Consider the following 251,457-nt stretch of genomic DNA (forward strand, 5'->3'; position numbering starts at 1 on the left):
GGACATTGCACAAGTCTGTTTTTCAAACTTCTCTTATAACATTTTTTTCTTTCTTTAAAGAATAGATTATTGAATTCAAACAAATTCGTTATGTGATGTTGTCCGTTTGTCAAAATCAATTAGTATATATTTTTTTGAAAAATAAGTCTTTTTTGAAAAGACATTAAAAGTCTACAGTTCCTTTCACGAGGTTGTCCCAGATTTTTTAAGTTTAGAATAGTGGTAATAAATTGACGTTGTTCGAACTTAAATTTTTCAAAATCACTTAATCGTTTAGTGTTTTGATTACGAAAAGATGTCCGAAAAGTTACATCTATGATATTACCCATCCACTCCGACCTCAGGAGAATTTGCCCTGTAAGGATTATTCTTAATATTTCAAAATTAAAAGGAATGAAAAGTAAATACGAAATTCCTTGTTTAGTTTTTAAATTTGGGTTGAGCATTGAAGAAAAAATGCGCATTTTCTGCTGTGTCAATTTTCTAAAACACGTTTTTCGAGTTGTGTCCACTTTCTTAAGCACACATTTTGAGCTCTGTCCACTCTGTAAAAATTGTGGTATAATATCTCTCCGAATCCGATGTTGAGCAATCCTAAGAGTTTTGTGAAAGAAGGGTGTATGATATCGGAAATGCAAAACAGTTACACCAAGATTACTTGCCTTTGCACCATAGGTTAAATATTTTCCTTCCGAAAATTCCAATGTTGGTGTGTTTTAATTTCATCTGTAATCGTTTAGTTGGCGAGTGTCTGCGGCTCTTCTCAATATTGCTTTTTTATCTGCTGATGAGCATGTATGCTCTAAGTCGTGTAAGAAGGATATTTTAATTTTCAAGTCTATGTAAAATGTATTAAATACTGTATAATTTCTATTCGCTTCTGCTCTGTCAAGCCTAGTTCAAATTTGTCCTAATATATAGAGAGATAAAAATATTGAGAAGATGTTGGTTTGTTTACATGTTTACATATAGCCTTCTTTTGTCTGGATTCAATTGACAAACTCGTCATAGCCTTTTTAAAACAAGGTAAATATCAATCCTCTTTCCTAATTGAAAAAAAATTGATAGTGGTCAATCATTTGACAAGTAATTACGATCTTTTTGTCGGATTGATTTGTCAAGCTATTGATATAAACAGTTATAAAATACGAGCATGTTAGTATCTAGTAGTAGTTACATTAAAGTCAAGTTAGTCAAGTCAAGTTAGTTATCTAGTAGTAGTTACTATAGTAGCAGTTTTACAATTTCCACTAGCAAAATAAAGATATTTATGTTATAGATAACAAAAAGTTAAGATTTACACAAATCTCTCAGTTGCATTAAGTTATTTTATAATATTTAACATCTATTCGCTTCGATTTTGCAAAGCATACTTTGAATTCACATTAATATTCTCTCTGTGCTGTGTGTATGTTTGATTAACGTATGTTGTTGTTGGCGTATGCCTGTTTAAGGCACAGGGGTGCAATTGTTCTTGCTTCCAATGGCGCCATCTATGGCCAAGAATTCGACTTCTGCTACATCCATCCGTCACGCCCGTAACGTATAATTTATTATAAAGAAATATTGTATGTATGCAACCTAGGTTAATGATTCTTACTTTATATTGTATCGTAAAAATATTTTTATTGACTTTAATGTGCATCATATCCAACAGTAATAATACATTTTATTGTTACTGAATGACAAACATGGTGGCGACTACTTTGCAACAAACAGTGTACAGTCCCTGGCCATATTATTAAACGCACTATAAGATTCTGCGTAAAATTATAATTATCAGGGGGTACTATACAGCTGTAACGTTTTTACTTGGATGAAACTGGTCTGCATTTGTTAACGCTCCTGTATTAATTGGTTAACATTGTAATGCAATATGCTAAAAATAAATACAAATAGGAGGTATATAAGTATATAAAAAAAATCCCCCGAATAAAAGCCCATTTCATGTATGTTTAAATATAAAAGCATTGCATATAAATTCGTGCAAATCATGTAATTATTAAAAAACTACAGCGCGTCTAATAATTTGATCTAATTATTATAATATACTAATAAAATGCTTGTTATAATAAATATTCCATATTTATATGATATATCATCTAATTTACCCATTACTTAAAAAGATCACACAAAAGCTTTGGCAAGCATACTGGGACGAAAATGAAAAAGGCTATACAACAAAATCATACTATCCTAAAGTAGACACAGACCGACTCATAGGCCATCCAGCAGCAATACAATTCCTTACTGGGCATGGCTTCTTCCCCTCATTCTTACACAGGATGCAGCGAATAAACACAGACACACGCCCATGCGATGACACAGGTACCCCAAGTCACTACCTACATGACTGCCCACTAACTGAATCGTACCACCTCAAAAAACCCAATGAACAAGGCAGAACGATATTTGCAGACAGTTTCAAAAACAAGCATATTATGCAAAAACTAATAAATATTCTAGCCATAACCAGGAACATCACAGACAATATGTCATAAACCTAATAATAACTTTGTAAAAATACTGGCAGCAAATACAATCACGAGGTGTCAGGACTCCAAGCAAACCATTGCTGCAGCATAAAAACATACTCTGGCCCCATCCCTGACCAGCAAACACTTGGCAGGCAGTCAGTCAACACAAGCTGTTGTCCGTGAGGCTAACAATAATAATAATAATAATAATAATAATAAAAAAATCAATGACCAAAACAAACTGAAACCTGAAATTGACAATAGAATCAATATGGCCAACAGATGTTTTTTTGGACTAAAAAGTCAACTAAGATCGAATTTTATTAGCCAAAAAACAAAACTAAAATTATATAAGACACTCATTCTGCCTGTCTTGCTATACGGAAACGAAACCTGGACTTTAAACCTTGACGTACAACGCCCGATAGAAACGTTTGAAAGAAAGATACTTAGAACTATCTTTGGTGCCATACCAGAGGGGGAATGTTGGCGAACACGGTACAACTTTGAACTTTATGGGCTCTATAAACATCCTCAAATTATGCAGATAATCCGAAGCAACCGACTAAGATGGCTCGGACATATATGGAGAGGCTCTGAAGATAGCCCTGTAAAAATTGCCACCTTCAAGAACCCTCAGGGGTCCCGCTCTAGAGGTAGACCACCTACTCGATGGCTCAAAGACACTGAAAACGACCTCAAAGTCCTGAAACTTAGGAACTGGAGGGGAGTTGCCATGGACAGAGGGAGCTGGAGAAAGGAGGCGTGCTGTTGAGGCAGCCAAGGCCTGCAAAGGGCTGTTGCGCTCCTGAAGAAGAAGAATAATAATAAAAAAACAACCTACAAGCTCGATCTACACAAACAAGAGATGGCCTAACTGTCTATAAACGCACACACAATAATACACTTATCTATATCATGATCCACCAAAACACTGCCTTAACTACTACTACTCATAATAAAAATAGGTAAAACACACAACACAACATAAACAAAACATACGTATCACACAATCAACCACGGACTGGCTCACAATAGCAGCCAACGTGACTGATCACCACGCACGCCACACCACTGACCCTGCTCCCAGTCCCCGGGGACAGACAGTGAGTCCGGAGCTTTTCAGCTACCCGTGATGGCCATTTATGTTAAATGTAAAAAAAAATAATAAATAAATAGAAAATAAATAAAAAAATAAATAAAAATAAATAAATAAATAAATAAAAAAAATACCTGTGACGTGACTAGCTATTTTATATTGTACTGTTATTGTCGATGTCCATCCTTTGAGTCTGTAATGTAACGCTGCTAGTTTATCTATGTAAAATTAAATTGTCGCTACTAGGCCGGGATAGCCTGGTCAGTGAGTGCCGGGCCCATGTGCAAGAGTTCGTGGGTTCGGTCCCCGCCGGTCGAAGACTCCCCGTGTAGTAAATGGTGACTGATGCACGTTAAATCTGTCGAGTCTCAAAGTCCTCCATGTTCCCATAACAAATCAATACCTCTGGGGGTACCGATCCAGGAGTTTCCTTGTCTTCTGGATTGGTTCAAAATTACAAGGCTACGGCGTTGAACATTAGTAGTCGTAAACCCCAAAATTGGGTCGACTGTTCAATGGCGGTCATAAAATAAAATGAAATTTACCCATTGTCAAATATATATTATATATCTTCTAATTTAACCAATTCATACACTAACGTAGACAAGTGCAAACCGGTTTCAGTAGCATAAAAACAATAAAGCTGTATAGTATCACCAGATAATTAGGATTTTTCATAGAATCTTATAGTGCGTCTAATAATTTTGCCATGGACTGTTAAAGAACATTCTTGGTGCTTCACTACGCCAAGAACTATCCTTGGTTCTTGGTGTAGTAGAACACTTAGTTGAACACCATTTTAGTGTAAAGTAGTTACCACTAGTTATGGCGTTGAGATGCACTAAAATATTTTACAGTGTAGTATTAATTGGGTATTAATTATTGATAAAGAACTTTGCATTTTTATTCAAATTTCATAATTGATGACCTAATAAGCATGAGCTTAAAGGGGAAGAAATATACTTCAGGATGCAATCCGACATAAATCGTGCACGGTAAAAAGTTTAGTGTACTTCAACGCCAAAAAATAGCTTCAACTTCTTTACATCAGAGATGTGAAATGAAACGCCATACATAACTCTTCGATCTAGTGTTTCATTACACATTTTTTTTATTTACACTTTTTGGCTTTAAGAAGCAACCACCAGTTTTGTTATTGAGTAGCACTAAAATACTTAATAACAGTAATATAATATACACATAAGAGTCAGTAAAGTTCTTTTTGCAATACAATATCGAGTAAGAATAATAAATTTAGAATGCATTTCTACACTAGTTTTTAAAAATATTTCGTAAATCAACCAAAAGCCTAGCACAAAGAGAATATTAAGATGAATTCGAAATAGGCTTAAAAGAACGGGAGTTGACAGAAATTAAACAGTATAAAATAAATTAATTCAGTTCTCAGAGATTTAAAAATTATAATATAGTTATCCTTATAACACAATTAAAATCATACATGTATATTTTTAAGGCGAATTTTTGTTTCAGTTGATGAATATCAGCTTAGAAGACAACAAACTCCCGCCTGCTCATTCTGGATTGTAAACAATTCTGACGAGATTCAAAGTGCTCCAACATTGGTGTTTTCGGAATTGAAAATAATTCTCGTATGGTGTAAAAACGTGTGAGTAAGGCGTAAGTTTATTTAATTTTAAGAGTTAAGATTTAAAGTACACCCGTTAAATTGTATATGAACGATTGTTATGATGTTCCCCTTTACACGATATATTGAGTACAACACCAAATTCGTAGAGACATTACACCACAATTTTCACAGTGTAGACAAGTTCTGACGAATTTCAATTCAAGGCAAAAAATTGTTCTAAAGTAATCAATATGAAACCTAAAGCAAACTAAATCTCTTCCTTGAATTCTACAATTTCTTTTGTAACATGAGATGCGTTTTACACTTTTTCTTTTAAAATGTGCATTATTCATTTTGTTTCTTCAACTTTATATCAAAAACTTTTGTTTGCTGTTGTATTCTCCGTTATCGAACTTTATCACTTATACCGAAAAGCGCGTATTATGATTTTTTTCAAAACCCAAAATATTAAGTTCATAAAAAGCTGTTACAATGCTTATTTATTAAACAATTTTTTTTAAATTCAATTTGAAAAATATTGGGATTTTTTGGAATAATTATTTTTTGCATAATTCATATTTATGAATTAAAAAAAGTCAATTTCTTTAAAAGCATAAGCAACAAATAAATTTCAGTTTACAAGTAAAAAACTTTACGTTTAAAATTTAAAGCAATAGAAATAAAAAATTATAATGAAATGTAACATTTAGAGCTTTTGAAATCTACACTGTGGAATCTGTAGTGTAATACTTACCTAATTTGATGTTAAAAAACTTCAAAAATTGAGTGAAAGATTACTTTATTTCAAGTCAATACAGAATCGAGTGTTCTTATTCACTTCAAAAAGTGCAGTTATATAACACCATTAGTTTATAATGCTCGTTATTAAAGATTGTTAAGTTTTTTAGATTTCCATAAATTTGGCGAATTATTAGTGTATATTTCAACCAGTTAAAGAAATTTTGGGTATGAAATAATGATAGGGGATATTTCAAACTTATAACGAATGATTTTGGACCGTTATTCGAAGTTTAAAGAAGAATAATTGCGCTTTTTCAAAATAATGAGAAGATGGCGGTTTGTTTATATGAAGTCTTTTTTTGGATGGATTTAATAGATAAACTCGTCATAGCCTTTTTAATACCAGGTAAGCTTTAATCCTCTTTACTGATTGATAAAAACATTGATTGTGGTTCATTATTTGACAAGTAATATAAATCTTCCTGTCGGATTGATTTGTCAATCTATTCATATAAATATTTATAAATGTATATATGTATGTTTATAGTTTTAGTCACAGAAGAGTTTCATAAATCTACCAATTGTATAAAATAATTTTTTAATATTTTACTTCTATTTACTCCGGTTTTGTTCGAATTCATAATAACATTCTGTCTGTGCTGTTTGTATATTTGAATAACGAACTAATTTTATTAAGAAATATTGTATAGATATATCCTAAATTTTAGACTCTTCCTTTATTTTGTATCATAAAAATAACAGTTCTGACTATTATGTGTATCATATCTTACTGTAATTATAAATTTCAGTGCTACTAAACAAACATGGTGGCGACTGCTTTACAACAAGTAATGCATAACAAAAATTATGGGTGTTTCAATACACCTAGAATGTGTGTATCACATGGTACAAAAAAACATTTTATTAGAAATATCTTACAATAGCAAATTCACATATCTAAAGGTACAAGACAAAATAACGTGAACACTTCTATACGTAAGCAGGCTTTCTTTTAGCAGCAGATCTTTCGGAAGATTTTACGTGGCGAAACTGTTGGCACAATTTAAAAGATCATGTTTGAAGTTTGTAGAAATGGTGTCATTTTTACTAAAATGAAAGTTGCATCTACCAAAATGAATGCAGGCTGTTAAAAGCTTCTTTTTTTAATATCACTATAATAGTAAGAGAATTCTTATGTAAATACCACAATCCTATAGAATGATTTCAAAACTGCTGGTACTAAAGCTGAAAATAAGTTACTAATTTCCTCTCCACATTTTGGTAATTCCGAATTTTTATAGGTAAAAATGACGCGTTTTTGAAAACTGCAAGCATGATTTTTCAAATTGTGCAAATAGTTTTGCCAAGTGAAATCTCCCCAAAACATTGCTGCTAAAAAAAAATTGTTTACATAGATTTAGTACAGAAATGTTCAGATTATTTTGTACCGTACCAGTAGACATTTTAACCCATTCATTAAGGGATTCATTAGCTTATCTTAGATTCAGATTCAGATTAAGTTTTGAATGGATGAGGATTATGGAAGAGTAACCAACGATAAAGCAAAATCATTCTGAATTCAACTCTTTTTTATACCTTGAAACTAAAATTTGTTTTATATTTATGCTATAAAAAAATTTGAAATTTAAATATTTTGCTGAAAAGCTTAAACTTTATAGGATCCAGGATATTACAAAATAACAAGCGTTCACAGCGCTGGTCCTTCAATTCCAAGATGTCTCCCTTGTAGGAGTGGACTAGTCCACATCTTTTGTTGGTGAAGACAGTTAAAAGATGCATATGGAAATCGCAAACTAATATACTTTACTTTTTTATAACAAAATATTTTTATAAGATTTAAAAGCATTCTCAGTGTTTGTCTCACTTCGCATTAATTTTATTCATTGGAAAATTTCAGTGTATTTCAACACCAAAACTAGTGGCAACTACCTTGCCCTGAAATGACGTACAAAACTGCTATACATAACACTTGAATCTAGGTATTTCACTATACCAGAAACCGAGGATGGTTTCTGGTGCAGCGAAACACCAAGAATGCTCTCGTTACTCTACTTAGTGTAACAACTTACTATAGCGTAACAGCTTACTAGTGTAACAACTTACTAATACTTACACTACTTAGTAAGCAACATTCAAACTAAATCATTTAAAATTCCAAAATTTTTTACCTTGAAACCAAAATTTGTTTTATATTTATGCTATGAAAAAATTTTAAATTTAAATTTTTTGCTGTAAAGCTGAATCTTTAGGACCCAGGAGGCAATATTACAAAATAACAAACGTGCGGCACTGGTCCTTCAATTCCAAGATGTCTCCCTTGTAAGAGTGGACTATTCCATATCTCTTGTAGGTGGAGACAGTTAAAAGATGCATGTAGAAATCAAAATAAAAATATTACCTTTCTATAACAAAATAATTTTTATAAGATTTAAAAGCATTCCGAGTGTTTGTCTCACTTCGCATTAATTTTATTCATTGCAAAAAAATTCCAGAGTATTTCAACATAAAAACTGGTGACAACTACTTGTCACTTAAATGAGGCACAAAAGCGCCATACATAATACTTGGACCTAGATCCAAGTATTATGTATGGCGTTTTTGTACGCCATTTATGTGCAAAGTAGTTGTCACCAAGAACCGAGGATGGTTCCTGGTGTAGTGAAACACCAACAATGTTTTTATTACACTACTTAGTGTAAAATACAATTTTTTATTCAGTTACACTAAAATTCATAACTAAATTAAGATATAGTACACATAAGTACAGTTATTTTTATGTAAAGCAAGAATTATTAATTCATATATATATAATATGTCTTAAAGTAAAATCAGCGTGTTAATATACGTAGCTAGAGAAAATATATTAGTATGAATTCGAACTAGGCTTAGCAAGATCGCAGTGGAGAAAAATTAAATACTATAAAATATTTAATTTCTCTCTTTCTCTGTATATATTGAATGCAATTGACAGACTTATGTAAACTTTTTTATGAGAATATAATTATGTTAATTAAGCAACTAAAAACATATATGCCTTAAATAACAGTTTTCTTCTGTTTTTGGCGAAATGTTCAGCAACATGCAAGGTGAAAACGAAATTCCACTTTCTCGTGCTCAAATTGTAGTGATATTCGTTGTCGTCTTTCAAACGTAAGCCAAAATTGGCGAAAATAATTCATGAATGGAGTATATGCATCTGTTCTGGGTTAAGTTTTCTCATTTATTGGAGTCTAAATTTAACTACACCCTTTTAAGTATGTAGGAACGTTCGATTCAGTTTTGACTTGAAGAAGGACAATTTTTAGAGTTTTTCAACACCAAATTCGGATAGGTATTAAGGTACAGTTTTTATAACGCATTGTAATATTAATTTATTTTTCTCCAGTAGTCAGGGTAATTTTTTTTTTTGACAATAAATTTTACCAAATTTCATTGTCACCTCTAGTCCATAACAAGAGGGTTATACAAAAGTAATGACCCTCTTATACTTAAAATAACATGAGTGCAAGGATTACCAGGAAATGGATCTAACTCTTAGAAATATTTTAGAGTAAGAAATACAGGGCAATGAACTTTATCCTTAAAAACGAGAATGTAAGGAATAACGGGCAATGGCAATTAAATTAAAAAATTTTAGTGCCGGGAAAGTATGCACATATGGCACTTTAGCTTAAAAAACTCATCAGCGACTTTAATATGATGCATTTCCCTACATTTCAAAACCTGTAAAAGAAAGTAACCCTTTTTTCCGAAGATAGGCAGCTTGGAATTGAAGGGCTTGCGTTGAATGCTTGTTGCTTCGCTATCCTGCTTCCACGAGACCTTAATATCTTTCAGTTATACGAAAAATTTATTTGGTAAACATTTGATCACAGTGACAAAAATGTATTGAAAAAAATTTTTTTTTTCCTTATGGATGGTTGACAGTGTAAAGGTATGCACAGATGGTGCTACTGGTTAAAGTTCACCGTAAGACTTCCAGGATAACACTCAAAACATGACAAACCTTTCACTTTAATTTTGTTGAGATATTAATTTTTTGAATTTATAAATTATAGGAAATTCTTATGAATGGTAAAGATACGCGCAAATTCAAACATAATTCACATTAGTAAAATTTCCTAGAATATTAAGCCTGTTCACATATCGCCTCGTAAGCATAATATAAGCGGAGGGATACACCGGAAGTTTTCTTCCGGTTTTAGGAATCTTGTTATTGCTTATATTCAGTCAACCGTCCATATAGTTCGTCTAAAGTAAGAACTCCCCTAGCTATTCGACTGGACTCGTGGTGGTGACTATGGTAACGAGGTATAACTATTGAAGTCATTGTTTAGGACAGGTTTTGTCTCGGGTCAGCGAGAGGGAGGGAATCTTTTTTTTCGGTCCATTGTGTTAGCCCTAGAGTGAAGAGAAGCTACCTTTCCTGAAATGCGATTTCTCGCTTCCATAACAGCAGACGGCTTAAGACGACGGGGGGAGTTCTTACGGTAGACAAACTATACACCTAACATTTATATTTTAAAAAAGATGCTTTTCCCCTTTAATTTTCAGTGTCATTCCATGTCACCGATAGTTGAGAGTGAAGAGTTATGGAAGGAGGGAGAAGTGAGAGTATCTATATTGATATCGGTACGGAATGTATTTTATTCTTAATATTAATCACTCATAGATTGATTTCTTTATTATATAGCTATAGATATCTTGGAGTAGATATTTGGAATAGATATAGATATTTGGATAGGTATAGAATATTTTGGAAAAGTTTCGGAATTTTTGTTTGTTTCCCAAAGGAAAAGAATTTGGTACTTTATATTAAAAAGTATTTTATCATATTAGATATATGTCAAACATTGATCAATTTGTTTCTAATCGGTGACATGGAATTCTAATTACGAGTTTCACTTAATTAAAATTCCATCTCACCGATCGTTGAGAATGAAGAGTTATGGAAGGATGGCGATGTGAGAGTAGCTATATTGATATCGGTGCGGAGCGTATTTTATTCTTAATATCAATCACTCATAGATTGATTTCGTTATTTATTGGTATTGAATATTTTGGAGAAGTTCCGGAATTTTTGTTTGTTTCCCTTAGGAAAAAAATGATACTTCCTGTTTAAAAGTATTTTAAGTATCATCATATTAGCACCATATTAGTAAGTATCATATTAGTTATATGTCAAACATTGATCAATTTGTTTCTAATCATTAGAATTCTTTTGTTTTTCTTAATTTTAAATGCAACATTGAATAATTTAATGAAATACATTACAAAAATGAGTAAAAATAAAAACATAAATAAAAAGGTAACAACCAAATAATAAATAAAGTGTATTTAACTACAAAAATTACTGACGAAATAAATGAAAACAAACACATTGACTGGATGATTTCATAAGGAAAAAAAATTGGCTAATGCAGGGTGTTCCATAATAACCGCCCTTATGTTTTTTTAATCCTTGTCAAAAATAAAGCAAAAAATGTACACATTGGTGGCCACGAATTAGTACTTATGTGAAAAAAAATTATATTGGAATATAATGAATTACTACTAAGGAAGCAGAGCTAAAAGTAATAAAACCTGTTAGATTACCAGAAGAAAAAGGAATAAGGTAATAATTTGAAACACGTATAAATTTAATCAAACTGTTTTTAATGTTTTTTGCTCAGTTTTCTGAAATAGTTATTTGTCAAAATTTCTTAATCTGTGTGGGTTTTTCTGATTTGAAATATTAATATGCGATCCCTAATGAGTATTATTTTTGTATTAAAATATATAATTAAAGATGGTCATTACAGAACACTGTGAACTGGAATAGTCGCTCTTTAAATCAACAGAAAAAGGGCTTGAAGAATTGACTAGCAGTCGTGACGAAAAGTTGAAAGGCAGTTGAAAGTTAGTTGGCGAAAAAATGACAAATGGTAGTAAGCAAGTTAATTAGCAGATGAAAATATCTCCACGAAAAATTAAATAGTAGTCCTCTGCTCCTTCCAATTTTCATAAAACTTTTGCCATACAGGTTTCTTAATTTACATTTAATAACATGGCTATATGGTTTACTTTTATTGAAAAGAATTTGTTGGAGAATTATTAGTTATAAGAATCTATAGTGATATTTACTTAAATCAATAGAGTGGGATATTTAAAATTTTTCTCTCAGATTCTTCCCGCAGTTTACTCAGTGTTTAGTCAGCAGATTGGAAAATAAGGAGTGATAGATTTATGAAGAATAAGAATGCAGAAAGCCTTTCTTTCAATTTCTTCTTGTGTGGTATCAATTTCATTGAAGAACTTGTGTGTTTTCAGCTTTAAAGGATTCTTTGCGTTCAATATTCTTTAGTGACGAAAGCGTTTTATTTTTCATTTGAAAGAAAGGCAACAGTACTAGTTATAATATCTGTGTAAACGCTTATTTTGTTATTTTTTAATGCAGATCGTTTTACTTTTGAGGTGAATTTTCCTTTTTTAAACATATAAACATTTTTTTCCGGAAAATAAATCAGAAATTTTTTTCTCTCATAAAGGGTGGGCTCTGATTCCCCAAATATCGAGGGGGTTTGGACCCTCAAGTCCCCCGATTGCGACTTTCATGAAAATAACCAAATAAGTATTAGAATGTAACACAATTTATTAATGTTTTACGATCGTAAATGATTCCTTCCATAAATCATTAATTTTGTGAGTGTGGTAAAAAAAAATATTTGAAATTAGGTCTGCACTGAGTTTGCGTGAAGAAAGATCACTACCCAAGTAGCACATAATATTAGATAACATCAGAAAAATCTAACGTTATTTTGCATAACTTAATATTAGAAAAGTTTTCACTGCATTACATTGCGTTAAATTCTATACAAACTAATCTACCCAAGTCACACCTCGTATTAGATAACATCAAAAAACAAGAAAATCTAACGTTATCTTGCACAACATTAGGAAGATACGAAAGGTCGCTGTTTTCTCTGCATTATATAACATTAGATTCTACGCAAACTAATATTGTCTAGTGTTCACCGCAATATTATTTTGCATTGGTTCTTATATTATATCATAATAGATTTTACATTTTCCGTTATTATCTTGCTTCGTTTTTTAGTTTTGGATTAAACAAGAAGATTTGGATGGTAGTCGAATATTTCGTTGATATAATTTTCCTTAATTTTCTGAATTGTTGTAAAACAATAAAACATAGAACAATCATCTTATAATGTCATTCCAATGTATTATTTACTAAGCAATACAGAAATATTAAATAAAATTATATTACCGAATTCTGCTACCATCCATTTTCCTTGCTCTTATTCCCTGAGTATATTTTGTGTTCAGTTGAATGATGCTCAAATATCTTAACTTTTGATAATTTATTTCTTTTCGTTATACACAGAGTTTTCTGATAAAATTTTATACTATCAATCATTTTCAAGTGCTTGTTGATAATGTTTTTTTGTTGCGAAGAAAGTGGTTTAAAGAATGTAGAATAATAATAGTCCAGTTAAAGAAATTCTATTTATTACAATAGTTATTAAAACAATAACGAAAATATATTTAAATGAAAAAACAGAAATAATAGCACCAGCTATTTTTGAGTGTGAGATCTTTTCAGGGGGGTGAAATCAGGAAGGCACTTAATATTTAAAAAAATTATCAGTTGAAGATATTTGATATTATAAAAATAATTTTACTTGGGCACATCTGAAATTTTTAACAATTCTATAATTGTTTAAAAACTTATTAACTAAAATGACAATCTTTGCCAAAAAATTTACAGAACATTTAAATTTAAAAAAAAGAAAAAAGACAGAGAGAGAGAGAGAGAGAGAGAGAGAGTAATAAATATTGCTCTTAGTCTAAATTAATTCTTCACAAGCATATAATTGCATACAAGAATGAGGCGAAAAAAGATACATTTTGTATACATCACCTTTTAAAAACTGCTTTTAGCATCAATGATAGAAATTTGAATACCATCATTAATTAGTATTTTGTTTAAACAAAACAATTCCATTACTTGTATTTCGCTGATAAGAGATTATGCATTACGAACATAGTAAATAAGTTTTCCTCTTAAAAAACTAGGAGTTATATGTAATACTTTTTAAAAGGGTTTTGTCAAAAAATAAAATGCAAAAAATTGAGTAGAGACCGGAGTAAAGTTTCTGGTAGTGATGAATTAGCTATTAAAAAAACTATTTTATGCATTTACAAAGCATGTTTTTGCGAAGAATAAACAGGACCTTACAGATAAAAAGTTAATTAAGATTGTTTTCTACACTGTTTGATTTTTTTTATCGTAATGTTAATGTTCTTCACCTAAATTTTAAACATTTAGTCAATCGAAGAAATTTATCAATTTTCATTATTTCCTTATTTCATCATTATTTCATCATCATTATTTCACATGTATATTATTTTAAACAAGATGAAAATAAAAAAAAATATTAGTTCTCTCAATATTCAACAAAATTAAAGCAATAAGCACATTGCCGATGAAATAAATAATTACAAGCTTGAGATAGTGTTTAACGTCATTGTTGAAACAAAAATTGCGTCCGATATCATACCTAAATTTTGATGCAATTAAACCAATGCGAAGAGTTTTATAACAAATCTATTTATAAGAGCAATGAAGGGTGACCTTTATCATCATCCTATTAGAGAAGGATAACAGATGTAAGGAACAAAATAATGGTAGAAAATAGGAAAAAAAATAAATAGAAATAGAATCTTATTGTAAAAGCACAAAAAATAATTGTCTTTTACTAAAATTACAATAAAAGAGTATATGTTTGCATAAAAAATAAACAAACTATTTTAATATGTTTGCATAAAAAACAACTTTTTTTCGTCTCACTCGAAAGACAAATACATGTAACTTATCGAAAAATTAAAAATAGCCAAATTTTAAATAAATTCAACTGCTTTAAGTAATACTATAAAAATTTTCAAGAATGTATGATATAGTTTTATTAATGCACATATCGTACCTATCAAACTCCATTTTCTAAAATTCTAATGATTAATTACAAATTTGTGGAATAAATTATTCGAACTTTTTTGACTTTTTAAATTCTTGAATCAATGCATACCTGCCAACTCTTCCGGATTTTCCGGAAGATTTTATTTTCATATTTAAAATGGTAGCAATACTCATGTTATTCCAATTAACTTTTTGAATTATAATGATAATTATAAATGAGTTTGACCACCACTACATATAAATAATTACAATAAATATATGAAAGTATAATAATCCTTGCACAAGCGAATTTCAACGGGATCACAATTTAAATACATTTTTGAGTCAGATTGTTTTTCGTTCATTGTTTTACAACCACTCTGAAAATCCATATTCGGAAAGAGTGAAAGTTGGCAGGTATGCTATAGTACTTAGGAATAAAAAAAATTTCATAATTATTTTATTCTAAAACAAAACACATCATAAAACACAATTTTATCAAATTATGAAAACTATATACAAATACAGGTATATTCATACCTTCATAGTTTAACTGGAACTTCTAGTACTTTTACTTGATTAATTGTTGTTTTTAAATCAAAGAGTTTTCCAAGTTTTTACAACAATTAAATGAAACTGATGAACTACATTAACAAACAATCTTGGAATTTTAAAATGTTTTTTCCTGAGATTTTTTTTTCTTAAGATGTATGGTGAAACCACGACCATATCTTGTACAGATGAGGTTATTTTGGGTACTTTTAAGTTGTAGTTGTAGTTCATTTACCTCACACTAGAGCTGCACAATGGGCTATTGGCGACGGTGCGATAAACATCCCTGACGATGATCCGAAGACATGACTTCACATTTTTGATTTTCTGCAGAGGGGATGGCATACCCACTTCGGTAGCCTGAAGACCTGCAAGTGAAGTTGAGCACTTTACGGTAGAACAGTTTAACGAGGACCAATACCGCCCACCCTTGGTCCCTAAGCAGACTAATCCAAGTGGTCATACACCCACACACTGACCGCAGCCAGTGATGCTTGACTTCGGTGAATAAAGGAAGGCCGACTTTGAGATGGATAGATGACCTTGAAAAAGACCTTTTGGTCTTAAAAACTGGAAAACGCTAGCAAGAAAAAGGTCAGCCTGGAAAAAAAACTTTTTGAGAAGGTCAAGGCCTACCCTGGGCTGTCGAGCCATTGATGATTTTATGAAATGATCAGGAACAATGAATATTATGCTCTTCACTCATTCACACACTGAGCAGGGACAAATTACTCAGGGAGACATAATCAGAGCAATTAGACTCAGTAATGCAAATTCACTAAAATGCATTTTTCATCATCACATCCTTCTTGGACCAGAGAGAAAGATTTTGCTCTTGAAAACTAACAAGCGTTGACTCTTTGTTCTCTCTCAATAGTTAATCTCTTGTATGAGAACAAACAAATTCCTATTAGACATTCTTGACGCTGTAACCGAAATTATGAAAGATAAGAATAAAAAGTGAAACTTAACATTTACAACACTAATTGTAAAATTATTAAGAATAAAATCGAATTATTTTTATAATAAGAATGGAATTATTTAAAAATTCGGGCAGATTTACTTCCCTATTATTTGCAGTAAAAGGTTTACACAACCTTTAGTTTATCATTAAAATAATGAATTATTAGATTTAAATAATGATTAAAATTATTAGATTAAATTATTAGATTTATTATTAGATTAAAATAATGAATTATTAAACTTATTAGATTTACAAATTTCATTGAGAAGAAAATCTGAAGTATCACCACTCTTGTCAGGAAGATTTCTGTTCTTTAAAACAAGAAAAAAAAAAAATAACGACAGAAGGGGATCAGCTGGAAAAGGAAATATATAGCTCAAAGCTAACTCCGGATGAACCTTGGAATGTTTTTTTTTCTTCAGAAATTTGAAAGTTTAAAATCAATTTGGCTCCTTGGTGACAGCATCTGGCGCATTAAATCACGATACGAATAGATGCCGTCTCCGTCTTCGCTACTTCAGCAAATGAAAATAAGGTATTGATACTTTAAAGGTGGATATTTATGATCTATAATCTAAGTTGATGTTATTAAATAATTTTTGCGGGATACCTTGAATATGAAAGTAATACCTGTAATAATGGTACTTTTTCGACTAGTGCCAGGAACACGCAAAAGTTGCCAGAAAAGAAAAAAAAAACATGTTGTAGACCTCTCTCAGCTTCTTATTCTTTGTATTTTATCTAGTTTTATAAACACTGATTAAACAAAAATAGACGTTTACATAAAGTTCAATGCAATAAAAAAATGTAAATTTTTTTTTTAAAAATGGTGAATTTCTTGCGTTTGTTTATACGAAAAGTACCGTAATAATGGAGAAAATGAATATTTCATGCAGAAATAACTAAACATTGATTGCTGCTAAATGAAAACGATATTTTCAAAGAAGTTTAAAATATTTACTTGATAGTCATTCCGAAAATGTCATGGTTTTAAACACAGAGGTTTACCAACCACTGTTTGGTTTAAAAATTACAAATGTTTAGTTAGCAGAGGTAAAAAAAATGTTTTGCTCATTTACCAATTACTTTGTTTGAATTATTATTAGAAAGAAATGTTGTTATTACATTAGAATAATTTAATCTTCCACTAAACTAAACTGAATGCAGTTTCCTATACTTATCCTGAATTATCTTCGAGATAAAAGTGTGAGTATTATGTTTTTTATGGAATATGGTTAAGGAAATTTATGAACATAAAGAAATCTAGAATAATTTAAATTCTCCGTTTTATGATCTGATCAAACGTTGAAGAATTTTTTAAACAGCAACTGTAGATCTCAAGTACCAACTGTAGTTATATATTTGATAATTTGAAAGTTAGAGGTTTAATTTGTAACAAGGTGCTATCTCGTCAAATTTTCAGGAGCTTTTAATATTGTTTTATTTCAAATTGAATTTTGATTTAAAATTTCGAATGCATTCCTTTTATGTTTCAATATAATATTATAAGAAAATGTTAAGTTTAATAAAATAAAAATTATTTATTATTTCAAGTTGCTTACGAAAAGTTAGACTCGTTATGTTCTTTTGGAATTTTTTTCTGCGTATGAGCTGAAATTTCTTAGGTTACGTTTAGGTAATTATAAAAACAAACTAATCGAATCAAGTTTTACAGTGTATTGAAAATATTTTGATCACTTGTTTATTAATTACATTTGGAATCACCATTCACTTAAAACCTAAGTAGAGACAATAGATGGATGGTAGCACTTTACAAAAAGTTGCGTCAATACTTTTCTTGGCAAAGTTGTAGGATGTTTTGAATTTTATTAATAAATACTATGCGTTTTTCATATATTTATTTAATAAAATTATTTTGCATGTTTATTATTAGATCTTCAAACATGACATGTTAAGGATAATTTGCTTAATACTGTTTGCATAAAAAATTGCTAAGTTAAAACCCTTTAAATCATTTATTACACATTCATTATCTGACTGGCGCACAAGACGTGTGCCATTCAGGATATGTGTGTAAATCCATGTTTTAGAGTATTTAGTATATTGTATATATATAGTATATATATAGAGAATATATAATATATTGAGATATAATAATGTTATACCAGAATTTATCTGTAACAATAATCCAGTGAAAACGTTTTTTAAGCAGTTTTCTTTCAAAGCATTTTGAAACCCGAGATTTCATTTAGATTCGTTCAATAATCATTTACTAATATTCCGGTTGCCTTTATGAAGTAATTAAAATTAAATACCAATAAAAAAGAAATGGCAAGTTAAATTTCAGAAATATAATTTTTTTAATTGCAGTTTATGGCATAAAAACTTGCAATTACCATCGCACTTTTCAAAACAGGATAAAATAACTAAATTTGTTAAAGGAATAAGGTTTCATAATAACGATTTCTAACGTTTATTGCTGCTATTTTTGCAGTTTATTTTATTTGTTATTTTAGCTTATGTATATTATTTCGTAAAAACAAATTCATAACTAGACTAGATTCAGTTCTAGAACTGTAAATGCAACTGTCAGATTTAAAACAAAATTAAAGATTATTAATAATAAAACGGTGAAAAATATTTATCATTAATAATCTTTTAACATTAATGGCCATTATATCATTAATAATCATTAATAATCTTCTAAACTTACAAAATAAAGTAGTATTTTATTGGTTATAACATTCACAATTGTCTTTATATATTTTATCTGAATTTTACCGAAAGATGGTCACTTTAGGGTTTAGCTGAAGAAAATTAGATACCGCTGATCTAGAAAAAAAAAGTATTTGTAAATTAATAAAGCATTTATTTTTCTCCGTATATTAATGTGAAGATAAAAAATTGTTAGATCTCTAATTTAATTCAATGTTTAGGTGAACACTTTTATTTAAAGTAGTGATACTTTGAAAAACTTTAAACTATACACTATTAGAAGAAAACATTTATAGAACACTACTACATGTAAATTTTTTAAAGGAAAAGTGTACATAAAATGCTTACATTTTTAGTGCTACACCACAGAAAAAATTTAACGCCGCAACACTGTGTTACAAGCAAATACTGAAGTTAATACAACAGACAGCTAACAGTCCAAAAATGTCTATTCTACTTCTCTCTATAATTGTTCTTAAAAATTATTTTGCTTTTAACAGATGGTTCCATTCTGGTACAAATTGTTGAATTTTTCGTTGATTGCAGACTTTGTTTGAAATATCAAGACGCATTATGATGGCGAGCTAGTGTCAATTTACGAGCACTACATTGAATTTCTGCAAGAGGGGAGTTTAAAAGAATTTTATGATGGTCTTTAAGCGCAATAGATGCAGATTCTTTTTTTCTTGAGTAATCATGATGTCCTTAACATCAGTTTCGTCTTTTTCTTGATGCTCGTAGGCAGCTAAGGTGTCCAATTTTCGACTTCTGATTAGATACGACTGTCGCTATGCAATTTTCATTGTGCTAATATTGCTGACTCTTATGTGTGTAAATAATATAACTGCTGACAATACCTCAGCTGCTTAGTTTTTAAGAACTGTTTGGAAAAACCTCTGCAATTTTCATCAAAGTAACAATTAGGAATTTTTATCCATTTTGAATTTTATGTTAACATATTTTCTTTCAACTGAAATTCCAAAAAAAAAAGGAAAGAAAAATGGTACGCTACTTTAGATTCATGCATTTGAAGCATCTTGGTACAATTTAAACACGTGATAATCATGCAGTGAATTTCTTAAGTGCGAGCAAAATGAAGCTTATTACGTGATCTTAATGCCCATTCATACCACTTTAAATTTCGTGGGAAGCTGTTTCCTTTGTTGTTTATCATCGGTAAATATCATGGTAAATAAATGGTAACCTTTATTAACAGTACAGTACCATTTATCAATAGTATAAAAATGTAGAACAAACCATTAATAAATAAAAGAAACTTTTTCCTTTTCTCCCCAACCCCTGTAATGGTTGGAAGGAGAGGAGGGTGGAAACCCGTTACAAAAGAACTTCAGCTGCTGTGCCTTTAAATATTGTTTTTTTCTTCATACATAGGAATCCTACCAAACCATGGGGACTAGTTTACATTATGCCTACGGAAACCAGCCTTCTTCCCCTATGTATATTTGCTATGATCCCGGAAGCAGAATTTAATAAGTTGAACTGCAGCACCATGTTCATAAATAAAAGTTTGTCTGCAAGCCAAATGTAATCAGGTGGAGCTAATATCGTAAAAATAAACAAAAAAAATTTATCGTAAAAAAAAAATTAAAATTATGGAAAAAAAGTGTGGCAAACCCTAATAAATGCATTTAAGATTTAAATTCGTCAATTTAAGTTTGATATGAATTACATGCAGGAAATGCATGTTGTTTAAATTTTATTTAAAGCATGCAATCGCGGTTAAAAAGTATGATGGAATAAATCCTTATGTAAAGCGTTTAAAATGACTAAACAGACGAAAAATTATGTAGATTAAACTAAGTTCAAACTTTTAATTCGAGAAATGCTACCAGAATAAATACACCACTTCAGATAAATTAATTTCAGACTATTATTACCTTTCTAGTTTAAATAACAGCAGACACTGCCTGACTCCGTTGCGAGAAGAGTTCTTTGGAACGACACTACACAGTGCAACTTGAAAATGCGTGTCATCCTGTATACTGAAGAGCATTCCAAAATATTTCCATTTTTCAGCAAAGAATATGCAAGAATTTCTGTAGTTCTGTTCTTCTTTTTCAAGCAAATTTCTGCGTTATCTCTGCAGAAATTTCTCTCCGGAAAATTAAGCATTTTTGAAAATTTCTTCAAGCACTTTCTAGCCAGCTATTTTTATTTTTGAAATCTCAAATGAAAATCAATCTGACTTTAACCCATAAGGTAGTCTTTTAACTCATTTCTGTAAAATTTTGCGACTAGACTTATAGAAAACTATTTATTTTAAAGAGAAAAAAATATGTTTTGATTGAAAATTCAGTCATGATTAAAAGAAAGAAAATTCCATTACTATTCAATTATTAGGGAAACTTTTAAGTACTGAGTTTTGATGAACCTAGCCAGCCAGTGCTTAGCTGAAACAAATAGTACACGAACATTAAATCTTTCATAATATATTTTCCTGTTTTTCAACCCATTCAGTATGCATGTACCCACATAGTACTTTTCTCTCTATGTGAGTAGCGGGTTCTTGTTTTTTTTCCTTTTTAGAAATCTTGGTGAGAAACAGGAATTTTGTGGTAATTGGGTTTGAAAATCTGGGTCTGAAAATCCTTTCAAACGCTATATTTTTTCGTTTTACAAATAACACAATGGTGATGATGGTCAGCATTCCACAGCATTCGTATTTATCGTGTTGACGATATCGATCGTTGTAAATGCTGAGAGATATCGATCAACATGTGGCAACGTTTTTTGAAATATCGAACAATATCTTTTTGGAACATCGAAGAATATTAGAAACGGTGTTCATTTTTATACTGCACAATATTTCGCTGTGATATCATACGATATTCGAAACAGCGTTTTTACTATATCGTTTTTGAGATGTGTGCTACTTGGGATAGATACTATGAAACTCACTATGTTCTTCAATGATTTGCCTATAAACAAATTCACTGCTATTTATTGCTGACTTACTTTATGACTATTTATTGCTATTTACTGATTGGTATCCTTTAATTCTTCATTCTTACTTTACTCACTCGCTGTATCTAAAATTACTCATGATGACAGTTTTCATGACCAAGCGTACTCTTAATAAATCGTTATGAAATATATTTTCTTAAAATAACTGTTTAAAATAAATCAAAAGTGACCTTATATAAAACACATTATTAAACGAACGGACAGTCGTCATAGTAATAATAAATGACTATTCCTATCAAATAACTTTTGGGAAAGATTAGATATTCTCTACTCAGACTATTATTAGTACATAAAACTATATATGAAAACAAATATATAGATAAATAAGAAACTACGTGCAACGCTAAATACAACAATAATAAACGTTTAGATAAATCAGATGAACAGAAAGCCTCTATGGGGCAATATTTTTAGCGAAAAAAAGTCTTACTTTAGTTTTTCAGAAAATCTTTTAATATTTATTTTAAATATGTATCGAGGAAAAAAATATGTAAGATATTGTAAAAGTGTACATGTTTCTTGCTGTTTACTTAAAACTTATTATGATCCTGGTAATTATCTAAGCATTTTGGAAATTAACCTTTGGTCTTGTTCCTAAATAGTCCCAATTTCTTAAAAAATCTGAGGAGATTTGGAAGAAAAATTTCAATTTAAATTACATTTTGAGACGAAATAAAAGTACTTTCTACAGGTATTAAGATTTGTATCAGCAGATTCACTTTATATTAAGAGTACGTTTGACACAAAATTTGAGGTCATGGTCATTCTTGAAGGTCACTACTCCCCCAGTTTTTCTCTTTCATTCACCTTTTGAGATTATTGGCTTTTTTGCTCTTCTTTCAATCTTTATTAAAACCATTATTTAGAGAACTTTTAACCATGAAAAAAGTGAATATATAATTAATAAAAAATAATCTGCAAAGGTTTTTTAAAGTAGACAAATTTTAAAAAAAGGAGGAAATAAATAATTTACAGAGCATTAAACCAGGGTCTCGTTCGGCTCCCCCCCCCCGCTTACCTTTAGGCTATCGCCCGCCTCTTTCGCAGGGACTGGTTGATTTATTTCAAGTTAAAACTAAAATTTATTGAGTATTGAGTATAGTAAAGTGCGGCGTGTTCTCTGCTTTCGCTTATATCACTGCGTTTCAATAGGTAAGGCTTAATTTAGCCTATCAAGATTTATTTGAGCTCTGAGGCTCTTCTTCAAATACGACATGCTACCACGAAATCCAACAGCCTTGTCGTCCAACTAAAATTTATTTTTTGAAACATCCACAAAACCAACTAACTCCTCACTCAGCCTGCGTACTCAATAAAAGGAACGGCTTATAAACCCTTTTTAAATTGATTTTACTTATTTATGCGTTGTTGCACATCCTTAAACAGGTTTGTTTGTTTATTGCAAAAAATGGCTAATATCCCCTTGTCAAGTTGTAAAACAAAATGAAGAAGGACAAGAACAGAGATACAATATAGATTTACGATGGAATTCAAACTATTTCTGAGCCTCATGGCATTTGGCAATACTTCCAGATTACGGAGATTTTTTCTCACTTTGTGCTGCGTTTGTGTTTGCATTTGGTGAAGTATTTATTCATGTATGAATGAATAAATAAATAAATATGTATTTTACGTTCCGGCGGTTCGATTAGTGCCCAATTTTTCATTTCCTTTTGTGCTGTCCTTCTACAATTTTTGTTTTCTGTATTGGTTATTGGTTATTGCAATTACATAAATTTTCAGGCTTGTGTGCTTAAAACAGGCTTGTAAATCTTCGTCAAGTAGAAAAGGACAGATAGCACAATAGGAGAGACAGCACCAAGTAGTACCCTTGTTTTCTGTATTTCAAATGGAAGTGCTACACAGGTCAGGAGCAGTCAGTTAGGGTGACGCCTGTATCGTTGGAGTTCCACAGTGGACTTATCGTAAAGACACGGTTCCCAGTAGAACATCGAAGTCAAGCATCACTGTCGATGGTCAGTAAGCGGGTGGGAGACCACTTTTATCAGCCTGCGTAGGGACCGCGGATGAGCGGTATCGGCCCTCGGTAAACTGTTCTACCGTAAAATGCTAGACGTCAAGCGCAGGTAGTCGGGCTACCGAAGCAGAAGAGCCACCCCTCCTGTAGAAGAATAAAATTGAGATGGCATGTCTTCGGATCATCCTCAGGGATGATGCCCAGACTGTCGCCAATAGCCCACTGTGAAGCTCCAGTGCAACGCAAATAAAGTACCTACCGTACCTACATCGTATCGTTGGCTGAAAACTGGGGATCATGAGTTTGATCCTGCTGACCGACAAACCAACCACGTAAAATACATCTAGCAGACTTTGTAAGGAGCACAGAAACTGCGTACATATGCGCAACCATAAATACAACTTACAAGAAGTTTATTGCAAGTTTTGGGTTGTCAACAAAAGCCTGTTCTGCTTGCATAAATTCTGAAAGAATTACTGCACTTAATCTAAATACTACGAAGTTCGAAGGTAGTAGGTTCGGTTCTTATCGTAACCATCGATTCTCTTTTCATTTCTCTCCTCTGTCTATCTGTAATTCGTGTTATCGGTTTTAAATTTGCATACCGTATGCCTTTTGTCAACCCGGCAATTTCGCTGTTGTTGTTGTTCATTTACGTCGTACTAGAGTTGCACAATGGGTTATTGACGACGGTCTGGGAAACATCCCTGAGGATGATCCGAAGACATGCCATCACAATTTTGATCCTCTGCGGAGGGAATGGCACCCCCGCTTCGGTAGCCCGACGACCTGCACGCGGAGTCGAGCACTTTACGGTAGAACAGTTTAACGAGGACCAATGCCGCATACCTTTGGTCCCCAAGCAGACTGATCAAAGTGGTCACCCACCCGCACACTGACCGCAGCCAGTGATGCTTCACTTCGGTGATCTGCTCAATCCGGCAATTTAAAATTTATTACTTTTTATTAGATGCATAGATTTCTTTGTTCAATATTAGGTAGGTGGGTACATTATTTACGGTCGCACTGGAGCTGCACAATGGGCTATTGGCAACGGTCGGGGGAACATCCTTGCGAATGATCCTAAGACATACCATCGCAATTTTGATCTTCTTCAGAGGGGATGGCCCCCCTGCTTTGGTAGCCCGACTACCTGTGCACGAAGTCGAGCACTTTACGGTAGAACAGTTTAACGAGAACCGATACCGCGCACATTCGGTTCCTACGTAGGCTGATCAAAGTGGTCACCCATCCGCTTACTGACCGCAGCCCGTGATGCTTAACTTCGTGGTTCTACGTTCAATATTAGGAATGTTAACCCTGCTCAAATTGATATGTAAACTTCCTCACCTAACTCCCTCACCCATCTCATATAAAGACAATATAAAAAAGCCAAAGGTTCATCTTGAGTTTGGAGACGAACTTGTTACTGCTTCACTTCAGAGAGTTTATCGAAAAGACAATAGGATGTAGCCACGAAGACCTCAATACTTATGTTATGTAGTTCATGTATATATGCTACATTAGATAATTATTAAAGACGTGATTCCATGATTCATTCACCACTGGAGAGACTTTAAGTAAGTACTGTGGTCGGTAAGAGCATGTAGCAGAATAGGAATTGACAAGCCATTTCCAGGATTCGATACAGGATCGACTCGTTTTATTGAGAAGTGAGACTTCTATTCTTAAAGCCATTTTGGCTCCGTAAGAGCTATATTATAAATTTGAAACTATAATTTATCAATTACTTGTGATTGCGTTGGTTTTACTTGAAATAAGGGCAAGTAATTGGCGTGTTTTTCGTCTACTACGGCTTGGATTGAGGTTCAATTCCCTAAGCTTAAGGAGGATACTTTTTCTGATATTGTGTCAGTGGTTCGAAATCCTCTGTTACGTAATGTCCCCGGTGGTTCAAGAGCCTGGAAATTCCATGCTTGAACGGGTTGGTAGTGTGGTATGACGGCTGGATGACTCTTACCAATCTCTGCTCTCTAATGAAATTAGTAGTGAAGTCTGCATTTGCGCATTTAGTATTGCCTTCGAATCATCATTAAGGATGAATTCCAGATTCAATAGTCCAATAGTGTAACTTTAATGTAACGTTAACAACTAAACCAAACTTAAAATAAGAGCTTTTAGGCGATTTGCTTAAAAGCTGTGTTTTTTAGTGATTTCTTAGTATGAACCTGTGACCTTATCTGTCTTATCTTAATACTTTGGCTACAGAAACTACTTTCACTGACATTTAGAAATTATAATTTGTTCATACTGCGCATATGGTAAAGCATATACGCAAGTTGATATAAATTAATCTCTTTATTTTTGTTCTGGTTCTGATGTCTGTATTTTTGATAGGAAAATATTGATTAGTTAAGATAATACATTTCTTAATTTTTAAATTATGGCAAGAGTAATGTCCATCTCACAAGACTGTCTTTTAAAGGACCCAGTTTCAATTGAGAGGCCTGCATCTGTGCTTAGAAGCAAGAAATTAAGAACAGTCTTACTTTTGCTAGGAATAACATTTTCTGTTATTGGTATTGTGGGATATTCCATTTTTCCGAATTTGTTTAGAGTCTTAATAGCAAAGGTATGTTTTTATAATTTCTTAAAACTTATTTTATGTTAGTATTATTTCAGTTGTTTTGATTATTTTCTAATTTTGAATATTTAAAAATATAGTTTTGTGAGTTACTAAAATATAGAGCTTCCAAAAGTATTGAGTTTGAAGCTAAATTTCCCGAATGTGAGCACACAATTTTGTAGTAAGGGCTCACAACTGGTATTTCACTGATTTGTATTTAGCGTCCTTTTAAAATGGTGGTTCCTCTATTTCAACTAAAAAAAGGGGAAGAATAAGTGTTTCATTATTGGAATTTATTTTTCAGAAATAAGATAGTTTTGTTTGCCATAATATATTAATATAAATATTTATATTTGAATCTGAGGCAAAATCAGTGTTTTTTAATGCTAAAAAGATAGGTTAGAAAGATATCTACTTGATATTAAAAATTTGCACTTTTTGATATAGGTATTTATGATATAGAAACCACTTTTTTGTGGCTGTGCATAATGTGTTAAATTTCTAGAAGTTTCTTATTTCAGCGACTAAATTTAAATGAGTTTAACGCAATACAAAATGAAGGTAATAAAAATGAAAATGAAGGTAATAAAATTGTTCCAAAAATGAAGGTAATAAAATATATCTAAAAGAAACAATGTAATGAAACTTTTTATTAAATTTCAATGCTGAACCTGTTACAGAATAGCATTAAAATCTTCAAATTTGTTTTATGTCGTAACGCAGTACCAGAGTGAAATGTTTAATTCATAATTTATATTCCATGAATTAAGAGTAAAACTAGATTCTTCTAAAACTAGAATATATTTTCTTAAAACTAGTTAAGCTAGATTTGACTTGAAAGATCCGAACTCATCAAAAAAATTTCAGTCTTATTAACTTTAGATTAATATACTGTGGAACGCGAGTTAATCTAGATTTATAAGTAATGGCGATAGATGGCACTGTTGACACTTAAACTGATTGACTTTAAGAGACTGTTCATGGTATCCCGCAACTGCATTTGTATATTCCATCTAATAACTAGACTTGTTTATCAAACGCTGACGCTGATTTAATAAACTATTAAGGGGTTCTCTTCAAATAGATCTAGAAGACACTTATTAGTTTCTATAATAAGATAGCTTTTTAAACAATTTGTCTTCAAAATAGTTATTTTGTGCCTTGAGATTTATATAACCATTTGAATTTTTTCATCGGAGTATATTTCATAATCTAAATGTTAAGAGTATGTGAAACATACGTTGCCAAATTCATTAAATCTATAATTCATAAGTTAACTGAACATTTTTTTTATTAATAATTAGTTTCATTTGGGTATTTCTTAAGAAAATAGTTTCTGATTTTAAGCCTGTAACTGAAAAATAGTAAGTTTGTTGAAAAGATTTTGAATTCCAAGGAATACAAATTTTTAAATTATTTTAAACCATGCGAATTTTAAATAATAAAATATAAAATTGTATCGAAGTTGGTAAAATAGTTTAAGCTAGAAAACTTCTAAAGTCTTATATTTGAATTTACCTTCCTCAAACTATGCGACTGATTTCACAAAAACTTGTTTCTAATAATTTAAAATTACATAGTTTAGAATGAGATAAAAACCATCTGTTTGGCTTAAAATTCAAACTCCTGGCGTGAAAAAAGAGAAATGCTTGCTATCTTACAAGTCAATCCTTAAATCCCATTTTATAACTAGACAAGATTCACCTGTGTCCACAAATCAACATTCATATATGTAAGGAAATGCAGTTAAATCTAAGAAAAATTGAAGATCTATGAGCCTGATATTTCTAATTGTGTAAGTTTTTCCTCAAGTTATCTGCAGAGTCAGTTCTAAGAATTATTTTCACCTATTTTTCCTTAATTATACGTCAGTTTAATACGATAAATGACTCTAATTTCCGTGTTCAAGAAATGAGTGACATTATCTTCCGAATTTTTTTTTCGAACTCAGTGCTTATAAAAGTATACAATATTGCAATAAAATTATGTTATCAAAAATCTGACAAGAAATTGAATTATATGTTAAAATTTTTACCGTTTTAAAAACTTAGAAATAGAGCAGTTTTTAATGTTTAAAGAATACCTTGCACATTAGCATAGTCGTATGCGTACGGAAATGACATTTTTCAACATCAGGCACTTCAGTTTTTTAGTCCTTTATACTGCATCTTGAGAACAAACGTTCAATATATTGGACAGCATTTGGTAAAATTTCATAACTTCAAAGATATTTTTGTCTTTGTCACTATAAAAAATATTTACTCTCGTTTGTTAGAATTTTCTGAAAATTACAATAAAGGTAACGAGTAAGATTGAATTAAACTTTTGAACAGTTCTACGGCATATAAATCTTATTTGAATCTAGTGCAGTTTGTTTTATGTCAAGAAATTCACTATAAAGAGTTCTGTAGTACGCAAAAAATGTTAAAATTTATCATTAAGAATAATTAAAAACACATTATTTTTAAATATTTCATCGCATTTAAATTTCTACATATTACTAAGTAAAAATTTGTCTTTATCTAAAGGTCTCGGAAGGATATACAGTTTAATTAGGGTAAAATGATCCTGAGTTAGTACCCTTCTAAATGACCATAAGAAGGATACACACATGTGGCTTCATAGAACTCACGTGTGCATCCTTCCTCGGAAACAAAGGGTTCTGTAGAAGGATGACAATGGTTTCGAGAGATCCAATATTTTTAACCAGAAATAATATTTATATACAATCAATCCACAACTTAATATTTCGCTTGTCTATGAACTTTGTAAAAATGCGAAAGAAAAAGGTAGCAAATTAAAAATATATATATACATATATATTTCAATAACTGTATATTGTGTAAATCATGAAAAGATTTGAAATTTATTAAAATTTTAGAAGTACTTCTCATCGAGCTTTTCTTTCAAAAGATCAAAATTAAAGAATAAAGAATTGAGTTTTTCTGAACTATTTTCATCGTTTATAACAAGAGTTCTTTCTTTAAAATCTCATCTTATTAAATATTTCAGTCTACACATTAAATAATTTTAAAATAATTAAATTGTTTTTTTTTTTGTTTTGTTAGTATACACACAGTTGCTAATTAACTTTTTTTTTTGTTTTGTTAGTATACACACAGTTGCTAATTAACTTTTTTTTTTTTTATATAGTGCTAGTGTTCCGCCCAAAAAAGCTCTATCATTTATTGTTTCATAGACGAAAAAAATTAAACCACTGACATAACCACTTTCGTTCAGTTGGTCCAATGGCTTCCCCCTCCCCCACTATTCGAAATTATTTTGTAGATTTAAAAAATATCTGACTACTGTGGAAATTGAATGCAGTTTGGAATTGACGTTAACTATTTGCGCAATCGAAGTCTTTTAATATACTCATGCTGACAATTAAAATAACTGATTATTAACAACCACAGAAGCGCAGTTGCTACAGCTTTATAAATTTTAATAACAATTTCAAAAATAGTACTTAACAAACGCGTTTTATACTCTCAACCTATTTTTAAAAATATAAGTCCTCATGACATTAAACAGTGGACAGAATGTAAAAATTAAATATTTACCGCTATACTCATTTATAAACCAATACCTTAAGAGCATTAAGAATTGAACACAAAATATATCGTTCTTCAAGCATGTTATTCAATTACTATACAATAATATTTATCTCTGACCCAATTTTGAGTTTACAACTATCAATGTTCACTTCCGTATCCTCGCAATTTTGAACTCTATTCAGAAGACAAGGTAACTCCTGGGTCAAGTATTTCGAGAAATTTGCCTTCAATGAACTAACCAGCATTTGCGTTACATATAGAGGAAAACCATGAACACCTCCCACGATTATCCTGATGGCAAGGGGACTCTAACTCATGATCAATCCACTACTGAGGATATTTATACGTCAGTACTGTGGTCGGCGCGAGCCGGGTGCAGAATTCGTATCGACCAGCCATCGCTGGAATTCGAACTCTCATTGGGAGGTGAGTGCTCTATCCCTTGAGCCACCACGGCTCAATACAATCATATTGAGCTCCATTAACCACTGCATATTAATTTAGTTTCTAAAATTTCTAAGAGATTGAAGCAGCTGAACATATGAGCAAACTGGTTTACATCTCTCCTAGTGTTTTAAAAGTTTTTATCAGCATTCATGTACGTAGAAAATTTTTTCTCATAAAAAACGATCAAAATTAATGTTTAATCGTAAATATCCTTTAGTGGGTTTTTATTTACTAACTTTAAACGTTTTACACTTTTATTTATAAATTAAGTGATATATTTAAATTTTGAGTTTTAATTTTTGTACTAAATTAAGAAATGTTATTAGTTAAATAATTTCTTTAAAGCAGATACATGGGTAATATCAAGAAATATTTCTGCTATAAAAACATGCACATGAAAAAATAGAATAAATAGTATAGTAAACCATAGCATTGCTTCCTTGAACCGTTATACCATGAGAACTAGTTGCAACTTGAACGCGTTAAATTAAACCATTGTTTCATGTTTTAAAGACTGATAAAAAAAAGTTAAACTTTACATATAGGATTTTAAAACAATTGTTATAAGATTTGTTATAAAAATAGGATGAATACGCGCTATGGAACATCTATTTAAGGCATATTATTATCTGGAATTCTAAAATCGTAAAAATTTGCAACTTTAATGCAATGAATTCAATCCTGCTTCTTTTTAAGTTCATTTCTGCTTCGTAGATAAACCAAAATCAATTTAGTATCGGATTAGTAAATTTGAATGTGTTAGTTTGACTATTTCTTTAATTTGCTTATGAAATCTTACACATCATTATCAAATATTTTCTGAGACATAATGACGGTTGGCCAAAGTGATTATGAATTAACAATTGCATTTGAGTTGCATTAAAATGAAGTGTGACATTGAAACTCCACTTTTGACGTCAATGAGGTTTTTTGTCAGAGAAAGGAATAATAACAGAACATAATAGATACGTGATAAACAAAATTGTTTTGAAATTCAAAAAATAGGAATTTTTTTTTTGTAAAGGGGAAAACAATTCGACTTGTTATTAATCACTTATTTTTTCTTTATTTACTTAAAAGATTGTAATAAGAAAATAAGGTGAAATGATGTTCACTCTTATTGATACCGAAAATAAATTTTTTCTCCTTCTCGCATGATATTTTATTTTATAACCGTCGTTCAACAACAGACCCAATTTTAGGGTTTACAACTGCTAATGTCCTACGTAGCCTTGAAATTTTGAACCCAGTACAGAAGACAAGGGAACTCCTACAAGGGAAGTATTGGTTGAAATTTGCCATCGTGGAGGACTTTTTGATGGAACTAATCCGTATTTGCGTTACATGGAGAGGAAGACCACGAGAACCACCCACGGTTAGCCTGACGGAAAGAGGACTCTAACCCATGATCCGTCTACCACTGAGGATATTTCATGTCAGCACTGTGGTTGGTGCAAGACGGATGCGGAATTCGTATCGTCCAGCCATCGCCGGGGTTTGAACCCGGTTCATCTCATTGGAAGGCGAACGCTCTATCCCCTGAGCCATCACGGCTCTCTCGCATGATATTGGTCACTTAAACAAAAAGGTCCCTAAACAGTCCCAAGGCTTAATTTTTAATAAACAATTTTCGTGCTTTTAGCATGAGCAATAGAATAAGTGATTTAGAAACTAATAGACTGCACTTGTTATATCGAGTTTTTGTTGCATATATAGAAATGTGCGTTAGTATCAAACTCAATGCCTGATTTATGGTTTTAAAAATTTAAACATGTATTGTTAAAAAATAACTGGTTCAGGACTCTTGAATGAAGGAAGAAGTCAGGCCCGATAGTATTTTCACTTAACAGTAAAATAATGAGAAATGTAATCTCGTTATCGCGAGTCAGAAAGGCTAATTTCATATAAAAAAAACTTCAATGGTATCTCTTTTGAGTTTTTTTGTGTAACTTCCATAACTTTCTCCCAAAGAGAAGTTAGGTAGTTTCAATATTTGCATACTTTTATTCTTAATTACCGTTAAAGGATTTAAGGATCATTTCACCTTAATCAACATGCAATCTAATTAAAAAGTACATTTTTTTTTCTTTCAAATCATGACTTCCTTCATACGTAACGTATATATCCCTTTCTATCTATAATATGCATATAATTTTCACTAAAATAAGCGATTACGTAAATTATGTAATCGCGTAACCAACAATGATTTGAAGATTTAATGTTCTTTCAAGGTCAACAGGAGTTTCGTAGTATTAGGGGAAAAAAATCTTCAAATTAATGATTGCAAGAAGAAGAGAAATCGGGACGTGAAAAAAATTTCCAAATGAAACGTCAGAGAATTGTCCAAGCATTTTTATAGTATTTTTTTTAAAGTATAAGATATACAGCATCCAACTTAAAGTTTCTTTCTTATATCGTAACCTTCATTAAATTTTATTTCGAATAACATTGCAATGGACTGTTTATAATGCTTTCGGCGTATCCCTTAAGACACGTTTTTTTCGGGGTTTATGAATTATGTAATTTCATCATGAACCTACGTTTTAGAATTGAAATCTGATATTATATATATATATATATATATATGCAATTATAACTACTAAAATCATTTATAGCCAGATTAGATTAGCCATCGTATTCGTAAGGTGGTTTACTGTAAAAATGTGATTTAAAAAAATTTGCTTTAACCTTCCGAGGTATAATATGGCATAAAATGTAATTTTTTCTTAAATAAGATTAGAAATTAACTGATAAGTGCGATAAATTATAAAAAAAACAATTAAAAAATAACTTTTATAAATTTTTAACGAATATTTTTAATGTAGGGTATATTGGTATGCTTTGTAGGATATAAGCAGTGTAGGAATAGTACTTACCACGTGAGGTTTTTACCGGTATTTACCAAGGATTTCGCAGTCTTGAGAAAAACTTGTTTTTCCCCACTGTTTTTACCGTCTTAAAAAATTTTCCTTTGCTTTATAACTTTTTGTAAAAATAAACATATTTTTTTCCATCGACAGAAAAACTTATTCTTTCTGGTTTTTTTTTTTCTTCCAGAACATCTTATAGCGTGCATTTAAGGCAGTTCTGAAACAATAGTTTGGAACATAAGAAAAGTAGTTTTGTAAACATTACTGCAATATCTGATTATTTTAAGAACTAAAGTTCTAAAAATTTTTGCGAGGGTTGAAGTTGTCCTGCTATGCCTAATAAAAAAATATTTTCAAATTTGTCCTTTTTAATCTTTTACATTTATTTTTTTCTGTTATAGAGCTTTATTATAATTACTCTATAATACAGTAAAAATTCAATAAAACTAGATGAGATCCCCACCAATTGATAATATTAAATGCAACAAAAATGAATGTTTATTACAAGTAAAAAATTACCGCTCTGGCAACTATTTTTTGCTATTGCCAGAAATACTTTTTTTAAGTGAGTAATATTACTTGAAATAAAAATAAATAAGACTTTTTCTGATATTAATATTAGAAAAGTGAAAAACACAAATTTTATTTTCGTTTTGAAATCTTAAATTGGAATGTTTATAATGCACATATGTCTGCGACCACCGGGTAAGTAGTCTTAATCCGTAAAAAAATTCTCTGCTGTTTTTTGAAATTCTACTGTGCACTTCAAAAGTACACACCTTTTGTCGATCACAATCTATCATGCAGACTATTTTTCCTTTTAATAGTTAACTATTGATCAACATTGTGTCATTGGTGAAGTCAAAGCTGTTTGCACTTTATCTATATTTTTCTTTGCATCTTGCAAAAAATTATGTTATGGCAATTTGTTGTTAGTTATGAAATCGTTAGTTTTAATGAAAAGTAATAAGAGACGACGTAAAATTTTTGAATTAAATAACTATTTGCTCTTTACAATTTTTTTCATCGCCCAATTTCGATATTAGCTACAGAAAGGAAATAAAATAAGTTCCTATCAGTTATAAGTAACAAACCAGCATTTCTGTAAATAAACAAGGCCTTATAGTATACCAATTTTTCGCCATGGTATTTGCCGGTAAAACCAAGTTTTTTTTTTTTAAACCGTGTCCGGTAAAAGTCAAACCCTGGATATAAGTGTGCATTTCTACAAATTTTCGTCACGGAACAAAATCTACTCTACTCAAATGAGATTTTTATTCCACAAAACTGTCCAAACAGTTACTGGAATCTAATTTCATACATTATTTTTTATTGCAATTAATTTCAATAAAAAAGATCTAAAAATATATTTTTACAAAGACTACATAGACAATCTCTTTGTAAAGACATGCACAAACTGAAATTCTAAAATATTTTTTGAATGATAAAATTGTATAAAAAAAAATGTCCTACATATTCAATGCCTGGTCTCAAAAGATAAATCCACTGTGGGTCGCAAGGCTATATTTTTCTAAAAAAGTGGAAATAACACTCCAAGTTATGTTTGAAATTATTTTTGGGAAAACAAGGAAATGTTTCTTGCGATTTTATAGTTGTGTAAGAATTCTGGAGAGGATTTTCTTCAAAGATTTGTTCGAAACAAGACTGAATGAAAACAGCTGTATTGCTGCAGAGTTAATAAATCTTTTGAGTAATCAAGTTTACTTTTGGGATAATTCGAGTTTATCATAAGGAAATCTACAGCTGTTACGTTTTTGATACACGATAAGGTAAGCAAAGCAAAGATATTGAGTAGCAAAGATATTGAGAACTTAACATTATTTTTAAACTTTTGTCTAGTCTTCTCCTTAGACAGAACTTTAATAATGTGCCTAATTTTCCTAATTTATACGTAAGAATAAAACTATATTTTCCATGTCAAGGTCAGGCAAATCTGTCTGAAAAGCATGATTATTTTTAATCTACCATAAATTTCTAATTCATAAAAAACGCATGTATTTGGGTTAATTTTAGATTTCAGTGAGCCCGGTTATACCCAGGGCTGGGTTATACCGCACTAATGTTCAAATGACATGTTGTAAAAGACATTTTTATATCTGAATATATCTAACTGAAAATGAAAATTTTGGCGTGTAAAGCCTTCCACTCAATCTGGTTAGCAAGTTTTAATTTTTCAAAGTAAGGAACTACAAAGTTCATAGTGCTCTAAAGAGGTTTAAAATAAATGTCGCTGAAAAATTAGGTAAAAATTGAGAAGGAAAGATTTTTAATTTTTCACTTATATTCTAACGAAATGAATAATTTTCTTGATGCTTCAAAACTTATGCGAAATTTATAAACAGAGTAGATCAGAATACAGGAAAATAGTTAAAGATGTAATCTATAATTTATTCAAATGAGGAGGTAATACAGGCTATAGCATTAAGAAACTCATTCTAAATGCTTAGTATTAGTGTTAATATCAAACGACGAGGCATTGAGGAAAATAATCGAAATTTTGACAACGACTATCGACATTTTGACAACTTTCTGACAACTACTTCAGACAAAAATAATAATAATAAAAGGGGTTAAAAACATATTTTAAATTAGTATAAAAAGGGAGAAAAATTTTTCATACATGAAACAAAGTACTTAAGGAAGTTTTCTAAGGCAACTGAAGTTAATTACGAAAATTTAGTGTCCCACATTTTTTGTTCTAGATATGAAATGCAAAAAATGGACTACCCTGAATAACTTTCGATCTAATGATTGGATGATCACATTCTGGGATTCAATCTAATATTTCATATTATCTTTTCATATTTAGATTAGTATTTCTTACATCAATATTTGATTGTATTATACGATCCCTCATAATCAACTATCAACGATAGGCACACGAAGCCTATAGCAGAACAGAGAAATATAATGAAAATTTTGTTTCGATTCTTAAATATAATCCGTTATCTTATTATATGAAAAATTCTAAATATATTCTTAGTCTTTGTTTTTAAACTCCCGAAAGTATCTCAGTGTACGAAAGTTATAATATTAACAGAACCAGAAAAAAATATTTCAGTATGAAAAAAAGTAATTTTATTTCATAGTTCCTATAAATATCCAGTTTCATCCGATCAGGATTTTTACGTACTTCTATAGAATAACAAATTTACACTCAAAAATCTTTTTTACATTAAAATTTAATTGAAGTAAAAAGTAAAGCTAAAGCAAATTTAACCAGTTCTGTCTATGAAGTTGCTTGAAAAGAAACCTGAGATATCCTGTTTTGTCCACCGTTCTCGTATTTATAAAACTTTTTTATATTCAAAGTGCTTTTTAAAAATTAAATTTTAAATTTTTTTTCTCTTTTTTTAAATTCTACATTCAAAATTTATCCAAAACTTCTCAAAATTTCAGTTTTTGTAATAACTTCCCATTTATGATCACTTACTAAACCAAAAGTAGTATTGAATTGAAAATATTTTTTTACAATTATAATTACCTTCAGTTTCAACAAAACTAAAGAGCGCTTGCGTTGCATTTCTTTTTGAAGCATAAACGTGCTTCTCAAATCTTTTCTAATAAAACAAACATTTTAATTTTTTAAGATAACTACTTCTGAATAATATCAGATAAAAAAAAATGTGCTCTTCGAGAAAAAAACATATAATTAGAAAATACAGCTTTCTAATCTTTTAGCAACACTTCATACCAGCCATTTTTTCCTTATTTCGAGGAATATTTTATTTTTTAATAATATTAAGAGTAATACATTAATTTTATACTCTTCTTGTTTACTGAAACTAGTTTAAAGTTATCTTAATAAGTGAAAAAAAAGAATTGAAACTGCTTGATATTTATTTTAATGACAATTCAAGTTCTAGCTTTCTAGTTCCAATTAAGTTCTTCTAAACATGTGTACAATTGACTATTAATATTCATTTCACTACCACAAGAGAATATCAGCAATGTAGAGATAAAACTGTTACGAATGATTTTTAAATTCTATTCATACGTGACTATTAAAAAAACTATGACAATGACTATTAAAAAATGTAATATAAATTCAGTGAAGAAAAAACTTAATCAATTAGTTTTTAGCAATTAAAATATTTTTAGAGAATTAAATAAAAGTATCTGTCAATGCATTTTTCACAATTAACAAAACTCACTCAAATGGTTTATACATGAATGAGATAAGGAGATTAGTCCTGCTTTATAATTTTAAAAATTTATAGCAAACTAAAGGAAATTTATAAAGTTCGAAACACTGTCTCTAAATAAATACAATATATATTTTTAAGGATTTTTAATCAAAATGATTTTAAAAGTTTATTTCCATGCATTTAAAAAAATTACAAGATTTATATAAATAAGAAAATTTAAAGTACATTCTTGTAATAAAAATATTTTTGATATGTATGTCAGAAAAATATCTTTCAAATATAGCGAAATACTTTATATAAAAATTTACTATATTCCGAATGTTACAAACATTAAAATCATGTGAGATTTCACCGTATTCTCCCTTTAAGAATAAAAATATAAATAAATCCGATTGTGGCTGCAACAGCGAGTAAAATTTAATCCCATCCAATTTTTGAACCAAGTGATACTTTTGTAAAAAACGCAAGTAATATAAAAAGCGAATTGCAGAAATGTACTCACACAGGGTTGACCGTACGAAAATTCTGGGCTTTAGATTTTTATTAAGAAAACATTAGCAATAATAAAAATTTAATAGTTTTGTCAACTTTGTAACCATTGATAATTAATAAGTCAGTCATTTTATATTCTGTGCAACAATAACCGTAGGCCGGCTTAAACATTGAACTGCTAAGTCAGATAAGAAATAACGAATTTACTTAATTGATAACGTCTTAAAATAGATATTAGATGTTTCCAAACTAAAAGCTTCGACGTATTAACATTCAATGTCACTTTTAAAGTCGCGTCTGTTCAGTAAATTTTATTCACTTTGTTGTAAACTAATTAGGCTTATCTAATGCTTTTTCAGAATCCCAAAGCTGCTTAGACCTTCAGTTGGTGGCCTTAATATAGGAAGGGAGGGGTTCCCAATAGTTAAAAATATTACTTTCATAGATGAAATCTTTGCAGTTTCTGAAGAATTAGTCTTATCCACATGTGTCATTCCATTTGGTGTGATGAAATACACAGGAAATACTTTTCGGACGACTAACACAAACCAGAGTTAATTGCAATCTTTCCAAAAACAACAATTAAGAAAACTGTATCACGACGGATTTAAAGTGCTGCGGAATTTTAGTCTGCTGCCAGAATCGACCTCATGATCTCAGTTGGGTAATTTGAACGACGTTTTGAAAAATTGCACCATTGGAGCACAGTGGCTGGAACTTTGAAAAGTTGGCCAATACTCCAATTACTCAAACGTATAAATGTTTTGTAATCTACAAAAGAATAACATAAAATCATTAATACAATGCTTTGTTATTGTATAATCAATATGAAGTGGTCAAAATTTCTCTACTCTGGAATGTTACTTTTAGTTATACACTTCTATCAGGTGCTGTCCCAAAGTGGACTGATCTTAACGACACTGAAGTCAAGCATCACTGGCTGCGGTCTGCCTAGGGGGAGAGGGCGCGGTTTCGGTCCTCGCTAAACTGTTCTACCGTGCTCGACTTCACGTGCAGGTGGTCGGGCTACCAAAGCAGGGGAGCCACCCCCTCTGCAGATTATCAAAATTGCGATGGCATGTCTTCGGATCATCCTCAGGGATGCTTCCTAGATCGTCACCAATATGCCCAGTGGGCAGCTTCAGGGTGACGTAAATAAAGTACCTACCTATCGGGAGTAAATTCAGAATTTTTTGTTATTGATTAGTTTTTAGAAGCTCAAAAATATATTTTTACTGTAAATAATTTTTGAATTTGTTTTCTACAGTAAATTCCAGTAGATAATTAGTATACAGTAACAGTTTGAAATCTTTATGAAAAATTGCGTACTTCATATTTTACAATTTAATTGTGATTTATGAAAAATATCCCCTTGATTGCCCTGGTTGATTCCAGAGATTTAAAGAATGATCCATGCAGAACCGAGGAAAACAAACAGCTGTTCGAATTTTGTTCCTTGTGATTTCATTGATATATGTTTCACATTTTTATCGATGAAATTAATAAGGGCAAATTGCAGTTACTTTTAGTTTTCCCTAACACTGCATGGTCTATTCTTTTTGTTTCTTTGTTCATATGAAATATTAAATTTAGCGTACAAGATTTAAACATCTGTAGTACACTATTTACAGGTTTAACATAGAAGCTTCTAAAAACAAGAAAAATGAAGGTACAATTATTTTTGAAGTAACACCTGATTGAAGTGTATATTAAAGAGTCACATTCTAGATTAGGAGAACTTCTAACCGCTTTGTAGGGATAGTTACACCGATAATTAGAATATTGTGATAATAAATTTTATATTGTTTATTTAAAAAAACATTAATGATCAGTACGTGTGATCAATTTAATATTCAGTATTTCCTAGCTTTTTAAGAGTTTCAACCACTGTGCTGGGAGTCCTTAGTTTCTTTCCCCACTTCCCCCAAAACAAAACGTGTGAGGTCTTACAAAAATCAAACTTTTTACCACTTCTTAAGAAGATGGTACTTAATTTTTATTTCTGGGTGGATTTTTGCTTAAGATCGAATTCTGACTATTTTTGAGCTTTTTACTGTAACATTAGTAGACTGATGCTGAAAGTTTGAGTTCTTTTATACGAAATATTTCTTCGGAGACTGGTTTTGCATCATATGTTCGTAAACTTTTTCTAAAAATTCGTTTGTTAAATTCATTTAATGGTAATTCTTCTTAGAATTTCGCATAATTTCATATTTTGATTTCAGTTTTGAGGTATTTTGCATTGCCTCTTTAAATTCTACAGATCCACTTAATCAACTTATGAACTTATCTTCAAAAGTTATTTTGCAGTGTATTTCGTGACAATTAATGTAAGTTTTATTGAAAAAAAAGTTTTAAATGTGATTTCCTGTCATATTGTAGAGAATTCAAAAGAGGGAATACCTAAAATGGTAATTTTTTTAATCAAAGTTGAATCGCAAGGTATATATATATACACACACACAAATGTTTATGTATCTTTAAACGGTCCTAATTAAAAGGATCTTTTAAACTTTAAGCGAAATTGGTTGAATAATTTCGGAGTTATAAGTTACAAATGCATTTTTGCTTTAACATTTGAAAAGTTTTTGCACATTATTTAACACTAGAAAGACTGAGACTTAGTATATACCTATATTGCCCAAAAGCATTAAAAATGACTAGATTCTAAAAGAATAGAAAAGATAGAAATTAATTTTAAATATTTTTTATATTATTTACTGTTATATAACAAGTTATTAGTAAATATTAGCAATAAAAAATATATGTTGTACAAAAAGTCACAAAATTTTAAGAAATTGTGTCATTATATACATCATTGTTTTCTAATTGAAATTTAAAAGCAGTCAAAATGACTTCCTTGGGTAATATAGTGCTAATTAAAAGTTATGAAAATATTTGGTTGAGTTTTATGAATGGATAAAAATCTTTTAGTTTAGTTCAAGATACATGAAAAAGCTAAATGAATAGCTCAAATGTTTAATCGCTCTCCTGACACTATCTTACTAAATTTTAGTGGTCCATTAAAAAAGAATAACTTCATTATTCTGGGTATTGCTTCCACATTTAAAGCCTACTAATTTTTAATACCAAGATTTAATCATAATACGTTAAAATCTGATCATATCTAGTCTTTCAGGACACTGTACCCATATGAGTAAAAATTTAAGTTGTGGGAACTTGCAAAATTCAAACTAATAGGTTAAAATTTGAAGTCGTGCAATTTCGAAATGTTTTTTGCTGCAGATATTCTAAATTTGGACAAACTTTTCAAGATTAGTTCTGATTGCCTTTTCTTTGTCTTTTAATGGCGTTGTTTCCTTTTAATAAATAAGTATAGTTAATAGAAATATTTCTTGACTTGCAATTAATACAACTAAATTAATTGTTTTTAAAAGTTTAAAAAATTTGATTTGTTTATTTAAATTTTTTTTTCAGCAGTTATACAAGTTTTTTCCTTTTAATACATTTATAAAATGTTTTTTAAAGAATCCTAGAAAATCAGTTTCATAAAAATCTGATTTGGATGATTTTGATTTTTTAAAAAAATAATTAAAAGAAAATATATTGGACCCTTTCCTGTGGCGCATTTTCTAACATCATTTGAAATTATTGTAGCAATGCAACAGTGAAAAAAAAATGCTTAAAATTTCGTGCAGTCCTTCTCTTTGTTTTCGAAAGATAATTCATTTTTCTTTTTCTCCTTTGACAGAAAAAGCATCGTAAAAACTTCCTGTCATAAATATGATGGAAAGTGATTTGTGAATTCATTTAGTTTACTTTTAATTAACCTTTCCTGCGTTTTTATTAAACATGCGTGACTTTTGAAAATTATACAGTATTTTACTTTACAATGAAATCTAAACTTAATTAAAACTATATCCGCTTATTCTTTAAACAGTTGCAACGATATTCTTTTTTAAAAAAAAATTAGCAATGATTCAGAGAATGAAATGCATGCAATAGTCCATCACATTTTTACTACCTTTGGAAGCTGAAGAACAAAACTTCCTAAATTTGTTTTCAGTGTAAAAATAATTTTTGTATTGGTTATACTTTGAAACAGTATTCATTGGAAAATAAGATAATTATTAATTTCGAAATAAAATATGAATAAAAAGTAAAAGCAATAAAAGAAATAGAAACAAAAAATAGTTTAGTGGTGAAAATTCTAGTTTTCTTATTAGTAAAAGCTGAAGATAAATAATGTCTCAGCAAATGTTTCAATTTTTGCATGCTTATTAGACGATACAACAGTACAAAAAATTCAAAGGAATCTATGAATTTTTAATATTAAAAGAAGCCTTCAGAAATATGTCCCTAAATCTCCTTAAAAAAAGGAATCAAAATTTTGGTACTTGTTTTCGCATAAATTTGTTCATTCTAATAAAATATTAAAGAATGTGTTGGTAAACTACATAGTGAAGGCCTACAGTTTGCATTTAGTTTCATTGAAAAATGAACTGAATGTCAATGCATTCAGCTTCATTAAAAAATGTCTCTTATTTAAAAATTATTTGATTCACCAGTTCATGTGCACTTGCAAACTTCCGGGCTCAGTTGAAAAGCAATTTTAAAAATTCAATGGACTTGTGCGGTCTCAAATCGTTTCCCGAAACTCATTTGTAACTCATTACTTATCTCTAGTATTAGAAAATGTTCCTTGAGGAAGTTTTTCGAAGCATGTTCGGCAAGGAAAATAAAAAAAAGGCAGTTTAAGGGCCTTACTCTCTGGGCAAAACTGTAATTTTAGAACGTCATCTTGCCTTAAAGAATTCTCACGGCTTTAGAGTGGACAAATAGTTTAAATATTTAAGTAAAAAAAATTTTAAATCGCAAATTTAGCAAATTTTTCCTACATAGATGAAATTAATAAATTCTGAATTCTTGTGAGCCTAGACGATGCTGCAACTTTTAAAGTATTTATTTCGATCACGTGCTTCTTTAAACTGTCGAATTGACATATTCCAAATTGGGGTGTTTATGAAATGTAGACAAAATAAAACCAATTAGTCATAAATAACTTAGTTAGTGAGCGTTATTTCGAGTGGCTGTTGAAAAACCAACCTGAAAACTTTGCAATCGTCAGTACTCTTAAAGTATTGAACAATACTGTTCATTGAAAACATTGTATAGTAATGTTTATAGTTTTCGAGAAAAAAGGAATTGTCCAAAAAAAAACAGTGTAAAGCAACCCTGAGTTTAAGGACAGGTGTTACATTACATGTATAATTTCAAATGTGCTTATTTTTACATCAAAACGGACCTACAGAAAGAGCTTTAATTTTTATAAAAGTATACTACCAGTTTCCTTGAAAATCACTTCTTAATATACCAGTTCAAGCGTACTTAAATTAAACTTGAGATTACATAAGTCCATTGAATCTTAAATTGTTCTTGGCCACTGACTATTTATCTCCAGCCATCGGATTCATTTTGAAACAATACAAAGGAAAGTATAATTGGCGATTAAGTCACGTAACGATATGCTATAATCGAAGATTCTACAAACAATACCCATTTTTTTTCCTCATTATCGTATGTGTCTGCAGGAAATTTTGATATATTCGATATTTTTGTTTCAATTGATGTTTTTATAGAATAGGTTAAAGATTTCAAGGCTTTCCTTTGCTATGCTAATTAATATTTTGAATTTTGTACTTAAGATTAAACTTCTAGTCGCGTAATATAACATTAAGTATTTATTTATTCAAATTAAATTAAAATATTATGAAGGAAGTTTATAATTTTTTTTGAGTTTCAATTAAAATATTGAATCAAGTTGAACTTTCATAGACGATCAATGTCAGCTGTCATTAACAATTGTCAACTAGCATTTTTTTTAAAAATAGCACTTAATTTTTTTCGATTATGATTAATTTTATGAGTGACTATAGATGATTGTTATTGTTTTAAAATTAAATTTATAATTAAAATGTTTCCGAAAAGTTTTCGAGAGTTTTTATTAAATTAAATTAAAATGATTTTATAGAATGTGTAATTTAAACATAAGCTGTCATCAATTTTCAGCTGATGTTAGACTTGGAGGTTGTACTTTGCTATGTCTAATGTTATCATTAATTTCTTGAATATTGTACTTAAACGCTGTCTACACGCATGTGATATTAGTGATAAATATTGCTGATAAACAAATTTTGAAAAATGATCCGATGCATTTATTAAAACAACTGAAATGTTCTGATTCGAAATATGCAAACCATTTGTCTCCATCTTTCACAGATTTTTTTATATTAACAATTTATATTTCATTAAAGCTTTCCATTGAGTAGTCCCGAATATGGCATTATTTAAGTTAATGAGATTAAGTCGTATGACATCTATACAGGGTTTGTCCGAAAGTACTCTATTTATATCATGATCCGAGTAAAACTGGAAGAAACTAAAAATAACCAGTATAATTTAGTAGCAAAGAGTAGCTTAAATTTATGCAAGCTAAATTTAGTATTAGAGATACATAAAGTTAAGTTTTTCACAACTCTTTGTAAAACAATATATTTTCCCATTAATTTTATACAGAATTTTAACATCTATATATAATTGTTTAAGAATCAGCTTCAGTATTCAAACTCAAAATTATTTATTTTTGAAAACTAATGTTATTTATAATTGTGAATTCAACATGTGGTTTGTAGTCGGTAAAATTTGTTATAAAGTTTGGATTCGCTACACATTTACTTAAGTAGAAGGCAGTATTTCAAATTCTTAAATTCATTAAAAGCATATATATATTAAGAGACAAAAGATATTTGTAATATAACGTAAAGTTGCCAACAAAAAATGAAAAAATAAGGGTGAGAAATAAAACAAAAATAACCAGTAGCTGAGCGGGGCACATCGTTAGCAAGGGAATCAGCATTCATGTGAATGAAATAAGATTCCAGGGCATCAAGATGAGCTGATGTATCTGTGGTAGAAATAATTTCGGTGAAATGGAATTTATGCCCAAGATTACAACAATGTGTAGCAATTGATTTCCCACTCTTGATTATCGTATAACTATAGACATTTGTGTTGTCTGACATTAGAACTTGAACATCCTTACAGAAGCAAATGTTGAACGGAAAAAAAGCAGCATCTAAGAGAACGTGGAAAAAAGTTTTAGAAAAAAATTGCGGAAAAAAACATTTTGACAATGAATTTAACGTCCGATTAAATTTGGTCTGTTGAGTGAGTGAATCCGATTTAATGTACTTAAATACTTCGTCGAATGAAATAACATTTTCTTTTTAAAGAAATCACCCAGTGTACAACGATTAATATCAAATTTATTAGATGAGCTGATAGCATTTCCTTATATTTAACAAAATGTTTAACTCGTAATCAGCTCTAAAGCATTTCTCAATTTCAACAATGACACCAATTACATGGTGATAAAATTAATTTCAAACTTCTGATTTTTTTTTAAGGAAAAATATTGAAATAGCGCTTAATTTTTAAAAATATTTTTTACTTATTATAAAACTGAACCATTTTTAATTTATATACTAAGTAAAATGATATAAATATATTGTGCATATTTCACCCTATGTTTAACTTTTTAAGCGAATTGAAAAATTCGTTTATCAAAGAATAATTTCATGCAAAAAAAAAAAAAAAAATCTATTTAATTGTCAAAAAATTTTGATTTGCAAAGATAAAATTTTTAACTTCATTTTATGGCAGGGTTTCTTAACCTGTGGTTCATGGACCCTTTAGGGGTCCATGGGTCAAATTTTGGGGGTCCGCCGATTACTCCTAATTTTTAAAATGTTTGGAAGCCTTCCCATTGCTTGTAAAATGAGCTGTGGCAGCTATAATTCCGTTTGCTACAGTGTATCTTTGCGTAGCGGGATTTTCCACACTTGTTACAATAAAAACAAAGCATCGAAATCGATTGAATGTTGAACATTATATGCGCGCTACTTTGTTGAAAACCATTCCTCAATTCAATTTATTAATTGAGGAAAAGCAGCAACAACCTTCACATTAAAAATATTCATTTTAAAAATTTATATACTGTCAAAATAATAAAATTATATGTTTTCTAATTATTGATGTTTTTCGCAATTATTTTTTTCACTGGGGATGGTCCGTGACTTCTTAAAATTTTTAAAAGGGGTCCATTCACCAAAAAATGTTAAGAAACACTGTTTTGAGGGACATATTTTTCTGAGGCAATTCCATATTCGAAATTTTCGATGTGGCGAAATACGAGAAAAGTAAAATTAACATTAAGGGCTCGAAACTTTGGACCACTCTTACGACAGAACCATTGGGACCATACTTCCCAGATTGAGGTAACCCCGTATATTATGAGGGTCAAATCCAAATCCGTCGAGAAAACTATGTTTATTTAGAGAAAATATAGATTGTGTAACTTAAAATATCGTCTGCTCTAATTAATTAGAATATTTAGAATCACTCCCTCGAAACATTAACATCGAGTCGTCCTAATGTAAGCCAGTGCACTAAAATCTCTTGTGCAGTATTATAAATGACAAAGAAGGTTTCAATGGTCTGATTTCACCAGGAAGACTATGTTCGTGTTATATCTTTTTTTTTTCCAATGGCAGGCACTGAATTTTGAATCTTTGCTTACACTGTGCCAGAATTGTTGCTCATTTCGTGTCACCCAGTGGGCACCTGTGAACCAAAGTTACGGAGGCGAGCAACATTGCCCACGCCACACTGCCACAAACCCGTTTATAGGGTGGGTCGCATTCACACATCATACACACACAACAGAGGACAGCACAAAGAGAGAGAGAGAGAGAGAGAGAGAAACATCCATGCCCAGAGCGGGATTCGAACCTGCAGCCTATGGCTTCACAGTCAGGCACGCTAACCACTCGGCCACCAGGCCGGCATGTGTTATATCAAAATAGTATGTTTCGTTAATCAAACTTTATGACCACTTTCCGACTAGCTAAAGTACTAAAATTTTAACTGTGGCTCTGAGTCTGCTAACAATTCAAGTTATAATTTTTCATGACCACCACAAGCAGAATGTCTCAAGAATAGCTAGTGGAGATTTATAGTTTTTTAATTTAGACCATTTTCTGTCTAGCTAGTGTGTTCAAATTTTTACTGGAGTTCTGTCTTGAATGACAGGACAACTATTTTTCTTCTAAACAGCTAGAAAAAGAAATTTTCTATTTACCACCTTCGTGTTCAAGGATCAACTTCTTTCCAACTATTTTTGAAATGTTTTAAACTGGAAAATATTTGTTTTTATCAGACCTAAAATGGGTGTAAATTTCTAATCTATTCCTATCATTAAAGTAAAAAACATCTATGCTCACGACAATCCCCAAACATTTGTTTTAGATCTCACAAAAATAAAATTATTTCCGTTTTAGCCTATTTGAAAAAACGTATATTTGGAAAATGTTAATTGGTTTTTAAATGTGTATAATGTTTCTATAACCCTTCTGTATTAACTTGTTTCTGATAATTTAAGGTCAGAATATTTTCGAAATTACGGAGCACAATTAGCAATGAGGAAATTAGAATCGTTCTTAAAAAATAACTTTAAAAAATTGTCCGTTTCTTCGTCAGTCACAATTCTTTTAATGGCAGAACATTCAATTGATTCAGAAAATGCGTGGTTTGGAAAAAGTGCATTAACTCTTTGCACTAGAAGTCCTTTCAACGGTTAAAAAAATGAACGCAACCACTAACATTTTGAAAGATTTTTCTTGAAAACTTACCTTATAATACCCAGAGATCGACCCGCAGTGGACTGATCATTAAGACACGGTTCCCAGCAGAGCACCGAAGTCAAGCATCACTGGCTACGGTCAGTGTGCGGGTGGGTGACCACTTGGATCAGTCTGCGTAGGGACCGAGGGTGTGCGGTATTGGTCCTCGTTAAATTGTGCTACCGTAAAGTGCTCGACTTCGCGCGCAGGTCGTCGGGCTACCGAAGCGGAGGAGCCATCCCCTCTGCAGAGGATTAAGATTGTGATGACATGTCTTCGGATCATCCTCGGGGATGTTTCCCAGACCGTCGCCAATAGCCCATTGTGCAGCTCTAGTGCGACGTAAATTAACAACAACAACAATACCCAGAGATCACTGAATGAAGTGGTAACTAAGCATTAAGATGAGAAAAATGTCATAATTAGAGTGGTAGGTAATTTATAGACGACAGTGGTGACTGATAGTCACCTCTCGAGTGGAAAGGGTTAAACTAGGACTATAAATTGTCTGATTTAGAAAGGCACGACCTTGGATGGTTCAAGAGATAGAGCCATCTAATGTGGCGACCCAGGTTCGAAACCTGACAGTAGCTAGTCCATTTGAATCCTGTTCTTGGCTTCTACCAGCGAGACTGACGTAAAATATCTCTAGTAGTAGACGAATCATGGGTTAGTCCATTTGCCCGTTGGGCTAACCATGAGAGGTTTTCTTGGTTTCTTTCTATGTTACACAAATGTTATTTAATTCTACCAAAAAGTCCTCTGCGAGGGAGAATTTGTTCCTGTACTCTATATAGGAGTTATCTTGTGTTTCAGGGTTGGGTTCAAAATCATAAGGCTGCGGATTTTATGGCCTAAAAACTCAGCATGGGTCAGCTGTTGGTTATATGTACTTCTTTCAAAGCAGCAACAAAAATTAATATTGTGAGTTTTGCAGCTTTTATCAATATAGGAATTTTGAAGAAACAAGAGTTCTACGTTACAGAACAAATATTAAGTAACTATTTTTAGTTGCGTTGATTAAGCAATACATAATCCTGTAAGATAGATCAGTAACAGGAAATAACAAATCATGAAATTATTATAAAGACATATAACTAAAGATTGATCCGGGCAACTTTGCTCATATGTATGCCAAGCGTGGTTCTTCTGCCGTATGTTTTAATTAGCTTTGCTGTACAAACACTATAGGTTGGAACAGCTAAGTATAAAAAATTAAGAACCGTTATACAAAGTAAACGTTTTTAAAAAATTTTAAAGGATATCATACCCATTTAGAAAACATAAAGTAACTCAGAGAACCAAAAAAGATAGCTTTCTTCTCTCGTAACGAGAATCGTCCACTTATCAACTGTACTCTAATTCAGATAAATAAGATAATGGTATCGTTCATTCACTTTTCCAATACAATGGTCATATATCCCCCCCCCTAGAGCCTGTGGTTAAGGTACTTGTATGTAATTATAAAATATTGGGGCTCTATTCCCCAGTCAGATTGATGGGTACCTGCTGGTCTAGGAAGTAAGAGTGATCGGTGTGTAATGCCAACATCATGTCACAAAAGTGTGGACTTAAATTTTATGCCCCCTGGATTGCAGCGGACCGTTGAGGGAATACTTTACTTTTTCAGTCTATTATAGGAAGCACTATACACCGAAGAGCCATTGCATTATGACCACCTTCCATCTATAACATTGGGCTCGCCCAGATTTTCATGGTTTCTTGCTCAGGAACAATGTTTTCATGGGGCACATTATGATCCATAATCCTCATAGAACAATCCCTGACGTCTGTAAGCTACTTGAACACAGTTGCAGACCAGGTTCACCCATTCATGGCAACAGTTTTTTCTGCGGGGGATGGTGTTTACCTGCAGGATAATGCACCATGTCATAAGGGTCGAATGGTCATGGATTGGTTCGAGGAACATTCCAGTGACTTTCAAGTCATGTCTTGGCCCCCAAATTCACCTGACTTTAATCCAATAGAGCATTTGTGGTCCTACTTGGAAAACCAAATTCGTGCTGCCATGCTACCCCCTCGTAATGTGAGGGAATTGCAGGACCAGTTGGTGAGCGCTTGGTACCAGATACCTCAGACTACCGATCAGCACCTTGTGGAATCAATGCCACGGCGAGTGTTAGCAGTTTTGAGGGCTAACGGTGGTCCTACATGCTGTTAGCAGGGTGGTCATAATGTAATGGCCTTTCGGTGTATACAATGGCAGTTATTTTATGTTAGTATAGCAAATACTATACCCACATTTTCCACGAAAATTTTTTTAAGCTCCGTCATTAAACCTTTGTCTTATAGGATACAGTATAGGGTAAAATTAACGCTCACCACCTATCTAATAAATATTAAAAATCATTATGATTTAAAATAAAAATGTGGTGAAAAGTGTAATTACTTTTTTTTCGTCTAAAATGCACCCCACGGGCTTTCACACTGGAGAACTGTAATCTCGAGATATTAAGCTGTTTCAAAATTATGTTATTAAAGGTTTCAAAAAATTTCATATTTTTAATTTAATATTTCAAAGTAATGTACTATAATTCCGTAAATAAAATAATTATTTCGGATTCATTTAGTAAAGAATAAACGCTCTCTTAAACATACTTTAAGTTGAGTTATTGATTTAAAAATGTTATTGGTTGAAAGTTGTTTACAATATTTAAATTTTACATTAATCTGCTTGTCAGGAAAAAAAATTTAGAAAAAAAAATTGTTTACCATGTTTTGAAAGATGCTTTAGAAGAAACACTTTACATGAAGTACTTTACAAATAATAAATTTTTAGTTTAGAAGTTTCGAAAAAGCGTTAATGTAAGTGGCCACTGTTAAAAATTGCACTACTGACCGGTTGCAATTTCCTGATTTTTGCCTCTACAACACACTATATATTAATTATATAATTCTATTATGTAAACAAAACCAATCCCATTTGATTAAATAAGATTGTAGCCTCTGGAGTTTGCATTTTTGTGTTGCACATTGTAAATATCGCTCGTCTGAATGAGCTGAAACGTATAACAAAAATGTATTTGAAATATTTTTGAGTGAATTATTATAAAAATATTTAAGCATGCTGTTTATTTGGCAATTAAATAGAAATGTGATTTGAATAAACAAAATTAAAATGACTGGTTATGTTATCCATTAAACACCTTAGAAGGGAATAATCACTCGTTGCTTAGGGGAATAAATTTCAAGGAGGAGCTGCAATTAGATTCAACGAAAGTTTCTAACTTTTCTATTCGATTGCAAATGAAGTTTCACCAACCTTGACATAAAATGTATGCGTCATGTGAGTAAAAACAAAGAAAAAAATGATAATACGCATTACTTTCATGTTTGAAATTTAAGTATTTTCTTTTTTTTGCCCGTGTTTTCATATTTTTCTTATCCTATGCACATACGACTCAGCTTTTAAGTTTCGTTGAACCAGGGCTATTATGTCAGTATAAGACAAAAACTGAAAAAAAATTGCTTGACTCAGATTTTGGTAAGTTAAAAATTAAGTCCTGCAGGTTAAAAACAATCTTTGATCTTATGAAACTTTAAAAAAATATTTATCTGAACATAATCTACTCTAATAAATGGCATTTGAAATATAAGTCATTACAAAATTTATATTTGAACGTATTCGTGCTTAAACGTTTCGCACTATAGAGTCTGCAAAGACAAAACTTAGAAAAAGTGAAAAATCTATATTCATAAATTATCTTTTGATTCATAAATTTCAAAACCAAGCATTTTTTTTAAATATTTTTTTTTATTTCCAATGAGCTGCACAATTGGTCTTGCCGATAAGCAGACCTAGTGCGTTCTCCAGAGGTGGTATCCACTCTTTCAGGACCACCACAATGGGTGAGATACCGTTGGTCATGTTAACTTGGACGTCTAGTTTCTGCCACACTAGACGGCAGCACCGATACTCTAGCTAATTTAACTAAATTTTCAAAACCAAGCTAATTTAGCTAAATTGAAATAATAAATAAAACAAATATAGTTTATAATTACATGTTCTGGCCATGAGATGTTTATCCGTAGTACAAGTGCAAGATAACTGGTTGTCACATTAGGTTTGCACAACTTCAATATTTCGTACAATATATTTGTTAGTTCCCTAAGCGCATGTAATGATATAGAAAGTAATTTCAAATAACATACCTTTTTTATTCCAATCTATATTAAAACTAATGAACAATTAAAATGGTTTTACAATTGAAATCCATATCAGAAGACAACCAGACTTTCAGTCGAATATAGTTCCCGTGATAGCTGTAGAGTATCTCATACAGCCATGCAATAGTGACCTGTTTTTAGTCTATAGTTCCGTTAGGCTGCCTCGTAGCAGATTTTTTTCTCATTTCACTAAACTCTCCAGCACTAATATCGTTTTGCAAGATAATTTTAATACTAACAAACATATAAACATATATGCTTCTAATTTAAAATAACGAATACGCTGTGTTTGCAAAAAATATGGAATTATCTTAATTAAACATGTGATAATTTTTTATCCTAATATGGGTGTACTCGCACATTTTGTTGGGGGGGGGGGACGAGCATAATATTCACTTCTTAGCATTTTATAAACAATTATTAAATATCATGAAATCCTTAGTAGTAATTGCGAAAAAAAGAACCCAACTATGACGAAATCACGTAAATCGGACTCCTCAGACGTGTGTTTAGTTTCGAGCTTAAGGTTGTTATAAATAATATCACATAAAAAATACAGGATTTAAAATCTATGGATAAATCAATAGCAAAATTCGATAGAATTATTGCCCTTCTATGCCTGCAAAAAAAATTAAAATTTTTTAATTTTCAAAAGAAAAATCTTTCGTCAAGAACTCTGTTCAAGTTCTGCGACAATGTCGCCGTGTCGCCGCGATTCTGTCACAAGGTTAGGCGGTTTATGGGAAAACAGAATATAAAATTTCCCATAAATATCTTTGACTTCGGAGGATTAAATTTGTCTTTTTCATTTCCTTTCTCTTCGTCATAGTTTAAGTCGAGGGATACAAATACCCTAGAATGCGAAACTGGAAAAAATTTTTAGTTTCTTAATTGAAGATTTTGTTGGTGAATTTATAATATTTTTGCACTATTTTTGAATCTAAAATATTTTTTCATTGGTGGAGACTGGTGTATAGGGAACAAAATAAAAATGAATACGCTGAATAACTTCTTATCTAATAATTTGATTTTCACGTACTAAGCCTTGATATAAAATGTGCTAAATCAAACTATTTTTAAATTACAAACACACACAAAATGAGAGACAAAGTGTAAAAACATACCTTTGTGTCGATGGACCCTCTAAATATATTGCATTCTATGGAATATGGTTCATTCAGCAATCTTAAGTTTTAATTTTACTTTATGCATATTTTGCTCTATTTTAAATGGACTGAAAGCTTTTTTCGGACACAAAATTCATGCAACCAAATAAAATTTTACTCAAACAATTTGCCAATTTATTTTATAAGGATTGAAAAGTTTAAATTGTAAAGTATGCAAATTTTTAAATGATTTTTTGAAATTCAAAATTTGAAAAATTCTGTTAAATAGTTTCTAAATAATCAGATTTTAAAAAAAAGATGTATATTTAAAATTTAATTTCTTACGTTGTTCAATCAATTTCGTCCGAATTTTGCATTTCGCCAATTTAAAGTTACATTCCTAAGAGTGACGTAAAAAGTAGTATACCTTAAAATTCAATTTTTTTTACTATTGATAAATTATTTAAAAGAATAATTAAAAGTTAAGTTTTTGATTGGAATAATCTGTGGATAAACTGATTTTATAATTGTGTGTAAAAATATTTCAATTCGCTTAAAAGGTTTCCGATATGACAAGAGTGTGAAATACGGAAAAGCAAAATTAACACGAAGGGGTTTAAACTTTCAATCGCTCTCCCGACCAAATTATAGAGGCCATATTCTCCAGATTTCGGCTACCCCCTTTTTAAGGATCAAGAATCTGTTTTTAAAAAAAGCTTCGTTTGTTCAGGGAAAGTAATACGTCTATATACCTAATTTCTTAACTTAAAACGTCGGTTGTGCCGATTAATCAGTCTATTTAAGATTAGGTCCTCGAACCATTAAAATTTAGTCTTAGTACGTGAAAAGTTGAAATCCGATCATTAGATAAAATCTTATTAAATGTGATTTCCTTCCCTTTTCATTGTAGATTTATATGTTGAGGAGTATTGTTAGTTTTAACTTGTCTCAAATTCTGAACAATTTAAAATTTTATTTTGTATGAAACAAGGTGCAAAATATATATGTAAATTTAAAATTGTAAAAAAAATAGTGAATAAAATTGATATAAGATAGCTGTTGTAGATCTAAGAGATATAAATGTGTTCTTGTTTAAATATTGATATAAGTGAACTGAATGGTGTATATATATATTACAATGATAGAAAATTTGTAAGTCGATGAAAATAATAATGTTGGTAGTAAAATAAATGTCATTTTTAATTAATATTGTTGTTTTCTACCTGCAAAGTTACAAAAGTTTCTTTTATATTAATAAAAACTTATTACTCGGAAAATGAATTGTTTTCCCATCCTATTAGTTAAGCAGTGTATGTTTCAATATATATATTTTAATTACTTTTTTAAGTGAAGGCACAATTTAGTCATTAAAAACGTGCACGCAAACCTTTTAAACTAACATCTTGAGGGAAAATTTTTTTGTATTAATTTCATAGAAAAAGTGTAAAATTTTGGAATCTTTAGATTTACAAAGTTACAACACTGATAAACTTTAATTAAAGCGAGAGCAAACAAAATTAGTGGCCGACACTGCTCACGGTGTCTCACGTTTGAGAATAGTTAGAAACAATTCGGAAATAAGGAAAATACCGAAAGCCTTCTTGGTGAGTAAAGTGTTTCGTAAAACGCATAACAGCGTTTGATGAAAACTCTCTGGCAAAAACGTCACATCACGTTAAGCGTTAATTAGCTCAGACTCAAATAGATCTGTGTTGTAGTGGCAGTTTTTTACAGTAAACATTCCAAAGTTTTTCATGACAATGCAAGCAATTCTTTTCAAGATGTCAGTTTAAAAGGTTTGCATGCAATGCGTAAATTAAAAACATCACCTCAAATCGGTAAAGCATGATTTTGAATAAGATTTTACGAAATATCGTATTTACCATATTTTAGGGTAGGTCCACAAACCATCATATTTGATTTCTAGAACGTGAAAACCCAATCATTTGATCAAAAGTTGTTCAAGGAGTTTATTTTGCTAATAGTACTGTACACTAGCCTTAGCGAATTTGAAAAAAAAATATTGGAAGCGTATAGATTGAAAAATGTACCAAAACTTATATTTACGCACAAATTCTAGAATTAAGAAACTAATTGAAAATTTTCACTGCACTTTGATGTGTTTATATCCATATTCACCTCTAATTCCTCAAATTTTGCAATTGTAAGTGCCATATAGTTTACTACAGTTAATCATAAATCTTCTCCCATTTGCTAATACTTTTAAAAGCTGTATGAACTTAAAAGTATAAGAAAAACATTTGTAAATTTTAATTGTTATATTTTAAAGAGGGTTTCAAAGAGCTTTTATGGTTTACTAATTTTTAAAATAAAACAATGTGTTGTGACTCTTCTGCTTAAAACTCCAAATTTTGAGTTAACAAAAATAAACTAAATATATATTTTTAATAAAGTAAATAAACTCAATTTATGAAAAGATTCCAACTGCTAAAACAATAACGAATCAGAAAGATGAAATAAGACTAACAAAGTACAATGCTGAAATTTATTTATAAAACAAGGTTTTTAACGAAGTCTTTTAAGAGCAAAGCAGTTGCTTCTTTTTCCATCAACTTTATTTGAAGAGTTTTCACTCCGCGAGTCTTCAACCGAATGGCATTTATTCGCGAAGTAACTAGAATTTTGTAATAAAGTTGAGAGATATCGAAGTGTTAACTTTCCGTATCGGACAAGTTTCCGAAGACGGTAATAAGGCAGTGACAGGCTCTTGCTCTTTCCTCTCAACCACCCCGAGCATGTTTTTTTCTCTAACAAAATTTACATGCGGCTGCTATATATAAAGCCCAAAATCAATAGCCAGAAAAGAAATTTAGCACCCCCAGTTCCATAATTGAAGTTTTTAAGTGACATTAAATTCTTGATATCTTGTCGATAGAATCTTTTATTTTAGAAAAGCAAAATCTGTATCTTTCTACATCAGATTATTTCAATTCTGACAAACTATAGTATTGAAAGAAAAATTTCATAAGTTAAAAAAATCATTTTAAACTCTTTAATAAGCATTAAAAATTTAATTTGCTTTAAATAAAATAATTGTTACTTTTTAAATTGTGCTGGGTGTGCACTGTGAAAGAATTTCATTCGAATTTAAATTTTTAAGTCTACAAAAACTTGTATTTTATCACATATTTGTATAAAATAAAACTTTAGGTCAAATTGAAAAGCAATAAGAACCCTCGGAAAATTTGATATTTTAAGTCAAAAACATGGATTTTTAAAATAAACTAAAATCTAAAATGTTAGCTTTTCAGTTAAAACCGAAATAAAACTGAAAGTACGAGCAAAAACACATTAATTATCAATTAAGTCATGTAGACTCAGCAGTTTGCAACCTTAAGTTTAATAAAATTTTGAACCGAAGACTTGAATGTTTCATCTAACTACATTGTATCTGATCCTCTTGAGGTATGCGTTCGATTATCTATGTAGCAAAAAAAATTGGTTCTCATTTTTAATTGAAAATTTTAAGAATTTTACTCCTTTTGGATAGTTTTATGGCATTCAGTCGTGTAAATTCATTAAAAATATCCTATAAATGACAAGTGATTTATCTTTAAGTTAAATATTTTTTAGTAGAAATCACATCTATTTTAAAGCTCAAGAGGTTAATAATTATTGATTAAACACATTCATGCTTATGTTTTCTAGAAGCAGTCTTAATTCAATAAACATCGTTTCGTTAATAATCGCATTGTTTCGTTAATAATCGCATTGTTTCGTTAATAATCGCACTGTTTCGTTAATAATCGCACTGTTTCGTTAATAATCGCACTGTTTCGTTAATAATCGCACTGTTTCGTTAATAATCGCACTGTTTCGTTAATAATCGCACTGTTTCGTTAATAATCGCACTGTTTCGTTAATAATCGCACTGTTTCGTTAATAATCGCACTGTTTCGTTAATAATCGCACTGTTTCGTTAATAATCGCACTGTTTCGTTAATAATCGCACTGTTTCGTTAGTAATCGCACTGTTTCGTTAGTAATCGCACTGTTTCGTTAGTAATCGCACTGTTTCGTTAGTAATCGCACTGTTTCGTTAGTAATCGCACTGTTTCGTTAGTAATCGCACTGTTTCGTTAGTAATCGCACTGTTTCGTTAGTAATCGCACTGTTTCGTTAGTAATCGCACTGTTTCGTTAGTAATCGCACTGTTTCGTTAGTAATCGCACTGTTTCGTTAGTAATCTCATTATTTCAATAATTTTTTCATGTTTCTATTGTTTTCTAGTAGATGTAGTTAAAACTAGCTAATGAATTTTTTGTTAGATTAAGCATGATCTATTAAAATTTTTCTTACTTTAGGTCTCCCCTTAGGGTATTAAATACAAAATTTCTTTTTCACTTAATTCATCCTTGTATAAAGACTGGTAATTACGATGCGACTTTTTCGATCTAATTTCCCCTTCAGCGATAGAATTCCAACTTACGTAACGTAGTGTTCTACTGAATACTGTGCCACACAAGTATTCTCGTAACCTTGACATCAAAGTTGTAGAGTCAGGATTATTATAAATTAATGAACGTAACCTTGATAAATCAATTTGTAAAATCTTTCATTTGGGGATACTCTTTATGATCTTGGCCCACATTGTCGTAACAATAGATAAAAAAAAAATTCTGAATGGATTAGAATAAATTTTATCATCCAATTTTCAATTTAAAGAAAAAAATTTGAAAAAAAAAATTCTGTATTTTCCAAAACTAAATTTTTTTTCATGATTTTCTTTCTAATAATGGAACGTTTTTTTTTAAAAGAAGATTCTGTTTTTATCAACAGTTAATCATCCTAAGAATGCAAAAATTGAGATTTGTTTGTTGATTTTAATTGCATCAAGAACCAAAACTACTATCCGTATCATTAATTCTAAAAATGAATCAATATGATTTAGAAAACTGAAATTAGCAAAAAATTGCTTTTGATCATTTTTACACTGTACATTTTACACTTTTTTTTGATCATTTTACACTTTTATGATTTTCCTTTTTTTGTTGAAAGATAGTTTTCTCAATGCTCAAACATATAAAATGTATGAAAATACAATAAAAATCATTATTCGTTTATATGGTGCAGAACATTTATAGAAAAAGTTTAAATTTTTAAAAATATAAAATTTTTTTCAGTGAGGTATCAAAATGAGATAAGTTTTCGTAGTTTTCAAATACATAAATATATATATGCAGTATCTTTCGTGGATAAAAAAATAAGGTGAACTGGTTAAATAAAAGTTCATATAAAAAGGTCACCTCAAAAATTTCTGAGACCAATAATGCCTGTATGCCAATAAGTAAGCAAAGTTGAGTTTACATATTTTCAACAACAAGTTTTAAAGTTTTTGAAAATCCTAAGCTTTGTATTATTAATATTCTGAATAAGTTCTTGAAAATCACTACGATTCTCATCAATAAAATATGCAATTGTTTGCTGCTCATCTTAATAATACGAAGCTAGCTTTGCCTCAATTGTAGGTAAAACAAATCTCGCCAAATCCGTGACTTTAATGACTTTTAACTTTACTGAAGTTCATAGATAAAAGAATTTTTATTTCACCAAAGACTCGAAATCTAGTGGATCTTTTTTAATGAAAATTGGCATGAAGATAGCTATATTAACCCGGATTTTTAAAGTGAACGTAAATCGGAAGGTATAAACAAGAGAAACTAATAAAATTAATTGAATTGGGAGGGAACCAATGTTAGGATTTTGGTTAGAAAATGAGAACTATTTTTCCCACACAATTAACAACGGACCAGGGATGGTCCAGAGTAACATAAGATCTGGCTGCTATCAATACCATCAGTGCCTGATTTATCACAAAGCCTGAGAAGCCCAGGCCTAGGACCTTCTTAGTTTTGGGGGCCTCTAAATGTTACAAATAATTCCTTTGTTTTTCCCTAAGAATTGTCAGTTACAATTATGAGTTAACAAAGACAGAAATTAATATAAGCTCAAACTTACTAATATGTCGTAATTTATTTATAAGTAATTTAAAAAACTTCATAATTAAACGATAGGTAAAGCAGTTAGCAGTTTTTCGTACTGTATTTTTTTCTGTCTTAATTTAAATAGACGATACGTAGTATTAATTTGGACAGAAATTTTCTGGAAGATATTTATTTTATTAAATGGTTAGCTTTTTCTTTCCTGATCTGAAAATAGCGTTGCTCAATGAGTAGAATCAACAGGAACATTTAAACTAGCTAGGTTATGCTACCAATATGCTGTAGTTTTGAACTTTTTGAAAATTTCATTCTGAAGTGAAAAGTCTATTTTCGAGAGAGTAGGGAAAATTCCATAAAATTATAATTTGGAATATTTAATTTCGTAATCAAACTGCCATGATATTTTAATTATTTTATAAGACTTGCTCATGACTTTGGTTTTAAATTTTGAGAAAAATACACGGGTGAGTTCGCATTTAGTTCGAATTGGTGATGCTGGTTGACCACAAACTTCATTTTGGAGACCCCCTGCTCACATAAAAATTTTTTTTTCCTTCGAATTAAAAAAAAAAGCTTACAAATATATAGTTGCGTGTGGAAGTTTTTCTTCTAAATTAAACACTGTTCTACTTATTCCAATTTAAAAAGAATTCATTCCATTTTGAGGAAGCTTATCTCAACGATCTTCATGGTAGGTTTCTATGGTAACCTATACAAATATATCAGAAGCAGGACAAGCATTTATTTTATTTTTAAAGAGATCTTTTACAGCTCTTAAGTTTATTCTCGGGAAGTTTTTGTTAATAAACAATCATATATGAATTTCTTTCTTAAGTGAACTGCATTTCTGAACTAGTTTTCGATGAATGTAGCTATTAGTTGAACTAGTTCTCCAATTTTCTTCACCATGGTTGCTTCGATAGAACAGTTTCTCATTTTAACTAAATTCAAGTTTATAAAAATGTACGTTTATTTAAAAAGAGCAGTTATTGTATTTTTCGTTATTTGTTCAGAAATATAAATTTTTTAAAATTTCCTTCACTTATTTGTTTATTGAATTCAACAATTCTTTAAATTATGAAGTATTGAAAAGTGTGATGAAATAACACTTCAATACCTCATAATATACAATACTTTAATAATATACAATACCTCAAAACTGAAATATTAGTTTGGCGAGTGGTTTGAAACGAAATTAGTCATACAGATAATTTTCGATTAGCAATTTACCCTGTCAAATTACTGATTTAAGTTATCGTCGAGGATAATGTTTCTGTATTAAAGTTTTCGGAATTTTTTGCTTCAATATTTTTAAAATTCTGCAATCCTTTCCGCTGGTTGACAATAAATGTCTGATATTTGATGCGATATCCTTTGTTCTTCTCGAAGCTTCTATATATTTACATTAAAAAGAGTGTTTCCTTAAAAAAAGAAATTTTGAAAAATATTTTCTATAAATTAACCTTTTGTTGCCGTATTGGTTAGAATTTTTGTTGCAGGAATGCAATACGAAGGAAAATAAAGAGCAAAAATGTTTAAAGGAAGAAAATAAGTGCAATTATAATTGCGCACAAGTTGCAAATTATTTTGAGTTTTATGTCTCAAAGATATTTTATTCCTACAGATAATTAGATGAATACCTTTTTAAAGTGAATCTTATAGACATTTTTTTTAAGGGAAGCAAGACGTTTTCGAAGTCGAAAAAATGATTTTTTTCAACCTTATCGACAAGCCATTTTTTCTTAATATTAAATACATTTTAAAACTTTACATTTATGACAACTACATATTAATATAATTCAATAACAATAAAAAGAAATTTAAAATGTTTATAAATTTAATTTTTATAAATATTTGAAAATTTAATGTAAATATAATTTTTTTTTTACCAGACATAACTTTCGGTACGCTCGTACAAAAAAAATCATTGTAAAGTTATGAAAATTTCTATGCTTGTTCATATACCTTATTTACATTTAATTAACTATATAAAGTTTATTTTTTTCATTATAATTTTGTTATACAGGGGAAGTTTTTCAAAATTTGAACGAAATTTTGCATTTTTTTCAGAAATACTACATTTATTTTGCTTATATATAATATATTCTGTACATATTATGAAACAAACTATTTCACCTGATTTTTCAAACATATTTACTTGAGTGTAAGCCAATTTTTCGTTGATATTTCATGTAGAAAATTTTTTGAGCGTATCGAAAGCTATGTCTGGTTAAAAAAAATTATATGTACATTAAATTTTCAAATATTTATAAAAATTAAATTTATAAACATTTTAAATTCCTTTTTATTGTTATTGAATGATATTGTTATGTAGTTTTCATAAATGTAAAGTTTAAAGTTTTAAAATTTATTTAATATTAAGAAAAAATGGCTTGTCGATATGGTTGAAAAAATCATTTTTTCGACATCGAAAACGTCTTGCTTCCCTTAAATTGAATGGTCTTTTGTTGACAGTGGACCATAAAGGGTTATTTATAAAATAGTCATGTGCTGAAGGATGTTTAATTTTTATGTAAAAGAATTTTTCTTTATCAATACTAGTTATAAATACTTGGTTGTATTTAATTCCAATACATAAACCACTTTAAAGCAAAATTTAGAACAAAGAGACAACAGGAATTTTAAGGCCTTTTTTCTTTACTTCAGGTTGGTCTAGCTCGTGAATTTTGTAAGGTCATTGATTTTGACTTTCGTTGCTTAGAGCATCTTTATTACACTGAAGTAATACTAGTCTCGTTTTTTCTTTCTTTGATCCTATAATTTCATTCTTAAGGACCGGTTTCAAAAGAAAGCGAATATATTCATGTCTCTTATCCTAGGGCCACTAAATGTTTTTAGTTGCAACTTATCAATGACTTATTTGCTGTCAGTGCTTTTGTCGGGACAGTTTTGTATTCTTTAACCCTCTCCATTCGCTTATGAATTTTTTTTTTTAGAAACCTAGAACTACCTTTTTTATTACTAAAAACTTTGTCTTATGTATTTTGCTATCAGTATAAAACAGTATCCTTTCATATTTTATTCACTTAAGTCTCGTGTAGGCAAAAATTTTCAAGGTTCCTTTCGGGAATAAAAAAATATTTTAGGCAAATTTCTTTCTCACCGGGAGAAAGTTTTCGGGGTCTAATTTTAGGAGATATAGTAAAGAAGCATGAAATAAAAGCCCTATATGACTCCTACACTATGCGATTTCCGTTTTTCTCACTTAGAATTGAATGTCTAATTTTACTTGCCAAAAAGTTATTTTCCTAAAAACTAGAAGTTAATTAAACATTATAGAAGTGGAAGGAGGACGATTTTATTTAAAATAAAATTTCATTATTTTCCATGTCTATAAAAAGTTCTAAGAATTTAAAATTAGGTGCTGTGAAAGTTGTGAGGGAAACGTGGGATATTCGATTCTCTTTTTACATAAATATTTTAAATTCTTTTAAAACAACAAAATGTTCAAGCTAACATTACTTAGTAGCTTATATTTGCCTAATGTTTAGGTAAACATTTTATATTTGGGTTCATTTTATATCTAAACTTTTAATAGAGGATTTTTAGAGTACAAGCTAGGCCAAATCTCCATGCTTGGTGATTTAACCTCTTTTGAAAGAGGTTTGACTAGCGGGAATTGTATAAGTTATTAAAACCAATACAATAATTATTAAACGGTTACAGCTACGTTGCAGACGATAATTGTATCAAGAAATATTTATTAACAAATTAAAAAAAATACTAAACTTTAAACGAATTTAGTTTAAATCAGTAAGTAGAACTGTCCGAAGACAATTAAGTTTTTTGTTTCTTGGTCTTAATATTGATTCCTTTTTTCCATACATGGCAGTACTTTTACTTTCGTTACTTGTACCGCCGGTACAAGTAAAAAGTACGTACTTTTACTTGTACTTCGTTACTTTTTTAGGGAAAAAGTAAAAGTATTTGTAACGGAAATATCGAATGAAATCGTTACTTTTTTCTAAAACTCGGTAAGCTTTCTTAAAAAAAAAAAAAAAAAAGCTGTGAATGCAATATATATGCATTCACAGCTAACTTCGTGTTTAAATACCTTCTGTTTCAACTTATACACACATTCAATTATTTTTTACTAGCTCAAAGATCACAAAGCTATCTGAAATCCCGTGTTTGCTTTGTTTATGTGTTTTTAAAACGCGTTTCTAAAGAGTAAAACAATTTTAAATCAATGGTAATTTAATTAAACAAAAATAATAAACTAAAAATTAAAGTCAGTACATAAAATTTCTTTTTCGTGCAAATCCATAAAAAGTTTGATATTAAAATTATATTTGATTTTAAAATTATATTATACAATTATATTATAAAACTATATTATAATATTCCTCCGAATTTAAAAATAAATTAATATCCATAACTTTCAAAATTAAAAATAATTAAATAAATAACAACAATTTTGCAAAAACATTAAAGAACATTAGAATATTATTCAATAAAATTTTAGGTTACTTTGAATTTTCGATTTCCTAAAAGTGTACTTTTAAATCGTTACTTTTTTTGTTTAGTACTTGTACTTTTACTTGTACTTTTTACTCGTTACTTTTTAAAATAAGAATTTTTTACTTTTTACTCGTTACTTTTTTTAAAAATACTTGTACTTTTACTCGTTACTTTTTAAAAGTAACGTTGCTTTTTCACAATGAGCTTCATCTCAATTTTATTTTTCAAGCAAAATTCTTGATTCGAAACTCTCTTTATGAAAGTAATTTTGTAAAACAATACAATATTTTTTGTTCAAAAATAGTTTTTATAGGTTAACATAATTGGCGATTTTTCGCAGAATTTTTCTGCCTAAAATATTCTTACTTTATTTTGCTACACGCATTTCAGTTTTTTGGAAAAACTTTTAATTATGATTTAAAATATTTCTATTTTAACGATGCAATTATTTGGAGCAATCATTAAAATTTTTTTGTGTGGTTTAAATGTATCAATATGCATAAATTTTAACTGCAACAGCAGTGGTGCACTATCAGATCCGCAAAAAATCTTTGTGCCAATTTCAGCGTCTGAAGAGAGAGTGTTCATTAAATTTTGTAAAATAGTGAATATTGTCAAAAAAAAGCTAAGCAATTTCATAAAAATGACTACATGTCGTTCACCAATTTTTCAATCAATACTTAAATTTGATTTGTTCCAAAAATTCATAATTTAACCATCAGTGCTAGAAAATTTGCCTTGTCACGCGAAACCAGTTTTTTTCATCAGTTCTTACATAATGATAAGTAAATTAGATTTGATCATTTTGATGCTCTCTAATCTTCCATCTAAAATATTTAATATCAACATAACATTAAACATTTAATAAACAGCTAATATCTAAAACATTTAATTGAATACGGTAGTAATCAAACATAAGTCAGTTAGGCTTCACAATTCATGCCAGCGCAGCATACATAAAGTAATAAAAATGAGTTATGTGCTTCCATTAAAGTTTTTAAACGCATAAAAGAAATGCTGCTAAAGCAGATATAAAGATAGTTTATAAAAGAATTAAATACATAAAAAGCTTATAAACAGAGTAAAATAAAGCTAACAAAGAATAAAGCTAAATAAATTAACAATCCCAGGAAATTAAGATTGAGGTATCATACTAGTTTCGACAACTTTTTAAAAAAAAAAAATTTAAACCAGTTAACTTGTTTTATGTGTAAAAACTTAAGAAAAAAACTTAATTTTTAAATGGTTATTTTTAGGCAAAAATCAGGTATTATTCAGCGTATACGCTAAACAATAAAAAAAAAATTCCAATCACCTAAAATAAAAAATCCTTTGAGAATTTCCTTTAGAAGGTGATCAACTATGTAATGAACTATTATCTTAAAAGCAAGTGCATATGCTATTGAGTTAAGGATCAGTGTAATTAACACAAGCAAATTTCTGCTCTTGTTTTTGCGAAAAACATGTATAAAAATGAAATTCTACTTTTCTTCTTAGTCTACATCAAATCATAAACGCCCATGAAAAATTGTAGACAATCATTTCAAAAACGTGAGATTGTTTAATGTACTGTAAAATATGAATTTGAGAAACTAAGTTTTAAAATTAATAGCTTATCCACTGTTATCACGTTGTACAAAAACTGCAATAACTTCGTAAATAATTGGAGTTTAAACGAAAGTGGAGTATTTTTAGAAAGCTAAGAGTACGGAAATTTTAAATTTATAATAAACTCAGTTTCGAGTTTTTTCTCTAAATCCTGTTTTTGCACTAGTCAGAGATACCTTAAACATATATTTGATAATAGAAAAACTTCATTAAAAAAAATGAAGGTGGAAAATGTAGACATCTCTCAAGCTTTTAAGAGTATGCGTCCATTCTCAACTCGCCAGGTGAAAATTACATAATTTTAAATCTATTACGGAAAAAAGATTTTTATAATAGCGAGAAATTTTTTTTTTAATTCGCTTAAAAAGCTCTGGAGTTATGATAAATACTAAAAAAGTGAAATTAACTTTCAGATGTCTCATCTTTCGCCTGCTAAACATTTGGATTATATTTTTCAGATGGCTGCTCATATTTTGAGAATCCAAATCCATTGGAAAAAATTTATATTTATTCAGATAAAGTACGCTTTCTCCCAGATTTCCTAATCTAAAATATCGTCTACATTAAGTTGGTGCAAATTAAGTAACGTTTTTAAGGTTCGTCTCTCGAACGTCTTAGTATACGAAAATCCAACCAAAATCCAAAACAGGGTGTTAATTCTGTATACACATTTTTCAAACTAATTAAATATTTTTAAGTACTCAACACTTTCTTGATAAACTTACGTTGAAAGTAACATTTAAGTTTTTCAAATTAAATATTGTAAAAGCAGAAAAAGTAATTTGGTTCTATTACGGCTCTAACTTCTTAGACTTATTCCTTTTTCTAGACTATATCAACAAAAAAAGTTATAGCACTACTGCAACTTTTACACTCAGTTACGATGAGTGTTTAGGTTCAATACACACATGACAAAGATAATTTTTAATTAAAATAAAATTGATAACATTAAAAGCAAAGTTTAATTTATTGGATTACTAAGTGGTGCAAGGACACTTTTTGCTAGCGAGTGTCCATGAAGCTACGTCGGTCCACCGTTTTACCCGCTGTTCTTTAATATAAATAGTAATTTTCACTTAACTTGATCTATAAAAAAAAGTTTAATCCGAAATAATATAAGATACCATTTTTGTGCCTATCATGTTCAAAGCAATCAAAATTTGATGTTCCTTTTAGGTTTCTTTTTTGTCAGAAATATGAATTCATTGTATTATCAACCATGAAAAATCAAAGGACAACATTAAGAAGTATAAAAATTGAAAATGTACAGTTTCTTAAATGTGGATAAAATTATCTTATTGAAAAACTTTCCTTCAATTTTAAAACAGATTAATTTTATTTCCTGAGCTAAGAAATCCAATAATAAAATATTGTAGCAACTCTGAAATTGTACCGTATTAATAATTGACTTATTACAAAAAATTAATTTTCCTATACTCTATGACAAATCGTAATTTACAATAAATTTCTCACCTGAATATGAAGTGATCGAGACACATTTTCAGTGTTAAGTCTCTTCTGAAAACAATTACGTTAACTAACATTAGCAAACTAAACTAACATTTCAATAACTAACTAGATATTTTCCTATCTTGTTTCTCAAATCCACAAGCATATTTCTTTTCGAAAACATCAATGACTTTAAATCTAGATTTTCTTAAGACTCCTCCCAGAAAATATTTCAAACCGCAATTCAGATGTGACAAATTTTTGTTTGCAAATGATAGATTAATCACCCTGACTCATCTATTCAAAAATTTAAAATGCAAATTACTTCGATTGGAACAAACTTATACAAGAGTTGGTTTCCTCCTTTCTCTCCTTTCCAAAGAAATAAAAATTAATTTTTATCAGAAAAGGCATCATTAAGGTTGCCAGCTTAAAAAATTAAAATTTTTTGACAGCTGTTTCTTCATGTTCAATAAACTGGAGCCTAACCTTTACCCAACTTTAGCTTTTTGCTACCTAAGCGTCATAATTTTTAAAGCTTAAATCTTCCGCATTGACAAGGTTTTTAAACCTACCATTTATAAAAAGATTAATTTTTTGTTTTATAAGCGTGCAATATCTTCCTTATAAATCTCATTCTAATGATAAAATGCACTTATAGTTGTGGTACATGAAATGTTTGAATACCTAATTAAGAGGAAGTCTGCAGCAATTAACTTAACAGCATTTCAAAATAAGATAGGGTCAAAGGTCATGTACGTACGTAAAGAGTGGCAACTATTTTATTACGCTCTTTATATTCTTATCGAAAATTTTGTTTTGATTTTTAAAATTTATTTCTGTTTCTAGTAAATTATTTCCTTTGAAATGCTAAGTTTCACAATTCGTATGCAATCGTGAAGTTGTTTCGGAATTAATTGTTACACATTTTTCACAATCAAAGATTTGAGCACTTTTTTTTGTTTGAAGCATTTTAAAATGTTATGGAATTTCTTAGTAAACGTTATAAACTGTTTAGTTTACCATAAAATGTATTACAATTTAAAGGAATTTCTATTCATAGATGCTACAAAATATAATTTAATTAATAAGTTTGACAAAAAATAGTATATAACATACTGTGAAACCCCGGTTTTACGTTGTCCGTATCAAACGTTATCCCGCTTCATGCGTCATTTTCTGCTGGTCCGTTAGAATGGCCTACACCGATAATGTAAAATTATCCCGGAAATTGGAATTTACGTTACTTTTTCAGAAAATCCCGCTTTATACGTTTTTTAAACAGAACTTTTTCAAAGTACTTCCTTTAAAAAAAAATATGATCTGTTCTGACATTTCTTCTGCTCTATATTACTGTCTTTTTGTTTGTCAGAGGGGGTTCCTCCCCCCCTTCAGTCAAAATTATTAGACTATGAGAAGTGCAGAACACAGGAAAGGTGGTTAAAGGTAGTATGGGAGCCATAGTATGGGGATAATGTATAGTAGGGTAAAAGTCTCACGCATGGGAGCGTAAATTGTAAAATTTGTGAGTGGAATTTTTTTCAGCTAACTTCAATCATTGAGTCTTTAGATAATCCAATCTTTTAAAGAACGTCACATTGAACAGCTGGTTGGTAATCATTTCCTTCTCTTGACTTTGGTAACTTGCAAAATGCTTCGAAATCAAAAATAAATGCTCTGATAGCTCTGATTTTGATTCTACAGTCTCGACTAAAATTCATTTAAAATGGGTTGAATATAGCCAACTTCTCGCTATGTAACAGTGCTCTTTTAGAATAAAATTGCGTGGTTGAATATCTTCGATGTGTATATCGACTGCAACACACATTCCCATTTCTTTCAAAATCCTTCAATATTTTCCCCTTATGATAATTGGACTGAGTTTGGGTAACCGTTGATTAAGCCACAACTATATTTAAAAAATATTGAGGGATATACCAACAACTGATCAACAGTTCCAAAACATAAACTAAATTTTTGTTTGTCAATGTAAAGAAAATTAGCAAACAGTAAGTATTGAGTGATATATTGTTGAAATTCTATCAAAGTAAATATTAAATTTTTCAAATAGTCATCTTATGAGAGTCAATTTTAGAAAAATATAGCTGTTTTTCCCCTGACTTTTGAGTTTTCTCGCTTTGCTCGTTTCTTAACGCTAGTTCGGTGAAAAGCATAAAAGACCTGGGTTCCTATATATATATATATATATATATATTTATAGGAACCCATGTTTTTATACTTATATATATACATATATAGATAGATATATATAACATGCATATTTATTTCTCCTACATAAGTAATTTAAAGTGCAGAAGCAGTGAGTTTGGGTAAACATAGATTAAACCATAAAGTTTCAAAAGCGCAAGAGCGAAAAAAGAGTAATAATAAATTAAAGAAATAAAAATGAGTAAAATAACAAAATTAACAGATCGTGAGAGTATAATCTAGGATTACGCTATGCAGAAATTTTTCAAATTTGAATTTTTATATTTTGAGAATATTTTCAATATTAAAAACTTTTTATTTATTTTAGGTTTATATGAGCTCGCTTTTTTGTAAACTTAAAGTTATCAATGGAAATGAAACAGAGTTTGCCAAAGTAAAATTTCTTCCACAGTGATTTAAGACTTTCCAAACAGTTTGTTTAAATGTCTAAAAACTCAATTCCAGTAAAAAAATAAATAATAATCGCGATAAAAGTTGAACGTAATATAAACACATCAAATAATATCTAACCCTCACGAATACTTATCAACAATTTTTGTTGATGTTTACAGTTTATACACCAGTCTGAATTACAGTTTACATCAGTTAACAAGTTGGTTCTTTTTAACTTGTCCAACATCCTATCGATCTTGAACTACTTTTATGAAATGTCTTGCAAACGCGATCACGCGAGTCATTTTCAGCCACCTTTTTTTTTCATGCCACCGGGTTCAAGCTCACCGCATTGTTTGGCCCGATTCCGCTGTTATTTATCGACAAATGTTCACTTTCTTTAAAGATAGTGATAGTGAGCAAAGTGACCTATATGCTCTTTTGAAAAGTTGCAATGAACTTGTATTGCCTAGGGTGAGAAATATGAAATAAAATCTCTGAGCTGTCATGTTTTGAAAGAGTGTTTAATGTAAATTCAGTTATTGATTTTTACATAAATTCTGAGTAAAAATACTTTAGCCTACATAATTTCATTTATGCAATTAAACTTTTAATTCGTAGTGCCTGTGCTATTAAGGAGATGTCCTTGAAAATAAACGGCTGAATTTTTAATCTTCTAAAGTACTTCACTGAGTATTAAAACAGAATATTAATGAACTGTCCGTATCAAGGAGTGATTAAAACAGAAATATTAGTTTCGTTTTGTTTGGTAGATATGTTTCACAAATATGCTTAAAGAAATATGAGCAACAATTTAATGCGAACCATGACATTGTACCCTTTAAGGCGGAAAAATCAAAGTAACATTTCTAAGAAATAGATTAATTATATTCATTTGAATAATACGAAGGAATTAATGTTATAGAATTCTGATCTATAAACTTCTGTAATTGATACATATTTACCATATTTAACGTTGACCTTTAGAGTGACCAAAAATAAAAATAAATCACCCTCAATAAATTTTGTCTTAATGAGTTGATTTTCGCAACCAAACTTAGTGGTTCGAAAGGTTGATCTTGAATATGTAAATTTAGATGACTTTATTTTGTGGTATTTAATGAAGTAGTGACCAGCTTTTGACAAGTTATCAAAAATTTCGACTATCTTTGATCCAAGTATCCTCATCACAGTCAGGTTTTAAATTGTCTTGAAAAGTTGCAAAGAAGGCTTTAGTTGGTTAACTTCGATAAAGAATATTGTTCTACAGTGGATTTCCTCTCATGTTTATATCTATGAAACTTTCTAGCAGAAAAAATATTTGCAGACGGGAGATTCAATACGTGAACAAAAAGGAATAACCGCCAATGCTTTGAATAAGACCTATTAAAATTATGAAAAAAATTAAGGATAAAATCTGGTAAGAAATTCTTCGAGTTTCGAAGAAGGCATAAAACTTCCCTTACTATTTGTGCATGATTATAAAAGCTGTCCAATGCAAAAGTTATGAAATAATAGACGCCGTCCAATTTTATGCCTAGTGGTCCTGTGTTGCAAGCAGAACTATAAGTTCATCTAACATTTTATTTAGTTTTTAAATTTTTATTGTTATTCTTGTTTTCAATACCTGTTTGTTGCTTTACCTTGTATGGCTTCACTCAAGAAAATGGTATCTGAGCTATTTCTTAAATTATAAAAATATAGCAAACATAATCTCTGTTCCTGTCTTTTATTTTTGCAGAATTTCGCTTTTAACCATCACAATATGGTCGCAATAATTCAGTCAAAACTGCATTCGAAATTTTCCCTTAATCTCACTTTTTACTTACATCACAATACCTCGATACTTTTTTTTTTGCGAATCGAAAACTTTTCGCACACAATTAATGAAACAAGTTTACCCAAAGATGATTCCATATAAAACACTTTATTTAATGTATTTTAATTAATAATTTTTGAAGCATCTTAAATTATTAAGTATGAAACTTTTGCATAATTTTAAATCGCGTAATTTTATTACATAAACGAAATTTAACTAAAACAATGTGGAAACCTTGAGAAATATTTTTTAATAGGTCTTATTTGAAATTTTAGAACGAACTTTTTAATTTTAGATTAAATGCTTTTTAAATTAAGTATTTTAAAATTGAGTTAAAAATTAGCATATTTCTCTATTACCCAAGATTTTCAAGCATTAAGAAATATCTTTGGATAAAAGTTTTATAATTATATGCAAAAAGTTCTAAAGTGAAAAGTATGAATTTCGGAAAGTGAAACTAATGCTTATTTAATTTTGTTTTAATTGTTTTGTTAAAATTCTTTCGCTTTACAATAAAAACTAAAATTCACGCATAAGTTTTATTTTAACATTATAAACAATTTGAGTGCTAAGAAAGTTTTTATGCTGGTAAAAAAACATTTCTTAAATTTGCAAGTGCCAAAAATTACATCATTATACCACTACGTCAAGGCGAAAGTTTAAAAAAATTTACTCAAAAGTGAAAATAAATAACTTAAAAAATCGTATTTCTGAAAGTGAAACTAAGACTTGATTGATTTTTGAAAATCTTATCTAAATGAGAAATTAATTTATAAATCAATATTTGAATATTGCTACTTTATCTTTAATCCTACGCTTTTCTTTCTTAAAAACTATGATTTTTTTACTAATATTCAAAATAAGAAAAATGTGACCTTATTCAAATTAGCTACGAAATGAAACACTAATTGTTTCATTTTGTTTTTCTTCGTCTAGTTCATCGATTGCAACAAGTCTTAGAATGTTATATAGCATTGAAATATTTTCACGAACACCAACAAAAAAAAGAAAATACTAGAAGTGTCAATCACCAATTGTGATTAATTTTCTATGCAAATTCTATTTATGAATGAAAGATACCGTTATATCAAGCATTTTGCCTTGAATAGATCGAGAATTACCAGGTCGTTTAACATAGAGTGAACCACAAAAAGAAAATCACCTAGAATATTTTTTATGCTAATGATCGAGTTGAAAGGCACTGAGTGCCAATCTTAATGGTTCATAGACCTCAATGTTGATTAGTGATGAATATTAAATAAATTAAAAAAAAACAAAAGAAAATACGATTTCTCTACATATACCCCTTTTTCGAAAGTGGTCAAAATAATGAAACAATTTCTATATTAATAGTTTTTCATATTTCTCCAGAAATAAGAGAATTATTTTATAACTTTAGAAGTTTTGAGATCATGCGATTTCACATACATATCAACAAAGTTTAAAAATTTAAGAGGTTTAAGGGCCCGACAATAAATTACAAACGGAATGTTTTTGAATAACCTATGCCAAGCATTTTTACGATAGATTTGTAACTTGTGACAGTTATTTTGGTTATTATATAAACTACTCACGAAATTTCATTCGCCTAGCCTAAATATTTATGAAGATATGGATATTTTTACAAAAAACTAAAAATTTTGTTTTACGTTTTTTTTGCTATGACTTTGAAAATATTGTATAAACTTAAACACATTTTTGGTTGCTATTTAAAATTACAAAATGATTGCTTTAAAATTTGAAAAAATTTAATTTAAAACTGCTCTAGATATCAGCTATTAGAGTAGTTATCTTATACTGCGCATGGGCGGGTTTTTCTTAGTTTTACATTGAATCTTATTTGGCAACTAATAAAAAAGAAAAAGACGGATTTGATTATCTTAAAAATTTAAAGTTTTTTTCTAAGTTTTCGTTCGTTTTAAAAGAATGCTCAAAATGTATATATCATTTTATACTTTTAAGCAAGATTTATTAAAAATGACACCAGTATTGTTGGAATAACTCCCCCTAATAATAACTCCCGTATCTTTTTTTCTTGCCTGTTTTCTTTCCGTATTATATCATTTTTGTGCAGGAACGTTTATTGTAAGGTATCATTTTTTTAAATTAAATTCTGTCTACGTTACAAAATATTTGTAAAACATTTAAAAAGTACAAAAACTAAAAGACTTGCTAGAAACTTTTCGAATTTTTAAGATATTCAAATCGGACTAGTTGCTAAATACGACTCACTATAAAATTACATATAAAAATTTTTTTTCACGCACATGCGCAGTATAAAGGAACCATTTTACTTATAAATTTCTTTTTTTGTTTTTTTGAAGCAAAAAGTTTAATTTTAAATTGCTCTAAAAATTGTGTTAATTTTTATTGGCCATTTTTAAAGTTATAGCAAAACAGCGGAAGACAAAATTAGTCTTTTTTTTATAAAAATATTCATATCTCCATAAATATTTGAGCTGGGCTTTCGAAATTTTGTGTAATTATTTGTTAAAATAACAAACATAACTTTAACAAGTTACAAATCTGTTACATGTTATGGTGTAGGATGTTCAAAAACATTTTCCCTTTTGTAATTTATTGTCGGTCCCTTAAAGCATAAAATCATTTATGTATGAGAAATCGCATGATCTAAGTTCACTTATCACTTATTTCTCTTAATCACTTACTTCTGGAGAAATGTGAAAAAACTGTTTCAGTATGTAAGTGCTTCCATTATTTTGTCCACCCCATGTAATACAACAGATATTTATATACATGCAAATAAACATATAAATATAAACATATATAAATATATACATTTATAAATATATAAATACATATATAAATACATGTATACATATATAAATACATGTATACATATATAAATACATGTATACATGTATGCATGTATGCATGTATGTATGCATGTATGTATGCATATATTTATACACATAATACTACAGTATTGTATTACTACAAGAAGGGGGGACAACCGAAACATTATCGAAGAAGTTCTGTGCGAAAGGTTTTAGATTCGCTTCATAAGTTTTCGAGATGAGGGGAAGTACGAAAAGTGAAAGTAACATTAAGGGGCCACATTTCTGATTCTCTTGACTTAACTATTGAAGTTATTGAACCATATTTTTTAGTTCGCGGCTCCGCCCGATGTAGTTAAAATTTCTAATCTAATGGAAAAAATGCGTTTATTCAGGGAAAGCTTTTTGCCTGAATTTTATAATTTGTCTAGTGTTCAAATTTTGGGTCAAATTATAGGTCAAATTCTTGAACTCTTGAGATAGACTTATTAACTGCAGCCTATAGCGTTATCTAAGGTTACTTAAGCAACTTTAAAATTTCCCACATTAAGGTAAGATTACTTTTGAGATGAATTGTTATAAAACTTGGGATTGCAGTTACATTTCACATTTACCTGTATTAGTTTTTTAAAGTATGGAAGTTAGATTATAAAGAAAAAATTTTAAGTTACCTCGTAATATTTGGTAAATTTAGCTTATGTTAGAGATGGGGTAGCAAAAAGTTAAAATAAATGTTCAGATACTGCTCCATATTTATTAGCGTAATTGAAATGAAAAATTTTGCAATTTTTTTTAGGTATTTCAGGTACTATCTATAAGTAAAAGCTAAATAAGCCATAATAACTTCCTAGTTTGTTATTTTCCTAAAGAGACTATTAATAGTTCAAATTGTTAGAATATATTGTTCTGAAGGTACATTTAATAAAAATAAAATTGCTTCATATTGTCAACTTCATATATTAAAAATATTGTCCAATGAAGGGATTCAGTTTTCTAAAATGGGACACTTACAAGGTCTATTAAAAAGCGCTTTAAAATTAAATGAATTTTTACCTTGTTAGATTTTTAAAATTTCCAATAAACCATGTAAATAAAGTTACACAGTAACGATATCAAGCATTGTAGAAATCATTCTGTTAAGGATCACTATTCACTGGGCCTAATTGGGGTCTCAAACTCACAATTTGACCTAAAAGTAAAAAAAAAAGTTGTATGAAAATTTGATTTTTATTGGCTATTATAGGAAACAATTACTTTAAAAATATCGAAAAAAAATCATTAGAAATGTAATGTAACCATGAAAGGACTTTCTGAGATTGTTTTAGAATTTAAGGAGTAAAACTTAATAATTTAGTGATTAAACTTACGAAAAGGTTTTAACTATAAACTTTTATAACGCACAGTCATAATTTAAAACTTTAAAAAATCTTATGGCATGAAATGAAACAAAGTAAAAACAGTTATAATAATAGAGTTGTTAAAATAAGTTACGTAGCAAAGGTGACTTATGTTACCCCCTGAATCATGGTTAAACCGAAGATTAATCAGTTGTTTCAGTGAAACAGAGTTTATTTATAGTAGTGAGAACAGAGTGTTAAATAGTAGCAGAAAATGCAATTTTTACTTAGAAATAAGTATCTTAAACTGTTTTTTTAAGAAAATACTTTATTGCATTCTTTTATCTCTTTAATTATAACTTAATGAGACTTTGATTTTTTTCATACCATTTTTTGCACTTTGTGGAACACTTTGCAGCGTATTTCTTTATATTTTGGGAAAAAAGAAACAAAATTTCATAGTCTAAAAATATTTATCTGCCAGAAAACTATTCAAAAGTGAATCAAATTTTTCACTTAATTTTTATTGTAACTGAAACACTGACAAACGATGGCAAAAACAACACAGAAAATTGCTTTGTAAATATAAAAAAATTACGAAACTTAAGCGAAACTTTTACCAAACGTTGACCAATATATTGGCATAGCTGCAAATTTTTCAGGAAGATTTTATGCTTATAATGATAGCAAAACCTACTTATCTATTTCATTAATGGAATTAAAAATTAGAATGATTTTCACAACCACTAGATTTGAATAAATCTACCAGCTAACATTAGCTATATAATTGTATGCGAATCGTAAAATAATATCGTAAACTCTGGCAACGTTTTAAGTTTTTCCTAATTTTGAGTTTTCAATTCTCATTTCACAGCAACTGAAAAAATAACTTTTGGAAAGAGTCTGGCAGGTATGCATCAGATTCTTGATCTTGGTAGATTAATAAAGGGAAAACGAATGGGTATAGTTTCAATTTCGTAACAATTTTCGGGTCCCTGAAGTTAGATAATATTTCAGAACTTTCTTGCGGATAAACAATTTTGAAACAAGATTATATTCATTCTACAATCAATTATATTTTATACGAAAATTTGGCTTTTATGAAATACGTAGAATAAAGTAATGTATTATGAAATCATTCTGTAGGAAAGTTTCAATTGTTCCAGAAAGAACTATTTTTTAGATATATTTTTTGGATGTATCGAGGTAAAAGTTGAACTATCGTTGTCTTATTTGGACATTTTGTTGAATTATGGATGGACTATATAAGAATATTTTGTTTATTGATATATAATTTTGCAAACTGTCTTCAGAAAATTCCACATAACATAAAGTAATAAGATATGGAGACTGAAGAATAAAAAGCAAAACATTCCCAAACACTTGGCTAAAAATTCAACAAATAATAGTTTGAAACTTTAAAAGCAAAATAATGTTATGTCCGTAACAAAATACTATGCACTGATGCTTATAGATGTAAACTTAATAATTTTTTCTGATTTAATTTCATTATAAAATTATACGATCGTAGTTCGATTAGGTAGCTGCAATTAAGTCTTCGTAAATGTAGTCAAGAAAAGCAAAGTTTAAAAACGCAAATTAAGTTGTAAATTTTATTTCAGTTAATTGTGTAAATAAATTAGCACTAATAACTTTCTCTCATTACTACAAAACTTACCAGTTTAACAACTGAAAAATTAATCTTTTTAATTTTTTTTATGGAGTGTGAATTCGTATTAATGTTAACCCAAAATTCAGCATCTAATATGCAATGTTAATCTCTATATCAAAATCTTTTTCACTGATGCTTATAGATGTAAGATTTTTTTAATTGTAATTAATATGAAATCTCAAATTGCATATCATTTGATTAATTAAGTTCAATTAAGTCTTCGTAAGTTCAGTCATTAAAAAGGAAGAAATTTTAGAAGCGTAAATTAAATTCAAAAACGTATGATTTTCAACTAGCACAATTTCATTACGCAAACAGTATAGCTAATAGCTTTACCTTGTAACCACAAGTAGGATTACTTAAAAAATCTGAGAATTAAAGTAATTGTTCTTTTCGAAGCCTGAATTCGTTTTAATTCGTCACTCCACGTTGAATATGCAATGTCAGCTCTGCAATCAAAATCCAATCTATAGATGTTTATAGATGTAACATTTAAAAATAAAGTATAAAATTACGCATTTATGGTACATAATTTGATTAAATAACTGCAATTACGCTTTTATTAATATAATAATGAAAAGAAAAATACTTAAAAGTATATATTAAGTTTAATGGTTTTAGTTGCAAATTTTCTTTGGGTATAAACTGAGCACTAATAACTTCTCCTCTTAACCACAAGTTTGACTATTTTATTGTGTCGGAGAATTAATTATCATTCTCTATGAAGAAGTTAATAAAGTGATTAGAAAGTGAAACGATTATATTAATGTTAGGCTTTGATATTTGTGTATTTATTGAATTATTTGAAAGTTTCTGTACTTCGGGACATCCTGAAGATTTAACAAAGTTCAATTAAAACAGAACTCCAAATTACGAATCTTATCTTGATTTTCGTTCTTATCAATGTAATAAAGAAAAGCAAAACAAATTTTAAAGCACAAATTAAGTTCCAAAACGTATGAATTTATTTGCGGCAGTTCATTTTATACATAATGAGCACTAATAGCTCTGACTCCTAAACACAAATTTGACAGATTAATTATAATCATTATCCTTTACGATGTGTGAAACCTTATTAATGTTTTAATTTATCATTCCACTTACATTAAGCGATCTATTTCCGCTAGTGACTCAAGTTTAAACGTCATTCGATAAAGTCTTGGAGTTATATTAATAATGCGCTTTTAACCGCAAAATAAACAACGTGTCGACACAAAGCCATAATATCACGTTACAGGTTTACTTTCCTTTTTCAAACATAATTTGGTTAAAAACAAAAGCTCTAACGACTTATTATTTCACTGATGCTTATTATCTCTAAATTGCCACGAATGTCTTTGAAAAATAAGTAGAGAAATCACTATTGTTCAACAAAGGAAATGATGAGATAGAAAAAGGTTTAAAGAAATTGTGTACTTTAAATTAGCTTTTTGGTGTTTATATTGCTTTTGAAGATTTACAAAACAAAATAAAATATCTTTAAAAATGCCTATATTTTTAAATAAATACAAAATTAAACAACTTTAAATCGTAAATATTTATTTTATTGCATTTTTGTAATTTGAAACGGACTTTTGATTGACGAATGATCAATCCAAATATATTGCTCATTTTTGTTTGGCTATTTTATTATGTGCGTACAGTGAAATAGATAGCTAAAGTAATAAATGTTAAAATGGATTAAATTTATATTTGCTTCTTTCGCTTTTTTAAACTAATAAAAATGAAATTTGATAGATTTTTATATAAATTAATAATCCCTTTAAGGTAAAGTGACCACATTTTCATTGAGACAAAGCGGGACAAATGGGATGAAATGAGAATTACAATTTAGTTATATATATATATATATATATATATTATTGTATACATTCATATACTTGTACAAAAATGTACTTATTATTAATTATTGGTAACTATAAAAATATTTGTAAAAAATAATTTGAACATCATGATTTTTAATCAAATTAAATTTTTTATCTAAAAAAAAGTATGATTTTCTTTCACGGTCATATTTTTGATCTGAGTGAATACTTAGCAATAGATTCGGATCATTTATTAAAATGTCGTGAAATATTTCACATGAATTGGTCAAATTATATTTTACACTTAAAATAGATTTTTAAAGTTTTAATGTTCAACTGCGTTGTTTCAGTTGTCCATATTTTATTGATACCAGAAAAAACATGTTCTGTTGCTACATTTGTTCCTGGAAGGAAGAGCGCGAATTCTACAATTTTCAAAATATTTTGATAAGGAATATTATTCTGTTTAAAATGAAGGAATAACTCGGTCCATTTTTTTGTCTATTTCCACATTTGCAGATAACCAACATTTAATTTTTTCATCTGTAACATTTCATATGTTCAAATTTTTCTTTTTTAAAATAGTACTTACTGAATCAAAAATTATTTGTGAAGTTTCACTCGGCAATGAAACAAAATCTAATATTCTATATTTAATTCCTGTTTCTGGATCAAAAAATCTAACAATTGTGGGGAAAAATTTTAAATCTTTGTGGTTGGAAGCATCAGAATTCAAAATGCGCATTTTTCAAATTCTTTCTGCAATTGTGAAAACGAATATAGTGAAAAAATATTACAAATAATTGCTTCGGTTTTTGTCCTTGCACATGCATATTTTTTGTCGTTTGCACATGCATATTTTTTGTCGTATAATGTTTTGATCATTTGCGACGTCGAATTCATTGATCTGAAACTTTGATTTCGAGATCAAGGTTTATGGTGTGGAAAGCAAATAGCCCTTCCGCTAGTGCTAGCTGTTTTTCCGTGTTGCCAAAGCTAGCAGTGCGAAAAAACTGTTCCATTTCAGACGAGGAAGCGGCATTATTCAAAAATCTTTTGTGCCTCCTTGTCGCTAGATGTTTAGTAATATCGTTTTTTCCACCATTTGAGACCAAAAATTCAGTATTGCATTTATCACACCGTACCATATAGTCTATTTTGGTTTTTTTAATAAATTGAAATTCTCTGCTTAGCTCTTCATTAAATTTGCATGCTCTTTTTTTACTCATCTTTTATTCTGTGGGTAAATACTAGAAATGAATAAAAAAAAATTACTACATAGGCTAAAAAAGAGTATTAAATTTTGCCTTATTGACCGTTACGTTGTGGCGACTATTGCTCTACCACTATCTTCGTCAATCAAATAATGAGTCAAACCGAACGTCAAATTGAAAACAACAAACTGCACTGTATGCACTTATCTGAATTAAGCCGAGACGTAACGACAATGATCGAACACCACCGAGTAAATCTAACTCGGTACATTGCCTAATTTAGTTTACTCTGCATGCATTTTACGTGCTTTTTTAAATGTATTTTTTATTTCTTTATATTCACCATAATACTTAATAAATAATAGGTAATATATTTTTACAGTACATTTAAAATAAGAAATGCAGATATTTTCTAAAAAGCGGGACATTTTTAAAAATCGGCGGAACGCGGGACAGTCCACTAAAAAGCGGGACTGTCCCGCCAAAATCGGGACGTGTGGTCACTTTACTTTAAGGTCAAGACTAGTTTACACTGTCACTTTTCACAGTAAGTTAATATCTAATTCAATATATAATTATGTATTTAATACTATGTCATGTATTAAATATGTATTAAATAATTATATGTTACATAATTATTTAACACATAATTATTTATTAAATACTGTTTTGAAATAAATTTCCTCAAGTGTAGGTTTCAAAATAAGTAGTGTGTTCTGTCAATTATAGATTATCATTCATTCCCCATATAAATGGTCGTAACATTCTATTACTACTTAATTTAAGATTTGAGTTCTTTTTACAAGATAAATGGGTATTTAAGAATTTACATCTGTGGTTCAAGTGTTATAAAAAATTATTAAAAAGAAATGAACTTATTATGAAAGTTTCTCAAGTAGTTTACCTTTCGTTTAGGTAAACATAAAACCCCATGACTCTGAAAAACGTCAGTAATATAAATTTTTTTTTTATGTTTTAGCGTAAAATTTAAGGTGAGATGCCTTAAATATCTTTGATCACTTTTTTTCTTTCTCTGTAATTAAGGTGCCTTAATATTTGAAAATAATCAGTCCTAAGATTTATTAGCACGGAATATTCAAATACGTAATTTTTTTCCCTCTAAGCTTCAATGCACTTTTATAAATATTTCAAACATACTTCTTATAAATATAAAGCTCTTTTAAAAATGTATCATAAGCTTTTTTTACAAATGTTTCATAAGCCTTTTTTAATAACGAATTTGCCTTTTTTTTAAAATAAATTGTTGCATACATATAATTATTTCTTAAACCCCTATATAAAGGGATCTACAAAATTTCTAGAAAGCAGAACTAATTTTTAAAAGCCAGAAACCAGATTTCCAGATCTAAGAGGAACGGCAGATCAAAATCTTCTGTTGGCTTGACAGCCCTTTGTGGGCCAGAGCCTTCCCTAGAACCTTCCTTCATTCTGCCCTTTCCCTTACGGTTGTTCTCCAGTTAGTATTTCTTAGGATTTTAAAATCTTCTTCCGCACAGTCAAATCATCTGATCTTAGGCCTACCTCTAAATCGAGTTCCCATTGATTTGTAACTGAAGATCTTAAATGTCAAGGAATATGGGTCTATTTGACAGATTTTACCAGCTTATTTTGATGTATTTGACATCAGCTTCCTTGAATAGCCTATATAATTCAAAATTATGTCGTTTTCATAAGCCATCCATTTATAACACCGAAAATTTTTTCCTCAACAATAGCAAGCAGGTCTGCTTGGGATTTAAAGCTCATGTTTAGGATCCATAAGTTAGGACAGGTCTAATGATGGCTTTATATAGCATTATTTTTGTTCGTCTTTTAATTTTGACATTAGAAATGTTCGTAAGCCATGAAGGCATCGATAGCTGCTATCGAGTCTATTGCTGCGCTTATATCTTTTAAGGTATTAATATTTGAACCAAGATAAGTGCTATTGTCAACAAATTCAAATTTAAAATTTTCGGTTTCTTGTATTATACAAGTGCTTTTTTTTTCCTTGTGATTATTACCAAATCATCAGCATGTTAGAGTCCCCTTGCCGTCAGGCTGACCATGGAAGGCTCGCGTGGTCTTCCTCTCCATGTAACGCAAATGTGGGCTAGTTCCATCAAAAAGTCCTCCACGAAAGCAAACTTTCTCCCAATACTTGATCCAGAAGTTCCCTTGTCTTCTGGATTGGGTTCAAAATTACAAGGCTACGGAGTTGAACATTAGTAGTCGTGAACCCGAAAAATTGGGTCGGCTGTTCAACGATGGTTATAAAATAAAATATAAAATAAAAACATCAGCGTAAGCCAGAATTTTAGTGAATATTGAATGTTAAAACCGGAATCACCCATTTTAGCGCCAAGTTGAAAAGAAGACACGTATCGCACAAAATTTACAATTTCAAAGAATTATGAGTTTGCAAGGTAACTTTATACAGTGTGAATTAAAGTTTACTTAATAAGCCCTACAATTTTATCAGGAATGCGAGCTCATTAAGAGCTCTGAGTAGTAAATTACGGTTAATACTATAAAAGTGTTAAAAGTGTTAATTTATTATGTCACAGATTTAAATATAGGGAAACTATTTTACAGGCCTCATAATGACCAGATGCTTCGAATTTCTGCACCTCTGTTTTTATGTCTTGCATACATTTCGTGTGAGGAAAAATAGTATAATTTTAATTTTAGCATTTATTTAGAAAAAATTAGAAAAACTGAAATATATTTATATAAATATCGGTTCTGTAAAAAAAAAAGTCTCACAAATTTGGTTTATAAAACCAGAACGTGGAAAATCAAATTTAAAAATAAGCAGAAGCAATTTAAATAATTACTTACATATTTTTTTTAATCAAAATTAAATAAATATTAGTATGATTTTTACGTGATACTGAAAAATTGTAAATATTTGCTTAAAATGTTTAAATGAAACAAAGGCACGTTTTGTTTGCAACATATTCTTTACTTATCTCTAATTATAAAATTCACGTTTGTTGTTAAACATTAAAAAAGTTTCCTAAAATTATTTAATCAGATAATTATTTAAATGTTTTTATTAAATTAGTGTCATTTTACATGGTTATGGAAAATAAGTTCTTAATTATTTGCTTAGATTGCATAAAAACGAAACAAAATGGATTTATTGCTTAGCAATTTTCGTGTATCTAATTATAAAATTCACGATGATATAGTAATACATTAAAAATCTGAAAATTATTACTTAGAACTGCTGAGAATACTTAATAAGAGGGGATAAAATTCTTTTTCATCATTAATATGTTTGTAGCGTCTTCAAAACTTCCTTTAGTTTCATCTTGTTTTTTCCCCCTTTTTTTTCTTTTTAAGAATAAATTGTTATCAACATTTTGCTAGAAGACGCAACATCAGAAATGTCCAGCTTTTACCCTACATTAATTATAAAAACCTGTTTTTTTTTCTTATTTTCTGAAACCCTTAATCCAAACCTTCGTAACTGATCTTGAACTAAGAATGAAGAGGACGGCGTATTGCTTACGTCTTGAGCTAAATGACCAATGGGTATTTTTAGGATGGGGTCGCAAATTTCTCCGCATCCAATCGCATCTCTGTGCGGCAAAGATGGCGCTTCAGGCGCGAGTTATCAACAAAACTTTCGATAAGTGAATGATGAAAATTGTTTAAGATTAAAAATATCAAGAAAACAAAATCTGGAAATATCATAGAATCGTGTAATAGATAGTATCTTTAAGTGCTTTCAAACAGTTGTTCATAATTCTATAGTGTGTTTGTGGTAAAGGGATTCGTGAACAGGCATGGCAGTAACAGCGACCCGGGCAAAATTTGGAGTTTTCTTTTTGGGTATTTTAGGTATTGTGCTTCTTGTAATTGGAATTGCAGCTTTGTCTCTATTACCAATTATTTTTAATGCGAAATTACAAGAGGTAAGCATTTTTTCATGAAATTGTAAAAGACTACTGAAATGTTAAAAATTATTTATGACTTACTGTTGAATGAGAACTATTTAAAATATGAAATAGCATCGTAGAGAATTGTTTTTTGAGCACTTAGATGAATTTAGTACTTTAATGAATTGAGCCGCATGATAAATTGATCACTTTTATTATTGCTTTTATTACATCTTTTTGTTATAGTGAGGGAGAATTTTCATTAAATTAGACTTTTAAACATTTTGCTCTTAATACTTAGAGAATAACTAAAAATTAAATTCACACAACTGGGAGTATTACAGAATAATTCAAATATTAAATTGTATTACAGAAATAGTTTTGAACGTTTTAATGAATTGAACGTTTTAATGAATTGAACGTTTTAATGAATTGAGCGTTTAAATGAATTGAGCGTTTTAATGAATTGAGCGTTTAAATGAATTGAGCGTTTAAATGAATTGAGCGTTTAAATGAATTGAGCGTTTAAATGAATTGAGCGTTTAAATGAATTGAGCGTTTAAATGAATTGAGCGTTTAAATGAATTGAGCGTTTAAATGAATTGAGCGTTTAAATGAATTGAGCGTTTAAATGAATTGAGCGTTTAAATGAATTGAGCGTTTAAATGAATTGAGCGTTTAAATGAATTGAGCGTTTAAATGAATTGAGCGTTTAAATGAATTGAGCGTTTAAATGAATTGAGCGTTTAAATGAATTGAGCGTTTAAATGAATTGAGCGTTTAAATGAATAGAATGTCTTAATTTGAATGTTAATTATATAGTTTTATGACCTTATTGCAATTTATTATCTGCGTGAAAACCGCACTTCTCATAATATTTAGATAAATTAAAAAATTTTTTTTATATTTTAAAACCTAATGGTTACCAATTCAGGTTCTCCATATTATTTTTATAGAAGTGTGACTCCATTCTTCAAAATATGCACTTTTTTGCTTAATTTTAAGTCATAACTTGCATTAAAAAATATAAACTTATGTAATTTCATCGAAATCCAGTTGAAGATAACATTGAATATTTTCTTGTTTTCAAACGAAACTGTTTCAAAGAGCAACGAATAATATTTTTATTTAACTTACAATGCATACGTACATTGTTCTATAGAATATAAAATACATTTTTAATTGGTATTACATTAAAATGATGCGCCTTATGATTGCAACATTAAATAGGTTAGATAAAGATAATTATCAAAGTGAGATAATTTTCAGGGCATTGAAAAAGATTTATAGCTTAAATGAGATTGCGCTCTAGTTTCACCAATATCGATATCAAGACAATTTCTAAAAATTTTGAATCAGATTTTTATTGTGTTTCTATTTTATTGGCAGTTTAATTTTTTTAGCTAAAGCGCATTACATAAATTTTTTTTTTAACTTCAATGCTGAAATATTATAACGATTAATATTCTGAATTTTTTAATCAAACTTTCATTTTCGTATCTACCCTTATGTGTTTCATCTCATCTTTATCTTCATTTTAAAGGAATTTTTTTTTATGGTTTTAACGTGCTGAAAAGTATTGAGTCCCTAATATATAAAGTTATTCATTTTGTTCAACTGCAGTTTTACGAGAGCTTAAAATTATAAATGAAATTTTGTATGCAACTACTTTTTAATAAATTTTTTCTTCATATTTTAGTATTTTAAAAATTGCACATTTTTTGATGCCGTTATTGTTTTCTTTGTTTTTTTAAAAGAAAGAGAAAAAAAGAAAATATGAGTTTTTTCCTTTTTTATATTCTGTGGGGGTATTATTGATCGCGTGTAAAATTTCGGAAGAAATGAGATTATTTTAAAAACTCCTCGAGTGTCAGACTTTTTACATATTTATTACTTAGTTTCAATAAAAATCCTGCATTAAATTTGGAATGAACAAAATGAGAGACTGATGAAGTTTTCATGTGTTTATTGGCAAATTAAACTAACTTTTGGTTACATGAATTTAAAAGAAATCATGATTTAATTTCAAGGGTAATGATTAAAATTGGAAATTGTGTCGCAGGAACACTTGGTGGGAAATACATAAATCTTAATTACAGATGTAATACTTAAACAAAATCTCAAATATTGCCCCAATTTTAAAGAAAGTTAAAACAGGCAACTTAAAGTGAAACTATGTAAAATTAGAGGGAAAATAGCTTGGGAATCGAGCGCTCGCATTCTACTAAGGCGACTTAGAAGTTCAAATCCCGGCGGTATACTGTTTTCAACTTGTACCATCCGCAGTGATTAGCAGATCAGGACCGGAATTCCCCTTTATTTTAAGGAATTGCTTACAGTCAAAAAATCCCTCTGGGTTACAGCCCCCTTGCCATGGGAGGTTTTAGTGGTTTCCTCTCCATGTAGCATGAATACGGGTTAGTTCCATCAGTCTTCCACAAGCAAATTTATCCTAATACTTGATCCAGGAATTCCCTTGTCTTCTGAATTGGGTTCAAAATTACAAGGCTACAGAGTTGAACATTAGTAGTCGTAAACCCAAAACTGCTATTCAACGACGGTTATAAAATCCCTCGTGGAAACTAATTTGACCTCAAGTGTGATTTTACAAAAGAAAATTACTGCGATGTAGTTCCGACTAGTCTTCACTAATAAATATAAAAATAAAATTTTCAGTTTTCCTAATTTCTGTCATTTTTATTTAAATTCCTGAAATGTTGTCTTAAACAAAAGGCTAACATGATCCAAAAAATCGTTACCCTCGAGTGATAATTCTTTTTGTGTAAAGGTTGTCGATCCTCCATCCCATTGCTTGAACTTGTTAGACAAGTGAAGATCGAAAGTTTGTTTCCCTTTCGCTGAGACACTTTCACCCCGCTAGTCATATTACCTTTTTTTAAAAGCCGGTTCACCAGTAATATATGCAATTATTTTGAACTTTGACATTGCATGCATCCTGTAACAATATACAATTTCGACTAGCCAATGATTTTTTATGGATGCTGATACCAATCAAATGCCTTTAATATTTTGTCATACTGCAAGCAATGTTTGGCATCTTATGTCAGTTTCCACAGAAATTTAGAAATAGATCTTAATGTCTGAATTCTATTGAAGAAAATACTAATAATTAGACGAAGCTTTACAATCTGCTTTAATATAAATAATAATCAATTTATATTACGTTTATATTTATGTTACGTATTACTATATTTGCAGGGCTGCCAACAATATTTATTTAAAAATACTTTATGGAGTGGTAGACAATACTAAAAATCTGAAAGTTTTAATTTTAGTTTTGCCAAAATTTTAAAAGCCTCACCACGAGGGGAATGAAGTGGCTTTTTATAATAGCTTTTGGATTATTTGCAAAAAGTGGTGTGAAAAGTAACTTGAAATCAAATTTATAAAATAAAGAATAATGCATTAAAGCATAAATTTAGCTACCACAAGAAATTTATCCAAAAAGCACTGTTGAAAGTTAACAGGTCTATACATGTTACATTTTCATTAAAAATAATCTTAAAAATTATTTAGAAACTTTTAAACGAAATAAAAGTTTCCGGACATTCAAAATAAAAATAAAAATTTGTTGTTTTTATGCAAAGCAAGATGCCTGATTTGCATCACGATGATTTTCATCACAAAACACTTCATTTTATGTAATTAAAAACAGTATTACGAAGCTAGCTTGGCACTCCTACGTACGTTTTTCGTTAAGAAAAAAATGTACATCATATGAAATATGCAATTAAAATTGCAATTTTAATTTAATATGATTTTAATATTAAATTTTTAAAAAAGAAGGCGTGTTAAAAAAAGTAAAATTTTTATTTAAAAAAAATGAAAAATAAAACTATGAGCTAGTTTTCTACGATACTTTCTCAATTGGATATTAGTTCTCCATAAATGTGAACACTGTTGAATAATTTAGATATGGCACTTATGAAATTTGATGACACTGCTGAATCTAATTTGAAAGTATATTTCCTGATAATTTGTCAATCACTAGACTGATAATGCTAAAGAGACAGTATTTTTTCCCTGCTCACCTGCGGATATTGAGCACTTAAAACTGATAACTGTAATCAATACAAACAAATTTTAGATAATTTGATAATTATCTTAAAATAATTTAATGTTAAGATAATTTCTTTTATTAAATACATTTTGATAGTCTTCGAATTTATTATTTGAACATTTACTCAATTAACAAATTTACCCAAAGATTTTTTTTAAAGAGTTAGATATTTGGAAGTGCTCTAACTTTGCTTACCTTTTTTTTTAAATATTAATGTTTCTTCAATAAATATAATTAATCTCATTTAATTTTATCCTGATATCATGTGGTATTGTAAGTTTCATTTTTAACCCTATAGTTATTCGCCGCATAATATAAATTTATAAACTAAATAAGCTTGCTCAGTCAGCATGTCTTGGAAAAAGATATTTATGCTGTCATGAGGTAGAAGGAAGAATTTTCAGAATTTTTTTTCCGAATGTTTTCTCGTAAGCACTGAATTTCTTGGCTCATAAATCTGTTTTCTCTAGCAGTTCAGTAAAGTTAGATTCCACAATTGAACTTTTGCATAAGTTGAAATTTCTTTCGCATAGAATAGGTATTTTACGTATGTTAAAACGCGTACTATAGTTTAATATTTTATGCGAAATTTCTCAAAACAAAACTTACTTCTATAACACAAATCAGCAAAAATTTACTATTTTAGCCTTTTTGAGCTATTGCATACCATATATTTTGAATAACTCTGAGTACAGAAAAGAATCTCTAGTTTGCTCTTTTAACTTGGATAGAAAAAACTAATTGTAACCCATTGCATTACGAAAAGTTGAACTAGTGGATGTATGTAACTTCAATATGAAAATTCCTTCTATAGTGGATAAATTAGTTAAGCAGAATATAATTTAGTATTTTTATTAACACTCTGTAGCTTTAATTCCAAAAATATATATTGTTTGAAGGAAAAACAATTTTTTAATAATGTTTGGGAAAAATCTGATTCTCATCTACATGCAATTTGCTGCAATCTTTTATTTTACTCAAAACTTTAAGTGTAAATTTCGTTTTATAGATTTCTGATACTTTTTAAGCGAAAGAATTAATTGCTGCAATGTTTTTAAAATATTGTAGAAACGTGTAATCTTTTTTTCTTCAGAAAAATGAGAACTAATTTCATTTTTAACTAATATGTTTGAAAGCAGTCATTACTGATCTTTCTGATTACCCTAAATAAGAAATGATTAAAACTATTTACACGGATGAAAACTATTTACAAATTATGCTTCATATAATGTTTTACAATTTTTGGCTTTCGCACATATTTAAATACCCTCAGATAATAATTTATTAAATTAAGAAAAGCAAACAAAATTTGTAATTCATCACTTTTCTGCTGAAAAACTAGTTTCTTCAATAACTTTCTAAAATGTTGTGATCTCAAAAGTTTAGATCTTAGAAACTGCAAATGATATGAAAATTTCAAGCCATTTATTTAGAGATGTTTCTATGGTATGTTGAAAGTAACGATTACGATGCTGGAGACATTTCGTAGATTACTTGAAATTCAAGCTCAACCAGATGCGATTTTTTTTTTATTTATGAAACGTGACATGTATTTTACCAAAGCTCTTGTATATTTAGTTTTGTAAGTCACAACTTAATTGTACTTTTAACTTGAGTTTTACGTAACGATGGGTAAATTTTGAAGTCTTGAAATAATTAAGGTAGTGTTTGGTATGTCTGGTAATAATTAAGTAGTGCTTGGTCAATTTTACGGTATTAGTTGAAATTTACTTCGAGCTTGAAAAATGTTACGGAATTACTATGAATGAAATACTTATTTTTAAAATTTACTCGATCTGTTAATGAAAAATACATAATTTAGCGAATCATTATCTAATGGCTAAATCAAATAGCAAAGAAAAACACCTTTGTTTTCACGAGCACAGTTAACACGTTGACTGCCACGCTATTTTACATGGCTTGCCCGTCTGGCCAAAATGATTTGCTCAGTATACGTTGCATTAATTTCCTCAAACCATTTTAGTAACGATAATATAAAAAAAATTAAAGCATTAAAAATTTACTCGAATTATGCGTTTCTTATAATCTTGGCTTCGCCGGTCACCGGTGACCCCCATGGCACTACGAACGAACTCAGTGCCGGTCACCGGTAACCCCATGGCATTCTACGTGTAAACAGTTATTATGGAGCGATGTAGTTACTGAAGTCCATGGAGCATTATAGAAGTCTTTTGATCTCTTTCATATTCAATAATGTGACCAGAGAAGGGCCAAAGATGCCCTTGGCATCCATATAAAGAGGAGTATTCAATGAAAGATTAAAGATATTATACAATTATTTTCTAATGCAATTGAAATTTTTAACATATAAAAATCCCTATTGTCGCAATATGCCCTATAAACTCTTCAGTCGAAATATACCCGTTAGCTTCAGGACATTCCTTTCAATCGGAATATGCCCTATAGCCTCAGGTCAGGATATTCCCCTAAATCGAAATACGCCCAATAGCTTCAAGATATTCCTTTTATAAAGCAATAGTCTTCATCGTAAACAAATTCTATGATTCTGATGATTACTAATTCAGTATGTATTAAAGTTCTCAAATATACAGGGTACTTAAAATAGTTTGTGCAGAATGGATTTTAATTTAAATAATCTTTTCGTACATTAAAATACTAGAATATCTAAAAGTATGTTCTTAATGTTAGAAAAAATTAAGAATATTTTGCGAAAAATGAACAAAAGTTGAATATTTACCACATAATTTTCATATAGATTAATATTAAAAATAAGCTTAAAGTATAAGTTAGATTTTTATAAATCTTTCCGATGTTTTAATTAAATAGGTTTTTTGCTTACTATAGTGATTACACCCGTTTTAGAGACATCTAACCTATGGACAGCAGTTCATTTCTGCGTGTTTCTGTCCTAAGCCAAAGTATTAAAGTAATTTCAAAAATTTTAGTTTAACTGAATCTGTTATTTTGGCATTGTAATTTGTATTCTGCGTCGATTTTTAGCTAAAATTACATAAATCAAATCTTATTAAAGCTAGTAATGTTTTTTAAGTCTTTTATTTTAAAATTAAGCAAACTTACATGTTTTGAAACACATGTTTTAAAAATGCTAAATTCCTTCACATTTTTATGCTTATTTAAATGTGTATTCAATGACATTGGCAGTTATTTTAGAACTACATGTTAAGTTTTTGTATTTAAAGCCGAAATTTGTATGTTTATGATATATGAACCATAAAAATGCTAATGACATTGACAAATAGTTGCTCAATAAAATTTATCACAAAGTTAACTAAAACATACCATTTATCAAATATATCGTGAGACATAACCTATTCTCTTATCTTTATGGCCGCCTACGCTACTATTTCATGGAATGAATAAGAAATACTGTTTACATTTTGAATGTTTTCTTCCGAGATGAGGATGAAATTTTGATTTGACTTCGAAATGAACTAAAATTGCTCTTAGAATTGAATTTATTGTATATTTAAAATTCACTGAATTTAAACATTTTAATGGATTTTAAGCACTATGAATAATTTCTCTTTGTTCGAAGAAACTACTGCATATTTGAAATCAATTGAATATAAATAGTTATAGACGTTAAGTATTATGAACAAAAATTTTTTATTAGGAGAAACTGTTGCATATTAGAATTTTATTGAATAGAAAGAGTATAGAATGTGTTGAGCAATATTTTGACGTTTTGAATCCGAAGTATATATTTCTGTGACATAGCATATAAATACTTGACAAATATATACTATTGTTACCTTAATTAGTATATTAGTATACTCTTTACTTTATAAATCGCATTAACGGTATTATCTAACGCTAATTCTCAATGATCAACGATATTTTTGACAAGTTTTTGTCTTTAAATTTTTTTTATGTATCCAGCCAGTCTAATGTAAGTTCAAGACGAATAAACGTGACGATGGCATTCATATAATTGAAATTTGAATAATGGCTATTCTTATATAATAAAATTTTAATTCAGTCATTTGAAGTTTTAATTTAAGAAATTAATATAATGGAAACCAAAATTTATTAATATTAAATATTTGCTAATATTAATATATATAATGTATTTTTTGATTTATTTTCATAAGTCTTTTACTCTGAAAGATTGTTGGGTTTAAAGCCTTTCCTCCGACAGTTTAATCTTTCTTCTGGCCCATAAGAAGTTGCAATTCTGAGAAAAGAGATTGTCTAAAGTTGTAGATGACGAATTCAATAATTAACTGATTTGAATTAGTTTCATGCTAAAAGTAACTTAATATAAAATTTAATCCTTATTATTTTCTAGAACTGCTAACTTGCTACGCTTTGAAAACAAATTTTATAGTTTAGTGCAGGATTCTTGGGTTAATAAATTTCTTACTAAGTAATTTTGTCGTACTACTGTATGAAAATATTTCAAACTTATTTATAGCCTCCAATTTCTTTTAGTTATCTTATGGGGAGGCACGATTGAACTAAATTTTGATTTAATTTCAAATTACTAAAAATTTTCCAGCCATGTCATAGACACCCCTGTCTAAGTAACAGTTTGCCAACACTGAGGTGCTCTAGTAACGTTTTCTGTATTTGCTCCTTCCCTGAACTTTTTGTTTTTGCATCCGCTCTAGTTTTTAGTACAAATTTCTTTTGCATATCTAATATTATACGATTATTAGTTTGAATTTGGAAGTATAACTGCATCCGTCTCTTATTTTCTTAAACTCCTCCGTCAAATTAAATTATTTGAACCGTGAAACTATCTCTAGAGTTGTTATAAATTAATCTCCATGAAATTTTTTTAATTAAAAGAAAAATATAATGGCTCGACAAATATCAACTGCAATAGGTCTCAATACTTTAGAACATTCAGTTTTAAGATGCATCTTAATCGTTTAGTTTATCGAAAATCGTTTAATTTGTTAAATATTGTTTTTAAGCGGTTAAATGATATTAGTGCGAAAGTGGAGCAGAGTTTCTAGTGCGAAAGTTATAGAACAGGCGAAAGTTTGAAGTCGAAATTAAATTTTATTGCTAGGGATCAATGTAATTTTAATTAAGATATTCCTAATAGTATTAGATTAATCTATATATTTGCAACATTCCAAGAGTAGGTTTATAGTTCAGTCTCGTGATCCTGACAGCAGTTAAAAGTAGTTACTTCTCCGAAAATTTGCGATACTGAGCACATCCGAAACCTGTTCAGAATTCCAAAGGTCAAGTTCCATCATTGTCCTACTTGCTAATGATGGCGATTTACTTAATCGAAGTAAATTTTATTAGTCTTAGGAGTTATAACTCATACATATTTGCAAATTCCATTGAACTGAAGCATTGTAATGTTTTTATATATAGTATGTTCTTATCTAAATCTGTAATACATTTTTAATTAACTGAACTTTATAAGAAGATAGTTGCAAAGATAGTATTTTTTTTAAAAAAATTAAGCTTTTACGAAAGTTTTTACGTAATTGAACTTATTTTTAGAATGATTGTACAAGCATTAAGATACTATCGATTACATTAGGTTATTATGAGGTTGGAATTTGTTCTAGAATATCAAATTTTCTTCTGATAAATGAAAAATGTATCTTAAATTGTTTCATTTCTGAGATAGCCTTGAAATTCTTACATAATTGTAAATTATAAGTAAATAATCCATAAATACTTTTTCAAAAATCAGTATATACCTGCTTTATGAACTGTGAGGCACAAAGAAAGACATCAACCTTAAATATATTTGTTCTCGAGTTTTCATGTATTAAGTGCTAATCTTAATCATTCGAAATGGTCTACTTAAAATATTCTATTTAATTAGAGCTAATTATTAAGTTACGAATCTCTCATAAATATATAGATTCTCAAAATTCAGAGGTATTAGAAATCTAGAAAACATGGTCCTAGTAGTTTAGTCTCGTAAGGGGTCAATGTTTGGACCCCTGAAGGGCAAATAGGTAATTTATTTTACTTACTCCAAGTTAGTCGAAAGGGAAGGATGATTTTATTATCACAAAGTAATTCAGTATTTTTGAATATTATTTCATTAAAATGATTTGAATTTAAATTACTAAATTTTAAATCTTTTTAAGTATTTTTAAAACTTTTTTAAAGTTCAAAGGCTTTTGAGTTTAAGTTTAAAAAATGCTTGAGCATGCGTGTAATTTTAAATTTGGTCACAAAGTTAAGACACATTTCAATGACTCAAATGAAACAAAAAATATTCAAAAATATTTACTTAAAAAAAATATTAAAAAAATTAAATATTTGGTTACTTTATAAATCGGACATGTTGGTTAGTATGAAGAAAGTGAAATCTCTTCTGTTTCATTTTTTTTTCAAATTTTGACACTTCTCGGTAACTTTTTAAAAGTCCAACTTTTTGCACACAATTTCTTGAAAAATAATTTGTCACAAAATATATTTTCATTATTTGAATCAATGGTCGAAAAAGTTTTTAATTGTAAGATATCCTAGTTTTTATATTGCAAACTATTAAATGATAATATACAAAATTTGAAGAAAATTGATGGAATTATTTCTAAGCTACTGAAAAATTAAAATTGAAGTGTGTAGTAATAAAACAAAACATTTTAAACTTTCATTTCTCAAAACCCATTAAAATGAATTTCATAAAACTGGAGCTACAATTATTTATTGGGGCACCTACATCGAAGTGTTTATCCCCTGAATATAATGAATTTAAGTTACTTTCCATCTATTTACAACCTTTCAGTCTTTAGTTAGAGCGAAATAGGAAGTACGTATAAGTACTTTGGGATTATCCCGTCGAAATGTCGCGAAAATGCACAAATCTCTTGGCGCCATCATAATGAAAATCAATTTCCAAAATAAACATTCTAAACACATTAAATTTATCAAATAATAGTAATAAAAAATAGCAAAATAACGTAAGTGTAGAAAAATACGTAATGAAGTGTAATAAAAGGAATCAAAAAGTAAAAACCTCTAATTTTTTTATAATTACACATTGAATTATTCCTGAATATAACCATACATAACTCGTGTAGTGAAGGATTGCACAGTAAACATAAAATTTGCGGTTATTGGCGCAGAAACTACCTTTTAGCGATAATAACTGGTGTGGCGAAAATGGTCGTCGAGATAATCCATAAAAGCGAAAATGGTCGTCGAGATAATACATAAAAGCGAAAATGGTCGTCGAGATAATCCATAAAAGCGAAAATGGTCGTCGAGATAATCCATAAAAACAAAAATGGTCGACAGGTTATTGTCAAAGTTTCTATAGTGACCAAATACTTCAAAACTCAAATTGATACCGTTTTAACGTTATAACGTGTAATTTAATGAAAAATTTCGTAATTTTACGTGTAATTTAATGAAAATTTAAATTTTTAATTTCTGAGAAAAATTCGTATTTTGTACGGCTAAATATACTAGTTTTTTTTAATTTAACTTTAACTTCTAATAAGATTCTTCAGTGAAATTGAGAATAAGGAAGGAAGATGTTTATCATTTCTGAAGATTTATAACATCCACTACTTATGAAATTGAGACTCTCCCGACAAAAATGCCCAATAAATATTAGGTGTTTCTGCCCCCTGCTGGTCTAGCATTGAAATCTTACTCCCTGTGGTTCAATATTTTACAGAATACCAAGAGGAGTTTAATAATACCCTGGAGTTTTAGTAAAAGAATTTTTTTTTAAATAACCATTTGTACGCAATGTGACTTAATTTTCATATTTAAATATGACACTTGTCCTTGGTGGTTTTTACCCTAGACAGTCAAAACAATTTTGTTTTTATGGAGATAAATTCTTTGATGAAACAGCTTTCTAGAAGTAACTAATTCTAAACTGTAAACAACTAACAAGTCATAAAGGTGACGCTTTAAGAGTTTATTTGTTTAATTTTTCAAAAATTTTTATTAATCTATGATGAAAGAAAATGACCTTTGTCCGCTGATTATAAGGAGCCAGAAAGAAAGTATGAGTAGCTTTGTAAATCGGTTCAATTTTGAGTCATTAGATTAGTACCATAATGTGGTGCAACTTTAGAAAAGTGTTTAATTAAACATAATCATTGCTTAATAAATTTTAAGAAGCCCCATATTAAATTTGAAAAAACTTATTTCAACGATATTTTGGTTCAACATACAGTAAAAGATATATAAGCTCATTCAGGCTTAAAATATTGAAAAACTAATTTGTCACAAAATTCAAATTTTTGCATTTTTGTTATGGTAAAATTAGGAGTCGCACCTTGCAATTCAAAAATTATTTAATTAAATAATTGAAAAATAGTGCGGAATATATTATAAATCGGTATAAAATTCGATTTGCGTAATTATTTTTAGGGCGAAAATTTCGTTAAACATATTTTCCGAAGAATACTTAAATTGTGCTTTACTGAAAGTGACAATTCCGGCTTGTAATCGGTCTACATAAAAATCTAACGATATTCCCTTTCATCTGACCTAAATATAGTTTTTTTTCTTCCTATTTTAACATTCAAAGTTCAGCTCTATTATGTTTCTTTTCTTTTTCATCAAAAATTCCATTGCATTTTTATAACTATTTGTTAATCATTTACAAAATGGCAATTTTAAACTTAAATATTATATACTACAATTATAAAAAGAAAGTTAGACTTTAAGAAAATAAATTAACTATGTTTATACCCTGAATATTTCAAATATCTGAAGCATTAATTTACTATTTATTTAATAATTAAAATACTGAAACACTTCGTTTGCTGTTCAGTTTTTGCATGAACTTTTGTATAACTAATTTCTTGCCTTACTCGAGACAATGCTCTGCTGCACACAGCAAGGGTCTCTCAAGAATAATTCTACCACATTACGATCCTTCCTTGGCTTGCTAGATCACCAGATTTGTCATCGAATTAGCATATCTGAAATTGCTTGGACGGCAACTCCTTGTATTGCATTGCGCATTCACGCCAAAGTTGGTTTAAGAGAATACTAAAACATTTGGATTTTTTACTGCAATAAATGATTTTGCTTTAATTTATCACTTGTCTTAACATTGCACTTACGTATGTTAAAATTTGTTTTATTTTGACAACTCATGAGTGCGATATTTCTTATGACAATGAAAGTCGTTTTTGCGAAGCAGAAATCGCTATCATTTTTTAATGCCATCTAATTTTCTTGAAGAAAAATATTTCTTACGTAGTCCTTGTAATGAAAAATGCGTCATTAAAACTTTTAGCTCTCAGTGTTTCCGTGAACTGAAATTATAAATAATATTTACCAGATAAAGATTTTGTAGCCATGAAATATTCTTGAAAGATTCACTTTTTCTACAGCGTTTTCTCATCTATTCCTTATCAAAAACTCTCCTCCGGTCATTCAACGCTTTTAACTTATTGGGTCATAAATTATCACAGTTCACATTTTTCGTAATGATCGTAGTATAACAGTTATCTGTCGTGTGTTTTCATAACATATCAAACGTTGTTTACTGCGTTGCTTTTTGCCTGCTATTCCTTGTCATTCATAGAAATGTTACTTTTAAAATGTAACGAGTAAAAGAATAAAACAAAAAAAGTGACTATTCTAAAGCACATTTCAAGAAAATTGAAACTTTAAAGTAACCTTAAATTTCATCAAGAAAGTGAAAGAAACAAATATTTTATTTCAAAATGTATATAACTTTAAAATGCATGAAGTTGCCAATTAAGGGGTTTTATGTTCCCTCCCCCCAGTTGCACTGTTGCATTAAAAGCATACATGTAAATTTTAAGAAGCGCCATAATCATCACGCAATAATCTTGTAATAAGAACTTTTAATATAAGGTGTTGGGAGAAAAAATAAATATTTGTCTAGGGGAAAACTTTCAAAGATTTCGAAAAATATTTTTTTAAAAATTCAGAAGAAAGTAACTTTCTTTCGACATTTCCGTTACAAATATGCACTTTTTCCAAAAAAAACAAGCAAAAATACTTAAATTAAAATGTAACGAAGTGCATGTACGTACTTTCGTTTCACTTACGGAAGTAAAAGTATTGCCATGTATGTTCCGTGTTGTAGGCATACACATATATAAGAAGTTTAAAAAAGAATTCTATAGCATTGAAATAGCAGGATTTTAAGAGGGTATAAAAGGTCTTTTAATTTTAAATTCGTTTAATTTGTCAAAATTATGAACAAAAATTCCACTTTGTAATATGGTTTTCCGACGGGTTGTTTTTATAATTGTTAAAGCACTGTTTACTGCGTTGTTTTCATGGAATAAGACTTATTTCTTAATCCATGCATAAACATGCAAATTTAAAAAAATATTTTTGGTTTTTACTAGCCACAACAGCGCAAAATCAATAGAAAATAGAATTTGCTAAAATAGAACTATGGTGAATAGAGTGATGGTGAACAAAAAAAAAGATGATGACAGAAAAGTATGAACCTAAAATGACGAAACTTGCCAGAGTTGTAGATCATTTAACCACATTATGCGTTACCGGGATGCACCATGAGCAGATCAACGAAAAATGTAGAATATGATAAATTTCTAAGTAAAAAATATATATATTCAATGTATTGAAAGAGAGCATTTAATAAAAACAAAACTTATCAACATAGCATAGATTTCGTGAAAGAATTTGAGTTTCGAAAATAATTTCTTAAATTTGCATGTATAGTTCTAAAAATTCTTAAATGTCCTTAATATTTTCAAAATATGTGTGAAACATAATGCTTCAATCTTTTAAAAACCTTTCTGAAAGAGCATACGAAACATTAATTGTAAAGCTAATTATCTCGCTCTTGGGCATCTAGACTTAGAACGTATTCATTCCACACTTATTCTTTTTAGATTTTTCTCAAGATAAATTAATTTTCACATTGACCGAATTCGAAGCGCAATGACTTGGTTCCTTTTGAATATTTTATGCTATTATGGCTTTCAAAAATTAAATTAGATAAAACGTCATTGAAGTTTTAACTGGGTTAACACCAATTACACCAAATTATTTCTGAAATCTAACAAACATCTTAAATTTAAATAGCCTTGTTCATTTTCTTAACTTTTAAAAATTATTTTAATATCAGTATTAATTTAAGCCTGGATTTCTTTTTCCTTGATTGTATCAAGCAGATCTTCAAATTTCTTTTTACAAAATATGTCGATAACACAAATCTAATTCTTGCTTAGCACATTGAAACTATCCTTAAATATAAGGAGCAGGAAAAATAACCATAAATAATGAAAACTAGACCCTTACAATATGTAATTTAATAGTTTCTTAAGTACTTATTATCTCAATGTTTTCATAAGTTTCTTTGATCAAATGGCAGTGACCCATATATCAAAAGGAAATTATATACTCTGAAAAAAATAAGGTGTCTGAGTGTTGCTAGTAAAAGGATGTTTTTGTTGCTTCAGTTCAATTTCATGGCGTTGTTTACAACAAAAACTTAATGTTTACAAAATTGTTTCCATAGTTTATGACATAAGTGGAAACTTTCGAAATTGTTCAATTAAAAAAAATGAAATATCCTTTAATGATTATAAAGTTCTAAATGATTATTAAGCTCTTAACAATTCACTATTTGACAGTGATCAATATTTCTTCAAAATTGACCTCCAATATTTATTGTGCGATTTTTATTTGTGAAATGTTATGTAATTTGAATAGTTTTAATCTTTTCGAAGGATTTTTTTCTAGTAACCGTATGTTAAAGTATTTTTGGGTGTGAGATTAATTCATGAAAATATTCATGAAGTTTGTTACCTGAAAATGATTTTAAAGACCACTTTGTTTGGGGGGCATTTCACAAATCTACACTAAAGAATGGGCGGTAAATTTTTATACTCAATAGCCATATTTATTAATCAATGAGCTGATTGATAAGAAATGATCAAATCTCATAAGAAATAATCATCAGTATTGGCCTGCATTAATCTTTAATCTTGTTACCCACACTTAAAAGAGAAGAAAAGGTATTTGGTTGTTCGGAAAGCAATTTAGTTCCAACAGAGTAGTTGATCGTATTTTTTCACAGAAAACTTAAGACGTATTATAATTATAAATTTTGAAAGTTGATATGGGAAGGCTTACTCGTGAAAAAGTTGCAGTTCCTAATTGGTGCCCTTTCAGATATAGAAGCTGAAAAGCAGTATTTTCGGCATATTTTACCATGTGAAAGGAAAGTTATTCAATCAAAAAAAAAAAAAAAAAAAAAAATCCGACATGTATGTCGAAGATATAGTGGCAGTATAGCTAGATTGTAGCTGACAGTATGCCTAGACCCTATACTGCTAATATTGTTCTAAAACCAATTGAGGGTCAAAACTGGTTTTCAAAATTACGATCCTGAAAAATTTCAAACACTATGCGCGCAGGCTGACAAAGGCATTAATTGATGCAAGCTGGTGACTCGTGTGATTGCCGAGAGATTGAATTCATGATAATTTGAAATAGGTTTATTTTCAAAGTTTTACTTATGTTTTTACGGAAAGAAATTTATCATTAGACGTTTGTGATTTGTTTTCCAGGAAAATTAACTCTGGTAACAAGTAATGAGTTGTCTGATATTTTACCGTGTTTTGAGAACTTCTAATAAGGTCAAAAACCACTTGGATTAGTAAAGAACAAAATTCGTGCTAGGAAACATGCATCTGCCAGAAAAGATGGCAAAGAGTATTTCACCAGAATGGACAATTTAAAATGAGATAAAATATTTATTCACTATAAGAAAATCGTCTATTAGGGGGAAAAACGAAATTACTTCCCGAACTACTGAATAATTTTTTGTATTTTCTGCAGTTATTAGAAAATTGCAGCAAAAATCATAGATGAAATAATGAAATTATGTTTCCCACGGATTTATAAAAGTTTAGAGTACAAGGAAATAGCAACAAGTGCAATACAAATTTGATATTGAACTAAATTTTTATAGAATTTGAGTTCGAATAAAAAATCTTATGAGGACGTTATTGTCACTCATTTAGTTCAGCATACAGTAATAGGAAAAGACGTTTGTTGTACATTTTAAAGGTTCAAATGCCTCGTAGGCTAGAGTTTTATTTCCGTACTTTTTTTTTGACGGTCTTTATTATATTCTCAGAACTGGAATATGAAAAAAGTTTCCTATGTCTCTAAACGTGAATTCAATGTAATTTAATCTGTATGGCGTTGTTCGCTCTTAAAATAAAATCCTTGAATGATTAGAATACTTAATGATGATTCTTCGATTAGCCTATATCGATATTTCGCTAAAAATAACTAATATTTATTGAGTGCTTTTATTCACTAGTTTCAATTTGTTTTCTTGAATTCGATCTTACAAGGGAAGAGCGCGTGGAAATGAATTATTTAGTGAAGCATTTTAGATCTAAAATAAAGAGGACCAAATCTAGAAAAATTAGTTCTAGAAGTTATGTTACTTCAAGAGATACTTGAAATTAAGCAACATTTCTTAATACATTTCGAATCTCCTGAATTTGAGTATTTAAGTTTATAAATGTTTTCTCATTATTTTTTTTGAACAAAAGAAAAGCCAAGACGAAACAAATTTTTATCATTCTAAAAAAAGGACATGTTCCCATCGTCGCTCAATGGAGTCAGACAAGGAAATTCTACCGCTGTAGAAAACTTATGTCGAAATGCACAACTCAGAAATCTGTGAAAGAAATTTTAAAAGACAAGTCTTTGACGGACTTGTCCAGTGTACTACAAGGTCTTTGTCGGATTATCATCTTCCTTTGTAACTAAGTTAAAGAATAAAATTCAAATTTTGAACTTTTTTTGGTGCTTTTGGGCTCATGGCAACTAATAGGTTTTGACCCAGTCTAGCACTGTTAGAATTCAGCAAATAATGTATTCAGGTTTCGTACGCCATTTTATAACTGAAATAAAAATCTGTTCTCAATGTCAGTTTCTTGTGCGTGATATCAAGAATAGGTTTTACTGATTTATTTTAATGAGTTTTAAAACTATAAAATAACTTTAGCTAGAAATGTTATCTGGAAAGAAGAGGATTTATAAAATTAATCGTATCTATTACTCATCCTTTGATGGACATGACATAGTTTGATTCGCACCATCTAAAACTGCTAATGGACTAGTTAAATAACTTTCCGAACCCCAACTGTGCTTAGAAGTTTAAAGATTTTATTATTAAATTAACCAGAATAAATTTTCCAAATTAGTTTTTGCTTAAGACAGATAACTGCTTAATCTTAAGGATAACTGGTTTGTTTACTAAAACTTTTGAACTTACGTGAAGAGGCTTTAAATTTTGTACTCTCTTGGCCTTGGATTATCTTTTTGATAGTTAGTATCTTTTTATGCAAATCAAACAATCACTATTTAGCGTAAATAAGTCAATTTTCATTACTGTTTAGCAGATTACCCACATTCTGGTTTTGTTGATATTAATGTTCAAACCTTTAGCTTAGTAATTTTAAGCTCAATGTAAAAATTACCATTGGATCAAGTATTGAGGCAAACTTGCCTTAACCCCTTGGGGACGGGTGTTTCAGAAAGGCATTCGTACAAAATCAGAATCAAGTAGAAATTAAATAAAAAACGGAAACTTAAATGCAGCCATTGCTAATTTGACAGACTTACTTTGCTTTTACTTTAATTATTGTTAGTTTAATCATATACTTTGAATTAAAATTGGTTATATATAACTAAATAGTTTTATTTTGAACAAAGTAATGGTGAATGAAATAAATCAAACAATTATAACCCTGCCCACAAATAAACTGCTAAAGAAATTCTTTGATTACCAGTTTTTATCTTTTTACCCTGATTGATACGGTTTCATGCTGGCACGTATTTGTGACAGTCGGCGTGAAAGGGTTAATGAAGGCTTTTTGTAAAGCATTTGCGTTACACGGATTTTTTTTTTTAAACAAAGCCTACAGAATTTTAACTGGTAGTTTAATAGTAAGAGATTTTGACGTATGATCCGTCTACCATTGCATATATTTTTACGTCAGCTCAGTGTTAGTTACGATCATCCAATCCCTTCCTGGATTCGATTGGAAAATGAGTGCTCTCTCCCATGAGCCTCTTCGTTTATGTAAATGTTTATTTAAAAAGAAAAATAAATTAAACACGTGCATTCATATACTTACTTTTGCCTGATAACAACAACTCAATACGATTTTTACACTTTTGTATTTATTTCGCGTTTTTACCTACTCCAAATGTTATATGCTATTAGTCTTTTATCATTTTCTACTATACTTATAGCTTTAAATTAATACCTACGTATTTTGTTTACCGAATATTTGAAAACTGAGCTTTGCTCAGCACAGTCTTATTCGGAACAAGTTTCAGTCATCACTAGAGCCCGGATTTTGATGACCTAAAAAATCTCAATTAATGCCCTTAAAAAGTGCAAAAAATGCCCTTATGAACTGCAAAAAATGCCCTTAAAATGCGAAAATTGCGCTAAAAATGCCTTATGGCATGACTTAAATAGAAGTAAAAATATTTAACTAAAACAATGTTTTACTCTTTAAAATTATTATGAGTCGTTTCAAAAAATATAAAGCAATGCAATACTTGTTCTACGTTCATTAAAGTTTGACAAATATGTTTTATATCCAAAAATAACAAAAAAAAGGAAAATATATTGACTCCAAAATATTTTCATTTTGTATAGAAACTTAAATGAATATAACAACTTCCATCTCATAATATTACTAAATATCAGAATTACAGTAGATTATTAAATTTTTTTTTTAATATTTTGAAATGTAAACGAGCGTCTCTTGTCTGAAAGCAAATTTTTATACCAGGAGAAGCTTCTTTCAACGTCCACTGATGTTATTGGTGCGTACTTGAAAAGGACGGTCGCACTTACTGACAATTCTTCTTCAATTTGAAAAGATGTTGCTTCACCTGTTAACATCCTAGAAATTTTCTTCATTGTTTAATAGCCAGTGTAATAATAAAAAATTATAAAAAATAATAAAAATTAGAAAAATTTAACAAAAAATTTGAAAAATGCTTTAAAATGCAAAATACGCCCCAAAATTTTAAAGAAAATGCTCTATAAATCTCAAAAAATGCTCTAAAGGACAAAAAATGTCCAAAAATGCAAAAAATGCAAAAAAATGCAAATGTCATCAAAATCCGGGCCTTAGTCACCACACATCATTAGTAAAGCATATTATTTTGTTGTTCAAATCTCAATAATAGCAGAAATTTTCAATTGAATATTGACCATGAAGGTAAAAGTTGTATTTACAAATTGTATGAAAAGCATTCATTAGAGAACACTACTCTCATACTTGCAAAATATTCCGATTTTTCCGGAAGATTTTCTATTTAATGTGGTAATTTTTGTATTCACGCATTATTCTTTGAATAAATAGGTTTTAAAATAATTTTGACTACCGTTTCAATAATTTAAACATATGTGCTGCTGCCTTTCCAGAAGTGTTGGCTTAATTTTATTGAAAGCCTAGCTTGTACTATCAATTGAGTTTTCATTTTCTCACCACTGGTAAAAAATTTTTTAGAAACTGTAAAAGTTGGCAGTTTGCCTCCTTAACAACATAAGCTAAAATTTTCTTTTATCAAAACTCAGACCCTTTTGTGTGCAAATTTTTCTTCTATTAAAATATACTTTAAACTATTTGAAACTGCAAAAACGTTTTCTTTTAAGGGAAATCTCTTATAATTGAAAATTAAATTTTCAAAACTCTTAATATGGTAAATTCCTAATATGGCATGGTTCAATTTAACACTTCATTAACGTTGAAACAATTTTGGGCCATGTTATGGTTCAATGTTGAACCGACTTTTCAGTACTTAGTTTTACATAGTGCTTAGTTAAAACTTTTACTTTGAAAATTCTCAAACATAATGGGTTTGTAACAAATTTTAGAACATTAGTGCTTTAAAAAGTCAAAAGCATGAAGTACTATATGTTTATCCATTTCTTCATCGTCATTTAGTACTATGTTTACATTTTTTCATTAATACAGTTAAGATGTTTTGTACCAGCCTTCAAAATAAGAACAAGAGCCCCTTTACTTAAGTTGTAGAGTGGTTTTTAATCCATAATTTGAATCTGAAAATGCTAAATCATATTAAATATTGCTAAGCAAAAAATTATTAAGGTTTAAAAAACGTAAGAACAATTTTTTCGTAGTTATTGTTTTAATATAGTGCCAACTAAAATGAATTTGTAAAATAATACATCAAAAATGTTTGATAACATATGAGAAATTCTACAAGAATTATAACTTATTGCTATATAACTGAAAGCGTTTTTACTACATGGTTACTATATTCCTTTTAGATGTTTTTTTAAAAAAATCCTTTGAAAGGATTGTTCATCCAGAGGTTTTATCACATAAATAAGGTTTGTGAACTTACTACTACAAAACATTTTCCGTTTCTTAAATGAATTTGATCAAGTATTTCGAATGTAGTTTTCAATACTTCAAAGCATCTTGTATTACATTAAAATTTAGTTATTTTGAAATAGATTTTTGTATAAAAAAACTGTTCAGGCGTGAAGAATTAGCTTGTTTTTGGTACATTAAGCTTAAATTTTTTGATACAGTAATTTTTAAATGTATATACCGTACTTACGCCTCATGTTTAAAAAAGGCAATAAACATGAGGCGTAATTTTAAAAATAATTCCCTGTGTATCGTGTTTTTATTAAATAAAAATAAGACTTCAAAATCATAATTTTCTAAATAGACAAAGTTTTTAGAATTATATTTGCTTATCGTGTAGGAAAACGTACTTTTCAGCAAGTTTCTTTATTCCGATAAAAATTGATACTTTGGGCTCATCAGCAAATCTTTAATCACGTGATAAATTTATCGAAAGGTTGTTTTAGGGCTAAAGGTCTTCTTGTAGATTATTTTATCCGATAACATTGTAATGTAATTTTTTAAAGTGTGATTTAGGTGGGAAAAACTGAAGTGCTTGTAAAAATTGTTACTCTGCTTCCAACTTTAAATATAATATTTCAGCTTCAGTAGGTGTAAAACTTTACTTTGTTAAACTGTTAGTTCTATTATTTTAAAACATTTATTTTTCAAAGATTGGTCAAAAAGAGCCTGAAAAGGAAACAGAAAAAAATTTCATTTTAAAGTGTGAAGCAATACTTTGTAAAACATATTCAGATTCAACGAGAAATTCCTCTGCAGTTATATAAAATGAAATTTTTTAAAAAAAAGTCTGTTAAACATTCTAATTTCGGTGCAACTTGCTGCACTCTTCAACAGCCTAAAATGGCTGAAACACACTTTGTTTAAATAATCTTCATGAATAATTCTCATCCTTTTATACGGCTGATGAAGGTGCACCAGTCATCAAACGAAGTGCGAGGTGCACTAAAAAATGTTGGAAAACTTTTTTATACATAAAAAAAGCACCCCTAACTTCGGTCTTAATTCTGTTTTAGACAGTTACAAACTAGTTTACGTACAAATCAGTTAGACTAATTACAAATTAGCATTTGTGATTCAGCATTAAAATATTCACAATGACGAAATCGTTGATTTTGTCAACCCTGTTTATGTGTTGATAAATTAAAAAGGTATGGTTCAAACATTGAAGTGTCTTAAGCAACCATAAAAATCACGCTATGGTTGTGGTGATAGAATGATAGTAGATACAACCTTAGAAATATAATCGACAGAAAAAAATAAATAGAAAAAATGATCGCAATTTTCGAAATATTAATGTTTTGTAACGAATACTAAGCATCGTGGTTTTATTTTCTGAAAACTGGCATTCACAAACTTTATTTCAATGTTGTAAATTATGTTCAGATTGCTTTTTCTTCCAAACACATGTTTCCGAATTGGCCATGCTGCCGTTTAACGATTGAAGCGGTCAATGTTATGGTAAAAGGGGATATGTTACAAATCTGCAATTACGATGGGAAAAAAACCTGTCAATTGTGGAAAGATTGTTTCAATTGCTTCCAAGTTGTTGGATTCTTTTCTTTGGACAGTTCAGAAAATTACTCTGTATTTGATAATAGGTGATTGAAATTCTAAAAATAACAAACTTATTTTCTTAAAAATGTTGCATACCCCCTTTTAACAATAACCGCTTCAATTTTCTCTTAACATTTTGTGTTCCTAAAATCTGACAGCTTAAATTTTATCGCAACGTCGCTTACTCTGCATTTAGAAAAACTATAGATGCGTTCATTGATTGCAAAATAAATAATAAATAAAAAATCTGGAAATTAAATGTCTTTATGGTAGAGACTTTCCTTTTTAAAGGTGGACAATCATGCTGTATGCATATTAGAATACATATTGCGTTTGAAAAAGCATATTGGTAGTCCTTTTGCCCAGTTGCAATTTACATTTGAAGGATAGAGAGTTCGCCTTCCAACGAGGTGAACCGGTACCAAATCTCCGCGATGGCCGGTCGTTGCGAATTCCGCATCCTGCGTGCACAGACTACAGTGCTAACGTGAAATATCCTCAGGGGTAGATGGATCATGCGTTAGTCCCCTTGCCGACAGGCTAACAGTGGGAGGTTTCCCGTGGTCTTCCCTCTCCATGTCACGCAAATGCTGGTTAGTTCTATCACAAAATCCTTCACGAAGGCAAATTTCTCCCAATACTTGATCCAGTAGTTCCCTTGTCTTCTGGATTGGGTTCAAAATTACAAGGTTACGTAGTTAAACATTAGCAGTCGTAATCCCAAAAATTGGGTCGGCTGTTTTAACAATGGTTATAGAATAAAATATAAAAAAACAAATTTGAAATAGTGAACGTATTTACGATAAAACCCAACCAAAAAATCAAATATAGTTGAAAGCTTTAAGAATTTATAAATATAATACTAACTTATCTTAGGAACTTAGTGAAAGATTGTTAATTCAAGATAAAACTGATTTTTGATAATTTTAAGAGTTTGGTTATTTTTCTTTTTCTCTCTTGTATAGGAAATGAATGTCTTTAGTTTTTATTAAGTCATTTTCTTTTTCTCTGATTCAATTATTTTAAATTTTCTGATTAAGTTGAAATTAAACATTTGCCAAACTGATTTTCGTTTACTTTCTTAAGGGTTATTAGTAACACATAGCAACGCAAAATAACACAAAACAAAAGGGAGAAATAAAAAGTGAAGGTGAGTGATTAAAAAAATCATTCTAATTTAAATTCAAAGTTGTTCTTAAAAGCAATACATCATCTTTAGGATTCTATCCATGTATACGGTTAAGTTAACGCTACACTTATTTAGTTTTGACATTTTAAGCTGTCTAAACTCCTAGTACGCAAAATGAATATAAGTTAATTGATTAGGAAATCTACCAGGAAGATTTTCTAATCGATCAACTTGGATTGATTAGAAGATCTATTATTTAAAATAGCTTTCAGAAATAGCATTGAAATATAATGGATTTATAAAAATTTTCTTGCTATTCTAACTACAAGGAAATTTTGTAATGGTTAAATTTAACTTTTAAACAAACATGCTGGAAATTAGAAAACAATTTTATGATAAAATTTATTTTAATAGGATTTCATATTTTCAAGATACAACAGAAATAATACAACTAATAGTAAAAATTAAAATTTTTTGCACCAATTTATCTAACTAGTACACATTAGATTTGCATTTTACGTGAAATATTTTCCCCGATATTAGTAAACTAAAACAAATTTTGATAAGTAGAATCTTTAAAATATTTAATGATTATTTAATTAAATTACTCGCATGTTACTTGGCCTTTTATATACATATTTAAATGATTTATACATCACAATTCTTTATAATCTAATTCATAATAAAGAGAGAAAATTTAAAAGCAAAACTTTTGTTACTACTAGGAAAATCTTTTGAAGTTGCTATTGAAATTCTGTCGAAATTGGAAGGTGTTATTCATCTTATAGCACAGGCATATATTTCATCTCTTGAATTCCCATACGCTCCATTGTTTTGATCAATGGGCTTTTAATTTTAACACTGAAGTCCAGTTGTCAACTTAGCGTATTATTTACATTAAATTTTAGTTTTTATATGTTTGAATTTTAAAGAATTGTAAACGAAAAGTTATGCACAATTAAAACTGACTAATTCAGAAAATTAGTAGAATTCTAAAAATAAGTTTTTGCACTTAATCAATTTTACGAATTTGCAAACTTGAATGATCAATTGTCTACAAATTTCTGCTACCAGGAAAAATTACTAAGCATGTGTATAAGCCAGGAAACTATTTCCTTTATCGTGGATAATTTTCTAATTTCGATCATTCAAATTGCGAATTTTTATTTTTGCAATAAGAAATTTTTTTCCATACTGATAAAGAAATGACGTTTATACCTTTCTTTACTAATCGATGATATTCATGAACAATTTTCTCAAGAATAAAATTGCGTAAACTAAACTTTAACATCAGTTTTGATTTGTATAACTGAAGTCTTTCATTTGATTGACAAAAACAGTATTTTAAAGCTTAGAAGTAAGACTGATTTGTGACTATGGTGCAAATTAGGGAAATAATTTTTTTCTTGTTTGAAAAAATTTTTACGTTAATAAAATGTTTTAAATGGCGCTTATTTGATAGATTGACAAATAGGTTTTGATCTCTTCGCTAATGAAATAAGTTTTCTAATTTTCTAGCCTTCAAATAGCAGAATTAACTTCGATTAGCATTTTTTAAGATTGCAGTTGCATTCGTAAATATTTATAACGGTGGTAGTTAGTTTAGAAAAATAGTTGCTTACCTTATTGAACGCTCAATAGATTTTCTTTCAAAATATAATATTTAAACCCTTTTTATTGTAACTGAAATAATCTTATTTTAAGCTATTGTAATATTCAAAAATTACTTTTTTTCAGTAAACATCAGAGAATAAAACCAAATTTAAAAAATTATTCTCATGGTAAAATCTTTTATTTTCAGTTTGGTAAACAAATTAAAAATTTAACATTTGAACAGTTTGTTCAATACGAGCAGCATGTCGTTGCATAATTGAGATTAAAAACAATACGCTTTTTCGTAATTTAATTTAAAAGAAGTAAGCATGACCAAAGCAAGTTACAAAAGAATTTAATGATTGAATTTATGGATACTAATTGGTATATTTAAAAATATTGCCATTTTTAAAAATACCAATGATTTATTGATTTTATTGTATAATTGAATTTTAAAATAGCGCGTATTTTTTTTTCAAAATTTAATGTTTAATAGAGTAACATAAATTTTAAATAAGTGCAGTAAGTTTCGAAAAATATGTTCGGTTTAAACATGCTAAAACTATTGTAAACAGTTTTAAATTTTGAGTCGAAAATGTCTTGACTTAATTTGTTTAAAACTACAAATTAAACAAAATTCATATTTCTTTAATATCAAACTTTTTTTTTAATTAAGAAAAATTAAAAGCAAAACTTAGTTATTAAGGAAATGAGACGCATTTAATTTAAGTAAAGAATTTCCGTTTTCAAGAATACGCATCCTCATAGATTTTTTTCTACAAAGACTTGAAGATCATAGCTCTAAACTAAAAGGTCTCTAGCCTCCTGGGCAGCTGGCCTCTTCTGACTAGCCATGATCGGAATGAAATAAGGAAAAATCCGCATGTTTAAACTAAGCAGTATTTTATAAATTAAAAAAAAAAACTTTTGTTGATAAATCCTATGAAATTACATAAGAAGTAGGAGAAAGAAAATATTAATTATCCTTTTGGAGCCTGTAGCTCGCTTCCCAATGAGGTGACCCAGGTTCGATCCCAGCGATAGCTGGTCGATTCGAATTCCACACCAGACTCGCACCGACCACAGTGCTGTCGTAAAGTATACTCAGTGATAGACGGATCACGGATTAGTCTTCTTGCTGCCATCCATGGAAGGTTTTCGTGGATTTCCTTTTCATTTAATGCAAATGCTGGTTAATTCTATCAAGAAGTTCTCCACGAAGGTAAAATTTCTCCCAATACTTGATCCAGGAGTTTCCTTGTCTTCTGGAAAGGGTTCAAAATTACGAGGTTACGGAGTTGAATATTAGTAGCAGTAAACCCTAAATTGGATAGGCTGTTCAACGATGATTATGAAATAAAATAAAATTATCCTTTTATTCTTGAATATCAGCAGAAAATCTTCAAATTTAATTTGCATGCGCATAATAAGAATGTAAATCGATGAATGGATTAGCATACCTACCAACTTTTAATTCCTTCCATTATCTTTTTTCCCAGTGGTATTAAAATGGAATTAAAACTTCAATTTTAAGCAAACAAATACGTTGTGTTTGAGAACTTGAGTTGACAACCATAATAGTAACGCATATTAATATATCTGCTTAATTTTTGTAAGAATAGTGGTGAGAAGAATAAGTAATAGTTTTGTAAGAATTAGGTTTTGCTTATCTGAGAAGTCTTAAATTTTTATTTGAGATGCATTGAAGATTAGATTACTTAAATTTATGAGCACAGATGCACTCAAACCACTACAACAAATTATTTCGACAAAATTCTATTAATCGTTTAGTCCCGCAGTGATCGTAAAGGTACGGTTCCCACTAGAACACTGAAATCAAGCATCACTGGCTGCGGTCAGTGTGCTTGACCACTTTGATCATCCTGAGTTGGGACCGAGGGTGATCGGTATTGCTCCCCGTTAAATTGTTCTATTGTAAAGTGCTCGGTATTGCGCGCAGATCGTCTGGCTAAAAAGGGGGAGCTATTCCCTCTGCAGAGGATCAAAATTGCGATAGCATGTCTTCGGATCATCCTCAAGGATGTTTCCCAGACAGTCATGAATAGTTCATTGTGCAGCCCTAGTGCAGCGTTAATTAAAATACCTATCTACTTACCTAACAATCTTTTAAATCGTTATGTAGCATTTTTGTCACTTTCAGGAAAATAAAATCAGTAAAAGTAGTAAAGTTTTTGAGCAAACTAGCATAATTTTTATATCTTTAACAAATTATATTGCTAAAAATTACGATTATAAATCAATAATGTATTGACTTTATAGTCGCAAATATTTTTTGGAAATTTGATTTCTAAGCTCCCCTTAATGATGGTTACGTAAATACGATAAAAGGGTTATGTTTATAGCTTTGTTAATGATACGTTTGAGTAAAATTGAAGGTGACAACCTCAATCTAAAATGGAAGCGTTTAAAAAACTTTTTTTTTCTTCATGTTTATACAAAGCACAGATTCGTATTTAAGATTGCTTTCAAAAGTAAAGGACATCATTTTTCATCTCTCCCCTACGGGCAGGTAAAATATCTTGTGATAAATCATGCCAAACAGTAACTATAATTTGTGATTTTTTTTTTTCGTGGCATCCTTTTCTGTCGTTTTCTTTGAAATTTTGTCTTTGATTATTTAAAAGTAAAATTATATTCCTGTATTTTGGGTGTTAAGCTTAACACGAAATGAAGTTTTCAGAATATTTGCGAATTATAAACTTTATTAACATGATATATGTTCAAGTTAATAAACTATAGTAAATTGGAACTTAATTAGCGTAAATTAGCGTGAAAAATACTTAGCGTAAAAGACAGTTCAAACTCACTCGTAATTATAGTCAGATATCATCTCCTCTTTTGCCTTGTTTCCTAATTACCTATTTTCCCCACATGTGATTCTTATAATGTTTAATATATTAACGACTCTTCAAATACCTATCAGGGAATTTATAAAAGCTCGGGCTCAAAACAACACGATGCGACATGTTATAAATTCTTTAAGAAATTTGTTTTATTGTGTGCAAAACATAGCTTAAAATTCAATATCAAACTGAAGCTAAGCCGTTTCTAATTATAGCACATAAACTAATAACTTTGCAACTGTTTCTTGGAATTTAGTAAAGAACTTTCTTCTGAAATATTGACAGACCCAATAAACTAAAAATTTGTTTTGCCATTAAAATCCTTTCTTCTTAGTTACAACCTTATACATGTTTTTTTTTCAATTTATCTCTAATGTTTTCAATTAGTTTTGAATTTATCATTTTTAGGTAACACTGTTTTCGCGATCCTGAGTAACCCTAATAATTTTTTTCCTACTGTAACTTCAGTAGCTTTTTCGTAGCTTTCTTATAGTGACTAGAATCATTTATTTAGTGCAGTTTAGCCAATTCAGTTACTGTTCTATTCAGTTTCGGTGAGTTACGTCTATTACGGTTAGAGACTTAAGCCACTGGATTTACGTTTTCCTAGCAATTACATTCAATTCGATATTCACTTAAAAGGCTTCCGCAGTAGATTGATGGTAAAGACACGGTTCTCAGTAGAACACAGTCTCATCACTAGCTGCTGTCAGTAAGCGGGTGAGTGACCACTTTGATCAGCCTGCGTAGGTACCGAGGGTGCACGGTATCGGTCCTCGTTAAACTGTTCTACCGTGAAGTGCTTGACTTTGAGCACAAGTCGTCTGGCTGCCAAAGCAGGGAAGTCATCCCCTCTGCAGAGGATCAAAAATAGCTATGGTATGTCTTAGGATAATCCTCAGGGTAGTTTCCCAGACCGTCACCAATAAAAATTTTGCAGTTAGTCCTAATCACGTTTCCCTTGAAGTGATAGGTAGGTACTGACTAGAGCTGCACAATTGGTTAAATTGTGCAGCTCTAGTCAGTACCTACCTATCACTTCAAGGGAAACGTGATTAGGACTAACTGCAAAATTTTTGTCAACAAAATTTAACATGTATTTTTTCTAAATTCTCCGAAGTAGGAAGATACGAATTCAAATAACTACTGTCACATATTTATTGTGTATCTGATTGTAAGGAAATAGACTTTTTTGATTAAATAATTGAAAATTTTGTATGGATAGAAAACGTGACGTTTGATTAGATACATGTAGTTCCGTTTTTGATTATCTTGTGGCATCTAGCTATTCACTTTCAATAACTTGGCTAGATCAAAATATCGACACAATTAGTTTAATATTGAAATTGTATGAAGGAAATCAGCACTTAAAACATATAAAAAATTGTAAAAAGAAGTTAAATTTGTTTCGTTTCAAGTTATCGATATATTTTAAACATTTTTATATCAAGGCTTTTTCTTCACTTTTAGTTTAAATGTTTTGTTCCAGGGCTCACAATATTTACGTTAATTCTTTCTGTTGCACGTTAAGCAATGATTGTCAGATTAAAACTGAAATATTGTTTTAATTTTTCTCTGACTAAGACAAATATTTAAACCAGTTCATAGTTTGATTTTACTGTGATATTTTTATGAGCATATTGTTTTTGTTTGCTTACAATAGTAATGCGTTTTCATGATTACAATATCTTGCAGATTAAAAATTTTCAAACTTGAAATCTTAGATTTTTATTATAAACCTTTTTTTACTTTATCTGATTAGAAGATTTGTATATAAAAGCTTCTAAAGATTTTATCAAATCTTATAAAGATTGAAGCAAATTGGCTGTGTAATGTTTCTATGTACCAATACATGCACACGTTGAAAGAAAATTTAGAAAACTAGAATTTGGTTTACCTTCAAGTCAACATTATTTTCCTTCTTATATTTATCCCTTTCTTATTATGTTTATCTTATTAAAATATAATTTTCAGCCGAAAAAGTAACACAGGTTATTAAGCAAACATGCTTTGTGGAATTTCCTTAAAACAATAGTCTAAAATAGTTTTTTCTAATGTAATTAGAATGTCCTATTTAAAGATGTTGTGAGAGATGTTTTAAAGAAACTTTGGGAAACAAACTTTTTGTTGTATTTACACAAATACTTGCCTAATTCGGGTATGGAGATTTCTTATCTGAACTTAGTTTTGCTTTGTTGATTAGTTTTTTAAAAGAAATTTTTAGTTTATTTTTTGTCGAAATGTTCGTTTGAAAACATTATATATATCAGGGGGTCGCATAAATATTGCGAGAAACTTCCAGGGAGTTAAAGCACAGCAGCAGGATTAAAATAGTATAAAAACCCATTCTCGGAAATATCGTAAAGAGCCAGTGCTCGAAAAAACTCAAAACTTTTACCCGTCCCCGAGGACGGCTTGTCCAACAATGTACCAGTCCTACTTTGAAACGAACCCGTCGCTTCTAAATAAATAAAAATATTATTTTTTCTTATTTAATACAAATATTTATAAAAATAGCGCAATAAATTAGTAGCTACCAGGATTACATTATGCAGTAATAAAAGAAATACTAGGTTACTAATAGTAAAACCTAGTATTTCTTTCATGAAATAATTTATTTCTTTTATGAAATAATTTATTTCTTTTATGAAATAATTTAAATGACAAAGGTCAAGTTATCTGGAATGTCAATTTATCCAAGGGTACTGAGTATTTTAAATGAACAAATATGACGTTTGCCAGTTCCACAATCAAACCTATGATTTACAGAGGTTTCTGCACAGAAATCTGAAAGGGGTTTTCCATTTAGGTGGAAGTTCATAATTGCGTTTAACGCTTACGTAATGTGTTTTTTTGTAAGTTCATTGCTGAAAAGCCCCTTTCAACTGCTGCAGTACTCCCAGAAGGAAAAAAACATCCACCCACCATGCGCTGTATGTTGCTGTACGGGATTTCTAGATTAGAGGGTCATTTTAGAAGTGAGGCGCTAGACTCTTGTAAGGTAATAAAAATTGAAAGTGTATCACGAACATTAACGGGAAAATGGCAGTCCGCGCGGACGTCTGATTCGAGATATTCGTTGTCCGCGGGAAATTTTTGACCGCCGAGGACGGGCGGTTTTTCGAGCCCTGTAAAGAGCGCTTCCATATTATGACCTGTTCAGAAGCACGCGAAAAAAATTCATAACAGGAAAGCACCCCTAGCAGCGGACGATGGCCTTTCCGGTAAGTGGTTCCTATGCAATTTTAAGCCTGGTGAGTTACCCCAACACCCCATGTAAGAGTTAAACTAAATTATTGAATTGGTGAGAATAAAGTAAGTTATTTATGTATTGTTATTAAAATGGATGGGTTGCATAATTGGATGTATCACAGGATATAGTCATGATAATAAATAGTTAAATGATTGAAATGTCATGATAAATAAATTAAAGGCCGAAACATATAAAAGGCACTTAAATTAAATTATGGGGAATGTGATCGTTAAGGAAAGTGGTAGTACAATGCTAATGTGGGATAACAATAGCCCAATAGGTTCAAAGGGTCACTAAGTGTGAGGTTTGAACAAATTGGATGATTTGGTATCACCAAATTTGGAAAAGGGGCGAAACTGAAATAAATTAAAAATTAAAGATAAAACGATAAAGTCATGCTATATCCAAATACAATTTAACATTTAAGATAAATGGAATAAGCTGATGACCCACTCCATGCAGTAGAATTTGACGAGAACAGCAAATGAAGAGATGAACACATAAATTTTAACGACCGTGAATATTTATTTCAAATAACTCACAATATATTTAGTGGAAAATTGGATAAAACAATTAACATTAGGAATGCCATTTAATAGAAATGGATGACAAGAGAATAAAGAAATAGGAGGTGTCATGCATAAGATTAAAATAAATAAAACGAGAAATTTAACTATTGAAGAGATATTCATAGCTGGAAAGCTTAAATTCGAGAGGGTCTTTAATATAAAAAACGAAACGAAGGGTAAAAATGAAGCTATTAAAATTACATAATTTAATTTCACAGATTCAATTTAAATTATAGACTGGCTGAGAAAAAGATGTAAACATAAATTCCCTTGATACGGACCGAAGTCCGCATCTCGGAGAGTAGTAACCTCTAACTAACTAACGTAGTAACTTTTTTTTAGTAACCTGCCCGAAGGCTCGAGAGAGAGAATGTTTTTCAAAAGAATTAAAAAAAAAACCTTAACTGGTATAGGACCAGAAAAATTACGGCCAATTAAATATAAAGAGGCGAAGCGTTTGAAATTTAAAGGAAAGAGATTGGTTAGTTAGCCCCCCTAAAATTAAAAGAAAAAGAAAGGCGTGAAGAGGGTTTGGTTGACTTTCCCCACAGGAAGTGCAATGACCATGAGAAAGGTCAACAAGAAAGTTAAAAATAAAATTGCTGAATTGAAAAAAAGGAATAACGTTTAAAGAAAAAATTAAAGGCTTATGCAAAATTAGATATTAATTTGTCACTTTACATTAAGTGTAAATGTGACACCCCAAGAAGTTTGTCGTAACATTTAGGCGACTATCTGTAACAGATATATTTTATAAGTTGCGCATTTCGGCAGAAAATAGACTAAAAATAATATTTAAAAAATGAACTTGGAGAGAAAAACAGATTGCAAATTTAAAATTAGGGATACAAAAATATTTAAGATATACTAAAAAATCTCACGCAACGGAAAACATTGTTCCTCAGTATAATTTATGCTTTGAAATATTTGATACAAACAACTAGACAACAGATATTTCAGCAAGTCTATTGGTTTCAAAACTTTTATCTTAAGCATAAGAGGTTTTTCTCCGTTATCGTTATTGTCTCTGATCAAACAATCTCATTGAAGTTTTTGAATGTTACTACACATGCATGAACTTTAAACTTGAATGGCAGATATATTGATTTTTCTTATCGAAAAAGAATCTTTTGAAAAAAAAAAATCTTGCAGCATCAGCTTGTATAGCAATGCGTTTTTAATCTTTTTAACTTCTTATGAATAGCGGAATTAACTCCATCGTGATGTAGCCTCTATAGTATACTGCAGTGGTGATTGTGAGTCCAACTAAAAAATCCTGAAAATTTCTTGAGTAAAATCATTGATGGCGCATTTTTAAAAATTAATGCCTTTATAAATTCAAATCATTGATATTTTCACAACATGAAATTCTAAATAAATTATATGCAGCACAATTTAAATTAATAATTATGTATCAGTTTACTCTTATCTCTAATTTATTTAATTTGTTATTCTACCAGGAAAAAAAATTGCAAATTAAAGATACCAAGTTTAAATTCTAGCTCTAATACTTTTAAATTATAAAAGAATTTTCATGCATAAATGTGATCTATGATTTCTTCAAACTTCTAGACCTTAGATTTCCGGATCGCGATTAGCGAAAAATCCGGAAATCTGGATTTCCTTCGGAGCACAATCATCTCTGATACTGTTAGAATAAGTTTCCTTAAGCATATCGGAAATTTTAAGAAAAATATTTATTAGTAAAACAATTTGGAAACTACGAACTAAACAAGTCCAATCGACAAAAATAACAAAATTTTACATATGTTGAGATTGAATGTTTAATGAAATCTTATATTTTTCACTGATATAATGCAAGGGTCGCGATAGCCTGGTTGGTAGGGCACTGAATCCTTGTCCAAGAGGTTGTGGGTTCGATCCCCTCAGACCGGAGACTCCCCGTGTAGCAAATGGTGACTGATGCACGTTAAATATGTCAAGTCACAAAGTCTTCCATGTTCCCATATCAAATCATGCCTCTAGGGGTACTGATCCAGGAGTTTCTTTGTCTTCTGAATGGGTTCAAAATTACGCGGATAAGGAATTGAACATTAGTAGTCGTAAACCCATAAATTGGGTCGGCTGTTCAACAACGGTTGTAAAATAATATAATGCTAATTTTATAAAACTACTTGAACTTGTATAATTATTTGTAGATAACAAATTTTATTTAAGCAGCAACTTTTTCTAAATTATTTGTTGAACTTTTCAACAAACATATTTCAATATTAGTATCAGTTGACTTTAGCTGACACACCATTATTTCAATTACCGAAAGTAATCAACCAACTTGTATAATGTAAATTCGTTCGTTTACTTGGCAGTGATGGTCGCTTCGTTTGATTTAATTGTTTAATACTCAAACGGAACATAGTAATGAAATCAAACTTAATCAATTAGTAGTTTTTAACCTCAAAAACAATGTTCTTAACCTCAAAAACAATGAGTTTTTTCTTCAATTTTTCTTCAACCCAATGATTATTTCTTTTTTATACGTTTTTTTAATTAATTTAGTTCTTTCATTACCTTTAATTTGCTTCCTAGTTAAATTCCAAATTCTTAATACTGGGTCTAAATGCACTGAAAAAAGTTCAATTAGCAACTTGAACCGCATAGGCAATACTTGCTGTTAAATGTTGACAATTTGAAGAAATTAGGTTTCAGTATCTGCAAGTGTGAAATGCGTTGCTTTGGAAAAAAGTTAGTGTCTTGAAAAATAGTTCCTTCAATGCACGGGCAGAAGCAGAAAGCTCTGTTCTATGAATTTAAACTTATAGGGCAAAGTACTCCTTTTCAAAAGCAGTCGTACTAGATAAAAACAAATAATTTTCGAGAAATTTAATTGGAAAACTATATAATATAGCCCAAATTATTATGTCTTAATGGAAACTCAACGCATATTTTTCAGGTTACTCTGACCCAAGTAAAGTATTGAATATAAACCTGGTTTAGACAATCTTTTTGATTAGAGACTACGAAGTTAGTATACATTTTAAAATGCTCACAAAAATGGATTTTAAGAGTATGGGTCCGTTAACGGACCCTTTACAAATTAAGTGTACAAATTTTTACTATTAGTAAAAGCGGGCACTTTACAAAATAGCTCCTACACAATATTTTTCATTTTAAAAATGGACTGTCCGCAATTCTTTTTAGAAATTTGAATTGATGAAGTCATTCATAATTTTACAACTCTCTTGAAATAGTGTTACTTTTTGAAAAAAAAAATATAACCTTATGTTCGCACTCTTTTAAACAGGTTCCGCATTCCGATTCTAATCTGATTTTAATTTCTAAAAATTTTGACGAGATTGTTTACAAATTTACAAACAGTCTTTCACAAAATTTGAAATCTTTTTTTTTCCTCAACAAAATTATTACAACAGAATACAATTTTTAAAAATGCACAAAATTATGAGTAGATTTTCACAATTTCTGTAAAATAGAACCTTTCAACAAAGTTTTGAAAGAACTCTACGATCGTTTGTTAATAGATATTTTCTGATCACTCTTTTTGAAATTAAGAGATTATTAAAAAAATAATTAGACATCTTGTATCCAATTAATGTGTCTAAATATGCGCGTTCTAGATTAATTTCTAACATAAACCAGTTTACGTTTCCCTATAGACAATGCTATTTAACTTAAATATCAGCATAAATTGATTTACAATGTCCAGTTTAATATTGCATTTTGTACGTTAATACTTTTGAAGGATGTTTCAAAGGAGTTGACAATTGCGATATTTATTCATATAATTTCCTTGTTTGTAAAGGAAATTATATCTAATAGTTTAATTTTCTGTCATGTCATGAATAAATCTTGCTTCTTTTTCTTTATTTTTTTTCACGTGTCATTGAATTCACATCACTATCGAGTGTAATTTGAAACATTTAATGGGCGAAAGTCACTTGTCGTGTTTTTACGATCTAAGTATTTCGAATGATTTGACTGATTATCAGTTTAAAAAAAATGTGATTCATCTATTGTAAGTTTTTTGGCTGATTTCTTCAGATGACAATATGTAATTATTGTTCCCATTGTTCACAAATTACAAGGTGGTCGACATTAGACTGATGGTTTTCAACAATTAATTTTTAACAAAAGATAACAGTTAAAAAAATTAATTATTACAGAAAATTCATGTGGCAGGGGATAAATTTTCCTCCCAAGGCTCCTATTAGTTGAAATTAATTTTTGAAAAATGGAGTTGCAGTTACTTAAACTGTATATCAAAGAAAAAAAATTGAAAATCACATGAATTTTTCGAAATCGTTTAATCAATTAATATCACGATATTTGAAAGCTAAAATATTTTTGAAATGTCCATAATCAAACATAAACACAAATTGTAAGCCAAAAACAAAATTTCTGTGCATCAAAAAGTAATGGGAAAAATACGATTACGAAGACTTAGTCTTTTGAAAACTTTTTTAATGAAAACAAAGATTTGTAGCAGAAATTTGATGCAAGAATATTATTTTTCCTCACCTTAACTGTTTTCTGTTATAAATTTCTATAAATGTGTAATTTAGGGCACTGTATCAACTGCAACGATATGCATAAGGAATCGTAAAATTATTTCTTAGGAAAAAAAACCCTCATTAGATTAAATAAAAGTAAAGGTAATAACAAATTGATCCATGTTATATAAATTATGTTTTTAAGTATCATCATGATTATAACAAAGGAAATGTGTAAATAAAACTGAATAAATACAAATATGAAGAAAATCGGTTCAATCCAAAGAACTTGGAATTCAGCAATCTCGGAGCTTTTGCTTCAAATTAGCTCATTCCATAATGTAATATCTTTCAGATTTTACTTTGCGCATCTAAATATTATAGGTCTATAGGGAAGTAGTCACAAATTAAAAGAAAAAAAAGCTTGTTACAAGTTAACTAGTTTAGGTTGCTGTGTAATTTAATAAAATTTAACGGGGTGTGTTGAAATATAATTTAACGTTAACTTTTAAAGAGGAATAACTATTTATGAAACTCTAATGTGCGCTACCTGGTTACAACATCTTAACAAGAATACATCAAATTTTTTTATAATATTGGGAAAAATATTATAAATTAGTTTAAGTAATAAAAATTCAATTAGAACATAAAATTAGCTCTTATTATTAAAAATATATCTCGTGAACAAACAGAACTGTCCAGTACTGTACTATCACTGGCAAACATACGTGCAAAAGTTTTTTTCTTTAGTTATTCAAAAAGTTTAACTGTCATAAACTGAAATTTTAACCAATTCATTTGCTTCAGATTGCTTCCGTAGATGGATTTTATTTTATTCGGATACTTCAAAGTAACTCTATTCTAATTTAAATGTTGAACACTCTGCTACCATAATACATCACATTAAAAGCTTAAAGTTAGATCGGGTATTCGTGAAATTTCAATATTTTTAATCATTACGGTATCTATAGTTTAAAAAGCATTCTCATGATATCTCGTGAATATATCTTAGCAGAAATATCGAGTGCACGATAATTACCGTTATCGATAAGGATCATATTATCGTTGACGGTAATATTGCTAAGAACGATAATATCGCGGTTATTACAATAAGTCGCGGTAACGATAATATCAAGGTTCAGCAACGATGAGTCGGAAATACTAGAACCTTGCAAGTAATGATATTTATTAAGAACTATTATATTTACATAATTACTGAGCACCATAATATCACAAAAATTATATGTTAATGTGATATTATGAATATTGATAAATTTCGACAATGAAAATACTGACCTATGCAAAAAAAAAAAAAAAAAAAAAAATATATATATCCTGTAATGTTTTCTTTATCTTAATCATGCTTTTAAAATGTTGATATCGCCGAGCACAATTCACATCTGCTATAATTAGTGTGCAATTATCAAGGTCCATAGAGATACCTTTAAAGTTCCGAGGTCGGTTTTATAATATATCATTTTCAATGCTCGAAACAGTTGCAAATATTAAAATTTATTTTCTCGAAAAGGCATTTATTGCTTTAAGGCAACAAAAAGAATGATATATTACGTAGTTTTGGGCTCAATGCTAAAACCGGATGCAGCAAAGATTCCAGAATGAATTTCTAAGCATTTTAGGTTTACTCCTTAGTGTTTGCTAGAATTTTCTAGCTGGAATTTTTAAAATGATTCCTAAAATATAAATCAAACAAAAAAATAGTTTTTTCGAGATTAGATTTTTTAGTCAAATTTTCTCCGTTTATTATAAAAAAAATTCATTGGATTTTAAGGTAGTAATGCAGGGTCTCCGAAATTAGACAGTTTTTAAAAATTTGTAACAACAAAAGTTGAGGTTAAAGAACGAAAGTTCCCCTCAAAGTTCTTGCTTTTAATCAAAAATGTTTTCAACAAATGGCGTTTTTAGTAAATAACCGGTGAAAGATAAGACTGTCGCAATATGAACAGTGTAAGCGAAAATTATGTCCCAATAATTTTAAATCTTTCAAGGAATGAAATGACATTCACTCGACGGAACTCTAACTGCAAGTCACGAAACTACTGCAGTTATAACTTTATTTGTTAGTTTATTGTGAAATGAGCTACTTTTTGAAGAAAAAAAAAAGTAGCGTAGTGATTCAGTTGTAATGAATCCTTGCAATTACTTTTAACGTAATTTAAGTAAAGGAACAAGGTTTAAACGCTACTAATTGTTCGAATCTCATTGTTGCAAATCTTGTGCGAGCGAACTTTTTTGCACATGGAATTATCTTTTAATATACTAGTATACTTAACTTTTTTTAATTCGCATGAACTGTTTCAGAGATGGTGAAATACACGAATTGAAATTCACGTTAACGCGTTGAATGCAACACTAATTTTACATACCCTGCCTGTTTGGCCAAACTGTAAAAAACTAGAAAATAAATTTGCAAATATTAGTTTTTACTAATTTTTAAAAATACTAGTTTTTTAAAAGGTTTAGCATGACATATCTGAAAAAAAGCGGTGAATTATATAAGAATGCGAATTATTTAGAAATAGTGGTGGATAACAATTTACTAAATTAAATTTATTAAACCAAGAATCACAAAACTCCTGCTTGAAAATATTTATTCGCTGTCCGGAGCAAGTTGGCATCTCCGTGTATAGAAATAAAACTGTTTTTGTGTGTTCTATATTGCACCAATTTTTTCAGACCATTTTAGTATGGACAATATAAAAAATTTAAAATTTACTCAAATTATGTGTTTCTAATAAACTTGGCTTCACCGGTGACCCCTATGACATTCAACGTGTTAAGGAGAACAAACCCTGATTAAACTATTTGGACCATATTTTCAAAATTGCGGCTGCATATTACAAAGGTCAAGAGCCTAAAACCTTGAATACAAAATTTTATCAGAAAAATCACTTGGTTTTATTTTGTAAGCTCCATAGCCTTGTAATTTTGAACCCAATCCAAAAGACAAGGGAACTTCTAGATTATGTATTGAGAGAAATTTTCCGTCGAGGACTTTTTTATGTAACTAACCCGTATTTGTGTTACAAGGGGAGGAAAATCAAGAAAACCTCTCACTGTTAACGTGATGTCTAGGAGACTCTGACCCATATGTCTACCACTGCGGATATTTTACAGCAGCACTGTGGTTGGAACTAGTCAGAGGCGAAATTCATATCGGACAGCCGTTGCTGAGATTCGAACCTCATGGCAAGGAACGCTCTATCCCCTGAGCCACCACGACTCATTTTTCCATCATTAAAATAATTTGAATAAATCTAATTCTTAAAGGTGATGAAGCGCTTGTTAAATGACTCATGATATTTCACCTTATTCACAGTCTCAAAACTTTCATTTGAATACTCGTAAATCGGTGGAATTTTTTTTATAGTTTTTGTTCTTATACTACCTATGCATCCTATTTTACATTATCTCGAACAATCTGATTAACTTAGTAATTTTTTTTCAGAACTTAGTACTTCAAGAAGGCAAAGAAACTTACGAAAAATGGAAACAAACTCCTATACCTGTCACTTTCAAAGTTGTTCTTTTCAACATTACAAATCCAGCTGAAGTTGTCAAGGGCAAGTTACCATCAGTCGAAGAAGTTGGACCATTTGTATTCAGGTACACAATTTTGAATATTTTAATTTAAACTTTTTGTTTTTAACAGTTTCTAAAATAACATTTTACTGGCTCTTGCTACATATAATCTATGTCATTAAATTGTTTTGCCTGAATAAAACATTAAATGCACTTGAGAAATTCTCTTGTGGAAAAATAATAAACTATAGATTTTAGTAAATGTCTTCCAAATGCCAGATTTTAGTAACAGATTCTTCCAGATTTTTGTAAATGTCTTTACTAATTTTCTTCCAAAACTAAATGTTCTGGAACATTAAAAAAAAAAACATTTTCTATTCACTCAAATATCAGTCATTAAAAGATAAGAGCTTGAAACAAAATTCAATGCATTAAATTTAGCAAAATTTCTTCAGTTTTATAAATAAATCCAGCCTTGATTTATAACACTCTAAATTTTTGCTAAATAGATCCTCCAATTAACCAATACTTAAAATTTTAGTAGATAATTGAGCAATAATTTTACGAGTAGAGTGTGCATGCAAAAATGTTAGGCTATATATTTTACATTGTCAGCAGTTAGTTTTTCCAAGTGTTATTACTCATTGAATATTTTCGAAAATTACATTTAGCGAGAAAAAGTATTAAATATGCATTTTGAATTCTTAGTTTTTCTAAATTCTACACTTGTAAATTATTTTGGTCATTTCTGTCGTAATTGAAAAATTTTTGAGAGCAATGCCTAAATTAATTTTTTTGGGGAGACATTGACAACCATTTCTGACAAATAATTTTATGTATCAATAAATTTTCTTATCTTGAATCGTTTTCAAATGGAGAATTAAAAAGTATAAACTGTTAAAATGCCATAACTCAGAAAGAATTCATGAAGAAGTTGCAAAAATAAATGTAAATAAAACATATGTATCACTATTATCCAGTTTCTGTCTTCATTAGTATCATTTAAAACTTCACGTTAAAACATATTTAGTAAAATAGACATAATTGATATTTATTTAAATATTTTTTAAAGATAGTTTTATTGATTTGAGACACTTTGCTTAGCCTTGAGAATAGTACTGAGATTATAAATTAAATTAATGGATCTACGAATAATGTATGCTAATTGTAATACATTTGGCAAATCAAATATTTCATTCAAAATAATAAAAAGGGAAAGAAATCGTTGTCACTATCTTGTACCAGAGGCGTTTTTTCAATTTTGTTATTCTTAGAAATTACTTGATTTATGCCTCTTAATAATGAGACTTGTTTTGTAAAGAAAATTTTCATAATTAGCAAGTCAAATGTTAGATTTAATATTTTAATGGCATTTAACTCACTATTAAAGTAATTTATTCACAGACAGTAGATTAATTAATGAAATGCACGTATGAAGGACATAAATTTGAAAATCATTATGGAAAACGGAAATAATGCAGTTAAATCTGAGCAAAGATCAACCTTAATATAATCAGTTTAACAAAATCAAATTAAGAAAAAAAATATCTAAAATAAAATTTGAAAATAGCAAAATGCTGGTAAAAATCGCGAAGCAAATTTTATTCCTTTCATTGAAATTTTTTTTTATTTAAATGCGTATCTGTACCATAAAAAGAATAAAATATTAATATTTGTTAATAAATTATTCACAAATTAAAACTTCATTAAATTTTTCCTAATTTATTTTCATATTTTTATTTACTTATTATTAAAAATTAAATAGTAAATAAATATTAATTTTGGTAGATGGAAAATTTTGTTTAAAAAAAGGTAAAACCGAAGTTATTTTTGAAAATTAACTGGTTAATAAATACATACATTAAGCACAGTTTGTGACACGTTGATCCAAAATGGAGTACGTTAGCGTTGTTTTTGTAACACATGCATTAAAGAATGTTCAAGAATATAAAAAACATCTTCAGAAAAAATAGCATAAATTAATACAATTTGTGGGTGTTTGATCCGTGATGGTTCAGGAGATTGAACATTAGCCTTCACTTGAGGTAACCCGGGCTCGAATCCCAGCGATGGCTGGTCAATACGAATTCCGCCTCTGGCTTGCACAGACCACAGTGCTGACATAAACATCCTCAGCGATAGGCTGATCATGGATTAGCCCCCTTGCCGTCAGTCTAACCGTGAGAGGTTTTCGTGGTTTTAATCTCTATTTCACGCAAATGGGTTTAGTTCCATCAAAAAGTCCTCCACGAAGGCAAATTTCTCCCACTACTTGATCTAGGAGTTCCTTTTTCTTCTGGATTGGGTTCAAAATTACAAAGCAAAGGAGGTGAACATTAATAGTAGTAAGCCCAAAAAATTAGGTTGGCTGTTCAACGACGGCTATAAAAGGAAAAATCTGTGTGTGTTTGCTGAAAAGTAACCAGATATTTTTCGCTGCCAAATAGTCCAAGGAAATTATCACAATGAAAAACCCAGTAAAATAACTTGTTTATTGAGCTTACTCTCTCTCTCTCTCTTTTCTTTTTTTTTTTTTTTTTTTTAAAGATTGAGTGGATTAGAATAGCGGATTGTTCATAGTGTATATATATTGAGAAATAAACTGCGGCAGAAAAAAATATGAAAAACATGGAAAGGCTTTCAACCCTTTTTTTTTTATTGGCAATTATTAATCATACTGGTGGGAGACGACTATAAATGAAATAAAGAATGACGAGAAGTAATTGGCATTGTAGGTGTCTGGTGAAGACTGGATTACTAACTCAAAAATGAGAAGGGAGCTGTTTCTCTTAAAGAAAAATATTCAATTGAAAAACCACTACAGGCAGGGCATTACATTCTGAAAACTGAAAGGCCTGTGAATCCATATGAAATGGTGCATCAGAAAATGACTCTTCCTCTGCGTCAATACATCATGGCTTGGCTTCGTCCGCAGCGTAGGAAAAAAAGATGAAGAATTGAAATTTATCTATGTGTGAAACTGATCCTTTTGTGAAACGTGTTGATCGAGAAGATGTCTCAGCATTTATACCAGGGTTTATTTCTTCCTCAAAAATTAACGTTCTAAGTGAACTAATTTTCACGCCACTAATTTTTTTAGTAGATTTTTATTTTTGGAAGGGTCTGAGAAGAAGCGAGTTACACCTAAACCAAAGCAGATACAAAATTCCACGTGCCGATCAAAGAAGCCGACAAATAGGTGCAAAAGGCTACTGTTAGACTAAGAATTTCAAGCGGCGAGCTTCAAATAGGGAAAGGGTAAAAATTGCAAAATGTACTTCAGTGACCCGGTGTAACAATAACTTACATTTTTTTTTTAAAGAAGTCTTAGCTAAAAAGTCATCTAAATAACGTTGAAGGAAAAGGAAATCCATTATCCGTAAGCACTCCTTTTACAATCCAAGTACACAACATTAAATTTTGAATATTACCTCCAAGGAGTATTGCGGTATTTTTTGATAAAATTAGTTTACTCATAAAATGCACATTTAGTTTATCAAATTCCTTCCATAGTGGTATTCACCTTCAATAATGATTTTGTTCGCAAATTCTAATACAATCTTGCTAAATATTAAATTTTATTAAAATATATTTTAACAAAGCAGAGGGACAAAGTAAATGTGCATGCCTAATTTTACTTTTCTTCATTATTGATAACTATGGACAACTTCAAAAATACTTCAGTTGTCTGAAAAAAAATTGAAAGTATTATTACAAGAGTAACATTTTGGAAGATTCCCATGTCGCAAGAAATAGCTCAATGCGAAAGTACATAGTGAAAGGCGGAAAGTAATTTCAAGAGTTACGGTTGGAGCCTAAGATGGAAATCTGAAGTTAACTCCTTCTCCCAAAGTGAGCCTTAGCCGTCATCTTGAATTTACTAGAGCTAAAGGGGGTCTACTTCGAATCCCATAGATGATTGATTGATATAAATCGCACCCACCACAGTGCAAACGTCCTCAGTGGTGTATACAGCATGGGTGCGAATACCCTTTCCATCTGGCTAACTGTGGGAGGTCTTCTCCCCTTGTAACGCAAATGCTAGTTAGTTCCAAAAAAGTCCTTCAGATTCCAGTGGTTCCCAATGCTTATTCCAGAACATTCTTTGTCCTCTGAGTTTGGTTTAAAATTACAGGGCTTCGGAGTTTACCACAGATAGCCCTAACCCCGAAAAATAAGACGATTGCCATAAAATATCTGAACAAGAAATATTTCATGTGAATGCTTATAGATAAAAACTAAGTAGATGGGGTAAATAGTTTAGAAGTTTTAAAGGTTTTAGTATATATAATGAAAAAAAAAGTCTATCTTTTATTGTATATCTATCTAGGTAAGTCGAATATTTTTGCCGACATGTGTTTTACGGTGCATCGAATTAGACCAAAAGCAAGCCTATTACGCAATTGGTTAAGTTATTGGTACATTGTTTTAAGAATATAATTTTTAATTTAGATATTTACATATAACTAAAGTTCCCGATATCGAACTCTTAGTTAAGGAGTTGCGACAGTAACTTCAAAATTGTCCGAAGCAGCTGAATTGAGAAAGATAATGAAAAATTTAACACACTTGACACTTCTCTACAATCTTCTTTTTTACAATTTTTATTTTCTTATGTTACAATATGTAATCATTGTGTGAAAAAAATTAGCTTTGTGAAAGATTTATTTGTAAAATTTCTTGAAATTTGCGAAGTTTAAAACGAAATTATTTAATTTTTTTTTAAAGTTAATGTATTTTTAGAATTTTAATTGCATAGTTCTCACTTTTTTCTACTGACACTAAAGAAAATTGCATAATAAATGAAATGTAATAGAACGCTATGAACATAGCCACCATTTCAAGAAACTGCACTTTGTGGAATTAATTCAAATTTGAAAATGACCTTCTCATTGTTGCATTGGTTCAAAAATTTAAAAGAATATTACTTTATTCTTTTTCATCTTTTATTTTTTCACAAATTATCTTTATTTTGGTCCATTTCTAAAGGAATGAACTTAACATAAATTTACAAGTATTAGATTGCTTAAGATATGCAATGTTTTAAATCAAGAGAAAGATTTTATGAAAAAAATTCAATGAATTTTAAAGTTTTTCTTTTCTTTTCAGACAATATCGAAGTAAAGATGTTTTATCATGGGACCATGAAGATCTGACTGTTACTTACAATGATTTGAAGCGCTATGAGTTCGTTGAAGAGCAATCTGCAAATATGTCATCAAAAATATACAGTTTAAATTTACCTTTACAGGTACTTTTGAATTTTAAAGTAGATCTTTCAACAAATACATTGAGCAAAGAAAAAAATTAAGCGAAATAAGTTTAAAAGATTCTTAGTCATAAAATTTAAAAATATTGTAAAATTTTAAAACTACTAGGCTCAATTTAGATTTTGTCGTTTAAAATTACATAGTTTAAAATGATGTAAAAATTCCAATTTCGAAATATTCATAGTTTTTCAACCTTTCTATTAAATTAAATAAACAATTTTTTTTCTTCACAGAAATTATCTTTGTATATACATGTTTCATTATTTTGCGCAAAGAGTTTTCTATTATCTTAAATAGTTGTGAAACTGTGGAAATATATGTAAAAGTGAAGTTAACAGGAATGGAAACTATTCTCTTGACTTGAAGCCATTGGGACCATAATTACTAGATTGCGGCTACACTAATTTACCAACTATTTCGACAATTAAGAATCCAAATCTGTAAAAACAAAACTCGTTTATTCCTGTTAAAGTACGTTGGTTTCTAAGCACTACATAACTAGCATATTTGAAGTTGACCCATTGTGAAAATTGGCTCTTAATACATAGAAAGCAATTCATTAGAACAAATGTTACTTAAGGTATAGGATTTTTTTGTTGCTCAATGTGCATGTTTAATTATTTAAACGTGCTTTTAAAACTAGAATTAACTGCCATTCTCGAAGTAATAAAATAGTATTTCACCTCAAAAAGTTGAGAGTAAGTCTAATCTCTTTAAATAAGAGAATTAAATTATTTGGGATTAAACTAATACTGGATTGCAATCCTTTTTAACAGACTATATTTTTAAAACATCATTTGTGACTACTAGTGTGGATTTTGAAGTGATAGATCAACAATTGAGCTAATATTTAATATATGGCAAATACTTGAACAAACAACGGAATTTCAAATCTATGCGCTCAATTTTTTTATTGGTTTTAACATGGTATATGACAGCATTAATAGAGAACTGCTTATCGCTGCTTTGAGACAGTTCAACGTTTCTGATAAACTTGTGAAACTTTCGCATTAACAGTAAAACGAGAGTAAAGAAGAAAGGAAACTAACGGCACTAAAGGAAACTAGAATTTGGGTCAAAATACAGATTATCTTTAAATTATACACCCATGTTAAAATAATAAATTATATTTATTTTTAATGAATTCGTCACAAGTAAATATTTTCCTTGTTTAATAAATTAACCTTTTTCCAAACTATATAAGTCTGCAAAGAGCAAAGGCTTTTGAGTCACTTTTTATCAGCTGCTTAAATGAGTGGAGAGAAACAAGGAGAAATGTATTTTTTGGGAGCGGAGGGTTTCTTACGGCGAAAGGATGGAGGGACCCTCTGTTAGGTGGCGGGCTGTTTTCCTAGCAATACTGCCACACCTCGATGGAGTTGATCGGTGCCTCCGGAACAGGTTTACACGGGGATCTACGAGAGCTGGTCTTGTTCAACGTTGGTGATCAATCTAGGAATTCAAGAAAGGAACTTGAAACCATAAAGAAATCCCCTAAAAAACGTTTTACATTCCATGAATTCCATGGTTCCATGAATTTGCAGATCTGAAAACCTTTTTTTTCTCCGTATTTTTGTGCCTGTCTTGATTTATAGCACATCAGCCTAACTTAACTACAACCCTAACAAAATTAACTGTACAAGTATTAACTAATGTCCCCTGAAAAGTATACTCTCCACCAGCATAATTGGACTTTTTTTTTAGGTGGGAAGCTATCTTTCCACCTATTATTTGAGCAGATGATTTCAGGAAATAATAATTAAAACGAGGAGCTTTGTTTATATAATGTTGATAACATTCAAGATTTGCATCGGGTCAAGAAGAGAGGCCAATGCTAGTTTTTTTTCTTTTTTTTGCATCATTCGTTCATTTATTTTGTCGCTTCCTATAATTTATAAACACGAAATTTCTTATTTCGTTTATTTATAAGCACAGAAGTTGAAGTCTATGACAAATTTCTCAAAATAAGTAAATTTTGAAATTAGTTTTAATCTTCCCTCCGCAAAAAAAAAGGTTTAAATAAATTAATTTTAAGCTAGATGCTAATTGAATTTATTTACTTGTAGTTTGAATTTAACTACTTTGCTCCATGAGGAAATATGAAATCGTAAGGAAAAATAATTCTGAAAATAGTGTCCATTTTATGCATTATTTTCTAAGCTTTGATTAGGCTCATCGAATAAAATGTGATTTCATTGATTTTAATATCTAAATTTATTTCTCTTCCTCAAATTGCTTTTTTTAAAAATAAATTCCTGTTTCTGTTTGTATTATCTTTTATTAATACACTTGTGCCCAAGATTCCTATTTCAGGAATGATTTAAAATGCATTATGAAATTACAAAATATTTTTTTTTCGATATAAAATAAATCAATTTATAATGCAACTTTTATTTTTCATGATGTCTAGATGCATTTATTTTTAAATTCATTTTCATTCAACAAATATATTTTTAGAAATTTTCCATTTTGTATCAAACCATTTAATATTGCATAAAATATTACTGGAAAAAATTAACTTCTGCTTGAATGCGATAATGAATCTTTCCAGTTTAATATAGGAAGGTACAGAAAAATGGAAAATTTTGAGATGACTATGCAATTTGTTTTCATAACAAAATTTCATATTGCCCCTTTACTTTTTGGACAAGACATAAGAAAGGCTCCACATTCGTTTAAATTAAGAAATTAAATAATTTTGGTTTTGATCTTGTGTTTGTTTATGGATGATTGCAGGACGCATGCATTATTCCTTGCTTTAGCCTCTTCGAGATGAGTGAGTCATATATGCATTCTCAGGGTGGCTATAATCACGGTGAAAAAGATAAAACTGATAGCCAAACTATTTTTACAGCAATTTATTTGTGGCAGGGTAATAATAGTTTTATTTAATTCATCAAGACTTAATTGAAATTAAAAATTATGTAGTTACACTTTTAACAAACATAGATTGGATGCATAAGATTTAAAGTGAAAACAAAAATAAGGTTGTCAAATTAGCCACACCCAAACTTAAGCCACCGCTCTTTCTTTTTTTTTAATCCTGTTTCTGATTCCACATGAATGTATTTGACTCACCCGTCCCGAAAAGGTTAAGTTGTTCTCCCAAAGGGAATCGTACACACTAAGATCAGGGGATCTAAATTTTTGAAAATTAGATCTAAAGATCATCTTTCTTTTTTTCCAATTTTATAAAACTTAGATATTTCGCTTAACCTTTAAATTCTCATAATTTTTTGCTAAACTGAACTATCCTAATACGCAATTAACTGTACTTGTTTCAAGCTTTTAATTTCATGCAGTATAATTGTCTATTTATTGAAACTAATTTTTCTTTCAGGGTATTTTGATGTTTATAAAGAAATTGCCTTATTTTCCTAGAAGCTTAATAATTCCTGGTTTAGAAGGTATTCTTAAAAATTATGAAGAACACGTCTTCTCTCACCGAACAGCTAAAGAACTGTTATTTGAAGGGTATAAAGTTGATCTCATTCAGGATCTTGTAGATTTAGCAAGTGCTTTTGTAACAGTACCTGAGATATTACCAAATAATACTTTTGGTTTCCTTTATGGCGTAAGTTTAAATTCATAGTAATAAAATATTTTATAATTGATTTATTAAAATACTTAAGTTTATTCTATGAAACACTGATTTCTGAAATGTTCTTACAGAAAAATAATTCTGGTGATGGAATTTTTACTGTATACACAGGTCTCGATAATATTGCTAAGTACTCTCAGATTGTCCAATGGAATAATATGTCGTAAGTAATTATGTTGTTTTCTAGAGGGTTTAATCCTTATAAATTAGATTTTAACCTTATCTACTGCGTCAAGGTCCAAAAATTATGAATAATTTAACCTGTGAACTAATGTAACTTAATAGACTGTCCAGACCTTTTTAATGTTCACAAAGATATGCTGTAGAAATAAAATTTTTAGCAAATCTGATGCGAATAATATTAATATTTTTAACACAAATTAAATATTACTTAACCTGTAAACAAAAGGAATAAATGTCAATGGTTTCACTCAAAAAAATATCTCAATAGTTGATTTGTCCTAATATTAAATAGCGTTTTGATTTAGTCCCACAATTTCAAGTGTATAAGTAATTTCAAATTCTTCTTTTTTCTGCTTATCGACAAAAATTAGGATTACAAATCGCAATATGCAGCATTTATTTCGTTAATGTTAAAAAATGTATGACAACCATAGATGCAAATCTGACTTTTTTCGTGAAAATGTGTATCAAATACATATGTAGATTAAAATTTAGAGATTAATCAGAAACTCTTACGTCTCTATACACTTCAGCCTATAAGTTTATTCGGTTACAGTTAATTGGTGAACTGCATGACTGTCGAATGGATTCAAATTGCTGCGAGCTATTACCAACAACAGTTTTTTTTTTTTTTTTTTTAAATCAATTGGATTTTTGAATTTTTGAGACTAAGCATGTATTAAATGTACGAATATATTAATTTTAAAAAAATCTTCAAAATGTGTAAGATTATTTAAAACATGGTATTTTAAACTTTCAGGAGAATTCCGTTTTGGGGTAACGAATACTGCAATATGATGAATGGAACGGGTAAGTGAAATATTTTTCTTCGATTAATTTGACTTTTTTTTTATTAAGAATTTTTAAATAATGCATATTTGTATAAGAAGTCTTCAATTAGTTAACTACTTGTAATGTTTGAAACATCAAAATAGAGCTACAAATTTTATTCGAAATATAGTTCAGTTTTAGGCAAAAATGTTCAAGTATTCACTATTTCATTGTTATTCTATTTTTCCTCAGTTTCTTCTGTCCAATTTAGATGTAAAAATATATCAAAATATTCCACTCTAATTAATAGAGTATTTGACTTGATAACCATACGTATGCGTCTAAGGGTGGCCTACACTTTAGCTCAAAGTAGATAACTATGAAAGTAATCAATCAAATTGGATGGAAATACACATAAAATAATGTCTCGCTTAACTTGAATTATAATAAAATCATAGAGCTGTTGTATTTAATAATAAAATTTGACAGGTTGGGCAGATAATATCAACACGTTGTTTTGCAATCGTTGAACGTTTTTAATTGGCTAATTAGCATTGAACTATTCAATCAATTAGCATTGAACTATTCAATCAATTAGCATTGAACTATTCAATCAATTAGCATTGAACTATTCAATCAATTAGCATTGAACTATTCAATCAATTAGCATTGAACTATTCTATCAATTAGCATTGAACTATTCTATCAATTAGCATTGAACTATTCTATCAATTAGCATTGAACTATTCTATCAATTAGCATTGAACTATTCTATCAATTAGCATTGAACTATTCTATCAATTAGCATTGAACTATTCTATCAATTAGCATTGAACTGTTCTATCAATTTGCATTGAACTGTTCTATCAATTTGCATTGAACTGTTCTATCAATTTGCATTGAACTGTTCTATCAATTTGCATTGAACTGTTCTATCAATTTGCATTGAACTGTTCTATCAATTTGCATTGCACTGTTCTATCAATTTGCATTGCACTGTTCTATCAATTTGCATTGAACTGTTCTATCAATTTGCATTGAACTGTTCTATCAATTTGCATTGAACTGTTCTATCAATTTGCATTGAACTGTTCTATCAATTTGCATTGAACTGTTCTATCAATTTGCATTGAACTGTTCTATCAATTTGCATTGAACTGTTCTATCAATTTGCATTGCACTGTTCTATCAATTTGCATTGCACTGTTCTATCAATTTGCATTGCACTGTTCTATCAATTTGCATTGCACTGTTCTATCAATTTGCATTGCACTGTTCTATCAATTTGCATTGCACTGTTCTATCAATTTGCATTGCACTGTTCTATCAATTTGCATTGCACTGTTCTATCAATTTGCATTGCACTGTTCTATCAATTTGCATTGCACTGTTCTATCAATTTGCATTGCACTGTTCTATCAATTTGCATTGCACTGTTCTATCAATTTGCATTGCACTGTTCTATCAATTTGCATTGCACTGTTCTATCAATTTGCATTGCACTGTTCTATCAATTTGCATTGCACTGTTCTATCAATTTGCATTGCACTGTTCTATCAATTTGCATTGCACTGTTCTATCAATTTGCATTGCACTGTTCTATCAATTTGCATTGCACTGTTCTATCAATTTGCATTGCACTGTTCTATCAATTTGCATTGCACTGTTCTATCAATTTGCATTGCACTGTTCTATCAATTTGCATTGCACTGTTCTATCAATTTGCATTGCACTGTTCTATCAATTTGCATTGCACTGTTCTATCAATTTGCATTGCACTGTTCTATCAATTTGCATTGCACTGTTCTATCAATTTGCATTGCACTGTTCTATCAATTTGCATTGCACTGTTCTATCAATTTGCATTGCACTGTTCTATCAATTTGCATTGCACTGTTCTATCAATTTGCATTGCACTGTTCTATCAATTTGCATTGCACTGTTCTATCAATTTGCATTGCACTGTTCTATCAATTTGCATTGCACTGTTCTATCAATTTGCATTGCACTGTTCTATCAATTTGCATTGCACTGTTCTATCAATTTGCATTGCACTGTTCTATCAATTTGCATTGCACTGTTCTATCAATTTGCATTGCACTGTTCTATCAATTTGCATTGCACTGTTCTATCAATTTGCATTGCACTGTTCTATCAATTTGCATTGCACTGTTCTATCAATTTGCATTGCACTGTTCTATCAATTTGCATTGCACTGTTCTATCAATTTGCATTGCACTGTTCTATCAATTTGCATTGCACTGTTCTATCAATTTGCATTGCACTGTTCTATCAATTTGCATTGCACTGTTCTATCAATTTGCATTGCACTGTTCTATCAATTTGCATTGCACTGTTCTATCAATTTGCATTGCACTGTTCTATCAATTTGCATTGCACTGTTCTATCAATTTGCATTGCACTGTTCTATCAATTTGCATTGAACTGTTCTATCAATTTGCATTGAACTGTTCTATCAATTTGCATTGAACTGTTCTATCAATTTGCATTGAACTGTTCTATCAATTTGCATTGCACTGTTCTATCAATTTGCATTGCACTGTTCTATCAATTTGCATTGCACTGTTCTATCAATTTGCATTGCACTGTTCTATCAATTTGCATTGCACTGTTCTATCAATTTGCATTGCACTGTTCTATCAATTTGCATTGCACTGTTCTATCAATTTGCATTGCACTGTTCTATCAATTTGCATTGCACTGTTCTATCAATTTGCATTGCACTGTTCTATCAATTTGCATTGCACTGTTCTATCAATTTGCATTGCACTGTTCTATCAATTTGCATTGCACTGTTCTATCAATTTGCATTGCACTGTTCTATCAATTTGCATTGCACTGTTCTATCAATTTGCATTGCACTGTTCTATCAATTTGCATTGAACTATTATTAGCATTTTGTGCTTAATTTTCACATCCATATTGAAGTTTAAAAAGATTTAAATCCTGAGTTTTAAGATTTTACATACATAGGTTATCAGAAGTTAATTTTCTGCAATTCCGTTAAGAGATTTTACATACTTTTTAGACCCCACCTATAATGAGACTCCTTATCTACTCACCTACATGATATAATCGCAATTTTTTTAACAAAACGTCACAAAACTTATAAATACTGATTGCATAAACATATTTCTGTGCCATTTTTAAACTTTTTCTAAATCGTTTTAAGGAATTTAAACTATGGCTTATAAAATTTTAAAATGTACCGACCGGACTGTGTAGGGGTCAGGGAGCTAACCTCAGATCTGAAAGGTCCTGGGTTCGAATCCCAGACAAGGAATGGATGTTCTTTATCTGCACTATCTGTCCTTACAGTGGGAGACACATTGGACCTTATAATACGGTGCCCCTGAAAGTGTGACTAGGAAATCAGCCCTTCTGATACTTGAATGACAATCAGTGTCAATCAGGAGGTCATGGGAAGAAAAAAAAAGTTAATGTTTTATTTTTTATTTAAACATTTTAATTGCTCATTTGCTCATTTGAATAGAACATTTTTTAGTTGCTCATTTGAATTGAACATTTTTTTAGATGGATCCCAGTTCCCACCTCCAATTCAGAAGCGTGATATTCTATATGTATACACACCAGAGTTGTGTAGGTAGGTATAAACTTTTAGTGTCATAAGAATAAAAATACACTGTCAAAAATTTCAGAAACTAATGTTGAGCAGACAAAAATGTTTCCGAATATTTCAGAGAACTTCATTTAAATAGCACGTTTTCGATCAATTTAGAAGCACTTTTTTTTCAAAAGTACGAAACTGAATCTTATCGACTCCGAATCAGGGTCAAAGATTTCCAAAATAGTATTCAGAAACATTTTTGAAAATTACATGCACCGTAGCTGCCTCATATATTCAAAAACGTTTCAGAATTTTTTTGCAGTGCATGTTTAAGTAAAAATAAAACACCCTGTCGTTTTATATATTGAAATAAGATGTATTTCTGAAATAGGCTTTGTTTATAGCAGACTCTTACCTGTCATTAGAATAGCCTTTTTTTTTTTTTTTAACACTACCAGATCTATTTTCTTAGTCTTAATGTCATTTATGTTCGGCACAGTATAGACAGTCCGGAAGCTTTCTCGTGACCATTTTTTATGCAGATGCCGGGAGACCTATACGTAAAATTTCATTTTTTTTAAAAAAAATTCTAAGTGTGAAATTTTTTTAACTTCAAAATTAATCTTTGATTATATGTAAGCATTTAAAACAAAATTTTTTGGTTCAAAAACTTTTATTTCATTGTGAAACCGGAATATTTGACCAGAAAAAGGCTTTTAATAAATTAAGCACAGTAAATGGACTTGAAATTCTGAAAAGTCTACGAGTTCTAATGATTTAAGTTGCATTCAGTAAAGAAATATAAAGTTAGAATGCTATGTTAGTTTAAAAGAAGGACATGTAGATCTAAGAATATAGCTTTTATCGTGCCTTCTTAATCGATGATAAATATTTCAGTACAAAAATTTCCTATCTAAATATTTAAAAAAAATTCAATTAACTTGCAACAAGAGATTGTAGCCTTTTTCGTCGAAAAAAGAGATTTTAAGTTTTAAAATGAAATTTTTATAAGCTTCTATATGTGAACTGTATATTTTCTCTATGTATGATCGCCAGTTTATGAGAATGATCGCCAGTTATGCATGATCGCCAAATTTATATTCCTTTCAACGCCATTGTTTTGTATGAAAAAATTACCTGTGAACCTTAAACCTCGAGTGACTTGAACTGATAGGAAAGTGTGAGAAATGTATTGATTCTTTATATCCATTTCTTTTAAATGATTAACGATTATTTTCTTTCACAGATCAGTTTCCTTAGTGTTCTCGGAAGATGTAGCTGTACAAGGCATCCCAGCTCTCAGGTTTGTGACACCGGATTATTTGTTCGAGAGTCCAATAAACAACCCTGATAACATCTGTTATTGTACCGAAAAAGAATTCTGTCACCTTAGTGGAATTTTAGACGTCTCACCTTGCAGGAAAGGTAATATATACTTGCAAATTCAAAACAAAAAGTGAAATAATTTAATATTTAACCCTAGAATGAAAGATCTCTAAGAATCCACAAATAATCATAATTAAGAGAACTTTTAGATTATCCATAGAACAGATTATGAGAAAAATTGACCATCGATTAAATTATTTGCCACTTTTTATTTTTTTAATTAACAATATGCAGATTGTATCACTAATGATAGTATACATTTTTCTTAACTGATTATTAAAGAATTGGTGGAATATTAATATCATATAATAGGGGTTAATGAAATATTAAAATCTTGGAAATATTATGAATTAATACAAATTTATTTTAATTTATAAAATAGTTTTTTACTGTTATGTTTAATACCAGGAGAAAACTGAAACCAGCAAGATTTTGCAATATTATTTCTGCACTCTCTTGTGCGTATATAAGAACTTCGAAAAAATTTTTTAGGATCAAATAAGAAATAAATATGGAATTTTGCACTGGAAATAATTTCAAATCTCAATAAATTATAAAAAAAGTACGTCAAATGTTGTTTCATTAAAACATTTGATTTTGATATTTGTTTCAAAATCTCATCTAACTCACAATATTGAACTACAGAGTTTTGTTTTTTAACTGAACATATTTCAAAGAAACATTAAAACAACTAAAATGATAATACAAAAACTACGCTCACTAACCTCTTTTCAAAAGATAACAGGGAGGATATAACTCTTGGAACCATTTATTTTTCAGATTTTCTTTTAGTAACGCCATTGCAAGTGTGCACAACAGTTAATTGTGTAAAGATAATAACCGACACAAACCATTAAAACTCGTTTAGATTTAATTTTCCAGGTTTTTTTAAAACAACTCTGAGTAACCTTAAAATCAAAATATAATCCTCAATAGCAGTCATTTCTAATCTGTACCGTTCTGAACAATGGTACCGTTTCGTGAATCAAATGGTACCGGGCTACTCAAGGAACATAACATTTCCATTTTATTCACTATGGTGAATTTCTCTCGGGTTTGTGTGACTTTCCATAGACAAGGTTAACAGGAAGCTGAGAGACGTAACCTAAAGACGCACAGACACCACGTAAACAAACTATTTTGATATTAAAGCAGTTTGATTAGGGGACCTGCGGAAATGAGCCCAGAGTAGCTGCAAGCGGCAGTTGCGTTGTAGCTCGTGTGTAATTTTTTTTCTGTTGACCGATACTTTCTCATTTTTAACAGTGCTTGATGTACGTTCATATTGTTTGTTCAAATTTAACCTACAAATTAGAAAAAGTTAGTGAAACAGACGTCGTTAGAATTTTTTTTTTTTAAAAAAAATGAGTCAGAAGAGACTTTGACATCAAAGAAACATGCAACTTTTTACAGATATTATCATGAGTCCGACTTGAATTATGAATTTATCGGGTCAGATGATTCCTACTCACCAAAACCACTCTACATAATAGTTTGCAACTATTAGCTTTCTAATGAGGCAATGAAACCTTCAAAACTGATTCACTACTTGAACACCACGCACCTTGGAGTATTTTGAAAGAAGAAAGCTAGAACAGAAAGGACAGAAGAAATTTATGGTACCACCACATCACTAACGAAAATACTCTGAGAGCATCATATTTAGTACCTAACTGTGTTACTAAAGCTAAAAAGCCATTAATTTTCGGTGAAGAATATATCTTTCCCTCCACTAAGGATTTTTCTTCCCCCCTCCTAGAAGTTCAGAGCCTTAAACTTCTAGGCTGCTGTAGAAAATATTGTCGGCTAGCACTATGACTAAGCGCATTGAGGAAATAGCCGAAGAAGTTGATATACAATTGTTGGAGAGGATTAATACACGAACATAGGTCGCACTCTACTCTAGGTTGATGAATCTACAGATATCAAAAACAAGTCAATACTTATTTATGTGACATACGTATTTCAAGAGGATGCGCATGAGGATTTGTTATATGCACTATTTTTGCTAGCAAACACCACAAAAGCAGAACAATTCAAATCGTTGGATACATCGGGACAACTAAAGTGGTCCTTTTGTGCCTGCATATGCACATATGGAATTGCAGAATTGACAGGACAACTGCTTGGATTAACTGCTCAGATTAAGGAGGTTGTACTTCATAAAGAATCTACGCTTTGTCATATTCAAAGGGAAATACTGGCAAGCCGGAAAATGCCTCCGGAATTTAAGTGTATTGATTGATGTCGTTAGTTACTAACCACATCGAAACAATCATCGCCCCCCCCCCTCAGATACATTGGGACAACTAAAGTAGTCTTTTTGTGCCTGCATATGCACAGATGGAATTGCAGAATTGACAGGACAACTGCTTGGTTTAACTGCTCAGATTATGAAGGTTGCAGTTGATAAAGAATCTATGCTTTGTTTTATTCAAAGGGAAACGCTGGCAAGGCGGAAAATGGCTCCGGAATTTAAGTGTATTGATTGATGTCGTTAGTTGCTAACCACATCGAAACAATCATTGTCCCCTCCCCCCTCAGAGGGTAAAATTCTCAAACGTTAACTGGTTCACGATGAATCAGAAGTTTGGGGAGCACTGCTCTTAAATTTCGGTGCACTTCTATTAAGCAAACTTCAGACACACGAAAAGACGGTTAGATTGTAGCCAGTGTTTGATCCTTCAGCATTCTGTCCAAATCTGAGCAGATAATAACAGGACGAAAACTTAAAACGAACAAAAATACATGCTAACGCCTTACGGGACGGGAGCTTTGATTAAATAGTTCATAAAGGACTCTGTTGTGCAACAAGAATTCAACTTGCATCGAAGTTTGGTTAAAACAATCCTTAAATTAACCATCCAATCTTATAAAAAAAACTTTGCTGTTTTGTTTTTTTCATTTTTGATTAACATTACTTTCAATATTTACGTTTAATTTTGTGAGGAAATATAAACTTACAATATTTTTTGTTCCAGGATTAAAACTTGCTGTCACCGGGCCGCACTTTTACTTGGCTCACGAATCGATTCAAGAGAGAGTACATGGATTGAAACCAGAGAGAGAAAAACACGAAACTTATGTTGATATCGAGCCGGTAACTATCTCGCTGAATTCATTTCTTTTTAAAGTTTAGCTAGCTTTCTGGGCAAGTTTGGGACAGCAAATAAGAAAGATCAGTTTCCAAGTTTCTAATTTCGTTGTCTTACAACCTTATGCAACTTTAACACGCTTCTTCGAACCCGTTCGATCGCTATTCGATGGTGGCTGGTTTCATTAATTTAACTAACATTAGGAAGCTATCGAAGTAAAAGTTGCTCGTCGAAGAAACTTGTCTCTTGGTCTTGGCAGGTCATGGCGTAATATACTCTCAGTCAATGAAAAAATTTATACGCTTTTCCAACTATGGGTTTTGGGTCTCTGATTTTCGAATCTAAAAACTCTTTTTAAAATAGAATTAAATAGTTAGTTTAAATTAGAATAGTTACTTTAAATGATTTCGGATACAATGATAACTAGTTTTCTTTTTTAACGTTCTCTTTATTACACTTAAGCTCTTAAGATTGCGCATGATAAATTTTAAACTATGATAAAAGTACTTTTTACCGTCTGTCTTGGAAAATAATTTGTACTTTCTAATATTTTTGCAATTTCAAAATACTTAGGCTTCAAAAAATATAACTAGATTAGAAAACGTAAGTCTATATCGTGTAGTGTAATTAGATAATGCAATTATTTGTAGAAAAGGATAATTAATCAAATATTGATAATTTATTTTTAAAAGTAATAAATAACCAAAATGAATTAAAAGCTACTGCTGATGAAGAGCTGGATCATAACTCTGGGTTTCAATCCAGAAATTATTTTATAAATACTAATAAGTAATGCGAAATATCATCTTTTATTTAAAATCTGGCCTACCATAGTTCAATCAGCGTATTATTTACAAAAAATTTTCAAGGAGTATTTGTAACGTACAACCAAGATTTTATCTTCCTATCAATTTGATTACTTCGAGCTTTTTCGATCAACCATGGTTATTGATTGTGTTCGATCGCAATTAATCACCGGTTTCCTAATTCAACTGTAACGTAAGGTCACTATCGCAGTAAAAAGGTTACCCGTCGGAGAAACTTATCTCTTAAGGCAGGTCATGGCGTGATATACTCTCCGTCACTGAAAAATTTCATGAGTTTTCTCAACTTAGAGTTCAAGAAGAATTTTTAATTGACTTTCGAATAGGCGCCTGCTCGCGAAGTTCTGATCTTATCATCGGTATTTGTGCTGTAATTATTCAAAATATTACTCTTTAAATATTTCAAAGTATTAAAAAAAATTTTTTTTAAAATTTAAAACAATTTTAGATACAATAATTAGTTTTAATTTTTAAGATTCTTTATTAGCATTTTAAGCTCTTATTACATATTTTAAACTATGATAAAAGTACTTTTTACCATTTGCCTTGGATAATAATTTGTAATTTCCAATCTTTTAAAAATTATGCATCAAAAAATACATCTAACCAAATTAGAAAACGTAAGTCTGTATCAAGAGCTGATATAATTGCAATTACCTTGTCGAAGATGATAATTAATATTGGTAATTTATTTTTATAAGTAATAAATAATACAAGAAACATGAATTAAAGTGACTAATGATGAAGATTGAATCATAACTGTGAACTTCAGTCCCGAAATTTTTCTATAAATGCTATTAAGTAATTTGAAATATTTTAATCTTTTAAATGAAAACTAGTATATCATTGTTCAAACAGCGTATTATTTACATAAAATTATCACGGAGTGTTAGTAGCATATAATCAAGTTTTTATGGCTTCTCACCACCACCGCTATTAAACGGAGAATATCTGCTTTATGATTAGTCAAAAATAGTTCGTTTTAACATAGAAGTCAAACTATCGTACTGGTCACGTGACAAACGTTCGTAACGTTATAGTTGAATTAGGAAGCAGACATTTTTTCGAAAAAATTTATCGGAAACCAGTACTTCGAATTTAGTTTCAGTCGTTTGACAAAGAGTGTGTTCAAAAACTGTACTGACTTTCTCAGAGCCCCAGTCTAAATCTCATAGAACATCTTTGAGATGATTTGGAACATAGATAGCCCAGAAAGTCGAATCAACATTCCTCATTCCCAGCACTACTCCTTCATTAAAATAATATTTTAGTTAATAATTATTCATTTAAATAATAGAATGCTTTATTTTTAAATTAAGTGATTTTTTTTTTGTCCATCTATCCTTGCTCTTAAAACACAGGGTTTCCGAAAATGGATGGTTCTAAATATAACAGATTTCAAAAATTCTTTTGACAAATAAAACATAAATGTCCCCTCTTAGGTTTACTGGCTTTAGTTTAAACCCAATAAACCTGTAAATCAAAGAAATATTTGAAAATCACTTTCAATTTTTTTTAATAAATGGAAATCAAATTAAAATATTTTGAAAAGTATAACCATTGCAATTACATATCTTAAACGGAAATCGAAATTAGCATTCCGCAGCTTTAAGAACAATCGAAATTAACAAACCAACGCCATCCGTTAAACTTTTTGAATTAAAAACTCTTCCAGGAAGCTGTAGCATAAGCTTCTGTGAGCATTTTTTAATTTTATTTATTATTTTTGAACCGTAATTTTTTTGTGCTATTTTTAAAAATCAGTTTAATTCCAAATATCCTATATGAACGTGATGATTTAAAAAAAAAGCATTTTTGATATGGATTTTTTCAAATGAGCCATTAAATTTATTTTTCCATTTTTAGAAAACTGGCATTGTTCTTGGAGCTTCAAGAAAACTTCAAATGAATTTCATTTTAAAGAGCTACTCAGAAATGGAGTAAGTTTAATAGATTTCTATGCGTTTATTAGTAAAAGATAAATATAACAACACAGTATAATAACAAATCATTACTAAAATGAAGAAAGAATATTACATCTTAATCTCTGACAACAGTAATGAAGGTAATGTACTGCGTGTAATGAAAGTGGATATTAATTGTTAGGCAACTTTGATAATGAATTGTCAAATTTTCACAACTTCTTTCGCTACAATGCTAATTTGCTTATTGATTTTAATTATTTTTTTAATTACATTTTTACTGATTTTTTTTAAAACAAAATATATAACCGGTAATATTGGAACAACTTTCATACTACTTACTTAGCATTTATTTGTTTGAATAAATATTTTAAAAAAATGATCAATATATTTTAAAAAAATTAATATTTTCTATTGAAATTGCTTTTTAGTTAATGATTACATGATTGATATAAAAAAATTTTCAATAAAGTTAGAGAAATTTTTCGGTTGGCCCAAGCAATTTTACATATCCCTGATTCAACAATAAAATATATGTAAAATTTAAATCTTTATTATTCATATATTAAGCAACGTATTGTCTGCATAAATTTGAAATGATTTATGTCATCATTAAAAGAAAGTTGCATGCGTAAAATATGAGTTATTATTGAAATGTTAAAATTTGAAGAGAATTGTTTAATTTAACTTACAAAACTTTTGATAAAAATAAGATTTTTTTTTGAAAAATAAACCTTTGGCGTACAGCTTAATTAGTAATACTTTAGCATCTCTCTTACATTTTACAATATCTAATCTCTTTATAACTTATTGCTTTAGATTTTTAAGGAAAAATATTTCACAGAAACGTTAGTTATCGTAATTTAATAAACTGACTTTTATTTGCCTCCTGTTATAAAAGGTATGGTGCTGCGTGCCTCCATTATTATGATGAATAGTATATTATTTGATTGCATGAATAAATCAATTTCCATTTTACACCAGATAAACTAACTGCTACAACGACTTCAACATAATTTCGAATCTTTTTAAATGGTATTGAAGTAAAGCAGAATTTTTTGTAACAGATTTTTTAAAAAAATTATTAGAACTTTAGCATTTATTTGTATATCTGTTTATTTTATATGTATCTGTTTAAATTGTGTTTGGTGAGGGACAAAATGCTTATTTATTAAAATCTAAGCACTTTAACCTTTTTTTCTTAAACTATGCGAAAACCGTAGTAGTAGTTCTCAAACAATGTAAAACCGTAGTCCGACACCAGTTTACTTACTAATTCGCAAAAAAGGAAATTCTATATGTTACCGTGTATGAAAATGTTATAATTTTATTACCTTTTTATACAGTTAGTTCTCATAGTTCTGTATTGTAATAAAATATAAATATGGAAAATAAATTGCATTTTCACTTTTAAAAGTAATAAAACTCTTCAGTTTAGAGATGCTTGAATGCAAATTACTGCATATATATAAATAATTTTATAATTTAACTACAATTCATTGCTACTTTGAGAATTTTGCACTTTTGTGTAGATCTGACATTTTGTGATGAAAGTCTCTTAAAGTGCTATCGAATCAGAAGTTTGAGAGGAAAGCTCAACAAAATGAAAATTTTATCTAATTCAAAATGGAAGATGCCTTTTATAAAATGTCAAAATAAACAGATATAATTGGTCCTCTATTCAAATAAAATTTGAAAATATCAGAAGAATCCAAGTTACATTAGATTTAACTATTACCGGTTTCTGCAAGAAGTTGGATCACGAAAATCGGCAAAAAAAAGAAACTTATGTTAATGAATAACGAAAAATCCCAACGTCCATTACTTAGTTAAATTTAGTTAGTTAATAAAAGAATTTTTTCTCACAATTAACTTGTTAATAACACAAATTTTGGGGCTAAACATTTTTTAAAAACTTTTTAATTTTTCAGAGATTTCCAGAACCTTCCATTTTCCGTGGTGCCTTTGTTGTGGGTAACCGAGGTAAGATAAAAGTAATTTTTTCATAAAATATTAGTTCTTTTTAGTACAACAAAAAATATAAAATTTCAATCTACAAAATTTGAGTCAAAGCTGGATTTTTTAAATTTCTATTTCGCAAGAGCTTTTCGGCTGATTTTTAATTTTTGTAAATTGTCATTAAAAATTACTGTTTAAATTTATGTAAAGTGATACATTGCAGCTTATATTTCGGACCTTTATAAAAAAAAAGCATCAAATAGTTATAAGAAAATTTTTGGCGAGGAACATAGGTTTATATGTTTGTAACGATTAGTTAAAGTTTATCTGTTTATCCTGATATCTTTAACTACATTTTTGTGCCTGATTTTGCGTGTGAATACTAGTTAGCTCTAATTTTTATCAGCATATATTAGATAAATTCTTCTAAGATTTCCACTTAATACTTAAAAACCTTATTTTTATAAGCAAAGCTATAAAGCAGGATGCCACATATTTATTGTAGCACCCTGCGCAATTGCTAGGAGTTTAATGGATGTTTCAAATCATACTTGAGGTTTTGTATGCGCAGAATTCATAGCCAAATGTGTGCTGAAGTACTCCAAAATCAATACTTTGGACAGTGGTAATTCTGAGTAATTTTTAAACTCCATATGTTCTTGTTGCCAGAAAAAGTTTTTACTATTTAATCTTAAATAGATCAGAGTTTAAATGAAATCCCACTATTTTTTTAATTTTTCAGTTTATATGAAACAATTAATTTTAAAATATAATAATGCTACATAACGTAATCAAATATCAATAAAAATTTACACTTCATGTTCAAAACAGTTTGAACAATTAAAGAGTGCTTCTTTTTAAAATATATTTTAAAGATTAATAAGTTATTTTATTTTCTACATGAAGGAGTTAATGACATTTTCTCCTTTTTAGCATATACAGTCCCATGGCAAATTATAGGACGCACTGTAAGATTCTATGCAAAATCTAAATTATTAGGTGATACTAAACAGCTTTATTGTTCTTACGGCTGCTGAAACCAGTTTGCACTTGTTTACATTCGTGTTTAAATTGGTTAACATTGTAATGCAATTCGTTAAAAATAAATACAAATAGGAAGTATATGAAAAATCTCCTGAATAAAAACCCATTACATGTATGTTTAAATAAAGTCTTGCATATAAATTCGTGCAAAACGTGCAATCATTAAAACACATCAGTGCGTTTTATAAGTTGGTCTAATTATTATAATATACTAATATAATAATTATTCTATATTTATATTATATATATTCAAATTCATAAAATTGTCGAATTTATATTATATATCGTCTAATTTAATAATTGATACACGAACGAGCGTAAGCAAGTGCAAACCGGTTTCAGCCGAGTGAAAGCAATAAAGCTGTATATTATCACCTGATAATTAAGATTTTACACAGAATATTACAGTGCATCTAATAATTTGGCCAGGGACTGTAACATAAAATCACATTAAAATATCTAATAGTGAACAGTCTGAGATAGAAGGATTAAAACCAATTATAATTTTTTATACTTTTAGACAAATATCAACATTTTATAATAGTTTGTCATTAAGTTTTCTATTTAATTTTTTAGCATTGCTTAAATGAAATGTTTATAATAGACAGAATTTTTAAGCGTTTAAGACACGATGGTTTTAATCTTTGAGTTTGCTAACTATGTTAAATTCATCTCCTCGAATCGTATTTGTTTACCTTAAAATAATTATTAGATGCTTAAAACTTCACCAAAAAAAATTATTGTTTTTGTATCTATTTTTCGAGACCTCTATTCTACCAAAACTAACGTTACTAATGAGAGAAAAACACGCTTAATTTTATAAAATTGTTATAAATTAACTACATTTTAAGTAAATTGCAAAAAGACTGAAAAAATTTTTAATAAAATAAACTTAGCAGTTTTCATTATTTCTGATAAATTTTTTTATGGTTGAAAAAATATCATGCTGCATCTATTTTCATCTCTTATTAAAATAGCGTTAATTTTCAGGAAGCTATGATTGACAGTAAAAATGCAGCACTATTTACTGCAAAGGTTCGGACGCCTATTACAATTGCTAAGTCTGTATTAACGGCTTGTATTGTGCTCGGAATATTGTGGATTGTGACTGCTGGAATTGGTACAATCTATATCCTTGTAAAGGTATGCCAGTTTTGAATTTTTTTAAAAAAATGCTATCAATATGGGTAATAGATTTTGCAATCTATTTCTTAGAATCTATTTCTGCATCAGATACAAATACTAATTTACTCTTTTTAATTATTCGCAAATAATACTAAATGAAAAAAATATCTATCAATCTGATAAACTATTACCCATTTTATTAGCTAATAATGATTTACTTTATAATTGGAATGACCCGTAATAGTTTCAAATGATTCAGTGAGTTATTAAGATCCATTGAAAATACATAATTAAATAATCAAATTAGTTTTTCTTGAAATTTTTTATTTTAAAATCGGTGAACTTTCAAGACAAGTTTTCTATTACCCTGCTTTAGTTGAAAAAATTTAAATACTTTCTAACATTTTTTTTAATTTCACATCTGATTTAGAAATGAACACCAGTTTTTGACTGGCATTCCATAATAGTTCAAAAACTCAAAACGACGAGGATTTTTAACAGCTTTAACTGCTGCTGAATCCGGAACTAGTCCAGATCTTTTCCACATGCCGTTAGCCTGACATGAATCATCTACAAAACTGAATCTGTGCGAGAATGCTTTTATTCTAAAGCTAGAGACACTGATAAAGTTATTAACTCCTCTACTGGGAATGTTTATTCTTGTCTTGATGATCAAGCACCAGCAATTCTTTAAACACTGTCATAGCTAACTAGAGGATAAAAAAGCCAGTCTTAGCCAAAGTGTCACTACCCGTAACTTGAAATTCATTTCATGGTAATTATTTGTCAAACAATCGCTAGATGACAAGGTTTATTATTTGAAAGTAAGACTGATAAGATATTGTTGTAATAGTCCTCTGTAAATTAGAGTATTACAGTACAGAACCCGTTATCCGGAAATCAGAAAACCGGAAAACCAAAAAACCGGAACGAAATTCGTTAAATTTTCCCGCCATTTAAAAAAAAAATATTTTTTTTCCTTATAAGATTTTAGGATTTTTCTTTCTTTTTTTGAAAGATGTTTACTTCACCATCATTTCAGAAATAATCATTGGTGTATTACTTCATCGTTTTTTCTTTTTAATAATATTTCTAATTTTTTTTTTTTAGTTGGGTTTAACAATAAAAAAACTGCTTTTTGTAGCGATTCAGAAAACCGGAAAAATCAGTTATCCAGAATGGCGATGGTCCCGATCGTTCCGGATAAGCGGTTCCCTACTGTACAATGTTTTCTCCATTGCCATAGTTTAAAATGCGTCCTTTTAACCCTGGGCTGAATTCTTAAGAAAATGTCGAGCGAAGATATAAAAATTGTATAGTTAGTTTTAAGTGGATCTTCTGCTTGAAGTCAGAATTAGTATTAGGCATCGATTTTTTCTTTTAATTCCGACCCACGGTATGAAATCTATAGCTGTATGTGTTTGACGATTATTTTTCATATGCAGCAGTTCACTGAAGTCCCTAGATAGTAATTATTGTAAACTATTCCTTATCTTATATAATAGTTATTTAACCAAACGAATAAGGGGAGTATAGGTTACGCGAAATGTATAGATTGCGATGGGTACAGATGAGCTGTAAGAGACAAAGCCACCCATTTTGTCGACTTGATTCAGTGTGGATACTGATTATCACTGTCAATGAAGGGAAGGACGGCAGGGTATTTATTTTATTTTTTTATATTACTTCCTCCATTGTCGAATGGATCGGTGTATGGGAACGAAGCATGCATACAGAGACGACCACTAACAGAGTAAAGCTATTCAACGAAGATTCGTCAGCAATATTGCATACAAATAGCAAATCTGGAAGTGGTGACGGGTTTCATCTTTGCGAAAAGGTGTATAATATTCAATAGCAATAATTCATGGGGCCAACATGAGCATTGTGTTTCAATATTGTATGCATTAGCGAGTAGGTGGTCTGCAGACGACCTTATGATCATAAGGGATTATATAGAAGGGATTCCTTATGATCATAATCCTAGTCAACTCAGCCAAAGTACAAGTACATTAAGTTGTCCGGGGATTATATCTAACTCATAAACAGTTTTTTTTTTTGTTAATAAAATGTATTCCATTCTGTGGTAGCATTTGTCGTTCAATTTTGTATGACCTAAATACATAATTGTTTACTTTTATCTTTATTTTTCTAGAATGGTTTTGAATGTAAACTTTAATTTTCTGTTTATATTTTAGGAACAAAAAACTGCGTCAGATGTCATCAAAAATAAATACAAAGTTGTTTCAACAAAAGCAGATGAGAGAATAAAAAGTTAAAGGCTATTCAAACCGTAAGTTTTCTTTTTCTCTCAATATTTTGTTTGTTTTTTTGTTCGAAATTACAACTTTGTTTCATTATTAATTTTTTTAAAAAAAATTTTGCATTAAATTAACTCTAGGTAAATGATTCAAATGGAACAGTTTTAATTCAAGCTTCTGGTGTTTAGTTCCAAAGATAGAGTAAGAAATCAAAACGTTAAAAAAAGCTTCAAATATTTGCGCCACATTTTTAGCTACACTTCTCATACCCTCAAAGTAAAATATTGAAAACTTAGAAAGAAAACACCTTTATAAAGGAGCTCTTAACACTTTGGTGGGCCATTTACTTCTAGTAAGAATAAATTAAAGAATTTTTGGAGTTTAAATTCATATAAGAATAGTAATTGACATAATAAAGGAAAAACTCATTTAGCTTATAAATTTTTTTTAAAATTTTAATGCCATTTATTTGGGGGTAAATATATTTACAACCTATTAGGAACCTATTGACTTTTATTTCTCTTTATTTATAAAATTTTATAAAATAAATTTTATAAATGCTACAAACTTCAGTAGGAATTATGCATTTTATAGCTTTTATAAGTTTTCTTACATTAAAAAATGGTTGCCAACTTTATTCAAACGCACTTCAAGAAAGCTGAAGTAATTAGCAAATGGATACCTAAATTAAAAGTGGAAGAAAAGTTAACATGGACTAAAAAATTTGGTAAGTATACTTACCACGGCCTTCGAAAGGATTAAGTTGTTTCGTAACCTGGATGTCTATCACAAATAAAATATTATACGAATATGTAAAAAAAAATCTCTTTGATAATGAAGATATTCTTTATAATTTCTAAAATTTCTTTCAGTAATGTAAGCACTCATTTGAAAAATACTTGAATAAACTTGTTTTACCCAATTTTATAACACTAAATTTAAACTATTAATGATAGCAAGAGACGTGTGATATTCTTGGCATCACGCCAAGAACATGTATTTATATTTAAAAAAAAATTATAAAAACTTTTTAAATAAAAGCAAAAGTGAATTGAAGTTTTTCCACTAAATGTACTGGAAAATGTTTACAAAACTAAAACTCATCGGGACATTTTGAGTGGCATATGGCATCTTCCATGCAAAAAAGTCATTAAATGAAAAGTTATTAGTTTTTTTCTGATTTTGCGATAACTCGATTTTGAACTGTGTATAGGGTAAACTAACCAGTGAAGGAACACTTAAGCTTCGCTTGCCTTTTAAAAAATCATATTAATTTCAAAATTCGTCATTTTAGTTAAATGACAGTGTCAACATATTTGTTACTAAATGCAAATTAAGCGAAAAAAATTGTAGAGAACTTACATAATATTGTTTTAAAGTTTTGGAGGTTCAAATAACAAGTAGTAAGAAGACCAAGTGAAGGAACAGCTCTTACCAGGGAAGGAACACAAAACTTCACAGTAAAGGAACACTTAACTTTGGTTATTTTTTAATGCTCTTTATGAATTTTATGCCGTGCAAATATCTAAAAACAAGCCTATTCTTGAAATTATAACCTACAAATACTTGGAAAAAAGTAACTTTTTTTTGTAATCATGAATTGAAAAGTATAGTGTCAACATATTAACACATGCTGTTCAGTCACTGAAAAATCTATGCCCAGTAAAGGAACATGCCTGTTTCTTCACTGGTTAGAAGTTGTTTTTTGTATTTTTAATATACTTTTGATGCAAAACATCACTAAAGGTACAAGAAAATTAAAGCTTATCTTTCATTTTCATTAACTTAAAAAAAAACCAGTAAAGGAATACTTGTTCCTTCACTGGTTTTTCATCGTTTGATGATCCAGTGAATAAACACCTCCTTATCTCAGTACTTTATTATGCTATCATGCTTAAAAAAAATAAAACGTTTTTTCAAAGAAACAAGGTGTTGCAGAGATAATAACAAATTTAAAAAAATTTCCAGAGAAGTCTATGTGACCAGGTAATCCAAAACATTGCTAGATGACTTCCTATTGTTTGGCAGTAATCTATTGTTACCAATCAATCTAAAGAAAAACTTTCAAATTCTGATTTTTAATCAATATATATGAAATGTTCCTTCACTGGGTAGTGTTCCTTCACTGGTTGGTTTACCCTACTATACATTTGATTTTAAATTAAACTTATAGTTTAAATCAATGATACTAATGTTCATTATTCTATTTTCAATGAAACTTGCTGTTTTAATTGTTCATAATCATTATGATTTATTTTTTACAATATATAGATGTTGCAGTATTTTGTTTCTCTTACTTCCTAAATTAAGTTTTATTTTAATAAACTTCATTCATTGTCATTCTCATTTCAGATAAACCTAGTCAAATAGAAGTCCCTTTTCAAAGGCGAAAACCAAATTTATCATTTAGATAATTGCTTCACCAGCAAGTCTTCACTTTACATATGCCATCAAAGTGACCTTAATCATGCTTTCATCTTTATCAACAGGACAATTGCTTTACAGTTTTGTCATTTTTTAAGTGTAATATGACCATAAGGAATTTTAAGGGAAATAATTTTAAGCAGATATCTCACAAACCATTAAAATGAAATCTGTGTCTGTGCATTTCATTTTAAAGCTGTAGTGATTCTTGCTTTCTATAAAACTTTTTTTGTAGTCTTATTTTCTGTGACACCATTGTAATAAGAGTCTTTACTATCTGTATTTGTAACTATTTATCTATGCTCTTAGAATATTTTACCTATCCATTTTTAATAGTTATATTGAAAATTTAGATGTTGAATATTTTGATATCCGTATAAAGTTGTAGAATGTTTTATACGTATTTTTTTAAAGGATGCGTCTCGTAAAACTATGTATTTTTCTTATTTACTGTTTTAATTTATTTCTGTAATAATATTTTTAATTTATATGTCAAATTTATTTTTGCATTTTTTTAAAATTACCAAACTAATGTTTTTATAGAACTTTTTATTCAAAGAAAAATCATGTTAATTCAAATCTTTGTAACTCAGATTAGCAACAAGCTGCAAAAAAAATTGAAATAAAAATTTAATTTCTTCAAAAAATTAAAAGGTTTTTGTAAAATATCGTTTTTTTATTTATATCAAAATGCATTTCAAACTATATATATGTAAGCCTTTGTGTTTAACTTATTCCTAATTAAGTATTTTTTTATTATAAATTAATCTTGCTTTAAGTTATTTTAATGAAGAAATCTTTTGAATTGTTAAATTTTTAAGAACTTTAACTAAGCTTGTAGCAGGCTCTATGAAGCTTCTTTAATAGCTCTATATTTTTTCCGAATTATTTCAATAAAAGAAAAAAAAACATAGTGCCAATCGAGGATAATTATTTTTGTATATTAATATTTTCTAATCTATTTAAAACATGAGCCATAACTTTGTATTGACTACTTGTAAAAGCAGATTTTTGTATGGTTGTTCTTGGAATAAAAATGTTTGTACAATATTAGGTTTCTTGATTTTGTTCACAAAAATGAATCTTTTGATGTACTAAAAAGGGATGATTTTTTAAAATGCTTCGACCTATAATAGAAATCTACAGTACTATGTGAACTAGCAGCACTAAGAAAGATGCTAATTGTGTCTATGTTTTTGTTGGTAACACTTTCTGATGAGTATTTTAACCGCATTGAACAACCAACCCAATTCTGAGTTCAGCCAATGTTCAACTTGTAATTTTGAACTCTACTGAACTCCTGCATCAAGCTTTGGGAGAAACTGGCCTTCATGGAATACTTTTTGATGAAGCTAATTCACATTTGTGTTACATGGAGAGGAAACCCTCAAACCTCGCATGGTTAGCCCAACAGTAAGGGGACTCTAGCGCATGATCTATCTACCACTGAGGCTGTTCTGCATCATCTCCGTGGTCAGTGCTAGCCGCGTTCAGAATTCATATCGACCAGCCAACGCTGGGATTAGAACCTGGGTCACCTGATTGGGAGGTGTGTGCTCTATTCCCTGCACCAACACTGCTCTTGTAAGGAGTACATTTTATTTTATAACAGTCATTGAACAGCCGGCGAATTTTTGGTTTACGACTGATAATGTTGAACTCCAAAGCCTTGACATTTTGAACCCGATCCAGATACCACGGGAACTCCTGGGTTCAAGTATAGGAAGAAATTTGCCTTCGTGGAGGACTTTTTGCTGGAACTAAGCCACATTTGCGTTACATGGAGAGGAAGACCAGGAGAACCTCCCACGGTTGGCCTGTCTGCAAGAGAATCCCAACCCATCATCCGTCTACCACTGAGGATATTTCACGTCAGCACTGTGGTCAGTACAAGCAAAAAATATAAAAAAATTCAAATGTTCGCATTTTTGTTAGCGAATTAGAACTTGCATGTTTTAAACAATACAAGTTTTTTCTTCCTACTTTTATGGTCGAATTAGCAATATCTGCAGTTCTTAGGTTTAGAATGAAAAATTTTTTAATAATAATTATTGAGTTCAAATACAAATATCTACAAAAGTTTAGAAGAGTTTTTAATCTACCAATTTTTGCAGAAATGACATGCATTTTTTTAATCAATATTCTCCCATTTCTCCACCCAAAATAATATAGTCATGAAATTGCAACGATAAAAAAAAGTTTCTTTAATTTATCATATTTCAAAATTAAGCTGAACTATTTGTAAAAAATTAATGAATTTCAAAGCAATCTAATTTGAAAAATTCTAAAATGTTCGTTTTTAAATGTCACCTGTTCTCTTATCACTAAAAACAATAAGTCAAGTTTCTTGAAAAACAAAGGAATAATAACAGTAAAAACATTTCCTTTCCGGTGAGTCATCCTTCAACATTCATTTCGAGTTAAACAATTCTTCAACAATTAATGAATCACGAAATTTCATTTTGTAAAATGATCCGTCTATAATGTTTGTAAACTCAAATTAGTAGACGAAAATAAATAAATAGTAGGATAAAAAGTAGTAATTTAAATTATTGTGATACTATATGATTCAGTGGGTAACATGTGAAAACCAGACTCGTGTGACTAATTGACTCACATATGAAAATAAGTATTGTAAAAACTGTTCTAGCTATTTCTTTTGAAAATTAGTCTATCTGGTCATTAAAATAAGTGCCATATCTAAGATTTCTTATGAAAAAAAGATTTTATTTTTTATGATTTTTTAGTCTATGGGAGTTTTTCGGAAGAATAAAATTGAAAAAAATTCTCACACGTAAAAATTTTCTAACATGAAAAAACTTCCAGCTTTTAAAGACTCAAATATTTTTTCAGAAGAAGATTTGAATGGTTTCTTATAATTCCCTCTCACTGTTTAATGGGTTTTAGTTGTTGGGTTGTCATAGTCAGGGTTGAAATTATGTCCGGAAGATAGTGAAAAAAACGGAAGAAACTTGATGAAATCGAAGATACCAAAAATTATCAAATATATTTGTTATAAAATTATATTTAACGGATAGTTAAGAAAAATATTTTGTAAATTTTTTTCAACTCCTTACCTTTCTTTAATGCTAATTTTTTTTAGAAATTATAAATAGTAATTTTGTTTTTATTAATTTTCTTTTCATTAAAACAAAAGCTGATATAATTCATTTATAAATTTATAAAGAACTAACTTCTCACAATAAAAATTTCATATAAGTAAATCCTAAGAAGAATACTGTAAAGTTACCAAATTGTTATAAAAAAAAACTTTGCTATAACAGTTAAATTTAAAATTTAAAAATTTTATTTAAAGTGAATACTACTCGACTTTTGAGCAGACTACTGAATATTCGTTGTTTAACTAATTTTTAAATTTATTTTCAAAGCAATCTGCTCATTTATTTTATTTTTGAAGCATTTCAATTTGAACGCATTTTAAGAATTAATATATGGAGTTTAAACTCTAGAATTGAGTTTTTTATTTTCAATTATTTTAAATGTTGCTACACATATTCATTGCAGAAATATACTACATAGTTTACTAGGCAATCAATAAGCATTATAATTCAGAACAGAAATGGGAAATTAAAAAATACTAATGAATTTTAACAGGAAATTAGTATTTATAAAACGATACCCCTTTTTTCTTTCTAAAAACCGCTTGTAAAAAGATTTAAATTTTATACAGTTATTTGCGTCTGCAAGGATATATAGGCTTACGACATTTAAAAATTATGCTTCTAAGGTATAGATATCTAGAACTACATACTAACGAGCATATTTCATTTTGAAAAATCAGATATGAGAGTGCTAAAAATTTATTTCTAATAACGTTAAATAAATAATTGTGTTTAGTGAGAATTGCAAAATTGAGCCATTAAAATAATTTTAAATGGACCCAGTAAACATTTGCAAATAAAAAAACATGATTTAGAATTGGAATGAAAATTAAAATATTTTGACTTCTAAACCGTTCAAAAATGTTGTATTTAGTGAAAAAAAAATGCCTAAAATATTTTTAAAAAAATGCGCAACCGATTTCCGTATCGTGATGGGGAAAACTAACTTTAAAAAAATGTGATCAAAATGAAATAACATTGACTAGCATTCAAAAACAAACACGCAATAAGTATTCGAAAACGAAAGAACTTTTAAACAAAAATTGAAGATAAATAGAAAACGAACAATGAAAGTGAATTAAAATCATATCAATTTTCTTTAATCATCAAGCTTAAAACACTAACTTAATTGAATTAACCTTAAATCACAAATTTCTAACTTATTCGCTATTATAAGAGGCTATATGCAAGAAAACGAAATAAGTAAGACTCACCCCTTTTATTTCCTCTCTTTTTGTTGTCTCCTCCTTTGTCTCCTTTTGGAACTTATGAAGTTGAGAATTTTTTGTTTTTGAAATAACCACGGCGAATTCGCAAATTTCTTAAAATCACAGGCTTAGAATACAATGTCTATTACCAAAACTATAAAAGGATCAAATTTTTTTTCGAGTTTACATTCAACATTCAACAAAATTGATCACTTATTTTGAAATATTCAATTTTTGGTGATATAATCGCTGTCAGGATTATCATATGGGTTCCTCGAATATCGATTTAAACGAACGATGTCAAAATCAACAACCATTTTTACAGATCTGGCTTAATATCCGTATTCTCGTTCTTTTTTACCAAATAATACATTACAACTTAGTAACTGAACATAATCAAAAATTAGCAGCAAACATATAACTTTTAATGTAAGTAGAACAAAGCTTTTATAAAACAAAAGCTTTTATAATCGTTTTCATCGTTTTTAACCCACTTTAATGAATTTTAATCTTTTAACACATATTTCACAAACGATTATACGTACAATTTTAAGGGCATCAAAGCATCAACTTTCTGAATTTTAGCCAATCCTTGGGGGGGAGGAGTTAAAAAAAAAAGAGGCAGAGAGAGAAAACAATTAAAAAAAGGAGAGCAGCTATGGTTCACGTTTGATTTAAAATCGTTTGCTTTTTGTTAACTAATACTTAGATGTTCATGCTTTTGAAAATTATTGCAAATTATAATTTGCAGTAATTTATTTTTGCAAACTGCATCTAATTATTTTTTTGCAAATTATTATTTGCATTTTAAGTTACGAATTATTTTAAAAATGTAAAAGTGTCTGAACAGAATATGTACTTAGATGCAAAGCTCTTCATATTCTATTGAATATTTTTCTTCATTTTTCCTGAAAATAAATCTTTGTAGAGCAAACATGATCAATATTAGTTCAAATGAATAAAGCATAGAATAAATAAGTAGAATAAACCATAAACCATTTTATTTAAAATCAAAAGATTACAACAATGTTTTTGTTCGTTTTGATGTTTTTGTTGTTTATGATTTTGTTCGTAAAAAAACTTTATTTTTTCACCTCTGCAACAATATTTTTGAATAAAATAAATCTTATCAAGACTGTTTGTGGCTATAACAGTTATGCAGGAATTGAAATTTTTATCGTGTATCTTAAGGAAAATGCAAGTGTATACATCTATTTTAAAAACAGAAGGAAAAGACATTTAAATTCTTTTTTTAAAAAGATAATATTAAAATAGATTTATTTAAATAATGTTCGGTAATTTAGACAAGGGTTAAATTTAAATTTTTTTTTTAATAAAATCTTTTTTTAGTAAAACCTTTTTTTTTCTGATGCTGTGGACGTTATTTTATTTTTAACAAACACGTTTACGGAAACTTTAAATTTTTTTTATCATATTGAGAGGCCTTGGGAGCCATTGATTAGATTAAAAAGATCACTTCTGAATGTAATTGCTGTGACTATTCATGACTCTATTGTGATTCACATATTTAATTTTAAGAATTTGCGAAAATCTGCTGGCAAGACTTTCAAGTAACTGGACTAACCTTAGTGATAAAAGTCGCAAAAAATAGCCGCGTAACTTTAGAAAGACAAGTCATGTGACTTTCAAGGGATCAAAGTGGCAAAAAAGTTTCTCAGTAAAGTATATTTATGACTACTATGTGACAAAAAGTCTCTATAAATATGTATGTAATCTTTTATGTGATGTCACAAGACAGAATAACATCCAAGTCACAGTATGACCTCCTTGGGACAATTCAAAACGGTCACACCTGTGACGGCTGTGACCTCTTCTGACTTTTTTATGACATCTCAGGTACAATCTGTGTTATCTGGGATAACATGCACCTTACACTAATCATTTGTGAGCTCATGATAATAAAAAATCAGTGCGAAACCATTATTAATTAAAATTTTATTTCCACAGTTATAAAGACACAAGGCACATTCACTTTTCATAGAAAATACAAACATAAAAGTTCATAAATAAAGGAACAAATAATAGTATAAATGCATCTTTTGATATTTGTTTTGGTAAGCAAAAATAAATACTACAAGTTTATACAGTTTATTCTAATATGTTCTATCTTAAAATACTGAAATGTAATTTCAGCAAATCATTTTGCAATAGCCCGACCCGTAGCATTGAATAAAATTTTGTATTTATACAATCAGCTTATATATATTTACAATAGGAATCTGCTTCATCAAAAATTATATTTTGATTCAAAGTTCCTCTAGATATACAAATTCAGATTAACTTCTAATAGCACTTATATATTGTTATAACTAAAACTTATGGCGTATATGTGAAATTAATGCAGTTCAATTCAGAATAAAATTGAGACAGTTAATGATACTCATTGCTAATTGATTGATTCTAATGTAGGGTTATTCGGAAAATTCGCGCCAATTTCGAAAGAAAAATGAAACGTAGTACGTTTGAATTTTGGTATAAATTTATTCAATTTTATGAGTGCATTTTGTTCTTACAGAAAAGCTGCTCTTTCAAAAATGTTCAGGCTTTTCAGCAAAAAAAGCATCTTGTTGTAAATTTTATCCTGGCAAAAGAGTTGAATGTTTTCAGTTCAAATATTTTAAAGATCTAAATCACTGGAAACCTGAGAGCCTTGTGTGTATGGTGGGTAGGGTAAAATATCCTAATAGTGCTCTGTTAACAATTGCTGAGTTGTCAAAGATCCTTCTAATTTACAATTTCTTGATAATTTGCTGTCAATAATTGGTCTAACAGGAAGGATTATTTTTCCGAATTGAATATGTACTCATATCGTTTGTAAACAAAATATATCATTCCGATGTATTTTCAAGAAACCAAAAAAAATAATCAGAACGAATGGTCTGAATAACCCAATAATATCTTCAAAACTTTTAATGAAATGATGAAAATTAAAGGCTATTTTTTACAACAATTTTACTTAACATTTTGCAATTAAATATTCATTTTTAGCTTTAAACTGTATGACTTGTAAGTTTGTAGCTACAGTTTATAGCTAAAATGAAATACCTTGTAAAATATTTAAGATAAATAAATGCTACTAAAAATTACAATATACCGAAACATGTATAGAAAATACTGCGAACAGGAGCATTTCATTTCACAAGTACAAAGAGTTTACACTAGTTTGATTTTATTTATTTTTTTAAAAAAATTAAAAAAGCTATTTACGTTAACTGAAACTTAAAAATAATATTGGTTATTCATCTAAGTCTAAATACTCATGCATAACATAAATTTGAGCAAAATCATAATGTAATTTACTATATGCAATGAATTACAATACTTTCAATAATGTAATAAAAACTCGATGTTCCATTGCGTACATGTGCAAACACAAACACTTAAGTAGTTATTACATTTACAGAAAACATTTAAACATTTATTTAATGCATCATTACATAATATATAACAAAATTTCTTTAAAAAAAAGAATAACAACATTATCATGGAATGTAGGAAAATTACATCATTTAAAACAAACGAACTTTGACTAACAGTCCACCACAGAAAGGAAGAAAAAATCCACAATACAATACAACGAGATTTCGAAGAAAACATTTTTTAAGCAGACTAACAGAAAAAATATTTTGACAAATAGATGGATGATAAATCTTCCTACACATTTAATAGTAACGAAATCAACTCATTATCACAAAAATAGTAATAATGATATCAAATGAATGAGTTAAAAACGTGAATCACAGACATTTATTCAAAATAACACTTAACACAAAAATATACTGCCTGCCTTCATAAAAGCACCGTTGAAGTTTACCTGCTTCGTCTCCAATATATGCAACACAGGGACGTCATTTCACTACATTAAGGTTAAAGCAAATTTAAACAGTTCCAACACGCTCCAAGCATTTTATACTTTGCTTAGCAGTTATGAAGGAAAACTTAAAATTAAAAACGATTATATAACATTATAATTATGAACAAAATGACTCAGAAATATGATATCTTAACGAATAAGACAACTCATTTAATTAGAAATAAGACATTTCAATGCATTAATTAATGAGATTATAATGCTACAATAGTTTTGTTTAAAGTTAAATCAAATTGTTATTGACTGATTCTGAAGCTTCCCTATTTGCAATTAATTCGAAGCTTCGTCGAACTATTATTTATGAATCTTGGTCGAATAATGTTTATATCTTAGGTTTACTTAGTCTAAAATGTTCATCTCTTACGAGTGACTATTTTCATTTATACTTTTTCTCAATAGAGTAGAATAATGGGAAAGAATATGTAAAAAAGGCAAGCTTTAAGCAATCATTATTTATAAGAAGTTTTTTTATGCATATAAATAATCTACGAACCCACAATATGTGAATATATTCGAACGTATTTTACGTACCCATCACTTAGTTGCAACTGCGTACAATTGGCAATATTACGAAGAAAAAAAAAGGATTTAAATAACTTGTTTTGACTCAAAAGTTCTATAGAAACTTGAGAATATCGTAAAGTAGGAAAAAAAATATTAGTACAGAAAAGTATTGTTTCTTTTTATTAAAATATAACTACAACTACGTATTCCGTTGAAAAACGCGATTTCAAGAAAATCATGCTTATGGAAAGAATTTCTGCAGGCTTCAACGAGGATTTTTTTTTTGTTTAATTTTACGGAGAAAAAATGTAGAATAATTTATTGTTTTTCGCACATTTAATTTGTATAACTACTAAATAATAATGGACACAATAATATTTTTAACAAAAGCTGATATAATACAATAATTATAGATTTATTAGCGACATCGTTAAATTTGCTACTTCAATTTATAGATGATTCCCATCAGCTGCGTTTATTTGAAGATGGCACGCTTTAAAATCTCTCCATCTGTTCTTTTTTGTTCAGGGTACTACTTGCTGTGGTCCTTTTCATAGAATAGATATACTTTTTAGAACAGGGGTTTCCAACTTACATGAGACCGGGGGCCATAATTAAAAACACCAGTCAAATGGCGGGCCGCAACTTCGTCAGAATTTTATATCGGACTCTTTTATGTTTGAAAAAAATATAAATATTACTGTCAGATTTTTATCAAGTTGTACAAAACAAAAGTATTGAATTACAAATAATAATAAATATTTTCTTGAATAAACATTTTTTGGATGCAAAACCAGAGAAAAAATTTTTTTGCATCGTTGGTATGATAAATTTCACAGAAGGAAATAACAACGAAGAAATTAGTTGTTTTTAGCAAAAGAAAAGTATTTTAAACCCATATAGATTTCTTACAAAAATTGTCCGGGAAAAAAAACTAATATATTTTAGTTCGTCAAATTTAGCTCCACGAAAAAAGGCTTCGAGGGCTGGATGCGGCCCTCGGACCGCCAGTTGGTAACCACTGTTATAGAAAATCATCTATGAATTGACTCAGCAAATTTAAAGATGTCATCAGTTATTATCAAAATACCTAAACTTTATATACAATTTTAACACAACTTATTTTTCTTTAGTCGCTGATATATTCGTATCTTTCTATTTCCCAATATCTATTAAAATATAATATAAATCGAATGTTTTTTATTATTATAGTTCAAGAAAATGTCAGTTAAATGATAATATATTAAAAAGGGGGGTATAAAGTTAATGAGTGCGGATATTTCAAAATGGCTGGAATATTGTTAAATAAAAAAATATATATTAAATAGTTTTTATCATAAAAAGTCGATATCAATTTTTAATATAAGTGTGGGTTTGAGCTTGTGTAACTATATAAAAGTGATTGTCTTTTGGTGGTGTCATAGTCAGCAGCATATTTAAACTTACAAATACTGTCGTTTTGAGGTTCCAGTGGACTAGACATCAAAATTCCGGCTTTAATGGGACAGGTATAATTTTTGAGTAAAATTGATGAGCTTCTCGTTGTGAGAATGAGGATGAATAATTCTTTGATGGTTAAATTATAAGATGAAAGATGATTGTTACTCATCAAAATGCTCGAGAGTTAGTCCATTCTAATATCTTTGGTGGCCAGGAAAATGAATGCCAATAGCTACAGAGTACCTTGAAAATAGATAAAAATAGCTATTTAAAAACTATGTACATTCAGTTTATAAAAAAGTTCAATCAGTAGAAGTTTTAAAAATTATGCAGGGGAATTTTTAAACTAATAAATGATTTTAAAAGAAATTCAAATGCACTCGATGATTATTTAAACTTGTGAGTCCACGTTTTTACAATAGAATCAAATACAATAAAATATTCATCCAATATGTGACGCTTCATAAACCTACCTAATCTAAGGTTTTATGAGCATTTTAGAGGTAGAACAAAATGATGAGTGGAAAAGCACTTTTCAGGGGATTTTGCCAAGTGGAATATCTTCTGGGTGGTTTACTTTGATCTAACCAAGGAGGAGTAAAAAAGAAACACCAGTCCACCTTTAAAAACGTATCTAAAATTTAAAACGAGCTTGCCTTCTCTTACTGATGCTGCTCTCAAGTGACAGAGATAAAAATTAAAGTTTCTCATTATTCCTTCCAAGAATAAACTGTACGAATCTTGCTTTTCCCGCTATTCATGATTCATGAGTCATTAAAATAGTTTTAAGATTTTTTCATGGAAAAAAAGAGTCAACTTTATAAAGAAGAAAATTTTATAGTATAGTAAATCGATATCTTTGATTACAACGAGTTAAAAACTTTATGGAACTGTTAATTATAGTTTTGTGCTGCTATCTAGTGCTTTTCATAGAAAGTAAATGTTCATTACAAGAAAAAAAGAACTTATTTTGGTATTTTTAAAACATTTTCAATTTTGAAAATACGCATCTAAGAGTATTCAGCTCAAATATTATTTACTTATATTTCAAATTAAAAAAAATTTAAATAGTGCTAGTCTTCAATTGCTATAATAAGAATGGGAAAATGTTGCAAAAACTGTCAGGGCGCTAGTTGTAGAAGAAGCCCCAGATGTGTAGCAATGACACATCGCTTTCTTTTTCGCTAATTTGGCTAGAGGGATTTATCTTCTTTAATATGTCTCTGGATCCAACGTATCTTGCCTTGATTTTCCTCTATGCATTTTATCTTTAACTTCAATAAAATGTACATGCGTATAATGCATATTTTGTTAAATTAGAAAAATTATTTAAAGCGATAATTCTCACAAGAAAACGTTCCTAAAGTCCATTTGTAAAAAATCTCCAATATGTTAGCTACCCCACTTAACTGTATAGTTCATTTGGGAATCAATAGATGGCACCACTAAAATATCAAAATATTTTGAATTTGTTAATAAGTAATAGAATTAAATTATTAGCTATTTTTGATTCAGTGAAGAGTTACAGCCATGTCTATTTTAGTCGCTTTAATAACCGACAATACGCAATTAGTTTCATTAGCTTACTTCTCAACTTACAATTAATGAGTATAGAATTCAATAGAAATCCTGGAACTTTAGTGGTGCCATCTATCGGTGTGTAAAATAACTACATATTTAAAAAAAGGTGTATAGCATATTAGAAGAATGCCGAAAATTTATTAATCTTCCTTAATTGAAAGATTCGTTTTTAAATTTAATTATGAGAAGGACAAAATAAGGCTTGATATTGGGTTTAGAATTGCTAAAATTGTATGACTGAAATTTCATAGCTAAGTAGTATGGTATGGAGCATTAAATAGCATGGTATGAATATTATAAATAAGTGATGGCGAGAATAATTTGAGACATTCAAATATTTAAAGTATTGATAAGCACTAATGAGTAACTGTTAAAGAGTAAAATATGACGTATTAAGAATTTTTTAATGTCTTTAAATATATTTTAAATCAATCATTGAACGTATTTACTACTTTATCTACAAAATGAATAAAGTAATTTATTCTTTTGCGTATTCTTTTATTTATGATTTCTAAGTGTTCTTTTTTTTTTTTGTTTACAGAAAAGTTTTTTTGTTTATTTATAAGAAGTATATTGAACGTTAAGAAGAATATTTATACTATGCTCAAAATTAAAAAAAAAAAAAAACCAATAAGCTAAACCTAAAGTGAATTTAGAGAATTTTTATAACCTTTCATAATTTAATTTACGGACCAAATATATGGAATAAATTAATATATAACTATACATACAGTAGAGAGGATGATTTTTTTTTTTTTTTTTTTTTTTTTTTCGCCTTGACTGTATTTCTTTAAAGAAAGAATTAAGTTTTGTATTATAAATACTAGTTGTGACAAGAGTACTATGCAATTAATATATATTATAAAAATTAATATCTACTATAAAAATTTGTATATATTATACGCATATTAAAGTTTTATAAATGGTAGAATATTTATGAAACATTATAAGGAATAATCACAATATATATATATATTTATATATATATATATATATGCAATCATTTTTAAAAACTTTTTTTTATCCTACTTTTATGATTTTTTTACTTTCGTCTTCTTAATTTTTTTTTCTGTGTTGTTCTTTTCTTTATATAATTATTTTGAATTAAGATTTCTATACACTTGTAGTTCACGCTCAGTTATATTCTCTTTTCTTTCAATCTTAATAATTTTTTATTACATAACATTTGTTAGGTAATAATTGGTAATTACACTACATTTATTGTATATTGTTATTATATGATTATTAGATGTTTAAGGATATGTTGTTAGATTATTATCTATATAACTTTTAATATATAGTATTGGGTAATCAGAAAGTTTGTGCCGTTTTTGTAAGATAATCTATGCATCGGCATGAACTTCTCGAACAATTCAATATTATAAAGAAATTTTGGGTGATTTTGTTTTTCAATTGATTTTTGTTTAAAGAAAAAGCACGTTTCTTTTTTCATAAAAATCGGCGTTTGAAGCAAATATTATAGTTTGTCTAAAGTAAGAACTCCCCTAGCAATTAGTCTGGACCCGTGGCGGTCGGTCTATTGTGTTAGCCCTAGAGTGAAAAGAAGCTTCCCTCTTTGAATTGTGCTATTCTTGTTTAAATTGCAGCAGACAGCCTCAGACTTTGTGGCGGGAGGAGTTATTACCGTAGAGAAACTATAACTGTGTTTTATCACTGAGAAAAAATTAATTTTTATTTCTTAGTGATAAGGAACAGAATTTTTATTAAGTTCCACAAGATTTTCATTTTTTCCACTGATTAATAAATATAATATGTGATAAATTATTTTAAACTTACTTTATAAATAAGTTTTCTCACTGACATTAGCTTCTTTAACTTCTTCTTCAGGTGGTGGCCATAATGCAACACTTGTATAGACAGAATTTAACGTCTTCAAGAATACTGAATGCTTCAAAGTTTCAGGTTTAACCTGGAACAAATAATTATATTACAATTTATGTCTGTTTCATATAAATTGTTTAGGTTTTGCAAATTCATCAGTATGTTAGAAAAAATTTGTGAATTGTAATACATACATATTATATATCTTATGGTAAAAATTCGGAATAAATAAATGAAAATAAAATCATTATCGACTTAAATGAAAATACGTTACATTATTTATAAATGATTGTAACTTATCTGAAAAAGAGAAAAAAATTATTTGTAAAACTTTCTTTCAGAAAAAGTAAATTTTCTTCTTTTCTATGACAACAGCATATGTGAAATTTATTGAACATAGATGGGTCTCTCTATAATTCATTTTATATTCACTCTTCGATTAAATAAGATAGAACTAAAATGGTTTTCCTATGGGTATTCACTATAGTATAGGTCAGGGATGGCGAACCAATGGCACGCGTGCCATTTATGGCACGCGACACAATATTTTGGGCACTCCACCGATCACAATTGTTATTACACAAATGTTATTACGCTAGGAAACAATTAAATTAAAATTCACAAAAAACAATTAAATTAAAATTCACAAAAAACAAAAATTAATAACCGTAAAAAACAAGCTAGCAATAAATAACTAGCAAAAAAAATCAACAGTCCTGCTTAAACTAACATCTTAGAACCTAATATAAGTTATTGGTAATCTTATCTGCAACAACAAAAGTCTCATTGATGCTACTTTAAGTTGAATTACTTGTATAATTGAGACATTGCAAAATGTATTTTTTTTTCAATGTAAATAAAGAGTTTTGAGTTGATAGTTTTTAGTATTATTTTCCCAATAATCAAGAAGTAAAAATTATTTTACGGCACGTCTATGATCTCATTAAGCAATATCCTATACCCATAGGATATTCCTATGGGTATAGGTTACAGCTCAGTTTCAAAAATGCCTAAAAATTACTTTGTATGTATAAATAGTATAAAGAAAAATATTTTCTTGATACAAAAATATCTCCGTCCCATTGAAATAATAGAGCTTATAATTTTTAAAAGATTTTTTATGGCTTGTCCACTCAGTAGGTTTTTGTTCCATGAATTTTACCACAGTAATAAAATTCATTCATCGGTAGTGCTTTCAAAAATCATTGCCAAAATGAAAGTTCGAAGTAATATAGGGTAAGAGTAGCGACCGCCACTAGCCAGAGGACGATTTAATATATCAAATGGCGATTAAAAAGTTGACTGCCAATCGTCATTACCTTATCTATTATTTGTAACAACTGAAGTAATCGTTACAAGTTTTTTGCTTGATTTTCTGATATAACTTTATAAGTTTTTAAGATATTCGAGTAAAGCTTTTATCATTATTTCACTCTTTCATTTATTCTGTCATGTATTTCTCAAAAGCGAAAAATAAAAAATAAAAAACACAAAAAATAAAGAAATTAAAAAACATTGAAAACAACAAAGGAGAGTAGGTTTCTATGGCTCCTATGGCTAATGAAACTTGTGTTTTTATTTTAAAAAGGAAATCCGTGAAAGGTAATTGGAAATTAGTGCCAAGGGAGTGAAGCGCCTGTATGTGAAATAGGCAAAATTAGAATATTTTGCTACTGGTCAGTGGTCCGTTCTAAGATTTACTTCTCCCAGTGGCCAATTTTTCAGAAAAAGTACCACCGTTTTCAAAATTTTAAAATTTCAAGTAATTAAAAAAACTTGATATTATTAGTGTTAGGCATTTTTTTTAAGCATCTCGGAAAACATATCAAATACTACAAAAAATATTCATTTTTAAAATGAAGAAAAATTTTTAGAAACAAATGTTAAATAAAATAATTCTTTAAATATTACATAATATTCATAATAATTCCATATTTAATTTAAAAAAATAATATCACAATATCATATGAAGTGTATTTAAAGAAATGGTGATAATCAGATTTAATCATCATTTATTATGTTTAGTCCTCCTGTGGCTCCCAAGTATTATGGTACAAATTATTGTGAGCAAAAAGTGCAAGAACTAGAAATCGTAATATTTCACTCACTTTTGTTTTGATGCAAAACGTGAATACAAAGGCAGCTAAAATCCACGTTCCTCCGAAAGCTATAGCTATAATGGATGCTACTCTGAACATTAAAATAGGAGTTTGAACTCGTGTTTTAAAATAATTGGCAAAATAAACATCAAGTTGAGCTTCCTGTAAAGTAAAAAATTGTTTTTATTAATACTATATTAAAAGAAAAATAGAAAATAATTCGAAGATAATTGATATTAATTAAAAAGATTTATAATTAATTAATAATCGTAATATATAATGATTAATTATAATTTTAAATACTATAAATATAATATTACATAAAATATTAATATGTAATTTTAACTGTAATTAATAATTAATTATAATTTTAGTAAATATACCACTACATACAATATTAATAAGTAATTTTCTAAAAATAATTTGTAATTAATTATAATATTTCATTAATTAATTATATTGAATTTATTGATAATAGAAAATGACAAATTATTTACTTCACTCATCCATAGAACAGGAACTATATTTTCCTTGACATTTTGCAAGGTTCTGAAAAATATAAACAAACTTATTACACAATTTATTATATTTTACCAATACGCAATTTATTACATATCTTCAAAATTATAAAAAAAATTCCAGAACTAAGATAAATTTTTTTTTGGTAGGAAAAAGAAGCATTCCCATTGTTAATTTAATTTTAAAAAATTTATTTTTAAGTATTTTAATCATTATCTGAAATAATATTTTTTATTGTTATTTTTGACATGATTGAACGATTAAAATAACAGTTGGAAAAAACATTATGTTCTTACTTATAATCAGGTAGCCTACGAACTACTCCATTGAGTTGTACTCTGAATGCTGCATTGAGCACAAAGCCTGTTATCTGCAAAATAAAATTACTTTGAATACTTAAAAATTAAACTTGGACTTTTACTTTAAATTTTACAAACAAATTAAAAAATCTTAACAACAGTGACACAAAAACCTTTTATCACGCCAAAAAAAAGTACGAAAAAACTGAAGTATATTATTAAAAGTATATTTTAGCACATCATTACATATCAAAATTATATTTTTAGATACCATTTAATATTTTAGAGCAATAGAATTTTAACTTATATTTCATTTTAGTACTGAACTCCATATTTGAACTATATTTTTAATTAAAACTATATATTTGAGAGCAATATTTACAGTGACATTTCATTGCTGCGAAATATTCGAACAATTAACCTCTCAGAATCAATTAGTCATTTTTTGGTATGATTTACATAAAAAATTTTGATAATATTAAAATAAAGTTACATTTACGGAAATATTTGAAATTTGTATTACATATTTTAAAGTCTATTATTATATTCAGAGTAATTGAAATTAGGAAAAGCGTGTATAAATTCTTATTAAATGCTCGATTTAAATATTACTTAAAACATAAGTTTATATAATGGTTATTAATAATAATATAGCTGTTTGCATCTTTTTCTAGGATTAAAAATTATCAAATTAATCAATATATCTAAAAGCAAGAAGAAAAAAAAAGAAGTCTTAACAAGTCCAAAGCTTTTCTAAAAGGCGTAAATCTTTGATACACATGCATATATTCACTCAAAGAGCAAACAAAAATCGTTTATACGAAATTTCTAGTCCTCCTTTTAAAAAATTTATTTTTTGATTAAGAAAAAATAGAAACAAATTTAAAAATACTTTTAAGGATTGCAAGTGAGATGCTAATAGAGAAATCTCAACTTTTAAAATTCACCAATAAATTTATCGAATGTTGGAAACTTTGTATGCAATATTATACAAAAGAGAAACGAAAGAACTTAATATTTCAAATTTTAATTTAAAAAAAATTTTAATTAATAAAATCTTTGTAACTAGTATATATTTTCTTTTATTATTTTAAGTGGAAGATAAAAAAATAAATATATATTTTAAGGAAAGGTTTTAATTTTTTTTGAGCAAAGCAATTTTAAAATTCATAAAAATTCTTTAACAATCACACTACTTGAAACTAGATGGCAGCACCACAGCATCAAACGCATTGCAAATTTAATAACAATGTTTCCTTTAAGACTACTACTACTACTAGGCATTAAATACGTAGTGTATAAAGATATATATTAGCTAGTATTTATAAAATATGTAATTTATGTATTATTGTTCCATAATAAGCTTTTGTTAATTTCTATATTAATAAAACAATAGCTGCTAATTTTATATTACTATTTACTCCACTAGATGGCAGCATTAAAAGCCATAAAGCACTATTCTTGTTTTTACGAAAAAAGAATTAAAGCAGGTATTGAATTTGGTAAATGAGCAAATAAAAAATAAAAAATTGGTAGTTTTTTTTTTTAATTTTTAAAAAAAATTAATTCCTAATTTCAAAATTTAATATGCTACTTGGATGGGGTGTAGGAGGAAAAGTGGGTGAAATGTAAAACAAATCAATCAGATATGCTGTGGATAAAACAAGAAACAATGCTCAAACAATTTAGTTAACCATATCAATAAATTTTAAAATTATATTAAACTCTTATGTAAGTAAAATTTTGAAATAAATTTAGATTACAGAGATTTATAAATATTCAGTAAAGATGGACGATAATTCATATGCCGTAAAATATAAATTTTTTCAGATATCGGGATAACGATCTTTTAAAATGTGTATCCACGATGTATCGTGAATATTATATTAAATATACGATGCACAATATATAATAAATATCGAGCATACGATAATTACGGAGAATGAAAATATTATAAATGAAATGAAAATATCAAAATAATAAATATCGAATAGGATTATGTCGCAATTTTTACCGGTAACGATAGCTATCCCATGAAATATAATAATATCTCTATCAATATTGGCTACAATAATAAAGCAAATATTATAAATATTTATAATCATCAGATACAATATTCTTGTGGATGTTGATCAATTTTACTAGTGTGGCGAAAATATTGTCTTGACCACAATAATATTCGTTTTAATTGACTACCAATTTTTATTTTTATTTTTCTGTCCTTGACTAAAGAAATCATTGGATTGCAAAAAAGAAAAACCATGTAGGAAGCTGGCTGTGTTACTGAACTTTAAAAACCAGACATTTAAACCATAAAGGCTATATTCCGAAGGCTCTGTTGCTTTATGATTTTTTATTTATATTTTTTTTCTTCTTGCGAATAATGTGATATTTTCATAACGGCTACTCAATGCTTACTCAGAAAACAGCGCAAAACGTCCATATGGTGAAATGCCTCAGATTAGTGAGTCGGTGAATAAGGACTAAGTCGTTAAAAAAGGAAACTGGATAAGGCTGATCCGCAATAATTAAGACTCTTATTGCGGATCAGACGGCGAAGACTACTTGGGACGGATTGCAACTTGTTTTGTGTGTGTGTATATATATATATATATATATATATATATATATATATATATATATATATATATATATATATATATATATATATATATATATATATATATATATATATATATATATATATATATATATATATATATATATATATATATATATATATATATATATATATATATATATATATATATATATATATATATGGGTCATTCTCACAAAAACAGTCATTTTCATGTCCCCAGTATATTTTATGATTGTTTTACAGCTTACGAAAAAAAAAAAATTCAGGGAAAGTGTCCTTCATAATGCAAGCTAACAAAAGAATAAAAATAAAATTATCAATTTTTATTCTTTATTTATTTTAGGTAATTAAAATATACCAATATGTCATTCCCTCACTTGTCCCCACTGCTGATTTAAAAAAAGAAAAAAATTGTTTCTGAAATAAATTTTTTTTTTTTTTACAAATTCGTGTTTTTTATTTCAGAATACTGAAATATAGAATTCAGAAAATCAATTTTAAATTTAATTTCTGATAAAAATATTAACACAGCACTATTTTAAACTTTGTCCCCAGTGTTTCGCGTCATTCCCTCACAACAATGTTCCTAACACCTGCAATCTTCTTAGAATAAAAATATTTTAATAAAAACTTCAGAAGTTAACAACTGGCATCATAGAACAAAATTGCAGTATGTTTCCATCTTCAACTTAAAGAAGCTTTGCTGTGGAATAAATTTAAATGAATCAAACCAGGTAAAATTTTTTACATTTGTCATTCCCTCATGTCATTTTTTAGAGTAAAATAAAATACAACTTCAGCGAGAAAGTGGATAATTATATGTTGCTTTCTTGTATGAATATAATTGTATGTGATTGACTTTAAAATTAATTAGGCCTAACTGTTATTTTTAAATTTTATTGAATTCGTCATTCCTTCACTAGTGTATAAAGTGAGGGAATGACGCTGAAGTGAGGGAATGATTCAAGATGAGTATATTATTAAATTTTTTTTTGTTCAATCGTGTCAGCCAATTTTATTTCCCAAACCTGTAAAAACTATTTAATATATAAGACTAAATTATAATAAATATTAGATATACTTAGTATGTTATCATTTTCAAACTTTAGGCAGATGTAACTTAGATAAAAACATGTATTAAAATAAAATATCATTCCCTCACTATTAGTGTCATTCCCTCACTTTTTAAATAGTGAAAATAATTAATTTACTTATTAATTAGTTTGAAAAATGAATTAAAAAATTTATAAATTAATTTATTAAATTAATTAATTTATTTATTAAATTAATTAATTAATTATTAATTAATTATAAATTAATTATTTAAAAAATTAATTAATTTAAATATTAAGCATAATTTATAGGATATATACTTTCTTTATAATGCCATTACATATTTCTATTAATATAAAAAGTTTCAGAGCTTTTTATTCACTTTACTTTTTTGGGATTTTATGAACTGAAAAATGACAGTTTTCGTGAGAATGACCCATATATATATATATATACAGTCGAACCTCGCTAACTCGAACCACGATTTCACGAATTTTTCGATATCTCGAAGAAGAAAAAATTCCCTTCAAATTTTCTATACACTCAATGTTAAAAAAAACTTGATTTCACGAATTTTTTTTTTCTAATCCCTCGATAACTTGAATTTTTTTTCCATAAATAGTGTGGATTTTTTTTCAAAAATTAAAAAAATATTCCAAAATAAATAAAAAAAATTTAAGAATGGCTGACAAGGCAGGAAATGATGCGTCTTCCTCTACGATCATTCTGGTCGAATGATCGTAGAAGTGTGGATTCATTAAAGATCACGAAAGTAGTCAAACAATCGATATCGTTAATTCTGCTGAAAACTGCACCGAAAATGATTGGAATAGATTGACAGGACTCATGAAGCTTGATGACACGGAATTTCATGACTTCGTAAACGTAGATGATGCAGTAACAGTGTGTGGTCAGTGGGATGACAATGATATCATCGCTCAAACGAAAGCTTCTTGCGAACTATCAGAAGAAGAGGATGAGGAAATCGAAGATTTACCGCCCAATGTTACTAACAAACAATCACTTTCTGCAGTGGACACTGTAAGGAGATCTATTGAGAGGCAGCCGAATATGTCAGAGGAGACATTTAAAGCTATAGTCCACTTAGAAAGTGTTATAGACAAACTTTCTTATACATGTCTAAAGCAAAAAACAACAATTGAATCTCTTTTAAATGAAAGTGTAAAAAGTGTTTTTAGAATAAATATGGAATAGAAAATAAGGTATGTAAAGAGCATTTTTCTTTAATCTACCATCGATAACATGCGATTTTCGATAATTCGAATTCTCGATAAATCAAATTTTTTCTCCTCTCCCTTCAAGTTCGAGATATCGAGGTTTGACTATATATATATATATATATATATATATATATATATATATATATATATATATATATATATATATATATATATGTATGTATATAATTCAGCCTATCTAAGCCATTTTCAGCAAGTGCATAAACCAAGAATAAGCTCTAAATATTAAATAATTCCCTTTTTCACTATAAATATTTTCAAAATAATAAAATAATTATTAATTTCTTTAATATACATACAGCTTCTGGTAAAATTGTTCTATAATATCGGAGTTCTGCCAAAAGAAGCTGAATCATTTAGGATTCCATAACCGAAAAAATTGGGATTCACTGCTCTAGACAGTAATTGGAATTTCGATTGATGATTAAATTACTGCACTAAAACCACTAAAGTGTGGATCATAAAGTTTGGAGCTCTTGATAAAAAATTTGCATGTATATGAACCAATGCATTAAAGTAAATGTCTGAATTACGATTTAGATTCCGAATGATTTTAAGCAATCCGACAACAAATTCAAACATGATTATAATTCTTCCGACCTTCGAATAGAATTTTAAGGATTATTCTTTCTTGTTAATCTTCCTGCTTAACTTCACACCGTGAAAGTAAATCTGCTTCGCAACCATATCTTGCGACATTCATGATTGTAGTATGATCATCAAATATCTAATTCAATATTCCAACTGTTAAATACCACTATTAAACCAATAAAATATTACTTACAGGCTCAACGTCTACGTAAGTTCTATGTTGGTCAAGGATTGGATCCACACCATGGACGGAATTTTTAAGTTCATCTTCTCCCTCTAAAAAGTGTGGCAAGGATAGAACGTAAGGTGCACCTGAAACATTCATGGTCAATTTAGTTGAAAAGAACGCGATTAATATTTATTTCATCTTAAAAAAATTTTCTTATTCGTAATATGACTTTCTACTGACCTTGAAAAGTTTTGATATGTAGGCTGACGACAATTACTTGGACAATTTTTGATGCGCGATAAGATATGCTTCTTGAAGAAGCGGTTGAAATGAATAAATTTTTATTTTTTCTGAATATCTCTTTTTTAAGGATTTCTTTTTTGAGGATTTTCACGAACTCAGCTACAATTTCAATAGTTTCAATGCTATATTTCAGAATATAATGCTATATATTATCACGATGGCTCAGGTGATAGAGCGTTCCCCTTCCAATGAGGTGAACCGGGTTCGAATCCCAGCGATGGATGGTCGATACGAAGCCCGCATCCGGTTTGCACCAACCATAGTGTTGACATAAAATATCCTCAGTGGTATCGAGATCATAGATTAGAGTCCCCTTGCCGTCAGATAAACAATGGGAGTTTTTCGCGGTTTTCCTCTCCTCCTGACGCAAATACGGGTTAATTCCACCAAAAAAGTCCCTCACGAAGGCAATTCCTCCTAATACTTGATTCAGAAGTTCCCTTGTCTTCTGGATTGAGTTCAAAATTACAAGGCTATGGAGTTGAACATTGATAGTCGTAAACCCAAATTTGAGTCGACTATTCAACGACGGTTATAAAATTAAAATAAAAAATGCTACATTTTAAATGTGCTAATTAATTGCTGCAAATATTAAATTAATTTGCGAATTTAGTGCACATATGTACTTTTGTTTAATAAAAGTGTCCTTTTATCAACGGATTTGGATTTTTTAATTGGAAAATACAGCTGCTTTAACTGTATTTTATTTCTTTATTATTTTAAAACAAGTACATCTCCAGTTATTTCTGTTGCAAAATAAAGGGCAGACAAGGTAGGGAAAACAATATATTCATTAAATATTTTAGCTCTGTATCTTAAACTACCGTTATGTGGGGCTACTTTGTGCAAATTCGAATTTGGCACTTTTCAAGTGCTGCTATTCAGTATTATGTTTTTTTCAAGTTAAAAATGTGTGGAATTTGAAGATAGAAGTCTCCTCTATTACTACAAACATTTTTTTGAATTTTAAAACAATCTCAGAGTGTGTTTTGTTTATCCAATGTCAACAACTTTCCGAGAACGTCGGACGTCGAGAAGTGTGCGTGGAAACTTCAGCTGTGAAATGTAAAGACGTTGATTAAACAATTGTCGCAAGAGCAAAATTTTTTATTTATATATTAATAAACAATTATATCATGTTAGCGTTAAAAAAATTTGCAAATTAGCAACAAATAAACGGAAAATGAAAAAAAGAAAATGCACCGTGGGGCTACTTTGTGCAAAATTCCATTCTTTTTTTTTTCGACAGAAAAATTGTCAGACGTTATAAAAAAAAATACCTGGAACGAGAAACTACCGTGATTACACTTTAGAAAAGCTGCAACAATGTTTGCAAGCAGTTGTTGGTGGTATGTCGATTGCAGAAGCTTCTCGAAAGTACAAAATCCACAGAAATACTATCTCTAATAAAATTCACAAGAAACACGTGAAACGTGTTGGTAAACTACTATTTTTCTTCTACAAAGATTTTCTAATGAATTAATCAAACGATTTAACACATAAAAATATATTTTATAGGACATCAGGTGATTTTGACAGAAACTGAAGAGCAAGTTCTGTCATGTTCATTCAAGCATGTTATGTTCAAGTTTATCAATATTATAAATGTTAATGAATATGTAATAATTATTATTTTTGAAATTTCATTGATTTCTATGCACAAAAATGTTTATGGTTTCCATTTGTTTAAGCTCAAATGTTTTGAAATAAACATTCTTTTTAAGAAAAAAATTCTTTATAGAAAATGTTTTTTTTAACGCTGAAAATTATTTTCAAACTAATATCTTTACATATCTTGATGTTTTTGTTATTAAAAAAGTCAACAATTAACTTTTTTAACAATTTTATATAAATATTTTACTAAAAACATGATTATTAAACTGAATTCCTATCGCTGCACAAAGTAGCCCCACTTGGGGACTACTTTGTGCAAGGTATGTTTTGACTTATTATTTGTAAATTTTACATACAAATAATGCCAATATTGATCAAATTCACTCGTCTGAGTCCAGTTATGAATATAATATCGATAAATTTTACTGAAGTTTGAATTAACATAGTTTTTTTACACGTCAAAGACAAAAACTGCGAAATCCTGCACAAAGTAGCCCCACATGACAGTACTCAAAAGTGAGTCACCCCACTATTCAAATAATATAATTCTCACTTCGTTTTCTAGTATTTTTCCAACATAGTCTACCCTTTATTTGGCAACAGAAATAACTAGAGATGTACTAGAAATAACTAGAGATGTACTAGAAATAACTAGAGATGTACTAGAGATGTGTAGTACTGTACCACTATTCAAATAATATAATTCTCACTTCATTTTCTAGTATTTTTCCAACCTTGTCTACCCTTTATTTGGCAACAGAAGTAACTAGAGATGTACTAGTTTCAAAATAAAAAAGAAAGGTCTTGTAGTAAAGCCAAATGCATTTTCCATTAAAAAAATAGAATTCAACCACAATTCAAATCAGGACTTTATATTTTCCAGATTGCTGCAATCCTCTATTTTTGAGAATTAAAAGCTGATATCCGCTTTAAAAAAAAGTCATTTTCATTAAAAAAAAAGTACATATCTGCTCTAAATTCAAAAATTAGGTAATCTCTCTGGCCACTAGGTTTAACATATCTATCTTCAGAGCCGAAGCTAATTAGGAAAGAGTAAATAAAGTAAATCAATTTACAATGTGTACACTAGCATTTTGTTTCAAGTGCCTAAATACCCAAACAAACCAGCTAAGCCAGATCACAAAATAAGGTTTATTTTCACTCAGCAAAAACCTTTAAAAGTAAACCTAAAAAGGTTTTTAAGCGGTTTACGTGTAAACCTTCTAATCTTAAAGCGAGATCTGTGACAATTTGCTCTATTCTACGCACATTGCCCTAATACAAAACCTTGGAAAACAACTTTCAATATAAAAACCTGAAAATCGAGGTTTTCTTAGGGTTTTTAAGCATGAAAAAATCCTTGAATAAAGCTAGTTTTAAGGAGAAAATAATCTTAAATTTTGGTAATTATAAGGTTTCTTTTCGCAACGTCTTGCATGCTCAGCTAAAACCCACCTTGTCATGAAATTTTAATTGGCAATGCAATTTGATCCTAACGCTAGTGTGACGTCAGTGAAAATGTGATTATTAAGGCCCGGATTTTGATGACATTTGCATTTTTTTGCATTTTTTGCATTTTTGGACATTTTTTGTCTTTTAGAGCATTTTTTTAGATTTATAGGGCATTTTTCTTTAAATTTTGGGGCGTATTTTGCATTTTAATGCATTTTTTAAAGTTTTCTGTTAATTTTTTCCAATTTTTATTATTTTTTATCAATTTTCATTATTACACTGGCTTTCAAACAATGAAGAAAATCTATAGGATATTAACAGGTGAAGCAAAATCTTTTCAAATTGAAGAAGAATTGTCAGTAAGTGAGACCGTCTTTTTCAAGTATGCAGCTATAACATCAGTAGACGTTGAAAGAAGCTTCTGCAGGAATGAAAATTTATTTTCAGACAAGAGACGCTCGTTTACATTTCAAATTATCAAAAAACATTTAATAATCCAATGCAATTCTGATATTTAGTAATATTATGTTACTAATATTTTGGTGTTATATCCATCAAAGTTTCTATACAAAAGAAAAATATTTTGGTGTCAATATATTTTCCTTATTTTGTTATTTTAGGATATAAAACATATTTTTCAAACTTTAGTGAACGTAGAACAAGTATTGCATTGCTTTATATTTTGCAAATAACTCATAATAATTTTAAAGAGCAAAACATTTTTTTAATTCAATATTTTTACTTTATTTAAGGCATTTTTTGCGCAATTTTTGCATTTTTAAGGGCATTTTTTGCCCTTTTGAAGGGCATTTTTTGCACTTTTTAAGGGCATTAGTTGAGATTTTTTAGGTCATCAAAATCCGGGCTCTAGTGATTATGTACCTAAGTAACAGTTTTATCTAAGTGACAATGCTATTTAAAAAAGCCTTAAAACTCATTTTTAATCCTTTTAGGATGAAAGGTTTGAAACTGCAGTATTTTTGCTTTATTGAAAAAAAGCTTTTCATACAAACATTTTCGTGACAAAAAAAAAATCACAAGGTTGTCGTAAGATTACGTACTTTCTGGGAATGGTTTATCTCTTTAGCCGCAAGGATTAGAACGACTAATTTCGACAAAACTTTGGCTAATTAGAAAAAAACAGGAACCATTCCCGTATCCTCACCTGTAAAACTATTTTATGCCATAAATGTGTGGGAGTAACATACCTTTTTTGCAATTCATGGGAAGTATTCCAGATCTACAATCTTGCCCTTCGCAATAGCACTTATTGTCTGGATTTATATCACTTGATGCAAAAGTATTTTTGGCCATTCCAAATCTTAAGGTTTTGATTCCGTGGACAGTTATGTCTCGCTCATACGCCAGAGGAATAGTTCTGCAAATAAATGTTAATAATATAACAACAAATTTATCACGAATTTTATTATTCCATTTTATAGAGTTCCAATATGATTTTCGTTCACCTGATTTCATAACACTCAATCGTACATGCAAAAACTACTGTTGCACTTTTTGAAATGTTTAAATGACTAGTGTTTATATCTAATGAGATAAGAATTTTTACCACTGATGCATTTAAACACGCACTAATGTAATCCAACTTTGGTGACAAACATAGTATATTGGAAAAAATAACCTTTACTGGCGACTTTATTGCGTTACATTAATTGAACACTACAATCTTTAATATAAACACCACATTCTTAAACTTGATTGTACGGTTCAATTTGTACGGATTTTAATTTAACACGACATTATTACGTTACATCGTTCATGTTGAAAATATTATGATTCAGCTAATTTTTCCGTAAGTGCAGTTTTATATTTACGCCCGGTGGCCCGGGATCCTCGGGCCTGGCAAGGTTGACTCAGCCTATCATCCCATTAAGTGGGTCGATAAATGAGTACCAAGCATGCTTGAGAGCTAAACACTAGAGATTCCGCGTTTGGCTTACCACCTAACCGGAACATCTGCTCCTGCACCCCAGAGCCCAAGGTCAAGAAAACTGAGATGGGCACAGTAGGCCTTGGCCCTCTATGGGCTGTCGTGCCACTGAGTTTAGTTTAGTTTAGCAGTCTTATATTTAACTAAGAAGTTTTGAAAAGGTACCGTTTTATCAATTTTGAATATTTTATGACGATAATTTGTAGTACGCACTCTATTTTTGATATGCTTTAAAATCTATTGCATGTCCCTGGATATTAACTTAAAACCATTAAACATTCAATTCGATTTAAGTTTGCCAACGAAAATAAGAAATCGCGAAACCTTCCCTTTCTTGCTGTACTGTAGTGTGAAACGGTGCAAAAGAATTCAACTAACTTTGACGCCAGAATTAGAACACCAGCGTTTCATCAGGGTCAGAAGAAAAGGCATATACTTAGGCATTTACTAGCAGCATAAGAGGTATTTTTAGTTTATTTATTTATCACCGATTATGAAAATTTATCCATACGCTGCAAATGCGCGTAATTTTGAGGGTGATTCAGAAGATAAGGGAACTTTCTCGCCCAATATAAAATGATAAACCTGTGTTCGTTAAAAGCGTTTTGAATGAAATTTAATGGTATTGCTTACATGAAGATATCACGGAAATCTTTTAAAGTTATCCAGGTGGTCATCATCATCATAATTGGCCAGACAGCCCAATGTGAGCCAATGCCTTCCTCAGAAGATTTCTCCATAATGACTTCCGATTTATCTTTGATCCCAATTATCCAGGTGGTAATAACATTTTATTTCTGTCACTATAAATAATTCATGTTCATACAATTGAGGGAGGCGGTATTCGGTTTAAACAGTTATTTAACATTTGCCCATTGCGTCAATAGCGCATTCCTCTTAGCGTAAGAGAAGTAATCGCGAGAAAAAAAAATGCTGGCACCAGTCTAGTATTGTACTTAGTAAAATTGGAACATTATCATTAGCTTTATTTTAAATGAAATAATATGTTTCACTAGAAATATTCACAAAATATTTTTTATCACTTTTAGTTCAGTTTCATAGTAATGACACCTACCTGCATAAATTAGGATTAAATAAAGTAAGTGAATAATTTCGTTTCACTCCTGGGGCATATTGAACACCATCTGCGAAAAAAAAGAAAGCTATTAGGAGTTTTAAAAAAATTTTAAAAAATAAATTTATATATATATATATATATATATATATATATATATATATATATATATATATTTATATATATAAATACAAGAAAACACGAAGAAAGCTAAGAAAAACAATAAGTTTTATTTACTGCGCTTATATATATATATATATATATATATATATATATATATATATATATATATATATATATATATATAAATATATATATATATATATATATATATATATATATATATATATATATATATATATATATATATATATATATATATATATATATATATATATATATATATATCATCCTTTACAACCTCAGATCTAATGATCTTACTTCGTATCTCATCTAATGATTTTAATTACGTATTAAGATGCAATTTTAATAGTTCGCCGGGAATATTAAATACGCTAATTAATTAAAGCTTGTGATTTAATGTAACGATACTCCCTCCTTCCCAAAAGCGTCTATCTCTAATTTTTTTTTTAAATTTTTGGATCAAATTTTAATTTTTGAACTACCAAAAAATGAGGATCTATAAAATATTATCCCAATAATTAAGTCACTAAATGAGCGTAACATTAAGGACTAAATTAAAATTTTTAAAAAAATTATCCATTTCTCTTTCAATATCATTTTACTATAAATAATTCCATAAGGGCAATCGAAATATGAAATAAAAAATTGATTATTGATTAGATATAATATAATACAAGATTTCAAGGGTTACTGCTTAAAACAAATTTCTTAACGCTAGGAACCCTTTAACTCTTTCGTGGAACCCTCTGGCTCCGTGAAGCACCATTTGGGAACAACTGTCTTAGAGCAAGACATAAAAGCCACTTTTTCTGCTAAATTTAATTTGCAATTTTATATTTTTATTAAATGTGTGGAAATAAAAACTGCAATTTTGAAAACAAAAGTTTTCGGTAAACCGTTACCATATGAATTATGTAAATACCGCAATATTTTGGTTTTATTGCCAAAGTTTTACCAGTAATCACACATTATGGCTTTATCCGTATTTTGGTAAAAAATTAAAAGGAGCATTTGTCCCTTACTGCATATCACGCAAATTTAAGTACAGCTTATGTTCCTAAGCTTTTGCTAAAATAAATCATATAATTTTTAAATCAAATCAAATAGTATTGTTTACTATATTTGTACACTCAATAAAGACACAAATAGATTTGATGTCACAGTTGATAGATAATGGTGATGATTTTGAATTTTAAACGTGATAATTTTTATCCGAAAAAAATGTTTAAAGAAATACCTGTTCCGATAACTTGATTGCATTCGTCTTCATACCACCAGTTAACTGCACTGAAATATTTAAAAAAAATAGCTGCTATAGCAAATTATTTTATTTTGAAATAGAAATGTGTCATATAACATCAAGCATCTCAATTTAGACGTTATTCATTTATTTATTTTAATTGTGATTGTTTAGGCTTAGGAGTAAATCAAGTCCGTAAATATGAACTACTTCTGTTTGTATTTGGGAATTTTTTGGTTAATTGACCGATATCAATGTTCATATATAATTGTAAAAGTATTGTAATTGACAACTGAGCAGTTTAAGAAAAATTGTCCGTTTAAAAAACGCAAAATTGGGAAAACAATTTTGCGATAGATCAAAAATAACTAAATATTTTTCTTAAAAAGTATTTTTAAAATGTCTTCTTTTTTCTTTATAAATTTGAGTAATTTTTTTCTACAACTGAATCAAAAAAAAAGTGTGTAATAAAAATAATTTCCTCAGAATGCATGATCATCAATCTGGGCAAATAATATCGAAGTATCTTTTCGTGCTAAATATTGTCAACTACCATCATTAAGTAGTACGCATAATGCTCAATTGATATCTCCTTCCCTCCTGCATACATTTTGGTTTTATTAACCAGAATTATGCTTTATTTTTTTCCACCAATGTCCTTTCCATATAATTTTACCAGAATTTTTTTCACCGTGTGCTTTTTCCTAAAGTTACTTTCTACGTCATTACAAAATGCCGTGCTTTCGCAACAGTACTTGAGTTACATAAGCTTTGAAAATTTTGCATTAAATTTAATATCTAAAAAGTGATTGGTTAATAATAGATGCAAAACAAATCAATTACACAAAATTTTAAAATCTAGGAACAATTTGCTCTCGATGCAAATAACAACAACATAAGTTACGACGATTTTAAGAAACTTCCTGCAAAAATGCTAATTGAAAATAAATGAATAATCCATGCAGAACGGCTCAAATCAACGCAAACTCTTGAAACCTTAGAATACTTTGTTTAAGATTCAGTTACGTAGTAATATAGATTGAAAATCTTGAAATATATATAAATACTGAAAACAGCTAGGATTGTAATCGATGCAAAACGAATCAAACCAAAAATCAATTACACAATCTTTCGAATCCAGTTAACAACAACGTAAGTTATTAGGACTTTAAAAATCTTGCATCAAAATTAAAAATAGAATAGATAGTAATTCCATGTAAAATTATTCAAATTGAATTTGACTTCAAATGCAACATATTATTTTTTTGAACAAGTCAATAAGTTTGACATAAAGTAATTGTTGTTGATAAAAATAAAACGTAAAGCATTATCTCCAGAAGAGAAAGCAGATTGCATAAATTGCCACAATGATTAGGAATCATATGTAAATTTGTTGGACTACCCGTTGAGAATCTGAATTCAATCATCATTTTTGACAGTTTCACGGTAACACCTAATCAAAGGTGAAATCGTTGGCAAAGTGACTTAGCCAATAAAAAATTCGGATAAAATCCTGGCAAATATTTTCTATTTACGCCTTTTTATTCCTTTCGGATCATTGTCTTATGAAATAAGTATTCTCATTTAATTTCTTAAAAGCTTCTTTTTCATATTAAACTACAACTCCTGAAGATCTCAGAATGATTAATAATAGAGTTTGAGATTTTTTCATTTATTGTTGCTCAACTTCTTTTTTAATATTGTTTGAATATGCACCACTTACGGTGTTCAAAGCAAAATAGTGAACAGTCTGAATAACTTCTGATTTAATGATTGGATTTCCACGTACTAGAATTCCATCTTAATGGTTTGAGAGCCTAAACTTAAATAGACTTATTATTCAATGTAGATGATATTTTAAATTCTGAAATCAGACCCAAAAACTTCTATTATTAAATAAACTACTACTTAGAAAATTAATAAAAAATAAAAAAGTTGTTATTAAAAATTATTTTTTGCATCGTTGCATAAATAAACTTGTCAAGAAGTTTTTGTAAAACTGTATGCAAAAGTTCTTGATTCGTTAAAAAAGTATGGCAAAAAAACCATATTTTCTCAATACGCATTGTTCTCAAAATATGGCAAATACGCAAAAAAATTAACTTTAAGGAATCTGAAACATAATTAATAAACTATAAATCAAAACCAATAAATCGAAACCAAAAAAACAAAAGATATGGTAGTATAAAAATATTAGATAATAAGAAATATTAATTAGATAGAAATATTACATCCAATAAATCAAATTATATGGCAGTTATACACATCCGCATAGAGGACAGATTTTTTCCACTCTTATTAAAAAATTGCAGTTGCTGTTGATTACAAGTTGGTAGCTGTTACTACTAGTATGGCAGTAAACTATTTAAATAGAATGGCTTCCTCAAAAAATTCGTATAACTGTCATTTTGTTATGAGCATCTTTGATTATGTTAATGTTCACAGCTTATTATTTCCATTATAAAAGACCTTTTTCACTGAAAAAAATTCCTGAAATATGCTATTTTTTTCTGCCCTAGAATGCCTTAACCCGTTAGCCCTTCAACCCTTAAAAATTAAAATACTTGAGAATTCCTCCTTTTTTATTTATTTACTTTTTTCCTAAAGAAATTGGAACATAATATAAACTCTTATTAAAAGTATTAAAGCTTATTTTAGGGAAATACCAAGTTGTAAAAAAATAACGCACTTTGTTGTCTAGCCTGAGGCAATAGTCAATTATGAATACTAGTTTCTAAACTGCGTTTCAAAAAAAGGCAAAATGGAACGAACTAATAAGGTAAATGTTTAAAATATTCATTTGTATTTGAATTACGATATCTTCTTGCCACCTAGTGTTCATGCTAGCGTTACTTATATTATTTAGCAACTAATCTTGAGAGATTTTTAAAGATTGGCATCCTCGCTTCATCGTCGAACCTGTTTATGAGAAAATCATTGCATATTCCTGAGATTTGAGATTAACATAATTTTGATTTATAAAAAAAATCTGTAGATTAAATTAACTCAGTAACAGAAGTATTTATTTATAAATATTCGTAGTATGTATATCAAATGAAACGAAAATTGAAAAACTGTAAAAATTGCATTTGAATTACGATATCTTCTTGCCACCTAGTGTCCATGCTAGTGTTATTTATATTATTTTGCAACTAATCTTCAGAGATTTTTAAAGATTGATTTCTTCGCTTTATCTTCGAACCTGTTAATGAGAAAATTATTGCTTATTCGAGAGATTTGAGATTAGTGACATAATTTTAATTTGTAAAACAAAATTGTAGATTAAATTTGCTCAGTCAATGATGTATTTGTTTTTTAAATATACGTAGCATGTGTATACAATTAAACGAAAATTGTATTATATTTTTTTAAGAGAATTATTTCACACCTTTATTCTTATATCGATCCTATAAGTTTTAAAAATTAGTATTAGAGGGCATTGAAAACTAATAAAAATGTTATTAAATTTTAATTTCTAAATTATTCATAGTTGTTTTAGAGGTAGTGTCACAAAGCCAATCATTAAGTCGTTTTTGCATTTTGTGCATAGAATAGGGTGGGGGAAAAAAAGTCGAAGTATTTTCAATCTTTCAGCAATAATGGAGAAAAGTTACCATCATTAAGAAATGTGCAACAACTTATAACTTTCAATTGATATCGTGTTCTGATTGTGAAAATAAACTTAAAATATTGTCACAGATTTTGTTGATCTCCTGGCTGCAGCGCCAATTTCTTTAACAAAATGAATTTTAAAAAAAACTTTTAAATTTTCTGTTATCTCAACGTCACCGAATTCTGAGTTATGTTAACTTTTATAAAAATTGCATAAATATAAGTGGTTTTTTGAAACTCTTTCGTCAAGGAAAATAACCGAAGTTCCTTACGCTTGAGGCATAGCTTTAATTTTAAACAATCTTGACACTATCTGGGTATATAAAAAAAGAAAATAATTATCATTAAATTTTTATAAGTCGCTAACCTGGTGAGATTTTTTCACCTTGAGGAAAATTTTCCGAAATTAATGAATAAATAATTCCCGATTCATGAGAACTTTTATCAGACCAAATAATACAGCGAAGTAACTTTTTAAATATTTAAAAGAATATCGCACGCTTTTCACAAAATTGCGTCTTTTCATATTAACATTTTGCACCATTTTCAAATTTAGAGTAGAGGCCGCTGGCTTAAGATAGGCTACACTTGACTAACAGTCATGAGCAGTTTAAAAATAGCATATTTTTATAATCGTTATTTCACTTTTAAAAAAAATGGCAAAAAGAAATAATCTTATATTCAATCTTAAGATTTGCTCGATAATATTGTTCAATGTTGTAGCAAAGTAGAACTGTATCATTATCAAAAATTTCTGTAGTGAAATATTGATGTAGGTTCGAAAGAGACATATTTTTCTGTTCGACAATTTTCTCTCGCGTATGTCATTTGACAATAGTCCAAAAAAAAAAAAAAAAAAAAAAAGGGGAAAAAAATGTTTTACTTTGAAATATATTTCCAATAATTTATAAACATTTCGCTATTTCTTTTTTAAACAACTCTTAAATCATTTAACATCATGATGTTAAACACTATAATTATGGGTGTGGAAATACAGCATTTAATGATGTCTTCAAGTGCAAAGTTATTCAGATAGACCTATTTATTTTCATCAATATCCTTAGGCTTATTTATTTTTCCATTTTGTTTATTTTCTTACCTGTTCTATTACATCATTACGAATTGAAGTTTGATCAAGGTGAACCATGGATTAGATTCATAAAAAAGTGCTTCATTTTTTTAAGTGATTAAAGCAGAAAATTGTAAAACACTGAATAATGAACAAGAAAATTAAGTTTTTTTTTTCTATAACGATCAGCGGAAATATTAATATGGTAAAAGCATTACGTTTAAAGATAAGCATCTACTTTTTGTAGTTTTTGGACTTGTATGTTTGCAAAAACATGACTTTTAAAGTTAATTAATATTAAGCTAATTCACTTATATTTATTCACAAGTCATTTTTACTTTGAAAAGTCATTTGTTTTTATTGCCTGTTTTTTAAAATATTTAGATAGTTCAACAACAAATGTGCTTTCCTGAACAAAATGAAAGTTTAACCTCATTAAATTATTCAGCTCTAAATAGTTTAAACCTACCTTCTAACCGTTCTCGGAATCTTTTTATTTATATATATATATATATATATATATATATATATATATATATATATATATATATATATATATATATATATATATATATATATATATATATATATATATATATATATAGAATCCCACCGGCCGAAGAATCTTCATGTACTAAATCGTGACTGGTGAGCGTTAAATCTATCGGAGTCACAAAGTCCTCCAAGTTTCCGTAACCTCTGGGGGTACTGAATAGGAGACTGATCGTTCTCTGGTTGAGGTCAAAATTACGATCTGTGGATGAAAAATGGAGTATGAACGGGTCCTCCCTATAAAACGGGCTGTGACATGTGTGTGTCTAAAGTTACATTCTAGACCATAGATGGCACCACTGAAAAACAAGAATCGCACCCTCTGCCTTAAATATCGCTTGGATTTCTGTAGCAGGTATGCTACTATTGGTAAATGACATTAGTAACAACAACAACAACATGCTCGATACTGGTTTACTTAATGTAATGAATAACTGGTTGTAATAGTGCATCGCATTGATTGTTATGAGAACAACATCCTCTTCTGACAATTTTAAAAGTAGTATTAGCTGTAGACTTGAATTTGTTACGTAAGTAATCTTTAGATAATTTCTCTTCACAATATATATATATACTCAATTGTTACCTGTAGTTATATTTTCATTCTCTTCGAACACATGGATAATTACTTTTTGATAGAGGTAATCACAGATGTTTTTTTTAAAACGATTGACTACGATTTGGAGTTCTCTTTTTAATATTTAGATTATCGGTTATATTTAGATTTTCTTTATTTGTAAAAAGCAAGGTGAAGCTCAAAATAGACAGGATACTCATTAATGATACCCATTAGGCAGGATACTCATAATAAGTATTTTTAGAATCCGCGTTAAAAAAGAAATAAAAAAAGTGTGCACATTAGAGATCATAAATAAATTATTTAGATGAAGGAAACGTTTGGGTAATCTAACGAACAGTTTCTGAGGAAGCTGAAAACGTTAAAACGAGTTTTGTTGGAAACGATAGAGGGGAGTTGAAAAATTTATTAGAAAACCTCAAAATTTCATCAGGCAATCAAACTGGTTTTTCATCCCAACTTGACACAGTTTAGAGAGGTTTTTTTACGATACGCAATGTGTATACTTATTGACTTCTTTTTTGAAAAAGATTTCCAAAAATATATGTTAAAGACTGTGATTACGGAATGCCCTGCATTTATATTACAATGACAAAATTGTGAATAAGGGCGAGTGTTGTACCCTAGATGTGACTTCGACATGTATTAATTATCATTCCCTTAGCTTAAAAATTCTGTGTTCATTATATATAGCAAACACTTTTGACAAAAGGAACTCTCTGCTTTGTTGGTGACAGTTTCAGGTTTTCCAAGCATGGGTTAACGAATTTTTTAAAAATGTTTTTAAGTTTAAATGCTTTTTGTTAGATGGAACAAAATTAAAAAAAAAGTGTGTGATTTTGTTCCTTGAACTAGTTACAGTATTGCAGCTTCACCCGATTCAAAGTATTTACGCCAGATTCAGTTGGACAAATATATTTCCCTATATAAGCTCTAAATTTCGTCATCAACATATCTTCGGACTACCTCAACTAGCTGGCTACCCCATCAGAGTCGAAAGTCTCTGTGGTGATAGATACCAGCCTCAGTGCTTCAGATTGCCAAGATGTAGACACGTACAAAGTAACTGTGCCTCTCCATCACGATGCTTGAACTGTGCAGATTCTCACTACATTTACCTTTGCAAGAAAGACAAGTCAACACACGTCAAGTACGGCCCGGACCATTCTACCAACTTCTCCGGCTGCAGCGCCTGACTCAAGAAACTGCACCACCAACGTGAACCCTTCGGCAATTCCCCCAGCAAAGCCAGTAGTGTTGTTGTTGTAGTTGTAGTTCATTTACGTCGCACTAGAGCTGCACAATGGGATATTGGCGACGGTCTGGGAAACATCCCTGAGGATGATCCGAAGACATGCCATCACAATTTTGATCCTCTGCAGAGGGGATAGCAGCCCTGCTTCGGTAGCCCGGCGACCAGCACGCGAAGTCGAGCACTTTACGGTAGAACAGTTTAACGAGGACCCATACCGCACATGCCCCATCCCTACACAGACTGGTCCAAGTCAGGGCTAAGAATAGAAGGGCTGGTTCACTCCTTTGAAGTATCTCTCGCCGCGCCGATCCTGCGACGTCACTCCAGTGACGTCACTTTGGCGCAAAGCTCGCACTTTTACTTCAAGAACGGAGCGTTTGGCCTTACTAGCTCTAACTAATATTGGATTATTTCTTTTTGCGAGATATTCTAAGACATTTGTTATTTTCTATAATGACTTTCCTTAGTTTTTGCAGTGAATTTACAAGAATTTAAAACTATTATCGAAATGCCAGTTTGCGCGATTGCAACTTGCAAAAATTCTGATATAAAAACAAAAGGAAAAAGTATAATTTTTCGCGTGTTCCCTAAAGTAAATGAACAACTATGTAAAGAATGGATTCCGAAATGACACAGTTAATATAAAACAGCAATACGTTTATTCTTTCGTAAAGAACTTTTATAAAAATTCATTATCTAAATAGAAACCGCCTCGTTACTTCATAAAGAAAGGCAGGTGAAAAGAATTAAGAAATAGATAAAGTCAAAGAAAATTAAAATGTAAGTAAAAAGTATAAATAAAATATATAGTATATAGTTGAAATTCTCCTAATTTCATAACATATTTTTTAATGTAGTTATTCTAAATATTTATGACATTTTTTAAAAATTATATTCTCTTCAATTTAACTATCTATAAATTATATCATCGTAAATTTAAATGTCTATAAACAATTGTAAAATTTTTAATGTCATTATGAACCTAAATTATTATTTTGTTTCAGTAATTAGCGTTTAAGGTTGATGTTTTCTAATGATTAAGTATGAACAAATTGCGATTAACGACATATTTTAAAATCAGGGATTCTAAATTTAACTTAACTTATCTTTATAAAAGAATATGTAGATAAAAAAAGTGTCGATATATGCCTTCATTTTTCTTAATAGTTAAAGTTAAAACTGAACTTTTTAAAATAAAGTATTTATCGTGTCATTTTCACCAACTAGCAAAACATTTTTATAAGTTTACAATGGTATTTTTTTAATATAATAACCAAGAAAGTTTTTTTTGAACTATGTTTATGAACGGAAATAATGTGTTAATTACGTAAAGTTTGAAGGCTAATAACCAGAAAAAGTCTAACTTATTTTTACAAAGAGAAAGATGCCAAGTTATCATATCTTTGCTTGCGATCTCCGAGATCTGTGGACACAGTGACGTCATGAGGAGGGAAATCGTAGCTTCAGCTCTAAGAGCGGAGTGAACTAGCCCTTGTATTCTCTTTAGCCCTGGGTCCAAGTGGTCACTCACCCGCACACTGACCGCAGCCATTGATGTTTGACTTCAATGATCTGTTGAAAACCGTGTCTTAAAGATCAGTCCACTTCGGGATTCAAAGCCAGTAGAATAGTCAACATCATCAAAGAATTAAAGGACCTCCTACATGATGACGCAGTCTTCACACTCCTGACGTGACTCTTGCCGCGCCCCACTGAAAGTCCAACATTGAAAATCATCTCCTTTCGTCTTATTGGATCTCATTGAAAATATGCTGAGACGAAATGCTTTGCCAATTCTCGATTACTTTTTTCTGCAAAATTGAGCATCATACATTCTATCATTCTAGGTACAAACAATTATTCTACCGTGGATAAGTCCTTTTTGAGCCAGAGGCCACGCTAAATTACACCAGTTCCATTTTATCCGAATTGCGTTACGCTTACATGTGCCAGTGATCTTTTAAAATACTTAAGACCATTGCAGAGATGCACTTTTTATTTAAATTCAGAAAAGAAATAATTTTGATAGAAAACACAGTTTTTAGTTAAAATATACGAATTTTAAAGTGAATTACAATTTATACAGGAAGGGGTAATGTACAAAACAATGTTAAGTGTTTTGAAATTTCCTCAATAGTGATTCTCCAGATTTGGGAAAGGCTTTCGATCCATTGTAGACTCACAATGAGAGCAGAAAAAATAGTATTTTGTGCCTGAAAGATCACTGAATACCCTGTATCTCGTCTTCCTATACTACGTTTCTAGAATTTAAAATTAATGTTTTATTTTAAAAAATTACCTTTTGTTATTCCATTTTTGAATTGATGCATAATCGTCAAGGCTGTGATATCCAGATTTAATAGTAAATATCCCATCTCCAACATGAGCTCTCTATAAAGAAATCAATATAGTAAATAAATATATTACAGTTTGAGCCGTAATATCCGGCCTTAATGAGTAAATTTTCTTTTGTATCCTTGACAAAAAGGAACTGAAAATAATACAAAAGTCTACAAATCTACATTTAAAGGAAGAAAAAAATACAAGAAATCTAACAAATAGCTACTGAGAAAAATGCTACTGAAAACATTGAGCCCTGCTTGATTGTAAGAAAAAACAGAAACACATCCATCTGGCAATCAAAGTGGTTTTGATGTTTTTCCATTCCATTATCTTTACTAATAATACCACAGATTTCGATAATGTTTTAGTTTCTTTATTGATTAAATATTAATTTGTTGACACTGATGTGATGTGTTTAGTTTGACTTCAGTTTTGGCAAAGTTTCAAAATATATATATTGAGGGTGACCATTACGGATGACCATTTCTAAATTTTTTTCGAATATTTGTAATATTTTAAAGTTTTAAATCGCACATAGTAAAAATGTGTTAAATGACCTGCGGAATCGTTTTGTGGTCGGAGATTTATAATCATTGTTTGATTATTTTCAAATAATATACTTTCCATTCTATACATTAATTCACATTTTTGATCGTTGAATTTTTGATTTCTGTGCAAAAAGCTTATATTTTTAGTTGTTTTTCTCTGATGCAGATTTTTTCAGATTAAGCTTCGAACAATACAAATTTGACGCTCTAATTGCAAGTAAAATAGATTTTGATACTTTTTAATTATATAAAACAGTCCAATAGTTCTAAAAATATGTTATATTATCGGAATCATATTTGTACTAAAATATAAAATCCAAAAAAAAAAAAAGTAATTTGAAGAAAAATTTCTCCTTATTCCTTGATAATTGAATTTTTAAATGAATTTGAAATTAGATAACATGTGCAAATTTGAAACATTATTGTTTAAAAATGAGCAGTGTTTGGAAGATTTTACCTTTAACGCAAAAAAAAGAAGAAAAAAAAATTCATTCTGTGTTTTATCGCCGAAATTATTAAAATGCTTAGTATAATATTTTTTACTTATTTTGAAATTAATACGAAATAATAAGAAAAAGTATGAAAAATATGTTTACTAGAAATTCTGAGTCAAAGTCGCAATTGATAGAAAAATAAAGTCGAAAACAATTTCTATCTCATTTTAAAATATATTTTTACTACAAACGCTCTCCAAATGGAAAAAAACTTAGCCAATTTAGATTGAAACATAACCAAAGTTACAACAGAAAAAGAAGAAATCTTTGCCAGCATTTTTTTCCGAATTGGGCCTGTTTTTGTTCCCTAACTACTGAACTAAAATAAAAGTATGAAAACAATAGTTTATTACTCTACATTTTAACGTGAGATTTCACATTTTAATGCAATGATTAATACTTACGTTAACCATTTATCAGTCTTTGATGTGTGTATTTAATTAAAGTTAACTTACCTTTAGAATAATCACCACTCAGAGTTAGAACTTTTTATGGAAGTAAAGATAGAAACTAATCACATATAACTTTGAAATTAACTTCAAATTAATTAATGCAGACACATCGAAATATTTAGTTGGTGAAATAATATTTAAAAAAAATCACATTCTTTTAGTTTCATTCAATAAGACCTTCGATTTAAGAATAATCATCTTTTTTTTTCCTTCAAAAAATATTAATTATAAGAAAGGAAAATAATTACCTCATGCAAAATCCCAAATGTATGATTGACGAGCTTGAGGGGAAGTTGTATAAAGTTCTCAATGACTTGTGTAAGGTCGGCTACCATGGGCTCATGATAGCCTTCGTAAACCAGTTCTCTCACAGACTTGTGAATTAGCAATGTTTCATTATAACTTTCAAATATGCCATTCATCAATTCTACGACGAAAGATCTGAAGAATGCTGGAGCAAAATCTTCTACATAATTGATGACTGCCTACATAGTGATTATGTTAGATATTATTCCTGATGCACAGTTATTTGTTTACAAGAGCAAATAGTATAAAAATAGAAAATAAATACAAGTAAGATAAACATTTGAACAGAATTAAAAAATGTATTTATATTGCGAAAAATAGACGCATTGAGTTGTGGTGTGAAAAAAATAACGAATTCATCTTTACTCCTTAATTTCTTTCTTAGTTTTAAGGAAATAGAAGGCTGCACTCGCTACGCGCTAACACTCACCAGACCACGGAAATGCCTTTACAGCTTTTGTCCAGATCACTTCGCTTTCACTTGCTCATTTCACTTTCTGACTAACGGGTAACAAATGGGGCCCCAAAAGTGAAGACAGGGGAGTAAATTGATATGTTGTTGCTGTTGCTTATCCCCTTGGTCTAGAGCCCTAGACCAAGTTCAGAAGATCATGCCGCATCAGAAAGTCATAGACAGTCTCTCCATCACTCATCAGTTGCCTCACAGAAGCACCAATGCAATCCAAACGATGAGATGGAGAAGCGATGGCCGAGCAATGACAATAGGCATAATAAGTCTTTTCTTTGTAAATTGATATTCGTACCTTATGCGCAATTACAAAACTTGTAAATTAGATTTCCTTAAAAATTCAGATGTTTATTTTAGCTTATGTGGTTTAAATTTTATATATCAGTTATTTTTGTAATCGGTCAATAAAGAGGTTACAGTATTTGAAATGAGGTACAAAAGTACAATTGAGGTTTATATACAACAATTTATTGTAGCTCAGAGAAATAGTGAAGAAAATGTATGGTTAGAAAATAAAATACTTTTTTGACTGATTAGCCCTCTCTACAATAATGTGTACCCATCATCAGGAATTTAAGTGGCTTCATTAGGTGGATCTAGTTGCTTCGATGAAACTCTGGTTGTTTAACCATATTAAGTGAAAGCAGTTTCAAAATGGGTTTTCTCACAGTTTGAATACCATCCTACTTATGGTTATTTGACTGTGGTAAAGTAACTATTAAATAAATCGTTATTTGACCATTTTTTCAGAGAAATTTCTAGCAGTATGCGTAAAAAACCGTCATTTGTTTCAGCGCAGCATTTTTATTATTGTAGGAAAAAGATCGGTATTTTCTGTAATTATCCCTTCTTTCCTATTATGCACTGAACTGGTACGAGACTAGATATTTCATACAATAGTAAAATTTAAAAATGACCCTTTTTTGAACCTAAGCCTGAAACTGAGAAGGCCGATAGGAATAATAATTGAGGCTCAACCACAATGCTTGAATGCCTATTTATCTTAATTTTCTATGAGACAAATAACGATTCCAAATGTTACGGTGGTTTCAGTTATTATGCTTTCTTTCTTATTACGCACGTGAAAAAAATGTTTCTCAGCTTTTGATACAGTGAAAGTTAAAAATGAAGCTAGCCACTACTTGAACCCATGCCTGAAATTGTATTAATTGAGGAGGCCAGTAAGAAAATTATTAATTTTAACATGATACTATGATACATATTGAACGGAAATACGTTTTCCTTTCATCTTATTAAGGTTGCAGCAATTTTGCACCGTATTATAGTTCAAAATGCTTTCTGAGACATAATATGGTTTCTGAGTGTAGGCTAGGCTAGATATGAGTTTCCATTTCCTCTTACTAAAGTTGCAGCAATTTTGCACTGTATTATAGTTCAAAATGCTTTCTGAGACATGATATGGTTTCTGAGTGTAGGCTAGGCTAGATATGAGTTTCTATTTCCTCTTACTACAGTTGCAGCAATTTTGCACAGTATTATAGTTCAAAATGCTTTCTGAGACATGATATGGTTTCTGAGTGTAGGCTAGGCTAGATATGAGTTTCCATTTCCTCTTACTAAAGTTGCAGCAATTTTGCACAGTATTATAATTCAAAATGCTTTCTGAGACATGATATGGTTTCTGAGTGTAGGCTAGGCTAGATATGAGTTTCCATTTCCTCTTACTAAAGTTGCAGCAATTTTGCACAGTATTATAGTTCAAAATGCTTTCTGAGACATAATATGGTTTCTGAGTGTAGGCTAGGCTAGATATGAGTTTCCATTTCCTCTTACTAAAGTTACAGCAATTTTGCACAGTATTATAGTTCAAAATGCTTTCTGAGACATGATATGATTTCTGAGTGTAGGCTAGGCTAGATATGAGTTTCCATTTCCTCTTACTAAAGTTGCAGCAATTTCGTACCATATTATAGTTCAACATAGTTTCTGAGACGTAATGTAGTTTCTGAGTGTAGGCCTGGATAAGCTCAAGATGAAACAAACTTTTGAAGTTCAAAATAAAAGCCGAAATTAATTGCAATGTCATAAATGACAGAATTCTTACTTACTAAGCCGAAACACGAGTATGAAAAATATCCTAAACTCAAGTGCATTAAAAATCTTTTTCTTGTCTTGTACACCCTTGGGCAAATTAATTGAAACAAGCTTTTTTTTTCATGTTTTTTAAAGACGATGTTTTGGGGTTGTTTCGGTTACAATGGGGTTGGACCTTTGCAGCCTATTAGCGGTATGATGCGTTCTGAGCAGTGCATTACTATTCTGGGTAAAGAAGTTGTTCCACAGTTGAAGAAACGATACCCTGATGGAACAGGGATTTTTCAACAGGATTTAGCTCCTTGCCAGACGTCCAAAATTGTCAAGAAATTCATGTCTGAGAACCAAATTGAGACATTGGAATGGCCAGGGAACTCTCCGGATATCAACCCAATTGAGAATCTCTGGGTCATATGCAAGAATCGCCTATTAAATATGGACTGTACAACTATGGAGAAGCTAATCACGGCGTTAATTCATGCGTGGTACAAGGACACAAATATTATAAATGACTGTAAAAAATTAGTGGAATCCATGCCGAATCGTGTCCAAATGTTAATAAAGTGTCGTGGAGATCATATTATGTACTAAAAATTTTTGAGTTTGTATAAATTTAAATAAAATAGCATTTTCTCTTAGTTTTCTGAATTTATTGAGTTAGTTTCAATTAATTTGCACAAGGGTGTACATTGAGTCAAAATGTAACGATTGTTGCAACGCTCTCAAAAAAGTTGTTTCTACGACGAACCATAATATAGATAGATACCTTACTGAACCTTATTCCGGTATAAATTTAGTTCAACTCAATACGGCGTTAAATTGAATCATGTTTCATTTCAAGCTAAACTGTAGTATGAAGAATGAAAAACAATTGTATGGTAAATTTGCAACAGAGTTTCTAACCGTATTCGGTATTATTCTAAATTGCATTTAAGAATATAACTTACTAAAAGAGGCCCATTTAGTGTATAAATCATCTCCTCTTGACTTCCCGCTGAAAGTTCTGGAACGAATGTGTATTCCTTTACATCTTTATATGTTACAGTACCGTCAACATCATCCCACTCCATGTCCTCCTTATACCAACGTCCTCTGAAACAAATTCACAAACTATTCAGATTTCAACTAAACAATAAAAAGCATGATTTAATAACTATGCCGTTTTTTAAACTTTTTATATAGGCGGTGATAACTCTTTAAAAAAAATTGTGATTTTAAAAACTTTCAAGAAACTAATAATTAAATTTTCTTACATAGCTTTGAAGAATTTCTGATACTAACGGTATCTATGCGTATCAATGAATATATATTAGAAATTTTAAGCATTATATATTAACAAATATATCAGTAGCTTTAAACATTACATGCATTAACAAAAAAGTTTGTTTGATACGCTGTTTACAATTTTGGAGCATGTTAAACCGTATTATCGTTTCAAATTTCTGCATCCTTAATATCGTAAAGCACCCTTAATTTTTTTTCAGAAAAATTGCACAGTAATAGAGTTCTAGATACAATATTATGGTTCAAAGTAAAATCAAATTTTTTGAAACTGTTGTATTAAAAAGTTTATATCAAAAATGTAGTTTACGTTTGCCAAACACGAAAAGGCATACTATAAATTTATTTTTTTCGTGGCCATGTTTTTTTGTTATCTATTTTTTAATCTAATTTCTAAGTTAAACTAAATAAATTATCTACTCAGTATCCTTTATTAATGCAAATTATTAATGAGGTATTTGGAGTCTACAACATTTTAATACATATTTCAAGATTCAATCTTAATTTTTTTCAATTTATCAAAAGAATGTGGAGTATTTTACTTCATCATCTTAATTAATACTTTTTGATCTGGAAAATTTCATCATAATAGTTTAGAAAAGCAACAGAAAGTATTCTTTTTTAGTTTTTTCTGGGAACACTTTTCTATGTAACAAATTTTAAAATTTGGTCAGAAGAAATTCTTTGATTTCCTAAGGAGAACGCAGCAAATCGTTTCGTTTTCCTTACACTGATTTTTAAAATAATTGGTTGTATTTGAGGCAACTAATAGTCCATTTTTTATAGACTTTATATGAAAAGTAAACTTAATAATTTGATAATAAAATTTAAATAGAATTCCGTCAAAATTAATAAAATTTAATCAGTTTCCTTAAACGGTGCTCGATAAAAATTAATTTTTGTCAATATCTTAAAACTCTGACATGATAAAGCAAAACGGTTTTCAGCATTACAAGCTACATTAGTCAACATTGGTAAAATGACTGATTGATTAGTGTCATTCATTAAATCCGTTCCCCAGAACTCGACAGGTTTCCGCCTATATTCAGTGATTTTTATATTTCTTTATTGATGCATATAATATGGCATTATAATTATACATTATTCAATATGATACATTATAATATAACATCACACTACACAAAATGCATCATTATTTTTTTTACGTCATCATTTCTCAATAAATATCGAATATAACTAGTTAGAAAAGGATGAAATAAATTAACAAATGATCATAACATAGCTGAATAATAACTAATTTTATAAAAAATCAGGAGATAACAGTTTTTATTATTTCGTCATTCATTAAAATTACTTTCTCATGAACAAATATTTTATTTTTTATTAAAAAATATTTCATATACTATGCTGTGTAAAAACAAATTATCTCGAACCATTCTGATTATTTTGAAAAACTTAGAAACTGAATCGGCCTTAAGATTTTTTGGACACATTTTTGTCGAGTAAAAATTAGTCTGAAATTTTTTACAATGCGAGAAGAAATTGCATTACTCATAGTGAGATTCATATTTCGAACAGTAAATTAACATTAATCATATCACTTATAGTTCCCGCATTCACTTTTAATTCATTTTTTCTCGAAATATGCCATCTTTTCATTAAAAAAAAAATTTCTTATAAAGAGTAGTATTAAGTTTCTTAATTATTAGTTTTTGATAGTTTTATTGTTATTTGTAGTGGTTATGTTTTTTATTTCTTTTTTTTTCCCTTTAGTTTCTTCGCAGTTTTTAAAGTTCTTTGTTTTCTTTAAATTTTATTATTTGTTTAAATTGTTAATATAGTTCTTTTAATGATTTTTAGAGTTCTTTTTAGTGTTTAAGTTTTCTTTTATTAGTTCCTTCATTGCTTCTGATTGACAGAGTTCTTTGTTTTTATAACTTTTAACTTTATTTTTTAATTTTTTTATAATATAGTATTTTATATTAATTTTTTGATTATATAGTATTTTTTATGATATAGTATTTTTTTAAAATTCTTTTAAAATATTTTTGTTTGTTTTAAAGCATTTTTTTAGTTTCCTACGTGCAACGGAAACTTCATCTATGAAATACCTGCAATTATATTTAAAAGTAATATAGATGAAAATTAGAGAATTTATCAGCAAATATCTTTATTAAAGAAATGTCATACGTCTGCGATTACAAACAGGTTAAATTTACCAGATTTTTTTAAACTTTTTATCTCTCTTTTCTTGTAATATTTGCAATGAAATAGTTCAAAACATGTAGAATAATCTAAAAAATATTTGGAACTTTTTATTTATTATTTCACATATCTGTTTTAAGGCATACACAATCCCTTAAAGTATTAAAAATATTTATTTTTAAAAAATTTCAATGTCTTAAAAAATAAAACCGTAATAGTTATATATTCGCATTTTATCGAGAAACCATTCAAAGGAAATTTCTTTCAGCAATGGCACCACGGTGCGTTTACACCTAGTAGGTAGCCCTCCTACCTCTTTAAAGTTTGTTCGCATATCATAAATTAGTTAAATTTCGAAAGTCTGTCGATCCGCGATACGAGAGATGCAATTGCATACATCGTAATTTCTCTTTTTCGTTTTTCTGATTATATATTAGATGTTTAATAAACAAAAGAAAGTTTCGATTTTCATTACTGGTGACAAATTTTAGCTATAATTTTTGTGGTTTTCAGTTACTATCAATCTTTAAGTATCATAAATTAGCCAATTTTCGAAAGTGAAAAACTGTCGATACGCGATATTCGAGAAGCAATTGCATGCATCTTATTTTTTTTTTCCTTTTTTCTGATATATATAAGATATTTAATAAAGAGAAGGAAGTTTTGATTTCTATTACTTTTGACAAATTTTAGCTATGAGTTAAGTAGTTTTCAGTTATAAAATTCTATTACTAGTGACAATTTTCAGCTATAAGTTTTGTAGTTTTCAGTTAATAATTTTTAAGTATCATAAATTAGCCAATTTTCGAAAGTGGAAAACTGTCGATACGCGATATTAGAGATGTAATTGCATGCATCTTATTTTCTCTTTTCGTTTTTCTGATTATATATTAGACATTTAATAAAGAGAAGGAAGTTTCGATTTCTATTACTGGTGACAATTTTTAGATGTAAGTTTTGTAGTTTTCAGTTAATAAATTTTAAGTGTCATAAATTAGCCAATTTTCGAAAGCGAAAAAAGGGTCGATACGCGATATTAGAGATGTAATTGCATGCATTGTAATTTCTCTTTTTCGTTTTTCTGATTATATTTTAGATGTTTAATAAATAGAAGAATGTTTCGATTTCTATTACTGGTGACAAATTTTAGCTATAAGTTAAGTAGCTTCCAGTTATTAAATTCTATTACTAGTGACATTTTTTAGCTGTAAGTTTTGCAGTTTTAATTAATTTCAGTTAATAATTTTTAAATATCATAAATTAGCCAATTTTCGAGAGCAAAAAACTGTCGATACGCGATATTAGAGATGTAATTGCATGCATTTTAATTTCTCTTTTTCGTTTTTCTGATTATATTTTAGATGTTTAATAAGCAGAAGAATGTTTCGATTTCTATTACTGGTGACAAATTTTAGCTATAAGTTAAGTAGTTTCCAGTTATTAAATTCTATTACTAGTGACATTTTTTAGCTGTAAGTTTTGCAGTTTTAATTAATTTCAGTTAATAAATTTTAAGTGTCATAAATTAGCCAATTTTCGAAAGCGAAAAAAGGGTCGATACGCGATATTAGAGATGTAATTGCATGCATTTTAATTTCTCTCTTTCGTTTTTCTGATTATATTTTAGATGTTTAATAAATAGAAGAATGTTTCGATTTCTATTACTGGTGACAAATTTTAGCTATAAGTTAAGTAGTTTCCAGTTATTAAATTCTATTACTAGTGACATTTTTAAGCTGTAAGTTTTGCAGTTTTAATTAATTTCAGTTAATAATTTTTAAGTATCATAAATTAGCCAATTTTCGAGAGCGAAAAACTGTCGATACGCGATATTAGAAATGTAATTGCATGCATTTTAATTTCTCTTTTTCGTTTTTCTGATTATATTTTAGATGTTTAATAAACAGAAGAATGTTTCGATTTCTATTACTGGTGACAAATTTTAGCTATAAATTTTGTAGTTTTCAGTTATTAATTATTTCTAGATTCTATCCAGTTATTAATTAGCTACTAACTTTTTTGAAGTTTTTTATCCGTAAAATTTTTGTAGTTTTTGGCTTTTTTCCATGAGGTTTAGTCATTTTTTAGTTGTTGTTTAAAGTTTTTAATTTTTCTTTAAGTTTAGAGTTTTTTTATAATTTTTATAATTTTTAGTTGTCTTTTTTATAATATTTGTTGCATTATTTTTTCAGAAGGGGAGAACACTACGTAATTACAACTGTTAAGCAGTCATCCTATTACTCTAAAATTTGCAAGCACAACTATTCTTCGAAAGTGAAGCTGAATAATAGGGATGCATTAGCACTTGAAGAGGGAAAGTATTTATTTCTATGAAATCTGAAGAACTGAGAAAAAACGACAGACCAGTTCTTATCCCCACTTTACTGCATAATAACTCCCAGAGCACGTTACTGTTTGATTCATATGTCCTCAAAATGCAACAGTCCAAAATCATCCAAAAAAAAAAAAAAAAAGATGAATTATCACTTGGGCTGTACTTTAGTTCATTTTATAAGTCTGGTTTTAGTGGTTTAGAAATGCTTAATTTGGTTCTAGAAAATTTGAATTTGTGGTTTTAATTAACTGAAAATTATCGCAGTCCAACTTATTTTCGTTTTCTTTTTTCCTATAGGGAGACGTTAATATATAAGTCATAGATTTATTGTTTAATTTATCCATATTCGTACACTTTTAATGTTTCGTAATCATCGCCCCTAAATACAATTTCAAAAATCATGTTAAAAAATTATGCACATTTGTGTTCGCGATGTTATATTTCAACAAGGAAAAAAGAAAATCGATATTTTTATACTATCGAAACTAAGAATGGAAATCGTGCTTGCATAAATTGACTGATTAAACTAATAGATCTTTCTACTCATATATCAAACCCTTTTATTTACTTTTGTGTAGCATTTGAAATACCACAACAATTCTTAACTTCTGTCCAAAATTCTTTATTTCAAATATCACATAAGCATTTCTGAGGTTATGTGAGCAATAATTATGAATATTTATAGTTATAAGCATTACTTATCAAACAAAGGCGAAATATATGTTCTTTAAAAGTGTAAGTTTAAGAATTATTATAACGACATCAATGCTTTAAAAATAAAAATTTTAAAAGAATTTCTGCCATTCCAGTAAATCTCGAAACAAAAAGAAGATATTTAAATGAATTTTTTTTATTTTTTTATTTTCGGAATGATTTATTAAAGCCATTTAAAAACATCAACTATGTATTTCTTATAATATATTTTGTTTTCCTACGCTATTTGTTACCTTATTTTTGTCAAGGTTTTATTTAATGTCAAGGTCGCTTATAACAAAACTGCGTCTAAGTTCACGGCATCTTTGAAAAGTGTTTCTTTCCGAGATTCAACTTACCTAAAAACATAAGGTCCTAATTCTTCCAATTTTGGTTTCTTGCCTTCATGTTCAAATTCGAAAGGATTAGTAATGTTGAAAATGTATATATTCTGGTAAATAGGAATGGGTAATTCTTTCCAGATGTCAAAAAATTCATTCCCAGGTTTTAATGTCAATTCCTGTAAAAGAAATTAAAAAAAATAGTATTAGCTTCAGACTTCTGGGTGGAAATCAAGTTTGGGTTACGTAAAAATAAGGAATTTATATATTTAAAAATTGTAAATAATATTTTTAAATTTGAGATGTCAAAATACAGTTTAGGAATGAAAATCCCATAATTACGTTTAGAATGCCTGGGGAATGACTTATGTCATACAGGAATCTAAAGAGCAGATTTGTTGGCCACTTTTTCAGGGACACCATATTAAGTGGGCCAACGTTAGGACAGTCCCACTGTAAGGACAGATAGTACAGTGCTTGAAAGAACATCCATGCCTTGCCCGGGATTCAAACCCTTCTGATGCAAGGTCAGTTCCCTGACCCCTACACGGACCGGTCGGTAGGGTTAGGATGTCAAAGTGTGAATTTTAAGAACGAAAATAACTTTGAGTAAGTTTGAGGGCTAGGAAGTTAAGATACTTAAATCATGAAGATCAAGAATGAAAATTAAATTCTCAAGTTTAAGGTTGAGGATGTCAAAATAACATAATTTATCAAATTACAATTATGTGTTTTGGAAAAGGATTTTAAAAATAGATTAATCAAAAAAAATTATTCATTTTTTTCAATTTGAATATTTGAATTTGAATTTTAGAAGCTCGCTTTGTATAAACTGCAGGCGCTCAATTTTGCTTTATTTTAAGACAGTTAGTGACATAAAATAATAATAATGATATGAAAAGAATATTTAAATATATAAAAACCGCCTTGAGAGTGATAGCAAAAATCTTAAGGTAAAAAATTTCAATGTCAGACTGCAAAGTTTCATGCTTTTAAATTAAAATTTTTATTTTGAAATATTATAACAACTCTTTTGAGCTCAATGCTTTGAAAGACTTTGATTATTTGAAATAATTACTGGTAAAATATTGTTATTTTTCATGTTTCTGTTCATAAATTATCGGATAACTTAAAAAAAAACCGTAACTTGTATTTTAAAATGAAGCAAATGTTAATGCGATAGCTGAAATAATTAAACTTATATACATTTGTAGTTTTAAAAGCTGTTATGTCTTATCTATATTATTATTGCAATGATATAGATAAGAAATATTCATCATATTATTACCCATATAACGAACGATATTATAAAATTATTCACTGTAGCTAATTAGTTAAAAAATATAAGAGGGAAAGTACTATAAGAATAAAAGCATATCATAGGAATGAGGTAATGCATTTCTAATCAACGGAGAATTCAAAAGGAAAATTAAAAATCTGAAATGAAAGAAGCCTTAACTTTCAATGTTATTGGCATTCACATTTATTTGTTGAAGCATTCGGAAAATTGTTCCAAATTAATGGGTATAGAGGAAAATATAAACTAACTAAAGGATTCTTTTTCTCAGAAAAGAGGGAAAATATATTCTTTCTCGAAAAAAACACTATTTGCAAGTGCTCTGATTGTATATTAAACATTAATTACTTGAGGGGATAAAAAGAAAAAAAATACAAAATGTTAAAGAAAAAATCGTGATGATTTATAGTTTTATAAATAAACTATATGCAATATTTATATATTTAACTATTTACAGTATTTTTATACTGTTAGTTTTAGTTGAATATCGCTCTAATGACCCATTCATCAAGTTAACACTGTTAGAAATGTTCGACCCAGATAAACTATAATATCTTTTTGATACAGTTATATGTTAAACCATATTACAATTTTTCTTTAATTTGATTTTTTTATTTGTTTTATATTATAACTGTCGTTGAACAGCCGACCCAATTTTTTGGTTAATGACTCCGTAGCCTTGTAATTTTGAACACAACCTGGAGTTTTTTTTTTTTTTTTTTTTTTTTTTTTTTTTTTTTTTTTTTTTTTACTTAAATCAAATGCATATCAAAAATTCTGACTGTCCAATAGCAAGGTAACCATCAAGAAGAATTCAAGAAAACTAAACATCCAGTCAACGAATGTATACACCACACATAATGATCAAATTCCATAAAATAAAATTATTTAATTTTAACCTTTAAATTTAGCAAAGCAAATAAATAAATAAAAAAATTTCTGATATCAAGGATTTATCTTTGTCTTAAACATCAGGATGTATAAGAATAACTCATTAGCACTTGTTTTTCTCATTAGCACTTAAAATTGAGGAAGAGTATTGTACTACATGTACGTTAAATCAGTGTAATTACTTTGCGGAAAATTTCAGTATTAATATGTGTAGCTGTATTGGTGACTCATTCGAGTCATGCAGTCGAAAACTATTTTTTTTAAATATATATTTTTTTAGTGTCTGAAAAAAAATTTTCAGTCAATTTGATTGGAAAATAAAGCCATATATATGTTCTGTCAAAATAATGTTCTGTTCAAGATTAAGTATACATTTTTGAAAGAAAATAAATTTATTTTTGCTAAGCATAAAAAAAATTTAAAATGTAGCTTGAAATAGCTTTTGTATTGTTCCTTGAATCAATCTAAAGGCCTGTGCTACAGGTTGCACAAATACATTTCCCCACGGGTTATGCAACTACCAAAATGTAGAAAAAAAATTGTGTTCTTAGTAAAGCTGTAATTTTTGAAATATTCTTGTAAAATGCTCTTATATTATAATTTTAAGCTTATATTCTAGGTTTTTAATTTATTTAACTGATTCCATCTTAAACCGTGTAGCATTCGCAGAATATATGAAAAATGAATTTTAATTGTTAGAATATTGAAATTCAATCAACTTCAAAAGAAAAGAACTTAAATGAATACCATTCAAGGAATAACAGTCAATTGCCTGAGGTACTACACTAAGTAGTTTAGATGGAAACTCATTGATAAAAAAATAAATAAATTCTGAAGAGTACAACAGAATGTGTTCTCAAAGAATTAGATTACAAGACAAACCCTCAATTTGTTTCTCACAAAAATTCTTTGATTACTGAATTATTATTTTATAAATATATAAGAAAAAATTGGATACAGAACACAGGAGAAAATTTACTTAAAAATTTCGAATTAATCAGATCATATCTTTCTTTTTTTTTTTAAAAAAAAAAAAAGAAAATAAAGAAAGCAACAATGAAAGAAATTAATCCATTAAAAACATGGATCATTTTAAGAAAGGAATGCTTTCTCTACTGTTTTCAATCTTATTTATATTTTATTGTCTAACTTGAAATTAACTGTAAATTTTGAATTGGGCAGTTCATATTTCTCATTTTTATACCGATTATAAAAAGAACATACACACACATCAATGCAAGAGTAAGTATGGATCATTTTGGAGAAAAGATAGCTTTCTTCACCTATCTAATCCATCTTTGATTTAAGTACATCACGACAGTAGAGAAAAGAAAAACGTGTTTGAAATCCCTAAAAAGCCCAATGCCGTTTGCATTAAAAACGAAGACCGTTCCGCATTTGGTGATAATGCAGACTGAACTTGATCTCATCTCAAAGGTTTATTTAGGGGGAAGAAAATAGTTTATTTGATTATAACAAAAATAACAACAATAAAAAACTTTATGAATGTTGTTTGGGTACTTCTTTGCTATAGCTCTTTAGTTGTTGCATTTATTGTATCTTTTTCATCAGTTTAAAGATTGAACTACAATTCTATAATTGAAAGGCTTAATAAAAGAAGATTATAAAGGAAATTTTTTTAAAAAATATAATAACTCTAATAACGATCTTATTTTAGACTTATTTAATTATAAAACATTGATTTATATTGCCAAGTCATTATATTTTGAAGATCTCATTGGATGATTGATACTAATTTATTATTTTTTTAATGTTTCTGGAAAAGAAGAAGAAACCAAGAGCATTTGGAATAAACAATAGACGATTTTAGAAAGCTTCTCTCTTTTTCTTCCTAAATAAAATAAACTATTGTATAAAAAAAATAACTATTGTATAAAAGTTGTGTAAACTATTGTATAAAAGTTATTTTACTGAAATTCATGAAAATGAGACCTTTGTCCACTCATCTTTTTAACTATGAAATATGAGGCTTTTGCCTTTTATTCTACTATATTAGTGATTAATTAGTTAACTATAGGGTATAAGTACTTTTCACTTAGTACTGATCATGAACTAAATTAAGATATTTAACATTCTTAGGTAAGAACTTACTATTTGTGAATAATCAAAAGACCATTTTAAGTACAGAAAACTTTGTATAAATTTATAACACATTATTTAGATAAGGTTTAGAACATATGTTACATATATTAGATGTTATGTATTAATGTATTATTTTACGGTATTCCTAAACTGTATTGATGTATTTTTTAATTGCATTTAATTATAATGTATTCTTGATATTCTTTAGGCTAGTACTTACTATTTTTGAAGAATCAAAAGATGATTGTAAGTTTACAAAACTTTTTACACATTCGAAAACAAACAGTGTTTAGTGCATACGTTACATATAATATATATTAAGTATTAATGTTATTTTTTGTAACAGGGACGAAGTTAAAAGGAGGGGATCCGAGACACCCCGTGAAATTACAAAAGAAAGGAAATTCGGGCCAAATTTTTAATAACTATAAAATGCTTTTTTTTATGTTGATTTATATTTCTAACAAAATAGTAGAAATCTTTTCTTATACCGAAATGTAGGCGAAAATAAATTATCTCCTAAATTTTGACTCCTACTTTAACTGAAACAAACCCTTGCCGTCAGGCTAACTATGAAAGGTTTCCGTGATTTCCTCCATGAAACGCAAATGCGGGTTAGTTCCTTTCAAAAGTCCTCCACAAAGGCAATTTCTCCCAATATGTGATACAGAAGCTCCCTTGTCTTCTGGATTAGGTTCAAAATTACAAGGCTACGGAGTTGAACATTAGTAGCCGTAAACCCTAAAAATTGGGTAGGCTGTGCAACGACGGTTATAAAGTAAAATATACATATGTATCGATGCATTAATGACGTATACATAAAAGTTGAAGGCTAAATCCCCTATGAAAATTTTCTCACAATGCCCTTGTGAGGAATTAATAAAAAAATTAATAATAAAAATATTGATAAAAAAAAAACTTCTTTTCGGTGAGAGGCAGATCAAATAAAAAACGCTGTTAAATATTTAAATCTTTTATACCATTACTTTCTCAAAATATCTGAAAGGAATGATAAACATTTGAATTTCAATACTTTAAGCATATTTAATACGTTTGATTAATAAATGATTTATTTAATACATTTATTCTAAATACAACTCAAAGACAAATAGTTTGTTTTTTTATCTTAACAACAGACGATTACCGTCAATGAAGGACGTCTGTTGAATGAACAACAAATCAAATATTTCTTTTATTTAACTAAATTTAAAATAAAAATATTATTTTACCGATTCACTGACTTTAAAGCTTTTCTTAGGTAAATAACGTTCAGAATTTTCAGAATTGTTACCATAGATTTAGTTTTAAAAAAATTCAAGAAATTCTTTCGGATTCGAAGAATTCTAGATGCTCATTGTTCAGAATACATTAGGATGGTTTTGATTCGAGGTATTTAAGATATCTTCCTTTATTTTATGTAATATTTTTTCTCATATTTTCCTTCTAATATTTTGTATTTTTACTTTTTTCAAATGAAAATTTTTAGTTATTTTTTATTTCATAAAAAATTATTTAAGTACGCATTTGCAATGATGAAAGCAAAGTATTAAAACAAGAAGTTCTTATTCAAAACTTGTTCTTTTCTCCGTTTTGATACTTCCGGTTCTCTAGTTTTTGATGCTTCCTGTTTTATTCTTTGTTAAACCTTTAATACTTATGTATTACTACTGCACTAATATTTAGATGAAATATCTAATAATTATTATAACAATAATTACTAAAGACGTAATGAAACTGAAAAATATTGAAGATACTGCTTCTTTGTATTTAGGTCACAGTGTAATTTGGAATCACATGTTTCATAAATTTTTGTGCTGTAGCATTTAATTGGTGTTCTGGTTTAATTGTTTGCTTCTAAATATTTTTATTTCATTAAAAATATTTCGTTGTGAAAAATTTAAAAAAAAGCGTGGTTGCGTATTTCACAAAATCTTTTTTTTTTTTTGAAAAAAAGCTCTACACGTTTGAATTTTCAGCAGCTATAAATATTTCACAACACTTAGTACACCGAAAGAGGAGTTTTTATCAACACTGGTAGTCAGTACTTGGCAATCAGAATGTAAATAAAGTTTGGTTTTATTTGCCCTTTTGCAAGTTAATAAGAAAGCTTAATTACTTGACTATATCTTGCCTAAAATGTTTTAAAAGAGATTTAAAGGACTCGAATTCTTTTTTTTTATTGAAAAATGCATTTATAATTTTAATTTACTCTGCAAAAAAATTATGTGCTTCAAAGATTCGCTTATTAATTTGTTACATTTTTCATCACATGCTAAAAAACGACTAGTTTAGTTTCGGCTCTTTTTTGATCAAATTGAAACGTGGTCAATCTGAATCAATCCATGGTTTATCTTATCAGTCTTATCAATCAATCAATGGTCAATTTGATCAATCTGAAAATATCCTCAGTGGTAGACAGGTCATGGGTTAGAGTCCCCTTGCCCTCAGGCTAATCGCGGGATGTTTTCGTAATTTTCCTCTCCTTGTAACGTAAAAGTTGACTAGTTCCTTTAAGAAGTCCATCACGAAGGCAAACATTCTCCCAATACTTGATCCAGAAGTTCCCTTATTTTCTGGATTGGGTTCAAAATCTCAAGACTACGGAGTTGAACATAAAGTAGTCATAAACCCAAAATTGAGTCGGCTATTCAACAACGGTTCTAAAACAAAATCTGAAACTGTGGGTTAAAAAATAAACTCTGAATACGGCATTAGATTTAAAAGTATGGTGAAAAAGATACCGAAAAATCTTCCAAATTAAAAAATGAAGTTAGTAATAAACGTAACTAAAAAAAGAAATTTAGGAGATTTGTGAGTAAACAATACTTTTTTGGTTTGATCTTTCTTTTCTAGAAAAAAATATTTTCGAAATATAATATAAATTAGTCACTATGTTTCAGCCCCATCTAATAAAATCGTACATATTAATGATCCGATTGAGTAGTTGTCTAGTTCTCCGCAGACGGATCGTTAATTCTTATTGTTTTTTATTTTAATATTAAACATTTTAATCGCAGGAACTTGTTTAATGGATTCATAAACAGATCCAGACTTTCATTTATAACTTGTTTGAAACAAGGTGAGGGAATTTCATTTTTAATTTTTCGGTCAAGGATTGGTTTTCATTCACTATTTAATGTGCTTAGTTATGTAATGCAAATCAGTATCTTTCCACCTTCCTATTTAAGTGAAATTATATTTTTATATCAATATTAATACGGATAAATGCAGAGAATTCTTTATATAATTGATCTTTACATATAAATTCAGCATGCTTTTTCATTAGAAAAACCAACAAAATCTAATCAGAAGAATTGACGATCATAAGATAGTCGTATAATGTTCAACTCCGTAACCTTGTAATTTTGAACCCAATCCAGAAGACAAAGAAACTCCGGGATCTAGTATTGGGAGAAATTTGCCTTCGTGGAGGATTTTTTTGCTGGAACTCACCCGCATTTGCGTTACATACAGAGGAAGACGACGAGAACTTCCCACTGTTAGCCTGATGGCAAGGAGACTCTAACCCATGATCCGTCTACCACTAAGGATATTTCACGACAGCACTGCACGGAATTCGGATGCGGAATTCGTATCTACTGGGATTCAAACCCGGTTCGCCTCATTAGAAGGCGAACGCTTTATCTCCTGAGTCATCGTGGCTCCGATATTGAGGTTTTATAATTTTGTAACCGTCGTTGAACAGCCGACCCAATTTTATGGGTTTACGACTACTAATGTTCAATTCGGTAGCCTTGTAATTTTAAACCCAATCCAGAAGACAAGGGAACTCCTGGATCGAGTTACACTCTAACGAATTTCATATCATTGCCAGCTGAGTTAGAAATTACTAATATTGCATACATAGCCTTATGAATTCTACGGAATGATTAATCAGCAATGTTAGAAGCAATTTATATTTCCCTCAGGTCCTACGCATTCTATAGAATGTCAGAGGAAAAAATTCCAAAAAATGACAAGCATTCTAAAAAGTGAGTAGGCTAAGCATTTAATAATTAAACTATTTCATACTTTGCCTAAAATCTCTAGACGTTCTATACAATGACTAAACATTTTATAGAATGTCGGCATTTCAAACATGGACAGCAACCTGTGCATTAATTTTTATTGCTTAAAGCAGGTTAAAGTCTATTTACCTTTCGTTTCAAACATCAAACTCACTCTCATATTACTCGTATAATTATCTTTTCCGTTTGTTCTAAGTCCATTAAATAGCATCTGTTCTTTAAGCGTTGCAATATAAAGAATAAAAAAAAAGTACCAAGTATGGAAAGGAGAAAAAATTTAAATACGTAGACATTCAAATTTACCCAAGTTGTCAGTTGCAACGTCTATCAATTTCATCCATTCAGTTTTTAAGTTCAGATTTTTCTTACGCAGTTTAGTTTCACTCAATTGATAAAAGAAAATTGCAAATTATATAATGACATCATATCTTATTATACCTTCACTGTGAAATAAGAAGACATACATTTTTTGCAAACATATGTAAATATGTTCTGTGTTTTTGCCTGTCAAATTTTGTTGAAAACTGCAAAGAACGAAACTTGAGAGAAATATGATGGAACTTAAAAGATGCATAAAAAGAAACAGTCAGTGAACTCAAATTTACATTACGTTCTGTACTTATAATTTGAAAGAACAAAATCTTTAATGTCTGGAATTCAGAGCAGCCTCCTCATATCATAATCAAATTTCTTCGGTACATAGTATCACCTTACGTTGTAAGAAATTTTGGACATTAAACCACAAAATCATTTAAATGTTTTGTAAGTTAAATCACAATATCATCCAGATGAAGCCTTCTTATATGTAATTGCCATGTACTATATTTCAACTTACTGTAAAACCCAATTAAGGTAAACAGATTTCTATGGTTGGGCAAATTTATTTTTATAAGCTTGACAAAGTTTCTTTTTTTACCTGTTTCGTTGTAGATAAATGTGTTTCGTTTCGATTTTCTTGTATAATTGGGAGAAAGTACAGTGTACAAAATAAAAAACGGACCACCTCGAATAACTTTTTATCTAATGATCGGATCTTCACGTTCTGGGGCTCAATCTCACAAGGTTATGGTTCGGGAGGGGGTGACCTCAAATATGCTAATTAGTTAGTAGAGACGATATATTAAGTTACGAAATCAGACAAGAAAACGTACTTTCTCTAAATAAATATACCGTTTTTTTCAACGAATTAAGGTTTCTGAACACCAAAATATTGGGGGTAGCAGCAATCTGGGAAATATGGTCAGCATAGTTTGTCAGGAGAGTGGTCCAAAGTTTGGACCACTTAATGTTAATTTTATTTTTTGCGTCTTTCGCCATGTCTCGAGAACTTTTTGAGCGAATGGAAAAATTTTTGCACACACATATAAAATTCGTGTATTCAAAAATAATTTTATGTAAAATATTAATTTTAGTATATATTTATTATTAATTTTGTTATTTAATTATAATCGAAAACTTTTTGAATTATAAGTTATATAATTTTTACGCCGTTTTAAGAATTGAGTGAAATCGGTCAAATAGTTCCTGAGAAATCAAATTTTAAAAAAAAGTCGTATTTTAAAAATTTGATTTCTCGGGAATTATTTGAACAATTTCATTCAAATTTTGAATTTTGCCATGCAAAATTATTTTCTTTAAATTGATATAAAAAAATTTTTATATCTTACAATTCAAATCTTTTTCTGATTAATATTAAATAAAATAATAAAAAATAATAAATATTTATTTAAAGTTATTTTTTGATTCAAATTATTTTCAGATAAGTGAATTTTATAATTGTAAGTAAAATGCTTTCAATAATAAATAGTTTTCAGTTGAAATTTCTCGAGATATGGCGAAATACTCAAAAAAAAAATTAACATTAAGGGGTCCGAACTTTGGAGCACTTTGGGGGTCAGAAATCCGTGGCCGTTGAAAGAAGGATATATTTATTCAGAAAAGGCACGTTTTTGTGTCGAATTTTGCAACTTAAAATAAAGTCTGGACTTAATAATTATCCTATTTGTGGTCACTCTCTCGAACCATTGAAATTGAGTTCAAGAACGTGAAGATCCGATCATTAGACAAAAATTTATTCAGGGTGGTCCTTTAATTTTTACTAATTTTTGTTTCTTTATTTTTTTAAGTACTGTACATCTGAGTTCCTTAGCATTGATTTGAAACAAGGAACAAACATTAGAGCAATTCCTTAAAGAAATAAAAAATATTGGAGAACTGGATTTAGCAACGTACTTAAAATGCATCATACGGAAAATTTCAGCTTGATTCCACATAAAGCAGCAAGCTTTTTTTGCACTTAGTTTATAAATGTGTTCATCATTGAGTGGCTGTCATTGTCAGCTTTAAAGCCAACAAAACAGAAAATCGATGACTTTTTGCGCAATGCTGACCATATTGCAGCACACGGCGAAGTCTTAACCTGAAATGATGACTATAATCCATCTTGTCCATCTTGGTCAGACGAAAATAAGGAGAAGTATTTTTAACAGATTATAACATTACATTCCTGCTCATACTAAAAACAAAACAGCTACTAACGTTGATAGTTAAATTTGGATTAATTTATTTCATGAATGCTGGCAGCAGAATAATCGAATAGAATTGAAGCAATATAATGAAAAACCACATTTTTAATTTCTCTAAGAGAGCTTTTATAATTAAAAACACTCTGATTTTCATGAAGTCAACAATATTTTTTGTCTATTGTTCGGTTATCAAGTGTAAATTTTGAAAACATTTAAAGTACTTATCTGGAGACAATACAAAGAAGTAGTCTGATGCAAAAATTTAAAGTTTGGAAAAAGTATATAAAAAAATTGCTAATAACTTTAATCGGTTAATTTTTTTAACTTAATAAATCAAGTTTGAAATTTTATAGCAATTTAAAGTCAATAACTTATATTTAAGGTTTTATTTATTTACTTGTCCCGTAGTGGACTGATCGTAAAGACACGGTTCCCAATAGAACACCGAAGTCAAGCATCACTGGTTGTGACCAGTAAGAAGGTAGGTGACCACTTTGATCAGCCTGCATAGGGACCAAAGGTGCGCAGTATCGATCCTCGTAAAAACTGTTCTACCGTAAAGTGCTCAACTTCACGTGTAGGTCGTCGGGCTACAAAAGCAGAGAAGCCATCCCCCTGCAGAGGATTAAAAATTGCGATGGCACGTCTTCGGATCATCCTCCGGGATGTTCCCCAGACCGTCACCAATAGTCCATTGTCAGCTCTAGTGCGACTCAAATAATGTACCGACCTACAAAGTACTTACCATTTATTTACTTTATTCTTTATTTTGTAATTTTTTTTAAATTTACATTTAGGGAATGCTCAGAAAAACTGACAAAATTCAGTAAATCCGTAAACCTGTGTTTTTAATTAAAATCAATTTAAAAAGAAATTTGTTGAAACAAATTCAGACTGGGATTTTTTTTTTCTGTGACCATGAAAAAAAACTACTATGACATTGCGACGATAAATCACTTTCTTTCTCAAAAAGGTAATTTCTTTGTCACCAAACATTCTAAGACATTTCAAATTAAAGATAAGGGAAATATCACGAGCAATTTATCAACGATTAGACCAATTTACGTTAATACTCATCCCATATTTTTTTCTTCCTTTTTTTAAAAAATTCTATCGAGGATATAATCTTTATTATTTTAGCTATAAACTCAAAAATCAAGTAGTTTTTTGTGCTCCATAATAGACCGTTAATGTAACATCAAAGTTAATCACTTCCTCAATAACATCTTACTTTCATGAATTTTCCTCAAAATGTGTTAGCTAATGAAAATATAGCAAAAAAGGTTGACTTACCTTTAAACTACTCAGGGGGGAGGGGAATTTACTTTAATAAAAATTATGGGTAATTTATAAGCGACAAAAGTAGAGATTTTGTTTACCTTTAAGAGGGTGTGTTAGCGTAATTTATCAACTAACTAACGTCTGGTTTGAAAGTTAATTGTACTTTAATTGCCGTCCTACTTTAACCTTTATTTGTTAAATCGTACGTTATTTATTTTTTTTTATTTAATCGTTTCCACCACAGCAAATTTTCATTTAAAACTTTAGGCATACAGTGCATTAGCATCCATATAATGTTAATTCTGAGTAAAGAAAAATATTAGAGCTCTGTGTTGTCTAAGAAAATAGTGGTTGCTAAAAAATGGGGGACGTTTAGAAGCAATTCGTTTCTTGTAGATTGGAATACATACGTACCTCCGCATGTTTTAAAGTATCAGAATTTAACTTTTTAACTATATTTTTTTAGCTTAATTTCTATTGAAAGATAGAATATGTTATCTTCTTGCTGGAGGAATGAATGAAATAGAATATACAAAAAAAAATTTTTTTTAAAAGACAAGCTGTCATTTCAAACAAATACCATTACCAGTGCCGAGAAACCATTTTTCATCCATTAACGTCTCGTTGTAATTATATTGCTTCTGTAAAACATTTTTCATTCGATTTTTCATGGAATATAAAATATTTAACTTATATTTTCTCAATTTTAAAATAATAATTAATAATAATTTGATAATAATAAATTTACCTTGAAAAGGAAGTAAAGTTTTTCATATGTCTTATGCTAATTGAATAATATGGTTATATGTTACAAACTACCGCCATATGTATAGGAAAAGGAGAGTTCGTCTCCCAAGGAATGGACCCAGATTGGTCAAATTGAAATCTGCTTCGTCTCGCACCGACCACAGTGCTGGCGTAAAATATTCCCAGTGATAGACGGATCATGGGTTAAAATCCCCTTGTCGTCGAGCTAACCATGAGAAGTTTTCGTAGTTTTTCTCTCTGTGTAACGTAAATGCAATTCATGAAAAAGTCCTCCTCAAAAGTTTGTTTGCTTAATCCATTGGCTACTGGCTTGGGTTCAAAACTACAGAGCTACTAAGTTGAACATTGATAACCCAAAAATGGGTTGGCTGCTCAATGCCGATTATGAAAAAAATATCAGGCAAATTGAAAAATGCTTTTTCTAATTCTGACTTTTTAGACCTATTGCAGTTAGTTCAAATACATTAGACTTACAATATCAGTCTTAGTTAACTGAACCTTGTTTTGAATAAACCCGTATTGTTACCCCAAATAATGTCATTCAGTATACAATGCAAAGTATTTGGAAACTATTTAATAACAAGTTCCGCGTCCTCGCATGTAAAATTAGATTAGACGCTTTAAATTATGATACGCAAGACTTGTATAAAATAATAAATATAATAACAGTTTAACAAGTCCGGCACTATTGTTGTTACAAACCAAAAATATTTTCAAATAAAAACGCATCTTTCAATAGAAGCTAATTTTACCTTAATTGGGGATCAGAAAGTATCACGCAAACTCGGCATAATTTTGCTTTATGGTAGTTTTTGAATATCCAAAGCAAACTGATAATTCAATTTATTTATTCTTTGCGTTACAAATATAGATTAACTTTCGAGAATTTATCAACAGTTTTACAAAATCTCATAAACGATATTTAATCAGAAACTAGGGATGGTTTTATAATAGACGAATCGAGATAATAAGATCAAGAATAAGTGTATTATATTTTTAGATACGTTGTCTTTTCTATTGTTTTGAAATAATAAGAGAAGACTTTGTTCTAGGAAATTTTATTAGCTCTTTAAAATATTATTTTCTTCTGTAGAAGAAGGTACATTGAAGAGTCGTAATGATTCGAGTCGACAATTAGAGGTAAATGTACTTACGCCTATTATTATTTCCTATTTTGACTCATATTCATCATGAAAACACGTGCCTGCAATGAACTGAATAAAGTATTTGTAGAAAATGTATTAAATTGTGTATTAATGAGCCATTTTGAGTGCTGTGGAAAATTGCTTTCCCTTCCTTGTAAGCAAGCAAAAAACTAAACTAAACTATAACTAAAATGATGAAAACTACACGATTCTAAAATTTTGGGTGCTGTATTAGCTCCTAATTTTGTTGCTAATATCTGTTTTACTCATATTCGCCATAAAAATATGTTTCTATCACGGATTACATTAACTATTTGCAGAAAGTGGGAGATATTCTATTAAAATCCGCCATTTTTAAAGCTATTAACAATTGCTTTCTCGTTCTTGCAAGTCAACAATAAAAAGCAATAAACTGAAATGACGCATGCTACATAATTCTGAAATGTTGTGCACTATATGAGCGCTTAATTTTGTTTCTGATTTCCTTTTTTGGCTCATATTTATGATAAAAATACGTATACATGTGTGTGTCACTAACTAAATCAATTATTGGCAGGAAATGTATGAGCGAGCCATTAAAAGTGCTGTAAAATATTGTTTTCTCATTCCTGCGAGTAAAAAATAAATAAATAAGAGATCAATAAACTAAAACGGCACAAATTATACAAGACACATTCCTATAGCGAATTAAATTAACTATTTGCAGAAAATATATATGTAATTCTACGTGCCGTCTTAAAATATATAATAAAATGATATATAATATATATACACATATATACATAATAATATGAAGAGTTTGTTTGTGCGTATGTGTCCCTCTTATAACTCAAGAATCATTTTTTCTAGCGTCCTGAAATTTGGACAAAGCGTAAAAAAATTCAACTTGGATATCTCGAAAGTCTAGTAATTTCAAGTCTAGAATTTCTAGTAATTTTAAAAAGAGTTTTTTTTTTTTTTTGAAAGAAAGCTTTAAATGAAAAGGGGTCTTACAGAACTTTCATTTTGTAACATAACATAAAATTTAAGAACAAAAGATAACACCTCATAATGTGCGAAAAAAATACTTTTATGCGAAATGATCGCCGATAATGCCGATGTCATTTTTAATAAAACTTTTTTAGCAGTGCAAAATAAAATTCGTAGAATTTTAATTCAGAGCTTTCTTTAAAAAGGACAAAAGCTACTTAAATGTCAGAAACTTTTTAACTTTTCAATATATTTCAATTGAAAATTTTCATTAGTTAACTAATATGATTCACTACAAAATTATGAACTTTTCTGCTCTTGCGCATTATAAAAGAACTAATTTAAATGCTCATATCTAGCACAATTATTGACAATTAATAAACTCTATAAAATTCCAAAAATATAATTAGGATTGAAGAAAATACAAAAAGAATTCTTCACGTCTCAAATATCAACAAAAACCCGTCAAACTTTCTTACCTGATGGATAATGGGAATACAAATCGATACAAATATTAGTTTCTGAGAAAAATCACTTTTGATGCATTAAACATTATATTAAATCATTACATTAATTTTGTATTAAATTCGAAGGAATATTAAATAAAAAAAATTAAGACACAATGTTTTACCTAAAGGGAGAAAACTATAATATTTTCCAACTATAATAAAGTTGGACTTCGATTTAACGAACTTCCATTTTACAAGTTTCTCTATTTTGCGATTTTTTTCGAAGAACCAAGAACATTTTGGAAATTTCTTCTTAAAATAACTTCCAAATAGCGAAGTGAACATTTCTATTTAACGAAATTTTCTTCGAGATCCACTTTCTCTATTTCCCAAAATTTTTCAAAACATTTCGAACTTGTTAACGCATTTTATGGGGAAAATGGCATTGAATTGATTTTCGAACTCGCTTAACTTTTAAAGAAAGCAGTAAAATTCCTTTCCCTTTTTATTTGCATTTAAAACGAACGCATGTGGTAATGTATGTTTGAAATTTCTTTTATAATAAATGCAGCTATAATTTTATACATAAATTTAGCTTTTTTTTTAGTTGAAAATGCATGTAGAATGATAGGGTAGCTTCCCATGCAGATTTCTTTTATGGTTAAGATTTATGAAGTAAATAGTAGATACTAGTTTACAAGATAAAAGAGTATTAATATGTCTAGTATTTATGATTTTGAAACCTGTTTTGTGTAATTTGAGTATTTCAAAAGGTGATTTTCTATTTAACGAATTTTCCATAGAACGAACTTATTATCGGGCTTTAGCGACTTCGTTAAATAGAGGTCCCACTGTATTTTTTAACTATAAAAATAACAGTAATAATATCTTTAAAGATTATATTATTGGTAAAAAAGTCAATATCAAATAAAAAATATAAATTTTCTTAGTGACAGCGCGCAACTTTGATGATTTTGAAGGTCTCGTGTGCTCTTAATGACGATCAGATCAATTCACTTTATTAATTTATGGAAAAGAATAAAAAGTTTGTATAGATATATAATTTTTTAAGCTATCCTCCATCATGAAAGAAAGGTCTTTGACATATTTTGCTAGAAGCTATATAATAATACACTTAAAGAACAGGTAGATGATTTGAGCTCAATTACATAAATCCCTAATCTTCGAGGGGCCCCTAAGACTTCAAGGCCCCAAAAGGGACTTTTCAATCCACCCATCAAATATGATGAAGACATTGATACATTGTTGAGCTGGGAATATAACAAGAGTTCAAACCAAAGGTTCGTCCTTGCTGACCCTGAAATTTTTTAGTATAATAAAAATTATATTGACCTTAGAGAAAGTTTCTAGAAAGTCAATTATAGTATTTATTTGAAAACGTATTTCAAATCAGGATATTTTTGACAGACAATAACGAGACGTCGATTCATAGTTTTTTTTTTAACTTAAGGATTGAGAAATTATCTACGCCTTTATTTTAGTCAGTTTGAAAGAATTCATAAAAAAGAACTATAATTTTATATTTACTCTCTATAGTACTATTGCACAAAAATAATTTTTTCTTAAAAGCTTTTGCTGCAATTTGAACCCGTTGCTGTGAAGATATAGCTGGTAGACTCGTTCATTTATTTAATTTTTACATCAAATGTTTTCGTTTTTTTACATTAGTATCAATGTTTCTTAAATGACATATAATTGCTTTTAGTTTTTTTTAAAGTCTTTAGCTTTTTTTTCCATCAAAGCCTATTTTTTGTTAATTTAAAAATAATTCATTTTTCAAAGAAAATGCTAGAATTTTGTATTGATCACAAAACTAACCAATTTAGTTACATTTGTTTCAAACAAGATAAATAGTAGCAAATTCTAGTTGCGTTTTAATCCTTAATAGGTAAAAACAACTCGAATAACTTAAAACTCTGTAAGCATATTTACTTTTATATTTGAGTTTATTAAAGCTGCAACCTTTCTTAATAGGAATTAATTTTTTTTCTCAAATAGAAACACTTTCAACGACGTATCAGGAATAATTATGTAATGCGACTGAGGAATATTCCAAAAATTCAAGAAAAAGTATTGTTGCCTTAAATGATACTACAATATCGAAGAAGTACTGAAGGGCAAAATGCTTAAAGTTACGAGAGTTTTTTCAGCATTAAAATTAATTTTATTTAAAAATGCTTCTAAAATTATAAAATAAATTTAAATTAATTGACATTTAATCAAATGACGTTTAAAGTAATAAAACATTTTAATTGACAAATTGAACTTGAGGAAAAAAATAATCATTGCAGCTACTGAATCGTAAGAAAGTTGTTCACAAAATATCTTTATACACTGAAAATCGCTTTATGAAAATACTTATCAGAAATAATTCATGTTGTATCGAATCAAATATTACGTATTTTCAAATTTGGAAAGAAAAATTCTTGACACAGCTTTCTGTAATTTCAAAATGAAAATTGAAAGAAAGTTCTGAGCTCTTAAATTAATTTTTCAACTCTTGCATCTATTGTTTTACATTCTCAATTTCTTTTAAATAAGTGAAGCAAAAGTTTTTGAGTAGGAAATACAGATTTGTAGTGAAAACGTAGGCTAATTGGGAAAATCTGCATTTTTGTTATACGCCAGGCGAATTGGATAAGTCAACAATATTTTCCAATCTGTGTGATATTTTATGTGTTTATTAAAATGATTTCCTCGTATTCAGGCTAACTATTAAACGTCTTAAGAATAACTCAATCTGACTGAATTTGTAGGCTTATTGCAATCAACCTTTAATAAGGTTCGCAATAATTCTTTCCTATTCTGAGCTTGTGGCAAATTGCCTGAAATAAATTAGCTTAGTTGAGCAATGAATTAGGCATTTTTTTTTAGTTAGCCTATAAGGGTGCGGATTTACTGCAATTAGCCTTAAAAGTGTTAAAAGCTGACAAAAAGCTACTTTTCCGCTTAACCTAGCTTATTATTAAGAGCCGGAATGTTCGAATAGCTTACTAAAATGAGGTGATCCAAGTTCGGGACAAGGCAATGGTCGATAGATTCGAATTTGCTCCCAGCAGTTCTAATAGCCAACTACAGACCTGACGTAAAATATTCTCAGTGATAGAAAGATCGTGGATTAGAATCCTCTTGCTGTCAGGCTAATCGTGGAAGGTTTTCATGGTCTTCCTCTCCATGTAACACAAAAACGGGTTAGTTCCATCAAAAAGTCCTCCACACGGCAATTTCACCCAATACTTGATCCAGGAGTTCTTTTGTCTTCTGGATCGGGTTCAAAATTACAATGCTGTGGAGTTGAACATTGGTAGTCGTATTTGAATACTTTTTCTCTCCATGTAAAACGGATAAAAGCAACCTAAAAGTCCTCCACGAATGTCAGTTTATCCAATAATTAATCCAGGAATTTGTGTTTTCTTCTGGGTTGGGTTCAAAATTACAAGGCTACGAAGTTGGACATTGATAATCGTAAGCCCAAAAAATGGGTCGGCTGTTCAACACCAGTTATGAAATATTTAAAAAAATGCAAACGAAATTGGCCTACAACACGCTCATCAACTTAAAAAGAAAGCTTTTATTTTTCGTGCTCAGCATGTGAATTCAGAGTTATGTATTAAACAAAAAAAAGAAATATTTTGTCTTTTTATAGTAACTTACTCACTGTCATTTTTATCCTAGCAAGTTTGAAATACAGTAAAGGAAAATAACAAATTTTAACAAAAACAACCATTCGAGTTCACGTTAAAATGACTAGAAAATGATATAGAAACAAACCAAAAAAAAAAGAAAAGAAAAAGAAATCCATACTTTTCTAAGTACTCAAGTTTGAAAATTACTTCGTATTACAATGCCACTTTAAGCATATGTCAGTAAAATGATGCTAATATGGAATTAAATGCCTTTATTTTATTTATTTTTTAAAAGGGAAAACCACTTCATAGTTTACAAGAGTCAAGGACAATAGCCAATTGAACTCGAATTCCGCCAGGTATAAGATTCTTTAACTCGAATATATTTTGTTTATTTGAACTTTATAAGTGGCTTTTGTAATCTTAAAAGTTGTGAAAAACATTTTTGTAACCGTTATCATTACGGTGATACCATCATTCATGCTTTAATTATTTAAATAGTTTAAAAGTAGGGTATGAAAATGAAATATATATTTGTAAAAGAAAATCCTCTTAGTTGGAGTGAATCGAAATATATTAGTTTGATTTTATTAAAATGGCTAACAAAATTTATTCTAAATATACAAAAATGTGTAAAGTAGCAATTCAAAAGAAATTATGAATTTATTAAAATTCATATTATAATTATTTAAACGTTTCAAAACTATGAAAAACAAATATTATTGAAAGAAAACTCAGGCTCATAATTGAGAATAAATTAAAGTACGCTGTTTCGATTTTAATTGAAATTTAAATACAAAGTGTGCTATGAATAATATATTAGTGCTTATATGAAATAATGAAAAAAATTTAAAAATAATGTCATGTAATAAAATGATGCTAATTAGGTACAATAAATTATTAAAAGAAGAAATTAAAGTGAATAATTGGGAATGAATTGAATGATAATTTTTCGATTTTATTACAGTGTTAAGCAAAGTTTGTAATAAATATCTAAATATATACTACTTTTCACAACTGATATGTCTATAAATAAACTTACACGGCTTTATTTGAGATTAGGTGACTGTCTACTAGACTATTTTTTACTACTTAAGTTGTTAAGATCACTAAATACCGATCAATATATTTCAGAGGCAAAAATGCAATCCTGATCATTTGACTTATGGAAGAAAAATTAAAAATTTAAATATATCATAGCGAAACTTTTATTTCTCACTTTCAAAATTAATTTCATTTTGTTTACATTTTCATTAGCATAATGCTTCAGTATTTTCTTTTAAATACTATTTAGTTTACTTCGTAGTTCTTATCATATATTTGTAAACTCATATTCTGCATTGCTCCTGCTTCGTCCAAACAACAATTCAGCTTTTTTCTCTGGGCGACTCATTTTCATGTTGGTTTCTTTAATATTTCAATTATTGTTTTAAAAATAATTCACTTTATAACTACTTCATTTAAAGATAATAAACCAACTGTGCCACTTATCTTTATAAAAATGTGCATATTAAGATGTCATTATTGTAATCACTGTTTTGATAAAAAATTATTTATTTAACTATGTGGATTAGGGAGATTGAAGTTAATATTGCGAATTATTTTTATTCATTTTTTAATTTTTTGTAGTCAAATATAAACAATAAAAAGTATATATGCAAAAATGTAAAGAACTTTGTAGTGAGAAAATTAGGCCTCCGGATAAAGTTGCTAAGTTAGGCCAAAAGATAAAATTATTAAGTCATAAAAGATATGATTAAATTAAACCTACTATCTTTTATTTAGAAACTGTAAATAAATACAAAAAGTAGGTTTAACTTAAGAGGTTTCTTCCTTAGTTCCCCCTCCCTCCGAACTTTATATTTATTATTCAACGCTTTAAAGTTTAGATCGTACATCTTCAGACTCGGCCTTTTGAGAAATTTAAGAGCTTGTTTTATTACTTTTTAGCGGTTACAATTCAATATTTTGACTTTATGCTTCTCTAATGAATATCACGCGTACTATGCATGATATTAAGAGAACTCTATACCACGGGATAAGCCCCTCGTGACAAATTTTCTTTCACTTGCATTAGTGATTTAAGTAGTACTAAAGAAAAAAGTAAGTCTAGGTAAATGAAAAGTAAGTTTAGGTAAATGAAAAGTAAGTTTAGGTAAATCAAAAGTAAGTTTAGGTAACTAACTTACCATAGTTTAGGTAACTAACTTACCATAGTTTAGGTAACTAACTTACCATAGTTTAGGTAACTAACTTACCATAGTTTAGGTAACTAACTTACCATAGTTTAGGTAACTAACTTACCATAGTTTAGGTAACTAACTTACCATAGTTTAGGTAACTAACTTACCATAGTTTAGGTAACTAACTTACCGTAGTTTTGAGAAAATAAAAAGAGTTTGCGGTCTATTTTTTTAATGTTTAAAAACTTATTCTAATGCCGCATTAACTGGGCTCATAAAAATTTGAGAAAAATGGGAATAAGTTATTGATTTTGATAATTTTCATCTAAGGGGGAAATTGTTACTAAATAGACGACTTTTTAAAAAATTTAATAACTTTTAAAGTATTTTAGTTATTTCTCCATTCTAAAGCTCAGATAATTCTTTACAGCAAGATGGTATGAACAGTTTAAAATTATAGCTTTGCTTCAAGTACTTAAACTGTGGCTTTTTTTATTTTCTTTGGCTACAGAGCTCCGAAAAACCATGTTAAGTGAGAATGCTAAACTTAAAAACCAGAAAGAAAGCTAAGCTTTTTTAAAGAAAAAAATACATATTTAGTCAAATATTAAACAATATATCGCAAAATATGGCTGTCTAGGTCATAGATATGACAATGCCAAATCTTTGTATAATCCTTGAAACGAAAATGAACCCATAAAAGAAGTCATCCATGAACAAGATCATCGAGAGTCACAACCACTGTGAGAAAATAAACCACTCAAGAAATCAAGGGGTGAAAGTAGACCCCAGAATGTCACTTGGATCTATTAAACCAGAAAATAGAAGATTGTTCACTAGAACTCTCACCTTTTTCCCGCAATGATACAAAAAAACCATTGTTTTAAATATTTTCATCCTCCGAAGAACAATGTATTTTGTAACTATTGTATTTCGCGTAATCGTAATGATAGACTTATATCAGCTTTTCAGATTGATATCGTCGTTGTAATGTGGCTATGAATTGGTCACCAAGAGTAATTCTTTCGGAGGTGGGAACAATGCCGCTTTGAATAATACCGTCCGTTATTATTTCATTGAGTTTTTCATTTTATTTCCTTTTTTCCTCTTCTTGTAGAATTTCTTATCAGTTTTTGCAAGTTTATTTGCGTGAAGAGAATCATTCATAAGGATTTGTGGAGCGAGAAGACAAGATTGAGATTAAACTTAACGGTGAGGAATGTCAGAAAAAAAATATAATTATAATGTCAGTGAAAGCACTATTGCAGACTATTTCCTTTCTGCATTTAAGATTCATATTTAAATTAAAAGGTGTATAGATTTATAAATATATAGATAAACGGCATATTCGAAATGATTTGATGTTTTTTTGTATTGTGCTGCTATCGTGTAAAGTACCTAACTGGAAAAAATGTTTAGGAATATATTGCTGAAAAAAATTTTAAATTTAAAAAACTAAAAACTGGCACTACTAAAAACTATAAAAACTGTAATCAAAACTGCTAAAAACTATAATCAAAACTTGATTGCCCAAATTAGTGATATATTTATTAAAAGTGCAATATTTCATTTGAATTTTTGTTAATATTTTACTCAAAGAGGGAAAAAAATTTTAAATAAAAATTATAAATAAATGAAAGCAAAATGAATAAAAATAAGATAATTTTTTAATTAATTTTTAATTAATTGATTGATTTCAAAATATTAGAAAAAAACGAATAAATTAAATGAAAATATTTTATTTTGTTTTATAACTGTCGTTGAACAGCCGACCGAATTTAGGGTTTACAACTATCAAAGTTCAACTCCGTAGCCTTGTAATTCTGAACCCAATCCAGAAGACAAGGAAACTCCTGGATCAAGTATTGGGAGAAATTTGCTTTCGTGGAGGACTTTTTGATGGAACTAACTCGCATTTGCGTTACATGGAAAAGAAAACCAGAAAAATCTCCCATGGCTGGCAAGTAGACATGGCAGGGACTCTAACCCGTGGTCCTTAGGCCACCGACGATATTTTACTTCAGCCATGTGTTCGGTGCAAGCCGGATGCGGAATTCGAATCGAACAGCCATCTCCCGGTTTCAAATACGGTTCTCATCATTAGAAGGCGAATGCTCTATCCCCATAGCCATCACGGATCTCAATAGGAATATTATTGGGATAATTTTCACCGGAAATTGTAATTTGAAAGCCTCATTTTCTCTTCGCTATTAATCTTCTTCTCGCCATCATGTTAACCATTTAATTAATTATTTTTTAATATCTTCAAATTCACCGAAATTGTTGTTTTTTAAAACTTTAAAGGAGTGAAAATTTCAAGCAGTTCCGCAGTATGAGATTAACAATTTTAGAACAAAAAAAATAGATTAAAATAATTAATTCAAGCCCGGCTACTTTTAATATAAGGTTTAGAGATCGAACAAATGCATAAAAATTAAACCAAAATGGCGTTGTAACAGACAATAACTTTCTTTTAAATAGCTTATATTTAATTGTTTCACTTATGCATCATTTATTATTAAACTTATGTAAGGGGAATAATACTTTTACAAACTTTAAGTGTACCCGAAATTTCAATAAAGGAAGAGAGAGTCCTTTCCTAATAAATTTCAACTACTTCTTTTGTATAGATTATAATCGATATAATATATTGATTGTTTGTCCAATAAAATCCATGGTTTGAGATGAATTTTTAAATAGAAACCTGTCGACGATGCCCCCCCACGAGATTTCAATATAGTAGTCTTTAACAGTTTAGCATTTTTTGTAAAAAAATTTATTAATTAAATAATTAAAAAAAACTTGATATTTGACTTCTTTTTTCCTTTAGTTCAGACAACACATTTTAAAAGAAATAAAGCCATGTATTATAATACAAACAGAAAAATCACTTAATGAGCGAGCAAGTCCTTAAAGGTCGCTGGATTAAAAATTAGCCCACCGTCCAAGCGTAATTTTATAATAAAAAATAAATGAATAAAAAAATCAACCCAAAAAGTAACTAAGACGGGAACTTCAACATGCAATAAACAGAACTAAAATTTATTCACTATGAGTTACAATTATTTACAAAATTTTAAAGTAAAACTAAAGCAACGTAGTAGGAAGTTACGCTTTCATGGACTGTACGTAATTACTGCACGCCTAATTTGTGGATTGTTAATCCATACAAACAATAGATGATAACAAAAGCCATACGAATTAACTTGGTTTCGCCTCAATTATTGTAAAACAATAGTTTCTCTTTAAAAAGAATGATTCCATCTTTTAATCGCACAAAAAATGTATACCGGAGGAAAAAAATGGCAAATTATTTCGAGCAAAAAATAATTTTTAAAATAAAATATTTACGTAATGTACTGAGAAAAGTATATGGTTCAGCCGTTGGTCAACAAAACAATTCTAATGTAAGAGGATGTAATTTAAACTTAAAAAAAAAATATCAAGGAACTGTAGGAATGATATATATTCAAAAATTGTAAATATATGTTATAGACTTTTAATATTATATCATATGCGTGAAGTATTTTGTTTCAAATCATGGTTATGAAACTTCTTTAACCGAAACTTTAAAAAAAAAAGTAATAACAGAAAACTGAGCTCTTACGTTAAGAATTTACATAATCATTGTTAAAATTTAGTGGTCAAAGTACTGAAGGAAATCGTGTGTAAGGCGGATTTATTTTAAAATTAAGGAAAACTCCTGAAAAAGAAACGTTTTTCGTGAGCCAAATAGTTTATGCAGTGAATGAAGTCAATATTTATTGTAATTAAACTTTCAATAAAGCTATTAACTTTTACGCTTTTCTTAACTATATATTACCAAAATATATGTATTTAGGGTTGTTTTTTTTTGGTGTAATCCCCAGAACAATGGAAATATTAAGTAAAAAGCAAGGCTGCAATTTTTCTTAAATGCTAACGCTTATTTCCTTCTCTAACTTTAAGAATCGCTTATTTTAATAATTGATATGAAATTATAATATTAAATCATTGTTAGGTTTTCTATATTATATCATTGTTATGGTTTAAGTTATCATTGTTATGGTTTGCGTAATTTTCCCTGTTTGCAAGATTCCTTCAAAAACTAATACAGTCCCTCATAGTCTTAAGCATTAACTTAGAGATTCGATGCTTATTCTTTGTAACGTCTACAAAGTGTATGCAACACAGATGTTTACAAAACTATATACTGTTTGTATACATTCTTAAACTCAAAGCTAGAGTCTGGAGCCTTTTTCAATACGTGAGGAAAATATAATTGAAAAAGAATTTCATAACATTAATTAATATCTGAGCACTCTATAATCTAGAACAGGGGTTTCCAGCTTACAGGAGGCCGGGGGTTCACAATTAAAAACACAAATCAAATGGCGGGCCGCAACTTTATCAAAATTTTATGTAGGACTCTTTTATGTTTGAAGGAACATTAAATATTACTATCAGATTTTTACCAAATTGTACAAAACAAAAGTATTGAATTACAAATTAAAATATGAAGTAGATTTTTGAAAATATTTAATTGCATATTAAAAAATTCAGGCTACAATAACTTTAATTTGCACCCATGTATTAAACAATTAATGTACAACAGATATCTAATTGTTAAGATATAAAACTTTAAAAAGGTTGGTATTAAATCTTACATAGTAGCACACAAAATGTTCAATGACAAAATTGAGGTTTGTCTGCTGCAACCACCAGAGAATAGATATTTACATTTTAAATTTAAAATTTACAAATGTGTGTAAATATTTTCGTCCAAAATAAGTGGTTTCAAAAAGTTAAATCGAAGAATTTCTTCGAGAAAATTTCTGATACACACATGCTAAATTATATTCACAAAATACAGAAAAATTAAATAAAAAGAATAGCATACATGATTATTTTCGTATTTAATAAATATTTTCTTGGATGCAAAACCTGAGAAATAATTTTTTTTGCACCGTTGGCATGATGAATTTCACAGAAACGAAGAAATTAGGTTTTTATTAACAAGAAAAGTATTTTTCACGATATAGATTTTTTACGAAAATTGTCTGCAAAAAATTACAACTGATATATTTTAGTTCACGGGCCGCAAAAAAAGGCTTCGTGGGCCGGATGCGGCCCCCGGGCCGTAAGTTGGAAACCACTGATCTAGAAGGTACAGAAATACTTAATAAAACAATTTTATAGAGTGTTGTTGTTTACACAACTACAATTGTAATAAAGTAGTAGCAGTTAACTACTAAGAAAATGTAGTTTTTCAGACCACTGAACTATTTGAATGAACATAAATTGTACAGAGAGGGGAAACTATGAAAGATGTTATGACCTCTTCCACAATTCCAGATCCGGACAAAACTTCGGAGAAATAAAGCTCAGGGGTTACTTGTAGTAACCTTACTTAGCGGCGAAATTTGGCAACAATAATATTAAAACTAGCCTGTATGTTCGCCAAAATGATACCTTTCCTTTCATAAAATAACTTTCATTAATTTTAGCGAATAAATTATGTAAATAATTTTTGTTGTACGTGCTTCTTTTATTTTAAGTATTTTTAAGATAGAAAAACAAATTTAGTGAACAAATATGATTTTAAAATGATGCATTTTTTTAAAATTTTAATAACAACTATCATGAATCGTGATTACAGTAATAAATTACAGCAATTTTGACTGTTTCATTTCTGAAGAAGAAAACGTCTAATTAGTACCTAGTCAAATGTAACTATACAAAAAGTATAAAAATATCAACTGTAAGTTTTAGTTAAAAGTTTAGAAGTTCAAAATAAATGGAAGAATAAAGGAATTGCAAGATGTTATGGTTCTAACATCACAAAACTTTCATAAAATAGTAAAAGATACATTATAGGGACGAAGAATTACTTATCATTAAGTTTTTTTTCTTTTTCTTTTTATTTATTCTTTATTTTTTATTTTTATATTTATTTATTTATTTTATTTATTTATTTATTTATTTTTGAAAAACATTTTCAAAAAAGTAAACGAAATTAAGCACCGGAGAAAAATTTTCTGAGGGAAAAAAAAAGAGTAAAATATCTCTCTCAATACCGCAATCCGAAACTGAAATACGGAGAGATAATATGATTTTGAACTTATCATAAATTAACTTTTAACGTAAATTGCAAAACAGAACATGATAGGAGATATACTAGCCAAAAATATGAAAAATATCTTTCCATAAACTACAAATTAACTTTGATTTCAAAAATATATAATTACATTCATACAAAATCCCAATTAAATACAATTAAAACTGTGCATAATTAAATAACAATTTTAATTGGAAATTAAAATGCATTTTAGCTTACCAACTCTTTTTATTTTAAAGTATTTTTAAGCCTAGACGACGGAAAGGAAATTTTCACAATAATAAACTTCGGTGTATTCAGTAGTGTAGCCCAAAAATTCAGCATTAACTCTTGACTATTTCAAGTGCGAGTGCACATGTATTTTATAATTAAATATATATTTAATTGCATTTTGGAAATTTTTTTAAGGAAACTAAAAAACTTTGAATTCGATTTTAAAAGAACTTTAAAGAAATGCTGAGAAAAAAATGAGTTTAAAAAAATATACGAGTTTTTTATAAATCAGTATAAATCAAAGAAGTTTTTTAGAAGAAAAAAAATATCAAAAATTACCTTAGGAAGTACCGAAAAATTTTGTTTGAATAAAAATTAAATTAATTTCAATCCACACTCAAATAATACGCTGTTATATTGTTGCAGGGAATTATTATAATACAATAATTATTATAGTACGTATGAAACTATTAATACAAATCTTTATGTAATTGATTAGTGTTTTCTAAAGATTGCGTATGATTTGGATAATAACAGAAATAATTGACTTATAAAGAATACAATTGTTTGTTTTACAAAGAATGTATTAAAATTCTAATTTATTAGCCTATGGATAAATGTATAAAATAAAGGTATGCTCAAAACGAAAAACAAAAAACTGATCACCCTGAATAACTTTTGATCTAATTATCGGATCTTTAAGTTCTGGGACTCAATCTCAAAAATTAGAGGGGGTTACCTCAAGTATCATAATTAATTAGTGCATTCTGTATTATAAAAACGTATCTTCTCTAAATAAACAAACATTTTTTTCGACTGGTTCGGATTTATGATTCCTGATACATTCTAAAAAGCTTTATTTTTCAAAAATCTCATTAACTATTCTACCGAATTCACTTACATTTTGCATTTTGCCATTTGAAATTGCATTTTTTAAAATAATGAAATAAATTGTGTACCTTACAAAAATTTACTTAACGTTAGATTTCACATGGAATCGAATTTTATAATTTTGCGCGAAAATGTTTCATTTCGCTTAAGAAGTTTTCAAGATATGGTGAAATATATAAGAGGTAAAAATAACATTAGGGGTTCCAAACTTTAGGCCGCTCTTGAAACCAAACTATTGGGACCATATTTCCCGGATTACGGCTACCCCCCATATTTTTAGAATCCAAATCCGGTATTTCAGAGAAAATACGTTTTTGAGTCTGATGTCGTAACTTAAAATAGCGTCTGAACTAATTAATTAGCATGTTTGAGCTCATCCTTACGAACCATTAAGAGTGAGTCTTAGAACGTGAAGGTTAGAAAAATGGTTTCTAACATACATCGTAAAAGTTGTTTAGAGTTAAAAAAAAAATGCTTAGTCTCAAAAAGATTAAGAACTAAAAAACCAATTAAAACATTTTTATGAAAACTATACGTTAGATTTTAATAGTTAATATTGTAAGAACAGAAATACAATTAAGAAAAAGAGCTTGGTTATCTTTTGGCGAGAAAAAGCCTATCTTGTGACTCTACTGAATTTAAATACTCCCTATGAAGTATTTTCCCTTTACTGATGAATTTTCTAAGGGGTGGTATAATTGATGTCGCTGATGAGGGGGTAGATTCTGTGCCAAATTTTTATCTTACTTTCAAAAGAATATCCCACCCATCTGATTTTCTTTTGAGGTAGGGTAACAAGGGAAAGAAGCATACCGTTCATCAACAGTAATTATTCTTTTTTGATCCTCAAAACTATCAATCGAAGAGGATTGGCACTCTTTACGCTTTTACAAATATTTGTAAAGAAATATTCTGCTCAATTGATCTCTGTAATTGAGCCTTATGAAGATGTCGAACGAAAATAGATGGATGGCAAACTATTTGTCATTGATATTTTCTTTCTTGAACCTGAATTCACTCTTAAATTATTATAAAAAATGTTATCTTATCGGAAATCATTTAGTTGTTACTTTTTTAAGAAAAAAATGGTAGCTGATAGAAGAAAACTTCCACGTGACTCAAAAGGGATTTTTTTCCATGGTTTTAAAATAATAGATCTGATATTAAATGATTCACTACTACTGACTTAAGAGGGAGGAATAGCTTATGATAAAACTACGTTCAGGTTTGCTCTAAAGAAGGACTACTTTTCTTTGTGCAAATGAATTAAGTCAAAATTAGCTTTTATCACGAAGTTCAATAGTAATAATGTCCATGATATTATGACTTAAAACTTAATTAAATATTTTACACACTTTTACAGTTAAAATAACAGCAAGAAAATTTAAAATTTAATATTTATAATTTCTGCTCTTAATTCTGTACCTTCCTATTCTTATACACTTTAACTCGTGCTATAATCCTATGAATACCAAGTTTTTCTATTAAGTTATTGCAATCAAATTATTAAAACCTTAGGTCTTACTCATTTTATTTTTAATTTCAATCAATTCATTATTTTTTTTAAATTTACTGATTTATAATTTGTCAATCAAATTACTAAAACTTTTTACCTTGCTTTATATTTAATTTTGCAATCAAATTATTATTTTTTTTACTTTACTAATTTTGATTATAAATAGCTTATAAAATATTTATTATTATTTTTATAATACTTTTTTTCTTTTACTTTGATTGAAAAATAATTTTCAATCAAATTATTGAAACTTTTGACCTTGCTTTAATTTTACAATCAAGTTAGTAAAACTTTGGACCTTTCTTATTTTATTTTTAATTCTACAATCAACTTTTGGATCAAATTGTGAAAATAAATCTTCTCGTGACTTCGAGAAAAGATTTTCAGTCACCAAAAAAGCATTAATCTTTTACTAAAGCATGAGATAAGTGTTCCAAAATCTGACTCTATAAGGTTAATACCTGTTTTAAGATAAGTTTTACTTTCCCTTTTTATTATAGACCTTGATTTTGACAAAAACTGCATTATTAGGAGATAAAGGTCCAATTCAGCAATGAAACTCGATCTGTTATATTTATGTGAAATAAATAATATATTTTTATGAAGTGAAAGACGATATAATGAAAGGGAAACTCTCCCCAAAGCATTAACAAAATATAAAACACAAAGTAAACTATGCAATTAGTAAATTCTTTATTTTTACAATTCCATACATTTGCGACTTGTCATTGTTCATCGTTATACCTTCTCATTGCTTCGCAATAAATTTTTTTCCGTAAAAAGGAATTAGATTTGGACCAATTTGTTTTTCTATAAATTGTCAATATTTAACTATGTTCTTTATTGCATTCTAAAGACTTCATACGTTTTCAGAAAAAAAATTCTTTACTTAAAACTTTTTTTTCATATATATATTTCGAAACGTTTCCTATAGCCATTTCTTAATATTTCGGAAACCTCTTGTGGGGTTAGGGTATCAACAATATCAACCGTCATCTAGCAAAAGGTAAATCAGGACTCGCCTTATATACTAGTGAATTGGAATTTAATAGTTGTAGTGGTAGCTACATTCTGAAACTGAATCAATTCGATTCAGTTTCCTATTTTTGAAAATAAAAGAAATGTTTCTCAATTGATCGGAAACATGATATTAATTAAACTTCTCTGAGATTTTCGGTGACATTTTTGTCCAGTCAAAATTAGTTTCTGAAATTTTTTACAGTACTGACGGCTCGCTTGTCAAGCAATCTTCCTTTGTTCGATGGCTCAGTACTCGTTCGCTATTAATTTATGTTGTACTTCCTAATCAATTATGTTTATCCTCATTTACGCTTAATGGTTTTGACGTAATCTCAGACAAGAGAATATTCCTCAATTTGGCGTAATGTTCGATTGAATCATTTTCCAGGAAACTATTTCGTTTTTAACAAAGATAATTTTGGGCATTCATTTTTTATGTTCTGTGTAGATGCAGTTGTTTAAACCATTGTTGAATAAAGACTTAAAATGATCTCCCTACCTAAAAGTAGGATAGCAATATTCAGTATTATAAACATACATAAGCAGGGTTTATGTACGCATGTATTATGCATGTGGATTTCTACACTGTTTTTTTTAATTCCTATTTTTTTCTTAACTCTATGTAATAACAAAACACGAAACCAAAAATTGAAAAAAAACGGGACAGTGAAAAAATCAGGAGAAGTAAGATTTTGTCTCCGATGAATGTTGAAAGCACGAGCGAGAACAAGAAAAAATATCATTCGAGCTAAATTTTTTGACTGATTTTCTTAAAATAAATATTAAAATGTAAAAAATATCAAGTCGTAATTGAAAAGCTAAATATATAGTCGCTAGTCAAAATTTATTGGTCGCCAATGGTGATGGAGAGATCGAATTTCACAAGCTTCTATATAAAAAATGGAATTGTACTAATATTCTCTTTTACTTTTATAAAAAGTGTGGAGAATAATTGCCGTAAAAGTTAAATATTGAATTAATAAAACTCTAATTCAAGTTTTATCTAAAGGAAAATAGTTTTAGAAACAGAAGGAATGAAAATTTCAAAAGAAAATGAATTATAATTATTATTATTATTATTATTATTATTATTATTATAGTGTTCCGTATTTTTCTTCTTCAAAAAAAAAGAATGTGAAATTTAGTTTTCATTTCAGATTTGAATTTAAATTTGAATAATTATTTTTGATTTAAAAATAAATTGGAAGAAAGAAACATATTTTCAAATTGAAAAAAAAAACAGAAATCGTATAAAAGTGTTTTTTTTTTTTTTTTTCAAAATATGATTGCCAAAGAAAAATTGCCATTTAAAAAAAAAAATTTAATATTTTCCTTCAGTGAACAATTAAAACATTTTTATTAGCGTTTACTTTGAGGGTGAACTTAAAATTTCCTGGCAATGCTATTTCTCTTTAATAAACTTTAAGTCCATAAATCTCTTTTATCTTCAATAATTAATTAAAAAAATCACAAATTGAAAAACGATGTCACAACAAAATTTCTCTAATCAGCAATATAAAAAAATAAAAGAATTATATTTTCTTGTGCAACAAAAATAATATTTCCTTTATAAAATTTCAGGCATGGTTCTAACATTCTTTTATTTTATTCTTTGTCTTAAAACTTTACTTGATTGGTGAATAACTTACAAAATTAGGATATCAATTGAAAACAATAAACATCATTTTTGTAATTAGCAATAGAAGTGAAGAAATTAACAACATAATATTCAGACAATAACTTAACGCAATCACGGGATGTTTTTCAATAAAATACATGTAAATCAACTTATGGTTTGTCAAAGGTAAATCCCTCTGAGCGTCTTTAATACCAAACCCGGAAGATGCATCAACAATTGATCCTTTGATCAAGAATTGACTTCGCCCAGTCGGAGATGTACTGTTGCAAATATCTTCTCTATTTCTTTTCACATCCCGTTAAATGTTCTATTTCTGATTCGAATGAAATCAGAAGGAATTTGAAAAATTAACTTCCTAAATAAATGCTTGATTTCAAGGACATTAAAGTAATGCCCTACTTGTAGTGTTGCAATTGAAAGTGATCTTGTCATACGGCTTTAGCCGGCCGGCGGGCTTTTCAAGAAATGGAGAAAAAAAATCATAATTAATGAAAACAAAAAATCTTCTCACTCTAATGTGTTTATCGATGATGTTTTGATTTTGAATTGGGAAAATTCTATAAAAAGACAGTTAACCTTCAAAATTCTTTATAGAATTAAGTGATCGAGTGTCTGTAAACACGAACATCTGCGGAATAGAAAGTTCTAAAAAATGGTGACCAATGTATATTTCAAATAAAAATAAATAAATAAATTACGTTATAAATAAAAAGAATGTTTCATATATTTTACGGAAAATGACCAAAATAAATGTCTGTCTGTATTCTCTGATAAATGTTGATATTCACGTTAGTCGTTTTTAAATTTTATTCCTTCGCTATCACTCCAAGAAATTTCTAATTTAGCTTGAACATGAATATTCGGGAAATAAAAAGATCTAAAAGTATTATGTATTTAAAATATGTATTTCATGAGTAATATGTATTTCAAATAAAATAAATAAATTAAATAAAATAAAATAAAGTATTAGTAGAAAAATAAGAAAAAAGAATAGTGTATAAATTTACTATAAAAGTCCAAAATTAGTAAATGTCGACATCCGCAGGTGAATGCTGATATTCACATTAGTATCTTTGATGAATGTTCTAAACTGTAAAAAGAATTTTTCTCTCTTACACTAGCAATACTAACGTTCAACATATCATAGTGGAATTTTACATACTACCGTTTTAGGCGATCTTTTTTAAATTTGCTTTCTAGCCATTGTGATGCTTTTGTCATTTTAATGTGCTTAATTGTTTCAACTATTATAAATTTTGATATCGTTTAACTCTATAAAGGTCTTTTGACCTATAGTTTTAAATCCGTTCAATTTTTTCATGGGTTATCATGTGTTGTGTTAGTAATTCATTTTTATATGGAGATCCTTTGACCCTGTTGGACAGAGTTCTGTTGAGTAACTTTTAGCTGGCAATACGCACAATTGGTGAATATGCCAAACTGTTTTATGCTTTAATTGTTTTCTTATACAAACTTACTCGCCTGCCATATTCATGGGCTGCTGCCATGTATTCTATGAATTTTACGTTTGTTAAGTATTTTATGTATTGTAATGATTTTCAGATTTTAATAAACATTTACTCGTATGCCCTAAATCAGGGCTGGTCGGTGTAAAATTTTCATATCATAGTGGAAAAAGTGTAAGAGGAAATTAATGTAAATCAATATTTTTACTGCTGAATGTCGACAGTTTCTGGTATGGAATAAATATTAATAATGACTGTCATAATAACAATGACTAAATAATAACTGCATTTCAGATATCCATCTAGGAAACTATGTAAGTCTCCTCCTTCCCGGAGATATTCCGGACTTAAGTGAATGTCGATAGACACCTTAGAAGCTTTGATGAATGTTAGAAACTATTTTTTCCAGTTCTCCTTAGTTCTCATACACCAGTCGACATTCAGCATACCCTGATGGAAGGATTGTAAGCAGAAAACAATTTTAAACACCTTTTCATTTGAACATTTGGTGTAGGAGCAAAGTAATGATATTAATGACTAAATTTTGACTGAATCATGACTATATTTCGAACATTTATTGATGTAACTAACTGAATGCGAATATTCACCGAAGAAAGTTACTGAATTTCGGGATATATATATATATATATATATATATATATATATATATATATATATATATATATATATATATATATATATATATATATATATATATATATATATATATATATATATATATATATATATATATATATATATATATATATATATATATATATATATATATATATATATATATATATTGTATAATTGAAAAATATATTATGTAAGATTTTTCCTCTTATTTTTACATTTAATCAATCAACTCCATTTCTATTCTTTTTTTCGACAAAATTGCTGAAAAATTAAAAAACCTCGAAAACAACAGCGAGCAATAGAAAATAAAATTTTATACAAATGTATAAACTCTTGTAAAAAGAACGTTTTTCGCGAAATATTGAAGAAGAGACTATTTAAAAAAAGTTACATAAATCTTATGTTACATTCTTTACTTGACCGGTGGGCTCATTAATATAAAAAAATCATGAAAATGAAATTTCGATTCAGGTTAAGAAACGAGAAATATTTCACCTTCAGAATATTCCAAATAATTAAGTTATGGAAGGATCCTAAACACGAATATCCGATTATTAAAATGTTGGAAAGAATACAATACAGATAGCAAGTGATGCGTGAAAAAATGTCTCGGAATAGGAAAACCCGGTGGAATTACTGAAAACATGGATGTTTTGTTTAAATGAGAATATAATTTCATTGTTTGTCACATTGAAAATACGGAAATTTTGCTTTGGTGTTTAAATGCTTCACCTTATGATTAACATTTTAATTTTATTGTTTATTTGAAATATGCGTGGTATAAGTTATCCCTGTCGCATACTTTCTTATCAATGAAAAATAAAAATTTTTATTGAGTTGGATAAACTAAAAACCACCCCTAAAAATTGTGAGAAATATTTAACAGTGTTGAACCATAGCATAATATCGTTCAAATATTCCTGCCACCATCATAAGGTGCCAAATTGAACCATATTATTGTGCAAACTAATTCTTTTTAAACTTAATTGCACAATAGTAAAGTTCGACTTGAACAGAAACATGTTTCAATTTAAATCCTTGATAAGTTTTAAATTGAACGGATTATTTATTAATTTTACCGATAAATTAATTTGAACGAAGCTATGGTTTAATGTTGAACAGAATTTTTCGAGAATGAATAAACCACAGCGAAAAAAATTTTGTTTACTTGTTAAAATAATTCAATTGATATGTTTGAGAGATTTTTAATATCTTTTTATTCGCTACATTGAATTATCATTAAACAATACAAATTTAATCCTTAATATTTTAAATCTGATCACGTAATTTGTATGGCTTAGAAACGGATTAAATGTGCAAAAAATTTTATTAAATTCCTATTGAAAATAAATTTATTTTTAAAATAATTTAGCATTAAAAATGGTAAATGATAATCAACAGAAGAAAATGAAATACTAATTTATTTTGAAAAATTTTCAAAATTTAAATGCATTTTTATTGATCAAAATTCAAAACTTTAAATTGATTAATAATTGATGTTGTTATAAATATTAAGGGTTTGACATCGAACAGAAACGTCTTTTAATTATCCACGAGATCAATTTCCCCTACATTTACTGGTATTCGGCTACTATTATTATTCACGAATTTTATATAAGTTGAATTATTCATTGTAGCAATATTAACATCTAGTGTAATTTTTTGTTTTACGTCTTACAACAAAAACATGTTTTAATTTTCCACGAGAAAACTGTATTTAATGAAATTATGTTATTACCAATATTTTGTGAATAAAATCATTGATTATTTAAAACATTAACAGCTGACGCTTTTATAAAATTTTGTGTTTTACATGTAACAGAAAAAATTACATTTTTTACAAAAAAACTTAACTCCCTTTTCTATGAAATTCGGTTACTATCATTATTTTGCAATAATACACAAATGAAATCACTGATTATTAAAAATAATAATAAATATGTTTGAATTAAATTATTTACGTTTTATTCGTAGCAGAAAAACATATTTTAATTTTTCTATTAACTGATTAAAACTTTACATTTAATGAAATTCGGTTACTGTTACAATTCAGTGACGCGATATAATTAAAATCATTCACTACTAAAATATTTTTAACCATTTGAAAAGATAAGAGTAAAATAGATAAGATAATAAGGAATGTAGAAACAAACTCATTTGAATGCATTCTAAAGTTGATAATGACCTTAAATTGTTTTCATAATTAATCACCCCTGAATTGTACTTTCCTAAAAATATTTTACAGCATTGTAAAATAGAGAGTTGTTTTTAACTAAGATACGAAATAGAAATCTTATGTTGACGTAATTATATTCTAAACTTATTCTAAGAGTAATAATTATGTTTAGAAGATAACATACAAAAAAAATTTTTTTTTAATGAGTTAAGCACGTAATTGATAAATAAGTGCTGGTGCACATTAGTATAATCAAGAAAAAACTATTTTATATTTTTAAAAGTATATATTTATTTATCGAGATAAAATTGATAAATGTTTACGGAAAATGATATTAAGTATTCAAATGGAACTCAAAATATTCGATAAAAAAATAGATATTTATTTTTAATGTTACAATTATAAAAATTTTTATGGTTATTTATTCATTTTTTACCTTTGATTTTCAGTGATAATTTCTTTTTCTAAAACCCTACATTTTTAAATTTAATTTAATATAATAAATGTAATAAATAATTGCGAAACGCAACTTATAAATAACTATCAAGAAAGCCAGTCAAAACCTAATTACGAATAGCAAATATATTTATAATATATTGAATAATGTTTAATAGGAAAATGTTAAAAAAGAAAAAATATTGAGTAATTAAAAAGTTAATGGTAGAACTTTAATTTTTAAAATTCAATATCAGGTTCACATTATTATTTATTCCAAAAATAATTTTTCTTCCTTAAAAACTAATTTTTTTCCTTATTTAAATTAAATAAATTTATTTTCCTTAAACATTATACGTTCTAATTAAATAACTGTAACACAAAGATTAAAAAATTAACAAAACAATAATGTATTTTTTCAAAAATAAAACAAATAGATTTATAAATCTTCATCACTTTAATTCCATTAAAGTTAAAAACTGAAATGTATTGGAATATTTTTTTCAAAAGAATAAAAAACAGTACATACCTTTTTCATGAAGTATCGTACAATTTCGTCAAAAAATCCAATTAATACACCACCCAAACACATTGCACCAATTCCGCAAATTACAGAAACAATCATTATTAAACGGCCTCTTTTAGTTGTAAATTTCATTTTTATTAATAAATAATTTATTTCAATATATTTAAATTTTAAAAAAGCTATAAAATATTAAGTAAGAAAATATATTTCCTAAAAATGTATATAAGAAAATATAACTTGAGGTGTAGTTTACAACTTGCTTTTGGTTTGTATGTATGTTAATAAATGAAATAAATCTGGAAGAATCATTTTGGGCATCCATGCTTTATTTTGCGCGCTTGAATTTTACAGCGCCATCTACGTGACGTATACATGACGTTTCAAATAGGGGCGGAATCATCTGTTTGTGGCGAGGTTAAAAGGCGTAACCTGAAGATAGTTATAAAAAAATAAGACTTGCAAGTTCACTTTCCTTTAAGATAATCGAAGAAAACCCCTGTTTCATTTTTTTCCCCTCTGTCAATTACACTCTCGACGTCACTCATCTTACCACAATATTGTTTTCTAGAATCTTTTTCCCATTCATTTTTCAGCACTTAAATATTAATAATTTTTATTACACAAAACAGTCGAATTGTTGCTACCTATTTAGCAAATCCCTTTACTGACCCTTTGACCTGATAAAATTTAACTAGGGATAACATTTTCAAGCATTATAAGAGTTTTTCGTGTAATACTTTGGTTTTATTATTTTTTAATTACAATAAATATAACAATATTTTCGATATAAGAGATTTCGGAACAAATTTGTTTAGTTTAACCTTTTTCAAAAAAATCCATAAGTTACTGGTAGGAAAATTATTATTACTATGACTTAATATAATATTTATTCCTATTTTATTAGTATTAGTATTAAGAAAAATTAGTAGGAAGAAGAATTTATTTGTAGGAAGAATTTAAGAATGCAAATTGAACTTCTTCTGTACATTTTACTTACTATTTGTGATATTAAATTGAAAATTACTGTTTATCAGCAATTTAAAAAAAAAAAAAACAGACTCTTAGGTATTTGAAAACTTAATATTCGTTAAGATATATATTTCAAATCAAAACTAACTTAGGGTTATTTTTGTGGAAGGCAAATTGCTTTAAATATGGTTAAGTTTAATGACATTTCAGTCAGATATAGCTATACTGAGCTAAAGTCAGTGTTAAAAAACAAACGAATTTGAGCATTTAAGTTAAAGAAATTGAAGATATAAGAAACTATGTCTGGTGCAAAAAAAAAGAGACGTAAAAGTAGAAAAAAAGCAGCAACAAAAAAGCATTATTCCTTTTTTTCGTTCATGCGTTAGTTACGCGTTTTAGAACACACTTTTAAGAGGCTTTAAAACTAAATTTCCATTTTAGTCAGTTTAAAGAATACAATATTAAAAAATTTAATGTACATTGTTAATTTCTAAACAATATAGTTAGTTTTTTTTTCTGTTGATTTTTAAGTGCTTTGATTTTATATCTCATTAATTTTTTAACTTAAATATTTTTTAAGATTATTGCAAATTTGTACAGTATTGCAATTCTTTGTACGTGAGAACTATTTTATTTCTAATTATCATATACTACATGTTTTCAATAAAGGATAGAAGAACTAAAAACAATAATCCGTTACTTGTTTAGTTTTTCAAGTTCATTCCTGTATGGAATGGTAAGAATCAAGTTAAAAACCATAATAGTTTTAAGAAAATCGGCACGTTCGTTTTTGTTAGAGTTAATAGCGTTGAGAAATCTAGTTGTGCAATGAGAATTTCTAAAATCTAGGCAACTGTCTGAATGTATATTTGAATATTATTTCCATTCGTCTTACTAAATAGTCTCTCTTGCCTTGTAAAGTTCATTTCTTTTATTTTAAACTAAATAAATGTTTTTACAAATAAATACATTCTAGATTTACGTTTCATTACTTTTGGTTTAAAAATCATCAAAACAGTTCATTCAGTGCTAATTGAGATCTTATTTAGCTATTCTTGTCACCAAATAATTAAATCTAATTTTATTTAGTTTCTATTGTGAAGGACATGAACTTGTTTTCACTTTTAAAGCATTATAAATTTTCAAAAAACGAAAACATTTTTAATGAAGAAACATTTTTCTTCTTTTCTTTTTGTAACTTATCAGTGTTGTAAACCGTTTAATAAAACCTACTCAAACACGTTTCATATTGAGTAGCAAAACATTTTTTTTTTGTTTTGTTTTTGTTCCTCTACTTTTTATGGGATCACCAAAAAACTTACCGCAGCTTTTTGGTAATGATATCGATAAAATTAACAATAAAATACAGTTAAATCTGTGATAAAATTAGGTAAATGTTATCAAATTTGGAAATTTTAGAATGATAAATTAGAGCTTGACCATAAAAAGCATTTACTCGTTTAAATTTACTTTCCAGTTTTGTACTTTTTATTAAATGTTTGGTGATAAGAACTAAAATTTTGAAAATCAGAATTTCCGCAAACCGTTAAAAAATTAATTCCGCAGAAAAATTACGAAATGAATGATTTAAATACTGTACATTTTGTGTTTTATTACCAGAATTATGCTCTTTATTATTGTTATTATTTTATAACCATGTCAGAAGAAATGTCATTACTATATAGGGCGACGATATTTTACCAGAGTGTTTTTGATCAATTTGCCACTTCAAAAGCGTTCGCTACACGTCTTTGTGCTTGACCGTACTTCCATCATCATCATCATCATCATTGTTGGCCAGACAGCCTAATGTGGGCCAATGCCTTCCTCTGACGATTTCTCAATAACGACTTCCGATTTATTTTTGATCTCCAATTTTTTTCATTAATTGCAAGAAAATCACACTCCAGCGAGTCACCCCATCTCAACCGCAGTCTTCCTCGCTTTCTTGTTCCAGTGGGTCTAAAAAGCAGCATCTTCATTACTGTATTGCCATCACTCATTTGAATCCATTCTAATTATTTTTATCCATTTAATGATATCAGGTTGTTTGCAAATCTTAGGTTGTTGTATATCTTGTACAGTTCAAAGTTAAATCTCTTTCTCCAGTTATTGTTTTCATTTACACCACCAAGTATACTCTGTAAAACCTTTCTCTCAAATATTGCGATACAATTATGCTCCAGTTTTGTCATTGTCCAAGCTTCAGAAGCTTATGTAAAAACAGACCTGACAAGAGCTTTGTACATTAAGAACCTTGTTTTTCTGGAAAGAAACCTAGATTTAATAAATCTTCTCAGCGCATACATATTTGAAAGATAAAATGGGTTTTTGATTTATTTGGTCCTAAGTAAGTAAAACTCTTTACAGTTTCAAATCTATAAGAATCTATTTCAAGATAAGGGTTTGGGACTCTGCTTCTTGAGAATAACACATACGTACCGTATTTCCAATCTCCAGATAATACATTTAGCCATGAATTCTGGTAGATCAAGCTGTTTTCACATTAAATCTACTTTTCTACTTTTAACATTAAATATAAGTTTAATTAATTTTTTAATTAAATTTTCCTTTAAAAAAACCTAAAAGATTGAATTTTACCGTTGAGATAATGAAAGATAGCAACTTCTGCGATTTCTGCACTAAAATCCAAGAGCAGTTAGATCAAGATTTCTGCACTTAAATCCTTTTTCTGGTTTTTGTTGTCATGAACATTCATTTGTATATCAAATTTTCTTCTGCTGTTTACTGTTAGATTTAAGACTATAGATATTTTGTTTTGACTTAATTATGGAAGGAAATATTTTATAATTTCGTTAAAACCATGAGCTACCCTAATTTTTTTGAGTAGTTTACTATGTATTATAAACGGTAAATGGTATGAGAAAGCTAGATCTTTTTCACTGGAAATAATTTAAATTATTTTGCGATCGCAATTAAACGAATAATTATTATTACTTTTTCTGAAAAGTATCTTTGGATAAATTAGCTTTCAATTGCGGATACTGATCGTTAAGACACGGTTCCCAGCAGATCACCGAAGTCAAGCATCACTGGCTGCGGTCAGTGTGCGGAAGGGGGACCACTTGGATCAGTGTGCTTAGGGACCGAGGGTGTGCGGTATTGATCCTCGTTAAACAGTTCTACCGTAAGTGCTCGACCTCGCATGCAGGTGGTCGGGCTACCGAAGCGGGGGTGCCATCCCCTCTGCAGAGGATCAAAATTGTGATGGCATGTCTTCGGATCATCCTCAGGGATGTTTCCCAGACCGTCGCCAATAGCCCATTGTGTAGCTCTAGTGCGACGTAAATGAACAACAACAACAACAATTGCGGATAACCCTTTTTCATGAAAGAGCAGGAAACTACAAATTACTGTTTTGAAAGTTTATCTATACACTGTTATCAATCATTCAAATGAAATCTATTGTTTCATAGATTAGAAACGTCAAAATATTTTTTCTAATATTTCAAAATATTTGCGTGTTCCTAAATAAATAAAAATTTGCCCATTAAAATTACGTCAAATTGTATTTTTTTTTTCAAATTAAAAAGAGTTTTACAGTAAATATACGTACATTTCTTAAAATTTTAAAAAAAATTGTATATTTCTTAAATTGAAATTTTACATGCAGATATACAAAAGACGAAATTTATTCCGTAACTTTCAATAAAAATTCATACTTACTCTTTTATATTTTTTTAAATTTATATTTGCTAGTTACTTGTTAAAAAAAATTGTGCAAAAAAAATTTACTTATTTAAATTAAAACTGAAACACTGACACAATATTGTCATTTTGTTTACCTATAAATTATAAGAAAATTGTATTTGTTCTTACTATAATTTTTTTACGTACCATTGAAACTTCTCATGCATTGAAACTTGTTTAATATAATTCACTATTAAAACTAATTAAAAAAAAATATTAATTAAATATTAATAAAAAAATTTTTTTTTCAATATTTAAAATACATATTTTTTTTTTGAAAAAATATTTTATTTCATTTTTATTAATTTATTTTAAATATTTCTTAAAGTTTTTTAAGTAGATTTAATGAAATTTATTCAATTTATTATGCATACACTTTTTAATCTTCTTTATTTAAATTTAGTTGTCCCGCAGTGGACTGATCGTTAAGACACGGTTCGCAGCAGATCATCGAAGTCAAGCATCACTGGCTTCGGTCAGTGTACGGGTGGGTGACCACTTGGATAAGTCTGCGAAGGGACCGAGGGTGTGCGGTATTGGTCCTCGTTAAACTGTTCTACCGTAAAGGGCTCGACTTCGCGTGCAGGTCGTCGGGCTACCGAAGCGGGAGTGCCATTCCCTCTGCAGAGGATCAAAATTGTGATGGCATGTCTTTGGATCATCCTCAGGGATGTTTCCCAAACCGTCACCAATTGCCCATTGTGCAGCTCTAGTGAGATGTAAATGAACTACAACAACACAAAATTTAATTATTTTTTGTTTAAAATATCAAAGCAAATAATGCTTTTATATGAATGAAAATTTAGAATACAGTGAAAAAGTTGATTTTAGAGACATTCTCGGTTACTTTAATTAAATCTTTTTTAAAACTATTTTTCTTTATTTGAATATTCATACATTTGTTTCATACATTTCAAGAATTCTCATTTTTGGTTCAAAATATATTCTAAATAATCTACTTACTATAAATCTGAGCCTGAGTGGTAAACCAATGAACTGATCGTAAACGCACGGTTTCCAATGGAACACCGAAGTCAAGCATATCTGGTCGCAGTCAGTAAACGGGTGGGTGACCATTTTGAACAGCCTGCGTTGGAACCGAGGGTGCACGATATCGATCCTCGTTAATCTGCTCTACCGTAAAGTACTCAACTTCTCGCGCAAGTCGTCAATCTACCAAAGAAGGGGAGTCATCCCTTCTGCAGAAGATCAAAACTGCGAGGGAATGTCTTCGGATCATCCTCAGGGATGTTTCCCAGACCGTCGCCAATACCCCATTGTACAGCCCTAGTGTGACGTAAACACCTACCAGAGCCGGAGTGATTTAAAATGTTAACTAAGCATCATTTTTAAGTATTTTTATTCTAAACTTTTGTAATAAAAATATTAATAATGCGGGACACTCTTGATTTCCCGAAGTTGGATTTCCCGAACGCCTCATTCAAAAAAAAAAAAATCTTCGTTGCGATGACTGAGTGGCTAAAGCACTGAACCGTCATTGTGAAGAGTTCTGGTTTGATCCCCTGTGGCGGCTTGATGCCCACCCGGCTTCAGATAGATGGGCATCAGCTTGTCTGGGAAGTAAAGGCGGCCTGTGCGCTGTGCTAACCACCTTGCCGCAATCATGCGTTGGTCACGAAATTGTGGAGCTTATCCTCTATGATCCTTCTGACTCCATACGGGCTGTTGCGGGTGTGTTTGCTTTTTTTTATTCTTCGTAAAGCACTGAAGTGAACTACAATAATATTTTTAATAAAAAAATTGTACAAGCAATGGAAAATCTTTTTATAACATTAAAATTTATGCCCTTTTTCTTCTTTCTTTAATATTAATTAAATTAATAATCATTACAAATTAAAAATTATTTAATAATGATTTTATTAAATTAATTAATTAAATTAATATTAATTAATTAAATTAATATTAATTAAACAGTAATTTAAAATTTTCCGCTTTTTTTTATCTAATTTAAATATGTCGGTATATTAATTACATGTTACAGGGGATTTTCCGTCCATCCCAGTAAATTGGATGTTTACTGTACATCAACAATCACTTAAATTGAAATTACTTTTTATAATGTAAATGAACAATTAATTTAAAATTCAGTTAAGGTAACTTGTTGATCATTTAAAATGTGACGAATAACAGTTGTTTATTGAACAATTTCAAGTTTTTACATTATCTGTTTATTTTAAAAGAACTTTCCACGAAACGATAAAGATAGCAAAAATCTTTCCCCTATCTTTGTGACATTTTATCTTAGTTTGCATCTTTCGGAGCTCCTGAATGGAGTTATCGCAGGTGCTCAAATTCAGGTGCGTGATTCGAATTCCTGTTAAATAATCTGGTGAGTTTTTTTGCGGAAATTAATCCGTCAGTTCACTAAATAATGGGTTAAGTTTTTAATTTGTGTTTCTCGTTTTTTTTTTCTCTGTCGTTATTGAAAATGGCGCTTTATATGATATTTTTATAACTGTTGCTAGTATGTAACAGCTAATCATGTCTGTTATTTTATTTCATGTTTTATAACCGTCGTTAAGCAACCGATTCACTTTAGGGTTTACGGCTACTAATGTTCAACTCCGTAGCATTGTAATTTTGAACATAATCCAGATGACAAAGGAGCTCCTGGATCAAGTATTGGGAGAAATTACCTTCGTGGAAGACTTTTTGATGGAATTAGCTCTCGTTTGCGTTACATGAAGAGAAAAACCACGAAAACCTTCCACGGTTAGCATGACGGCAAAGGAACTCTAACCCACGATCCGTCTACCACTGAGGATATTTTACGTGAGCGCTATGGTCAGTGCGAGCCGGGTGCGGAATTCGAATAGACCAGCTATCGCTGGGATCGAACCCGGGTCACCTAATTGGGAGGCGAGTGCTCTATCCCCTGAACCATTACGGCTGAATCACGACTGTTAGGAAAAACGTATCATTTTTTTTTCTTCAAAATAACCAAAATCTGGAAAATATGATTGTAACAGTTCGGTCAGAACAGCTGTTAAAGGCCTTTAACGTAAATTTTTTACATATTTCGCTATTTCAAAACAGATTTGCTTTGAAATTTAGATTGATCAAGAGTTCTTCAACATAGTATCGTTAAATTTTGGGTTTTTGTTATTTCAAACTACGTAGATAAAAATGAAACAGATTACAATTCAAACTTTTTAAAAACGCAAGTAATCGAAATAACAAAAAGAATAAAAAGGGATTTCAAAAAATAATTTTTGTGTTGAACTACCTTTGTATGAATGAGTTTTACAATTGTGTAGCTAAGAGCTAGTATTACATTTAAAACGTTCAAAATGTATGGTATGGCGAAATATGCAAAAAGTGGAATTCATGAATGGACCTAAACTTCGATCGCTATCCTGACTAAATATCTGGGACAATATTTTTCAGATAGCGGCCAACACCTTCCTTTTTTTGAGAGTCAGGAAATCAAATTTGTCAAAAAAGAATTATGCTTATTCAGAGAAAGTATGTTTTAGTGTCCTATTTCACAATTTTAAATATTATCCAAACTAGTTAAGTAGAAAATTTAAGGTTGCATCTTCGAACCATTAGTATTTTATAGTAAGTCAAATTCTGATCTCTTGATCAATAGTTATAAAGTGCTATCTTTTTAATTTTGCTCATAAAGCAGTTTATTTATTTGAAAGAAATGTAATTATATAATTTTTGTGTTAATTTTGTATATTTCTTCAATCAAGACATTTTTATTATTTGATTCTTGAAATCAAATCAAAATAAGATTTTCGAAAAAGAAGCACCCCCCTCACATTTAAATAATTAATCCCAAGAAACTGAAGAGGTATTCATTTGCTTCAAAAATATACATATTTTTTAATTACGTAACATCTATCTATCTATACACACACACACACACACATATATATATATATATATATATATATATATATATATATATATATATATATATATATATATATATATATATATATATATATATATATATATATATATATATATATATATATATATATATATATATATATATATATATATATATATATATATATATATATATATATATATATATATATATATATATATATATATATATATATATATATATATATATATATATATATATATATATATATATATATATATATACATCAGGATCGAATATCTATATCTATACATTAAGTAATATCTTCTTTACACATATTATTATCGATCCAACTTAATCTATAAGTTCACCACATTTCAAATTAGAATGAAGTTTATAACTCGATCTAGTAAAATTTTAAAATATTTCAAGTGAAAAATTTATTTACGATAATTTTTACTGTTAAAAAGAATAACTTCAACTAGAATATTAAATCTTTGATGTTATTGGTTGATAATACAATTCCAAATGGTCCGCCAATTAAATGATTTATCTCATTTTATTTGAGGTTTGAAAAAGAATAACTTGCATAACTAAAAACTACTTGATTTAAATAAACCTCTAAATGAGCTCAATTATAACTTCGCTTTTGTATCTTCATGAGGTAAATTTCTCAATGTTGTTTTTCTTAAGTAATATATTTTTCACACATATTATTATCGATACAAATTAACTTAAAAGTTTATCACATTTCAAATCAGAATGATGTTTATAATTCGATCTAATTTCTAGTTCTAAATATTTCAAATGAAAAATTTATTTAAGATAACTTTTAAAATTAAAAAGAATAAC

General features: G+C 29.1%; 2 protein-coding genes and 1 long non-coding RNA gene across 4 annotated transcripts in view; 2 read left to right on the top strand and 1 right to left on the bottom strand.

Moving 5' to 3' along the window:
- The window catches only part of LOC139427212 (uncharacterized), an 11,614-nt gene extending 1,004 nt beyond the window's left edge, over positions 1 to 10,610 (top strand). The window contains exons 2-3 of the long non-coding RNA XR_011638348.2: positions 5,068 to 5,203; positions 10,481 to 10,610. This is a non-coding gene — a long non-coding RNA (uncharacterized LOC139427212). The remainder of the gene's footprint in view (positions 1 to 5,067; positions 5,204 to 10,480) is intronic.
- A 15,397-nt stretch (positions 10,611 to 26,007) lies between these two features.
- On the top strand, positions 26,008 to 154,705 carry LOC107443635 (lysosome membrane protein 2). Of its 2 annotated transcripts, none has more exons than XM_016057571.5 (14): positions 26,008 to 26,630; positions 124,128 to 124,285; positions 129,311 to 129,452; positions 132,812 to 133,045; positions 133,144 to 133,235; positions 134,016 to 134,065; positions 137,582 to 137,651; positions 138,862 to 139,040; positions 141,983 to 142,101; positions 144,787 to 144,860; positions 146,774 to 146,825; positions 148,836 to 148,988; positions 151,169 to 151,263; positions 153,584 to 154,705. In XM_016057571.5, the coding sequence occupies exons 1-13, from the start codon at positions 26,442 to 26,444 to the stop codon at positions 151,247 to 151,249; spliced, it is 1,593 nt and encodes a 530-aa protein (XP_015913057.3). In that variant the 5' UTR covers positions 26,008 to 26,441; the 3' UTR covers positions 151,250 to 151,263; positions 153,584 to 154,705. The 2 variants fall into 2 exon arrangements, with proteins under 2 accessions (XP_015913057.3, XP_015913058.3); XM_016057572.5 differs by lacking the exon at positions 26,008 to 26,630 and adding an exon at positions 83,374 to 83,825.
- Positions 154,706 to 159,926: 5,221 nt separating this feature from the next.
- On the bottom strand, positions 159,927 to 242,362 carry LOC107443634 (platelet glycoprotein 4). Its single transcript, XM_016057570.4, has 14 exons — positions 242,067 to 242,362; positions 204,178 to 204,338; positions 198,291 to 198,435; positions 194,762 to 194,998; positions 192,976 to 193,067; positions 183,609 to 183,658; positions 182,228 to 182,297; positions 180,413 to 180,582; positions 175,860 to 175,978; positions 170,159 to 170,232; positions 169,841 to 169,892; positions 169,353 to 169,505; positions 167,200 to 167,332; positions 159,927 to 164,064 (listed from the first exon to the last, which is right to left on the bottom strand). The coding sequence occupies exons 1-13, from the start codon at positions 242,193 to 242,195 to the stop codon at positions 167,201 to 167,203; spliced, it is 1,584 nt and encodes a 527-aa protein (XP_015913056.2). The 5' UTR covers positions 242,196 to 242,362; the 3' UTR covers positions 159,927 to 164,064; position 167,200.
- Positions 242,363 to 251,457: the final 9,095 nt, after the last annotated feature.

Source organism: Parasteatoda tepidariorum, chromosome 12 (genome assembly GCF_982258835.1).
Source record: "Parasteatoda tepidariorum strain Cologne lab strain chromosome 12, Ptep-v5.0, whole genome shotgun sequence".
Classification (NCBI taxonomy): Eukaryota; Metazoa; Arthropoda; class Arachnida; order Araneae; family Theridiidae; genus Parasteatoda; species Parasteatoda tepidariorum.

Coding starts and splice junctions, on each gene's coding strand:
- LOC107443634 (XM_016057570.4), bottom strand. CDS start 242,195: ATGAAATTTACAACTAAAAGAGGCCGTTTAATAATGATTGTTTCTGTA. Junction 198,436..204,177: donor TTAGGACCTTATGTTTTTAG/GTAAGTTGAATC, acceptor AATTTGTTTCAG/AGGACGTTGGTATAAGGAGG. Junction 180,583..182,227: donor TTTAATCCTAATTTATGCAG/GTAGGTGTCATT, acceptor ATTTATTTGCAG/AACTATTCCTCTGGCGTATG.
- LOC107443635 (XM_016057571.5), top strand. CDS start 26,442: ATGGCAAGAGTAATGTCCATCTCACAAGACTGTCTTTTAAAGGACCCA. Junction 133,046..133,143: donor CTTTTGGTTTCCTTTATGGC/GTAAGTTTAAAT, acceptor ATGTTCTTACAG/AAAAATAATTCTGGTGATGG. Junction 134,066..137,581: donor CAATATGATGAATGGAACGG/GTAAGTGAAATA, acceptor ACATTTTTTTAG/ATGGATCCCAGTTCCCACCT.